General features: G+C 45.1%; 29 protein-coding genes, 1 long non-coding RNA gene and 3 other non-coding genes across 50 annotated transcripts; 18 read left to right on the forward strand and 15 right to left on the reverse strand.

Annotated features, from left to right (window-relative positions):
• Positions 1-12973: 12973 nt before the first annotated feature.
• On the reverse strand, positions 12974-15600 carry NaPi-T (Na[+]-dependent inorganic phosphate cotransporter). Its single transcript, XM_001360549.4, has 7 exons — positions 15437-15600; positions 15024-15250; positions 14651-14896; positions 14136-14591; positions 13937-14069; positions 13636-13877; positions 12974-13569 (listed from the first exon to the last, which is right to left on the reverse strand). The coding sequence occupies exons 1-7, from the start codon at positions 15444-15446 to the stop codon at positions 13288-13290; spliced, it is 1596 nt and encodes a 531-aa protein (XP_001360586.3). The 5' UTR covers positions 15447-15600; the 3' UTR covers positions 12974-13287.
• Positions 15601-15935: 335 nt separating this feature from the next.
• Positions 15936-18729, reverse strand: LOC4803949 (hormone receptor 4). The gene is made up of 3 exons (XM_001360550.4): positions 18148-18729; positions 17690-17845; positions 15936-17627 (listed from the first exon to the last, which is right to left on the reverse strand). Exons 1-3 carry the CDS (start codon positions 18148-18150, stop codon positions 16254-16256), a joined length of 1533 nt encoding a protein of 510 aa, XP_001360587.4. The 5' UTR covers positions 18151-18729; the 3' UTR covers positions 15936-16253.
• A 99-nt stretch (positions 18730-18828) lies between these two features.
• Positions 18829-22936, reverse strand: SMC2 (structural maintenance of chromosomes 2). The gene is made up of 7 exons (XM_001360551.4): positions 22674-22936; positions 22302-22613; positions 21510-22239; positions 21015-21442; positions 20677-20946; positions 20420-20613; positions 18829-20352 (listed from the first exon to the last, which is right to left on the reverse strand). The coding sequence occupies exons 1-7, from the start codon at positions 22839-22841 to the stop codon at positions 18909-18911; spliced, it is 3546 nt and encodes a 1181-aa protein (XP_001360588.3). The 5' UTR covers positions 22842-22936; the 3' UTR covers positions 18829-18908.
• Positions 22937-26333: 3397 nt separating this feature from the next.
• Positions 26334-27210, forward strand: LOC117183720 (vacuolar ATPase assembly integral membrane protein VMA21 homolog). The gene is made up of 2 exons (XM_033378609.1): positions 26334-26697; positions 26761-27210. Exons 1-2 carry the CDS (start codon positions 26551-26553, stop codon positions 27004-27006), a joined length of 393 nt encoding a protein of 130 aa, XP_033234500.1. The 5' UTR covers positions 26334-26550; the 3' UTR covers positions 27007-27210.
• Positions 27211-29193: 1983 nt separating this feature from the next.
• On the reverse strand, positions 29194-31229 carry clt (cricklet). The gene is made up of 4 exons (XM_002138331.3): positions 31035-31229; positions 30847-30972; positions 30569-30792; positions 29194-30507 (listed from the first exon to the last, which is right to left on the reverse strand). Exons 1-4 carry the CDS (start codon positions 31086-31088, stop codon positions 29232-29234), a joined length of 1680 nt encoding a protein of 559 aa, XP_002138367.2. The 5' UTR covers positions 31089-31229; the 3' UTR covers positions 29194-29231.
• Positions 31230-43583: 12354 nt separating this feature from the next.
• On the reverse strand, positions 43584-50331 carry PTP-ER (Protein tyrosine phosphatase-ERK/Enhancer of Ras1). The gene is made up of 3 exons (XM_001360553.4): positions 50199-50331; positions 45693-50136; positions 43584-45639 (listed from the first exon to the last, which is right to left on the reverse strand). The coding sequence occupies exons 2-3, from the start codon at positions 48630-48632 to the stop codon at positions 44419-44421; spliced, it is 4161 nt and encodes a 1386-aa protein (XP_001360590.2). The 5' UTR covers positions 48633-50136; positions 50199-50331; the 3' UTR covers positions 43584-44418.
• Positions 50332-50360: 29 nt separating this feature from the next.
• LOC4803953 (uncharacterized) lies at positions 50361-51148 on the forward strand. Its single transcript, XM_001360554.4, has 3 exons — positions 50361-50496; positions 50562-50844; positions 50908-51148. The coding sequence occupies exons 1-3, from the start codon at positions 50453-50455 to the stop codon at positions 51028-51030; spliced, it is 450 nt and encodes a 149-aa protein (XP_001360591.3). The 5' UTR covers positions 50361-50452; the 3' UTR covers positions 51031-51148.
• A 73-nt stretch (positions 51149-51221) lies between these two features.
• LOC26534038 (ATPase inhibitor A, mitochondrial) lies at positions 51222-51816 on the forward strand. Its single transcript, XM_015184020.2, has 3 exons — positions 51222-51384; positions 51484-51622; positions 51679-51816. Exons 1-3 carry the CDS (start codon positions 51335-51337, stop codon positions 51745-51747), a joined length of 258 nt encoding a protein of 85 aa, XP_015039506.1. The 5' UTR covers positions 51222-51334; the 3' UTR covers positions 51748-51816.
• Positions 51817-51895: 79 nt separating this feature from the next.
• Mthfs (methenyltetrahydrofolate synthetase) lies at positions 51896-52969 on the forward strand. The gene is made up of 3 exons (XM_001360555.4): positions 51896-52196; positions 52279-52534; positions 52597-52969. The coding sequence occupies exons 1-3, from the start codon at positions 51993-51995 to the stop codon at positions 52827-52829; spliced, it is 693 nt and encodes a 230-aa protein (XP_001360592.4). The 5' UTR covers positions 51896-51992; the 3' UTR covers positions 52830-52969.
• vir (VIR_N domain-containing protein) lies at positions 52837-58960 on the reverse strand. Its single transcript, XM_001360556.4, has 6 exons — positions 58784-58960; positions 58026-58720; positions 55132-57965; positions 54377-55073; positions 53239-54318; positions 52837-53172 (listed from the first exon to the last, which is right to left on the reverse strand). Exons 1-6 carry the CDS (start codon positions 58847-58849, stop codon positions 52995-52997), a joined length of 5550 nt encoding a protein of 1849 aa, XP_001360593.2. The 5' UTR covers positions 58850-58960; the 3' UTR covers positions 52837-52994.
• A 1022-nt stretch (positions 58961-59982) lies between these two features.
• On the forward strand, positions 59983-74437 carry PRAS40 (Proline-rich Akt substrate 40 kDa). Its single transcript, XM_001360557.4, has 4 exons — positions 59983-60555; positions 72167-73376; positions 73438-73616; positions 73677-74437. Exons 1-4 carry the CDS (start codon positions 60343-60345, stop codon positions 73791-73793), a joined length of 1719 nt encoding a protein of 572 aa, XP_001360594.2. The 5' UTR covers positions 59983-60342; the 3' UTR covers positions 73794-74437.
• Positions 74438-74777: 340 nt separating this feature from the next.
• Positions 74778-79608, reverse strand: Cpsf160 (cleavage and polyadenylation specificity factor subunit 1). The gene is made up of 4 exons (XM_001360558.4): positions 78662-79608; positions 78022-78594; positions 77474-77959; positions 74778-77409 (listed from the first exon to the last, which is right to left on the reverse strand). Exons 1-4 carry the CDS (start codon positions 79493-79495, stop codon positions 74923-74925), a joined length of 4380 nt encoding a protein of 1459 aa, XP_001360595.2. The 5' UTR covers positions 79496-79608; the 3' UTR covers positions 74778-74922.
• A 565-nt stretch (positions 79609-80173) lies between these two features.
• Positions 80174-89096, forward strand: Asx (Additional sex combs). 10 transcript variants are annotated; one of them, XM_033377548.1, is made up of 11 exons: positions 80174-80255; positions 80900-81153; positions 81475-81829; positions 81901-82930; positions 82992-83751; positions 83855-83920; positions 83996-84864; positions 84930-86324; positions 86388-86720; positions 86784-87072; positions 87449-89096. In XM_033377548.1, the coding sequence occupies exons 3-11, from the start codon at positions 81597-81599 to the stop codon at positions 87817-87819; spliced, it is 5346 nt and encodes a 1781-aa protein (XP_033233439.1). In that variant the 5' UTR covers positions 80174-80255; positions 80900-81153; positions 81475-81596; the 3' UTR covers positions 87820-89096. The 10 variants fall into 10 exon arrangements, with proteins under 10 accessions (XP_033233439.1, XP_002138370.3, XP_015039510.2 ...); XM_015184024.2 differs by having other exon boundaries at positions 80218-80357; XM_033377550.1 differs by having other exon boundaries at positions 80218-80357; positions 86784-87103; positions 87449-87560.
• Positions 89097-89489: 393 nt separating this feature from the next.
• Positions 89490-92419, reverse strand: Cpr51A (Cuticular protein 51A). The gene is made up of 2 exons (XM_001360560.4): positions 92260-92419; positions 89490-89994 (listed from the first exon to the last, which is right to left on the reverse strand). The coding sequence occupies exons 1-2, from the start codon at positions 92314-92316 to the stop codon at positions 89629-89631; spliced, it is 423 nt and encodes a 140-aa protein (XP_001360597.1). The 5' UTR covers positions 92317-92419; the 3' UTR covers positions 89490-89628.
• LOC4803960 (uncharacterized) lies at positions 91167-92167 on the forward strand. The gene is made up of 4 exons (XM_001360561.4): positions 91167-91298; positions 91384-91446; positions 91527-91700; positions 92003-92167. The coding sequence occupies exons 1-4, from the start codon at positions 91295-91297 to the stop codon at positions 92101-92103; spliced, it is 342 nt and encodes a 113-aa protein (XP_001360598.2). The 5' UTR covers positions 91167-91294; the 3' UTR covers positions 92104-92167.
• Positions 92420-99058: 6639 nt separating the features above from the next.
• On the reverse strand, positions 99059-100808 carry LOC6898310 (facilitated trehalose transporter Tret1-like). Its single transcript, XM_002138336.3, has 6 exons — positions 100697-100808; positions 100412-100641; positions 100223-100353; positions 99825-100162; positions 99335-99747; positions 99059-99277 (listed from the first exon to the last, which is right to left on the reverse strand). The coding sequence occupies exons 1-6, from the start codon at positions 100764-100766 to the stop codon at positions 99077-99079; spliced, it is 1383 nt and encodes a 460-aa protein (XP_002138372.2). The 5' UTR covers positions 100767-100808; the 3' UTR covers positions 99059-99076.
• Positions 100809-107543: 6735 nt separating this feature from the next.
• ttv (exostosin glycosyltransferase 1 ttv) lies at positions 107544-172008 on the forward strand. The gene is made up of 10 exons (XM_001360562.4): positions 107544-109174; positions 138740-138892; positions 149118-149192; positions 149286-149412; positions 150659-150778; positions 169599-169702; positions 169760-169910; positions 169987-170322; positions 170388-170704; positions 170768-172008. Exons 1-10 carry the CDS (start codon positions 108363-108365, stop codon positions 170874-170876), a joined length of 2304 nt encoding a protein of 767 aa, XP_001360599.3. The 5' UTR covers positions 107544-108362; the 3' UTR covers positions 170877-172008.
• Positions 127808-129972, reverse strand: LOC4803962 (uncharacterized). Its single transcript, XM_001360563.4, has 3 exons — positions 129841-129972; positions 129679-129755; positions 127808-129428 (listed from the first exon to the last, which is right to left on the reverse strand). The coding sequence occupies exons 1-3, from the start codon at positions 129853-129855 to the stop codon at positions 127994-127996; spliced, it is 1527 nt and encodes a 508-aa protein (XP_001360600.4). The 5' UTR covers positions 129856-129972; the 3' UTR covers positions 127808-127993.
• Positions 158563-163085, reverse strand: LamC (Lamin C). Of its 2 annotated transcripts, none has more exons than XM_001360564.4 (4): positions 162477-163085; positions 160032-160626; positions 159248-159973; positions 158563-159097 (listed from the first exon to the last, which is right to left on the reverse strand). In XM_001360564.4, the coding sequence occupies exons 1-4, from the start codon at positions 162875-162877 to the stop codon at positions 158951-158953; spliced, it is 1869 nt and encodes a 622-aa protein (XP_001360601.1). In that variant the 5' UTR covers positions 162878-163085; the 3' UTR covers positions 158563-158950. The 2 variants fall into 2 exon arrangements, with proteins under 2 accessions (XP_001360601.1, XP_015039512.1); XM_015184026.2 differs by having other exon boundaries at positions 159165-159973.
• Positions 172009-180315: 8307 nt separating the features above from the next.
• Positions 180316-183353, forward strand: LOC4803964 (cocaine esterase). Of its 2 annotated transcripts, XM_033378291.1 has the most exons (4): positions 180316-180558; positions 180626-180923; positions 180980-181072; positions 181150-183353. In XM_033378291.1, exons 2-4 carry the CDS (start codon positions 180822-180824, stop codon positions 183010-183012), a joined length of 2058 nt encoding a protein of 685 aa, XP_033234182.1. In that variant the 5' UTR covers positions 180316-180558; positions 180626-180821; the 3' UTR covers positions 183013-183353. The 2 variants fall into 2 exon arrangements, with proteins under 2 accessions (XP_033234182.1, XP_001360602.4); XM_001360565.4 differs by lacking the exon at positions 180316-180558 and having other exon boundaries at positions 180598-180923.
• Positions 183354-183565: 212 nt separating this feature from the next.
• On the forward strand, positions 183566-189243 carry Polr1A (RNA polymerase I subunit RpI1). Its single transcript, XM_001360566.4, has 10 exons — positions 183566-184016; positions 184079-184442; positions 184511-185876; positions 185936-186429; positions 186490-186775; positions 186836-187763; positions 187824-188028; positions 188090-188216; positions 188279-188378; positions 188442-189243. The coding sequence occupies exons 1-10, from the start codon at positions 183674-183676 to the stop codon at positions 189170-189172; spliced, it is 4944 nt and encodes a 1647-aa protein (XP_001360603.2). The 5' UTR covers positions 183566-183673; the 3' UTR covers positions 189173-189243.
• A 7-nt stretch (positions 189244-189250) lies between these two features.
• Blos1 (biogenesis of lysosome-related organelles complex 1 subunit 1) lies at positions 189251-189951 on the forward strand. The gene is made up of 2 exons (XM_001360567.4): positions 189251-189404; positions 189461-189951. Exons 1-2 carry the CDS (start codon positions 189344-189346, stop codon positions 189838-189840), a joined length of 441 nt encoding a protein of 146 aa, XP_001360604.3. The 5' UTR covers positions 189251-189343; the 3' UTR covers positions 189841-189951.
• Positions 189952-190274: 323 nt separating this feature from the next.
• tra2 (transformer 2) lies at positions 190275-193081 on the reverse strand. Of its 3 annotated transcripts, XM_015184028.2 has the most exons (8): positions 192964-193081; positions 192849-192898; positions 192704-192793; positions 191650-191788; positions 191446-191589; positions 191030-191205; positions 190746-190975; positions 190275-190680 (listed from the first exon to the last, which is right to left on the reverse strand). In XM_015184028.2, the coding sequence occupies exons 1-8, from the start codon at positions 192964-192966 to the stop codon at positions 190655-190657; spliced, it is 858 nt and encodes a 285-aa protein (XP_015039514.1). In that variant the 5' UTR covers positions 192967-193081; the 3' UTR covers positions 190275-190654. The 3 variants fall into 3 exon arrangements, with proteins under 3 accessions (XP_015039514.1, XP_001360605.3, XP_033234183.1); XM_001360568.4 differs by lacking the exons at positions 192704-192793; positions 192849-192898; positions 192964-193081 and adding an exon at positions 192547-192686; XM_033378292.1 differs by lacking the exons at positions 192704-192793; positions 192849-192898; positions 192964-193081 and adding an exon at positions 192547-192639 and having other exon boundaries at positions 191650-192450.
• An 87-nt stretch (positions 193082-193168) lies between these two features.
• LOC26534363 (rRNA N6-adenosine-methyltransferase ZCCHC4) lies at positions 193169-195025 on the forward strand. The gene is made up of 4 exons (XM_015184029.2): positions 193169-193403; positions 193470-193918; positions 193973-194161; positions 194217-195025. Exons 2-4 carry the CDS (start codon positions 193518-193520, stop codon positions 194950-194952), a joined length of 1326 nt encoding a protein of 441 aa, XP_015039515.2. The 5' UTR covers positions 193169-193403; positions 193470-193517; the 3' UTR covers positions 194953-195025.
• Positions 195026-195279: 254 nt separating this feature from the next.
• LOC117183162 (uncharacterized) lies at positions 195280-196251 on the reverse strand. The gene is made up of 2 exons (XM_015184031.2): positions 196049-196251; positions 195280-195988 (listed from the first exon to the last, which is right to left on the reverse strand). Exons 1-2 carry the CDS (start codon positions 196077-196079, stop codon positions 195531-195533), a joined length of 489 nt encoding a protein of 162 aa, XP_015039517.1. The 5' UTR covers positions 196080-196251; the 3' UTR covers positions 195280-195530.
• A 260-nt stretch (positions 196252-196511) lies between these two features.
• LOC4803970 (SH3 domain-containing protein C23A1.17-like) lies at positions 196512-210974 on the reverse strand. Of its 4 annotated transcripts, XM_001360570.4 has the most exons (10): positions 210679-210974; positions 210291-210602; positions 209899-210225; positions 209684-209824; positions 209375-209602; positions 204254-209251; positions 204084-204161; positions 200471-204006; positions 199614-200406; positions 199012-199546 (listed from the first exon to the last, which is right to left on the reverse strand). In XM_001360570.4, the coding sequence occupies exons 1-9, from the start codon at positions 210725-210727 to the stop codon at positions 199993-199995; spliced, it is 10083 nt and encodes a 3360-aa protein (XP_001360607.3). In that variant the 5' UTR covers positions 210728-210974; the 3' UTR covers positions 199012-199546; positions 199614-199992. The 4 variants fall into 4 exon arrangements, with proteins under 4 accessions (XP_033234180.1, XP_015039519.1, XP_001360607.3 ...); XM_033378288.1 differs by lacking the exons at positions 199012-199546; positions 204254-209251; positions 209375-209602 and having other exon boundaries at positions 199809-200406; positions 210679-210973; XM_033378289.1 differs by lacking the exons at positions 199012-199546; positions 200471-204006; positions 204084-204161; ... (4 more) ...; positions 210291-210602; positions 210679-210974 and adding an exon at positions 196512-197023 and having other exon boundaries at positions 199614-199984.
• On the reverse strand, positions 197335-198879 carry LOC4803969 (uncharacterized). 2 transcript variants are annotated; one of them, XM_001360569.4, is made up of 3 exons: positions 198673-198879; positions 198116-198612; positions 197335-198054 (listed from the first exon to the last, which is right to left on the reverse strand). In XM_001360569.4, the coding sequence occupies exons 1-2, from the start codon at positions 198701-198703 to the stop codon at positions 198155-198157; spliced, it is 489 nt and encodes a 162-aa protein (XP_001360606.4). In that variant the 5' UTR covers positions 198704-198879; the 3' UTR covers positions 197335-198054; positions 198116-198154. The 2 variants fall into 2 exon arrangements, with proteins under 2 accessions (XP_001360606.4, XP_033234184.1); XM_033378293.1 differs by having other exon boundaries at positions 198041-198612; positions 198673-198855.
• A 593-nt stretch (positions 210975-211567) lies between the features above and the next one.
• Sec61beta (Sec61 translocon subunit beta) lies at positions 211568-212215 on the forward strand. The gene is made up of 3 exons (XM_001360571.4): positions 211568-211723; positions 211780-211991; positions 212070-212215. The coding sequence occupies exons 1-3, from the start codon at positions 211721-211723 to the stop codon at positions 212155-212157; spliced, it is 303 nt and encodes a 100-aa protein (XP_001360608.2). The 5' UTR covers positions 211568-211720; the 3' UTR covers positions 212158-212215.
• A 3549-nt stretch (positions 212216-215764) lies between these two features.
• On the forward strand, positions 215765-218746 carry LOC26532406 (uncharacterized). Its single transcript, XR_001452132.2, has 12 exons — positions 215765-215939; positions 216140-216200; positions 216384-216430; positions 216617-216676; positions 216869-216927; positions 217117-217175; positions 217367-217445; positions 217630-217685; positions 217853-217903; positions 218112-218173; positions 218369-218476; positions 218666-218746. It is a non-coding gene; the product is annotated as an uncharacterized lncRNA (long non-coding RNA).
• Positions 216238-216318, forward strand: LOC6898315 (small nucleolar RNA Me28S-Cm3227). The gene has a single exon (XR_053442.2). It is a non-coding gene; the product is annotated as a small nucleolar RNA Me28S-Cm3227 (small nucleolar RNA).
• LOC6898316 (small nucleolar RNA Me28S-Cm3227) lies at positions 216471-216547 on the forward strand. Its single transcript, XR_053443.2, has one exon. It is a non-coding gene; the product is annotated as a small nucleolar RNA Me28S-Cm3227 (small nucleolar RNA).
• LOC6898317 (small nucleolar RNA Me28S-Cm3227) lies at positions 216713-216793 on the forward strand. Its single transcript, XR_053444.2, has one exon. It is a non-coding gene; the product is annotated as a small nucleolar RNA Me28S-Cm3227 (small nucleolar RNA).
• Positions 218747-224425: 5679 nt separating the features above from the next.
• On the forward strand, positions 224426-225513 carry Had2 (beta Hydroxy acid dehydrogenase 2). The gene is made up of 2 exons (XM_001360572.4): positions 224426-224867; positions 224924-225513. Exons 1-2 carry the CDS (start codon positions 224448-224450, stop codon positions 225458-225460), a joined length of 957 nt encoding a protein of 318 aa, XP_001360609.3. The 5' UTR covers positions 224426-224447; the 3' UTR covers positions 225461-225513.
• Positions 225514-239203: the final 13690 nt, after the last annotated feature.

Below are 239203 nucleotides of genomic sequence, written 5' to 3' on the forward strand. Positions count from 1 at the left end.
CTCTGTGATGCTGTTCTCGCTCTGGTAATTACATGGAATTCTCTATCTCGGGCTTCACCTCTGCCTCCATCTACATCTCCATCTCTGACTCTGACTGTGACTGTCTTAACTGTTTTGCTTGGCCTTGTCATATGCTAATTTGGCAGCGAATCCAATCGAGTGTCGCGTATAATTAAGCCTCACATACTCATAACTATTGTCTCTCGCATTTACATACAGCCGAGTCGAGTCGACAATGAATGCGCAGATACATAGATACATTTGATTTATGGTGCTGTGCCTGTGCCCCTTTTCGGCGGCTTTCAGCGCTTTCTGCGAATATCTTTCCAAGTGTCGTTTGCCTTTTTCTCTTCTCTTTCACACATTTCTCTGCTTTCTTTGTGAGAACTTTCTCCGTACACCCAAAAAACGCTGCTTAAGAACTGTTCTATGCTTGGGAATATACATTTTATTAAGAACTAGTCTGGAATCGATCTGTGGTTTTGGGTTGTAAATAAATGAAGACTCATAATTAGCAGATTACTTGGGGTGTCTCCCCATCAGAATCTATCTATCTATCTATCTATCTGTCAGATGTGTGTAATTTCCGCACGAATCCACAAATCAGAAGTAATAATTGCAATTTTTATGGCACATACTCGTAGTTGTACTCACATGTAGCCCAAGCAGAGGGTTGTCCTTGTCTTAAAGCCTGGTTAATCAACCTGCTGCTCCTCCTCCTCCCTGCTGACTGCATTTCCCATTACTTTTGCTCATTTCGACTGCCTCGAATGTGTAATGAACTTGTGGAGGGCTGTGTGGAGAACGTCGTGGAGCAGAGTGTGATATCGAAATTTCCCAAAGGATTCGACGCCATATTTTTCGCCAGAGCCACGAAAAAGATTCCTTCCTCGGTTGCGTGTCTCTCCCTCTCCCTCACCCATGCCCTGCCCTGCCACTGTGTACGTGAAAAATTCAGTGGGAAAAATGGAGGAAAACCACCAAAAGGAAATCTTGCAACTAGAAAAGTTGTACATCTTGTCAGGGTCTCGTGTCTCGTATAATCAAGCGTAAAAATGCGAAATTAATCAACTTCAGCAGTCCACGTTCTCAAGTTAACAACGCACAAGGAATTGAATTAAAACTTTTTCCTGCATTTTCACCCCTTTTCAGGTTTTTCCTCGGCCAGATTCCGTCCTCCCCTCCCGGCCAGAGCAGAGCAGAATGCTCCACTCCGAGCGGACCAAGCGACTGGGTTATTCAATTATGTATTTGCGCTTGTCCTGCAGTAAAAATTACAATCCGCAGGACAAGTCAACAGAATTATGAACACGCCTGGGCAGTAAAAAGTAAATAAAAGCTCCGGCTCCAGCTCCAAAAAATGCGAAGAAAAAATACCAAAAAAGAAAACGAAGAAGGGAAAGTGTAACGTTTAGATGCCGAAGCATTATACACCCTTACACATTCAAAGTTGGAAATAAGTTCCTTAATTGGAAGAGTTTTGGATCAAGAACTTTTCGATTTTTCTATGAAACTACAGCCATCCGATTTCTATTCATTTTCACTAATTTATAAGTTCTATATATATATATAGAATATATAAGTTCTCACTTAAGAATGTTTCAAATTTTATTTTAAACGAAAACACATGGATCCTTTCTATAACAGCTAAATAAGTATAATAAAGTGAATTGGCAAGAAAAAGAGTTCTTTTGTTAAATACAAACTTTAAAATTAGAGTAAAGATTATAGAACTACAGTCTTTCATGCCTTCGAAAGCTGAGTCGGTCCCCCAGAATTCAACAACAATAGAGTCTTTGGCAAGGCGCAGAAATTACTTACTTTGTTGGGGCGAAGAATCTTACGACAAAAAAACAGAATCTTTGGCGAGTTCAGTAGTCAAATGTTTCTTCTTCCCATGGAGTTCCCCTCCACCAAATCAAGATACCTTTCGTAAGTGTGTAACCATATTTTCCAAACTTTTCTCGGCGACAGAATATTTTTTTTCTGCTCCTTGCTGTGGACTCCCTTGGTTGGTTTTTTTTTTTTGTTGAATTTCTTTTCTGCGGTAATTGCAACGTCTCTTGCTGTCCTGGGGGAAATGTGAAACAATAAATGAAAATAAATGAATTTTTGTTAGCCCAATGGCCACAGGAATCCTCCTGCCACATCAGGCACAACCTCAGCCAATCGCCGGAGGGGAAATAAAAGTAAAAAATTTTATTAATTTCCAGCCCAAGTCCAGGACCCAAACTTAGCGGTTAGACCAGCAACTTTCCACATTCCATGTCCCTGATAACATAATTTAATTTTGGCCGAAACGCCTTCCATTTCCATTTCGATTGAGATGTCAGGCATGGAGGCATGGCAGTTCCATGGATAGCTGCTGCCTTCGAAGAGATCCAGTCCAGGAGCAGTCGAAAGCCATTTGATCAAAAATTAATGTGTAGTTTGGAACATTCTGTGACATTATACGCGTGTCAGACGGTTTAAAGGGTTACAAATTGGGTAGCCAACGACCAGGCAAGCCAGTGCTGAGGGGAGGATGATGCTGGGTGGAAGAAAGTGCCAAGAAAATCGTGTGGACAGTGGTACAACATACATTGCAAGTGTTTCAAAGTTCCCATCTAAACATCTAAACACATTTTTCGAACACTCCGGGCGACTGTGCATAAGATGGCATAGGCAACGACAGTTCTTTGGGCCATAAAAAGAGCTGCCCTCATGTCCTCGAGACGTTGTTACTGACAGCAGTCGTAGCCGCAGCCGCACAGCCACAGTGGCAGAGGCACAAACTTTGCGACAGGCCCGCCAAAAAAAAAAAAAAACAGAAAAAGGTGACCCCGAAGCCTGCCTGAAGACCTGAAGGAGGCACAGGACAACGCCGGACGAGAACGACGCTGCTTAAATATTAATGCCTTGAGAGTCTGTGGGGCAGGCCATGAATAAATTTTTGGCTATGAATTTTCAATAGCTCTCTCTGGCCGCCTCCTCGCCTCCCCATCCCCCGCTTGAACTGTGTTTGTAATTTGTTCCAGGACTTTAAGAGTGTCAACCATTTGCAGGAGAGAGACCTGGGTCTCGCATTAGGTGTCAGGTGTCAGGTGAGTCACCGCAGAAACCGCTGCCTGAATCGAACAGGAACAGGTAGAGTGTAGTCGGAATTGAATTCATTTCGATTCGATTCTCACTTCCGCTTCCGCTTGGGTGACCCCGATTCCGCCCAGGCAACTCCCAGCGCGTGGGAACTTTACGAGCACTCGATGGGCGGCTACGTATACGTGCGTATGGCGCCAATTTCCAAATGACCGCAAAAGTTCGACTGTGGCCAGAGACGACCCCAGTAACTGGCCTTCGATGGGTCCCCGTCCCAGGGTTTGAGGACTTAATCAAAAGCAAAACTCCAACCGGAAGTATTGGCCCCTGCCCTCCCGGCAGGCACCCCACTCCCACTTACATTCCCATCCCCCCTGATCGGACTGACATTGCCCACTGATTTTATTTGGCCATACGACAGACTTTATGATGGTTTTATTTGATTTTTATGCCTGCCGCTATTTCCATTCCATTTCTGTAATTGAATTGTCATTGTCCGGGGGGCGAACCGTCGCTGGTTGGTTGTGGTCCTGGTTGGCTGGTCAGCCAGTGGCCGACCGCTTGGCGGTTGTCCTTCCACCCGTTCGTTCCACATGTCCGAGGATGTCAAAAATGGTTTTGCGCTTGATTGGCGTTCGGCACAGGCCAAACACCCAAAGGTATACAAAGTGACGGACACGGGAAGTGGGAGCCCGGACACTGGACACAGGACATGACACGTCCTGGACTAAAAAGGGTTGCGGTCACAAAAGTTTCGCCCCAAGGCCATGGAAACGAAAGTTAGAAGTGTCCATTCATTGGCAAATTGGCGCAATTGATGTGGGAGGAAGGGCCGGGATTACTTTGGCGGAAGGGGCGGCACCCATGGACCGGTGATGTGCTAAATTGTCGCAACATGAAAGTGAGCAAATAAAAGTGACACGGGAAAAGGAAAATTGCAGTGCAGTGGAAATGGCAAGCGGAAAAAGCAATTTCAAGTTTCCGCTGGGTCTGGGGGGAAAGTGATTTCCATTTCCACTTGAGGTTTTTTGATGAGGTTTGTTTAAAAAGTAGATATGTACATGGATAGATAGATTTCACTTAAGAAAATATAAATATATTTATATATAGATTATTATAAATACAAATCTGCTCAACACGAATTAACAACGAATATAAAACAGGAGAGCAAAAAAGAAAACAGTCTTACAAAAAGTCTTACCTATAAACGATAGCTAGATAGACTCGTAGATTCAAAAGACTGATCGTTTATTTGTTAATTGATATATTCATAGACAACGAGACATTTTGATGGGTGGATACGCAGCAGCATCGAATCTAGACATAGATTTAATGATGATATAATGGATAAAAAACAATTTAAAGATAGAAATAAATACGCAGATAGCTTCGTAAAACGTAAAAGACCGTAGAATGTAGAATCGATATCAATAGATAAAGAGTAAGTCACCGAAATTAGTTAGTTATTCTATAAAACTAGAGAGGTTCCCCCTACCGATAGAGTGTTTAAGTCTGATAAAACGAAGTAAGAGCACTATATCTATGCCTTTATCTATCTATTTTGTTGTTGATAATAACAAATATGTACATCCTTTTGAAAAAAAAACACTCCCCTGGATATTCGGCAGCCCCAATACATATATGTCTATCATTTTCTATGGGTGGGGAGCAAGTCCCTCGCCATCTCCCGCTTCTGCGGAGATCATCCTTACACCTGTTCAAATATGCGAATTCTGTTCGCTTTGCACATTCTTTGATGCCCATTTGGAGGACAATTTGCGCAGTTTTCATATTTAAAATTCCCAAAATGGTGCTACGTGAGATAATAATCGTTACCTTTAATGGGATGGCAGGGTCCTGGCCCCTTCTCCCGCAGATACAGATATTTCACATGCGAGATACTTTCAGCACTGAGCAATTTTCGCTGCATAAAAGCAGCCCCCACACCACACGGAATCCACTCCCCGAAAGCGAGGAGATAAATTTTAAAGAAAAGGGTTTTCTCATCCGTTGAGTTGGCAAGAAAAGTTTGCAACAACCCCGTGCTCCGTTCTCCGTGCATCGTTCAATTTCCGCCGGAAGTGCCATTAGCTGTGGTAGGTGGAAGGTGGTATACGGTCCTCCTCAAATGGGCAATCGGAAAACATAATGGCATAATCGAATGATAATTTAATAAGGCCCAAACGGTGACGTCAACATTTGAATTGTGGCCGTTTAATTGAATTCTCGCCTCGCCGCCTCGCTCCATTTCCTGCCCCGAATATGCTCCATGAGGAAGATGTTGCACGGATGGAGTCGAAGGTGAAGGTGGGGCATGTGTTATTCATATCGATGTGTGTGCGCATAATCAGAATGAATGTTCATCCAGGGAATTGCAGAGTTCCGAGTGAGTTACAAGAGAGAGTCAGAGGTGGACCAGGACATGGCTTTCACTGACAACCCGAACAGTCAGCGAAAGCCTGCTCCTGCTTGTGGTCCTCCACCATCCTATTGTAGACATCATCTACATCTCTGTCCAGCTCGATTCAATTTGCATGCACTCATGAATAATTCCCCCAGATGCTACATGCTGGATGCGGTGGGGTAGTGGCCCAAGAAACCAAATAATTCTAATGGACTTTGGCTGAAATATTTATGCAGCAAAAACATCTAAATATGAGACCACTGCATGCCATACGAATTTCTGAAAAGGGCAGAGGAAGTCTTGCACCACAAACAGAATAAATGTGCTGCAATAAAAACTACATTACATTTTCTTAGAAGTTCAGGGAAATTAACTCTCGCAAATTCCCCAGCACTCTATGATGGGTTTAGATATGCCGAACCAGAATAGAATAAATATAATAAAATATATGGTTGCTTTTAATAATCATTCAATTTAGAAGCAAACGCCAATTAGAAGCAAACCCTACTCGTTCTTGGTTACTTTTTGATAGGAGATTTTCTTTGGATTGAAACTCTCTTGAATGTGTTTGGATATTGTAGTAGTAGGCCACTCTGTTGAAATCCTCTCGATAATCCAGGCGGTCTGCCGTCACAAAGCCAACAGCTCTGGAGATGGTGTCATTCAGCAATACTCTATTCACATTCGAGAGCTGGCCCTATCGACCATCTCGTCGGTTGCCACCCCATCGATAAAGATAAAGATTATGGTTACTTGCTTACTTATAAATTACAAAAATACAAAAAGGAAATAGAAAATATAAACAATTTGTTTATTTATTATTCCTGAGAAAATGACCGACTTTGACTCGCGTCTAATCCGCTTAATACGGGGAATTCCCCAGCTTTTTAAGCGGAAAGCCCGCACAGCTCCATACGCATTGAGGAATAGTGACGAAGAGGAGATCTGGCGCGCCAAAAAGTAGTCCTATGCAGTGCTGCCAGATTTTTACAGTCACCATAAGCTAAATTGCAGAAAAAAATTAACTAGAAAAAGCAAAATACAAAAAAAAAGCAGCACAGCAGCCCGGCCAGTACGAAGAAGGCCAGCGAAGAGGACGCCTCCTTTTAAATAATTTAGTTTTAAACAATTTAAACCAACTAATAGAATCAAAAGCCATGCCCCCCGAGAAGGAGATTCGTTGCGGAGGTTCAATTACGCTCCAAGAAGTGTGGTTGTGGAGGTTCAATTACGCTCCAAGAATTGTGGTTGCGGAGGTTAAAGTACAATTCGAGAGGAATTCGAGGAGGATGGAAATGTTGGATGCAGCCGCCGATTCCGCCGGGCCGATTGTGGCTCCGGCGTAGTTGCTTTATATGTATACAAAATTCAGCTGGCCCTATCGACCATCTCGTCGGTTGCCACCTTATCAATAAAGATAAAGATAATAGTTACTTGCTTACTTATAAATTACAAAAATACAAAAAGGAAATAGAAAATATAAACAATTTGTTTATTTATTATTTCTGAGAAAATGACCGACTTTGACTCGCGTCTAATCCGCTTAATACGGGGAATTCCCAAGATTTTTAAGCGGAAAGCCCGCACAGCTCCATACATATTTATTTTTACAGTCACCATAAGCTAGATTGCAGAAAAAAATTAACTAGAAAAAGCAAAATACAAAAAAAAAAGCAGCACAGCAGCCCGGCCAGTACGAAGAAGGCCAGCAAGACCTCCCGTCTCAAAACAATTTTTGAACGGCCCAGCGAAGAGGACGCTTCCTTTTAAATAATTTAGTTTTAAACAATTTAAACCAACTAATAGAATCAAAAGCCATGCCCCCCGAGAAGGAGATTCGTTGCGGAGGTTCAATTACGCTCCAAGAAGTGTGGTTGCGGAGGTTTAATAACGCTCTAAGAAGTGCGGTTGCGGAGGTTCAATAACACTCTAAGAAGTGTGGTTGCGGAGGTTCAATAACGCTCCATGAAGTGTGGTTGCGGAGGTTCAATTACGCTCCAAGAAGTGTGGTTGCGGAGGTTCGATTACGCTCCAAGAAGTGTGGTTGCGGAGGTTAAAGTACAATTCGAGAGGAATTCGAGGAGGATAGAAATGTTGGATGCAGCCGCCGATTCCGCCGGGCCGATTGTGGCTCTGGCGTAGTTGCTTTATATACAAAATTCAGCTTGTAATGTGACCGTTGGTGTTGCGCTGCGGGCACACTGGGTACCAGTGCTGCCAGATTTTGAAAGTCACCATAAGCTAGATTGAAGAAAAAATAAGCTAGAATAAGCTAAATACAAAAAAAAGCTTTAAAATAAGCTAACAATAAAAACACATCAAAATAATGTATAATTCAATTTAATATATATATTTTTTTTAATTTTTAATGAAAGTAATGACATGATTTTATCCACTTGTGCTTTATCCGAGTGCTCAGCAATGTACAGCCTTTTGCTCCTCTGTTTTTGGGGACTTTCTAACAAGAGATATTTTGTTAGTTTGTGTCATTTGTGTTAGTTTAGTGCCCGAAAAAACGTGTGGCAATGTCGCCTCCATTGTTGATTTTTTAGTTTTTTGTTTTTGGTTTTACTTTTAAACATACAGTTATTTTTTACATATGATAATCATACGCGCCTAGTGGTGGCTAAAAGCTGAGTTTTGTTCGATTTTCCGAATATTTCAACCCTGCTCTGCCTATCGTCTGAACATTATCAACACTACCAACAACAAAAGACATCATACTCTGTCATCTCTCATGACAAGTGCAAGTGAAATTGAGAGAGCTGCGCGGTCTACTTGGCCAGAACCCCCAAGCCAGAGATGCCTTTAAATTAAGAACCAAATAACCAAAGGACATCGAAATATATGCAAATATTTACCAAATATGATTCATGGACTGAATGAGGGAGGTCCGCCTGGCCTGGAGTGAAGCGAGAGTTCTGCCACGCATTGTCAAATGTGGCTTGTTCCTTAATGTCTTGGCAAATACGAGTATCCAAATGTGCTTGTGGCTAGCCGCCCAGCCAGAATCCAGTAGCTGAAAATGGACTAACTCTGACCTGAGACGACCCCCATGCCAAACCGAACCGAAACGAACAGAGAGGAACTGAAGCGAAGGGAGCCGCTCGACTTGCTGTCCTGTCCTGCGTATTAAAAATAATATGCAAAGTGCGGGGACCTGTTGAGATTTTCACAATTCCCCGAACAAATAACATATTCACATATTGTTGGGGCCCCTGCTCCCCAATGACTGGCTGGCTGGCTGTCTGTCTGTCTGTCTGTCGTGGCCCTGGGTCTGGTGGTGCGGTGTGTCCTGGCTGGTCCTGCCTCCTTATGTTTGTGTGGTTTTTTTCCCTGTTTGTGCTTCCATTTTTGGAAGGAGGGTCTGCTTATGATTTATCATCGCCGACGCCAAAGTTATTTCTTCAAGATTAAAACAAGGAGCGATGCTTTTAACTGACACTCGCCGCAAAGGACTCCTTCCCTCTCTCCTCGTTCATTTACCTAATGTGACAACTTTAATTTGGTTCCAGCGAAATTCCAGAGAAATTCCACTAAGTGGCTTTCATATTTAAGATGAGATGGGGATGGGGATGGGGATATGTGGGTACTCGCATGACTTGGGGGCGGACAGTGCAAACACCACTCAAATGCGAGAAAAGTTTTCCGCGCTGCAAAATTCTAGTTTTGCCAATTCAAACAGAAACTTTCCCAGCACCAGCTCCCTCCTCTAATCCCCCTCGGACCTGGACCGGGTGTGTGTGTGGAAAGTTTCTGGGATGCCAAAGTTCGCTTTGGCTGGCCTCAAAACTAAATATATTAGCCCGAAGGCTCGGCTCTCCAGCAAAGACCAAGAGAACTCTGGCTCCGAACTCCAAGAGACCGCAAGCCACACACATTATTAATAATATTTATGATTGAGTGACTGGGCAGAGTGGGTGGAGTGAGAGGGTGCTCATATCAAGACAGATGTCTGGGTCGAGCATCGAGTGTAAATTAAAGATTATGGCATATCCGCTGGCCAGGTCTGAATATTTGATGCTAATGAACAAGTTCAGGCCAAGAACCAAGTGCATTTTGGAGTTCAGTTCATAACGAAGGAATACATAATAGTTATTTCCGGTAATTAAGTTTATCAGGTAAGACATCGCACTCGAAGATATTGGAATACAAAGAGTGGGTTAATGAGAGCGGATTCTGACAATTGAAATGGTAATATACCTTGAAGTGTACAAATTAGAAGAATTCTTTAGCCTAAAAGAAATATAAAGCCAATGCCAATAGTTTTATAGAATCCCAAGATCGGAATAAGTGGAAATTAATACGAAAGAAAGGCCCGTGACACTACTAGATTATCCGAATTTAAGTTAATTTCATGTCGTTTCTGTTTGACAAACTCCAGCCACATGTAAGATCCCCAAAGAACCAATTCCCTGGAATTTACACACAATGGTGGCTCTTCTTTCAACCGTATATCTTAGCCGGAATCTAACAGTTTTTCAAATTGAAAAGCCACCCCCTCCTCGGGGTCTTTCAGGACTCTTTTCGCTTGTAGCTGGCGTTGTGTTCATCTTTATGTGCATGTTCGCACATCCATTAATCCGTTCCTCAAACAGAACAAAACGGAACAACGACAGGTGGGGCGGGGTGGACAGGATGGCGGATGAACTGAACCCGAATGCAGTCACTGGGGACTGGAGGAATTTATGGTATAAAAAATGGATTTGCGATGTTTTCGCTGTGCAAATTAAATTTATTGCCGCGGATACTTATCCATGCCCATTGTTCGGGGGCTCCGCACGTGGAGTTCCTCCTGCCACACGTATGAAACAGCATGTGTGTGTGTGTTTGTGTGTGTGTGTGTGAGTGGGAGTGGGAGGAAGGTACGCTGTACTCCCACAAATTTATTCGCGGCTTCTCATGGCGCTTCCCCATTTAACAGATGGAAATGGAAAATTATGAAGCGACGTGCCCGGAACTGCAAAAATCTTCCTTCAGTTCCTGTGCCTCAGCTCGTGCCCACATAATAAATGTACCTGCCTAAGTGCCCAAGCCACCATGCCATAGATGAGGGTCTCGACCATGGGATACCTGTCACTCAGCAGGAGATGCGGAAATTCACAAGTATTACAGTCACAAGTAAACTCAGTGTCTCCGGAGCGCCAAATTGAACGTCTTGCTAAAAGAATACATAGTTTTTATAATTCAACAGAAATTGCCCAAATAAATTGTCTTTAATATAGAACATTACCTCTAATATTTTATTTTATTTAATTTTTTGAATATTTAATAATTATAAGTACTCTTTTGTGTGTCTGGTGTTTCAATGTAATTATAATACAATAAAAGTCCAATTAAAAAAATTTAATTAATTCAGAACTAAGTCTGCCTTTGCATCACAATATAGAAGAATATGACTCTGAATAATATTTTATATTTACTAAATAGTGTTTAGAAATATTTTTGCTGCATTCGTTTTTTTGCTATTATTATTATTAAAAGAAAAATAATAAAAATCATTATTACACAAAAAATCGATTGAATAGACTCCTAAATTATAGATCTCTTCCGTATAATATCCCATGTAATATACCCTTCTTTTCTCCGAGTACAGGGTATTAAAGCTACACGCAGGAAAAAATGGAAAATTAAAAAAAAGAACCAGACAGTTGCAGGTCCTCTTCTGAGCCGTGCCGGCCGTCACCCTGTTGCACTTGCCTGACAATGAGTCCAAAACCCGCCCCATCCCCCTGCCACACTCCCAACCCCCCACCGCGGTAACAGACTAAACGGAATAAGCGTTAATGCTTCGTTTGAATGAATTTTTGATTGCGTTGTTTACGATTGAATTTACTTCCTGCCAGGGAATAATTTTTTTGTATTTTTTTTTTTGCATGCTTTGTTTTTTTTGCGGAGTGAGCATAAATTTCCATGGCTTCAGCTCCGGCGGAATTTCTCCTCCTTATTTTCGGCAAATCCGTGCTAAATTTTGTATGTACGCAATGCTCGGAATTGTTGCCATTTGAAGATGACTTTTGTTTAGTGCTAAATGGGGAGAGAGACCCGACCCCCACGTCGGGGAGATCTGAGATAATGCAAATGGCATTGAAAAGAATGGGATAAAAGGCAGGTGGAGAGGGGAGGGAATCTACTTAAACACACTTCACATTCAATAAGCATTGCCTGCAAACTGGGGGACCCAAGATATGCGATTAAATAAGCGATTATTTCTGATATAAATAAGTAATACAAGGCAGAAAAAGGAACCTTCTCTTTCCGTTCCTTGGAAGCTCACATTTCCAGCGGAATTCCAAGCAGAGTTGATGATGGCAAATCATCGAAGTAATCTCGTTATCGGACTCCTTCCGTTCCCAATCCGCGGGTCACTTTTTCAGCCTATCGATGGTAAATGTAAGGAGAAACCAATTAATCTCTATCAATGCCTTGACTTGCCAGGACCCAGACTCAAGCCCAAGGATCAAGTGACAAGACATTGACTGGCTTAGCAGACACACCGCACCCCAGCCGGAATGGACACAGGCGTGAAGTGTCCGGGCAGGAGAAGGGTCTCCGGTCGGCGCCAGAGTCGAAGGGAACTGACATCTACGACTCCCTGGAGTGCAATCGGAAATGGACGCCAATGAAACAAATGCAAGCACGTAAAAAAGCCAAAGACCACGGGACCAACCAGCCGAAGGTTGCTCTGGCTCTCTCCCCCATTTCTCGCCCTGCCCCGCCTTTCCTCCTGCCTGAATTCCTTCCAATTGTGCAACGTGTGGTAAGAGTAATGAGAACTGAGAACAGAGAACAGAGAAATGCCAGCCGCCCGAAAGAGGAAAACGATTTTCCGGTTCAATCAGTTTTGATTTAAATTGCAATTATTAACTTCAGTTTGCCAAATCATTTGGATTTGAATGAGGAGCATCTATAAGTGGAAGCGGCAGAGGGTTGATAGGAATTCGAATGGGGAATGGGCTGCTCTCTGGATCTCATTAGCCTCAAAGCGGGTCGAGTGGAGGAATCCTCTCAGACCATAGGCAAATACAGGCATACCATTTCTTAGTCTACTTAAGCGATATCTGAAGTGGTACAGAGAGTCTAGAGAACTTAATAGATTTAACCTGCAAAATAAAAGTGAATTGTGAGGTTTTTCAGACAAATTTTACACTAGTAGAGTCTGTGCATCTTCTAGAGCTTTGGGCCTTTAGGCCTTTATCCAATTCCTTTAGTTTATTCTATCCAAAGGAGACTTACATATCAACTTTTCGAAGTATATAGTATATATGCATAAAGATATCTCACAGCACAAAGACTTCCAGATATTACCATTCCGTTGAAGACCAAAAAAAGCAGCTAATCTCTCCGAGCTACCGGAATCGCAGACAACCGTTATCCACCCATCGTCATGCAGTCCCCAAGTGATCCCAGACCCCTGCACCTAATCTGGTTCAGCTTCAACTGTCAGGGAGGGCGTGTGGGATCGAGGTGTTGGAGAGCAATTAAACATTTGACTAATAAATCTTTTCCCTTTTGTGTATTTGACTACGACCACACACGCACACACACACACAAACTGTGGACAGACAGACATTGGGTGGATGGAGGAACCTAATCTTACGACTATATATGCATGGTATGTTGTTATTATTACGAGTTTACTTAAAGCTGGAGGTTGGAGACGCCTAAACTCGCCCAAATCCGTGGGCAAATATTTCCCCCGATTCGCAGACCGATAAGCCCTATCAGGCGTCCACGGGCTGGGTGCCATAACCAACACGGACCTGGGGGCCAATAAAGAGGGGGATGACGTGCTGGATTGTCACATTTCAGAGCTGAATGGATTTTGTTTTGGTCTCGGTCTCCGTCTCCGCCTCGGCCTCTGTCGTGACATGATCGGCATCTGATCTGTTGAGTGGTTTCTTTTCCTCCTCATCCTCCAGCCTCGCCTCTAAGGTCTGCAGCTCCTTGAGTCCAGCATCGGGCAGTGCGTGGCAGCCACTGTTCCACGGCTGTAACGTGGACTCCGAGAAGAGGACATACAGGATGCCACTGCCCGTCAGCATGGCGGAGCTCAGAAGGAACACTTTCTTCCAGGCTTCGATGGTTTGCTGGAGGAAAAACACGACTCATTCAAATAAAAGCAACTGGGAAAAGATCTCCAGGAAGAAACTTACATTACCCTGGGTCAGGTGACCCACAATCAGGGGTGAGATGAAACCCGGCATGCCTCCAATCATGCCACTAACACCCAGAACAATGCCCGCATAGTTGGGCGACAGATCCACCATCGAGGCCAACGGGCCGGAGGACACTGCTCCATGGAACATGGTGGCCAAGGTCACCAGCAGAATGGCTGCCATTGCATTATAGCCAAAGTAGGCCAATGCCAGCACCACCAGACCCTTGACACCACAGCCTGCAGGAAAAGGAGAAGGAAGAGATTTAGGAGTTCTGGAGGAGCTCCACAATACTCACAGACAAAGGTGGCCAGCTTGCGGACATTGGTGCGACTCAGGCGATCCGTTCGCAGCAGATAGTCAGCCAGGATGGAGAAGGTATAGGCGAATATCATCCGCATCAGATGTGGCAGGCCGGAGAGGAAACCCGTCTGAGAAAAAGAAGTCTCCCATTACTCTCTTCCGACTCTCTCTCTTGCGGAGGAGCAACCACTCACCGCTCGGATGTTCCAGTGATGGATCAATCGGAAGTAGGTCGGGGCATGCGTCATCAGGGTGAACAAACCCCAAATGCCGCCCCACTGTGCCACCACATTTAGCCAGACGGGCCGCGAGGTAGCTATGGCCATCCAGGGCGTCGGACCCTTGTTGCTGCTCTGCACGGAGGCGCCCAGCGACTTTTCGATGTATCTACGCTCCGAGTCGGCGATGCGCGGATGCTCGGCAGGTGTGTCGTAGACGAGGAACTGCCAGGCAATGAACCACAGAGTGCCGACAACGCCGCAAATATAGTATACCCACTCCCAGCTGGTCCAGTCGATGATGTAGCCAAAGATGGGGTAGAACAGCGCCACTCCGACCGAGCTGCCCAGATAGGCGCTGACGAACTTGCTCCTCTCGTTGGGCGGTATCCATTTGGCGGTCAGAACATGCATCGAGGGCCAGGCCAATCCCTAAAAGAGGATACGATCAGTGAACCGCGCGAAACCTGCATCCAGGCTATCCGTCTTACAGTTATCCAGCCTTGGAAGACACGCAGACAAATCAGACCCGTGTAGCTCCAGTAGGAGACAATCGGTATGAGGAAGCAGCAGAAGACTCCGATGCCGTTCGACCAGCCAAAGATCAGCTTGGTGCCGTATTTGGTGGCCAGAATGCCGCCGGGTATCTGCAGGGTCCAGTGGGCCCAGAAGAAGGACCCCAACAGAGCGCCCTGCTGCTTCTCGTTCCAGTGGAAGCCCTCCCGATCATAGCCAATCTGTCAAAGAGAAGGAGATGGAGGGAGAGATAGCGTTACTCATACGCCCCGTATTCCGCATTCCGCTGCACAAGCTGCATCCATTAACCACTTAACATGTGATTCACATATCCGAACGCGCACTCACATTAGCCCAATCAAGAAACCACCGCTCCAGTGAGAACCTCTCGCTGTCATCCGGAAGAGAGGCAAAGTCCGATGCGTTCACCAGTTCGAGGGAGGACTGATTGAGGGGCACCACCTCACCTTTGCCGGCAATCATGTCCACGATGGTGATGTTCAGATTGATCCGAATCATGTAGTTCACAATGAATCCCATGAACGTCATGTACCAGAGCACAGTGCGGGCCTCGACTGAAAGAACAGAGCGCGATAGAGATATGTATCTTTGGGCGGGTGATCTTCACAGAACATGAAATGTGAAGCCCCAACAAGCGTGGCTTGTGGTTTGAAACAGTGCCAGATCTTGAGCCAGATGCTAAGATGAACTTGATCATTGTAGAGTTGAACTGTAGCCCCCCCTTTAGTACAATACAGTACCTTCAGCCATGGCGAATGAGTTGATTCTTCTGTTTTAATCAGCGATCTTGCACTTGAATCGGTTTCCTCATCGCCGGATTGACAGGATCTGATCGGATTTGAGATCGCAGCGACAACGAACCGACTCGTCCAATTGCCAGACTAGAATGCCCAAACCCATTGAGATCTGTGTGCCACACACCCACGCCAGGCCGCTCGCCACGCCACTGATAAGCGCTCGCCGCTTGGCTTATGTTGCAGCTCTGCTCGTGGATCGCTCATCTCGCATGCGATGGGACCAGATAAAGTTCTCATTTTTAGCTGATCAGTCAGCCGGTTGACAAGCTTTATGACCTGGCGTGCTTACGCATATAGTATGGGAACAACAGACAAGTCAACTAATACGCGTACTCGTACCAGGTGACAGTTTAATGGATAGGATAGCCAGGAGAAGGATTAATTACCCAGCCGCAAAGTCCACACAGAGATGGGAGCTACCAGATACAGTGGCCATTCCTCATACAGTCTAAAGATACATTTATATTTGAGTTATTGCATTTTGTGTATACATCGATAAATTCACGGGTCACGATCTAACTATATTGCCACTGGAACATTTACATGAGGATCAGATCATATCATGGCTCTACATTCAGACAATGTATCGTACTTAGGTATAGGCTAGCATAGGGATTAGACGAATAGAACCTAAGGTAAGGTTGCACACAGTTCAAAGTTCGCAGAAGCTTGGCTAACAGTGGTGTGGGTCTGCCGTCGTGGGTGACACCGTCGTGGGCCGTGGTGCAACACAAGTAGCTTCCCACAGACGGCTCAACACTCATCCGACATTCTCGTAAGACATGGCCGGGCGCTCGGCGCTCATGGCAGTTGTGCTGGTGGCCGATCCGAAGATCGTTGGCGGGTGGTGCTGTTGCGACTGCTGCTGCTGCTGCTGGTGGGGATGTTGCTGCTGTTGCTGTTGCTGCTGCTGGTGGGGATTGTGGGCATGGTGCTGCTGCGTCGGCGGCTGCTGTTCGTTGCGCAGCTGCGCCAGCGGAAACATGATGTTGTGGGCCATCTGCGGGTGGTGGAGATGCTGCTCGTTGGGCGGAGGAGGCGGCGGCTGCTGGTGGGCCGCATGCTGCTGCTGATGCGCCTCCACATGTTTGCGCTGCTCGCTCTGCTGCTGCTGCTGTTGCTGGTGAGCCTTCTCGGCGGCGCTCTCCTCGTACTTCTTCTGAAGCTGGAAGAGCGGCAGCTGCTGGGGGACGTGTAGGGACACGGCCGAGGCGGCAGAGACCCGCTCCACCTGCGACTGGGGCGAGGACTCCCGCTCGCCCTTGTCGTACTTCTTCTGCAGCTGGTACATGCTGTGCGACAGATGTGCGGTCACGGAGCTGCCGCTGCTGCTGCTTGTGCTCTGCTTCGAGGACGTGGAGGTGGAGGAGGCCGATGATTTCTCCGCCTTGACCGGCGACTTCTTCTGGTACTTCTTCAGGATCTGCATTAGTTCGGACTTTACGTCCAGGCGTATCTCCTCGGGCACACGCTTGATCTCCTCGTAGAGCGACAGCAGGAAGAGCTTGTCCGGATCGCGTTGCTTGCGCTTCTTGCTCTTCTTGGGGAACGCATCCTGCATGAACTGCAGCAGCTTCTCCTCGAACGGCGTCTCCCTGGGCAGCGGCGTATTGCCGGCCTGACGCCTCAGTAGATGTGGATGCAGACCGCCATGGAAGGCTGGATGTTGAGGCATTCCCGGATGCGCCTGCGAGCCGTTACCGTGCTCCCCTCCAGCGCCAGCTCCATTGTGCGCCTGCAGCTGGGATACAGCTACTCCCTGGTACGAGCCACCATTCGATGAGCCAGGCGCATCGCTCGTCTCACCATCGTTGGTATGATGATCCTGCGACTGCTGGACCGCATGCGACTGGGGATCCTTCTGGTGCTGCATGTGCTGCTGATGATGGCCCACAGCCGCCGTCAGAATGGCGTCACAGAGGTGCTCTGGCGCATAATCGAACCCGGACATGAAGTTCTCCGGCTTCAGCTCGCCGTTCATCTCCTCGTAAAAGTACTCCGTCCCCACAATGTCAATAATATCGTTGTCCTCCTGGTTAAGCTCAATGCCGGGGGGCGGCGAGCCCCCCGACAGCTGGCAGCGCTTCAGCTCCGCCAGTTTCTTCCGCGTGGTCAGCCGCATATCCCGCCAGCACTGCAAAGGGATAATCGTACAGACTATTGTGTTGCTCCCTGGAGAGGATAGGATCCACTCACCTTCTTCCATTGTATAATGGTCTTCTTGGGTCCGATGGTGTTCAACGCAGCTTGGATCTTCTCCCAGTACCACTCCTTCTCCTTCTTGCCCTCCATGTACTTGGTCTCCCGCAGCAACGTGATGAGCATTTTCTTTTGCGGCTTCGTCACACGATCCTAGAAAACAAAGTGGGGGAACTTTTTAAGTTGGGTGTCGAGGCAGACAAAGGAAAGTTTCAAGAAGACTATAAAATAATCCATAGTTTTGTCAGAGTAAAAGCTCTAGTCTCTAATGGAATCTATTCTATTGTTGCCACTGACACTGACGGGGAGGCATCACATCACATCACTTGATTGTATTGTTGTCTATGCTGTGTGTCCCGTCCGTGCCAGAGGCAGAGGCAAATGCCAGCGGTGTCTATACATTTTTTCCTCGCCTAACACGCGGATGATTTTGAAGAATGGGCGAGGATAATTACCATTGTGAGCCTGTGGAGGAATCTGCGTTTGCTCGAAATCTTGAATATTTTATTTTGCGACCGCCGTTATTTAGGTTTTATTCGATTTTTGTGCAATTTTATTCAGTTTTTCACCTCCCTCAAAATCATTGTTGTGTAGTGTTGTGCTGCTCTTCGGGTTGCTTCTTCCTCTTCTATCGCGCACACAAACGCATTTGTATCGCCGTGTGTGTGCGTTCGACGGTCTCACCAAACGTTCCGTCTCGCTTTTGCACGTGCACCGCATAGTCAGTCAGTCGCTTCGTCTCTGTCGGTCAGTCAGTTTGACGTTTGCTGCTGGTGCTGCCATCGCACACAGACCCTGTTGGAAATGTGCGCGCCACTGGGCACTGTCCGTTAGGAAGTTTGAATGTAATTTTTGAATCGAAATAAAATGTTGACAGTCAAGAGAGAAAAATCTTCATTCTCGCTAAAATAATGATCCGATCAAGACCAGGTTGGCTTTTCTGGTAGATAAGGCCGTTCTTGATGTTTGAAATTGTGGATCAAAAAATATATGGTACATATACAGCCCTCTCCTGCGCGGCGAATAGTCCTTCTCTTCAATATAATTTTTCCTATATTATTATATTCATTTTACTAGTAAATTTATAGGTAAAATAGTATTTATTTTCAGTATTCAATTATTTGTATATGTACATACATGAATTCTCTCGTGAATGTAGATGAGATTTAAATTTTCAAAATGAGAATGAACTAGTAGAACCAGCACTGAAAACAGATCAACGTTTGTGGCCACCGGTGGTGCCCGATCTGCTGACCTGCCGCGAGACGGTAGAGACGCCCTCCTCGAATAGCGTGCGGAACAGCACATTGGCATGATTGAAGAGGCCGTCCTTGAGCGACACAATAAGGAACTGAGAGTTAGTAAAGTGCTGCTTCAACATGCTGCCAATGTTCTGCGTGTGCGACATGTCCAGGGCGGCGTCCACCTCGTCCAATATATAGAGGGGAGCTGGCGAGAACTTCAGCATGGCCAGGACAAGGGATAGAGCCACCAGAGACTTTTGGCCACCGGACAGTTCACCGAGACTCTCCTTCCACGTGCCATTGAAGCCGACCTTGATCTCAAGGCCTGTTAGACAGCCGTTGGTCAGGACGGGATTGAGACAGGCATCGGCACCCGGCAGGAGAGCGCTGAAAATGCTACTGAAATTGCTGTTAACTTCGGTAGCCGCGCGGCTCAGCTGTTCCTGCTCCTCTTCGTCCATTTTCACAATAATTTTCTTAATCTTCTCCTTGTCGAGGGCCACGATGTTGCGGCGACGCTGTGTCTCGTCGTAGTTCTCCTGCTCTCGGGTCAGAATCGCGATGGCATTCATGTTAAGCGTTCGCTCCATTTTATCCTTACTCTCCTGCATCTGTTCCAGCTTTTTGCCAGCCTCAATGGGATTCGTCTTGCTGTAGTCGTAGCGGGTGTTCTTCACGCCAAAGGCACTTTTTTCCTCTGGAATCCAGGGATACTTTACCTCTAGGTCTTGAATCCGCCTCTTGGCCTCGTTGGTCAGATTACCGGACTTGCTCTTTTCATTCTCCTTTTTCTTTACCTGCAGCTCAAGTTCCTGGTTCTGCTTTTCCATCTTTTCCCTCTTCACCTGCAAGTTTCGCATCTCCTTGTTCTGGGCATTCAGCTTATCCTTCTGCGCTTTAATGCCCTGCTCGAGCGCCGCCACCTCGGACTCTGCACTAGAGCTCTTCTCCTGCAGAGCAGCCAGATCGGCTATGAACTTCTCGAGATTTTCGACCATCTCCTGGTGCTGCTCCTTGGATGATTCAATGGTTTTCTGTAGCTCAGTGATCTCTAGCTTCAGTGTCTCGAACTCCTGCTCTCGCTTCTTCCAATTGGCACTCGACTTCTCCGCCCTCTGCTTGGTCTCCTTCACCTCATTGGTGGCCGACTTTAGCTCGCGCTCGCGATACCCCTTGGCATCGGCCAACTTTGCCTCGATATCCTTGATCTTGACCTGGGAGGTCTTCTGCTTTTCCCGGGAATCTGCATTCTGCTGCTCCAGGGACTGGACCTTCACCTTCATCTCCTCGATCTCGGCCTGGTTCTGCTGGAATGTGGTCTGGGCCAGACGGCTCTTGCACATGGTCACCTCGTGCTGGCGCAGATCAAGATTCTCTTTAATCTTGTTGTACGAGTGGGCCAGATTCTCGATGGAACTGCAAATAGATTGATTTAAGTGGAATTAAATTGTGCCTTGCGATGTGCCTCTTCCTCTACACATACGCCATTTCCTGCTCCACACGCTGCAACTCGACCTCGAGATTCTTGTAATTCTTTTCCAATTCGCGGATAGAGTGCAATTCCTCCAAGATGTTTGCTCCCTTAGGCGCAGCACCACCCGATACAGTGCCGTGCGGGTCCACCAAGTCGCCTTCCAATGTAACCGAACGGCAATTTATACGCGGATCGTAGCTGACCTGCAGAAGGAATACGAATGGTGAGGAAAGAATCTATATTGCTATGCTGCTGCTATCACTTACCTTCTTGGCCACGTCCAGATCTTTACAGATTAGAACGCTGCCAAAGCAAAACTTCATGACCGGCTCATAGTAGCGATCGTACTGGACAAGGGACAGGGCCCACTGGACATTCTCTGGGCCAACCTTGCTCTGGGCATAGTCCACCACGTTCTTGTTAAGGGGATGCGAATTAAGCTTGTTGATGGGCATCATGGTGACACGCCGCTGCAAGTTGCCCCTCTGCAGGATCTTTTTGCTGGTCAGATCATCGTCCGTCACATAGCTGTACAACTGGGGGCCAAAAATCGGATATTAGTCACAAGGAAATTCCCAACTCCAGAACTACATGAGGTACTTACACTTCCGCCTGCTGCGGTCATCAAGGCCATGGAGTTTTGCATATCGGACACCTGAAAGAGCTTCCCCACCATGCCACGCACTTTGCGGCGATCAAAGTTCGGCTCTGGATCCTGGTACTGCAGATCGTAGCGAGAGGCATTGCAACGATCCAGCTCTCGCTTAAGGTCACGCTTGCGCGTGTGCAGTTGGTTTCTCTGCTCCCGCAGCTGCTCGAACTGCCCGCTCTCATAGTTGAGGCCTTGCAGTTGTCGCTCAAGGCTCTGGATCTCCACCAGAAGCTGGTCGTGCAGACCCTTGTCCTTCTCATAGGCAGCATCGTTCGTCTGCGTTTCGCCCTGTTTTTGTTTTAAAAGACCTCGCGTGTGCCGCAGCTCCATCTCCGAGGTTTTGATTGTGGTCTGTGCCTCGCTCAACTGTTCCTTGGCCACTGAAAAGCGAAGCAGAATAGGTAAGGTAAGCAAAGATTGTAATCGTTGCATAAAGGAGTCACCCACCTATTAGCTGCTCCTGCAATGTGCTCGCCTGACCATCCTCATTGGTGGACAGACCCTGAGAGACAGCCTCGAGCTTCCGCCGGGCAGCTTCATAGGCCTTGGTATCGGTCGCATCTGCCTCTTTTAGAGCTTCAAATTCCCCCTGAACCTTTGACATGGCGGCCTCCTTTTTGGTGAGTGCACGCTCGTCGTCGGCAATGTTCTTGGCGGCCGTACTTATCTTCCGCTGGTCTTGTTCAACGGTGCCCTGCGCTGCCTTCAGGCTGCCCGAGGCTTTGGCCTCCTGGGCACGCTTAGCGCTCAGTTGCGCCTCGAGCTCCTTTATCGATCCACCCATCTCGGCATCAATCTTCTCCTGCATCTCCTTGAGAGCGATTTCAATAGCTTCCATTTCTTCCAAGTTCTTGTCACGCGTCGAAAGGCAACTGGCTATGCGATCGTCTATCTTTTGTTCACTAGTCTCCAACTGTTTCAGTTTTTCGCACTGCTTTAGGTAATTCGCAGAGATGTAGATTCTGGTTAGATAATCGATTTCGCGCTTGAGTTTATTGTACTCCTCGTGGGCAGCGCGTTCCTCTTGCAGCTTGACCAGCTTGGGATAGACCTCCTCCTCCAACAAAGCTGTGGTCTCCCGCACTTTGGATTCCTTTTTTTCGATTAGATTCTTGGTGGCATCGCGCTTTGTCTTATACTGGCTGGTGCCAGCGGCCTCCTCCACCATGGAGAGCACCTGCATGCAAAGAGACAGTAAAACAGCTTGTGGAAGAGAGCGGTAGAGACGCCTGTACTTACCTCCTTGGGCTTCATGTTGAGCACTTGCTGGATCTTGCCCTGCATGATCAAGAAGTTGGGATTGTTCACATTCAACTGGATGGAACAGAAGAAATCCTGCACCTTCTTGTTCTGCACAATCTTGCCATTGATCATGAATTTGTTCTTGCCACCGACAACGACCTGGCGGGCCACCGAAATCTCGCGGCACTTCTCGTACCCCGTCGGACACTGCAGGGCATTTGTGTTGTCAAACACAATGGTCACCGTTGCCTTCGTTATACCCGCCTGTCCATTCTTGTACACCAAGTCTTGCAGAGCGGAGGCGCGCACCTTCAAAGTGTTTCTGGCGCATTAAATAATGTTGTGTTATATGTATCTGGCGGAACTTACATTCTGCAGATTACTGATGCCCAGCACGAAGCAAATGCTGTCCAAAATGTTGGATTTCCCGGAGCCGTTCAGACCGGTGATGGCCGTAAACTCCCGATCGAAGCCATCGATTTCCGTGCGCCGACCGTACGATTTGAAGCCGTCGAGCACCAGCTTTTTTACGTACATATTGCTGCAACTTATTCACAATTCAATTCCGTTTTCCTTCCCGTATGTTTTAGCGCCAATTCAGAATTGGCGTCTGTTTCAGTGTTGCCATTTTAGCTTATTTTAAGCTAGATTTAGCTTCTTTTATAGCAAATAGCTTGAAAAATAATTGAAATGCTTATAGCTTGAAATCTAGCTTATTTAACAGTTTATTTAGCTCATTTTGGCTAAAAATAATTTACTACTGTTTTTTAATTTTTGTAATTGTTTGTAATATTTGTTAATTTTTAGCGAGAAATCGGACAAGTCATATTTTGTATTCGTATTTTGGTATATCATCTAATCCTGGCATTCTGTTTTGTCACTAACTATACAGTATATAGATGTGCCAGTTCATACAACGAAAGTGTCACACACCGGCTTGCGCTATCCGTACCCCAGAGTGACGTCATCATGAGAGAGAGAGCGCAGAGAGAACATCTTTGCATGTGTTAGTACACACGCAATATGTTTCGACAAAAATATGTGATTGTATGTTTTTTCAGATTTTTTGAACTCTCTCAGGTCTGATCTGTTTTGCCACCAGCATGTTTTAGTGTATGGGTGCACATGCATTCTCACGTACTTTGCGTGTGTGTGTTTACTATTGCTGGCCGCTAGAACTGAAATTTGAGTTTGGTTCTTGTTTCGGGTCTTTTGATGGACTGACCTACCGCCACAAAATAAATGAAGAATGGGAAGGGGGTGGGTATGGTACACTAGGGCGCGGGAAATGAAATAAAAGCTGTTATTTGTTTGATTTATACCACAAAATATAAAATATTAAAATAATATATTTACACATTTATTTCCTTATTTCAAACAGGATTATTATAAATTATAAAAATTATGCAAACGCCGTCGCTTATTAACGTCTAAATAATATTGTTTATAAGCTTTTTTTAGCAGGTGGTACCTATTTGTTATTATAAAATATTGATATGTATATGTTGTCTTCTAAATTTAGCTGATAAATGCAAGAGATATTCCTATTTAATTTCTCCTCTTTTAGAGTTGACAAAAACGAATATGTATGTGTACACACATATGTACATATGTATATATGTACGTATGCACTTACATATGTGAATTTATGTATGTATGTTGTTGTCAGTCTCTTGGATATTCTTCACTGTTTTAATTAATTAATTATTTGTTGCCATTTTAGCTTTTTTTAAGCTAGATTTTGTTTATTTTTAAATCGAATAGCTTGAAAAGTATTTGCATTGCTTACAGCGAGATATCTAGCTTATTTCAAATTTCTTTTAGCTTATTTTAACTTAAAAAAATTTAGTACAAAACCATTTTTGTTTCTGATTTGATTGTAATATTTTTTAATTAGTATCGATAAATTGGACAAAAATCATATATGTTGTTCGTATTTTGGTATATCGTCCAATTTTGTGTATAAATGTAAGGTAATTATTACCTTATAATTACTGATAAGTTTCAATCACACTTCAGTATTGTACATGTTTGCACATTTACATACAAAAAATAAGCAATTTGCCAACTGACCCCACAAAAGCGTTCTGCTGTTTTTGTAAGCAACAATAGAAGCCAAGTTGAAATTACGGCAGCATGCTGTCGTCCAGCATGCTTGCGTCCAATGTAAGCATGGCACAAGCTAACAAAATACTTTTTGTTAGAAAGTCTTCAAAATCAGAGGAGCAAATGCCTGCATTTTGTTTGTACATTGCTGAGCACTCGGCCATGGCATAATGAAATGGATAAAATCATGTAATTACATTAATAAAAAATGCAATTATCCCATATTTTGATGTGTTTTATGGTTAGTGTAGTTGTAAGCTTATTCTAGCTTTTTTCTCTTCAATCTAGCTTATGGTGACTCTCAAAATCTGGCAGCACTGGTACCCAGTGTGCCCGCAGCGCAACACCAACGGTCACATTACAAGCTGAATTTTGTATATAAAGCAACGACGCCAGAGCCACAATCGGCCCGCCATCGGCCCAACATATCCGCCTCGAATTCCTCTCGAATCGTACTTCAACCTCCGCAACCAGACTTCTCGGAGCGTAATTGAACCTCCGCAACCAGACTTCTCGGAGCGTAATTGAACCTCCGCAACCAGACTTCTCGGAGCGTAAGTGAACCTCCGCAACCTGACTTCTCGGAGCGTAATTGAACCTCCGCAACCAGACTTCTCGTAGCGTAATTGAACCTCCGCAACTAGACTTCTCGGAGCGTAAATAAACCTCCGCAACTAGACTTCTTGGAGCGTAATTGAACCTCCGCAACTAGACTTCTTGGAGCGTAATCTAACCTCCGCAACCACACTTCTTGGAGCGAAATTGAACCTCCGCAACCACACTTCTTGGAGCGTAATTGAACCTCCGCAACCGCATTTTGTCTGTGATAATTGGTGCTGTGCATAGTCCCTCATTTAGCTAAGCTGGCAGTTCTGTGGTGCAAATGAAAACGCAGCCGCGCAGCGTTCTGGACGTAGACGTGGACGGCACAGCCTTGAGACTTCGCAGCCAGTACCCGCCCACAAAGCGCCCCGTGACGGGTGGGTTGCCCACGGCCTCCGCTGCGGGCGTCGCCGTGCCGCCGGGTGTGGTGCCACGCCGAGCAGTCGCCATCTTGGTCGAAGCAGCAGCCTTCGGTTTGCTCTGGGGCTTGAATAAAATCCAAAAACCAACGCTAACAAAATTGTTATTTTGATCTCCTGATCTCCTCCAGGATGAGTTTAGAATGTCCACATGGATTCTGCCTTCGGCTATGTTGCAGTGATATATCTTAGTGAGGAATTTCAAAACCGGTGGTCAGCTTTTTGGTCGCTCATGCAACATCTTGGTATTGTATAGTCTTTGGTATTGTATATATAGTTAAATATCCGCAACTCGATTTTAAGTTTTTAACAAAGACTTTTATTTTACAACTTAAATATCTTTATGTCACAAGATTTAAATGAATTCCCCGACTTGACTTTCGGTCTGCTTGTCTCAAACGGAACTGATCTCTCTGCTGCTGGCTAGTTTCCATGAGCCCTTCTCTTGGAACTCCCGACTCTGGCTTCGGGCGTTGCTTTCCTCGGCTGCATCTTCGTGTCGGTGGCGTACGTGCCTGGATCGATATTTGGGGATGCGTCGGCTTTGATGAAAGGCATCCACTGCTGGCGATCGGTGTTGCATTACATGACGGAGCTAGGAATGTGATACTCCTTGGTTTTATGTCTAGCTTTGATTGGTCCTCATGAGTGGCGTGATTCTAAAGAATCGATTTCTCGAGAGTGGCGTGATTCTAATGTTGCTGAAACAATGTGGTCCATTGTTTATATTATGGGGGGCCCTTGCTTGGAGTATGGGAAGAAACAGTTATTGATTCTTGAGTGGGGTCCTGTTACTTGTGTGGATGGGGTGGATGAATTGTACATAAACATAATGTGTATGGGATGTGGGGAATTATGGATATGTCACTCCCCCAACGTTTGTTATTAGCCTGTCCCTAGGCGATTACCCTCGGGTATAGTGACGGGGTGTCAAGTGCGGTGGCTGAGGTTGGTTCCTCTTCTGCTTCTATTATAGGGTTTATACATTTAACCGTGACTCTTTTAGAAGTTTTCGTAAATTTAACTGATAATAAACTGATAAATTCTGATATTTGATTTTGCTTTTGCCGGCCATTCGATTTTATCATACATTTTGACACTAACCATACAGTATGTAGATGTGCCATTTCATACAACGAAAGCGTCAATTTTCAATTGGAATAAGTTCAAAAATATTTAGAAAAATGACGAGCAAAACTAAGAAAACCAGCGCTGGCATTGGCGGTGCCGCTGCCCGCTCAAAGCAGGCCAGACAGCAGTCCGAGGTAAGGTACACAATGGCCACGGAGTTGCCGGTAGCTAAACCCTTGTCTTGTTTATGTTTCTAGGACTCTCAGGACTATAGCTCTTTCAAAACAGTGATCTTCTATTGGATGCTAATTGTGTTCCTACCTGTGATCACATTCTTTCTGTTAAAGGCCGTCGTTTTGGATGGCTCCTTCGGAATGAGCGAGTTGAAAGTTAACATTTCCTCGGCGGTCGGTGCCATGGTGGCCTTACACATTGCTCTGGGACTGTTTATCTACCGCGCCTACTTTGAAGGCTCCGGCTCCAAGGCATCGAAGGTCGACTAAGCTTCATCGAGGACGTTCACCATTTGCATTTTTGTTCTAGAAAGTATTAAGTCAAACGAAACACTTTTGTACATACACATACAATGTTTATATGCCCGACAGTTATATGCATAACTCTCGATAGCAGCGGGAAAAACGTTCAACCCACTTTGTTGTCTAGTGTTTTTTGTCTCTAATTTTGCATTAAAAAAGACATTATTAAGTTAAATGCGCGGTTTATTGAATCTGAATTGAGGCAGACATTTGGTGCGCCAATATTCCTGGATGGAGGCTGTCAAAACAATGCTGGCAAAGTCGCGAAAGAAAATCTACAACCTGGGAGCTTGCTTTGAGCTGGCCGACATATCACAGGTCAGATATAATTCACGATCAATGGGTTCCGATCCACATTTTACAACAATAATAATATATAATAATATAATTATTACAATTATAAAGACAACAGTAATTTTGAAAATCCTCATGCAATATACGAATGTAATAATCTTTAATATTTATGTACATAAGATATTTTATAATTGAATTAGAAAATGTATGGGTATTGTCCATGAGAGTATTCAAGGTGCGACCGGCATCTAAATTTGTACTTGGCAGATTCCCGTCGGAAAGCGAGCGATTGACAATTGATTTGAAATATATGTAAAACCAATTCCATTTATATTTATGCATATTTATTTAAGTATATATATATTTTTTCTTATATTGTATATTTAGATACATCATTGTTTTAGTTATAGTAAACAATAAAGTCGAGAACCGACGGCGTTTGCATAATTTGTATAATTTATAATCAACCTGCTTAAGATAAGGAAATAAATGTGCAATTATATTATTATATATAGTCGAGAATAAATAATCAACCTGTTTAAAATAAGGAAATAAATGTGTAATTATATTATTGTAATATTTTATATTTTGTGGTATAAATCAAACAAATAACAGCTTTTATTTCATTTCCCGCGCCCTAGTGTACCATACCCCCACCCCCTGCCCATTCTTCATTTATTTTGTGGCGGTAGGTCAGTCCATCAAAAGACCCGAAACAAGAACCAAACTCAAATTTCAGTTCTAGCGGCCAGCAATAGTAAACACACACACGCAAAGTACGTGAGAATGCATGTGCACCCATACACTAAAACATGCTGGTGGCAAAACAGATCAGACCTGAGAGAGTTCAAAAAATCTGAAAAAACATACAATCACATATTTTTGTCGAAACATATTGCGTGTGTACTAACACATGCAAAGATGTTCTCTCTGCGCTCTCTCTCTCATGATGACGTCACTCTGGGGTACGTGACACTTTCGTTGTATGAACTGGCACATCTATATACTGTATGGTTAGTGGTTTTGTTTATTTCGACCCTCAAAAATATACCAAAATATACCGTCTCATTTTAAAAATATACCATAAATATACCGACGAATTTAAGATAATTATTCCACGATGTTTACATTCCGTGGACATATAATTTTATCCAATTAATGAATCTACATATTTTCTACTCGACAGGCTTATTTTAAATACTTTACTTTTTTTTTTGCCTCAATTTTGGTTCCTCAACAACAATAGCGTCTCATATGCTGTAAAACTGAACTTAGCCCACTAAAACCCCCTCTATTTAAATAGTTGAACTACTTGAGGTAAATGGCGAAAAATATTAACGATTGTAAATTCTTCTTATAGATTCTTTCCTCTGAACTTAAAAAAACACACTAAATCTTTCACCTAAACTGCGCTAACATTATGAAATTTTCATTATTTTCGGTGGAAAATTAAAATACCCCCTTGACTTATAATAGGTTAATTGTTCTCCGTCAAGGATTGGTTTAATTTAAATACTTGCTTTTACTTGAGTTTGCATAAAAAAAAGGGTTTTTACGAAAAAGGTCAAACAAATAAAACGTACGAGAAAATCGTTCCTTTTGCTCGATTTTGATCCATCAAATAATGCTGACTAACTAAAAACTTTGGCTTTTCCCATATAATTTCAGGCCATTGATAAATAAATTTTCTGCAAGAGAAGTAGCTTGCTTTTAATTACTCCATTTTATTGTATTGTGTCTTAAAATCAGGTTTAAACTAATAAGGTCAACAAAAAAACAGGCAACGTAATACATACAGTTAACCCATTGTCGATGATCAGTGTGCTGTAAAATACACTCCACGATAATTTGAATCTTAAAGAATTTTAGCGCTTTTGATTTTATTTATTCAATACAATTTACAGTTTGGCCCTCACAGAACACTGGGGGCTGTATCGCCTGTACATGCTGCGCCAGAAATCCATACGGTCTCCATCCGGATTCTTTTGCATTTTGCATTCCCGATCAATGAGTAGGCAGTCTAGCTGCATGGCCTGCCCAGGCAGGGCTTTTTGTACAGGTTTCCAACTGTCGGATGGGATTCCGTGCCGCGCGAAATTCGCCCACATCTGGCAAATCCTCTCCGAGACGAGCGCATCATCCTTTTGCATCGGAGAATCGTCGCCGGCCATCTGGAATAGATAGCAAATATCATCAGCATGGGCTACTCCGCGAAGATTCTCATTCTGGAAGATGGTTTTGTATAGATTGCGACCGCCAACGTAGTCCAGACGATAGAAGTACAGTGGCGACTGCGTCTGACAGTTGGCATGGATTTCTGCCGCAATCTGCAGATCCATGCTGAAGTGATAGTCGGAGAACAAATCCACCATACTGTCAAGATGTTTCTTGGTCAATGCCTGGCCGTCGAAGTAGAAGTTACGTATGTCAGCTGCTGCTTCCTGAGCTTCTGGTGCCTGTGGGTCTGGCACCAGGTTGCGGGGCACCGTTCGCGCAAGATCTTGTTCGTATTCCTCCAGTTTCGTCTTGGCCCTTACAATCATTGCCAGTCCTTCCGCAGAGTTGTAGCCCATGATCATGGGCATTTTCCCCACGTGATCCCTTTTGTGCATCAGATCCAAAATATTCTGATCGATGAAACTATCCGGACTGCTGGCCTCCTCGACAACAGGCTTGAAGGCGAACGGCAGGTGACGACGCCGTTCATCCGCAGTCAGTACTTTCATCGTATTGGCCAAAATACCAATCGGTTTCACTTTCTCAGACTGAAGGAACTCCAACAGGGCCTTCGTGTTGCTCCCAAAATCGCCGCCGCCCAGCAGTTCGGCCAGTCGACGTGTTTTAAATGCTGCATCTGGTTGAAACACCCATTCCATGTTGCCCGTTCCGCTCTGCATGATGGCCTTATGGAAGAGTTTGTTGGCGTGCCGGGCATATGTATGCAGGTGAACAGACGCCCCACCAGCGCTTTCGCCGAAGAGGGTCACATTGTTGGGATCACCATTGAAGCTGGCTATATTGTCCTGCAGCCACTGCAGGGCCATGCGCTGATCCTTCAGTCCCATATTGCCGTGTATGCCTTCCTCCGGTAAAGTTAGGAATCCCAGGGCACCGAGGCGATAGTTCAGGGTGACCACAATCACATCCTGCTCCATGAGCTTGGCTGGAAAGTGGCTGAAAGTATTTAGTTTAGAGCTTAGCTCTACTCCGAGCAGCTCTGAACAGTTCCACTCACAAGTCGCTGTTGCCATTGCCAAAAAAGAAGCCACCGCCGTGAATCCACACCATGACGGGCAGGGGCGACGATGATCTTCTGCCCTTGGGGGCGTACACATTGAGGAAGAGGCAGTTCTCAGAGCCAGCCACTTCTGTGGTGAAAGGATCGCGTTGGTGCGACACGTCTCTCTCCTTGCTGCAGTCCAGCTCATGCTCCTCGAAGCGCTCTTGCGGCACGGGGCTCTAAATGTGCAAATTACGTTATAAATATCTGTTACAGGCTGGGAAAGCACTTACTCGAAATCTGAGGTTACCAACAGGTGGTTCGGCATATGGCACCCCCAAGAAACTATTGTACTCCAGGCCACTTGGCAGCTTCTGTTGCTGGCCCACAACAATACCCTGCTTCACTGGAATTTTCACCTGGCGATCACAAAAAATCCCATTAATTAACAGAGATGCTGCAGCAGAACAAATGAAATTACCTTCATGCTGCTGTAGAGTCTCACGAGAATGGATTTGCCGCCAGTCCGTTGCATTTTGCTGCCCCAAATTACGTAGCCCGCCCGGTTCGACAGGCCGACTATCTAATCGCAATACAATTATTCGGCAATAACAAACAATCAAACCAGATTTCGCGAAGGTGGACGGACTTTGAACCAAAACCGAAATTCTGGCCGAAACAGCTGACGCTGCGATTAACCCTTCATAGTGCTATGGGGTATTTTTATACCCCAAAATTCAAAATTCTGGTTTTATAGCAGTTTTATAGCAGCCCCTGTTGGTAGTTTCATAGCAGCTACCTTTTATTATCATAGCAGACATGTGTACAGCTGTTAAAATGTAATTGAAATTTATAATTTGGGAGGGAAAGTTACGGTGCAGTTGGTTACAGAGGCATGTTAATTTAGTAGCGAGCTAACAGCGATAGATCATAAGAGCGTAAGCTAACAGAGATCGAAGCGATTCTCTTGTCTGTACAGACGCATGTTAATTTAGGCGCGAGCTAACAGCGAATGAACATGAGAGCGTAACTAACAGAGACCGAAGCGTTCGCTACGCTCTTTCGGACACTAGCTTCGCTCTCGTTCTTCGAAGAAGTTTTGAGCGGCCAACGCTGCTGCGCCATTATCACTTATCTTGAACTGCTGCAGCCCACTCACCACCCTCTTTCGTTCGCTACGCTCTTTCGGACACCAGCTTTCGCTCTCGTTCTTCGAAGAAGTTTCGAGCCGTCGACGCTGCTGCACTCTTATCACTTATCTTGAACTGCTGCAGCCCACTCACCACCCTCTTTCGTTCGCTACGCTCTTTCGGACACCAGCTTCGCTCTCGTTCTTCGAAGAAGTTTTGAGCGGCCAACGCTGCTGCGCTCTTATCACTTATCTTGAACTGCTGCAGCCCACTCACCACCCTCTTTCGTTCGCTACGCTCTTTCGGACACCAGCTTTGCTCTTGTTCTTCGAAGAAGCTTTGAGCCGTCGACGATGCTGCACTCTTATCACTTATCTTGAACTGCTGCAGCCCACTCACCACCCTCTTTCGTTCGCTACGCTCTTTCGGACACCAGCTTCGCTCTCGTTCTTCGAAGAAGTTTTGAGCGGCCAACGCTGCTGCACTCTTATCACTTATCTTGAACTGCTGCAGCCCACTCACCACCCTCTTTCGTTCGCTACGCTCTTTCGGACACCAGCTTCGCTCTCGTTCTTCGAAGAAGTTTTGAGCGGCCAACGCTGCTGCGCTCTTATCACTTATCTTGAACTGCTGCAGCCCACTCACCACCCTCTTTCGTTCGCTACGCTCTTTCGGACACCAGCTTTGCTCTTGTTCTTCGAAGAAGCTTTGAGCCGTCGACGATGCTGCACTCTTATCACTTATCTTGAACTGCTGCAGCCCACTCACCACCCTCTTTCGTTCGCTACGCTCTTTCGGACACCAGCTTCGCTCTCGTTCTTCGAAGAAGTTTCGAGCCGTCGACGCTGCTGCACTCTTATCACAGTTCTCAGTTCCCCCCGGTCCATCATCCAATACGGTCATAAAAGTGGACAACTAAATCGTGTGTTTCGAAAAGTGCGCGCGTGCGCCCTTCAATTAAATATTCCTTCTTTGTGATCACCATTTAATAAAAATATAAATGAAACTCATTAATAATAAAATGCATAATAAATCAATTGAAAAATATAATAATGAAATAGAACTAAATAAAACAAAATAAATAGATTATAAAAAATACTAAAAAAACTAAAAATAATAAAGTGATATAAATAAATATAAATAAATAATTAATAAAATATAATAAAAACAAATAATAAAATATAATTAAATCAATTTAAATAAATAATCAAAGGAATAAATCAATAAACAAAAGTAAAATAAGTGAAAATAAAATAAAAATAAATTAATTTAAATATAAAAAAAAAAACAAAATTAAAAAAAAAACTAAAAATATAAAAAAACTAAATTATAAAATAAAAATAAATTCATTTAAATAAACACATTACAAAAAATACAAACAAATAACATAAATTAATCATAAATAATATAAAAATAACCACATTTAAATAAAAAAATAAGTAAATACATTTAATAAAAAAATACAAACAATTAAATATAAATTTAAATACAAATATGTAATATTTATATGTGTATAAATAATAAAACCCTAAAAAAAAATTGAATACACAACAAAAAAAAATAAATAATAAATAAAATAAACAATAAATAACAAAAGAAAAATAATAAGTATTAGAATAAAATAAACAAATAAATTAAAAAATAATTAAATACACTTAATAAAAAAAATCCAATACTACAAAATACAAAAATAAATAAAGTAAATATATATGTAAATAACAAAAATAAATAATAACATAATATTAAATGAAAATAAATAAATATAAAGAAAAAACTACACATTTAAATAAATAGGTACAGAAATAAAAATAAATTTGAACAAGTAAATATTTGAAGAAAAATAAATTATTAATACAAGGGAAATAACTAAAACTAAATAAATAAACAAAAAAAAATATAAATATAAAAATAAAAAATAAATAAATAACAATATAAAAATAAATAAATAATAAAATAAAAATGTATAAATAAGATAAAGGGAATCTAAAAAGAAAATCAAGTGAAAAGTGCATCTTGTGAGTGAAAGTCCGAACGAGTAAAAATAATGTTGAAAGGACTGGCAAGGAATACGAGGTGACACGAATTTACTATTTATTTTGTATTTTTTTGTATGTGTTTGTGTGTGACTACCAACTACCAACAACAAACTACAAAAACATACTACAACAACAAACTACAACAGCGCAATAAAAGGAAACATCAAGTAATGTTCAGCGCTTCACAATATAATAATGGGAACAGGTGAGTGTTTCAATTTTTATTTACTCTGTTTACTGGCTTTTTCTTCATATTTCATTTTATTATTATATGTATATATTTCTTCACTTTTTGTATTTTCTCGTATTATCTCTTCGCTCCATTTTCATTTGATGTGTCCCCTTTGTTGTTTTTGATCAGTGAATATGTTCTGGTGGAAAGGACAAAGAGGTGTTTCAGGTAACAGGCAAATGCATTTCAATTGGAAGCATCGGATGTTGTTTTCGATTATAGGGGATTCTTTTAGGAGTACCAACCATGCCTTATGAAATTTTGTGAACTTCACATTCACTTAATTTCTTTAAGATTTTATCAAACGAATTACATTAAACTGCCGAAGGGGATAAAAATCCGCGGAGGAGCATTCCAGCAAGCACGTGTCCCTCTAGTGTGCCCGATAAGTAGACGATTAAAACGATTTTAATCTAAATTGAACTTTTTTATATTGAAGAATTTGATGGTAGAAATAATAGTATTGAATATTGAAATTGCCAATCGATCCAAAATCAAACAAAAAAGGTATCCGCTGGATACAGGAGATGTTGTATCCGCTGGATAGAGGAGATATTGTATCCGCTGGATAGTGGAGATATTCTATCCGCTGGATACAGGAGATATTGTATCCGCTGGATACAGGAGATATTATATCCGCTGGATAGTGGAGATATTGTATCCGCTGGATACAGGAGTTTGCGATAGAAGCCCTCCCTATGCGATTCTCAAATGTGGCCTTCTCATAATGATTTTAATGGGAGAATTTGTAGTAGTAGATGCATGTGTACTGTTTGGAGTATTGTATTCTCCATTGAGACACTGCATGCTTTTAAACGAATTTATTAAAAGATTCTCCATAGAGACATTGCAGGTTTTAAACGATTTTATTAAAAGATTCTCCATTGAGACACTGCATGTTTTTAAAAGATTTGATCAAAAGATTCTCAAATGAGACACTGCATGTTTTTAAACGATTTTATCAAAAGATTCTCAAATGAGACACTGCATGATTTTAAACGATTTTATCAAAAGATTCTCCATTGAGACACTACATGTTTTTAAACGATTTTATCAAAAGATTCTCAAATGAGACACTGCATGTTTTTAAACGATTTTATCAAAAGATTCTCCATAGAGACACTGCATGGTTTTAAACGATTTTATCAAAAGATTCTCAAATGAGACACTGCATGTTTTTAAACGATTTTATCAAAAGATTCTCCATTGAGACACTACATGTTTTTAAAAGATTTTATCAAAAGATTCTCCATAGAGACACTGCATGGTTTTAAACGATTTTATCAAAAGATTCTCAAATGAGACACTGCATGATTTTAAACGATTTTATCAAAAGATTCTCCATTGAGACACTACATGTTTTTAAACGATTTTATCAAAAGATTCTCAAATGAGACACTGCATGTTTTTAAACGATTTTATCAAAAGATTCTCAAATGAGACACTGCATGATTTTAAACGATTTTATTAAAAGATTCTCCATTGAGACACTGCATGGTTTTAAAAGATTTTATCAAAAGATTCTCAAATGAGACACTGCATGTTTTTAAACGATTTTATCAAAAGATTCTCCATAGAGACACTGCATGGTTTTAAACGATTTTATCAAAAGATTCTCAAATGAGACACTGCATGTTTTTAAACGATTTTATCAAAAGATTCTCCATAGAGACACTGCATGGTTTTAAACGATTTTATCAAAAGATTCTCAAATGAGACACTGCATGTTTTTAAACGATTTTATCAAAAGATTCTCCATAGAGACACTGCATGTTTTTAAACGATTTTATCAAAAGATTCTCAAATGAGACACTGCATGTTTTTAAACGATTTTATCAAAAGATTCTCCATAGAGACACTGCATGTTTTTAAAAGATTTTATCAAAAGATTCTCAAATGAGACACTGCATGTTTTTAAACGATTTTATCGAAAGATTCTCCATAGAGACACTGCATGGTTTTAAACGATTTTATCAAAAGATTCTCAAATGAGACACTGCATGATTTTAAACGATTTTATCAAAAGATTCTCAAATGAGACACTGCATGTTTTTAAACGATTTTATCAAAAGATTCTCAAATGAGACACTGCATGATTTTAAACGATTTTATCAAAAGATTCTCAGATGAGACACTGAATGTTTTTAAACGATTTTATCAAAATATTCTCAAATGAGACACTGCATGTTTTTAAACGATTTTATCAAAAGATTCTCAAATGAGACACTGCATGATTTTAAACGATTTTATCAAAAGATTCTCAAATGAGACACTGCATGATTTTAAACGATTTTATCAAAAGATTCTCAAATGAGACACTGCATGTTTTTAAACGATTTTATCAAAAGATTCTCAAATGAGACACTGCATGATTTTAAACGATTTTATCAAAAGATTCTCCATTGAGACACTGCATGTTTTTAAACGATTTTATCAAAAGATTCTCAAATGAGACACTGCATGATTTTAAACGATTTTATCAAAAGATTCTCCATAGAGTCACAGCATGTTTTTAAACGATTTTATCAAAAGATTCTCCATTGAGACACTGCATGTTTTTAAACGATTTTATCAAAAGATTCTCAAATGAGACACTGCATGATTTTAAACGATTTTATCAAAAGATTCTCAAATGAGACACTGCATGATTTTAAACGATTTTATCAAAAGATTCTCCATAGAGTCACAGCATGTTTTTAAACGATTTTATCAAAAGATTCTCCATAGAGACACTGCATGGTTTTAAACGATTTTATCAAAAGATTCTCAAATGAGACACTGCATGATTTTAAACGATTTTATCAAAAGATTCTCAAATGAGACACTGCATGATTTTAAACGATTTTATCAAAAGATTCTCAAATGAGACACTGCATGTTTTTAAACGATTTTATCAAAAGATTCTCAAATGAGACACTGCATGATTTTAAACGATTTTATCAAAAGATTCTCCATTGAGACACTGCATGTGTAGTGTTTGGAGTATTGAAATTGCCAATCGATCCACAATCAACCACAAATGGTATCCGCTGGATACAGGAGATGCTGTATCCCCTGGATACAGGAGATATTGTATCCGCTGGATAGTGGAGATATTGTATCCGCTGGATACAGGAGATATTATATCCGCTGGATACAGGAGATATTGTATCCGCTGGATACTGGAGCTATTGTATCCGCTGGATACAGGAGATGCCGTATCCGCTGGATACAGGAGATGCCGTATCCGCTGGATACAGTAGTTTGCGATTGAAGCCCTCCCTATGCGATTCTCAAATGTGGCCTTCTCATAATGATTTTATTTGTAGAATTTGTAGTAGTAGATGCATGTGTAGTGTTTGGAGTATTGAAATTGCCAATCGATCCACAATCAACCACAAATGGTATCCGCTGGATACAGGAGATGCTGTATCCGCTGGATACTGGTGATATTGTATCCGCTGGATACAGGAGATGCCGTATCCGCTGGATACAGGAGATTTTGTATCCGCTGGATACACGAGTTTGCGATAGAAGCCCTCCGTTTGCGATTCTCAAATGTGGCCTTCTCATAATTGAAATTGCCAATCGATCCACAATCAACCACAAATGGTATCCGCTGGATACAGGAGATGCTATATCCGCTGGATACTGGAGATATTGTATCCGCTGGATACAGGAGATGCTGTATCCGCTGGATACTGGAGATATTGTATCCGCTGGATACACGAGTTTGCGATAGAAGCCCTCCGTTTGCGATTCTCAAATGTGGCCTTCTCATAATGATTTTATTTGTAGAATTTGTAGTAGTAGATGCATGTGTAGTGTTTGGAGTATTGAAATTGCCAATCGATCCACAATCAACCACAAATGGTATCCGCTGGATACTGGAGATATTGTATCCGCTGGATACCGGAGATGCCGTATCCGCTGGATACAGGAGATTTTGTATCCGCTGGATACACGAGTTTGCGATAGAAGCCCTCCCTATGCGATTCTCAAATGTGGCCTTCTCATAATGATTTTATTTGTAGAATTTGTAGTAGTAGATGCATGTGTAGTGTTTGGAGTATTGAAATTGCCAATCGATCCACAATCAACCACAAATGGTATCCGCTGGATACTGGAGATATTGTATCCGCTGGATACCGGAGATGCCGTATCCGCTGGATACAGGAGATTTTGTATCCGCTGGATACACGAGTTTGCGATAGAAGCCCTCCGTTTGCGATTCTCAAATGTGGCCTTCTCATAATGATTTTATTTGTAGAATTTGTAGTAGTAGATGCATGTGTAGTGTTTGGAGTATTGAAATTGCCAATCGATCCACAATCAACCACAAATGGTATCCGCTGGATACAGGAGATGCTGTATCCGCTGGATACTGGTGATATTGTATCCGCTGGATACAGGAGATGCCGTATCCGCTGGATACAGGAGATTTTGTATCCGCTGGATACACGAGTTTGCGATAGAAGCCCTCCGTTTGCGATTCTCAAATGTGGCCTTCTCATAATTGAAATTGCCAATCGATCCACAATCAACCACAAATGGTATCCGCTGGATACAGGAGATGCTATATCCGCTGGATACTGGAGATATTGTATCCGCTGGATACAGGAGATGCTGTATCCGCTGGATACTGGAGATATTGTATCCGCTGGATACAGGAGATTTTGTATCCGCTGGATACAGGAGTTTGCGATAGAAGCCCTCCCTATGCGATTCTCAAATGTGGCCTTCTCATAATGATTTTATTTGTAGAATTTGTAGTAGTAGATGCATGTGTAGTGTTTGGAGTATTGAAATTGCCAATCGATCCACAATCAACCACAAATGGTATCCGCTGGATACAGGAGATGCTGTATCCGCTGGATACTGGTGATATTGTATCCGCTGGATACCGGAGATGCCGTATCCGCTGGATACAGGAGATTTTGTATCCGCTGGATACACGAGTTTGCGATAGAAGCCCTCCGTTTGCGATTCTCAAATGTGGCCTTCTCATAATGATTTTATTTGTAGAATTTGTAGTAGTAGATGCATGTGTAGTGTTTGGAGTATTGAAATTGCCAATCGATCCACAATCAACCACAAATGGTATCCGCTGGATACAGGAGATGCTGTATCCGCTGGATACTGGTGATATTGTATCCGCTGGATACAGGAGATGCCGTATCCGCTGGATACAGGAGATTTTGTATCCGCTGGATACACGAGTTTGCGATAGAAGCCCTCCGTTTGCGATTCTCAAATGTGGCCTTCTCATAATGATTTTATTTGTAGAATTTGTAGTAGTAGATGCATGTGTAGTGTTTGGAGTATTGAAATTGCCAATCGATCCACAATCAACCACAAATGGTATCCGCTGGATACTGGAGATATTGTATCCGCTGGATACCGGAGATGCCGTATCCGCTGGATACAGGAGATTTTGTATCCGCTGGATACACGAGTTTGCGATAGAAGCCCTCCCTATGCGATTCTCAAATGTGGCCTTCTCATAATGATTTTATTTGTAGAATTTGTAGTAGTAGATGCATGTGTAGTGTTTGGAGTATTGAAATTGCCAATCGATCCACAATCAACCACAAATGGTATCCGCTGGATACAGGAGATGCTGTATCCGCTGGATACTGGTGATATTGTATCCGCTGGATACAGGAGATGCCGTATCCGCTGGATACAGGAGATTTTGTATCCGCTGGATACACGAGTTTGCGATAGAAGCCCTCCGTTTGCGATTCTCAAATGTGGCCTTCTCATAATGATTTTATTTGTAGAATTTGTAGTAGTAGATGCATGTGTAGTGTTTGGAGTATTGAAATTGCCAATCGATCCACAATCAACCACAAATGGTATCCGCTGGATACTGGAGATATTGTATCCGCTGGATACCGGAGATGCCGTATCCGCTGGATACAGGAGATTTTGTATCCGCTGGATACACGAGTTTGCGATAGAAGCCCTCCCTATGCGATTCTCAAATGTGGCCTTCTCATAATGATTTTATTTGTAGAATTTGTAGTAGTAGATGCATGTGTAGTGTTTGGAGTATTGAAATTGCCAATCGATCCACAATCAACCACAAATGGTATCCGCTGGATACAGGAGATGCTGTATCCGCTGGATACTGGTGATATTGTATCCGCTGGATACAGGAGATGCCGTATCCGCTGGATACAGGAGATTTTGTATCCGCTGGATACACGAGTTTGCGATAGAAGCCCTCCGTTTGCGATTCTCAAATGTGGCCTTCTCATAATGATTTTATTTGTAGAATTTGTAGTAGTAGATGCATGTGTAGTGTTTGGAGTATTGAAATTGCCAATCGATCCACAATCAACCACAAATGGTATCCGCTGGATACTGGAGATATTGTATCCGCTGGATACCGGAGATGCCGTATCCGCTGGATACAGGAGATTTTGTATCCGCTGGATACACGAGTTTGCGATAGAAGCCCTCCCTATGCGATTCTCAAATGTGGCCTTCTCATAATGATTTTATTTGTAGAATTTGTAGTAGTAGATGCATGTGTAGTGTTTGGAGTATTGAAATTGCCAATCGATCCACAATCAACCACAAATGGTATCCGCTGGATACTGGAGATATTGTATCCGCTGGATACAGGAGATGCTGTATCCGCTGGATACTGGAGATATTGTATCCGCTGGATACAGGAGATGCCGTATCCGCTGGATACAGGAGATGCCGTATCCGCTGGATACAGGAGTTTGCGATAGAAGCCCTCCCTATGCGATTCTCAAATGTGGCCTTCTCATAATGATTTTATTTGTAGAATTTGTAGTAGTAGATGCATGTGTAGTGTTTGGAGTATTGAAATTGCCAATCGATCCACAATCAACCACAAATGGTATTCGCTGGATACTGGAGATATTGTATCCGCTGGATACCGGAGATATTGTATCCGCTGGATACTGGAGATATTGTATCCGCTGGATACAGGAGATGCCGTATCCGCTGGATACAGGAGATTTTGTATCCGCTGGATACACGAGTTTGCGATAGAAGCCCTCCGTTTGCGATTCTCAAATGTGGTCTTCTCATAATGATTTTATTTGTCGAATTTGTAGTAGTAGATGCATGTGTAGTGTTTGGAGTATTGAAATTGCCAATCGATCCACAATCAACCACAAATGTTATCCGCTGGATACTGGAGATATTGTATCCGCTGGATACTGGAGATATTGTATCCGCTGGATACTGGAGATATTGTATCCGCTGGATACTGGAGATATTGTATCCGCTGGATACAGGAGTTTGCGATAGAAGCCCTCCGTTTGCGATTCTCAAATGTGGTCTTCTCATAATGATTTTATTTGTCGAATTTGTAGTAGTAGATGCATGTGTAGTGTTTGGAGTATTGAAATTGCCAATCGATCCACAATCAACCACAAATGGTATCCGCTGGATACAGGAGATGCTGTATCCGCTCGATACTGGAGATATTGTATCCGCTGGATACAGGAGATGCCGTATCCGCTGGATACAGGAGATTTTGTATCCGCTGGATACAGGAGTTTGCGATAGAAGCCCTCCCTATGCGATTCTCAAATGTGGCCTTCTCATAATGATTTTATTTGTAGAATTTGTAGTAGTAGATGCATGTGTAGTGTTTGGAGTATTGAAATTGCCAATCGATCCACAATCAACCACAAATGTTATCCGCTGGATACTGGAGATATTGTATCCGCTGGATACTGGAGATATTGTATCCGCTGGATACTGGAGATATTGTATCCGCTGGATACTGGAGATATTGTATCCGCTGGATACAGGAGATGCCGTATCCGCTGGATACAGGAGTTTGCGATAGAAGCCCTCCCAATGCGATTCTCAAATGTGGCCTTCTCATAATGATTTTATTTGTAGAATTTGTAGTAGTAGATGCATGTGTAGTGTTTGGAGTATTGAAATTGCCAATCGATCCACAATCAACCACAAATGGTATCCGCTTGATACAGGAGATATTGTATCCGCTGGATACAGGAGAAATTGTATCCGCTGGATACTGGAGATATTGTATCCGCTGGATACAGGAGTTTGCGATAGAAGCCCTCCCTATGCGATTCTCAAATGTGGCCTTCTCATAATGATTTTATTTTTAGAATTTGTAGTAGTAGATGCATGTGTAGTGTTTGGAGTATTGAAATTGCCAATCGATCCACAATCAACCACAAATGGTATCCGCTGGATACAGGAGATTTTGTATCCGCTGGATACAGGAGTTTGCGATAGAAGCCCTCCCTATGCGATTCTCAAATGTGGCCTTCTCATAATGATTTTATTTGTAGAATTTGTAGTAGTAGATGCATGTGTAGTGTTTGGAGTATTGAAATTGCCAATCGATCCACAATCAACCACAAATGGTATCCGCTGGATACAGGAGATGCTGTATCCCCTGGATACAGGAGATATTGTATCCGCTGGATACAGGAACTCAAATGAAGTGAGCGTGCGCTCGTTCTCTGTGATCCCATTTAAATCAAAATAGAAATGAAACACATTATTAATAAAATGAATAATAAATCAATTGAAACAAAAATAAATAAAAATAAATAAATAATAATACAAATATGATAAAATAAAAATAAATAAATTAATTATAAATAAATATTAAACAATTGTTTAAAATGTAAATTATGTATAAATTGAAATAACATGTGAAACAACACAACACCCACCCACCCAAAAGCACAAAAGTGTTCCAACGAAGCTTGAAATGTAAGCAAATGGCAATCTAAATGGAAGTCAAGTGAAAAGTGCATTCTGTGAGTGAAAGTGCGAGTGAGTAAAAATAATGTTGAAAGGACTGGCAAGGAATACGAGGCGACACGAAGTTATTATTTATTTTTTTTAATGTTTTTGTGTTTGTGTGTGACTACCAACAACAAACTACAACAACGAACTACAACAACAAACTACAACAGCGTAATAAAAGGAAACGGAAAGTAATGTTCAGCGCTTCACAATTTACTAATGGGAACAGGTGAGTGTTTCAATTTTGATGTACTCTGTTTACTGCTTTTTTCTTCCTATTTAATTTTATTATTATATTTATATATTTCTTCACTTTTTGTATTTTTTCTCGTATTTCCTCGTTTGACTCCTTTTCCATTAAATGTGTTTTATTTTTTTTATTTTGAATATAATATATTGAATATATTTTGAATATATATAATTGTTTTTAGGTCTTCAATTATACTGAAAACATCTTGGGCGTACCGTGGAAAGCATATTCTGTACAATTCTCAAAAATGTCACATTCATATGCTGCGGGGGCCCTTTTAAGCTTTACTCGTAGTACTCAGTATTTTATCAAACGTATTGCTTCATGTACATGCTCTGAAAATGTTCAGTTCCATCACCGCTGTAAACAGCTCAACCCAAGTCCACAGGTCCGCCAGAAACAAATAGCAGTCTTTTCGATAGTACACATTCGTTTCTTATGAAATTCTAGATTTCCCTTAGAATTTCGAAGATGGAAATAAAACAAGTTTTGTATTTTTTACACATTTAAAGATACATTTAAAATGTTTCTAGGGTTTATTTGACTAGTTCCATTGCATAAACATTAATACAAGATTCATTTACGGTTTGGTTTTACACTATCCACGTTTTTCAAATTGTTTTTTTTTTTTTTTTTTGTATCTCTTTGACCAACTCTACGCGCGATTCGATGGATGATGGTGGGTGGAGGGTGGACGGGGGGCCCCCAACCCGACGGTAGAACTAGCAGTTTGGGTTTGAAGAAATTTGGTGTTTAGTCAGAAGGCCCCTGGGATGGGGCCAACTTGAAAAAGGTGTGAGCTTTCTTCGCCCCCAAACATGGGTAGCCAGCTCACAGTTGGATCCGGGGCCGCCGCGCACACGTCGTCGAGCTCTGTAAAGTTGTGGGGAAGGGGAAGGGCAAGGGGAGGGAGGGGGTCTATGATAAGGTAAGGACAAAGGTATGGGTGAGGGTAATATAATAATAGGTAATTAACTTTAGTTTAGTTTTTTAAGCATAGTTTACACGAAAAGTGGATTTGGAAACATTTACACTTATGTACATACATACATGCATACACATTTAACTGACACATACATCCAAACACTTAATAAACATTTATATCTGTATATATGTAGAATATGTGGTAATAGTAATATTTAGCAAACATTCCAGGACACCTCCACTACACGGAGTATGCCCCGGCACTATGTAAGTGTGTGTGTTTCGAGACTCTTTTAGCCATGGTTTGTCGTCTTCTTGTTTAAACTTCTTTTTCGATTGGTTGTGTTCTTCATTACATTAAAATAAGGGTCACAAAATATTGTTTTACAAATAGTAAATTGGTGTTTTTTCTTCTTTTCCTTTTCCTTTTCCTGTTTCTTCTTCTGTATTGCGTATCTTCATATTCATATTTAGTCCGTATCGTAGTCGTCAACATGGGGGGTGTACTGTAATTGTAATTATTTTGAATCCTAGAACCGCCTCAAGGCCAGGGTTCGCTTCAGGTAGAGACAAATGGCCCGGTGTATCAGCTCATACTGCTCGGAGTTCTGGACCATGCCGCCGCGCTGCAAGCGTAGATTGCACACAATGCCCAGCACGTCCACAAAGATGTCTGGCATCTTGGGTAGCTTGTCGAAGGTGGGCGGCTCCTGGTGGTCAATTATCTGCCGTATATGCCGTATGGTGTTGCATGTGAAGCTGCTGTCGCTGTCGTCGTGATTCGCCTCCGAGTTGCAGTCAAAGTCTGCCACATACAGAGCTTTGGTCAGCATTCCGGTGAGAGAGTAGGCCAGCGACTGACGCACCTGCCGCACGGCATTCAATATGGCCGTGAAGCAGCCGGTCCGCCCGATGCCAGCCGAGCAGTGGATAACGGGCAAGGGCTGCACGGCATTGAAAATGTCCTGCTTATAGATGTCCAGACGCTGGGCCGTCAGATGGGCATTGCGCACGCTTCGACTCTCGTCGTAGTTGTCAAACTCCGATTCGCATTTGCCCAGATTCAGGACATGCAGACAAGTGTCCAGCAACGTATTGATGTCTCGCGGCGAGTGGTGATCGGGCCAATCCGGATACCAGTAGTGATAGCAGCAGATCTTTTGCAGGTGATAGCTCGCCGTCTGCGGCACATGGATGCAGTAGAGTAGCACAAACTTTCGCACCGAGTACCCGTTTCGTCGCACAATACCCACGTTCTTCACCAGAAAGAAGTTGCTCTGGGCTGGCAGACTCTCCAGCAGTTCGCTGTCCAGCGTCACCTTCAGCGACTCGACGCCAATGTGCTGATAGCTCAGATCTTCGAGCTCATTGATTCGCGGCGGCGGTGCCACTGCAGTGTCCGGCACAGACATGGGCACCAGGTGCTGGTCAAAGTATTCTCGGGCAGCCGTACTCAGACAGAACACCTCGCACTTGGCGGCCACAGCGAATATCTCATTGAGGTCGATGGGAAAGTAAATGGCGCACTTCTGCCGATTCGCCTCCGTAAAGTTTGTGAGCATGACGATCTTCTGAAAGTACTGCTGCAATATCTGTGACCTTTCCATATGCGGACTGCTGCTGCTGCCCCCGTCCACGCAGCGGCGGATGTAGCGCTGCGTGTTCTGGTAGATCATCAGCCAGAACTCGAAGATGGTGTTGGGCAGCGGACCTTGGGTGGCCACATAGCACTTGGACACGTAGTCGGGTCCCTGCAAGAACCAAATTAGAATCATTCGGATACTTATAGGAAGATGGGACTCACCTTGATATAATTGGCATTGATGTAGGGCGCATCCTCGTTGGCGGACACATAGACGGCTTTCTCCAGCTCTTGCGCCTGCTCCTCCAGGCTGATGAGCTCGCTGGCCTCTGGCTCGAGCAGCACACGGGAATGCTCGTTGGGCAGAATCGTCTTGTAGCGATTCTTCGTCTGGGACCCAAACACCATGGGCTTCTCCTGATGGTTGAGCGGCAGATCCCAGAACTCCTTGTGTAGATCGCAGAAGATGCGCTTCTGCTCGGCCTCCTCCAGCTGTGGCATCGACTGCACAATCCGCTGAACCACCGCCTGATAGCAGGCAATCAGCTCGCTATCCTCCGAGCTGGGCGGCATCTGATTCGTGGGTGTCTCCATCTCTGCATCGCGGCCATTCGAGCCCAAAACCGGCGGCTGTTCAATGATGTTCTTGCTGGTCTTGTAGCTGTGATCGAAAACGTGATTGAGGCGGATCAGATCGAACTGGTTCAGTGGATTGGAGGCACTCTGCAGCATCTGGATGCTGGCCAAATAGATCTTGAACTCCTCGCTGGTCGTCTGCGGCGAGAGGGGCCGTGTCATGATGTTGCGCACCGTAGCACCGGCGCAGGTGCAGGCAATGCTCTGCTCGGTACTGGCCGGACCTCCCTGTACCGGATTGGGCTGCAGGTCAGAAGCAGATCCGAAGCACACCTGGCCAAAGAACTGGTTGTTCTGTTTATTGTTGCTGTTCAGATTCTCGGTGCTGAAGAATTTCCGCTGGTGCGGGGCCTGGCTGGAGGCGGCACAGCTGCAGACTGTGACCTTGGGCTGGCCACACACATCCGGAACGGGCAGTTCGCCGCCACACCCCACCCCCAGAATGCTGCCCATATTGAGGGTGAGACTCTGATTGGATCCGCGCCGCTCCAGCAGACCGCGTTTGGGTGTCGGCACATTCGATCCCGATCCCGAGCCCGTCGAATTGGTTCGCATGCTCAATCTGTTGTACTTCTCGGCATTCAGCATCGCCTGCTGCTGTTGCTGTAGGTCTCCGCACGAGGTGGTGGTGTGTCCCTTCAGTGTGATGCTGTGAGTGGATCCCCGCCTGCGGAATAAGCCCTGACGATTGCCCTGGCTGCTGGCAAGATGTTGGGGTGTCTGCTGCTGACTGGTGCCTGCCAGTTGAGTGGCTCCGCTGCCTGTGCCCCCGCCAGCATCCAGGTTGCAGCTGGACTTGGAGTTGAGTATGGATCCGAGGCTGTAGTTGGACAGGCTGAGGCCGCTGTTCATCAGGTTGCCGCACGAGCTGTGCAGATTGAGAGTGAGACTGTGGTTAGATCCACGTCGCTGCAGGAGATTCATCGATGAGGTGGACACCGTCGTCTTGGCCTGTAGATTGGGCATAGGCAGGTCCATGGACTTCTGTTTGAAGGGCGACTCCTTGGAGGAGGAGCCGCCGCCGCCGCCAGATGAGAACTCTACCAGGGTGAGGCATTCGGGCAAGGTCTTCAGATTGGTGCTGGACGAGTGCAGCAGCTGGTTATGCTTGTGGGCACTGCGCGGCGCCAAAGTGGCGCCCAGGCCGAACTTTGAGCTGCTGTCCACGCTGCAGGCGGACTTCAGCTCGGCGGCGCTGCGCTGCGGGGAGTCACTAAGGCTCATTTCCGAGTCCAGGGAGCTCTGAGCCGTGCTACTGCTGCCATGATATGGATTCTGCTTGCGGTGGTACATCAGCCAGTTGGGATTATCGATGCCGGGCGACTTTCGGCGCGCAGTGCGACGGACATTGTGACTGTCGAGACGAGAGAGCGATGTCGAGTGTATGCTGGCGGAGGAGGTGGGCTGCTGCAGATGGTGGATGTGGATGCCACCGGCCAAGGGTTTGTTCTGGTTGTCCATCATGTCCTCGCAGCTGCCATGAGATTCGGTTATGTTGTGCACCACAATCGACAGCTCCGTCTCGTTGGCCGCCGAGTCCAGGGAGCGGGCTTTCTCCTTGGTGCTCTTGATGGTGGGCGTCTTTGGTTTGGGCAGCGGCGATACCTGTCCACCGGAGTGTTTGATGGGCACATCTGTGATGCGAATGGTGAGATTGTTCTTGTTCTTGCGATTCTTCCGGCCTTCGGCTCTCTGCTGATCTTGCGGCTCTACACGCGCCAGCTCGGCGGCCAGTGATTCCTTGCCCCTGAAACGCAACCCTTGGGCCGCTTCCTCAATATGTACTGCATCGATGGGAGCCTCCTGGACGACATGATGATCGATCTCGGGGAAGCGGAAGAAGTTCCCGCTCTTGTAGCCAGCCGAATTGATGATGTTCAAGGGAGAGCCGTGGCCGGACAGATTCAGATTGTTAATGGACGACAGAAACTTTGGTGAATAGGTGAGACGGCTCGCCTCAAGGCCGCCGGGCGTCGAAGAGGATTCATCTCTAAATATAATTGTGGGTGAGTTGTGCTCGCTCTTGGACAGATACAGATTATTCTCTAGATCGTCGCCGGACTTTGGAATTGTGTTCTCCTTGTCGGTGGTGCCTCCTCCCCTGCCCCTCTGCTCCTCTGTGGTGCTGGCAATGTGCGGTGAGCAGGATCGTCGATCGTATAGGGAGAAACGCTTGAACTTTCGACTCAATGTCGGTGACTGCGTGACATGGTGGGGTGGATTCGGGTGGGCGATGGTGAACTGCTTGGCCGTATAGGGGCGTGCGGAATCCTCTATATCGTGGTCGAGTGCCTCTGCGGGTAGTGTGGTGGCGGTGGCTGTGCCGACGACACCCCCTGGCGATTGCGTTGCTGTTTCGGTTGTGGGCGATGGGAACTCAAAGGAGGTTTGCAGAAATTCCATGGGTGTGTAGTACGGTGTGCTCTTGTTGCTCTCCACGTCCTCGACATCAATTGTGGTCGGGTAGGGGGTCGGAGGGTACTCAATTGATGCATTTTCCTTGTTGTTGTTTTTTAACTTGTCCATTATACACACACACACACATACGCAAGTGCAAAAGCAAGGCGCACAAAGCGCGTTCGCTTCGCCCGGTAAGTGATTCGATCCTCCTCACTCAATAAACATGTTTGCCTGCACAAATTATGCACTTTGTTCGGTTAAATCTAAATCGCCATCATATGAAAATCATTTTTCACAACAACAACATTTTCACAACATTTTCTCGAGAAAATTGAGATGGCCGTCCTTCGATAAAATGCGCGATGACAGTTCGCTAGTTGTGGCAGTTCTTCGATAAGAGAATTCCCCGAAAATTAAACTATCGACATGAAATTTAACTATCAATAAGCAATGAAATTTTAATGACATTTTAAATACGATATCTATCGAAAATATACCGAATTAATACTAAATACAGTTTTACTCGTGGCCGTTAATTTGAAAATTTGAAAAGTGTCAACTTTGAACATATTAAAAGATGTGTTTTAGTCTTCTCTGGCTTTGTTTAGCATATCACAACATCACCATTCAACCACATACGTTGCTTGGCCTTAGTCTTTTCCAAAAACACGGCTGCCTTTAGTTCCGGCCGCTATAATTTTTTTTCGTCTAGCTGGTAATTATAGCGCTCACATTTAGATGGCTTTTGGGACCGCGGCCGTTTAATCCAGAAAGAATCCGAGCACTGAGTGGCTAAAATCTGTTGCAGTTTACGAAGGTGATATCTGAGATAACTTTCGCTATCGGAGAACTCTGGAGTATTCGTCTTTATATTTGGAGCTGGATTGGATTCCAATGTATCTTCAGACTCAGTACTTTCTATGGAAACGCCTAGGAGTTGCAGATTCTTCTCATTTAAGTTTGTTTCTGTCGACGAAGATTTAGTTCGGACATCTTGGAGCTCATTCGGAGCGTCATTCTGTGGCTCCTGCAGCTCATTCTGAGTGGCATTCTCTGGCTCCTGGAACTCATCTTGGGGATTAAGGGGCTTCTGTGGTAATTTCTGATGTTTCTTCAAAATCTTTGACATTTTGTGGACCTCTTCATCAATGGTTTTGTCCTTTGCATATAAAATGACAATATGCGGCTTGGGCTCCTCTACGTCGAATATCGTGAACTTTGGATCGACCGTTGACCTCCTATTGGCGGCCTTGTGTGATTTTTGCTGCTTCTTAACACGTGGCGGTATGACAATATTCATATTCTGAAATTGTTTGGGCGCAATGACATTGGCGACGGCCGCCGCATAGCTGATGGCACCGTCGCCACCTGGCATAGGACACGCACTGGCCAGACCCATGTACGCGCCCAGAGGCTTCTGACGCACGGGAAGGATCTGGCCGAGATCCTTGCTGCCGACTGAATGTCCATCAGAGCCTTCGGTGATCTTTTGGCGTATGGGCCTCCCCCCGTTGTGCTTGGGGAGGGGCGGCGGTGGCAACGGCCACTCTGACCAACTCAATTTGGAAGCCACTGGCTTTGTCTGGCGCCCCATCGCATTGTTTCCCGCCGGCCCTGGCGCGATCTTGCCCTGTACGAAGATGTTCTGATTAGGTAATTTTTACGACAAACAAAAAAAATCAAGAAACTTACTTTTGTTTTGATATTCTGTGCGCTCTTTGCTGGCATTTTATTTTTGTGTGATTTAAAATAAATTTCAGTTCCGTGTTGCCTGTATTCAGATCTGAATATTATAGTAATACAAATTGAGGTGAGGTGACAACTGGCATTCTCCGTCCAGTCTGTCGTAACTGTCTAAGTTTGAGCGTAGAATTTCAGACTTTTGTCTGAATCAGTTCTTATATATTTCTTTTTCTGAACAAAACGTTTCATTTCTCGAATTCAAAATGTTTGCAGCCGGACTCCTGCAACGTAGACTGAGCCTGAGCGCGTAAGTAGAGAGACCCATGTTTTGTTCATTAGAATTACACAGTGTACGCAACGAGAAACCTGCAGACTTCGACCAATATACCAGAAGAACTACAGTGATACGAAGTCCCCGAATCTCTACATGTGGGGCGGGGGCCTGGGCAAATTGCAGGGCGGCCTCAAGGAGGAGGAGTACTTCACCACAGTCAATCTGAATCTGATTGGGAAAATGCGCGGAAAGAAGGCTATCGCCGAGTTTTTGCCCAACTGGGATGAGTACCACAAGGCCATAGCCAATGACGCTCTTTACAACACCGCATTGATGAACAAGCACAAGAACGTACGCGAAGAGGCATTTTTCATGTCCGAGGTGGGTGCAGTCATAGCATATACATTGATTTCGCTGTCTTAGTTTCAACTGAATCCGCCACAGACTGCTGATAACTTCAAAATACTGCAAGGACGTAACAAGGAAGAGGGGAAGTCCACTATCGAGGACGATGCTGATGCTGGGCAGCAAGAGAAAGTTGCCGCCGTACAGGCATCAATTGAATAGAAATCCGTTTTTGTTTATAATTTCATTGTTTGGGTAGGGTGAGCAAAGCTTTCTTTACCGTTGTTTGAAAGTTCTGTGCTCAAATAAAATTGTTAGTTCTTTATATTTAAAATTGATACTCGATAGGTGTATTTTTTGGGAAACAGGTTGGCAGGTCCGCAACGATGAAAATACTTATCGATAACAGACACAGCTGTGGCGCGCGCAAGTTTCACAAATCGTCGCAATCGTTTGCATAAATCACACGCTATATATAACTTATAACTATACTATATAATTGATTTGACTGGTATATAAGAGAAACATGTTTACACTGCGACGTCTCAGTCAGCGCCTATACCCAAAGCAAATACAGTAAGTGTTCCATGAACATCTTCTAGAAATTGCATAAGAAAATAGTATCGTATCGTATCGTACATACATACATATATTTGAACTATTTTCAATCTGCAGGCATTTGAAAATGTCACAGATCGGTGAACTCGGCAGTGGTGCCGGCAAGGGCGGTGGCGGCGGGGGCTCTATCCGCGAAGCTGGCGGATCTTTTGGCAAAATGGAGGCTGCCCGCGAAGAGGAGTTCTTCCACAAGCAGGTCGGTGGTGAGGCTGAATCGAGTGGATGCCGATTCTAATAGACTCTCCTTTGCAGCAAAAAGAGCAGCTTAAGAACCTAAAGACCAAGACGGAAGTCAAGACTCCAGAGCCGGCCAAGAAATGAGCAATTTAATCAACCAACTGATTTATATTTATTGAAAATATTTGTTAAAAATATATACTATGTATGTTTAAAGTGGTTTCAGCACTTTTTACTTGATTGAATCAGCTGTTCGATTCTGGTTCAATCTAAGGTTCGCTCGCGGTGGACCCACTCTGGATCGCCCTGCCATTTGTTTACGGATCGCAGTGGGGAGAAAAACGAGCGACTGATAAGCGAGCGCTGATAAGACACCCGGAGACCTACAGATGTCCGCTTCTAGGCGGCAGCTGCAGACAGTTTTCACCGGTTTAGACGAGTGTGTGAGCATCGCATCGGACAAAGACAAAGCGCGGATGGCGTCGACTATACAAAATGGCCTGAAAGTGGCCCTGAGGAAGAGCATGAAGGATGCGCTCAAGTGCTTGGAGCCGGAGGCTATAAAGCGGCAATCGCACGCGGTCACCGCAAAGGTAATGTAATGATCAGGCCAGGCCTATGATAACGCTGGATAAGCTGACTGCTGACTGCCGACATCTTATTGTTTGGCTTTAGGTGCTCCAAAGCGAGGCCTTCCGTCAGGCGCAACGTGTGAGCATCTACCTGAGCACCAGCGGCGAGGTGGACACCACAGAGTTGCTCTGCGAGATGTTTCGCCTGGAGAAGATGGTGTTTGTGCCCAGCTACGAGGGGGTCAGCATGAAAATGGTGCGTCTACGTGGCATGGAGGAGTACGAGAGCCTGCCCCTGACCAAATGGAACATCAAGCAGCCCGACTTCAAGGAGACCCGCGAAGATGCCATGACCAATGGTGGGTTTCAATATCATTTAGAGTGTTTAGAGCTTCTAGCACAATCTCTGATTCGCCTGCAGGTCACGGCATTGATCTGTTTATTGTGCCCGGTGTGGCATTCACCCGCTGCGGTGCTCGCATGGGCCATGGCATGGGCTATTATGACAAATTCCTGCGCCAGCACTCTGAAAAATATCCCCACAAGAAGATCTCCTTTATGGCCCTAGCCCTCAACGAACAGATTGTGAGCCAGGAGGATCTACCGATGGACAACCATGACGTGCGTTTGCATAGTGTCATAACAGAAAAGTAATCCCAGATCCTTTCGATCCTATATTTGTATAGATTCGAGCTTTTCAGCGAATTGTATAATCAAGATAAACTGACATTTCCCCATCTTCCGGGCGATCTCTCTTTAAAGTAATGGAAAATAGAATGAAGCTTAATAATGTATTGCAGGCAATCGAATGACCGATCTCTATCGTAGGTAGGGCGGGCGCGAGCGCAGACCACGCCCACGCGATCTGCCACTGTAGTGGGGCGAGGAGTAATGGGAGTCGCTGCCGCCAAAGTGCGATTCTGAGGTGGAACGATACGAGCCGCTACCAGACTCTGTCCAGCTGGAGGGCGAGCCTATGCGCATCATTTTTTTTTGTCTGTCAAAGAAAAAAGACGGATAATTAACGGAGAGTTGAGAGAGTAAAAGGAAGTCTTATCCCTACCTAAAGGCAGCCGCTGCCGAGATGCGTGATCCCCGATTGCGACCCACTCGAGAGCCCCGCAGCATAGAGGGTATCTTGTTGTAGCCCGTTGGACCAGTGGGCTGAGCGCCACAGGTCTCCAAGGCCAGGAAGTCATCGACATGCAGCGACGGCGGGCGCGAGGTATTGGGCGGACGCGAACGAAAGAGATCGCCACGCGATGGCGGCGGCCGGGCAAAGCCTCGTCCACGCACCGATGAGAGGAACATCTTCTTCTCTGGCCGCCCGGTGGCGGGCTCCACCTCCACACGCCGTGTACGGAAGCAGGGCGCTGTCGGCGTCATCTCGCGGTTGGACTGTGGCGAGCCGGAAAGATTCAGCGTGCGCTTCGACTCGCCGGAGGTGGCCAAGTCCGGATTGAGGCAGACATTGGCTAGGTCGGTGAGGTCGCAGGCTATGCGCTCGTAGAGCGGCTCGTTCATATCCTCGATCAACTCGATGGGCAGCGGCTCCAGCCAGTAGCGAGCCGTAAGCTGCGGATTCTCGGCAGTGGCGCAGTAGCGGGTGAAGATCGGCCGTGCGTCGTACTGGGTGACAATGCCTTCGGCCTGGGGCAGAAAAGGTTCCACGTTAAGGGATCCGCCACTGGAACTGGTGCTACAGCTGGCGGCAGGGTTGGCCCCATCATTTTCGGTTTCCACGGCGGGCGTTTCCATGCTGGCACTGCCCATTGCCTCCTGCCTGGACGCATGCAGGACAATCAGTTGCTTGAGGTCGCAAAGGGCAGCCTCATTGGCCAACAGTTTGTACTTTTCCAGCACCCGCAGGATGCGTGCCAGCACCGGCGGCCTGGCCATGTCAATGTCCTGAAACTCCACCAATTGCGCAAGCTCCATGGCCCCCAGCTTGAGGGTGCGATTCGGCATCGCGCACATCGGCGGCGGCGGTTCGATTTGCGTGAGCGAACGGAGCAGCAGGATCAGCGACTCGATGTTGGCATGGTACTCCACCGTCTCGTTGTGCAGGATGACGCGCTCCATCCAGGCCTGGAATTCGGTGAGTTTCTGCTTCAGCAGCTGGGCCAAGTGGTAAAAGGTGAAGCTACAGAGAGATAGATATTAGATATCACAGATCATTGGAGGCCTGGCAAAATACTCACTCGTGTTCCGTGAGGATCACCAGATTGCGCACGGCCAGTATGGATATGCCATGGGTGACCTCGACGCTGGTTAGATTACTGAATACCGCATCGATGATCCGTGGTATGAGTTCCTTGGGCGGCAGGGCGGCTGAGAGATTCAGAGCAGGTTGAGCCGTCGATTTGTGGGAGATCAGGGATATGCCCGAGTCCAAGAAGCTGTCGAGGATGCGGTGCACCGCCTCTTGGCAGTTGGTCACCACCTCGTTGAACTCATTGAGGGCCAGCAGCGATTGGAACAGCTCCCAGAATTTGCCGGACAGAATCGAGAGCATGGAGCTCTTTAGCGGCGCAAAGGCGCACAGGCGCGTGGAGAAACGCAGGAGCCGCTCCAGATTGGTGGTGGGAATGCAGTTGGAGGTCTGGTACTCGGTGCATAGCAGCTCCGTGATGGTCTTGGCTATAAGGAGGGTCATGTTGGGGGCCAGATCCGAGAGCTGCATGCAGACGCGCTGCAGAAGCTCCGCCAGCTGCGGGAAGCTGGAGGGAGCCAGGGCCTCGACCAGCTTGGCGATCTGTCCGCTCTGCGGATGCAGGTGGGCGGACCACAGCTTCCGCTCGATGATCAGCCGCTGCTTGTGCTGTTGCTTCAATTGGTCGCAGAGCGGCTGGGGCATGGGCAGCGGGAGCGGCAGCAGTTCGGCCAGCAGCTTGAGTCCTGTTTTTAAGGGAGGCGTGGATGAACACTGGATGAATCTCTCGGGGCAAACACTCACCTGGTATAAAGTGCGCGGGTCCATCGATGTTCTTCAGCACCTCTCGCACCATCAGCGTCCAGAGGGACTTGTGCAGCGACTCTGCATCCTGCTCGTGCGGCTGGGTGTAGGCCAAAAGGCTTTTGACCACCTCCAGCTTGCACTGCTCCACCTCTGCGCCGGCCTGGCAGCGGGAGGGGTAGTAGTAGAGCAGATAGTAGACCTTCACCAGGTGATCGATGGCCGTCAGATCCTTGTAGGTGCCGTCGCGGCACAGTATTGCGTACGAGAGCAGTTCACGAAGGATCTGCAGCGTAGGCAGCATGATCTGGCAGCAGTGTACGCCCTGGATGGTCATCAGGGCGGGGGCATGAATGCCGGGCTGCTCAAAGTGCGTGCATAGGCGCTCCATGATCTGCAGCAGCAGCTGGACCCCATCCGCCGCATACAGCTGCAGGGCCACAAACCGATGCTTCAGCTCTTCGGTGCCGTGGGACTTCTGCCGGGGCTTGCTGATGGCCAGAAAACGGAGGATGCGCAGGGCCATAATCAGGTCGCCGGGGAACGTGGTCAGATAGTCGAGGGAGCGACCAATCACCTCCACCAGCGGCATAATGTCGTCGTAGACGAACACATTGATCGCCTCCAGGGGCTTCATGTACACATACATCTCCTGCAGCACCGCCGACACAGAGGGCTCGAAGGTCTCGTGGTTCTTGGCCAGCTCCAGTATGACGCCGCCGTGCTCGATGAGGTAGTCCAGCTGCTCGCAGTAGCGCACACAGGCATCCACCATGTCCACCGCATAGCTCAGCACCGGGCTCTTGTACTTGGTGCCAGGGGAGCTCAGCAGCTGGCGCTGGGTCTGCAGCCGCTGCTCCTTCTTGATCAGATCCATGAAGATCTTCAGGTTGTTGTTCAGACCCAGCACCTCGATGGTGTGCTGGCGCCCGGAGGGATCGCAGGTCTGCGAGTAGATCGAGTGCATGTGCGTGGCTATCTTAATGGTGTCGTACTCGGGGCAGGCGGCTGTAAATGTGATGGCATCCAGATGGTAACGAGTCTGCACCTTGTAGGACAACTCGATGCCCAGGCGGGCCAGGCGGGGCAGCACGGGTCGAAGAATGGGTTTCCGTACAACTTGCGGGGGCGCCATCTTTGGCTCCTCCGCGGCGCGGATGCCACCCGCTTTCGCCTCATCCGGCTTCTGCTCCACACTGTCGTCCATTGGCTTATCCTCCTTTCCCTCTGGCTTTGCCTCCACTACCCTAGGCTGGCTGGGCACCTCCTCCAGGCCCAGCAGTATGGACACAATCATTTGGGTCACGGGAAAGGCATCGTCCACAAAATAATCGATGCCCACATGGGACCGGAGGAGGGTGTGCATCAGGTCCAGTGTGCAGAGGAACGTGGAGGCCGGCACCTCCTTGGGATTGCTCAGGATAACCAGCAGGGCCTCGGCGAGCGAGTGCTGGACAAAATATGACTGCAGGGCGTTGCCAAAGCTCCGCTGGGCCGTGGGATCAGTGAGAACCTCGAACTTCTTGGAAACAGGCAGGAAGCGACGCGGCTGCTGGTAACTCAATTGGCTGTCGGTCAGGGCGTCCATGAGCATCTGGAAGGCAAACTCGATCTTCTGGCAGACGTCCAAGCGATTGGGATCTGGCGTCGCCTCAGGCACACTTGCATCCGTATCGAGAAAGATCTGGCGGCAGCATTGCTGGACACTGGCCAAGGCCTCGTACAAATGCAGCTTCTTGATAATGGCCTGCAGGGCGTATTTGGTTCTGGTCAGCTTCGCCGTCTTCAGGAAGTCCATAACCATCTGATAACCGTTCGTCTTGGGCGAGAGGAAATTCTGGACTCCCAGCCTAGTGTCCAGCATGGCATAGACCGCCTTGAGCAGCTGAAGCTTAATGGATAAGGCCATGTAGGGCTCCTTGTAGAGGCTGAGCACGGCCTCGAACAGATCGAAGTCTTGCTCCTGAAGCAGGTGTCCAAACAGTTGCTCATTGCTGCCCAGTAGCTCGGCCATGCGGGCCCCCAGCTTGATGTGGCGGATCTTGAACGCCGGCTGCGGCTGCATGCAGGCCGCCTGGAAGCTCAGAGCAACCTGCAGGACATTCGCCGCCTGGCGCAGATGAGCATCGTCGTGGCTGAAGAACTGCTGCAGGACAAAGTTGCGCCGCTTGTAGTGCTGCGAGAGGTATCCCAGCTGGTTGTTCAGCTGCTCGCCCAAGTAGACAAACTGTTCCCGCTCGTCCGCACTTAGCCCGTGCTCGTCGCTGAAGGCGGTGACGCTCTCGCAGCGTGTCTGCAGCGACAGCTTCTTGAAGAGCAGCCGCAGCGTTTCCAACTCCTTGTTAAGGTGAGCCGCCAGGTCGCCTTCGTAGACCAGCAACGGCCTCTGCCACGGCTCGAAGGCGTCGATGGCTGGCGGGGCAACGGCGGCGGCAAACTCCAGCTCACGCTCGTATTCGGCCGCTGCAGCCACGTCCTCGGCCTCGTCCTCTTCGTCATCGCCAATGATCTCGTCGTCGCTGAGAATGGGCTCGAATTGTTCCTGGGGCGTGCCAGAGCGATCTTCGTCATCGCGGTCGCGGTGCAGGGACTCCGACGAGTGTCGATAGCCACGCGAGGCCTGCATTTTGTAGTGGGATCGCGAGTCGTCATCATCGTAGTCCATGGCATCGGGCGAGCGCGGTCTGATGGGCGAGTCTATCGATGCTGGCGGAGTTCGGGGCCACTTGTGCTCATCTGCATCCGATCGAGAACGATCGGAGCGCTTGCGACGAGACCGATGGCTGGAATACTCCGGTGAACGCGACCAATCTCTCGATCCCTTGTCGCGCGAACTGAAATCAAAATCAAAGACTGTTAATCTTTTTTCAGGAGTGAACAGCGTCAGAGCATACCATCTGATGTACTCCCTTTCGTTACTCTCCGAGTGCGTGTGCGTCCGCATGGGTGGCGGTGGAGGCGAGCGGTCCGTGGAATGGGTGGAGCGCCGCAGGCGACGCATCTCTCGCTGCTCCTCGTCGACATGCTGATGGTAATGCTGATGTTCGCGCGACAGCCCGTACTCAATGTCATCGTGCTCGTAATCGCTGACAACAACGGCCTTGTGCGGCACCAGCAGCTCTGTGGGAATCGGCTCCGCCCAGTCATCCTTCAGCACCTCCTCCTGCAGCAGGACATTATGTGCCTCAGTACTGAGATTGCACATCTCCGGACCCGCAGGCTCGCAGGGCAGCGTTGGACTGGCTATGGGTTGCGTCACCGAGTTGGTCAGGATGCCATAAACGGCCAAGGTGATGGTGCTGTACCACCCGCGCAGCACGAGACCATCGGTGGGGATCTTCTCTCGCGAGCAGTCCAGGTGGATGCAATCGTTCTGGTTGTAACGCAGCAAGCCCAGGTTCTCAAACGCCGAGGCACCTGGCATGCCCAGGTCGTTCACAAAGAACTCCAGATCGAATTTGGAAGGGTTCGTGGCGCCCAGACGCACTCCGCCCGGAAAGTCGGCCTGCACCCGCGCACCCAGCGGAATAATTCTCACTTGCGTGATGAAAACCGGCTTCGGGAACTGCACCAGATCCAGGTTTATGTCCTAAAGCAAAGTACGACGTGTGAAACAAAAGCCGTGTATGCTGAACACCGTTGCGCTACTCACGGTGATATCTTCGTGGGAGAAGGTGTCGAAGAACAACAGCTCGGCTCCATCGTCGACTTCGGTCATGTTGCAGTCTCGGTTCGGTCCAATTTTAAATAAGTTTCTTAAATTTATTTTCCGAAAACTGGCGTCAAGAGTGTGACCACTTACACATAATCACACACACACATGAGAGAGTATATTTTGGTATTTTCTAAGCTGTAATCGATAAAGGTAAAACAATCAGCTGTTTTTTATCGATAAGCAGATTTTAAATTTCTTGAACTTTTTACATTCTGTTTTCTACTTCGTTTTTACTTACTCATACATACAAAGAAAATATAGTTGACTAGGCCTATTGGGAACACAAACAAAAACTCAACCTCTTGGGTGGTGTGGAATGAGTTTCTTTATTTCATTATTATAGGGTATACATATATAGAGTAGGAGTAGGTCTAGAAGAACAACTCGATCTGCTACATATGCCGGGGGCATCTTCGGGGCATCCAGCACCGCCTCTCCTTATTTCTATTTCTTTTCCAATGAAAACAAATGGATTATGAAATGAACCTCCTCCAATATATGCAGATGCTAGTCAGTCTCTGTTTCAAAGGTATCTCAACGATATTTAGCAATGGAAACCAAGAATTTGGCAAAAGGAACGTTTTTTCTTTTACGTTTTATTTGTTTGATCTTGATTCATTAATCGGATCGGATCGAAACGAATACAAAATTAGAGCAATATTGTTTCCAATCCTTGACGGGGACCGATTAACCCATTGTAGGCCAAGGGGGTATTTTAATATTCCACAGACAACAATCAAATTTTAATAATTTTAGCGCAGTTCTGATGAGAGATATCTTGTTTTTTTTTCTGTTCAGAGGAATGAATCGTTAATATTTTCCATTTACCTGAAGTAGTTAAACTATTTAAAGAGGGGGCTAAAGTGGGCTAAGTTCGTTTTTTCATCATAACGAGACGCTATATTATTGTTGAGGTGGAAAAACAGCAAGCTCCCTAGCAAGAAAACAAGTCAAGTATTTAAAATAAGCCATTCAAGTAGAGAATTAATGCATTAATCTGATAAAATTATTTGGGCAGGGCTGAAGGTTCCAACTAGCTAGAAATATTCGACGGAATATCAAAATCGAGGAATATGTATAATAGAAATTGAATTCGTCAGTATATTTACGGTATATTTTGGTATATTACTGATTGTCGATAAGACCGATAGCTGTTCTCCCTGAGTCCGGAAAAAAAAATTGAACGGGTCGGTTGTGGCTGTTCTGTTCGATTGATTGTTTTTCCCTACTTCGCTCGAAATAAATTTTGCAACGCTCAAGAATCAACACACGAATGCTTTATCTTAATTTGCTAAAGTAAAGAAATTGAAATCCTTGTGTCACGCAATACAAAACCGGAAGTGACGCGTGAGTCCTTTGAAACAGTCAGAAGTTTGTCAAAGAATTTGAATGAGTGTCGTCGTCTTCCTTTGATCTGCCGCGAGTGTACCGACAAACGAAAAAGAGAGGAAGAGATAAGAGTGCGATACCATTATCAATAATCCCAGAACCCCATCATGTCGATCTCGTGCAAATGCTCGAATTTTGTGGCCACCTCGTCCAAGCTGCAGACCATCCGCTCCTTTGACGTAACGGTGTCTCCATCGCCGATGCCCGGAATCGAAGCTGAAGCCGGTGCTGTCCTGTCGACCCGGTTGTCGCAGGTATTTCAGGAAAAGTACCCCAGAGATTTTCCATTCTACACGGAGTTTATGGATTTCTTCAAGCACGTAAGTATCCTACACTTACCCATCGAAATTACAATTACTATCATTCAATCCGAACTTATTCTATATACGCATCGGTCTTGCGTGTGTTTTCCAGTATTGATTGAGTGGGTAGTATGGGAAAGAGGGAGACGAGAGAGTAAGGGAGCATAGCATAAAAATAAGCAACAACAATGGGCCTATGTTGAATGCGAGTGTGTGTGTGTGTGTGTATTATCGTTCTTTATGCTTTGTGTGCCGGCCTCTATGGCTTTGCGTTTGCTTTGCCTTATTCTTTGCTTTGCTGCCTATTCTTGAGGCACGCACAATCGTGCTCACAAACATACCCACACACACACACACGCATAAATATGGGATAGAAGAGGCCTAGGCAAATGGAAAGGGAAGAAGAAATAGGGTCATTTCATCCATGAGAAACATGTACACATGTACATATGGTGTGAGGCATGATGGCATCCCATCCCTTTTCAAATTTATTTTCTGTTTTTGGCAGGCCGGTCCAAGTGCATTTCCTTTGCCGCTCCTTCTCCATTGGGCCAGCACCTGTTTTGTGCCTGGAACACCCTGTATACGCGTTTTCTGTCGCCTCCTTCCTGATCGACGGTATTTTTAGTTCTCTGCGTCAGCTTCTGCTTCTGTTTCGCTTGGGATATTCTGTTTTTTTGGTTTTTGTAGTGCCTTTTATGATTTATGCGCTTTTGCTTTCCGTTTGTCACGCCCTCTCTTGTAAGTAATTTGCATAATTTCATACACATTTTCCAGTTACTTCCCCCCTCAAAGGCGTCGCAAAGGGTGGGACCCGGGACTGGCTGGGCTGTGACGGGTTAAGTGGAGTCGGTTCCACATTTTAACATTTGAATGTTATTCTCCGGGAATTCTATTGTTTATTTGTTGATTTCATTATGAAGCGTATGCGTTTAAAAACCCCGTCTGCCCCACCACTTGAATGAAAGTTTAATTTTATCTTAACCCCCAAACACTATTATTCAATTTATTTGTATTTTTCCGTTCGATTATTATTCTTCCTCAACAAAGCAGAACCTCTATCTCCTTCTCTCTCTTGCTCTTTGTAGCCACCATCTTGTCCACAATTTTCAAGGTTAAATCTTGCTATTCCCACTTTTTCTTGTCTCTTTTATCTCCCACCTTTTCATCCCCGTAAGCACTTGTCACGTTTTGACAGCCACTGAGCTGATCCCAAGTTTGAGCAGCTTTAGGGCCCACTCGCCCCAGAGTGGTTCATTGTGGGAGGAGGAGGATTCTGTTCAACCATCAATATTTGAGTTTGTATTTTCTATAATCACGCCCATTGCACAGCCCACCGCAAGATTGTGTATGTAATTTGAGTTTTGCATTTGTTTTAATGCCAAATTGACTTGCGGTTTGATATTCGCCTTTGTAGTTGTTGCTTTTGTACTGCAGCCACTTCAAAAGCGCTGGGGCGTACAACAACATCAGAGCCAACAAAAACCATCATCATAATAATGGGCAGAGTCGAGACAAATAGACCAAAAAGTGTTATTTTGAATAATTCAAAGCTCAAAACAAAATAAAAGCGAGAACAACAAGAAATAGTCAAGCAAATGCCGAATAACAAATGCACTTATGTATGTCGATAAAACTTAAACTGTTGAAAAGTTGAATAAATATTCCCCTAGGCAGGGTTTTACACTCAAAAGATTATAATTCTTATATGACTAATAAGTGGGTTCGTTCATCAGCTGATGTCAACTGTCATCAGCTGTTTTTTTGTTACAGTTTCATTCTCTATCCATAAGTCCTCATAAGTCCGAAAATGTCATACGATGTACATACATTATTAGAACCTTATCAAGTCATTGGTACTCTTACACATCTATAGGGTATGACTTATATTAAAATATACAGACATAGTATATATCACAGCATATGTATGCCTATAGATATATGTATGTATGTATGTACATATGGATGTATGTATTCCCCTATACAGAGCCAAAACGGAACGCTTTTAGAATAAATTACGAAACCAGCGACAAAACACACAAGCAAAAGAAGTAAAAAAGCACAAAGAGCAGGCAAGAAGAAGACGAAAAGAAGGTGGAGGATGGGGTGGAGAAGAAGGAGAGCGACAGTGTGGAAGCGGGGCAGAGGTGCGCCTGAGGAAGAACAACAACGGCAGCAGAGCCAAAATACAAAACAAAAAACTTGTTTATAATGTTTTTTTTTCCTCTCCCTCCCTCTCCATCTCTTGTGTGTGTGTGTGTGTGTGTGTGTGCCTGTGTTGTTGGATAAACAAGTTTCTGAGATTTCCAAATGCGGCCGGTCCGGGGTTTGGATTCGGATTCGGATTCGTCGTATTCATCAGATTCGTTAGTTCGTTGGTGTTCGGTAAACCGGGCACTGTGCCCTGGGCCTACTATGCCTACTGGGCGCCCTCTCAGCGAGGGGGAGTCATATGTATCCATGGGACTGCGGGGGGATCAACAAGGGACAGAGAAAGAGATGTTTTGGGGCCATTTTGATGGTCCCTCAGTTGACAGGCCGGCAGCTAGCCGCACCCCCTTCGGCCCACACAACCGCACTCTATACAAGAGCTGCGTAGGCCTCTCCTAATCATCATGGGACTGGGGGACTGCGTAAAATGTTTATTATACACAATTTTATGCATAAATATTTTTCCAAAAACTTGTCCAACTTTTGTGTCTTTTTTTTTTGATGGCAGATGGTGCTGGATGGTGCTGTGTGTGTGTGAAGTGGGGAGCAGTTACAAGGTTGCATACTACACTAAATTTGTTGTTTCATGAGATAATCACCATTCACCAAAAGCCACAAGAATCAAGAGGAACTAACGATTCATTTTTATCGTAATATGCTCACCCGCCACTGTGCCTGGAGTTTGGGTGGAATTCACAAGAATCTTAGAATCTTGGAAGAGGAGAGCGCTCCCTGTAATGAGAGTGGAGTACCCGGGGAGACTGCAAGCTGTACATACAGTTTGAGATGCCTTGCAGAACTGCTAACAGCATCCTGAAGGAAGAGAGTAAAAGAAGATATAGCCGATCACCCACCGCTCTGTCAAACGAGGGGCTATGTTTAAGAGGCGCACAGTTTTAGACGAACTGTGACTGCTGTTCCAACCTCCCCGCTCCGCCTTCTAATTGCTTCTTCGTCTGCTTGATTGCACGCCCGTCTCTTATCAATTTGTCGATTGTCCAGCGCCCACTTGCTAGACTCGCAGACTCTCGCGTTCTCTCTTTTGCACACACACGCACACGAACGCACACCTAGCTGTTTCTAGGTTATCAAACGGTAAAAGTGCTTCGACACACACAAACACACACACACACACATATGCACTCGCTGCGATTCTGCTGACGTTTGTCTATCGTCAGTCGTGAGACTCTGCCTTTTGATACCCACACAGAGGGTATTAGTATTATGACAAGAGGTTTGCAAAAGCGCCCCCTCCCTTTCCTGCAAAAATGGATCACTACTACAATACCATGGAGAAAGTTCGATCGTTTGAAAAAACCAAATAGGGGTGAACATTTGCCATGAATATGGATGGATGGATATGCAAAGGGTATTAAACGTTTCGTTGCCTCTTCTTGTTTTCTATTTTTGTATGGTTTGGTGTTGTTTTTCGCCTGTGGTTTTACGAGTATAGCCCTTTCCTTTGCAAATGTTCAGCCGCAGTAAAAATCATTCTTCAAAAAGAAAAACAAAAACGAGTTTTTTGATCAAAACAAATTCAACAGTCCCCCAGTTGCATTCATATGCTAATGCAGTGTTTATTTTTAGACCGACGAAACCGAAAACCCTTTTCCAACCCACTGACTACGTGAAAACAACAATCAACAAAATAAACCAAATCAAAAAAAAATAAAACAATAACCAAGTTTTTTTGTTTTATTAATTTACTATAAGGCACAAGTTATCAATCAGTCATGACTATACTATATGCCTATAAGTGTGCGGGGATAATGTAAGGCGCGGCTTTATAAATAGGCATTATCACATGTAAAGTGCTCTCTCGAGTGTGCGGGATGGTCTGAGAATTTCTACTGGTTTCTGTGCAATAATAATAGTAATTCCTAGCTGATAAGCGGGCGAGGGGCATGAGCAAAGTGTCGGCAAATCAGCTTGCAAAAGATAATGTTAGTGCTACTAAATCCTGTTGACAGTGTAAGAAATATGTTGCAGAGAGCAGGATACAAAGCATATGTATGTAGAGACAGAGAGACAGGTCACAGTTCGAGAGCCACTGCTTGGTGGGTGCTTCCTTCCTGCTCGAATCAGAGCCAGCCACCCCACTCCCTCTGCCCCCCTTGGAGAGAGCGCGCGTGTCGCTTAATTGAAAACCAATGTTAATCTTTGACAAGTTTAACCTTGAATGCGGCAGCAGTCAATCTTTACATACATATGTATGTATAAACTCACTGAAATATAGTAAACATATATGTACATTGTATGTACACACTGGACCGCACCAATGTTGCCAATGCAGTGACACTCGCAGGCCGTTTAATGAGCGTGTCAAGACGCTGTTAAACTTTCAACCTTTTGCCGCTCAGAAGGAGTGTGTGTGTGTGTGTGAGAGAGAGAGTATGTGTGGCACAGGCGGGGCAGGCCTTGTAAACTCTGTCAGGGCAGCCATTGCACCCCAGTGTAAACAAAACTATAAATTCTCGAATTGAGAAACTGTGTGCTTGGCTAAAAATAGAAACTAAATGAACAACAACAAAAAAAGCAGTTCTTTGGCGCAGAACACAACGTAGAATTTTCAAATATTCTACGCGAATATTTTATTTTGCGTGTGCGCTGCGGTTCTGTTGTGTGTGAGAGGGAGATAGATAGAGTGAAGAGTGAAGAGGGTTGGGATTCTCTTTGGGGTTGGGGGTTGATTGTTGTTGTTGGTGGATTGTCGGTCGCTCACGTTTACTTGGCGTGATTTTTGTATTTTGGCGAGGGGTTAATATCTTTCTTCTCTCCCTGCAGACCCCTCCCTGCCATCCAATTAAATGCCGGCTGCGCATAAATATTTGCAAACCAACAAACAAACAAAAAAAAAAACAAGCAACAAAATGTGTGTCAAATGTGTGGTCAGAGATTTGTTGGCATGGGATAAACATTCATCACGGTAACACATCTCAATTTCGTTTAGATCCACCTGAAGGAGCAGAAAATTTAGGAGTGCCCGTTTTGGGAGATGCAGCTACTGGGGAAATACCCCAGAAGAATGGCAGCTTTTCGGGACTTCTATTCTTCTCACTTTGCAGCTGTATTTGTACTATTTTTCCTTATCAATTCTAGTTCTTGACAATTCTAACTAGATCAATAGCTATTTATAGAGCCCAAGGCATAGTAGATAATCGAGGCTTATCACAATCCATTTCGGTAGCTCCCAAAATAGTCCAAAGGCAATTACAGGCGCACACTGAAATGTCAACTTCAGATGATCTCATTTATTTATAAGAATACATATGTACATATATGCGTGTATGTGCGTGTGTCTGTGCGAGTAAACTAACAATTAACAGCAGACCCACAGGGCAGGCTGTCGTCCGACGCCATCTTGGCTATTTGTTTATTAAATTTGAGCGGAGTCTACTCGCACGCCGCCAGACCACAACCGTACAGCCGTACAACCGTACAGCCGTACAGCCGTAGACCGGCACCCGGCCGGGTGGGTAAACAACACACGGCAACAAAAATTTGTTTGTCAAAGTTTTTAGATAACAGAAAAAGCAAAAGCCACAGCCACAGCACACCCCTGCCAGCCGCAAGCAAACATTGTTGCGCTTAATTTACTGTTAGAAGCAGCCAGCCGGCCAGTCGAGCCTTGAATCGTTTACTCACCTCTCGCACTAGCTTTCGCCCCTCTCTTGCTCTCTCAAAGCACCTCCTCCCAAAGGGCTTTCACGTGTGCACGTTTTCCAAAGCTCTGCCGTCTCTCGCTCTCTCTCTCTCTCTCTCTCTCTCTTGCTCTTGATTGCATTCAGAGTTTCAGGCCATTGGCTGTTGCGGGTATCGTCTGGGGCTCTGACGCGGAGCTTGTTTGGGTTTTGTGCCTTATCAGATTTTGTTTTCAAACGACATTGAATGATATTTTTTGTTGCTGTTGTAGATAGGAAACATTTTGATTAGGAAAGTGCTTAGAGGAGTTGGGGAGGAAGCCTTAATTGGTTTAGAAAGTCGGAATGGGAATAACAATCAATCGTATCCTATTCGTTATATATGTTTATATGTATTTAGTTCGATCATTAATTGATTTAGGCTAGAGGCTTTAAACTAGAGTTTAGGATTTACGATAATGCCTCATATGTGAACATTTATCTTTGGCCGCAAAACTTTCCATAGATAAAAAATACTAATTCCCCACAAAGTTGTATTGTATTCTATTTTCTTGACCTGCTTCAAATACCGTAACAATACTAATCCCTCAAATCTTGTAGCAGGGCCAGAAGACTCTCCCCCTCTGCGCCGCAATCGCGTATGGCACCCGTCATGTCCGTCCCATGACAAACATGTTTTGGTAATCAAGTAAGCCTAAGAAATGACGGCATGTCGGTCGTTACATGGAATTGAGTTGGGCTTAAGTTTGGGGCTTAATTCAAGTGAGTCACCACCCACCGGACGGGAACCAGAAGAGAAGAAGAGAAGAAGATATCAGAGACTGCCACTGGGAGAGAGTGAGAATCTGAAAAGGTATGGTACCCCGAATGATAGAATCGTCCAAGATTATACATATGTATGCCAATTGTTGCCTGTGCATATGTTGGCATACAATGCCCAATGCCTACTCCTATAACAGCCCTCTACTAGGGCTACCCCTCCGCAAAGGTCTACCATATAACAAATACCGAAACCCAATGGAAAATTTTGAGATCACAAATGAGCACAGAACCCAGAGCAGTAGAGCAGGGAGGGCGAGAAATAAAACAAATTGGCAATTGGTAATCCGAAAAGAGCGAATCCGAAAAACGAGCCACACCCCGCTTGCGCGTGTCCCCAGCTGTCTAAAAGTTGTTTATGATAATGGTCCAACACTGGCAAAGGGGGGCGGGGGGTTGGTGGGTCTCTAAAGAGAGCACCCCGCGAACGCCACCCACCCCCCCCTCTGGGCGATCCAAAAGTCAAAGCAAACAACAAGCGGCAGCCAAATCTATAAAAGATTATTTTCGTAGTTTCTTTTGCCAGTTGATTTGTTTACAACTTATTTTCTTTTTGGCTGAGTTTCGGTCTTTCGGTTTCTCGTCTCTCTGTCTCCCTTCTTCTTGTGCGCAAAAAACAAGAAGAAGCAAAATTCAATGAAAATAGAAACTGAAATGGAAAACAAAACAAAGGGAAATGCGTCAGTCGCCAGCGGATATTACTTCTTTTTTTTTGTTGGGGGGAAAGCATGATTGATGGACTGATTGATTGGTAATTATCGGGGTAGGTGTTAACACATTTTCCGAGCAGTTTATCTATCAATTCTATCAATCTATCTATCGGTACTCTCACTGTCACTTCTATGTGCTCTCTCTATATTTGCATTTGCTCTCCGTTTGTGAAGAAGCTTTCGGTTACAGCAGTAATCCTCCATTTTCCCAATCCAAATCGAAGCGAATCGAATTTGCATACAATACGAGACCCAAGACCCATTAGGAAAATGCGAGTGTCCGTCGGTGTCGAGTATCGTCTGGCCATAATTAATGCCAGGCAGTCCAGAGCCATACCAATAATAGTCACAGCCCAACAACAACAACACATTCATTATGCAGAAATGTGCAAAAATGTGATAAATGATTACAGACACAGGCATATCTAAAAGTTGTTTGTTTTATGATTGTGTTGTGTAAGGCCTGCCTGCCTGCCTGCCAGACAGGCCAGAGCGGGGGACGAGGCTCGACATGTGCTGGGGCTAGGGGAACACACGAGTCGAGTATGCATTGATATGAATTTCAATTGTTTCGGTCTCTGTCCCAGCAGCCGCAGAATAACAACTACAATTCAAGTGCGCAACTTTTTAATGACAGCAAAAATAGTTATTTAACAGCCACTGTTAACAGCCAACAGTATTAACAGCCAACAGTGTTAACAGCCAACAGTGTTAACAGCCAATCAGCCACACTGAGAGCACAAGATCTGCGCACACTGTTAGCTTAACAGCAGCCTAACAGCCGGCACGTGCGGGCGGGACTGCTTCCTGTGGGAAAGAACAACATTTATGGAAACGTTTTGATGTTGTGATATAATACGTTGGCTAGAAGTACAATTTTTAAAACCAGTATAACGGGTATCTCTTAAAAATATTGCCGTTTGTACGAGTCATAATTTAAAGAATTAAATGCCAAGAACACATTCTAAAGGATGAGGCATGCGGGCTACATACACACGAGTAGTTTCTAGCCCATTAGTTTATCTGATAAAATCGCTGAGCAATATATAGAGGTGTGTGGTTGTCCATGTCGAATATCACGCACAGCTCTCGTTGACAGTTTGACAGCGATTCCGACAGTTTAGACAATTTGCAAACTGATTCTCGCTGGGCAGTGCCGCAGGCCATATGCATACTCCTCCATACATATATTATTCAGTTGTCGCGCTTTCGAGTGCGATTCCATGCAATTTATATTGATTTCCGATATTCCGGCAGCGTGCGGCTGTCGTTACGTGCTTTTTGTCGCGTTCCTTCCTCTCAGAGTCTCCTTCCCTCTCTCTCGCACCACGTTTTATTTATTAATATCTCATTTTGAGATTCGGTGTGTTTATTTTGTTGATGTGATTACAATTAATCAAATGGATCCATTAAATATATAGTCATATGTCAATGTCGGGCGTAAATGGGTATTTAATTAGTTCGTGCAACGTTCGGGGGCGCCGCAGCATAATTGGCAGCCACTGTGTATTCATTTAATTTCAATTAGCAGCCAATTCCAATTCGAACCCACTGTGCCGCCGTCTGTCTGTTGTCTCTTTATCATTGTTTATCTCTCTCTCTGCCTCTTGCTGTCTCTCTCTCGTGCAGCATTTACAGTTAATTAAGCAGGCAAGAGATGAGAGAGGCCTGCCAAATGCGAGAGTCGAAGCGTGTGATACCCTAAACTAAACAAAAAGGTACAAAAATTGCCTCTTTCCCACTTTCCAGTGCCTTTTTTTGCCACTCTCTCACTCTTTGCCTCTTTCCAGTCATCGCATTCTCTATCTCTCACGTCGTTTGTGCAGTAATTGTAAATCTCTTCTTGTGTGCAAACATCTGAACCAAATCGTAATACCCGCTCTTCAAGCTGGGTATCAAAAGAGAGCCTACGTGTGTATGCCGCTGCAGCAGAACAATTGCTAAAAGAAGAGTCATTGACATTTTGCATATTGCAAAATACAGAGCGAGGGAGAGGGAGAGCGGGAGCGGAAGAGGCCCTAGAAAATGTGTTAGCCTAGCCGCCTTCTACAAATATCAGACGATATGGACGGGGGGCGACACGTATGTAGGTGCAAGTGGGAGAGGGAGAGTGCTCAACATTTTACAACTCTGACGACGTCGGAAGATAATGTGGGCCGGCCGAGGCTACACAGAATCAAGAACAAGAACAACAGTCATAAAAACTGTAAATGAGGTAGAGAGAAAAAAAGCCCAGAAAGAATGAAGTAGAATCGATGGAGTATTGCACTTACCCTGGAAGCACTGGGGATCTCACAATATCCTCTTGTGTAATTAAGAGATCAATCACAAGGCCATCTTTTGCAATCACCCCACAATCTTATCTGCTTTTCTATGGTATATACCATAATACCTCCTAAGTGCTACTACATATGTATGTACAGGGTATCCAGTATAGCGGGAGACACGCACTCAACAACAAAAACAGTCGTAAAATAGCGCGACTCGACGCTGAGCTAATAAGCCCCAGCGGCCCATAAATATATTTATGCGTTTGACAGCAGAAAACAGAAAAACACCCAAACACTTGACAATAATGCATTTGCATTGTCATTTGTTGTGTGTTTTTTTTTTCTGGACAAATATTGTACAGTACGATAAGATATTACGGCAGAGAGGGTAAACAATAAACATTCAAGTAATGTGCAGACACTGGACGCTGCCCTGTGCTGGGAGAGGCGTGAGTGTGACCACACCGTAAGAATATTCCGAACAGGGGGGGGAGATGGACAAATGCAGAGTGCCCTGGGCATCGTTAGGGTCGTAAAATGTGTCATTTTTCAAATGTCCCCCCCCACTCCCACTGGGGTAACATTGCGCTGGTTCATAAAAATACAAAATGTAGTAATAGCAGTGCGAGAATGTTTCCATAAAAATAAAGACAACACTTGTCGCTTGTTTATGCATTCAATTTCACCTGATGACAATGACGATGATGATGATGATGATGGAAATGACAATCTAGGAGAGTGCATGCAACGAGAACACACTGGTTCCACCCCCCCTACACCACCACGGTGGCGGACCTGAATGGCAACATTGTCATTTGATTTGTGCCGACGTTTGCATTCTATAACTTAATTCAATTTAATTCTGTTACGCTCCTCCAACCGGCTCTGGTTCGGTTCTCTCTTCTGTTTCACGGAATTCAAGTGTCGAATTTAGCAGAACACGTCTATAAAGAGTGCTCGGTTCCTGTCAGCTGTCAAACACGTGCGCGACGATCAAAATATATGCGGGAATTACGGCACAAACTCATGTATACAACAGTGATAGAACGGGATAGGGTTTTATTTACGCATTGGATAAATTCCGTTCTTCTGGTATTCTGCTCTGCCGTCTATGGAGAACACTTGGCGGGTTCACCATTTGTTGAAATACTATTAATCTATCCAGAACTTATCCTCATCTTGCTTGGATCACAAACCTGTATTTAGTGGGTTATAGATTTGAGTCTGTGAATATGGCTAGGGCGAAAATGTCTGGATTCACCATTTGTCGGGGTCACCATTTGTTGTTTTACTCTTGTTATCTTCTATGATAGTTTTCCCTGACAACCCCTCTTCCATAGTTTGTAAGATGAAATTGGAAACATCCTCTGCGTTCCATTTACGAGTATATCTATTGATATCAATTGTAATATCAGTGTATCATTCTGCCCATCATCATGACTGTCAATATCGAATACGAGTAGTCTGTTTTTTGTTTGTTTTTTTCCGTGGGTGGACTCGTCTTGGTGGGTGTCAGAGGGTAGTGACAGCATTTAAGCATTCCCCTAATTGTTTGCTGTTGACTTGTTCCATCTGCTCCACTGCTTGTTGTGTGTTCTGTTCGATGATAAGCCCTTGACTTCACTTCTCTTCCACTGGGAACATAATTGACAAATTTGCACTTGAACTACTGTGTGGATGGATGCGGAGGGGGTGGCTGGGGGGTGCTGGTGTGCCAATCCAATAAAAAATATACAGCAGAGAAAGAGTAGTTGTTCTTGGAGGTGGAAGGAGCGGAAGCAGCAGATAATGGCTTGGCTTGCAACATTGGGGAACGAATGGGGAAAGTGTTATGGCCTCTTATCAGGCATTGACCGAGCTACCGACCGACCAGAGTCTTATCACCTTATCACCTCCACCTGAATCAATGACTAATCTCTTATAATAATACCCTTCTCTGTTCCTCTCCTCTCCTTCGGTTCTGTTCTATTCTGCACAGGCTTATGGACCCATTCCAGACCTCACCGTAAACGTGATCAATCAGCGCGAACTGCTCTTCGGCCTCACGCTCGATGCGGGCGGAGAGAGCTGGCAGCTGAGTATCTGCATCAATTGCAAGGATGTGCTGTGCGCCAAGCGCCTCACAGCCGGAGCCGGAGCTGGAGCCGTGGCGGGGGCCACGTCCAACCAATACCTCATCAACAGCACGCTGCTGAGCAACGGCGAGGAGCTTGCCCAGCGACGCGGCCTCAAGTCATATTCGGAGACGTTCGATCTGCTGGTCATGATCAGCGGTGTCCTCTCCCCGCCACCACCGGCCACGGGCATGGCCGCCTCGTCATCGAGCCTCAGCATTGGCTCGCTGGCGGGCAATCCGCTGGACATGAAGCAGCAGCGCCTGCGACAGCTGCTGGCCAACAAGCAGGCGCGCCTGCAGGAGGAGATCAAAAAGACGAACGAGCGCATCGAGCGGTATGCGGGAACGGAGTTCGAGCTGCTGAAGAGCTTCCGGGAGAAGGCGGACCAGGACTGCGCCCAGTTGATGCACCACATCCGGCAGGTGCCGGAGCATGTGGCAGAGCTTCTCGATGGGGGCATGACCCCCGCCCTGGAGGTGACCGGCAATTGGCTGCCCAGTGCAGCCGGTGCCAGGCGTCGGAATACGATAAGCAGCCGTCGGGAGCTCAGCAACCCCACCACGCCCACCACCACCCTCAACCATCCCCCCAACTTCCTGGCGTTGAACCAACAGCAGCAGCAGCAGCAACCCTCACAGCCATCGCAGCCCCAGCTGCAGCCATTGTCCAGTGCCGCCTCCTCGATGGCCAGCGTCAGATTGAGGAAGATGTCCAACTTCGATACGCCGCCCGCCACGCCAGAAGCCACGCCGATGAGCGTCGGCAACAGTCCCACTTTCAGACAGCAGCAACAGCAGCAGCAGTCGTCGGTGGCAGCTGCCCCACACCTGCTTGCCACACACGGCGGTGGAGGAGGACGAGGAGTCACTGCGAACGGGGAGGACGATGCTGATGACTGCCTGTTCGACCTGGAGGATGTAGAGGAGTATACGGTGCCGCAGCCAGTGCCCGTACCCGTGCAATCCGGATATCCACACACCCTGATGTACCAGCGGGTACACAGCATCCAGCCAATGCAGAACGGGATGGTCGATGATCTGGACGAGGCCGATACAGCCGATGAGGCGGAAGGTGAGTAATCAGCAGGGATCGGCATTTGTCAGTGACTGAAATGTGTCTTGTCTCTCCTTAGATGCCCTGGATCTGGATAGCTCCGTTTCCATACCCGTGGGACGGGCTGGACGTCCGACGCAGGCCCAGCTGATGAACTTTGCCAGGAGTCTGCCCATCGAGATGCCCAACTCGACGCTCGCGGAGCGGGCAGCAGTCGCCAACAATAACAACAACAACTTTGCGTTGGGCTGCGAGGAGGTAAGATCCCTCAGCCGCAGAAGAGGAGGAATTGTAATCAGATTTATAATATTTCGACAGGGTTTGGACAACATCGATATAGCGGCCAGCATTCAGGCGCTGACCAAGAGTGTCCATGGAGAGGCTGTGTTTGGGGACCTGCCCCGTCCCCGTCTGCGCTCCCAGATCGAGGGCTAGCGCAGGGAGGCGCCGCCACAGCGAACGACGGGGAGAGGGAGATGACGAGTCGAGAACCACCACTACGTACACATACTTATATATATACATATAAATCAGTTCGTATTCCGCATAAACCCACACAACACACACACAAATCCGCGGACTGGATCCAAGGGAGCGCATCCACAACGAAAGATAGACCATAATAAACAGGCCAAGAATTTGCCATCTTGGAGGCATCTGAAGGCAGAACTACCATCTACAGAGTACCACTTGGGCAGTGAGGCGCAAGCTGCACCACCCACCACACACCACAGACTACACATCCCTTCCTTCTTTGACATGTTTTTCCTCATAAGTTCTTTTTTCATTATTTCGCGATGATCTTCGATTGAAAAGTTTGTATTTTCTTCGAACGACAAGTGCAAGCGGACGGACCCATTAGTAGCGGGTGCCGCCACCGCTGCACATTAGTTTTGTCTAACTGATACTGATACGATGGTTACTGATGATGATAATGATGATGATGTTGTTAGTTTATACAATGAATAATCTAGTATACATATACTTGCATATATATCTTTATATTATAATATACTATACATATACAGAAAACTATAAAGAAGCGCCAGCAGCAAGACCGACCAACTGTCGAAACTTAATTGAAATCGCGGTTTTATTTAACGAAAAGGAATGTTGTTTTGCGGCTGAAGATAAATGGGAAGAGAGGTGGTCCAAATCATCATTGGAGAAGTGTTACCACTGAAAACACTGGTATTTCACTCCCTTTACATCAATTTAATCGTTTTGAATTTTGAATTTCGATTTATTCGGGATATTTTACGATAAAATCTCTAAAAGATATCGATGCTAAAAATATCGTGTGTCATTGCCAGTCACGTGTGAACGTAAAATTCAAATTTAAATTTAAATGCGAACTGTGGGATATATCCGATCCAGCACCATGTCAAGACATATGCAGTAAATAGAACAAAAAATCCATTAATATTCTTAACAAAATACTTTGTTTTGTGGTTTATATGTGGGTCGAGAACTGGAATTACAACTGATAAACCTCGTAACATAACTAGATATAAGACTAAGGACTAAACTTTACAACTTTAGACATGATTATCAAATATCGTATCTAGAAAACACCAGACAGGCGTTCGATCTCCAGCAGATCGGACAGAATCTCCTCGGTCCGCGTGCCAATCTTCTTGGCCACCTCATTGCGATCGGAGTTGGGGAGCAGGCGATAGGACCAGATCAGGTCGCCATCGATGATGCAACGCGAGGGGTTGAGGCCCTGCTTTTTGAACGACTTTAGCGTGCGGAACTCTTTGGGATTGAGGCCGCACAAGTGGTCCTGGTACGAGAGCAGGACGTTCTGCAGCATAAGGAAGCGGCGGTAGACCTTCTCCGGAAGCGGCAGACAGTAGCCAAGACCCCCATCCAAGGTGCCATAGACGACAAAGTGTTTGTTCTCGTAGAGGAAGGGCTGCCGCTGGTGCACGCCCCGCTGATGGCATTGCACCCGGAACATGGTATTCACCACCTGCCCCAGATGGTAGTCTGCCTTGCGGATGAGCTTTTGGCCGCCGAGAGATTCCCTGGCCTCCGGCTGATACATGTAGACAATCAGGTTGCGTTCTGCGTCCGTCACCAGGAAGCCCAGATTGCTGTTGTCCACCATAAACTCGATGCCATACACCTCGAGGGGATTGAAGTCGCGCGAGGCCAGCGAGAGGGTGCGGTGCTCCTCCTGGAAGCGCAGCAGACTGATCGACTTGTACACGTCCGCTATGAAGATCAGCGACTTGACGGTGATGATCTGGTGGACATAGATGTTGGTGTCGATGAAGGCCACGCCGATGAGATCGCCATCTCGCAGCTGCCAGATGTAGATCTTCTGGCCCAGCCCGGTGACCAGGAAGCCCAGCACATCCGATATGGCCGAGACGGGGCCCTTCTGCTCCTTCTTGAAGACCTCCTTTAGCTTGAACTTGGTCATGGGCTTGCCCGGCTCGGGCACCACCTCGATGATGTCGTAGATGTGGATGTTGCCGCGGCTGGTGATGTCCTCGCTGTAGTTGAAGTTGGTGCCGATGCAGAGGTACTCCTTGAGACCCGATCGCGTGCCCTCGTACGACAGCTTCACGATCTTGAAGGCCGTCACATGCTCCCACGGCTCGAAGCGAATGGAGGCGTCCGGCACAATCTCCCAGGTCTCGGGCGAGATGAGAACCATCTCGAACTGCGAGCCATTCGGATAGATGAACCGCTCGCCGCGGCTCTCCTCGGACAGCTCCTTGTCCTCCCCGTTGAAGCGGTAGTACTTGGTCATCGGCTCCTCCGTCTGCGTGATCAGGCAGTAGACCCGATTCTCGCGGTGGTACACCAGCTGACGGGGCGTGCACCGCAGCGGCACCTTGCGCACGGGCCAGACGGAGTCGTAGCTCAGGTAGCTGGGCAGCACGGAGATCTTCAGCTCGAAGGTGGTGTCAAAGTACAGGAATCCATTGGGTATGTTCACGTTGTTGAAGGCAGCGAAGCTGCGGACGTCGCCGTTGCCCTGCAGGCGGTGGATGCGGAGTTCGCCGCGGGCGGTAAGGAAGACAAAGCAGGGGTTCACGCCACAGACCATGATCCCAGCCAAACCTCCAACGTTGGAGAAGGGCCTCAGCTTTTGGACGTACTTCGGTTGCATGTTGTAGGACTCCAGCTCCTCTTCTTCGTCGTTCTCCTCGAGCTCTATGTGCGAGGGCTGCTGATCCAGCAGATTCAGCTGCTCCAGCTTGCGGAAGCGGATCTTCAGGTTGCCCTTGGGATACCTGAACACCTGATAAATGAGCAGCTCCACGCGGGTGCGCACCATCAGCACGGGCCGCTCTCCATTGAGCCCGAGCCCCACCAGACTCAGCTCAAGGGGCAGCGGGGAGTTGGCGTGCTGCGGCATACAGGACTGCACAATGCCCACCTTGGAGTTCTCCTGCGTGCTGGATGAAAGCGAAACGAACTCCAGGGCATCCGAGAGGACCATGGCCCCGTTGCCCACATCATTGATGTGGTAGACGAGCTTCATATCTGGCATCGAGTAGATCTCGAGGGTTCCACTCTTGCGGGATACCACCAGCCAGTAGCTGGGCTTTGCCTGCACCAGGAGGCGGCGCCACCAGTCCGAGTTCTTCTGCTTCGATTGCTGGGCCAGGACCGCCATGCTGTTGATTTTGAAGGCATTCCCGGCATCGCCGTACAGCAGGTCCTCCTCATCCTCCACCTTCATGTTGGGTTCCGCCTTCATGTAGCCCCCGAAGCTGTGGCCAAAGCCGCTGCCCGAGCCCCCCGTCAGATTGAGCACATCGTCCGACTTGACCGTGAAAAGACCCGACAGATCCTTGTACGCGGCGATGGCCACGACGGCGGGCGAGCTGGTGATCGTGTGCTTGTTGATAGCCAGTCGGGGCGAGCCGCGCGTCTCGCGCAGTGCCAGTGTGATCACCTGGCCGTTCAGCATACGCAGGCACACATAGGGATCGGCTATGGCCACCTGCACCACCGGCGAGCCCACATCGATGGGCACGTTCTGGATGAGGCGAGTGCCCTGCAGAAGACGCACATGGCGTGTGGTAACCTGCAGAGGAAACAGGGGAATTGCATGAGGAGTGTCAAACAGGCTGGCTGGCTGTGTTACTCACCTGAACAATGAACCGCTGCTGGCCGAGATTGCCCACAAATATGGTGGCCTGATTCACCGTGAATCCGGTATTCTCAATCTCATTGATCTCCTGCCCGGTCTGCAGGACCAGGGTGGAGTTGCTCTGCGAGAGCAGCATGAAATCGTGCTGATCGTGCCGCGAGGTCTTCTTTGTGGCGTCGTCGAACACCGTCCACACGTCCAGGCAGCCGTCCAGCTCGAAGCTGGTGATGATCTGCGGATTGATGCAGTTCACAAAGACGGAGAGGGCACCGTTTTTACTGTGCCCTGTGGCGGCCACCAGCTCGATCTTCAGGTCATGCAGGTTCTCCGCATGCGGTCGCAGCGTGGTCCCATCCTCCTCGAACTCCACTCGCTCGCCGGCGCACATGTAATTGATGGGCGCCACATTGATGAGGCTGTCGCAGACCTCGAAGATGAATTTGCGCAGCTGGAGAACCGAAGCCTTGGCCCCCGAGCCATAGACCTAAAGGAATACAAGTCAGAGGATAATTCCAAGGGAAATCGCTTAATCGCTGTCCTACACACCTCCAGTTCCTCGTCTTCTATCCGTCGGGACTTGGCTTGAGGGGGAGCCAATTCAATTTGGTCCACATCGTAAACCTCCTCGATGTCCTGATCCTCCTGCACCCGCTGCTGCTTCTGTTGCTGCTGCTCTGCTTGTTGTTCCGCATCCACATCCAGCGTGATGACCGTGCTCTGATCCTCTTCGGTGAAGTGCAGCAACAGGGAATTGCCCAACCGAGAACCCAGGAAAATGTACTCCGAGTGGCAGACGCAAATGCAGCTGGTCAGGACACTGGCGGCCGCTTTGTGAAAGTGGAAATTCCTCACAGTCCGCATGGAGTCCACGCAGAGAGTCAACACATAGAGCTCGCCCGTGCGCAGCGAGATAACCAGTTTGTCCACATCAATGAAGGCGAAATTGGCGCAATCCAGGCTTATCCGCACACCATCCTGGGGCTTGAGGGGGAAGCTGGTGCTGTTGTCCGCCGAGCTGTTCAGGCTGACGCCATACGGCGGTACACTCTGGTTGAGGTAGATCACGGCATTCACAGTCATCACCAGACAGCCTCCAATGGGCTTCTGAATCGGATAAACCTGGGGGATTGGAGCAAAGAGCTGGAGATTAAATTTCGGCCCAAATTATGCTGTTGGGGGAACACACCTGGAAGCAGTCGAAGGGCAGACTATTCACTGTCCATATAATCGGATGGACGCGCTGCTGAATGTTCAGGGAGATGGCCACCAAGACGCAGGTGTCCGAGCGTACTTTTATGCGGCCTGGGCAGGTGCGCACCGGTTCGTAGAGGATCAGGAGCGTAGGTTCGTAGTAGCCGTGCAGGAACTGTATATCCAGGACGTTGTCAATCTTCTCGTCCAGTTCTTTGAGGGTTATCAAGTAGGACGCCATGATGGGCGTCCTCGAGACCATTGCTGTGGGTGCCTTCTTGAAGGGCTTCACGTCCGTCAGCTCGATCTCGTCCAGGCTGTTGTCCTTGCGGAAGGGCAGCACCACCAGTCGTTTGCCGTAGACCAGCATGACAGCACAGCGGGCGTCCGGGTCCACGCGCACCACCGGCACAAAGTAGCGACCCGTCCAGCCACCCCGGATGTCCTCCTCCTCGAAGTAGTGCAGCGATAGTGTCTTCAGGGCGTATGTGTCCGGATCATGCTGCAGCACCGACAGCTTCGCATCCTTGAAGCTAACCAGGAGAGCATCCTGCATTGCGCCCGCCAGGGAGACGCACTGCAGAGACATCACATTGCCGTAGAGGAAGTATGTGGCCAGGCACTCGAGCCGCATCTTCGGGGCAATGCGCATCTCGTTGGGATTGAGCTTCTGGCGCTGCCCCGCCTCCACATTCGGCGAGATGCGGTACACCTTCAGCATGTTGGCGCCGGCCACAACGAGGTTCTCCTCGAGGTTGTTGAAGAACCGGCACGAGATGGCGAACTCCACCGACGTGGCGGGGTGGGTTTGCTTGCACATGGAGAACATCGCGTCGCGTTATTTTCTTCTGCACAGCAATAAATTAAACATTATTTTCCTAAACAAATTGCCGGGCTGTCTAATTCAGTGCTGCCATTTCAGCTTATTTAAAGCTAGATTTGGCTTATTTTAAAACCAAGTAGCTTACAGCTTGAAATCTGCTTATTTTGGCTAAAAATAATTTAGTACAAAACAATTTGTTTTTTATTTTTTGTAATTTTAGTATTATTTACGATTTATTTGCGGGGTTTTTGAACTTTGCTGAGCACTCGGCCATGACATAGATAAGTGGCAAAAATCATGTCATTTCTTTCTAATTTTTAGCTTAATTTTATTCTTCAATCTAGCTTATAGTGACTCTCAAAATCTGGCAGCACTGGTCTGTTTTAGTTTATTTCGAACCTCAGAAATATACCAAAATATACCGTGTCATTTTTAAAATATACTGACGAATTCAAGTATTACATCCCTCGATTTTTACATTCCGTGAAATATTACCATCTATCTAGATCTCTCAGCCCTGCCGCAATAATTTTATCCAATTAATGAATCTATTTTCTACTTGACTGGCTTATTTTAAACACTTGCTTTTATTGGATTTTGTCAAATAATTATTAGAAACCTAAAATCAGTCTGCTCCTGAGTTTTTTTACCCTACCTTCTTTAAATCTACCATGACGGTAGATAGGGTTGCCCTATTTACTGCATATTTTTAAAATGAGACGGTATATTTCGGTATTAACCAAACATACTCGATAGCAAAAATATGGTAATACTGATTCCGCGTTAAAATACTAATAGTTGTTTTTGGTCCGTATTTAAACTAAAAATTGCGTATGATATGTTTAAAAACTGCTCACAAACGCAACCTGTAAGCTTAAATGCGATAACTATAGTGATCTAGTGTGTCCTTAGTGTGCAATTATGTGATGTAAATAAATTAGTTTCATTCAATTGCACGCAAAGGTTTTCTGCGTAGCAGCGTGTACGAAAAGGACAGCCGCTGGCCGCCAGGCCGAACACTTGTACCAGAAAGAGACCGTCATAGTCAGCTAGAAAAGAATCATTTTGTAGCTGCTTTGCTTTTGTTTGTGTGTTTGGCATTCACATTTCCCCCCATTCAATATTTAATTCAGTGGCCGTTTATTGCAGCGGTGGCCATACAATGTGCAATAGATAAAGGTGGAAGGCACTATCCCCGTCTTGCAATATATGGGAGAATAGAAAAACCCCAAAGTACTCTTCTAATCGTGGCCAAAGGCAGTAATTTTCTACGTGCTTACTGCGCGTTAGTGTATGCGTGTGCCTGACCGTGTGTGTGCGAGTGTATGTGCGGGAGGAAAAAAACAACTCTGCTTAACCGTTTCTTGTTGTTGTAGTAACATTGTTGTTTTTATTGTTGTTGGTTTTTAGGCAACGGAAGAGGAAAAATTAATTTAAAAAAGAGACCAAATAAGATATCGGAAGTATATAGGAAAAACCGTGGAACCGCAATCTGATTAAATATATCCATATACACACATACACACCTAAACAAACCAGCGGACATACACACACACCCATAGACACGAAACACACAGATGGAAGTACATATACAAAGGGCGCAACGTTAAAATTATACAGAAAGGCTCTCGCTTTGCCTTAAAATGGACAATACTGCTGGTCAGGTTAGTAAAATGCTCCCGATTCACTTTACATACACCCACATCGCTGTTTGGGGGAAATGGAAAATTTCTATTCCCCTTTGCGGTACCCTTGGTGGTGGACGGGGGCAGTGTACAGCCCCACATTTTTCTACCGCAGAGCCTGCTCTTCTGCCCTTCCGATAATTTCTCTTCCGGTGCTGCAAATTGATTTGATTTAAAACCAATCAAGGGCAAACGCAAAAGCCCCTCCTGCCGCCTGTCAGCTGTTGCCGCTGCACAGATAGACGGAAACCGAAGACCGAAGCCCCCACTGACTTTTCCCTTTCTCAATTTGATTTTCAGTATGTGCGGAAGAAACTGGCCTGATGGGACATGGACATAGAATAGATAGCAAACCCTCTGTGAAGATTTGGCTGTAAATAGTTTCGAGCAGTGAGAGAGAGAGACCGAGAGACAGATAAGCAATGAAAACCATTACGCCGGACACGACGACAGCGTCGCAGCATCAGCAAAAGCAACAACTTCTCATTCCACAAGCAGAACTGCAGATGCAACATCAGCAAACGATTATTGTGCCGCCATTAATAATGGAAGCCACGGCGCATGTGAATCTCGTGGACGATGATGAAAAGGATCCGCTGGCGCTGGAGCATACGGAGGTGGTGTCCCCAACGACCAAGCACTCGCATAGTCTCAGGTTAGTCTCCCATTTGATTGTTGTGTCAAAACAAAATGCTCATATGCCGACTTCTTTCCTTTCCACCTTAGACGTCACCTGCCGCGCATAATCGTGAAACCCATAACACTTGAGAAAAAGTCCATGGCGCCAAGCGAAGATCCTCTGCCAGCGGCAATGCCAGGACTGACATCGCTGGTCCCACATACCGCCTCCAATTCAGCTCCCCCCGCACGCATGTTCAGCAGTCGGCGCATCCAGCAGCAACAGCAGGCGAAGGCAGCTGCAGCCGCGGCGGCGGCCGCCGAAGCAGCAGCAGCAGCCGAAGCAGCAGCCCAGGCTGCAAATGCCGCCACCACGTCGCCGGGCAGCAAAGGTGCCTCCTCCTCTCAGGCCTCAACGATGCGCGAGGTGCTGGCCTCCATACCCGGGTTCAGCGTGAAGCCGCGACGTCGCAGCAACAAGAAGCTGACAACAGCAGCGCAAATCGAGCAAACGAAGGACGGAAAAATCGATCTGGAGACACCGGACTCCATATTGGCATCCACCAATCTGAGGGCGTTGCTGAACAAGCAGACGTTCTCGCTGCTGCCCCCGCTATATCAATACAATCTCATTCAGCTGTTGCCCAGTGTCGATCGTGAGGCCAGCGTTGTGGAGCCACAGTTCTTGCCGCCGCATGGACTAGATCAGCCAAGCAGTAGTGGTGCCTGCGGCAGTGGCAGTGGCAGTGGGAGCTCCACCTCTGAGGCCATTCGACTAACTGCGTCATGCCTGAACAATGAATTCTTTGCCCGCGCCTGTCTGGAGTGGCGCGAGCGATTGAGCGAAGGAGAATTCACGCCCGAGAACCAGCTGAAGCTTAAGACGGAGGCGGAGCGCGAGAAGAACAAGCTTGATCCGTGGAAACTGAAGCACTTTGAGCCCTATTGGGGGGAGAAGAATGCGAGGAATGCATCGGGTATGCCCACCACAGTTGGCAAGCTGAAGCTGGAGATCGAAAAGGAGAAGCATCGGACGACAACCATTAAGAGTGAGCCCAAACCACCAGCGACAACGCAACAGCAACAGCAAAAGCAACAAGCAACATGTGATAATGAGACTGAACTGAAATTTGATTTGGTAAGCAATGATTGGATCGGAGATCTCTGCGCTCTGAACTCTGACCTTTCCACTCTTTCAGAGCACAAAGTGCGAAACGACAACAGCAGCCGCAGCAGCAGCAGCAAACACTAGCGTACCAGCAGCAGCAGCTGCAGGAAGAACAACAGCTCCGCCTGAGACTAGTTGCAGTCAGAATAGCTTAGCAGGGACAGAGCAACAGCGTCGCATCCTCAAACGTCCGTCGAGCAGCCCATCGCGTCGCAAGCCGACACCAACAATAATACTAGACGATGACGATGATGATCCCAATGAGGTGCTGCCGAGCACATCCAAGGAGAGCAAACTGATGAAAATCGAAGCTCCGTTTGTTCCTTATTCGTCGTCAGGGAATGCTGTCGTTGCCACTGCACCGTCGCCGCCCCTGCCCGCCCTCAATAAGGATGTGGTGGATCATGCCACAACGAAGATAACTGCAACAAGAATCAATGAGGAGCGACAACAACAACAGCAGCAGCCAATTATCAACAGTACCTGTGATAAAATCGAGCCATCCGAGTGCAATGAAGAGTTCATTTCCATTGATCATCAGGACATGGTGGAGCTTGAAGCCGCGAACGCCGCTGCACTGGCAGTAGCCACGGCGGCTGTCACACCGCCAGACAATCCCGAGGCGGAGGTCAATGACTTTGAAAGCTATTTGGAGAGCGTGGAGCTAGTTACCAAAGGGCCATTGGATGCGTCTAGTGAGGTAGATCACACAACGGCAGCAGCAGCGGAAGTGGCAGCAGCAGCATCAGGAGCCAGCCATGATTTCGTGTTTGCCGATACCATCGATCATGGTGAGCCATCTTTTGATTACTGTTCAGCGCTTAGGGGACTTGCCCCTCCACCTTGTTATACCCACCCGACTAACGTTTTTCCCTTGTGTTCGTTCATGTTCAGCATATTTCCACAACCATCATACAGACATCAATCACACCTTCTACACATCATCGTCATCGTCCAACAGTAATACATAATGCCACCATAGCCTTTAAACTAAATATAAACTATATTGCTTTCCTCTTTTCGTTGCATGCACAGTGGCGCATTCGGCACTCAAACTGGAGGAGGAGCAGCACTGCATTAAGCTGGATGACTCGCCCATGTGTTCAGTGGCCATACCCAGCTCGATTTGCAGCTCGACTCCACCCAGCTCGATCACGTCCACTAGCTTTACATCCTCCTCATCCGCTTCACTGTCATCATCGTGCTCGAGCAGTAATTCCAGCTCCATGCCGGCCACTGTAACGGCGGCCACCACCAACGCGTCAGCAACGTCGACAACATCAGTAGCAGCCGTAGGAGTATCAGCAACAGCCCCAATGTCGCTGTCCTCAGCGGCAGGGTCAACTCTGGCCGATGTCCAGGCTATGCTCTCCTCGGTGGTCACGTTGCAACAGCAGCAGCAACACCAGCAGCCATCTGTGGAGTTGAACTCGAGCGAAATGTATCAGCATGTCCAGCACGATTGGAACTTTGGTGACATTAAGCTGATGGCAGCAACGCCCCAAAGAAGCTCCCAAGCAGCGAGGGAGCAGCAACTGAATCATGAGGCTATCAATCTGATGGAGGTCGTCAAGGAAGAAGTCATCGATGATGATGCGTGTCAGGAGTTCCTCAACGAGAGCGATGAGTTGGAGGAGGAGGACGACGATCTCGTTGAGTGTATCGACGATGATCAGCAGGAACAGCATATGCTGGAAGCCATGAACGACGAGGACAGTGATGCAGTCCGGCAAATAGTGGACAAATTGCAGCAGCATCAAGAGGAACAGCAGCAGCAGCAACAAGAGCAGCAGCAGCAGCAGCAGCAGCAGCAACGGCAGCGACAGCATGTGCATATCCAGGATGTAGTGCATTTGCCACAGCATTCGTTTTTGCCACAGGCCCACACCGACTACGGGAACGAGGTGAGTTACACGACAAAGTTTATAGAGCCACTTGAATCTTCTGATACCATTTGGTGTCCTTCCAGATTACGCAGGAGATTCTGGGCGAAGCCGTGCCCATGTCAGCTGCCGAAATGGAGGTATCCAGCACCGTGATCACCAACAGTAGCAACAGCAACGACAGCAGCAACAATCTGAGCCTCAATCAGCCGATGCAGCCACAGCAGAATGCTCCAGCGGTTGCGCCACAGCAACGCCAGATTCTGGTTGATTCCAATGGTCAGATTATTGGCAACTTTCTGTTGCAACAGCAGCAGCAACGTCAACACCAGCAGCAACATCAACAGCAGCAGCAGCTGCTTCAGCAATTCACACTGCAAGCAGCGGCCGCACAGCAACAACAGCAGCAACAGCAGGCGACGAGTAGCAATGCTTTGGCCAAAACTCTGCCTGTAACGCTACGCAATGGAACCCAACAGTTTTTGTCGCCCAACTTGATCGCCCAGCAACAGCAGCAGCAACTTGAGCAACAGCAGCAGCAGGCAGTGCAACAGAAGCAGCAGCTACAGCAATTTGCCCTGCAACAGGCACAGCTCCATCAGCGGCAGCTGATGGCTCAAGCCGCCAACAACAATCTGCTCCAACAGCAGCAGCAACAGCAACACCAGCAGCAGCAGCAGACTGTTGTCCCCGCAGCAGCGCAGCCCAAATTTATAGCCAAGCCATTGAATATTATTTCCATGACGCGGCCCGCCGCCAGTGCGTTACCCATTACGGCAGCAACAACAGCAAACACCACAACAATTCCGTCCGCCTATGCTAATGTTGTTGCCGTAACAGCCGCGCCACAGCCCCAGCCCCAGCCGCCACCGCCCTCAGTAGCAACATCAGTAGCAGTGCCTCAACAGCAGTCGCAGGCCCTTCAGCATCCCCAGCAGCAGCTGTCCAATCACAATAGCAATATGCAGCAGTTGCCGACATTACCAAGCGTTCTAACGATGAAAACGCTGCCTCCCTCGGGGGTGCCGACGACCATTGCCCAGCAGCGATTGCAACCGAAGATGCCGACGGGCAAGGGACGCAAGGCCACCAGCAATAGGCTGCCCCCAGGGGCCGTTAATCTCGAGCGAAGCTATCAAATCTGCCAGGCCGTCATCCAGAACAGTCCAAATCGTGAGAATCTAAAAGCACAGCTGCGTCCCCCCGCGGCCATACTCAACCAGCATCAGCAGCCAACGGTAGTGACCACAACGGCAACACCTGTGAGCAGCCCGCTGAATGTGTCAACTGTGGCTGCCACACCCTTGTCGAACATGACGGCGGCTTCCGCGAATGTGGTCGCCGCACCCGCGGCGGCAGCTCCCATTCAGAATATGCTAAAGCCGGAGGAACTGCTGGTTGGTGGAGCAGCTGCCACTGGAGCCCTGCCCGCCGGCCTGCCGCCCAATTTGATGGGCGTTGGACGTCCGGGAGTGTACAAGGTGAACATTTATTTAAATTTCCTTTTGAGACCATTTTCAATCAACAATTTGTGTCGTCTGCAGGTCATTGGTCCTCGCATGAGCGGCTTTCCGCGTAAGAAATATGTCCAGAGGAAGCCATCACCCAACACACTGATACGTCATGTGTTTAGTCCGGGACCTGGAGCGGCCAATGCCACGCCCCAGCAGCTTCAGATACTCCAGCAGCAGCAGCAGCAACAGCAGGCGGCGACATTGCCAGTGGCACAGACCCAGCCACAGCCACCCGCGGCACCAGAGCAGTTGATCCATCAGAACGGCAGTGGACAGTACGTGTTGGTGCATCGCGCCACTGTGGGTGCGGCCGACAACCAGGCGCCAAGGGCGTCCAGTGCCCCGCCACTGCATCAGAATCAGGTAAGTGTTTGGAAGCGGTTCTCTTGTTGATATACATATCTAATGATTATTGTGCATTGGCAGTTTGTCACCGTTCAGAATCCGCTGCACAGCCTGAATGGCCTGCCAATGGGCGGACGCGGGCGTCCCGCATCGGTGGATAATACAGCGGGCAGCGGCAACGTTATGGCGCCGGCAATTACTGCCACCGAGGTCCTGCACCATCACCATCTTAATCACAATCACAATCACGAGCTGCAACAACAGCAGCACCAGCAGCATCAGCAGCAACAGCAACAGCATCATCAGCAGATGGGAAATGTTGGCAATGTGGGCGCCGCCGCGAATATTGTGCGGCGCAATATCGCTGCAGGTAAATTGGTGTATTATTAGTGGTTAGCGAGGTACGTCTTTCAAATCACCTTCATCCATCATCCTTCAATCTTGAGTGGGTTCAATCCATGAAACCATGATTAATTGGCACGCAGTCATTAGTTTGTTGCGTAGATTTGTTAGAGTTACTCGTACCCTAGGACCCAGCCACAGGTTGGTTCTGTCTTTGGTTCTGATTTTTGATTGTATGGATAGATAGATTACTTGCATGTCTCATCAGGGGCTCATTCAGCTTTGAACTGCCTCTAAAACTTGTTTATATTTTTATAGAACTTATAATTTGTTAGTAAGTATGTAATCCACATGAGAATCCCTTTGCTTCAGTGTTTCATATATCGAATTCCTTTTCTTGGCAGGATCCACCAACATCACCTACATCGATGGCAGCAACAACAATTCAACAGCCGCCACCGCCGCTCTCATGGAAGCAGCCGCCGGCAACAACTACATAGTGACCACAGCCGCAGCACCAACCGCGGCCACGCCAACAGTCATTCAGCAACAGCAGCCACCGCTGCAACAGCCGCAACAACAGGCTGTGCATCCTCTGCTGCAGCTACGTCAAAGTGGGGAGAACACACCGCCGGGCAGCGAGGCTGCAACAGCACCGGCCAACAACTGCGCCTGCTCGCTGAACGCAATGGTTATTTGCCAGCAGTGCGGAGCCTTCTGTCACGACGACTGCATCGGTGCGGCCAAGCTGTGTGTGTCCTGTGGAATCAGATGAGTGCCGGACCCCCTGCCGATCGCCCATGTGAACAACGTATTATAGTAATATAGAGACCCCCCACCCCCCCATAGACATGTAGACTAGAATGCAATGGCTATATACATATGAGTATGTATCCCAATAGACAGACACACTATAGCGCAAGTGCAGAGGCTTACGCACAGCAGAACCAGCAGCAATACCAGTCCTGTTCACAGGCACAGCCACAGGCCCAGTCCCAGCCCAGGGCACACACACAAAGCCAAGGCAACAGATAGATATATATCATAAATATATACACATATGTGTGTATATTTTAGACCGATCAAAGACCCATGTAAACTAAGTAACCTTGCAGTTCTTACAACTTTTTGTATAAAGCCAAAAAGAGTACGAAGAGGAGGAGAAGGAGGTGGAAGAACGCTTAAAGGGCAAACAAACGAGTGTTGTGTATTTTGTGCTTGTTGCATATCCCTAAAGATACTCGTGGTTTTTGTGATTGTTTAAGGATATCTCAAGCACACTAAAAAATAAAAAGCAAAAAACAAACAATCTATAAACTCTCAGTGTAATTACAAGAAAACATACAAAAAGAAAAAGAAAAACAAGATGGAAAAGAAAACGAAAACGTAAAAACAAAAGGCAAACGTAAAGCATAAAAAACAGATTAGATTATATGTAATGTATATATTTATGTTTAAATTAATTGTACCATATGGATAGAAATCATAGTTTGGCATCTGTCTGGCACCCCCTATGAAGACTATATTTTTATAATTTATTCGCGCATGTGCGAAGTTCGTTTGGTTTGTTCTATGAATATAAGAACTTCATATTGATGTATATGAGATATATATATATATATATATACATATATATACATACTTTACTGTGTAATTTATAAACTAATTGGAGTGTATAACGCCTGGGCCCAGCGCCTAGTTCTTAAGTTCTTATACTGTAATTTTAGCCTAAGTTCTAAGTATTCTCCACCAGACAAATCACCCGCACCCACACTCACACCCGAGCCTAGAAACGACTCTCCATATCCACACCATTTCTTTAGCATATAGCGCATAAACGTAATTCTAATTCACGAAAATAATTTCAAAACAAAGCCCCCTATACATTAAGAAAAACTGTTGATAAAAAAACAATACAAAGGCAATGCAAATGATAAACGAAAGAACGAAAGAAGGAAACAAAACTGCAAAAGAGAGAACGAAAACCGCATAGATAATAGCAAGTCAAAATCAGAAGCAACAAAGTTACGATTATGATGAGGTTAAACAAAATTCAAAACAATACCTAAGCAAAGAACAAGAACAACAGAACATTCTGCTCCTAGATGCACCTCACTGCAAAATTAACCAATACATAAACATAATTACAAATAAATTTGAGAAAAAAAGAAAGTGATGTGAAGAAGTAGAAATTTCTAAGGGGATAACGCCTCAGAGCTCACTGTTCATAGCGTGGTATTCTTCTATGGAAGAAGGAAATAATCTATCTGCAGAGTATTCACAGACTGACCCACTTTCTTTTGATTATTTTATTCGTTACTTGGATTCAATTATGGAAAGGTTTTTGCCCAAATATTGACGGGCTTCAATGCCTTATAGCCCTGTTTGATGTTTGATAGATTCATTAATGACAGAATAACTTTGGTTTTTTATAATTTTATAATTCCTTTTGTTTTTGTTTTTATTAAGGAGAAAAAAATACAACTTTGTTTCGTTCGGATGGTTGTAACTTTACTTTACGAAGTATTCAGTCCATTTCTAAATGTTAGAAATTCTCTAACTAAGCACAGGGTACGGTATAGGTTTAAGCCCTGATGTCCTTGTAGTGCTTGTCCTCGTCGCTCTTGTCCAGCTTGATCGAGTACTTGCCGATGAGGGAGCCCTCAACGTCGGCCTGGCCATCGGGATTGAATTGGGGTCCATCACCAATATCCTGCATCTCGTCCTTGAGCACCCTGTAGCCGTCCTTATCGGCGATATAGTGAACTGTGCGCTTCACGAATCCATCCGTGTAGCTGTACGAGCCTCTGACGGTGCCCCCATCGCGCTCCTCTGTCCTCGTATTCTGGTTGTCGTTGATTTGATCGTCGATGTTGGAGCTGAAGGAGTACTGTGCATTTTCGTTCTGCTGGCGCTCCAACTCTAATCTGTCCTCCTCATCCTGATCGATCTGAAATCGGAGAGAAATAATTGTTATTAATCAACCTGATCGAAGTGAGACTCAAGCCCCTTTTTTTCCAATTAAATATTCATGTGATTTAAATAAAATATGAATCTGATTTCAAGGTGAATACCGCATCATTTCTGTTCGGTCTGTCAGACCTCTGCATTTCCCCTTCCTTTGCACATATGACATCATGTGGGGATTTTCTATACTGACTAATGACCCAATGAACCTTGCTAACTATTGAGCGTATAGACATCTGTCAGATACGGTTATATAATAATTTTACATGATCTTGCGATCTACAAGGTTTATGCAAGCCAGAAAGATCATCGCCATGGAAAAACCGGAATGAAAAGTGTTTTTGATACCCATATATTGTCAAGTATTGAAAAATTTCGCGCATCCGAAAGTGCTGATTGGTGCTATGGACAAAGAATGTTCCCATTGTCATTCCAACATGAATCGGATGATATGTGATGCGCATCAGGCCAACTAGCAACTGCTGATACGTTTTCGCGAATGATTATCACAACTTGTAACGATCGTGTAAACCTAATCTTAGCTGCAACGAGTATGACTCAACAGAGCGAACGAAACGTTGATTGCGATGTTTTGACACATTATTTCTGTTCTCCTTCCCCAAGCATATTCAATTTGTCTTCTGCTTGAATGCATGAACGGAAGCAGTAATTGAAAAATGTGTCGATGTATTCCAGTTATCTGCTTGGTTTGGGGTCTCGTCGGTAGGCTAAATGCTCTACTGAAGAAACTACCTTCGTTGAATGGTAAGGATTACAAGGAACTTCCACAACATCAAATCCCCACAGAATTTATTTGAATACTCAAATAAAATAATATATTTGTATTAGTTGGTCTTTTCTATCATAACTTGTATCTTGTATGTATCTTCTACATCCTTCTTCCATGATTCGCTATACATATCGTGGGCTTGCGGGTAGCGTCTACAGCTATCGGCTATCCCGATCCTAGCTATATGTAAATTCAAAGTCAAAATGATAAGTTTTCGCTGTTGTTGGGGTGGAATATTTTTTCTTTCCTTTGTTTTAGTATCACGCGTCAAGGCGAGGCGTGGCAAAGGCAAGGTGGGGAAGTAGTCTTAATACTACAAAAAAACTGTAAAAAAACAGAAAAAAACTAACGATAAATAACCTGAAAACTTGTTCGGTCAGATCGAAACGGCTGTGTGTCGGCATATAAAGCCCGACGAGCGGCAGTCGATGTTGACTATAGTAACCAAGCGGACGTTCAACTGTTCAAAACAAATATACCAACAATTATAATCATGGGTAGGTGTTATGAAAGCGAATGAGTGCCAAATGCGGAACCATAAAGAATGCGGCTTTCATTAAACGTTCACATTCAAATTTACAGTTCGACTGTGCTTTCTATCGCTCCTGATTGCTGCCTGTGTGGTGGCAACACTGGCTGCCAGCGGTAAGTACAGTACAGCTTTCTCGCTGGCAAGCTTTCGCTGGAGCTTTCCTAACATTTCACCTCACCCTTGCCGCCAACAGATTGTCCTTCCTCGACCAAAGTCCAGAACTGTACGCCCAAGTGCCTGCACGACAGCGAGTGCAGTGCCATCGGTGGCAAGTGCTGCCCAAATCTGTGCAACGGACGAAGCTGTGTCCAGCCTAATCAGCTGGGCAACTCTGGTGGAGACAAGTCGCCCTTCGGCAGCAAGAATAGTAAGTGTTACCCCTCATACATGCAGACTACTGATCTCATCCTTTGGAAGAGATTTGCCTGAAATATGGCAGAATCTGTTAATCGGATCTGCGTCCATATCTTCAAAGTTTTTGTGAAAAGCGATTTGGTTCTTCACGAACGTTCTTAAGTTAAAGTTTGAGGATCAAACCATCAAACCTCACAGAGTATAGTTTAGTATGCTTCTATCGATTCCTTCCCACCTAATCGATCTGGAGCTGTGGGTGACTAAAGTTAGCCTTTAACTGTTTCTAATATGATTGTACTTCTGTTTAATTCCTAGCTGGAGCTACGGGCAGCTATTGTGGCAATGTCAAGTGCAGCAGCTTCGAGAAGTGCGATATGGATCGCAGCACCAAGCGTCCCAAGTGCGTGCGATCTTGAGAACACCCAACCCCATACCCATTCCCACCCCCACCTAATATAGCCACTAAAACACCAACAGCAACGCGATTAAACTTGTTTGTTTGTCACTAAATTAAGATTTTCCATGTGGTTTTCCTTTGTTCAGGGGAGTTTTCTCTTTTCTTTAACACTCACGGGTGCGGAGAGGACAACGGTAGCCAGCAGGCTGGCGATCAACACGAATTTGAACATTTCGATTGGGTTGATGAACTACAAGTCTTCACTGGACTGGATGTGTGTTGGCGCTGCAAGTGATTTTGTACTATGGATCGTTGGCTGGCTGGTAGCCGGGCTTTTATATCACACTTGAGACCGAACCGGCCCAAAAGCAGCAGCACCAGCAGCTCGAGCAGCACCGGCAGCTGCGTCAGCGTCGGTGTTGCCTTTTCCCCTGCTGCCACTTCACCAATTTTGGCTTTGGCTTTGGCCTGGCTGTTTACATACATATTTGACAAGCCAGAGATCTTCCCCTTACCAGATCGGACCCAAGCGTGGTGGTTGTTGTTTTTTGGGGGGGAAAACTCACAAAATTTCAAATGGAATTTTGCAATCGTTTAAGGGGGGGTCTCTTCGAGTGGCCCGAGGCTGTAAGCTGCAATTCGGTTTGCATGGTGTAGATGGGGCCCTGAAGAAGATTGAATGGGGAATCGGTGCATTGCGTAAGACTCGCGTGGTGCGGTGCGATGCGGTTCGGGCTGGGTCCCATCTCGGCTTCAAGGTCAGTTGGTCAACCAGTTTCGATCTCGGCCAGTTCCAAAAGGTGCACTTACCCTACTGCCTATTCTGTTTCATCTTCTTCTGCATCTCCTTCTCGTGCAAGCGCTCTTTTTTCTGTAGTCTCGTTTTTGTTTTGCTTTTTTTTTTGGTCAACTTATGTAATTTATGTGAAGTTTTGTGCAAATTGAAAGCCTCGATGGTGTGTCTCGGTCGGGTCTGTTTGAGTTTGTGTTTTATTTCTCTTTCTTTCGCTTACGAGGAAGTAAGTGGAGCATTACGTTGCGTCTGGGGCGGGGGCACCCTTTGGTTAAGGCAACGCCATAACCACTCACCAACAGCTGGGACTCTGCCTAGAGATTGGGATTGGGATTGGGACTGGAGCCTGCGAATGGCACTGGGGACTGCAATTTTCGGCTTCGCCCCAATCTGGAGATCTACAGTGGGGCGTACTGGCACAGGATGTTGGGCAATCTTGGTAGCAGCCTCAGATAAAACAGATAAAACATTCGAGGAACCATGGAGAAAAAGTCAGAAAAAGATTCAATGAATACATTTCGTTTGCTAAGAATAATATTTATTAAACATTTATTCAGATATATTTATTTAATTAATGCTAATTCTTCCCTCACTTTTTTTAAAGCAATAAACTGAAATTTATGAGGCCTAAATTATACTTGATTGTATTTTAATTTTAATTTTTTCTTTACCCTTGCCAAAAGGTTTACCAAATGAATTACTAAATAAATGACTTTAAAATTTTGTAAGGGGCTCTGCGTACTCTGTTCGGCATAAAGTGAACTCTCGAGAATTCTCTCAACAGACATTTTATCACGTATCCGACCGTAAGGTACGTTCTACCAGTAGGACGGACCGATTTGGGCATGCCCAACCGACTCTGGCCCACTGTCCGAGTGCTTGGTTTATTTGTTGTACATCCGTTCGTTCCACTTTCGATTCGTTTCCCCATCCAGAGCCACCACGGAGCTTCCCTCCATTCACCCACCTGCCGATCGACTCTGCCGCTGCCGCTGCCCCTTTCACTGCTGGCTTTCTATGAATCGTATGGAGGGAGCATATGGGTAGTCTTTGTAGTATTGTATTGTAGATGTAATAACAGTTTAGTAAACTTATTTTGCTTTTATGTGTGTTATTTCAACGCCGCAACGCAACGTTGCAGTGGCACCAATTTCGTTTGAGATAATATCCAGGCGTCTCTCGGAGATGGAAGACAAGCGGCTTTTTGTTGTAGTTGTTGTTATACCCTGCCAGAGGGTGGGTTTTTTTGGCACAATATTTAATCAAGAATTTAAATAAAATGAAGACTTGTCCATAAATAATCCCCTCAAAAATACTTGGTACTATGCGTAGAAAGGGTATACAAACATCGTATAGGGTATGCGAGAGCCCACTTTCTTGTTGGTTTTTGCTTATGTTTTGCCTAAAATTGAAATCAATATAAAAAGCTCAAGGTGAGAGACCGCATCAACTCGATGTAGCCATGTAGTCTTCGTCTCACACACGCAACGCCCCATCATCGGTGCGTCGTTGGCTTGGTTTACCGATAATTTTATAATTATACTTTGTTGCCTTAATGATGGCCAATAGCGCAGCGACAGAGAGGAGGGGGCAGGAAGCTTCAAACATTTGCCATATTTACGACTCTATTTGGACTCTGCCTGCGCCCTTCCTTCATTCCTCTTTCTTCACAAATTAGCACGCTCCTATCACCATCACCATCACCCCGTCTCCTGCTTCCACTCTTCCGACGGACATTTGCATGTTAACACCCCGACCCGCAATGGGAGTGGGAGAGCGGGACTCTCTTGGGCGTTTACGTTGACAAATTGCTTTGGGGGCGCTCTCTTTTATCGGCCGCTCTTATGCAAATGTGCTTTTTATTTTGTTTTTCGGGCCTGTCTGCTGTGGGTTGGCCGGCTCTTGGATTTAGCTCAGGGCTATGGCTATGGATATTTGACATTTTCAATCAAAATTTGTTAATTATTTATTGGAGTTTGGAGACGATGATGACCCAGTCATACAAATGATGTCTGTGAGGGCGAGTCGCGTTCGTTGTTTTTTGTTGTTTTCTTCTCTATATGGGCGATTCAATGACCTTTCGATTTGCATTTTGGGCATTGTCGATCGATACGCATAATGGGACTTAATAATCCATTGAAGATTCATCAATTAATCGGATTTAGTGGGATAAGTATTTATGGAGGGGGGATCGTTTTGTTTTGTTACCATCTCAAGTGGAGATGATGGACTGCCACGGCTAATGTAGAATAGCATATAATTAATGTACATTAATTATTATTACGCGCACTGCTTGAAGCCAAGTAATATTAATACGCGTTTTGAAGCATTTCCTCAGTGGAGCCAGTGAATCACTTGTTTTCCTCTGGAAATAAATCCGATTTATAAGCCATCGCATAAATTTCCAGCTTTAACAGCTGTCCTCGCACTTGGCAGCAGACACTGTATATACGCACAAATTTCAAGGACAACTCGGCAAAAGTAACCCGCAAAACGTATACTTATACTTATGCATACATATACATAATATACATACTTATATTTGACTGCTGACATTTAGAAGAGGAATATAAGAAGCTTGATGTCGGCGTCGCCGGGTGCGTGCGCTCGAAAGGAATGCAATAAGAGAAAATGTGCGAAAAAAAAAGACAGGAAGAGCAGCAGCAGAGGCTCGAATTATGCACAGACACACACACAACACACACGCACACATTTGCCTACAAAGAAACGAACGCAAAGCGCCAAGGTAAATTAATATTAGTGGGTAAGGCCACACAAGCTCGTGCAAATAGTAAAGCACTGCAAACGAAAGTTTTTGATGCAAAATATCTCAGACAGACGCTGTAATTCGCTATGTAATTTAGGAATTAAAATATAATTTGAATAGTTTTTGGCACCATACCCACTGCATAACATATCTCTTGAATGTAAGGAGAGCAAGGTGCTGGGTGAAGAGAGCGAGAGAACTGGAGAACGGGACAGAGTAAACATTAAAATATGTGTAGCAAATATTTTCCCAAGCACTTCCTTCTACACAGCCAACCATACGCATGTGTTTGTAAATATATATGTATGTATGTACTGAAAATACATGCAATCCCTGCACCCATAAAGAAATGGGAACAAATGGAAGCTTCCAGATACTTATGTACATACATATGTACATATCTCAAGGCAGGTTTGGCCAGTTTTAGATTCACTTTATTTTTTGTAAAAGAAATTTTATATAAAACCAGTTTAAATTAATATAAATAGATTACTGGAGCTGTGACAAAATGTATGCCACATGTTTAAGTGTAGAAAAAGTAATGCCACTTAATTGCTCCAACTTTGTATCCACTTTAAATCGGGAAACACTTGCAGGAGCTGAAAAAAAACTTGTTCTTTCGTCTCTTTTACGCGGGATAATGTTTCATGGTCTCACGTTCCGACTTTAGTCAACGTTAATTGCATTATTCATAGCATTTAATTTTATTTTGCTTGTGCACTTTTTTTTGGTTTTTCAGTTTTTTACTCGACCTACCTCAAGGCTCACAAAGCACTTAGCAGCAGCCCTAGAAGGCTGTATGTAGGGGGGGCGGCAGGGGCCCCTAAAGACCCTCATATGCATGAGAGCGAAAGGAGCAACAGCAGGGCAAACAGCTGTAAGCGATACTGGGAGAATGCGGTGTGCGGTGCGGAAGAGAGAGAGAGAGAGCGAGAGAGTACGAAGTTATCAAAAGTAATTATCAACAAAAGACAGAAACAATGGCAGAACTAGGATTATGGAGGGTTTTTTTTTGGACCACACTAGCGGATTATGAGGGGGGATGTGCAGTGTGCAGTGTGTGGTGGGGTCGGTGGAGTGCATAAATCTGGGGTTAATTAAGTTGGATGGAAACTCAGTTGGAAAAACATACAAATTCCCCTTTTAGCAGTTTATTTCGACATTTTTGGTACGTTTTTATATCTGGGAGTACAGGTCGTTCAGTTTTTGGGACATGGAGGACATGATACCATCCCGCTTGGGACTTTGGTATAAAGCCATGGGTACCGCGAAGAGCACCAGCCCAACATTGATACAGACGAGGACTTCCATTATATTCCAGCTGCTGTCCCTTATTGGGGGACTCAACTAGATACCGCGTCCCTGCCACAAACGTGGCCATATCTTGGTAGAAATCATCGCACATGTGCTTATCGCAGAAAACCACTTTCTTGAGGTTCTTAGAGGATTCCTCTGCAGTAAGAGGCTCTCCAGGCTCTCTCTCACCTGCTCCTGCTGTCAGCGGCTTGAATTTCCTCCATAGTGGAGTTCCTCCTAGTATGTCTCGCAGAAGAATCTGCTGGTTTTCACCGAAAATAGGTGCATCTTTAAAGCTGAAGTGCGGGCTGGTTCTGTGGCTGGTTGTGTGGCTGTCAAGGCAGCATTGACCCTGCAGGAGTCACAAAAATACAGACACTGGCATGGACACACGGCGACATGTGTAATTGTGGCAGCAATTTAAGCGCTGCATCATGCAACATTGCCAAACCGGAAGCAAGTGCACCACAAAACCCACAGACAGGCATACACGACTAACAAGGGGCGGCAGGATGGCAGGATGGCAGGATGGGGCTGGGATTGCAACTTCAGGACGGTGGGTTCTTCTGCCGGTGGCTGATGCCTTTATTAAGCTAGCAAATAAAATCCGAAAGCGTCAAGGATACGCCTGTCTGTCTCATGCATAGTCAGGAGCACCACCATGGAGGTGCATACATACATACCTACAGAAGTAGGAGAAAAAGCAGCAGCAGCAGCAGTCGCATCCTTCACTTGTTTTGTATACGGTCTGAGGCAGTTGCAATTTATGCACACAACTTGTCAACGATGGCATGGCAGCGATGGAGGGAGTGGCTTACAAGTGCTGCATTGGTTAGCCCCGTCGAGCAGAGGAGAGGAGAGGAACGGAGGGCAGAGAAGGAGACAGAAGACAGGAGTACTATGTAAGGGAGGGGGTTAGGTGGTGGAAGGTTGATAGAAGCAAGCAATTTACACCGCACAATGCGTTGACACACGTCGTCCGCAAATGTGCGGCCAGAAGACAATAGAGCCAGGCAGCCAGACACCCACCCAGAGAGCAACCCATGGAGCCCAAGTCAGACCAAGTCAGACCAGATACGGGTCTAAGATGGGAGCTTCGTGCCTCATTAAGCCGGAAAAGTGTCAAATGTCCTGTGTGGCTGCCAATGGCAGCGGCACTCTACCATCCCAAGGAGCTTTAATCTTGAGCCAGAATTTACGACTGTGTGCCAGGCGGGAGCGAGTATCCTCGCCCACTTATCCTTGACGTTGGGACTCCCCCCCCGCCCCACCTTCATAATTCACACAAGTGTTGACAATGAAAATGAAATTCCCATTAAAATGCAATATGTTGCAGCAACAGAAAGACAGGACAGGACAGGACACAGACAGCACAGACAGCGCAGACTGGCCAAAACGAACGGACAACTTGGCCAAGACCAATATTTATACGGCCAACAGAATTTTCGCCTGTGAAAATTTACACAAAACTTTATGATTCGGTTTTCTGTGCAAGTGCAAGTGCAAGTTTTCTCTCGTAATTCAGTTTTGTTCTTGCAAACTGTAATTGAATTGGGTAAAATATTTGCAGAATATTATTAAATTCAATGCGAAAATCATAAACTATTTGCCAAGAGCTCATACATAGGTGAGAATAATTAGGATTTTGTCTGCAGGAGTTGTGAGGTTGCTCAAATTTACAATGTTTTAAGACTCAGCTTCTATATAGGCTACCTGTCTATAGATCATAAAAGTATGCCCCGAAAAGACAGCCGTATGACAGGAGATTGGAACCTTTATTGCCTCATTCTGGCTATAATAATGATAAAGAGTAATAGTTGTTGAGTAATGATTCTACCTGTCCATAGATCCTAAAAGTGTGCCACGAAAAGGCTGCTTCTCTAGCCTTAATGCTGTTCGAAAGTCAGGTGTTCAAACAGCCAAATGACGGGAGAGCTGTAACCTTTTTTTTTGCCTCATTCTGGCTATAAAAATTGAGCTGATTGCAAAGCTTTTCTGCAATCTAGTAGACATGGATAGTACTATTTGCATACGAGAAATTATACGATTTAGGAAGCTCAGACTCTTGGGCATTTAAAAGTAATCTTTGCTAGGGGCTCTTTGCTAGGCGCTTGGGCAGACATAAATGTAGAAATCTTAATCTTCAATCATGGACTTGCCCATAGTTTCTGGCAAGAAGAATAGTAAATAAATAAAAGTGAACAAGGACCAGGCGCCGGAGAACCACATGGTGACCGATATGCCCCAGTGGAACATCATCAGAGGAAAGAGCTTCAAAGTGGCAAAGATCAAGATACTCATCCACACCACCGATATGGAGGTGGCCAGCGAGCGTATCTAAATAGGGACACAAACTATATAAAAACCATAATCGTGTCGGATTGAAAGTATTACCTTGGCTGGAAACAGTTCCACCAGCTGGAGGAAGAAGAGGGCGATTAGGCCAATGTTTGCCAAATAAATGATGACGATCATCAGCACCAATGGCAGCCAATTGAAAGCCGTGAGATCGTACTGCTCCGCACAGTAGGTGAAGCAGCCGAAGGCAATGCATCCCAGGCCCACGCCCAGATTTGAGATCAGCATGAGCAGCCGTCGTCCCACAATGTCCACGATCAGGGTCGATGTATAGACGCCGAATATTTGCACTATCCCAATGATGATCGTTGAAGTGTTGGCGTCCAGGGCCAGTCCGGACGAGGCAAAGGTATCGGACATGTAGTTGATGAAGCTGTACACGTTACAGCACTCGAGTCCCAGGCAGAGGACAGCGGCTGCCCCAAAGGCCTTCAGGGCGGGTCTGGTAACTGCAGGAAATCCAAGGGAGATTTAATATACGAAAGTGCCCCCCCCCCCCCCCCCCCCCCACCAACTGTTTGCTTACTCAGGTCCTTGTAACTCAGAGGCTCCGAGTTCTGGCACTGTTGGGCCAGGACTGCTGTTCGAAGCTCGTCAAAATCGCACTTGGTTGTCTGTTTGGCTTTGCGGTCTGTTGGATTTTTGTAATAATCAAACGATATCTCGGCAGCACTCAGCTGGCCCTGCCTCAGGAGATATGGTGCCGTTTCGGGTAGCATTAGATTGGCCAAAAAGTAAGCAATCGGCAGACAAATGCCCAGCATGGGTACCACATGATAAGGCAGATATGTGCTCAATACAAAGCCAGCCAGCACACCAAAGTTGTAGGACAGCATCACCATAGAACACAGAGCACCTCGAATGCTGTACACGAAAGTCGAAAGAGAGAGTTATAGCTTCCGTAGTGGGGGGTACCTGAAATACCTGGTATCCGCCAGTTCGCTGATGTAAATGGGAAACACAACGAATGCCGCGCCTCCAGTGAATCCGCACAGGAATCGAGCGGCATACAGAAAGCCAACATTCGAGGCAAAGTAAACGAGTATCCAGAGGCACTGCAAGGAGGGATCGAATCTCTGTTAGGGGAACCCCACAATCGAGAGGACTACGAACCGCATAGGGCACGGCCAGAAGGTAAATGCAGAACTTTCTGCCCGCTCGTTCCAGGAGCAGGGCTATGGTCAGATTGGCGCACAAGCTGCCCAGACCGATCATGGAGCCCAGCCAGGATACCTCGTCGATGTTCACCTCAAAGTCCAGCGGGGAGCTCGGCGATTGGATTTTCGCCAGGGTCGGCGAGAGCCAGCCCACGCCCAGGCCATGGCCGAATGTTATGATGTTCACTGTACACAGTAGACATTAGACATTGGGGACAATCGCATCGATTCCTCCACTCACCGATCATCGTGGCCAACACCTGGTAGCGCGTCCTTGGCTGCAGCAGGGAATTCTGCAGGATCTTTGTCATTTTTGTGTGTCTTTCGCGTGACAGCAACTCAAACCGAATGCCAGGCCATGTCTTTATGCAATTCAGCAAAAGGCAACAGACTAGCCCCAAAGTTACAAATTACACCCTAAAGATAAATCGGAGGGTTCTCCAACACTTAGATAAGGCTCATCCCAAGAAGCAGACATTTCACAAGATAAACAGAGAATGGCGCAATTCAGTAGGGGGGCCTGGCCGTCTGGACTTGTGTGTGTTTAAAAGGCAAATCTTTATGATGTTGGTTTAAAGAGATCTTACTTGTTACTCGTTACTTGGATTATTCTTGAACATCTGTGCTGCTGGAGGAGAATCATTTTCACAATAATTTCACGTTAATTAATGAAATACTGATGAACATTAATATTCCAATAGATTACTCAGACACGTTTCTGCCGCACCCAAGTCCTGCCATCAATTCAATTAAAACATCAAAATGTAATTATTTCCCATTAAGTCGATTTAATGCCAGACAGACATGGTATTATTGTATCTTTAACCTACAGCTGAGAGGCCTGCAGGCCCGGAGGCTTTCTGTGTGCAAACGGGAGTCTGAGTCTAATCTGGTTAAAGGTTACTCTCGGTTCCTTTGATCATTTGGTGTGTTTAAGGTTGCTCAGATTATGGGGAATATTTTAAATTTCAAATGTATGTATTTTCCTAAAATTTCCTTCCTGCCAGTGCAGTAAAAGTTTGTGTGAAATTGCCTTACGAAATTGCCTTTTGGCATAAAATAACACATTTTCCAGCTGGTTGGGCCTCAAGGATTATGCCGAAAATCTTTGCTCACTGAAACTGAAATTGTATGTTTTTTTTGTTATTGGTTCTTTAGAAGTGTACACACAATACATACGACTACATACAATATTTATGTCTCAAAATCAATGACAAAAACACACGAGTATTTGATGGTTCAATCAATGATTTGTACGGCCAGAATAGGGAAAGAAAATGCCACAGTTTTTGGAAACTTTTTACCAGAAGAGGTTTCAGAATTGCAGCTTCTGCTTGAATTGAATTATTCCCCCACACATCCCTCTCCCTCATATGTGGAGTATATAAATATTTCTTTTTTGTTGGTTTGTTCGCTGGCGCTTGTTGCTTTTATTGGGCGTCTGCTTCTGCTTCTGTTTCTGTTTGATGTTTGCCAAACTAATTTGGCGGAAGCAACACAGCAGAGAGAGGGGGAGAAAGCAATGGCGTAACGGCGAAAGTTTCCCTTCGTGTGGGGTTGGTTCTGGGGGCGGGGGATGAAGTGTTTGCATATCAAGTATACGCAGCGTTGATTGGATTTGTTAACTGACCAACAACTCCTCCTATTACTCCTCCCATCAGTCCGCCTTCCCCTGTCCGAGGCACACCAGCAGAATAGTCCTCCCCCCCTCTGTTTAAAGTGCATCCCCCCTGGAACAGCCACTGTGGTAATGTCGGATAGGGTTTCGGTTGGCGTTATCCTTGGCACGTCCTGCAGGCATCGACGACGACGACGTCGTCATGGCTCGGCCTGTCATGTTCACCTCAGACAGGGAAATCTGACAAGATATGGCAGCTGTTCTGCGTGCAAGTTTCCCTGGCTCTGGCACATATAGATATTGCATTTTTCTGGCTCTGACGCCAGATGGCCGATGGGTGGGGAGAGCACAGAATAGGATGCGTTAACATACCTCCACACACCGCCATAATCGTTCACATTCGAGTCGTAAAAAGACACGAGCTCAACCATATTATGGCCACTTTATATTGCCAAAGGCGATGCCAAGGACACCCCCGGGGATGGACAGCATTAGCTACACACGAGTATCTATCCCTTCTGTTTCTGTGTGCATGATTTGAGCATTTATTGTCACCCAATATGTGGCCAACACAAACGGACTGCAATAGGTTTCACACTGCCTTCCGTTTACTTCGTGGCACGAGTGTTGTGTGGCAATGGTCCACAGCAGTCCAGGGTTCCTCTTTGCCAACCAAAAGGTTTTGTTTACCTTAAACTGTGTGTTAAATCAACATTTGTTGAGTGGAAAATTGATCAGTGAACAAAATATTATTTATGTCTTTTTTGCTAATTTATTCTCAGTATTTTATATGTATTTTCTATATATATATTTGTATATTCTTTTTTTAATATATTTATTTTGTTTCTATACAAATAACATAAATATAAATATATTTTTATATTCTACTCCACATTTTATACATTATTTTCTCTGTTTTTTTATTATCTTTAATTTAGTTATTCTTCTGTAATTTATTTATATTTATTTTATATTCTACTTTCTCGTAATTTTCCCTTCTTTTCACTAATTCTCCTAATTTAAGTTCGTTAATTTAATTTGGCATCTGGTGAATTTTTGCTGTTTCATAGATCTTTCTCCGAAGGTCCAAAATTATTTAGTTAATGTTTTTATCACTGCCATTTAGGTATCCGTTTTTCTATTAAATAAGTGATGGAGTTTGGTGGATAGATTTTTTTCTTTAACTAAAATTAAATCAATAAAATATGGGCTGTAAAAAAAGGCTTTTTGTAAATGTATAGAATTGAGCTAAAAAAAAAAGATTATACCAATAATATATTATTTAAAACAAACCAATAATAGTTTAATAAAAAAAAAAACAAAAAATAAAACAGCTAATGAGAAGTATTTAATTTATTTAAAAATCGTATTAAAATCTTTTATTGTCTTGTGCATTAGTTATGGCGTACAAGTTTGTAGCACTAGGAATATTCAAAATAAACAAACAAGCAATTTAAATATCTCCTTATTCAAAGCGGATTCTATTCTTGGAGCTTTGTATTTTAGATCCTATTAGTATTTCTTTTTTCTAAAATACCTAGTAAAATGCATAATGAATGTCTTGGAGGAATACCTACCGTAATATAATATAATTCCCTTTGACAAAGGGCCCCCAGCTTCGTCTGTCTTCTTGCAACAACATAATAATATGTAATAAAGTCCCACCCTTCATCCTTCACCCGCTGGGACTGACGTCATAAATTTAGCAAGCACTTGAAATGAGGGGTGGAGTGGAGGAAGGAAGATAGTGCAGTCGAGTGGGTGAATGGGTGTACGAAAAGTATATCAAATGGCAGGTAAGGTAGTCTGGAATCATAGCGAGAAACAGTTCGAAAGATACCTATAGCCGGCGGATATCCTACCCCGAAGAGTGCGAGTGCCTTACCTTTTCTGGAATATGCTCGTATGTTGGGTGGGCATTCGATTTGAGGCGAAAAAGAGCTTTGACGAAATGATGATGCTGGGTGGCAGAGAGAGGCAATGACAAACAGGAATTCCGTAAGCTTCCACTACACCACTCCCTACACCCTACCCCCTCTCCTACATTGTCTTCGAGCTAATGAATTTATTGTTGCTGTTGTTGGTGTTGGTGAACCACTAGAAGCCAAGGAGCTGCACTGCCAGAGAAGCAAGACCAGGACCAAGGAGGAGAACTTAAACAGAAAGAGGGAGAGAGAGAGATAGAGAGAGGGAGAGGGAGAGGGAGTGTGTGTGTACGAGCAGTTTTTTATAAACTTCCTAAACAAAGTTCATATAATATATTCGAGATTCGAGTAAGTATTAAAGCCTGTGGCATCGGAAAGTGTGGACATGGGGCCACGGCACCTTTGGTCAAAGTGAATCGAAAATTGGTTTATTAGCAGCCAACAAACAGCAAATCATCAAGGTTTTCATCGCATCAGAAAGAGACAGGCAAGACAGATATATAGCTAGAGAGAGAGAGAGAGAGAGAGAGGGGGATTTGGAGGGGAGGCACCCAAAGAAGTGAAAGTCCCAGCTGCCTGAAAGCCTTAAAAGTCGGAAACAGGGCCAAAATTATGGATGAGGCGTGTGCATGATTGATTAACATTGAATGAGTGGGTGGGGCGGGCCGTAATCCGTGATTTACCAGAAAAAAAAATTATGTATAAAAAAATAGGGAAAGAAATCCCAAGACCGGCAGGGTAGTGGCCTTTAGCCAGGGGCCATGAGGCGTGGCTGGACTGACGCCCCAATTAATTAGAGGCGCCCCGGAAACGGAAACGAACTGCATGACCATCAAGCGGTGGCGCCAGGACCACAGCCAGAGCTGCATTTGGCATGTTTAGCCTGGAAAGGACCAGAGGATATGGTATTTGTGTGGACGAATTAAATGGATGGAGGTCTTTAATCAAATGAAGTAAAAGCGTACAAATATTTGCACTATTAATTTAATTACTGAAACTTTATAAAAACCTAAAGACCCTCCTCCTTTCCATCCCGTATGTACATTTTATCTTTCAAAATTAAATTCTACGCCGACGGGAAAGGGAGGCCTGTGGCTCCCTGTGCCCCCAGTGGAAGTCCTTTATCCTGTGACATACTCCTTCGTGTTCCCTCACTTCTCTGCACTGCACAAACAAGTTGCTCTGAATCTAATAAATTTCATGAATTTCATTGGGAGTTTTATTATATTTCAGATTTCTAGCATCCTTTTCCTCCGTGTAGAGCTCTTTTATTGGCTTTTCGCTGATTTGATTTGCATGTGAGGCGCCTTGGGAGCTCCTTATAAAGCCATGAAAGGCGGCTGGGAATGCCAGGGGGTACGTGGAACTCCCCTTTTTTTGGTCACAGCTGCCGCCTGACATATTTCACTTTTTTGTGAGGGTGGTTGGGGCGGATGTTTTATCTGCGAAGGGGCATCATAATTGCGGCCATGCCGCAGGAAGCACACCGGAAGTAAAAAGAAGGAGGCCAACAGGGGGGCAGGCAGCAGGGCATTCCTGTGCATAATTGAAATTCCAGCCTAAACGCGTTTGTGGCACGGAAATTGCGCGCAGAGAGCGCAACCAATGGCCGGACGACGTCCACACAAGGATGCGGATGCGACAGTTTCCACAACGAACCAACAACAACAACAACAATATAGAGAAGACACAAAACAAATAACAGTTTATTTGCATTTATTTTAATAATTATTATTTCATAACGCGCCTGCTTCGAATGGCATGTTGCATGCCACCTTCTGGCCTGCCCGTTGCATTCAAATGAGTTTTTGGCCAATAATTAATAACCGAATAAGTACAATTCCCAGCGGCAGCATTCGCAAATGTAATTAATTTCAAAGCAAATAACAATTATTTTTACGAAGCTGCAACAGCAGGTTGAATGCCACAATTATTATATTGGTAATTACGTCTCGTGAACATATTATTATAGCTATTATACGCTTGGGGATTGAATATGGCCCTTTTTTGCTCTCCCACCAGAAATACAGAAATGATAAATGCATTTGAAAATTCAAATTTGAATTGCGCGCGCACAGGTGCTAGCGATCAGCTGTCGCGATTTATCGAAACACTGCCATCTCAACTGGATTTGTGGGGCAGATTTTCCCGCGGACGGCCGTCCGCGCATTTAATGCGCATGCGAAGGCTTTCCATAAAAGAGTCCAAGCGTTGTTTTTGGACATTTCCAATGAAGTTGGCTGGCCAAGTTGGCCAAAGGAAGTCCGTCAGTACCAGCCGAGCTATCAAAACGCATTCACATTCGCGCGGCCATCGCATCACCTGCATTTATTGTGCATTGTTATCCGTGCAGCGCGCACGAAACGCGATCAAACAGCTGCAGCTGCTTAGAACTAGTGGAAACACGCAGATAATCACTTTTGTCGCTTGATAATCGAAAGGAAGTTTATGGCACTCTTTTGTTGTATTTGCGCTAAAAATGTGTTGAATTTCAAAAATTACCGCGCGTTCATTTCACAACATAATGTTAAATGTTAACATAACATTGACATAAAATGCCCTAAATTGTACCAAGCGCGTGCGAAGGCTTGATCGAGCATAAAAATGTTTGGTGTGTGTTAATTTATACACTTTTCGGCATATTTTGACGTCAAAATTGTGCTGACGGTATTATTACTGTATATCAGTATATTTTGACAATGTGATCAATCTATAAAGTTTCAAAGTTTTTAAAGATATATTAGAGAACATAGGGTATGCAGGTTTTTTTAATTTTGACTCCCTCAAGTCGAACTTCCGTGCATCTATTATTCCAGTGGATTGCATTTTTTTATTCACTTTCAAACTATTTCTATTTGGCGCTCAATCTCTAGCGAAATTTTGTAAGACTCTCTTTGTCGAGGATCTTTATTCACAGCACAGCCGCTGGAAAATTCAATTTGTATGGGCCAGACTCATGTGCCCGAGAGCAGCATGTCCCGCAACATGGGCAACATTCTGCATACCCTGGGGGAAAAGGATATTATAGAGTTCTGAAAAGCAAAAATAATTGCAGAAACTATTCAGTCTCTTTTTGAAAGCTACTTCCACCAAATTTTGCAGTTTTTAACTTTCTTACAGAGACCAAGAAGAGATATCGGGATAGAGATATATACAGAAAACAGATCAAATGCAATAATATGTCCAAAGCATGAGAATCTGGGTAAAAGACATTATTAATTACGATTCAAAGCAGGTTGAAGAATAATATTTTAATTTGATATTGACGAAAAAGGGTATATAAATGCCCATACTCCGTTCGGCAAGCAACAAGTCTTCAAATACCAGCAACATGTAAGAAGTGACGGGACATTCCATACTCAAAACCTTGTTTTGCACACAAGGGAGTATTTAAAATAGAAAATTGATTCATTAACCGGACCAAATTATGTGGGCAGAGCTGAGGGTTCTATCTAGCTAGTAATATTCGACAGAATTTCAAAAACGAGGAATATGATAAAACTCGAATAATTCGTTAGTATATTTACGGTATATTTTGAAAATGAGACGCTATTTTGGTATTTTTCAGACGGTATATTTCATCGGAACATCCGTGGGCACACTGGTCACGATAACAAGACGAGCATAAAAAATGTTTTGTGTGTGTGTGTGTTATAAACATTAAGTTTATAAAACAAAAAATATAAATACCCGGCAATAATGCAAAAAAATGCAATAGAAATGTCCGCGTGTGTTAGTGTGTGTGTGTAAATGTCGCGGATATGTTGTCGCTGGGAGACCGCGAGAAGTGCCGTCGCCGTCGTCGCGCCCCCGTTCCCCCGTCGTCGTCCCATGCTCCAGTCACAGTCACAGTCCCAGCCCCTGCCCACTGCTGCTGCCCGCCGGCGTCTACACCCCACCGCTGCCCTGCTGCTGCCCCACGCCGTGGCTTCTGGTCCGCGCCAGGAAATGAATAATCATATAAAGATTATAATAATATAACCTTTGCATTGGAAACAACAACAAACATACACACGCATGTAGTACGGGGAGATGATCAAGATCTGTTTGTAGGCAAAAGTGTTATCAGCAGGGGGCGGCAGGCAGCCAGCCAGGCAACAAAAAACACTAAGCAAAAGAGCAGCAAAAAAGAGAAATAGTAGTAGAAACGGTAAAAATGCGTGTGGCTTAAGAGAGACTTGTTATTGTTGTTGTTGCCGCACTTGAACCGTAAGACACCTCCACACGCTCTCTCTGTCACTCTCTCTCTCCCACTCACTGGTGCACACGAGGAACAACGGTAGACCATTCCCCTTCACAAAAAAATAATCAAATCTAAAGCAAAAACGAGACTAGCGGTTAACCAAATATAAAAAAGGGGGAGAATGCAGGCCAAAAAGCGTTATATTCTCGTGTTCGTCAGCTGCGCCTTCCTGGCCTACGCCTACTTCGGTGGCTATCGGCTGAAAGTGTCGCCGCTGCGGCCCCGTCGCGCCCAGCACGAATCGGCCAAGGATGGGGGCGTGCAACCGCCCTACGAGCAGCTGCCCAGCTTCCTGGACCAGGCGGATCCTCTGGGGCCACTGGGCCATCTCAACGGATCTGCTGGGGCACTGGCCGCCCTGGGACACAACGACTCGCGGCGCAGTCGAGGATCGGAGTGCCGGATGGAGACCTGCTTCGACTTTACCCGCTGCTACGAACAGTTCCTGGTGTACGTCTACCCGCCGGAGCCGTTGAATTCGCTGGGCGCTGCTCCGCCCACGTCGGCCAACTACCAGAAGATACTCACTGCCATACAGGAGTCGCGCTACCACACCAGCGATCCCTCGGCCGCCTGCCTCTTTGTGCTCGGCATGGACACCCTGGACAGGGACTCCCTCTCCGAGGACTATGTGCGCAATGTCCCGTCCCGGCTGGCCCGCCTGCCGCACTGGAACAACGGCCGGAATCACATCATCTTCAATCTGTATTCGGGCACCTGGCCGGACTATGCGGAAAATTCGCTCGGCTTCGATGCGGGCCACGCCATTCTGGCCAAGGCCAGCATGAGCGTCCTCCAGGTGCGACACGGCTTCGATGTCAGCATTCCGCTCTTCCACAAGCAGTTCCCCCTGAGGGCCGGCGCCACCGGCTCAGTGCAGTCCAACAATTTTCCGGCCAACAAGAAGTACCTGTTGGCCTTCAAGGGCAAGCGGTAAGTGAATTTCTCTTCTACATTATTACCTCCCCCCCATCGATCTGGACATTGAGGGGCATCCCAGGCTCCAGGCTGCCTGCTGTCAAACTGTTTTCGATTTCTCTGCAATTAAAAATCGCACCCCAAGGGGTAGGCATGCGGCTTGGTCTTTAATCTCTCTGTCTCTCTGTATCTCCACCGAGGGGGATGTGGAGATGTGGGGGGGGGGGGGGGGGGAGTACGTCTGGTGTAGTCAGGCGGCAAATTGCAGGTTGCATCTATCGATGCCAATTCCTCTACAGGAAAATGGAATACTGAAAAACTGCACACAGAAAATGCGAAAAACTCAATTCGCAATCCAACAAGGATGACTATTTCTGTTCGTTTTTGGGCCCATGACTTTGGGCCCTAGCCATTGGGGACCGATGGCGGGGGGCGACTGTTGGGGGTGGGGGCGAGGGGAGTTGCCATTCAAATTGAAAAATTGTCTAGCAACGCGTCGTTCATCATCATGTCCTTCCATATTTCTGTGCCACTGTGCGACGGGGAGGGGCGAGGGGCCTCGACGTGGTTCTGGCCTTTTGTTACTCTTTTGTTTGTCTTCGCTTTATTGTTGTTTACTCGATTGTGCCACACCGCACCGCACAGCACTACAATATCAGCGCAGGCAAGGACTACCATGTCCTACCCCCCCCTCTCCTCACTCAACGAAGGGGACAGGTGGGAGGCGTGTGCTGTGCTTTGTTGAGGCTTCTTTTGGCAGGTAACTCGATTCCATAACACACTCTCCTCTCTCTCTGTCTCGACCCCCACAGGCACCGCTCGAGAGGTGGAGGAGGAGCCACTGTCTGGAATGACCTTTTTGTGTCGTGCGGGAATCACCCGATGGCCACGTGCTTATGGGTGACATGAGCTCATTTTGCTCTAATTTAAAATTGATTTTTGCCCGCCCACTTCGACAGCAGCACATCATAGATACTCCCTTCCTTCATTACGCTGAGTGCTGTGGCATTTAACACTCAAGCAATTAATATTTTATGGAAAAAGCACTTGAAAAGTGAAGACATTCGCCATGGAAATGATCGTCCTGCTCCTGCAGTTGACTGCCTTTCAATAGTGAAATACAACTATCAAGCTAAGATTAGCGCCTAAGATATGCTCGGGTTCTGTACTCCAAAGCGTCGCTGGAACCAGAGCTAGAGCCACAGGCGAAGGACTACATTCGGGGGTACGCCAAAGTGTTGTTCAGATTGTTAATGCCACACGCACTTGATGGGGGGGGTGGGGGGGGACGGCTTGCCACTACACCTTCTACTCGTACACGCACTCGATTGAAAGCGAGAAGAGCCCACAGGAGCAGGAAGCCAAGTGCCCCACTCCCCCACAGAAAGGACATCCTTTGTGGAATGAAAAAAAGTTGTTGTTTTTCCCCAATTAACCAGCCAGGCACGGCTTCTGTGTGTTTTTTGGGGTCAGAGTTAATCTGTGACTGGACGTCGGCTCTCAACCTTCTTTTGTCGGCTTTCAGCGTTCAGCCTTCGGCTTATTCGCACTTCTGTGCAGCAGTTGGGCACTCAAAGGCTCAAAAGGACTTCCTGTGTTAAAAGTTCCCATAGACGAGCGGATGCATGCGTTACGAGAAGCTGTTAACAGCCTTAAATAGCCTCGTTTCTGAGGCCAATAGCATATGGAGAGAGCTAAGGGAATTTTTAGCGGCAATTCCTGTGTGTGTGCAGGCAGCCAGGACTCGCCTGCCCCCCAACAAAGGTGGCAATGTCTTGATTTTCTCACGTTTCTCTCGGGCTTTTATTAACTTTACATATCCCCCTCCTCCACCCCGACGTAGAGGGGGTTCTATAACCAAAAGAAGTGGCATTTTTTAAGAGTTTTTCCCCCAGTTTATGCCTGACTGCATCCTGCCACAGATACTCACTTGCTTCTTGCAATTTGTGCAATTTATGTGCAATTTTTTATTGACTTTGCTACTTGGAGACTTTTGCTTTTTGCTGAGTTGATTCCTTTAATTAAGGCAATTTTTCTGTTCATATTTTTGGTTCCAATTACCAGAAGGAAGAAGAACCAAAAAATTGTACCTGCTGGAAAATGGGAGAAACTCAATCAACATTCATTTCGTTGTCCATCAAGGACTAAGGACGTATATCTATATCTGCACTCCCCCAAAGCCCTAAAGGATTCCACACTATCCAGGTTCTTTTTTTTTTTGGTTTTTTTTGGTTTATTTTTCGTTTGCTTTGAGTTTCATTTGGATTTTCGTGTGGCATCGTATGCGTTTTCAGTGCAAATGCGAAATTGCAATTGCATTTTAGACCAAACACCTACCCCCCCTCCCCCCACTCTCTCCCCTCTCGCCATTTTGGCTCCAAATACAGTTTGTTGCGGTTCGCTTTTCATTGCGTTTCGTTTCGTTTCGATTCCCACTGCTTTGCGGGAGGGGGGGTCTGGGAAATTGGGAAAAGAATTAGCTTTCAGTGCTGTGTGCGTTTCAGCATTGGTTCATTGCTTTTTCCCAGCTTTTCACTTAATTATTTTCTGTACAAATCAGAATCGGAGTTTCCGTGTGAACACCCCCCCCCCAATGCCTCTTGGGGGAATTTCATTGTTTCTATTGCAAAATCCAATCAAATGCTAAAATAAATGTAAGAAAATGTTGAATTCTCGTTGATTTATGGTTGCCACAAGTAGCATTCCCCTTCGTTTCAATAAGTATCTTACTTTCGTTTAAAGTGCACTTTCCAAGGGCTTAAATTTCATTGTTTTACAGTGTTAAATTTGTATCGTTATTCAACGAAAATAAACAAGAGTCTTAGGTACGTAGTGGCTGCCCTGCCCCCCCCAAATGTTTTCCCTGAATTGATTATGGAGCAACAATTTCAGTGCCTAAAGATGCCAATAACCAGACAAGCAGCAGTAAATATATACAGACGAGTGCCAGAGAGCAAAAGATACATAGATACTCGAAGGAGGCAGGCATCGTAACTTTATATAGGGGGGCCTAGGCTCACCCACACACACACACTCACACACTCACTCAAAGCCCCCTCTCTCTCTCTCTCTCTCTCTCTCTCTGTATTCGCACTTATGACGTGTAAGCGGCTCAGACCGTTTATGCGATTTGCAGCTTTATTGACGGCACGTGCCGGACAGGCCAAGAAAGGGATTGCTGCAGATTGCAGATCTGCCACGAGGGGTGGCTGCCTCCATCTGTCTCTCCCCCCCAAATAGAGAGCAGTCGGGGGCTGGGGAGGGGCAGTGCGGGGCTTAGAGGAAATGAATCTCGTGTCCAACACATTTGGCATTCGTTGGGGAGGCAAGCGGGGGGGCAGTGCCCGCGAGCTGTTTGAAAACTGTTTCTAAATTGTTCTCGAATTTCACAAACGCCAAGAAGCTCCAGCCGGCTCCTTCCACCTCCTTTGACATCCACTAAGTGACATTAGTTGGCATTTTTTCTTCTTCCACATTCTCTTATTCTCTTTATACTTATTTGCCTTTCTCCCTCATCGCCTTCTTCGCCTTCTCCTTCGTCTTTGGATTCTCTTCAATTGCCTTATGCAGATTTTCTGGCTTCAGTGAATCGGGATTTGTGCCTGGCAAAGGGGAAATATTTTAGGTCAGCCACTGTATGCCACTCAGTGCTGTACTGTACAGTGAAGGCTCACTCTGATGGACAGCCACGTACTTGGCTACAGATAAATAGAAAGAAGAGCACAGACATATTGGGAGAGGTATTCCTGTAAGGGCTTTATATATGTATATTTCATGTTTAAAATAAATATATTTTATATAAAATATATTTTATATTTAAATTAAATATTTTTGTATTTAAATTAAATATATTTTCTATAAATTGAATATAAAATATAATTATTTTAATGTACATTAAATCTATATTAAAAATGTATTAATTATGGGCAAAAAAAAGAATTTTCAATACATTTTTAAAAAAATAAAATTAATATTTAAAATTTAATTTCACAAAGTTGGTATACATTTAATATTTCATAAAAATATATTTTATATCTAAAATTTAAATTAAATATGTTTCCTACAAATTGAATATGAAATATTTATTTTAAAGTATTTGAAATATATATTTAAATTAGATTAAATAAAGGCCAAAACAAAGGCAATACATTTTTTTTTAAGCAAAATAAAATGAATATATTTAATTTATTTTCACAAAGTTTGTACATATGTATTTAATATTTAAAAAATATATATTTCATATTTAAATTAAATTAATTTAAAGTGTTTTATATTTAGATTAAATATTTAATACACTTAAACAATTTTAATAAATATAAAATGTTTAAAAAATTAAATTAAAATTCAATTAATATATTTTTGTATTTAAAATCGCAATAAATATATATTTTTCATATCTGAATTAAATATATTTCCGAAAAATTTTATTTAAAGTATTTTATATTTAGATTAATTATTTAATTTAATTTAAATTTTAATACATTTAAAATGTTACAAAAATTAAATTTAAAAAAATTTGAAACTAAAATTAAATTAATTTCGTATTTAAAATCCTAATATATAATTGAAATTCCCCGAATGTACGGGTTTTTATTCCACTATAAATTCAATTTATACACTAAGAACCTGTCGCCTCACGAGAGTCTTCACTGTACAACTGTACAACTGTACGGGATGTGCGTGTGCGTGTGTTTGTGTGGGGCAAGAGGGCCACTGACTCGTTGCCAAATAAAAGTCAATAAAGACCGTAAAGCCAGTTGATGACCATAAATATTCTTTATGGTTTCCAGTGTACCAGCAAACGCAGCGTCGAATGAACTTCGAAAAATCATCAACCGATAAATAGCAAAAACCCCATAAAACCCCGAAACGGAAGTCTGATATCTGTCCGATTGATGTGTGTCTATGAGGCGCTTCCGGGGGTTAAAAAGGGGGGAGGTTTACTCTATTTCTGTGGCATATTTTTGGGCTTTTATGCAGAAATAAATGTAGACAAAATAAAGACTTGTTCCTGCAAATTAGTTGCCACAGAAACACTCTTAATTAAGATTGCCACTCGGTTCGAGTCCGAGTTGGAGTCCACTTGCAGCCGCAGAATGTGAGGGGGGAGGGGGGGTGCAGTGGCGCCACACAATAATCTTTCGGCTCTTAACTTTTGTGCACCACAAAAAAGGAGAAGAAATGCAGAAAATATCCTGCAGTACGACGCTTGGATACCCTGAGAGATGCTTGGTGTATTTCGAGAAGAGACTTCTGTTAAGAGATTGGTGCTACCCTGTGGAAGGGTATGCCAAATGAAGAGTAAGCCACATTTTCGTCTGCGGACGAAATGATAATTCAATTGCTCTCAATTGAGTGCTGCCATCCGCAGTCCGAGGAGAGACGGAGAGCGAAGCACTGAAACCGCCAAACCATATTCCTGCCCCTGCCCCATGCCACATGCCACATGCCGCATGCCACATGTACGAGCATGCATGATTATTATTCCACTTTCGAGTTTGGGCCTGGCCTGGCCTGGCAGAACGATAATAAAATAAAAAACATTTAATTTTAATTTCATTTTGTAATGAGTCATGACGTGGCGGGAGGGGGGGGGGGTGTTTGTGGTTGGGTCTGCGGTGCGAGGGGGGGGGGGTGCGGGGAGAGCAGCCGGAAGGCTCTGAGGATTTGCAGAGAATGTTTGGCCTAAATATGCGATGGCCTCTGGTTGTAACCTGCCACAGCCGCTGCCCCAGCCGCTGCCTCTGCCACAAATTTCTTTCTTTTTTTTTTTAATTATGCTTTTCCTCTCCTTCTCTATGTGTGTGTGTGGCCTGGATTTCCTCTCGGTTTGTGGTTCGTGTCCGTGCTAAATGCGCATATGGCGCAAAATGAATTTTGTGCAACAAACACTAAGAAAAAAAATAAAAATAAAATTAAAAAAAAAAAAAATGTGCGAAAAATTATGGTGGAAGTAAATGTACTTTGATAGTCTACGGGCATACCCATTGATTAAAAATGTTTCTAAATTTACAAAACATTTCCCAAGACATGTCCTTTGTGCCGCAACATGCCATACACCTGCCTCTTATTCTCCCCAAAAAGGTCCCTAACATTCAATAACAACGACCCCATCCAACTTATCTCAAACCCCACCAACGCAAATTCCAAAACTATCCTCAAATTCCTAGAAACCGCAAATCTCCTTCACAAAATATAAACGAGCATACTTTAAATACTCATCGTAACACCTTAGTTTTAACTAGCTATTAGCCTTATTTAATAAAATAATAATAATAATTTACCATTTTTGAGCTAAAGGCTGCCCAGGAGATTATCCTTGGAATGGAGTTGCAATTTTGTGCCTCTTTGCTCTCTCTTTCCTTATCGCCTATACTGTGCTCTCTTTCCTAGAACTTTGAGTGGGAGACAGCTGCTGCTGGCAGCATTATTTCTGTATTCCGTTTTGAGCAGCAATCATGAAGAAAGATTTGCTTCTAATAAAGTCTATGAACCCGCCCTTTTTGTATGTTGGTTTCTTTCCTTTTTTAGAGATCTCCATGCTCTGGTAGGCTCTGAATTTTCTAATAGGGTGACATCGTCACCACATCTGCTCTCTTTTGAGGACCATCCGTTTGCCATGCACCGAACGTAAACCGTTTCTCTCTGAGAGGCGAGAGAGCGTGGATGGTCCTCACCACAGCGGACGACGTCACCTTATTAATAAATTCATTTGGGTTTAGCATGCAATTCTTTTGCTCTTCTTTGCTTCTTGTTCTTGCGGCTCTCTTTTAATGAAGATCATCTCTTGGGCAAAAGCTCTCTTCTGCTTCTGAGGCAACAAAATATGCGACTATCGGGAGAGAGCAGAGACGGCCTCTTATTTATTTGATCTCTTACCTTTCTGCTCTCTCTTTGGGGTTCTCTTTTAAGGCATGTCTGTGGTAAGTAAGTAAAGTAACATTTACTTGAGAGAGAGTTTACTCGTTGGAGAGAGTCGCGTATGGTCTTGCAACTACTGGGTATACCACACAGTGGCAACACACACACAGTTGAAATAATATGCCATGTGTGCACTTTTGGAGCCACAACAACTACAACTACAACTACAGGCACAGCTGCTGTGGCAGTGGCAGTGGCGGCAACAACAGTTCTAGCAGTGCAGTGCATTTATGTTTTGTTTGTTTGTTTGTTCTTTTCATTAATTCCTCCCTCTCTCCCTCTCTCTCTCTCTCCCTCTCTCTCTGTTTAAAGTTTCATCTTAAAGTTTGCCTACTTTTTAGGGCTATGGAAATAGAGGAAAAGGGAAGGTTGGGCTTCACTTCGTCCTGTTCTTATTCTTACTTTCGGGTATCTCGGCTTTTAATTTATGGCAGTGTGGGGGTGGTTGTGGGGGGAGGGGAGCAGGCAGCAGGCAGGCAGCGTGCTAATGTAATTATGATAAAATGCGTCACCGCAACGAGTTGAATCTGCTCTCCCTCTCTCCCTCGCTCTCTCTCTCCTCTTTGGGGCATGGTTGTTGAACAAATTTGTTGCCAAAAACACGCAGCAGCACTTGAGTACACGCGTTGTGGGTAAAACAATAAATTTATAAACGTTCAACCGAAACGCCGTTCCCCATCCATCTATCCCCCCCCCCCCCCCGTCCCCTCCCCCTCTGTAGCTCGTAGTACGTTTTCTGCCTGTCCCCCGGCCCCCACGCCTCTGCCTGTCCCTTGTCCCCACGTTTCTGCCTCACGACTGCCTGTCCCCTGCCCCTGCCCCTGCCCCACGTTTCTGCCCCTCTACAGCCCTGTGTGTGTGTGTGTTTTTTTTTGGCGGAGTTTTGCCAGTAATAACAGCGTAAAACGTTGTCTGGTAAGGTGCCAAGGACTCTAATGGGCGGAGGAGCGGGCCCATGGGGGTCTACTCCCCTGACAAATGGGTGTGTGAAAGGAAAAAGCAACAGCAAGAGAGAAAGAGAGAAAGTACGTGCTTGGCTAGGGAGTTACCAAAGTATTTGGCTAAAAAAAGGGACGTACATATGCCGGCCCCTTCTCTGAAAAAGCCTTCCATATATCCTTTTGGTGAAACATTTGAAGAGATTGACCAGGAGGCAATACTCGTATGCAAATGGAAAGAAAATTCAATTTGTTTTACAATAAATAAACACACACAAATTCCATTTATGGAAATCGTTTATTTAAGAAATATGCATAAAGGAGGAATGGATCTAATCTCTTTTTTTACTCAAGAAGTAATAAAATTGTTGGACACGGTAAATGCTCTACGAATATGCGAATTCGATGCTCTGCCAACAAAGATCTGCTTGAAAGTCTTATACAAATAGAAGAGAAATCTTTGCGAAGAAACGGAGTCTCTACCTGCAGCTCTCCTCTTAAGGAGATCTGTTTCTAAATGCCAAGAGAGTAAGCGATAGAGGGAGAGAGAGAGCTGTATACGCTATCGCTAAGCGCTCTCTTTTCGTTCTTCTACTGCTCCATACGACAGCAAACTTCGTTCTGCTCTCACTCTATCTCTCTCACTCTCTCCATGGCCATGGTCCGAGCGCCCTCCGTGGTGATGAGCGGACCCGAACGAAGCAATGCACATACTCGCGTGGCGCTCTTTTAGTTCCAAGCTAAGAAAAAGCTCTTTAAGTTTTGGTTGCTTTTTTTGCTGTCGCTCTATCGTATTTCTTGCTGCCAAAAAGAGACGAAAAACACGTGTGTGTGCCGTTATTTCCCTCAACTCTCTAAACAATGGAACTTTATTTTCCAATATTCCTTTTCCTTTGTTTTGTGTTCTAGCTTTTGTTTGTTTGTTTTGTTGTCTCGTTTTGTCTTTTGTTGCTGTTCTTTGCTTTTGTTGCATTTTCATTGTTTGCTGTTTACTTTGGCACTTTTGGCCTATGTTACATTTTTTTGGCGACTAGCGGCCCACAGACGACGACAGACAACATTTGATGTTATTTATTGCCCAACAAAAGCGAAAGAGCGGCACAACAATAGAGTTGGAGTGGAATCCGCTCACGTTTCAAATAAATTGATTAAATTTCATGACACTTCATCAAGCCACAGAAACAGGCACTGCCACTGCCACTGCCACTGTAACATTTTCTTGGAGGTTTCCAGTGGGTGGGGCTAAAACTTTTCCACATAAAACATGGGGGCATGGATGCTGCAAGTTGTTTTCCTTGTGATATGATTATTATTATGCCTTGCAGAGTGCCATTCCACAGGAGGAAAAAACCACAGCATACTTCCAGGCGCTAATTAACCAACACGTCTGCCTCCCCCCCCCCCCCCCCCCGCCCCGTGCAAACCCCCTTGGACCCGTCGCAGAGTCGTAATGAATATTTGAAAAGCGTTTTTTAATTGAATCCACTTCCGCGAGAGCGGTGTGTGTTTTTTTTTATGTCTGCTCGCCAAAAAACATTTGTCTTCCTCTCGTGGCAAAGCGTCAGGAAAAAACCACAAAACCAGACGGCAGATGGCAGAAGCGAGAAAGAAAAGCCAAGGAGATGGCACCCGAAAGCCTAGATACCCTTGCAGAACGATTTATGACAGGGTTTGGAAATTATTTGAGTGCTTTTTGCCCATTGAAATGTTTCAATTAACAAGTAATTCGATCTGAAGACAATAGATGCAGATTGTATAGTTTTTTATTGGATCCGATTTTTAGCCAATTAAATGATGAATTATAATGTTATTTGACGTTCGATCTGCTTCGTATATAATTCTGTTAAAATCCTTTTAAATAGTCTCTGAAAGTGCATAAAAACTCAAGCAAAAACACACACGTTTAATCGAATAAAAAATCCAATAACCTTTGCACTTACGTGGACATACATTTTTGATTTAATTAAATTTGCTTGCCATTTTCCAACCGTTTTTTTGCTGTTGTTTGCCCTTACTTAAATGAACGGAAAATGCATGAAAGGAAAAGCAAAAATAATCGGAAAAAAGGGAAAATAATTGCGTTAACAAATACCCTTCGTGTCAATAGAAGGGAAGGTAGGAGGGAGAGGTTATTTGAACCCCATTTGAAGCTCTTTGGCTGGATCTTTGGGCCCTCGAGTGGCAACTGGAAGGACCACAATTAATTGACCCTTAGTATTCGGTTAATGGAGACAAGAAGTTGTTTAAGGATCAATATATGTACCTCAAAAGAAGTGAAGAATCCTTAAACGATAAGGGGTTTCAGTTCATACACTTTTATTTTCCAATGAAACTAACTCCAAGTCTAGATTTCTAGCTACACTTTTTGGTTTCTTTAACTTTTCGTATTGCCAACTGCATATTAATATTAATAAGTGATTAAATTCAACACAAGAAACAAAAATTGATCGTCGTTTATCTTCTGGTTTCGCAAGACCCGAGGCTGGATTGAAACTCTCGGCTTCCCTCTCACGCCGATCGTGATTCGCCCCACCCTCGTTCGTTGCTGTGCCTTTGCGCTCTCAATTCGCCGTCGCTAGCTCTTGCTTTGCGCTCTCAATGGTGCGCTCAGCTCTCCTGTCCGAATTCGCCCTCCCCTCGCTCGTTTCTGTGACTTTGCGCTCACAATTCGCCGGATATTAAATTCGCCGTCGCTAGCTCTTGCTTTGCGCTCTCAATTCTCCTGTCATGATTGGGAATTCGCCGTGTAGCGAAATCGCCCTCGCTCGTTGTTGCTTTGTCTTCCAGATCAAATACATACACATTATGTAGTTAATTTTCAGAAAGTTGTCCTTTCTATCCCCCATTCAACTTTGCGCCAAGGGTTTTGCCCTTAAAAAATACCAACTTTCCGACTGGAATGCGCTTTACTATCAATTTCAATTCTCTCTCTGTCTATCTCCTCCTTTCCTACTTTTTTAATGCCAGTCCTCACTCTTGCCTCCGCCACACCCCCCACTCAGTCACTGAATAAAGCTGGAATCTCTTCAAAGTTGGCTTCATTTTTCTGGCACTTTGCGGACCACCAGGACCACTCTCTCTCTCGCATTTCTAACATATTTCTGCTTTTATTTTACTGTTAATGTGATTCCCATTTTACGTTTTGCCCTTCTGCCCTTTCGCTGCTCATTTTTATGGAATTTCTGAAGGACTTTTCATGTGGATAATTAAGCGAAATACCAACAAAGCAGGCGTTAAAATTAAAGGCCAAAAGTGAACAACAAAAATGTATGTAAAGAGAAATAAGAATGCTGTCGACTATAAGATACCCAATACTAAGAGATAAATAATACCAGTTGGTGGAAAATTAATTAAAAAATTTAAACAAATATATAATAACATATTTATATACATATCTGCATCTTCGTATCCACTTTCGCAAAAGTACAGGATAGTTTTTCTATTTTATTTTGAATTTTTTTAGTGCTAGACATTTAATACCCTTTATTTTTGAATTCGAAGAAAAATAGAGCTACATTTGCTTGAGAATTTTAGATACTTCAGCCATTTTTTCTATTAATTTAGTCTTTTATTATGATCTGAGTCTCAGGTTTTCCTAACGATAGACAGAAGGAAGAAAAAGCCTTTTTTTTAGAAAAAAAAAAGATTTATTTTTATTAATACATACAATAATAATAATACAATAACAGTCAATAGTCAGGAAAAATTATGATGAAAAATGCCTATCCTTATTTTTTAATTAATTAATTACATATATGTACATATGTATATATTTTATTTTATTTCATTTTAAAGAACATACCCCTTTGACTCTACAGATCACAGGGTATTAAATTAACTAAAACATTCCCATGGGAATGTGCTATGCCTCTCTTTTTTTTCTGTTCTGGCTACTCCTATTTTTTTCCCCTTTTATAAAATTTAATTTGGTTTCGTTTCTTTCGTACTGCGAGTGTATTTGATATTTGACCTAATACTCACTCAAAGAACTTTTATTTGCGGTCCTCTCAACGCTACCTTTTTCCTACTTTATTTAAATACATATATTTTATTTTATTTCTGTTTATCTTCTCCTTTTTTTTTGTTTGGGAATATTTTTGGCAGCTAATTAAATATGAAATTTTATATTTAAAAAAAAGGGAAAACACTCAAAGGCTCAAAAGTTACTCCAACTGAAGCCATAATTAGGTGGAAAATACATGGAAAGGGTTTGCCAGAATTCTAAAGGAAAATCTATGGAAATCTGCAATGGAAAAAATATCAAAAGGGGTTTCCAGAAGAAAATTAAGATTTTATTCGTCGCTTTTATGGCGTATGATTGAAAAAGTCTTGCTCTCACAGCGCTTTAGATCTCAAGGATGATGTGGGGTGGGAGTGGGAATCAAGGATAGCATTCAATTGCCCCAGCTGCCACATCCTGCCGCACCGGATGTGGAGTTTGGCTGTGGCCGTCGCTCTGCTTGGCTGCCATCGACAAAAATGTGCTTCAATAGTTTTCTAATGGACTTCATCCGCCATTTAATGCACACACCGACACGGACACACACGCCATATCTCTCATCCACACACACACACATAGAGAGAGAGAGATGCACAGACACACAGATACACAGGCAAACGCGTGCAATCGAAGTCCGAAAAAGTCGAACACTTTGGCTGGCAGCTTGCCAAAGATTAATGATCAGTGCAGGCCCAGACCGTGGACGAGGACGAGGACCAGGACCAGGACCCAGACCAGGACCCGGACCCGGACCAGCTCCCACCCACCCTGTAACGCATAATGTGCGATTTGGAGTCTCTGGCATCGAGGACGTCAATAAAATTCCCCATTTCCCCCGCTCTAACCCACTCTGCAGCCGTGCCACCTTAACCCACTTGAACCGACCCCTAACCCACCCCGACCCACCCCGACCCACCCCTACCCAGTGCTGCCGCTGCCGCTGCTATTGACAGAGCCATCGAGTAGCGACAGGGGCGGTGGGGGGAGGGGGATGCCATGCATGAAGTTATTTAATATAAAAAAATTGAATGCTTTTTCCCCTTGCGCTGTTGCGCTGGAAAATTCCCAGCTTCTGTTTTGTGTTTGTTTTTAGCTACCGTCGATATGAGCCGGAAAATCGCTAACGAAGCAAAAATTCACCAATTCGAGGGATTTGAAGGAGTTTTCTATAGAATTTTCGAGAACCCAATAAACTCGACTCGATAAAAAGATATTAAATTTACAGATACATATATCGCCTGCTACCTTGGTCTCTTCTGGGAAGCAATTCCCCAATCAATCGCATCATAATAATCGCTGGCCATAAACTCAATCGATTCGTGTGCTCCAGTTCCAGGGAATTCCAATTCGTGGTCTTAAATGCAATATTCATTAAAATTATAATGCGGTTGCACCTGAGTCCCCTGGCATCCCCCTACTGGCGGCAGGGGCGGCACCGATGTGAGCTGTGGATCCCATCCGTCGGTTGTTCCTCCTCTGAGTTTTGTGTGGCTGCATTTAGTAGTTTGTGCTAAATCCGCTCACCGCCGCACGGCAAATTGTGCTCGGAGTTGCACGGCGTAACTTTTATGCCTCATTCTGGGCTCAGGCTGCACCACAACTAGGACTAGGACTAGGACTAGGACTAGAACACCCCTTTCTATTCACACATATGTCTGCAGTAATTGCCGCCGAGCCGCTGATTACACTTCAACAGTCGGAACACACACACATGGAGCATCCCCTCATAAAGTTCACTCGAAAACACCTCCCTAGAACCCTAGGCTCCCAGACTCCCAGACCCCCAGACTCCATTCTGTTGGCACTCGCCCGCTGGGCCTTCGACTGCGCTAGTTTCTGCCAGAGAGCAGAGCTCTGCATAAAACAGAAGCGTCAAGCAAATGATGGCCAGGCGACAAAGTTGTCGAAATTGAACTACGCTGATCTACGGTGATTATTCTTGGCTTTTAAGACCACATCAAATATGATCGAAGGGTCATTTTCATGTGGGTTTATTTCTGAGATGAATTTCCTGTAAAAGCAGAAAAAGTAGCAGAAAAAACTTTTTAGTGGAGATGACAATTGGGTTCTAAAAGTGATGGAATTGTGGCTGTTCAGGCGCTACTTGTCAGCTCTTTTAATCGGGATAAATCTAACAAATATTCAAGGTATTTATTTAATAAAAACTTGAGATTTAGCAGGAAGCTTAGTTATAGTTGATATTTAATCATTCGTTTGGTAAACAGCCTGCCCAGACGGATATTTTCTCCCAATTTCACTTATTTTCAAGATCTAATAGTCTCCCATTATGGACTTGAAACCACAACGAAGGCTACACCTTTGTCGCCTGTACCATATGAATATGAACGGGTGATGCGTGTAGGTGTGTCTGCGTTTGTGTTCGAGAGCTTTGGCTGGCGGGTCCTGTGCCACCCAGAAACTAAACGACTCCTCCTGGAAGCTCGGCTCCTGCTCGCCACTCAATTCGCCCTCTTACTACCCGCCATATTTGAATATTTAATTTTTTAGCGAGGCGGGAACAATTCGCACTTGGAGCAAACCTGACGCTAAACGTGGGCCAGAGCCAGAGCTATCGTCTCGCCTGGTCTCGTGGTGTTTCCCCATCCGTTAGCGGGTTTCGGTGTGTGTGTGGGTGTGTGCGAGTTTTATTAAGCAAACAAAATGTTTTCCATACCAAATGAAACCTCCCTCGAATCCGTCCCCGTTTGTTGATTGCTAGTTCAATGATCGGGTATAAAAGTTGCAGAAGGAACAATGCTTCAAAGGCCCAACCGAATTGGCTTCAACGCAATTGTCAATATCCATAATTAATACAATTCGGACACGAATTCTGACACAGCCCAAACACCCACCTTCCATGCCACCCCCCCATAGCTGTCCATTTCTCACCTGCCTCCTATACCCTTTTCGCTTGTGCGGGGGGTACTATGATTTTAGCACTCAAGCAGCCGCACGACGAGTGAGAAGAGTGTAAGAGAAGAGAGATACTCAGGTATTTACCGCTCTGTTAAAATATCTGTAAACGGATCGGCATCGTCTTTGGAGGAAGAGAGCTTAACTATTGTGTGGTGCGCGCCTGTATGCTGTGCTAAAAGAGCGAGCGTGCCTGCTGGAAAAGTTTTACATGCCAGAGTGCAAGTGGCAGAGAGAGACAGAGAGTTATAGCATACAGCTTTCTGTTAACATTTACATGGAATGATCGGCTAGCGCAGGTTCGAAACGAACACACACACATTATACATACATACATTCGTGATGGTTTATGTTCGCACAGTGCGGTTGGAACGAACACGTTGCCTCTGAGCGCCGAGTTTCATAGCTTCCTGCTACTAACATCCCAATATATATTTACGTTGGGAGGGAGGTGGCCTCCCCCTCAAATTGCATGGTGTGGTACATGGCCAAGCGGCGGCCTTGCGTAAGGTCCCAGAATATGAGCAGCGACACATCGTCACATCCCGGCCTAGTCGCTCCAGGCTCTCCTTCACACTCTCTCCCCGTCCCCTGTCCACCGATTAGTGGAACATTCGCTGGGGAATCTACATATGTATGTATATATTCGGCCTCCCTGGGCCGAGCAGCTTCTCCCTGCATCTTTTCCTTAGTTTCTGAATGTGATCATACATGTTGGTAAGACTCTCTCTCTCACTCTCTTTGCCTGCAGTTCGGGGCAGCGGTTGGACTCGCTTTAGCAGGCAGAGGTTTGTTCCTTTTTGCCTCTTTTACTCTGCCGCCACTCTGTAAGAGCATTAAGAGCTTCGGCCACACTGTAAGCTGTTCTTTCTTGTCTTTTAATTAAAAGAAATTCGCTTTAATAAATTGCGCTTTGACAGCAGCAGGTTCCGACAGTAGGTGCCAGGCGAATTAATGAATGAATAATTGAACGAATGTGTGAATGAATAAATGAGTTGGCTGAATCGTGGCACAATATAAAAGCTTTTTCCAATACTTAATTGACGCCAACAGTTTACACGATTTAAAGGATTCTCTTGGCCAAAAGAATCCCAATAAATGTACGAACCAATGCCATCCATCGTCGCGACGTCTGGCGCAATCGATGTGGTGGCTTGTTTCACGAAAAACCCCACATTTGTATGGGCTATCATAGGTGGGGAATGAAAACGGATTGCAGTAGGATTGATTCCCTCTTAAATTGGGTTAAACTGTACCTTTTCAGCGTTGCCATTCAGCCTCTGGTCACTCAGTTAGCGCTCCCTCGCCGCATTCTCTCAATGGAACGTATTGGATGGACTCTCAATATTTGCATGTACATATGTACATATGTACATATGTATGTGTGCATTCCAGTGCAAATTCCGTTTATCCCTTTGACATTTCGTCGTTGAGTTGAAGGCGACCCAGTTTGACGGCTAGTTCGTTGCAGAAATCTCCAAAAAGTTTTTCTCTTCAAGAGATCTGGAGAGATGGCGAAGACGGGGAGTGGATGGAAAGCAGTGGCAAAAAGTGCGCGAAAACTGCATGACATTATGGCCATTGCCAGCCAGCAGTTGTTGTTGCTCTCCGCTCTACGTGCAACCTGTAATGTCACCTGCATACCACCCACACATCCACATCCACATTCACGCCTGCACCTGCACCCACAAAAATCCACTCCGAGCCATGGAAACTTCCGTTCTGGTTGCATTGTTCATTTAAATTCTAATTTGTATTTGGTGCACTCGACGCTGGTGCGACGTGGCACAGCGGCCGAATGGATAAAGTGGGTGGGTGGGTGGTGCAGGTGCAGGTGCAGGTGAGAGGGCGTTTCCTGCCGCTTGGGCACTTGGACAGGTACAGGTCGACATCGGAGGCCCCACCCACCCGGAAAAACCAAAAAGTGAAGTGAAGGAGATGGAAAAATAAAAGCCAACTCCAGGCCCGGCCATGTCCCCAATAATGTCCTTGAAAAATGGGAAGCGAAGCTCCCCAAACCGGATAACTTTTGGCTGGTGTGCAGAATTTTTGTTATCGACTTAATCTTGATAGGAAAATTTAAATTTCACAAAGATTTTCCACCTAATCCTTTCCTTAAAGTCTTTCAAATGTATTGCAATTTTCCAAAAACAGGATTAAATGAAAGCTTATGAAAGAAGCTTTAGCTGAGAGAACAAATGCAATGACTTTACATATGGAAATAAATAGAAACATCGCGCTTCGTGAAGTTCGTTTCTATGCGAGCGAAAGCGATTCCAAACGAACACCAAAAAGCCCGATCAAACGTAGGTAAGCGAAGTTGCCGCTTGTTCGCTTCGAACCCGAGCGACGCGAACATTCATGCAAGATCGAGCCCGCTGTTCGACGTTCCTCTGCCTCTCGCTCTCTCTCTCTCTCACGCCCTCAGAGGCTCTCGAGTAAGCTTTCATCTAAAGCTAATTGCAAATACCTACCTGATACAAAACCCAACCGTAAATTGCATTCCTTTCGCTCTCGCTGTCTCCCTTTCGTTAATTCATTTCATTTTATTTCGTTTCGCTGGCCCTATGCCCAGTGCAAAATGTTCTGTTATCTTTCGGGTATTATCTGCAATTGCAATCGGTAGGCTATCTCTCTCCCACACCCCTCTGGCCCCCCCCTTTGCCTGGCGTTTTTCCCTGTTAAGCCGACATGTCGTTTCGTTTAAAGTTTACGGCGCACTGTCTATGCTCTTCTCCCCTCCTATCCTTGCCTATCCTGCTGTCCCACTGTGTTTTTTCCTTTCTCTGATTCTCTCTGGACTTTTTTCACCGAGTTCTTGTTTTTTTTTTCTTTGCTCTTGTTTTTTGTTTTTTGTTTAATTCAGTTTCAGTTTTGTTGTTGCCTGCCGCCGCCGCTGCTTTAGTTGATTAAAAACCGCACTCAAAGTGGAAATGCGCTTTTCTTTGTTTGTTCCTTCCCGACTCTCTCTCTCTCGCTCCCTCTCCCTCCCTTCTCCACTCAAGGGAAAGCTTACTGTGGCTGTGTGTCTGTGTGTGTGTGTGTGTGTGTGTGTGTGTGTGTCTTATGGCTTTTGTTCGGCCTGCTGCTAGAATTTATAGCAGGTTTAACCTACTTTGTAGTCAACGTACTCGATTTCACCCCGCGGGGTCAGCCTCAAGGCTGGCCAAGTAAACTTTTTAAATTAGTTGTCAAATGCAAGCCGTTAAGAGGAATGCGATAGCCACAAACGTACACCACACTTTAGTCTATGCTCTCTCTCTCTATGGGAAACAAGGGATGATGGGATACCCTATATTATGGTTTAAAGAAAGACAAATATCAGATATTTCATTCTGCTTCACTAAATTTCATTCCAATATATTTCTAAAAAACCCCAAAGTCCACCCTTAAGACTAGAATCTTCGAACTTCTGCTTAAGACTAGAATCTTCGAACAGATTTGGAAATAAAGAACATTTCGCTTGTAAAAAAGTCTCTGGCTTCTATGATATTAGTCCTTTTGCGCTATAATTTTCTAGACCCTTAGATAATAGCAATTTGTATTAAACCCCAAAGTTTCATAGCTAAATTCTAAACATTTTTGAAATATTTATACCCCTTTTTGGTAAGCCCTGGAAAGCTCTAATAAACTGTGAGATCTAGCAGATCTATGGCTTCGGATATGCTTTCACACGCATGCTTTCCACTTGGGGAAAAAAGGCAATGAAAAAACGCCAAAGTGGCGTTAATTAAAAGGGAAAAGATTTGCCAAAGTTATGTCCGTTGCACGCCAGTGTTGGGTGTTGCGTGCAAGCAGTGCATTGACTTTGAGGCGGTGCCAGTGGCAGTGGCGATACCCATTCCAGAAAATACACAAAAATGGGGAAATTGTTTGTTAAATTGTTACATTTTTTCTTCTTCTAATTCGCTTTTACTTAGTCGTTAGATTAGGCAATTAAACTTAATTGTTGGTTAACTTTTTTAAGCCTAACTTAACTCCCCCCCGCCGCTCCTGGCTTAACTGCAGCTTTGGCTCTTTGGTTGGGTAATATCGTGTCCCCCCGCCCCTCCTGTCGTATCATCAGGCCGCCTCCTCGTCCTCGTAGCTGGGCTTGTCGCCAAACTTCACTGATCCCCGCTCCCGGATGTTGGCCCGCGGCGGCCGCTTGTGCTCCTTGGGATTGGGATACTTGGCTGCTCCTGCTCCTGGTTGTGGCACCGCCTGCTCGAAGGCCACTGCACTCGGGCCGATGGGGCTGCTCAGCTGGTAGCCGCTGTGGTGCACCTCCGCCGGCCACTTGTCCCCGTGCATGGCCTCCACCAGGGCCGCCTCGTACTCCTCGTCCTCCAGCCGCTGCTTGTGCTGGTGCTGGTGCTGGTGCTTGGTGCGACGCTGCTGCTCCTGGAGACGGGCCCGCAGGCTGCTCATCGAGGAGGACGGCTGGCTGGTGGTGATCGAGTCTTCCTCACTGTCACCACCCCCTCCGTCGCCGCCGTGGATCTGCTGCGGCTGCTGCTGCTGCTGCTTGTGCTGCTTCCGAGGTCGTCTGGTGGTGGTGGCCGCCGCCTCCCGTTCGCGGTACTTCTTCAGGAACGACGGCGGGTAGTTGGGGGCTTCGGTGGTGCTGGTCGTGGTGCTGCTGGTGGATGTGCCTCGGCTCCTGGGCCGCGGTGGATGCTGCTCCTGCGGCGGTTGACTCCGATACCCCTTGATGGGCACAAAGCCGCTCTCCATCGATGCCACTGCCTCGTACTCCCCGCTGGAGTCGCCCGTGTGCTCGGTGACCTCGTAGCGGTGGCCCATCTGCTTGGCCAGCTCGTTCTCGGTCTCCTCCTCGCTGCCGTACTCGTAGCCCACCAGCTTCTCCGGCTTGGGCAGGAGCTCATGGTCGTGGTCCCTCCCGCTACTGGATATATCCGTGTGGAGCTGTGTGAGGGCCTGTGGCCGCAGGGTCACAAAGGAGCCGCTGCTGGGCTGCTCGCCGGCCTTGTAGACGGGCTTCCAGCTCTGGTACTCCATGATCTTGCCGGAGACGACTTCGTTGCTGGCACTCCCCGGGCCCCCCTTGGCCTTCTTCCGGAAGTACTTGTCCATGAGATCCTCGTCGCTGGTCAGCGGTGCCTTGCCCTCGGCGATCAGCTCCTGCTCCTTCTCCAGCTGTCGCATCCGATGGTCGTAGCTGAGGGAGTGCGTTGTCGCCTCCGTCCCCACGCCCGGCCTGGTCTTGGGCAGGGGTCGCCGCAGCTGCACCACCTTCTTGGCCGACGGCCGCATCTTGATGATCTTCATCGGCTTGTGGGTGTGCGGATTCCGGATGATGTACTTCACGCGCGTCATCTCCGTGGGCCGCAGGTCGATCGGTGCGGGGCTCTTCTTCGTGTGCACCGACACCGCGGGGCTCGGCAGGAGGTCCGTGAACATAGTCTTCATGGCCCTGGCACCGCCGAACATGCGCCCCAGGACGCTGCCCATCACCGAGTTGTTCATCTCTTGCCACATGAAGCGCCGCTGGATTCTGCAAGGGGGGGGGGGGGGGAGTTGTGGCAAGTGAAAGTCAGGGCTCCAACAAAAGGCGAAAGTCTTGCGAAATTACTGAACGATTCAACTACAATTGTGGGAAAGTGATTTACTGGAAGATCTCTTGAGTGAATCCATGATTAGATGGTACTTTCCGATCCGTAATCGATCCACATTGCCTCCCTCTAAATCGAATATCTTTCTCTTCTCCTGGCTCTAGCGAATCTCTTGCTTCTGTTGCCACTCACCTGTGCTCATCCGCCTGCTGCTCGGCCCTCACGTGGATCAGCCGCGGCAGCAGCAGCACCAGCCAAATCCAATGGATCTAATGGGGCAATGCAGTTATCAAGTGAATGTTGCCACGCGTCTATGCCACAACTATGCACTTCCTTCCGCTGTGTGTTACTTACGCAATGCTTCCTCATGTTGCACTATTTTATGTGAATTCCCACCGATATTTAATGTTGGGCGAGGATCTGGTCTGGTTTGTGCCCGAATTGTTACTACAGGCGGCAGCGCGGCAAGCACTTGCTTTTATATACTTGCCACTTGCTAGGCTGTGCTGTGCTGTGTGGCATGTGGCAGGTTGCTCCAATTACCAGAGCTTGTCTTTGACTAGGCTTTGGTTTTGGCTCTGGCTTTGGCTTTGGCTTTGGCTTTTGTCTTTGGCTTTGAGCTTGGCATTGCTTTGGCTGAAAGGGGGAGAAAACAATGGCTCCCCCCCCCCCCCCCCTCCACTCCTCCGCCCTCCTGCTCCAGCTGGCCGGCTTTTCGTTGGGCAATTAGTTCCATTACTTTTTCAGGTCTCCTCCGCTCTGGTCTCTCCCCCTCTCTGGTCTCTCCTCCGCTCTGGTCTCTCCTCCGCTCTGGTCTCTCCCCCTTTCTGGTCTTTTCTACTCCGAATTTGTGGTTTCCATTCATTCTTCCTTCCTTTACATTGTTTCACACCTTCTCCCTCTCTCTCTCTGTATCTCTCTCTCTCCCTCGCTTGTGCTTTGATTTCCGTATGCATTTCTTGACGCTTGATTTCGCCTTCTGTTGCAGCTGCCTCTTGGGGCCTGAACTGTTGCTTTTATTTTTCTTACCGGGTGGCGTTTTTATTTGTAAAAAATATTTCTCAAATGTTTTTGTTTAACTATTACTTAATAATTTATTAATGAGCCTTGGCTGCACCATAATTTATTGGCTCACATGCCACATGCAACATTTTAATCATTAATTTCATCAATTGATGGGCAATGGGCAATGGAACGTGCTGAAACTTTTCCGTTGAATAAATGGCTTTCTGGCGTGTGTGGCTGCCACATCATCATCATCATCATCAGCAGTGTTGATGCCACTTGAATATATTCAAATTTGTGCCAGGTGGCGCCCACTCCACTCCACGCCACTCCACTTCATTGTAGTATCTGTCTAGTACCTCCCATTAAAATTAGTATACGAGTATGTCTAGTATATACCCTTCAAAGTTTCCACAGATTTAAGCCAAATTTTTGCATGGATGGTTTGCAATTGACAGTTTGTTGTTGCTCTGAAGAGGAATACTCGGATTTTATATGCAACTCTCCCCCCCTCGCCATCTCCATGGAAACGGTTTTTCCACATAAAGTGCTAATGAGATTTCATTGCACTTTCAGTCGCCGCATTCAATGCAAAGCAAATCCTTTTCAGTTAACTTTCATAATGGATTTTATTTCAATTAAATACCATACGAAAATGCATTTATTTTCCAATTAATTCCGTTATGCTCGCATATTGAATGAATGTCAAAGAAACGCCTCGTTAAATATTTCAACAAATGCATGGCTCGTGATTGGGTATTTGTGTTTACAACTGTGAATACAAATACTGTGAATCTCTATAGAACATACATATATGTAGATTCTATTTACATACCAGAACATACATTTTTATGATATTACGGCTAGACCTTTCAGCTCTATTTATATACCTAATTGCTGGCAATAATCTTACAATCTGCCATGCTCCAGTTTTCGCAAATTTTTTACGATTACGGTTTCGGAAAAAATTCGTACGAATTAAATTTGTTTGCTCCGGTTTTCGCAACTTTTTCGCTGAACAGTAAATCGGAAAACTTTTGTGAATGTAAAAAACTGATCCTGGCTGTATATTTTTTTATTTTTATTGTATTGCAGGTATTTTATTCGTATTTTTAATATATTAAAATTGTTTTGTGTTCGTATTTTTTCTGTAAAAACTTGAAAACTTGAAAACTTTATGGTTTTTTTACATTTTTTTTATATTTGTGGTATTTTTATAACATTTTTCAGTGTCCTTTTTTAGGTATTATTGTAGTATTTTTTCTATTTTATTATATTTTTTCTATTTTATTGTATTATTGTATTTTATTGTATTTTTTTTTGCGAAAAAACTGTGTTCTATAAATTGTGTGGTATTATAATTGTTTTTTTTATAATATGTTTGCGGTATTTTTATAGAATTTTTAGAAGGTGTTTTCAGCGTTCATGTTTGGGTATTTTTCTGGTATTTAATAGCATTTCTGTTTTTTTGCGGAAATTACTGTGTTCGGTAAATTGTACGATATTTTGATTGTTATTTTGTATTATTTTTTTGAGGTAGTATAATAACATTTTTCGGTCCTTGGTTCAGTGCCAATTTTTGGGTATTTCTTGTGGTATTTTTTGGTATTTTCATTGTGTTTTTTCCATATGTGTGTGGTATTTTTACAGAATTTTTAGAAGGTGTTTTCATCGTTCAAGTTTGGCTATTTTTGTGGTATTTTTCTTTCGGAAAAAACTGTGTTCTGTAAGTTTTATGGTATTTTGATTGTTTTTTTTTTCGATTCGCTTGCGGTATTTTTATAGCATGGATTATTTAGATATGGTTTGATGGTATTTTCCAACCTTTTTTCAGTTTTTATGTGATTATATTTTCATATAATATCCGTTTTTTTTTTTGTCTGGTATTTTTGTGATATTTTTGGTGTGATTAAAGGAGTTTTCAATTATAAACGCCACAAGTTCTGCACAATTTGTGGAGCCGCGCTAAAGACCCATTGAAGTCTCGATTACTTTTTGATTGCTTTGCTTATGCAGATGTCAAAGAAGAGGGAAAAACACACAAGTATACATGGATTATATGTATGTATGGGCTTTCTTCTGAATGCAAGGCCAAAGAGAAAGGACAATAATTGCATTAAAATAACTCACTTAACGACGACGAGGATCCACAGCCGAGATGCCCCCTCAACTAAGCTGCTATTTGCCAATGACCTCCACAAGCTTATCAAGTTGCAATAATTGCATTTTGTGGACTAATTAAACAACTGCTAGTCCTGGGGGGGCAGAGCCAAAGGGCAAAGAGGGAGAGGGAGAGAGAGAGAGAGAGCCTCGAACACTACGCAAAAGAGCTTCGTTTGTGTGGAGCTTCAGTCAATAATGTATTTAAAATGCCATTTGTGTAAATGGATTATGTGTAATCGATGGAGCTGCAGCAGCAGAAACACCCCCCACCCTATCCCCCCCCGCACTTCTGTGTAGACACATTTATCTGGGGGCATATCATTATCCTGCCCATCGCTTGGTATCGGACTCGGACTCGGAGCTGAGGTCGGGGCGACGTACGGAGGCAGTCTGCCCCCATTGTACGGCAGCAAATTGATGCCGTAAGCCAAATATAAACACAATAAAACCAAACCAGTCTCAACAACAGCAGGACCAAGGGAGGAGATGGCTGGGCGGCCTGGACATGTAACTGTTGTGAGTCCTGGAAAATTTGCCTGTTAGTTGATGCCACATGCCGCAAAATCAGCTACAGCAGCAGCAGCAGCTAGAGATTTCCTTGCCCCGAATGCAACACCGAGAGAAAGTTCCAGAAAGTTCCAGAAGTTCCATGTAGAGGATCGATGGAGGCTATTTTTGGCTATTTTCGACGAAGAAGAATCTCTTTTCAGGGTATAAAAGGTTCCAGAATGTGTCTTTTGTGGCTCGTGTGTGTTTGCTGGTCTTTTTCGCTGAGTGTAATCGTGTCCCTGGGCTCAAGTTGTACCTAAAACGTTGATAAAATTCGCATTGGGGCTCCCACACAGTCGTACTCGATGCTAGGGAATCCTTATTGGACGCATTACAAAAGAAGGCCAGCGATGAATGCGAGAGCCCATCGGAGCAGGACCCTGATTGATACGGATCGATGCTGGAACACAGTAGGCCACAGAGGATATGGGGCGTGGTCGCTGGTCAGCCTTACAGATGACACCCAAAGAGCCCGAAGGGGGGGGCTCTCCCCCATCGATGAGATGGGGCAAGAGAGAGGCAGAAGAAGGCACTTTATGGAGAAGCAAATATGCCAGACGGTTGTTCCAGCAAAAGGATAACCCGAAGGGAAATTCAACGATACAAACTGGGGAGCTACCCGCGCTTGGAGCCTTTCCGCATATGTCCTCTTGTATTTATTTTCATGACCTGCCATTTAAGGCTTTTCTGTTTTCCATTTTCCATTTTTTCTCTCCTTTTTTTGTTTTGCTTAACCAATTTGCTGTTGCCGTTGCACTTAATAATATATTTACGTATATTTTACGAGAGTAAAAATGCATTTTTCCCTACCTGTCCCCTGCCCCAATGGCTCCCACTCTCTTTCTGCTCTCCTTTCGGCTTCGCGCAGCTGTCTCTGCTCCCCCCTGCCCCACCCCTGCTCTCCCCCTGCTCCACTGCCTTGCATCTGTATCCTTATGTCCACGGCTGTGTCGTTGTTGTCTGCATTGATTTAATGCCAGTGGCGATTTTGTTGTTCCTGCTCCGAGGATACCCCATGGTAATTTTGGATGGGCAGGGTATATCGTGCTTTGCCAGATTTAACCTAGAAAAATGATATATATATAAAAAAAATTATATCACTAATACAAATATACTGTTGTTTACTGCTACTGGCCACAATTCGTTGGATCTTGCCAAATTATTTCAAATAAATACATTTTATAATTAATCATTATATAAAATAATTAAAGATTTATTCCAATTCATGTTTAAAATAAATTAATTGTAAATTTTATGGTATTTTGATTGTTTTTTTTTATTATTTGTTTGCGGTAATATTATAACATTTTTCGGTCCTTGTTTCAGTGTCAATTTTTTGGTATTTCTTGTGGTATTTTTTTTTGGTATTTTGTGTTATTATTCTTTTTTTATAGTATTTTTGCGCTGTTTTTTTTTTGGGAAAAACTGTGTTATCTAAACTTGATGGTATTTTGATTGTAAAATTATTATTGTAAAATAAATTTTGTAAAATAATTATTCAAATTTATTTCATGATTAAAATAAATTAATTGTAAATTGTATGGTATTTTGATTGTTTTTTTTTGTATTATTTGTTTGCGGTAGTATCATAACATTTTTGGGTATTTCTTGTATTTTTTTTTGGTATTTTGTGTTATTATTCTTTTTTTTATAGTATTTTTGAGCTATGTTTTTTTTTGGGAAAAAACTATGTTATCTAAACTTGATGGTATTTTGGTTGTAAAATTATTATTGTAAAATAATTATTCAAATTTATTTCATGTTTAAAATAAATAATGTTTAAAGTAAATTATATGGTATTTTGATTGTTTTTTTTTAAATTTGTTTGCGGTAGTATTATAGCATTTTTCGGTCCTTCTTTCAGTGTCAATTTTTGGTATTTCTTGTGGTATTTTGTGATATTTTTTGTTATTTTATAGTATTTTTGCGCTATTTTTTTTCTGAAAAAACTGTGTTCTGTAAACTTGATGGTGTTTTGATTGTTTTTTTTTTATATAAAATAAATATATTTTTATTAATTATTATTAAAAATCATTTGTAATGTTTAAATCAAATTTAATTATTTTTAATTCAATTATATTTTTTTCCAAAGATAAATTTGTATTTTAGAACATTTTTTATTATAAAATTTAATTTCTTAATTTGTATTTAAAGTTTATTTATTTTAAATTTTGTATTTAGTTTTTGGTTGTTTTTTTTCTGAGTGTATGATAACGAAGGCAAGGATTATTCAGTATTCATCTTTAATTTAAAGGATTTCCTCTGGATAGCTAAAGAAAGTTGCGCATAGCGAGGGTATCTCTCAAGTCGTTACTCGTCCTTTTTCTTTGGAGGTTTTTTCTTTTCTGCTGGTGCTCTTGTCGCTGTTTTCTCTCCAATGGCGACACAATTTGTATGCGTATGTATGAGGGACACACACACACACACACATAGACAAAAAAAGAGAGAAGCTCTTTTTGGAGAGCTAAGGACATCACAAAGGCTTTGAAGCTGCATAGATAAGCCTCGGCAGCAGAGGCTGCTGCATAACCCAGGGCGACACCATTCATCCCCTCCACCCCCCCCTTCCCCCAGACCAGAGTCCACCAGAGAAACGAGAGAATAAACTTATGTCATAAGCCATAGCCGGTCGTAGGGATCTGGCTTCAAGCAGAAGGCATTAACCCGTGTAAGCCGATCCCCCGGGGGTCAGACGGGGGCCACTGGCACTCTGCCAGGAAGACTCCTGCACATGGTCTGTCCCCAGTTCTGTGTCCAGAGCACATTTTAAGCTTATTTAATGCGCGCATAAATTATTCAGGGCGAAAAAGCGTATTCGCGTCCCGGCATACTCAATTATTTTAGATTATGTTTGGATTAGTGGTCACGAGAGAGAAGAGCATCGGAGGAGAGCCTCCGCCCTGGTTATTGCACTTCATCGTCGCCGATGACAGCCGCCAAATGGCTTTTGGGGTGTCGATGGGGTCCTTGGCCTTAGTTCGCTCTCCTGCTGGGTTTTTGCCTTTTTCTGTGCGGGAATCGTTTGCGGCCTGCCGCTAGGCCCAATCAATATTTAATTGAGCCATTTTTATTTGCTGCCAGGTAAATGATTTTCCATACAATTGAAAATTTATGGCAGATTAAATCCAGGGATTTAGGGGAACATATTTCGATTCGTTGAAAGGTTTCGGGGACCATTTTTGGATTAGCTCTCCAAAGACATATGTATGTTTTCGCCATTGCAATCAGGGCTCTGATTGAGCCTCAGTCACGCCCTAGTCTCCAATCATCCCTTTGGATTTCTCTTTAAAACTTTCAGATATCTTTAATGAAAGTATCTGCTACTTTCTTGATCTTCAAATGGCACTAGAAAATGCCACTTTAAACTTCTTCGAGACTCTCTCCATACACACTCTTGGCCATTGAAGGCATAAATTAGATTACAGCAGACCATTTCCTGGCCATTATGGCTGCCGTTGAAAGCATTTTTCTCAGCCTCTGCACTTAATTTATATTAATGTGACTGCCATCTCTCTTCTAAATTAATTTACACGACAAAAAAGTGAGCCCGGAAGGACAAACGAGAATCTGAAAAATCCCAGATGGCCTTTTTTTTGTTGGTGGGACTTTCGATGATAGTCCTTTTGTGAGTGGTTTTCATGGCGGCGCTGTCATTTTCAATCAGATTCGTTATGGAAACAAATTGGCAAATAAATTCTTGTATAAATACATTTTGCATATCAATTCATTCGCATCGTAGAGGGTTTTTAATGTTTTTTTCGAATTATGTAGGGGTAAATATTTTATGATTGGTTTTTTCCTCAATTATCTTACATTGATTTAACTTTGAATTTGATTTGAAATAACCCCTGAAAAAAGATTATTTACTTTCACTGTTTCATTTCCAGGCATTCCTAACCTCAGTGTTGCATTTCCAGCCATTCCTAACCCTACTTTTTTATTTTCACTCATTCCCAAACGTGTTTTTCCGAGCTTTTGCAATTTGTTCGACTTGTTTTCTTCATGCTGACTATAAAATAGATCCGATCTTTTGCCTCAATTAACCGATTTCTGAGCAATTATAGCAATCACCTATTAAAGACGTTGACGATCCATGCCCATCCAACTTTGGGTCTGCTTTTCCTGTTTTCTTTGGTTGAAAATGTGAAAAATCAAATAAATCTCTCTCGGGCTAAGGTGACCCAATTTCGTACTGGGATCCTATGGGATATTGCCCCAACAATTGATACGACGCAATCACACACACACACACATTTCAATTCCATTCGTAACCCCAAAAGGCGCCGCAGGCAACGACACGCTGATTAAATCAAATAACTTATGGCTTAGTCCCCACCTCCTGCCCCGCTGCCCTCCTCCCAATCTCTGGGATGTTTGTTCGCTGTGGCAGGCTCTTGGCCCAAAGTCTTGTGCTCCTTGCTTGCTCCAGTTGTCGGACAACGGAAATCAGCGCTGCCCAATCTGCTGCTCCGTCTGTGTGGCACAGTGGCTGTGTGGCAGTGTGGCAGATATTTTGCTTTGCCCCATACTTCATTGTGTATGAAATTTGCTCAACTGCAAGCCAAGCAGAAGGAAATTGCACACAGAGAGAAGCGTTATCCTGCTCACAGGACTCCCTCGCATCTATTCTCTAATGCTGCTGCTTATTTGTACCCCGTAATCGTGAGAGACCCACGGGCATGCTGTTTATTGTATTGGTTATCTGGTTACAGATAATTTTCACAGTATTTATGGGTATCCCCCAGTCGCTACACTCGATCGGAGCTGCCTGTCTTACTTGTTTTCTGCTCGATTGCTGATGCGATAGATGCCACGTCATGCCACTGTGTGTGTGGTTTGCTGCCATTTTGCTTAGCCGTACACTTGAGAGCGTTTACTGTCCGTCGTATCTTTGTATCTCTGTATCTGTATCTCGTGCAGCGCCCATTGTTGGCATTGTTGGTATCGTAGTGTGGCGTCTTTTGTTTCAATTGCTCTGAAGGCACCCCCCCCCCCCCCCCCCCCCCCAGACAACGGCTTGGACTTAAGTTGCTGCCACACCCGCATCGAGATGCTTTTCTCTACTCCTCCTTCTCCGCCTAAGCCCTATCCCTATCTCCGCCGGTGGCTGCTTTATTGCAATTGATTTTGACGCCGCTGTTTATGCCAACTGAACAAATCTGAGAAGCCTAATCCAGCGGCCACTACACTGAGCGAAAAAGAGGGCACAGAAACCCAGACTAACCTGTCCCTTAGGGCCTTTAGGGCCTGGGTCCTTTTTGCAGTGTACCTCCACTCCGATCCGGTTCTGTGGTTGTCAGCATTTTCCGATGTGGCACTGACAACAACTTCAAACGTACGAAATCAAATCGCAAAGGCCACAAATAGATAGAACTCGGGCAATAATTGTTTTACTTGAATGGGAAAAAGAGCCGAGGGACGCTCAAATAATCAAAGAAAATCGAAAGTATTGAAAATCCCTCTTTTTATATATGTATGGCATCTAGGCATCTCTTTAAGACATTTTGAAATATCTTGTATCCTTGTATCTTTGCAGCTATGTGCATGGCATTGGCTCGGAGACCCGCAACTCGCTGTTCCATTTGCACAACGGACGAGACATGGTCCTGGTCACCACCTGTCGCCACGGCAAGAGCTGGCGAGAGCTGCAGGACAATCGCTGTGACGAGGACAATCGCGAGTATGACAGGTAAGTGCTCTCTCTCTCTCTCTCGGAGTGGACGACGATAGACGATAATGATGTTGTCCTCGGCAGAAATTTCCCAGAAATTGTCATTGGAGGTTCTGTGGGTAATTTGTTTAGCCTCCTTTGTCGCCGGAGTGCTAATAGCTGCCACCCCTCCACCAATCCGCTTTCGCATCTAAAGCTTCAACAGCTTCATCCCTATCCTTTGGCCATTAACCGGAGTCCTTGGTGGGGCGGACTGTCTGTCTGTCCGTCCGTCCGTCTGTCTGTCTGTGATTAATGTGCTCAAATCCGACTTGACAAGCTCATTTAAATGGCACGACACTCGGGAGAAAGGCATTTACAATGCCAATGGCTTCCGTTTAGCATTAAAGTGGCACCAAAAACATGGTCCGTAGATGGGGTCCAGGCCCCGACTCCTTGACTTTTCAATCATGGTACGAAGATTTGAGATGTTTTACTCAATGTAGCGGGTGTTTTGTTCTTGGAATCGGCAGGGGGGCAGGGAAATTGACTTGTAGAAATGGATGACCACGGCAGGAAGGCGGGTTTCTTAAAGCAAGTTGACGGCTTTGTTGTAGGAATCCCTGAACATGATCAAACATGATCGATCAAGCACGTTACAGGGCAGCACCTGTAACAGAGCAACAGAGCGCTGTTGGTACCCCCATTTTAACAGTATGTTAGCATGTTAACATCGCTACCGGCTACCGGCTCACCGTTACAGCGCTCTGTACCCACTCTCTCTCTCTCTCTCTGACGCAGCGCTTTGAGAGCAAGTTGACTTCTTTGTTGTAAGAGTCCCTGAACATGATCAAACATGATCGATCAAGCACTTTGCAGGGCAGCACCTGTAACAGAGCAACAGAGCGCTGTTAGTACCCCCATGTTAACAGTCTGTTAGCATTTTAACATCCCTACCGGCTACTGGCTCTCCGTTACAACGCTCTGTACCCACTCTCTCTCTCTCTCTCTGACGCAGCGCTTTGAGAGCGGTCTCGCGCTAGCTCTCAAGATCCATACGGCTCTCGGTCGGCCTCCTGTTAGCTTGTAACCTAGAACATACACACATGCATATGGACATACATACGCAGGCGCAGGTAGAAGCCGCCGCCGCTGCCACTGCGATCACAACGAGAAAAGAGCAAAAGCAGGCAAACGTATAACAGTATAACAATCAATGCAGACGATTCTAGCAAGAAGCTTTCGGATGAGAGTCCCACGCATAACGTTCTTTTCGACGTGGCTTTTTGTTTTTGCATGTGCATTCTCCCTCTCCCAAGCTGACTGTTTTTTTATGCATTTCTTTCCGTAATAAAGAAGTTGAATTTTACTTTAGAAAATCTCTCAAAAAATAGCTGCCATGGCCAGGCAATGCAGTTTAAAAAAAATACAAGCGAAAGAGATGCTGGAAAAAGTGAAAGAAATCAAGAGAGAGAAAAAACACGAATTGAATTCAAAGAACGAGTGAAGGAAGCGGCACAGTTGAATGGGCATTGAGATGGCAGCCATTTCTGATGGCCATACCGTTAAATTCCATTCCATTCGAGCATTGTCGGCGTGCCATTTAATTCCATTCTCCAGGCATCCAGCCAGCTATCCGCCGGGTTCCGCCCTCGTGCCTATCGAGTTTACTGATTTCCTGCTGATTAGAGATGTCTCGCAAAAGGCATTACCGTTCTCTGCCGCTGCCGCTGCCCGCGCCGCTGCCTCTGCATCAGATATCCTATATATTATTTACTCGCAGAGGGTGTTATGATTTCGATGAAGGTTTGTCACGCAGAGAAAGCAGCAGCTATCTATTTTCACTGAGGGTTATCAATTGCTTCTTTAGGAAAAACTCTTCAAATCGAAGGGTATCTTAAGCTGTGGCCCTACGAATTACGAGTTCACTTTTCAGGATTTTATTATTTTATTTTTTTGCGCAGCGAACATTGCTTCTACTCTTTCACAATCAATTTATTGTTCGCTAGAAGAATACCATGCAAAAAGCGCAATGAGAAAGGAGAGACGCTAAAAATACAAAAAAAAAGAATGTGAACAAAAAAAGAATTTACCTTTCACCTTTAATTGAATGCAATTTTTTAGATTTTTTGTACTCTCCTCCTTTGCCGTCTCTCCTTAGCTCTCTCTGTCTCTTTCTCTCTCTCTCTCTCTAGCTGTAATTTGACATGACTTATGCGACAAATCCGCTTTAGCGTCGAGCATCAGCGATTTATGCTCCCTTCCTTCCCCTTCCTCCACCCCTCCGCCGCGCCACCCCACCGCGATATGTTCGCGAGCTTCCTGCTCGTGCCACGCCCCACCGCCTCCCTCAACTGTTCTACATAATCAAGCAAATTGCTTTTCCACTCACATCATTTTTTATCAAGGAACGCCTTCCCTTCGCTGTCTGAAAACTTCGTTAATGCACCTGTCAGATATATATCTCACTCTCCTTTTTTTCTCCGACCCCACCACCCCCCCCACCCACTACTCCTACTCCTGCTCTATCGTTCTCTGTTCTCTTTATTTACATATGTATGTATTCCATCTATCCATCTCTTTCTACTCATGTTCTCTGTCTAGCTTTCTCTCTATCAAAACATAGATAAACACAAGTACAACTACAACTACAACTACAAGTCCATACATGAACATGAACATGTTAAGAAAATTGCATAATACCTTTGAGTAGCATTAGGGATTTTCTTTTATTTTATTTTTTGCTTTTCTGTTTTCCTCCTGCTGCTACATTTTTTATACGCTTACAATTTCTAAAAGCTCATGAATGCGCCCTCAGCAGGAGCAGAGCGGCTCGGGTGACCAGAGGAGCAGGAGGGAGGACGAGGAGTGAGCTTCGCTTCTGTATTTTTGATGAGTTTTTCCAGGAGCATTAATATGCAAAAATTTGTGCATTGTTGCTGTTGTGTCTGCCGCTGTTGCTGTTGCTGTCGCTGCCTCTGTCGCTGTCTCTGTCGCTGCCGCTGTTGCTCTTGCTGCCGCTGTGGCTCTTGCTGTGGCTCTTGCTGTGGCTCTTGCTGTCGCTGCCGCTGTCGCTGCCTCTGTCGCTGTCCCTGTTGCTCTTGCTCTTGCTGTCGCTGTCGCTGCCTCTGTCGCTGCCGCTGTGGCTCCTGTTAATATACATAACCGTTCCAAAGAAAACCGAAACCAGAGCCCAGAAACCAAAATCCATTCAATTTGGCAATGATTTAAAGTTTTCTCATCAAAACCAGTGCGAGAAAGTGAGAGTGAGAGTGTGAGTGAGAGCGGGACAGGGCGAGTGGCAGTGAAGGGTCAGCGAAGCTTGAAATTGAGATTGAAAGACGGAAAGGCGTCCGTCCAGAGGTTGTTGTATGAATTTTTAAACGTAAACGAAAATAACAGTTGCTGCCCTGAAAGTGATGAAAACTTATGAATAAAAACCGCATTTCGAAAAATTGAGCGCTGCCAGATGGCCAGCAGAAGGCTCAGAAGAAGGCGTTGCCAGGCTCAAAGAACTTTGCCTGCCCGAATCGTTTCTTCAACCATCTTACAATATATTATATATCCAAAATACAGACATTATATGCCTCACGGAAAATCCATTTAAAAGTTTTTGGTTATTGCTTTGGGGCGAACTTTTTTCCAACTGCAGTGCCGGGCAAAAAAAAAACCTTGAGCCGCTTTTAATGAAATTTTTTGTGCGGTGTCCAAAGGCGCCAATAAGTGTTTTTGTCACCGCTGTCATGCAACATATGTGCGGCAGGGGCACCATCAATGCATTGCAGTCGGAGCGCAGGGGCTTGATGAGCCGCCGCCACTGATGATGATGATGCCACACGCGACATGAGGCATGCGGCAGAGGGACTGATACGAGGTCAACGATTCTATCCATTTGGTGCTTGTTCTGTTGTCTGTGTATTGCTATTTTTGAAGGCGTTGCCGAGTGGTGGCAACTGTGGCAAATAATGAGACGACGCCATGGAATGTCCTTGAGAGTAAAAGTTGTTTTTCTTCAATCCCCTTTTTGTTGCTTGCTGGCACCAGACGCGACGCCACGTAGCTGCCAGGCCACGGCAACTGTTGCAGCCACACGTAGCATTACCTCTCTCTCTCTCTCTCTCTCGCTCTCTTCCCCTGTGGGTATGTCTTTCCAAGGTTCCCCCAAAGAAAACTTTTAGCTTTTTCGGCTCTTTAATTTTGGTTAGCAATTTATGCCCTCCTCCATGCAATTTTCGAACAAATTTCGGTTTACTATGAAGTCCTTTTGCTGGCCAGGAGACTGAAATTCGGTTTTGCATTACCAATTAAAAATATATCCAGGCCAAAACGTGAAACTAAATACATTTCAACATGATTTTTGGTTGGTCTTTTCCCCCTTCTGCCCGGAAAACTATGCTATTGTAATTTGTTGGAAATTTTATGGGAAAAACTATTCAAATATCAAAGGGAAAAATTTCCAATATCAGCTTTCAGTCGTTCACAGGATGTTCTAGGGATGGAAATGTTTTTGGAAATTAAAGTTTTGCTTTAAGCTGCCATCGTTTATCCCAGATTACCCAATTTCCCTGGGAGCCTGTTCGCTCCAAACAAATTTGGAGTTTTTGACTGGCAGAAACCCCTTTTTGGGGGGGGGGGGCCTCATTAGAAGGGGGCACAGCCACTCGGCAAACCCAAGCCGGGGCTTTATGCATTTTTCATAATGTAATTTCCCAAGTAATAAATTTTCATGCCAGCATCATCATTATCAACCAACAAGCAGGGGAGGGGCGAGATGGCAGGGTTGCAACGTGAGGAATGAAAAACTTGAGCTCGGTGCAAGGTGAAGCTGCCAGCCGTTGCACCTGCCGCTGCTGCAACCTCTTTCCACGTTAATCTCAGATTTCCACATAAATCACTTTAAAATGGCGACACACTTGCTGCCGAGGCGAGAAGGTGGCACAAGGAACAGAATGTGGCGTGGCGTGGCGCCTCCCAACGAAGGAAGCTCGGACCGCGCAATGGCAATTTCTTTGAGTACTTTCTCCCATTTTCTCCCATTACTTCGCCTGTGTGTGCGTGTGTGTTTGTGTGTGTGGGGCTGCCCCAAAAAACGTGCCAAGTAATTGCTGTCCATGGCATTAATGTCCTGCGCATAAGGACCAAGCCAGAGCTAGCTAAACAAAAGCCCGAATTTTCCACAAGAAATTTCAACGTGGAAGCCCCAGCGATTTCTGGCACTGCTCTGCCGTATTTTTCATAGCATAATCATTGTATGCTATAATAATCATAAATGTATTTGCTTTTCATGTGTGTGAGGCGAAAACTTCTCAATTGCCGTTGCATTCGCCCTCCCACTCTTACGCATTGTGGGCAATCGGAGGACATCTTTGTGCGGTCTTTCGGCGCTTCACCGCTGCGTCTCTGCTTTCATTATGAGCCATTAACACAAGCTGGCGACAAGCGACAAGCGACGACAACGATGAGAGCGGAGAATGGTTCAGGGAATTGGGTAGGAGGGAGGGATGCGAGCTTTGCACTCGAAACTAATGCGCCATATTTAATGTTTCTCTTTCTCCCACACCCATTCACCTTATACCCAGTACGCTTCGAGTGCGAGGGCATATTGGTTTTGTGAACACTCATGACTCCCGTCTCCATCGATCACATATACAGGGTATACCCTTGTCGTGGCGCTCTCTCTGCTGCGCTTGCTGCATTTGCTGCTCTGCTTCTAGCTACTCCCTCTGCTGCTGCTTTGGGATTCCTCTTCCTCTATATTCTTTTGCTGCCGCTGCTCTGCTTATGGCGCTAGCGCTGCCGCTGCTCTGCCTCTCGCCTGCTGCTTCTGGCGCTGCCGTTGCTCTGCCTTCTCATTCTCCCACAGCTGCTGCGGCTGATGGCGATGCCGATGCCTCTGCCGATGCCTCTGCCTCTGCTCTTCCTTCTTATCTTCTGTTGCGCTGCTACTGCGCTGCCACTTGTCTTAGGGCAAACAATGCGGATGGCAACTATTACAGCTGCATTCTCTCTCTCTCGCCCGCCCTCCCTCTCTGGGTTGAAGTTTCTTTTTATACCTTTTTTGTGTGTGTGCTTTTATGTTTTGTCTATGCTGACGGTTGCTCTCCGGTCTCGCTGCGTACTCGAAATGCATCCCAAATTGTCCCTATTTCAAATGCTGGTTTTGAAAAATTTAATTTGCATTGAAATGCGTCGCACATTTCTTTTACCCTCTCATCTCCCACTGCTGCTGCTGCTCTCTCTCTCTCTGTCTCTCTCCCTCTCTGACAGCTTTGTTCTCAACTAAAGTCAAGTGAAAACTTTTTGCGCTCCAGCTTGACATTTCTCTTCCAAAACCTCTACGTCTCTCCTCTGTTCTCCTTCACCTCTGGGTTTCAAGTTTTTTCCAGTGTTCGTTGATTTTTGCTGTTTTTGGCTTTCTTTAATTAATTTTGCATTCTGCTGCAGCTGACAAGCAATTCCCGCCATAGGCAAAGTGTGCTCTCCACGTTCCCCTTTTGGCAATTCATTAAATGTTGCGTGTACCAGGGGAATGGGGTGAGGGGATCAGGACTGTGAGCATATAGAAATTTCAAGCTAAAAGCAAAGATGATAAGGCACAAAGCATAAAAGCGATAAGTAAAAAAAAGAACAAACTGCTTTGGCTGCGTATCTCTTATACATACCCTTTCAGATCGAATGTTGCTCTCCGATATGCGAAAACTACTCCAACAGGATTACTAATACATTCCATGTGCCTGGTGAGGTGGTGGTGGAGGGGGGGAGGGCCTGTCATTGGCAAAAGCCAAATGATGAGAGTAAATGCCAAATCACAGCACCAGGCAGAGTCCCTCTGTCACTCAGCCAGCTTGTCAGTCACTCAATCAGCGCCGGTACAGCCGTCACCATTACGAGTACAACAAACAACGGAACCGAAAGAAGCTAAAAGGGAAAAGCGACAAAGATACACCACAGGAGGCAAGGGCCACACAGCCCCTTTGACAGCTGGAAACCACTTAAATTATGTTCCCGCTGCGAGCAGGGTTGCCCCCGAAGTTCCACCCCCAGGTTCTTAGGTTAATTTTGTGCGTACCTAGGCTCAACCGCAAGCAATTCACAGTAAATCTCTCTCTCTCTCTGTCTGTCTGATACCAAGCAACAGGTGAGACCTGACTCTGACTAAGTAATTGCTGGGTCAAGGCGGAATTTGTTGCCAGGGAAACATTCCACGCGAACTGATACCGTATTCATCAACGATGGAAACTTGTAACTTGTTGCTAAGTGTCTGTTTCAAGTGGATAAATGGAATAATGCATAACAGATTTCAAGTTGTTGATAAACTTTTGCGAGGAAAGGCGCTGGAAGCACTTCGCTGCTTTAGATAGAAGAGCATAAGCCTAGGAAAGCTTTCCTTCTGTTGCTCTCTATGTCGCAGTCAGCGTTAGCAGCAGAGTAAGCGAGTAAAAGCAGCGCTGCTTAAATCAAGATCAAGAGAGCCTGAGCAGCGGTGCTTTTGAAAGAAACGCTCAAGCCGACGAAGCTTACAGCGAGCATCAGCAGCAGAGCAAGCGAGTAAAAGCAGCGCTGCTTATAAGTACGAGCATAAGCCTAGGAAAGCTTTCCTTCTGTTGATCTCAATGTCGCAGCAGAGCTAGCGAGTAAAAGCAGCGCTGCTTAAATCAAGATCAAGAGAGCCTGAGCAGCGGGGCTTTAGAAGTATGAGCATAAGCCTAGGCAAGCTTTCCTACTGTTACTCTCAATGTCGCAGCAGAGCTAGCGAGTAAAAGCAGCGCTGCTTAAATCAAGATCAAGAGAGCCTGAGCAGCGGGGCTTTAGAAGTATGAGCATAAGCCTAGGCAAGCTTTCCTACTGTTACTCTCAATGTCGCAGCAGAGCTAGCGAGTAAAAGCAGCGCTGCTTAAATCAAGATCAAGAGAGCCTGAGCAGCGGTGCTTTAGAAGTATGAGCATAAGCATAGGAAAGCTTTCCTACTGTTACTCTCTATGTCACAGCACAGCAAAATACCAAAAGCAGCGCAGCTTAATTAAGAGATCAACGTCACATCTCCTGTCTCATTCTATCCAAAGGCTAATGAAGTGGTTGGACGCAGAACTAAGTGGCGTGGCAGATTTTGAAGCAGCGCTGCCAGCAGTGGCAGAAGCTGTACCGCATGCCGCTCCGCCCGCGGCAGAGGGTATGTCCGCGGAGAAGGCAACAACTTTTGACAGACAAACGCGTGTAAATAGCAAAAGTTTTGCTCGCATGATGTTGGCCAACCCAAACAGCACACAACTGTTCGCCTAACTTGGCTGAAAGCTGAAATCATTTAATTGCCGTTCAGGGAATGAGGAAGGATAAGCAGCTGAGGGAGAGTGCTGCTGACTAGCATTGCTCGTTGGCGGCTCTTAATTGCTTAAACAAGTCGCTAACTAAGCGAACAACAAAACTCACTAAGAGAGGGAGCGGCAGGAGGGGCACGAGAGGGCACTGACCTGCGGAAAGGACTCGCTCCAAATGCACCTGCATGTATGGATATGGAAATGGAAATGGAAATGGATACATGTATAGGCTGCTACTGCTACCCCCTAATTAATGGGGTCACGCCCACTTTGGTGGCACTTCAGTCCATATTTATATTTGGAAACGGAGCAAACAAACCCACTCAAATGACCCTTTATCCCGAAAATAGCCCCAGGATCCAAAGAAAAGTGGACGAAAATTTCCTTTCATATCAAGAATATTTTGTTGAAAAGTTTTAATGGGCCAACATTTGATTGGGTGCAACAAATAGAGGCTTTCAGAGACCTTTAGTTCCGGAGAACTCTATACATATTGTATATCATAATTTATTAACAAATTACTAAACTTCAATGCCATTTATAAGCCCTTAAAGGCCTAGGCCACAGATTTGAATTTATTGCCAGTTTCCTCTGCCACTTTTCTTGTAGTGTATCCTGAGATTTGCCAACTCTTTTGAGTTGTGGGCCTGCCCAAGCATTTGGCAGTGTAATTTTTCAACTTTTTGCCCGAAAATGTCTGAAACCAGCAGTCAACATGCAATTTATGTTGTTTGCTCAAGATTATTTATACAAAAAAAGTTCAGAGTTGCTCTCCCCTTCTCTCTCTCTCTTTGCCTCTCCCTCTCTCTCTCTCTCTCTCTCTTCCTGTGCGTTGTCAATGTGGAAAAAGCTGCGCCTCCAGTTTTCTAATAAATTTTTCTGCTGATTTTGCTTTTTAAAACGCGAATGTCCAGAGCTCAAATTGCAGGCCATTTTATAGGGGTGGGGGAGTGGGGCAGCAACTGCTGGTTGGGGTTGGAGATGGGGGTAGGGGGTGGTGATGGTGGGGCCAGAACATGCCTAACTACATGTAATTTTACGCGCAACTTAACTTGTCAACTGGCCGTTAGGCCATGCCATTGGCCAACAACGCCAAACAATAGTCCCTACTGTTCGCTTACTGCCTCCTGCCCCCCCCTGCCCCCCTGGCCCCACCTGTATAAATGTTTGGCGTACATGGCGTATGTGTAATATGGCTGACTGATGCATTAGGGTTCGCTTTGATTTCTGGAATTGAAGATTAAAATCCCCGCCAAAGCCCTGCTAAGCGCCCTTGCCAATGGTCACCATGGCGTATGAGTAATGGGAGCAAATGTTAAGTATACGCCCCGTCGAGCATTAAGCTGGAATCATGGGAATTTCGTCAAAATATCAAAGAGCAAAACCGAGCAGAGCAAAAGAGTTGAATGGGATTCAATTACAAGGAGGAGGAAAGAAATTAAATTTCCAGGAAAATGTATTAAGAAAAATGGCTTTTGATTGCGTTTTTGCGTTGAAGAAATTTTAATTTAAATATTCACTGGAAAAGCCATGGGATTGATGGTATTTTTGGGAAAATAGAGCTAATGGAAATGGAAAATTCTGAATAAAAAGCATCATAAATATGTTTAGAAATTTGTGGCTGCTTTAAAAGTTAAATAAATCTTGGATTTTAACCTTTAATCTTGAAGCACCTTTAGTTCTACCCAAGGACTTGCGGTGGCCAAAGAAAATCCTTCCTCTTTTTCCACCTTTTGCCCAGCCTTGGGAGATCCTTTCAGCGGCTTTACTTTTGCCATTAACATATTGTTATTCCGATAAGTTCTCTGCAGTTCTCTCTCTCGCTTTATGCCATTCCCGATTCCGATTAAATGCTGCCGCGGGGGGTGCCATTATTCGGGGTCATGCCCTCAACTAATTTACATTGTCCGGCCTCTGCATCTCTACATCTCTGCCCTCTACCGTTCCAGATACGACTACGAGACTCTGCTGCAAAATTCGACGTTCTGCCTGGTGCCGCGCGGCCGTCGTTTGGGCTCCTTTCGGTGAGCGAAAAAACACACACAAAATTTTCATTTAACATTTTCCACAATTGCATTTTTTGTATGCCATGTTTTTGTTGTTATTTTTGTTTGCAGATTTCTGGAGGCCCTGCAGGCGGGCTGCATCCCCGTGCTATTGTCCAACGCCTGGGTGTTGCCTTTTGAATCGAAAATCGATTGGAAACAGGCCGCCATTTGGGCCGATGAGCGGCTCCTGCTGCAGGTGAGCGAAACGAGGAATGGGCGGGGATTCTACACTGAGGGAAAGTCGGGGGGCAGTACACATACATATATTAGGCGGGTTTTGCAGTGCATTTCCGAAGCGGCGCACATTTCTCCCAGTGTACCCTCCCGTGCAATATATAGTAAACTTCAGTTATGGCGGCCCCTATATCGTATATAAAATATTGCAAGTGCACCTTTACCACCTGCCCCCTGCCACCTGCCTCACGCCACCCGGAGTCATTCGACGAAAGCGATTTCATTTGTTGGCTTTCTGTCTAAAAAAGAAGAAGAGCGCAAAGGTTTTCATTGTTTATTTGTGGAGGGCGCTGTGAACCCCATATAAATACAAAGTCCTGTTTTTTACGGGCGGTGCGAGCGGTGGGGGAGCGACACTTCCAAATGTCCAGCCGTTTGGCATTGATGAATATTCTGCAGCAGGGATTCGTAACGATTTGTGCACCTGTTACCGTGTCGATGGAAGGTCCTTGCCTGGCAATACTTTAAGGAAATCCTTCAAGGACCTCCAAAGTAGGCCAATGAAGATCTTTAAGCGTTTGCTTGCCAATGAAGCCGTGTCCGGGTCCGGGTCCTGTCCGTAAGAGGCCTCCAGCTTAAGTTGTGGACAGTTTTGCACACTCCGAGTGCGAAAGCCGAGCCGAGTCCGAGTATCCGAGGGTCCGAGCATACCTGTCCGTTCAAGGACTGGTTTATCCTTGCTCCTTCCTGTCTGTTTGCACTGCCAGTGTGTCCTTTCTCCTTCGCCGGGAACTGCCTCAACGTCTGCGTCTGCGTCTTTGTCGCGGCCAAGTCTTGGCACATTGTTTGCCAATTGCCTGCCCACTCTTCAGCCTTCATCCCTCGTCCTTGTGCTGCGCATCCTTTCTGCAGTCGAACTTCCTGTCTCGGCCATGTCCCCATGCATTGGCATGTTTGCCTTTGTAGTTTATTGGCAGGAAATGCAATTAATTTACGTTAACTTGAGCAGGAAACCCGAGAACTCCACTCTCGACTCTCTTTAAACGGTTGCAGTGGCACGGGCTGTGGCACGGACTGGGGCACGGGCAGTGGCAGGTGCTGCGGTGGGCATAATTATGATGGATGGCACCCCCGACGCCCCTTTGCTCGAGTCCTTGGGCCAATTAAGGCTGTGCATCTGCCAAATGAATGCATCAATTAAGCTGGCATTACGCATACGCACCTCTGTACTCACACACTCTCTCTGTCTCTGTCTCTCTCTATTACAGGTACCCGATATCGTGCGCTCCATATCAGCGGAAAGGATCTTTGCCCTGCGCCAACAAACCCAAGTCCTGTGGGAACGCTACTTTGGTTCCATCGAGAAAATCGTCTTCACAACCTTCGAGGTGAGTCGAGTACCCCCCACCCCCCCAGGCCATTTGCATATTTCGTAACCCAACATATTTGTGGCAGATAGGGGGCTGCTGCTGTGGCACGGGTGGGACTGTCTGCGAGGTCTTACATTTCGCAAGTTGTTGCGGCTTCTTTGCTGGTTTCGGGCTCTCAATCGACAAGAAACGAGTAACGAGAATGTTCTTGGCTCCACTTAAACGTGTGTGTGTGTGTGGAGAGGGGTGGGGTTTCTTTGGAAAACTCTTGCTGTTGGGAAAACTACTTCTACTGCCAAAACTTTCAACACAGTGCGTGCCGTAATTAAGCGAACCGAACTTTTCGTTTACTCGTTCGACGAGCAGTTCTCGTCGATGTTCGAATTGAAGGCAGGCATTCCCAGGAAATGTCCTAAAAGGTCGCCGTATCCCCTGGGAAGCTCCGAATGGTCACTGGGTTCTTATATGTTACTCGGGTTCTCTTTTAGTGGGTGGCATACTTTCTGCACAGACTGTCTTGTCATTTGCTTACAAAATGTATCTACCAGATACAACAGATACACACACAAAGTTGTGTGATTTCATATCCTTAAATACTTGGGAAAAGTGTCCACTGGCAGATACCCTGTAAACGACAAGGAATCGCTGTATTTACGGTAATAATCATCCAATTTTGAATGCGATTACACGATATATTTCATGCAGGATCTCTTCTTACAGGAATATCTACAGATTGAAGATTTTTCTAGAACATTTTAGTATCTTGGAGGCGAAGAAGCACTGAAGGTTACCTTTACACCGATATGCTCCTGTTCTCTGACACTACAGGGTATCGATTACTCGATATTTATGTGGAGATGATCTATATATTTCATACAGGATTTATTCTTAAAGGAATATCTACAGATTAAAGATTTTTATGGAATATTTTAGTATCCTGGAGTTGAAGGAGCCGATATGCTCCTGTTCTCTGACACTACAGGGTATCGATTACTCGATATTTATGAGGAGATGATCTATATATTTCATACAGGATCTATTCTTAAAGAAATATCTACAGATGGAAGATTTTTATGGAATATTTGAGTATCCTGGAGTTCAAGGAGCCGATATTCTCCTGTTCTCTGACACTACAGGGTATCCACTCGACGCAAAGCGACAAACAACGTCTAGCTGAGAGCGAATTGTCTCTCGTTTCTCAATGGAAAACGAGTAAAAGGAGTAGAAGACTACGAAAACAGAAGAGGAGTACGAAGTAGAGGACAGGCGATGCCGAAGGCTGACGGGGTTAAAGACCAAAAGTTGAAGGAGGACTGGGATGAGGAGACTCGCGAAAAGCACACTAAACCGCCACCACTGGAGACCACTTTTCAACACTTAAATTGACACACGGACAGAGTGTGTGTGTGTGTGTGTGTAAGTGTGGGAAAGTGGGAGCATCGGGAGGCATCTCGTTTTTCGCGTTAGTGGCAAATCTTTTGGCGAAGAGAGAGAGAGAGGGGGAGAGAGAGCTGACGACCGACCGACGACACGAAAATGTCCTCCTGCCTGTCGTTTCGCGGATGGACAAAAACCGCAGCATCCCCAATGCCAGTGGGGAGCCAGGAGGAGAGTTCGCTGCAGATTGCAGCTTGAAATACATGTCAGAGAGCCGCCCCTTCCGCCTCCGCCACCGCCTCTGCTCTTTTGGGGCTATAATCAATTTACAGTTACATTAAACAGCAGAAGGACGAAAGGCAGAGGCAGGGGGCTGGGGGCTGGGGGGCAGGCGCAAACAGTGTTCGCATGTTACCAGATTAAACACAAATATTTTCCCTGGTCATGAGGCAATTAACTAACAGACCAAGACATGGCCAACAAAGGACATGCATGCACGCACTCCTACCCGCCTCGCTTCCTCCCCCACCCCCCACCACTCCCACTCCCTTTTCATGGCCAACTCTCAATTTATTATTATTGGGCCAAGAAGTGCTGGAACAGCTGCTGAATGCTGGCTTCCTTAATTGGTTTTCGATCGAGTTCAACAGAGATTCAACAGAGCAGAACAAAGGGCTATAGGGCGATAGGGGGGGTGGAGGAGTAGGCCAGGCCAGGCCAAGATTTATGATATTTAGCCAAGAAAATGGAACAACTTTCACTGGGAACTAGAATTCACAGAAACTTCTTTGAGATGCCATTCAATCGTTGAAATATTTCGAAAAGAAGGATACATTATATACATATTATCGATGGGAATGGGGATGGGAAGGGGAAGAACCCCTTAAAGTATCCTGAGATTCCCTTAAACTTTGCCAAAGGTCAAGTCCTAAAAGACACCAAAAACCTATGGTTATTTTTATTTTTAGACCAAAGGAGGTGCCTTTTAAATACCATTGTGAAAAGTCCATAGACAACGTTTAAATATTAAGCAGGAATCGACAGGGTTCGGCAGTCCTTCAAATATCCTTTCTGTTTCGCCCAACAAAAGGTTTTGATTCGCCTTATTCCGCTCTATTGGGGGTAATTCTTTATGAATAGATTTCGAATCAGTGTCCACCGCCACCTCCACGTTCTCGCTGGCAAAAGTCATGCCACACACGCCCCGCTCTATGTGCAACACTATTCTTTTTTACCATTTCCCCTTTGGCTTGCATTTGATTTATGATTCGCGATTAAAATAATGATTTGTGGGCATCGACACGCACACAAAAAGACAGACAGACAGACAGACGGAAGGAAGGACAGATGTGGCAAGAGGGGGCAGGGCCACCTGCTGAGGTGCGGCACGTGCAGCAAGCCACATGAATTCTGGGCTTCTCCTTTGACCCACATTCCGTATATGCAGATGGCCAAGAATGCGCCCTGTCCCCCCACTAATGTGTGTGCATCTCTCTACGAAATGCTTGTGGATGCCACATATTTCTAGGGAACATGAATTCCAGGCTTCTGCATGGACCTCGGAGGCAAATTCCTTTATAATTTGTTTTGTTTTTATTAATTTCCATTTTTCCCCACCTCCCCCTTCTTGTCTACGCCACTCACGTCCCAGTTTCTGGGTGGCAGGTGGCAGGGGGCAGGGGCAGCTAATAATCATTGCTTCTGGGATTCTGGGACACGTATGACTATGAAAAGTAGACGGAGAAGGGACTGTCTGTGTGTGTGGAAGAATCCTTTTCCATTTTCGGGCCTACACTTAAGATCCATTCATGCAGCAAATTGATTTAGGCATAAACAAGCCCGGAACGCTTTTAACCCTCTTGCCACACGCACACACACACACACACATGGAGAGCCTAACAAGAAAAGGAAATGTCAAGCAGTTCTTGGGGTCGAAACCATAGATACCCTGGCAGATCCAACGTGATCCTAGTTTGCCGTAAACTTAGTGAAAAACCAGGACTTTGGGGCATCTTTTACGACTACATATCTTTATTTGAATCAGTAGGAAGGCACATGTCCTTTAGCAGCTCCTATTCTGCTCTGTCAGTGTCCTTCCCATGAATTTCGGTTCCAAAAGCTCGTCATACCCTTTGGCAGTGCATCGAGAGTAGGCAAATAATTTCTGCTGCCTCAACGGGTCTCTCTCTCTCTCTCTCTCTCTCTGTCTAAGCCTCTGCTGTGCTTCCTTGCTGGGCGTTCAACCGCATATGAGCGACCAGCCGGTGTCAGTTTTTGGGGTCTCTTCTTAACCCCCTTCACCCCCGTTGGCCTGGCGGTCTATTAAAGTCAACAAACTGAGAAAAACAACAACAAAAGCGGCAGCTCCTTTGTTTGCTCTCTCTCTCTCTCTTTGACTCCTGTGCGGGGGAGCAAACAGCAAAGGTGAGGGAGAGTTAACAAAGCAGAGAGGCAGGCGTAAACGAGGGACAAAGAGAGCGCCAGAGCGAGAGAGAGACAGAGATGTTATTAAAAGAGCGGATTAGACGGAAAAACAAATTAAGCAGTTATTTGGTTTGTTAGACGCTCACAAAAGCTTGGGCACTCTCTCTCCCTTCCCCTCTCTCTGTCTCTTAAAGTGAGGGCTTCCTGTCTTTGGCTCTGGTGTGGGTGATGACACACTTTTTAAATAACCGAATGGAAGAGATAATTTCGCAAGGCTCTGGCTCTAAATAAGCCATCAGCTTCTGACTAATTATGTTGCTTGGCTGATTTGCTTGCTGGTGATTGATTGATTGATGGATGATGGACGCCTGTTTTGGAAGCTGGAAGCCTGAAGCGTTTCCCTGCCTGTTTTGGATTCTGATTTGCAGCGCAGCTAGCGGGCTCGTGCATCCACAATGTGGATTATGGTCCGACATGTTCCACACCACACAATGCTGACGTTTTATCAATGCACATGCAATACACACAATACACACACACACATTTGCTGCGAACCCGAAGCGGCGCGCCGCTCTGGCTGTCTGCGAAAAAGAGAATCGAACGCAGCGCAAGTGCCCGAAGCTCAGTCCAAAGTCCACCTAATACGTGAATGTGTGGGAGGAGTGCGGAGTGACAGACGCATGCGACAGCCGAGAGAATTAGTGATGTTCCTTGCTTTAATTGGTTCTCCGCATTCTGTTCTGTTAGCATCAGCATCATTTCGGAGCTTGATATGTGTAGAGGAATAGGGGAATAGAGGAATGTACTATGCAAAGGAACCCCACATGCAACGGTGCCTCGCCTGATTTCCTGTAGACAGGAGGTTCTCTTCTATCATGCTCCGGTCTACAGTTCCCTTGGAAGGGGTCGCAAATCGTATGCTAATCCAGCCCCAGTTATCACGTTGAAACCCAAATATACATACCTATGCTTATCATTAATACGATATTTTTTGTATACAGTCAAGTCGAAATTCTCTACTACTAACTGCCGTACAACGAACTTTTCTCTATACTTTCTGTAAAAATGCAAAATATTCTACGAATTCCTCTTGAGATTCGCTTAATGGAAGTTCGACTGTATTTCGTTTGTTCTGGCCCACCTCTGGGCTGATACATACAATATTTCTCTATTTTTGGAATGGAAAACCTTTCACCTGGAATCATTTAATATGCCATAGTTGGGAATAGTTTTCCACTCATTTTCAGCAGTTGGCAGCTCCTTCAATTATTTTAATTAATAAATCAAGAGTGGAATACGAAGTAAAACCGCAGTAAAACTTTTTGGCCAGCCCTTCATCAGAAACCAAGGACCTGGACCTGGCCTGTGTGTGTGTGTGTGTGTGTGCGCATGTCTGTGTGCGTGTGTGGATGAATGGAAATTTTATGCGGCTGATCCCCAGATTTGCATAATTTTATTGTGTGTTGAACTTTCGAGCGAAAGCCCATCTGCAATACCCAATCGGGATGGGCTATGCCCCATCCGGCCACAGGAATACACGCCACAAAAAGGTCACTCAAAGTCCACTTACCGAACTTACTTGGGGCCCAAAATCTTGGCCTAAAACCCAAAAGTCCTCATGTACCATGCATACATTCATATGTATGTATGTGGTGGGTGTGTGGGGTGCTGGGTATGTGGATGTGACCGATAAGCCTGTGGCATGCACTTAAGTTGCACGGGGGGAGCCGCAGAGAGAAAGTTCGCCAATGGCCACTAACATTCTCAGCAAAACATAATAAACCACAATAAGCCAAAAGCTCAGGACACTCTCTGCTCTGCTCCTGCTTTGCTCTGTTCTGGAAATGTCTGCATACAAATGTACATCGCACACACACACACGCATGGCTCTGCACACACACGACAAGTCGTGTATGTACATTGGCCGTCGCAATAATAGAGCCCGTCACTTGGAAGGCATCTTTTATTTATTTTATTTAAAAGGTTTCTTGGCTGTGCAAATTTGTTTGACCTATTATTATCTCCCCCTCTATTTGGGACACTCTGGTCATCGATGATGAAATTTCAGCGGTTCCTATTGAGGAGAATGCCGATACGGCATACAGTCTTCACGGAGAAGATTTGCTCTATAGGGAAAATATTTAATCATACAAAAAATGATTGGCTAATGACGTGAAAAAAGCTCAGGGAAGGTAACTTACCTGAAAAGTATATTTATTATACTTAAAAAAATTAATTAAAATATATAACAAATATCTAACTCAAACTGAATATTAACTAACTTTTGCGTTTTTAGCCAAAAAGTTCCGTTTTCGTTTTTAGGTGCTCCCGTTTTCGCATTTTCTCATGTTCTGTTAAACGCAGAATTTCGTGCTGTTAAGCGCAAAATTTAGTATACAAAGCCTCTGCTAGGAGTCAAATGTATCGATACCCGAATCGGGCTGGCTCAGCTGTTAGCACGAAAACGAAAAGTCTTCCCTTTGAGGTTGGGCTGAAACAAAAAAAATTTCCATAAAAAAAAGCAAACGCTAAATTGCCCCGCTAATGGTGTCAATTATATATTAATGCATCAATAAGTCGTCTATTTTTTTCCTTTTGCATTTCAGATGCGTTTTCTTAAATAAAATACTGTTTACTTTTTAATTTCGGCGAGGAAAACGGAAAAATATTGCGTTTTGCCATAAACCGAAGCAGCAGTTTTTGAGTTTTTAAAAGTGAATCGGAAAGTTTTTGTATTATTTTTAATTTAAAATACGAAACAGTGGGGAAAGTAATCAGAACAGGATGCTATTATCATTATTTAAACCATAATCTTGACCGCAGCTGTACCTGGGAAGCGAGTGTGTGTGTGGCATTTTGTTTACGGCATTCCCGGTCGGGGCTGGGGCTGGGGGCTTGTGGCTTTCTGCTTGCAACAAAATATGTGGCATGGCATACTTTCAGGCAGCTGTTGGGTAAAAAAAAAGCCATTTCCACTGCACTCTTCTGTTTGTTACTTGAGCCCCCGCCACAATATCCCTCTGTTCAGTCTGGCCGAGATTTGCATGGCAGGACCCACACAGATCCTGGACACACGGACTCCGCACCTGCACAACGCTGGAGGAGCAGAAGCAGGAGCTCTTGCGAATGGGAAGCAGAAATGGGAGGGAAAACAACTTATTATTTTGCCTAATCCTATTATGCGCATGCAAACGTGCGCCAAGAAGGGAACAAAAAACTTTCTCCTCGGGAAAACTACTTTGAGTCTGAACTGTCTCTCAATCCCACACAGCCCCGGCCACTGCCACCCACTCTTGCCCTCCGCTGTCTCTGCTGTTCCTATTCATCCCATCATTGAATCGTGCACTCACTCAAGCGCCGCTAAGTTGTCTCAGTGGATGCGGGGCACTGCGTTGCGATGCGATGCGATGCGATGCTCGTGCACTGCAAGAAAATTTCTGAGCAATAGATAAACCAATTTGGAATTGTATCTGCTGATGCTTTCAGGATAAGTTACAAGACGGCAACAGTGGCAGGCAACGGGGGCTCCATTCGAAGCCATTTTCTGTGATCCAGTATTTAATTTGGTATTATTTGGTATTCCTATTTCGTAGAAATACCACAACTATCACATTATCCCCTGTTTTGTGCTGCATTTTGTTGCACTCTTTCCAGTGATCCGACCCAATTTACGTTCTAGTTGCAAAGTTGCTAAACTTTTCGTGAGCTGGCATTCTGTTTGGGCCGCCTCCGCACCGGCCTTGGTGTAGTTAATTTCCTCCACTTACCTGTCCGTGTTGGCCAGCCCGGGTTCTGGGCCTGTGCCTGGACCTTGGTGAGATAGCAGAAAATGCTGCGACAGCGGCTCAAGAAGTTTCTGCGAGTCTGGCAAATCCCCTTTTTGCTCTAAGCCGATTAGGCTGCCTGCCAGCCTCCTGGTCTTGGCCAACTTTCAGATAGTTTTTGTGGGCCGTTAATTGACTTTTTTTTTTGTTTTTTCTTTTATTTCAACATTTATTATATTGTATATTTGTGTAGTGTGTGTTTTCTTTTTTGTATATTTACCAAAATGCAAAATCATTTACTTAAGCGTACACATAACATAGGGAGTCGGGGATTACGTTCGTTACTTAAACATAGGAAACATATAGAGTGACGCCATGTAGAGGAGGCCAAGGCCGAAGAAAGGCACGCAGTAGTGGGCCAAGTTTAATTTAGTTGTTGTTCTTTTGTTGTACACTTGTGATATGCATGTCAAGCAGTTTTCCATTCCTTAGTCAGATCTCCGTGTGCGTGGATGAATGGTGGGTGGTCTCCGAAGTCTGTGAGTCTCTGCGATGAGTGTGGGTTGGAGCTGCGGCTGTGGCTGTGGCTGTAGATCCAGTCCGATTCGAGTGCCGGGTTTTTCCCTTAGAAGAGCAAAGAGAAGAGACTTCTTACGCCAGTGGAGCCAGCTCCGGAACCGAGGGTAAACCCTGTGCTCGGCGTCCCGCTGCTGCGGTGCCTCGAGACGTGGCTGGAAACGTTAGCACGGACACGGTCGTAGCTGGCAACATCCTGCAAGCAAAAGGAAGGGGAATTAGCCAACGATTCTTGAGGGGAGAGGGTGGTGGGTATTGCGTACTGGTCGAGCACAAACTCGAGATGTCTGCAGGGGCGGCAGATGTCGCAAGTGGCGCACGTGTTGTATATCGACAAGACTCTCACCTCTTTGTCGGCGTTGGCCAGGACGGAGCGCATCGAGTTGGCCACCGGCCACTTCTTCTTCATCACCAGATTGTTGGGGGGATCGTGGGCGGTGCCGGCATCCACCGACCAGATGGTCACGCTGGCCCCACCGAGCACCTTCGAGCCGCGCGAGAACTTGAAGGCCAGCTCCTCGTCCCCGGCGATGCGGGTCAGCTGCCAGCCGGTGAGATTGATCTCCTCGGTGCCCTTGTTGTGCAGCTTGATGAACCGTCCCTCGACATCGGCCTCAATGATCTCCAGGTCACCCTTGGCGGCGGCATTCACCGAGTACTCGGACAGAGTCCGGTCCTCGCTCTCGTCGATCACCGTGCGCCGGCGCTTGACGGCAGTCGAGCCGGAGATGCCGGGCGTGGCCGAGCGACGGCCGCTGGGCGTGACGCGGCCCGATCGCGAGCCACCGCTGGCACTCAGATGGGTGCCGTTGCTGCTGGAGATGCCCGAGTCGGTGCCGGGGCGGCCGGGGGACTCGATGTTCAGGCGACGCTCCTCGCCGCACAGCAACTTGTCGTAGGCGGCGATCTCGAGGTCCAGGGACACCTTGATGTCCATCAGATCCTGGTACTCCTGCAGCTGGTGGGCCATCTCGTCGCGCATGCGCTGCAGCTCCGCCTCCAGCGAGGCGATGTACTGGTTGTGGCGCTGCCTCTCCGTGTCCAGGAGGTTCTCCAGCTCCCTGATGCGTGCCTACAGAAAGGGGGATCCAATTAGTAAACGAATGGCTTAAAAAGGATGGAGCACTCACATTCAGGCCAGCATTGGTGGTCTCCAGGTCTTGCAGCTTGCCATTGAGGCCGTCGATCTTGGTGCGCATCAGACGGACCTCCTCGGTGGCATGGGCCGATCCCTGGGCAGCTCTGGAGACGGCGGCCTTCAGGTTCTGGATCTCGTTGTCGTACAGCTGCTCGATCTCCTCGCGATTGACGCGCATCTGGCTCTCGTACTGGTCGCGCAGCTCCTGGAGGGATTGCTGCAGCTTCGCCTCGTACTGGCGCGACAGACGGCCGTCGATCTCGCTGATCTCGATCTGGCGACGGGACCGGGTCTCGGTCAGCTCCTGCGAGTGCACCTGATCCTTGAAGGCCAGCTCCTCGCGCAGGCTCTGGTTCTGGTTCTCCAGATCGACCCTGGCCAGGGTCTCGGCCTCCAGCTGCTTGCGCAGATCGTCCAGCTGCCGGCGCAGGCGATCATTCTCGAGGGCAAGCTCCTTCACCTGATCCTCGAACTTCTTGCGATCGGCCAGGGCCTGGTTGTACTTGCCGTTCACTTCGTTGTAGCGAGATTCGTACAGGCGGGCATTGTTCTCCGCCACATTGGCCTCCTTCGTCTTCTTCTCGAGTCTGTCGGCAAACAAGGGGAAATTCGGATTATTCATATGATCCACATTTTATCTACATGTGCTCGAAGCATGACGTCACTCATCTGACTCAGATTCCCCCTCAAAAAAGCTCGCTCTCTCTCTCGCTCTCTATCCCTCTGTCTATATGCATTATTCATTAGACGTCTCCAAATTCGAAATTTGCTTGGAAACCCGTTCAACGATCTGCTATCTTCCATTTTTCATCCAACATCCAAATCCACAGATATTTCGCTGCCATTAGCATAAACTAGCCCCTTGGCTATTTCTGACCAGCCCCTCCCCCTGCACCCCCCCTCCATCTACCATTGATTTATGGTATGTTCTATTATTTGGAATACTATTTAGCTTAAAATACAAAACTCAACTTATTTATTGCCCCACGAAAATATCATCGAAAAATGCCACACATAATCCCCGGGAATATGTACGTTCCGAAAACGTGGTCGGCACGTTTTGTATTACTTAATATAGGAATAATAATTTGAATTTCAATTGAATGTTGGCTATTAATCGCTTAAAAAAATACCTAATAAATGAATGCAATACCGTGTAAGGCAGGCCGTCAGCCTTCAGTCTCGCATTTGATTGGATGTTTCGGTTCTATGTACATCCCCCCCATTCCATTTACATTATAAACAATTTCCGCAGCTAATCAAGGAACAAAAATTGTGTAAAAATGGGCGGGAACGAGGGCGGGGGAACGCATAAAAACAAAATAGATTCAAGGCTGTTTTGTTTGTGCTCTACTTTTTCCCTGTTCCATTGATTTTTCTTTTTCGTATTTTGTTGGATTTTCGTTTGGTTTTTCTGTGCGTGTTGAAGCTCCATTTCCTTTTCCCTCCACTGCTGGCATTTTCAAACGAACAAATAAATATTTTTGGTGGAATTTTCGGGAAAATTTGCTAAAAATTGTTACCACTTAATTTTTCGGAATACCTACTATAGATTGGCTATCTTTGGAGTCTCCTTAACGTATCTTATCAAATTCGCTGCGAACTATCGCATTTCTTTTGGTGACACACCTCGAAAGCAAAGTCCTCCCCACCGCCCGACCAACTCCATTATCAACAATCTGGTGGCTAATACGAATTAAAAAAGCTTTGTGCCCACTAAATATTCCCTGATAACGCAAACGCCAACGACGCGCAACGGAATACCTCGAAAATGGAAAAATCTACATTTGTTGACATCACACCCAGAAGAGCCATAGAGCCGTAGAGCCATAGAGTGCCCTAACCGGTTGTTTTTTCTTTTAGGAAACTGCGTGCGATACTATGACATCGTAACTGAAAGACATTAAGTCGTGTAACCTTCCATTGGGCTTAGACGCTGTTTGTAAAGGGGTATATCGAAGGTGAGGTGAGGTGAGGTGTTTGTTAAGCACAAGCCTTTGCTTATGTTATGCCGAAGAGTTGGTAATTGAAACTATACATATGTACGTATAGCCATGATCTGTGGATAACCATTATGAGCCCTAAAGGCCTATGACCAACAGGTAACCCATAGTCGAAAATGTCTCCCGTTATTCGTTTCTCATTAGGATTTGCATGAAATGCCAAGAGAGTGCGAGAGCACAAAATAAACAAAGAGCAGGCCAGCGATAAGTTACTAGACGGAGAGAGAGAGTGCCGGAGAGAGCGCGTGAGTGAGAGACAGCGTGAGACGTTGCGCTGCCATGTGCTGCGGTGCGTCGCTTTCGAAATGTGCTTTTGGCATGACATCATCGGCCTCGCTCAGTCTCTGCCCCCGCTCTCGCTCTGTCGCCATGACATCACTGGCTGATAATACGCAGTGGGCCCCCCTTCGCCCCACACACCCCGCGGTTATTACCTGGGCTTCAAGTCGTCGTTCTCCTCCCACAAACGCTTGATATCGATCTCCAGTTTGGCCTTCTCCTTGGCCGTCTCGTCGAGGAGCTTGCGGGCGGCGGCCAGCTCCTTCTCGTAGACGGCCTTCAGATTGGAGGTCTCCCTGTTGACGGTGTCCTGGGAGAGATGCAGCTCCTGTGTGAGTCGGCTGTTCTCGTTCTCCAGATTGCGCATGCGATCGATGTAGCAGGCCAGGCGATCGTTCAGGTGCTGCAGCTCCTCCTTCTCCTGGATGCGAGAGGTGCGCGTGGGCGAAGTGGGGCTGGTGGCGCCCAAACGCGAGGAGGTGGATGCTCCACCCACCGGCGTGGAGGTGGAGGCGCGCGAGACGCGTGTGTTGAGGGTGACGCGGCGAGCGGACATCTTTAAAGTGTTTTTTGGGCTTTTGGGCGAGGAACGTTATATTAAGTACGCAAAGTGGCGCTAATCTGTGTGCTATCTCGTCTAATGTTATTCCACTTTGTGCTTGGAGTTTCTTCTTTTTTTCTCTTAACTTTTTCTGTTGGCTTGTACGTCCGTTTGCTTGGACTGCTGAATATTGACTGTGACGACTGTGCCCCGAGCGGCCCCGAACGAGGCCCGATGTGGATGTCTCGGCCATCATCGACGGAATTAGTCGTAGTCGACCGCATACGAAAAAAAATAACAACACGAATGTGTGCACGCTCTCTCTCTCTCTCTCTCTCTGTCTGTCTGCCAGTCGACTGCTCTCACCTTTTGGCTGTATTGTTATTATTGTTTCGCTTTCTTCGCCTCCTCTGCTTCGCCTTTCTATTCGCATTTTTGTCTTTGATGTACAGCTGTTTGTGTTTGCTGGAGCCGCAAATAGAAACCAACAAAATACTAATCACACCACAAACACATTCACTGCCGGCAACCCTTTGTGGTTGAGGGGAACGAAGCGGAAGGGGAGCAGAGATTCTCCTAGTGCATTCCCGCTCCACTCCGATTCTTCAATGGGAGCTCGGATTCAAGGTTAATGAACGACGCAATTTCGTTGCGTGGCGTTTTATCGATAGAGAAAGAATAGAGAGAATAGAGAGACACTCTCCAATGCGAAAAAAACGGCATTCTTTTCCGCTCTTTCATTGTATTTTTCTATGATTATTTGTAGAACTTCAGTATTTTTACTGGTTTACTATCCAATTTGATTTAAATTATACTTAAAAATAAGCAGGAATGCTTTCTTTTGTTGCTATCTGTGTTATTTCTCGTTTCCCATACATTTGCATTCAATTTAAGCATAATTAATGGCCCTTATAGCGATAGTGCCGTTCGTGAATTGACCACAATGCACTCCCACATCATCAATTCCACTTCATTTGGCCAGAAAACCATATGTGCACATGTCCATTGTATCGATCAGCCGCAGGTCAATTATGGGCCTTACAACGCGTCCAAAATTATGAAATACCACTGGGGACAGTGGAGGCCCACCCATATTACGTACAAAGAATGTCGGGAGGGGGGGGGGGGGGGGGGTGGGAACCAAAAACTGCCCCACTGGATTGTCATAACTCGAATATTTATTGACATCGAGTGCCTCTGCGGGTAGAGAAAGGGCGCGAGGCACTAGGAATGCCAACAGTCATAAAAATAAATAGCCAGGGATAGAGCGAGATGGCTAGAGCTAGCTTTTGTCTTCTCTTTTTCAATATATTTCTAGCTTTTATTTGCAAAAATAAATAGCCGGCAAAAAAAAACAACTTTTTATTTTACCCACGAGATTAGCAAAGAGTGAGAGAGAGGGAGGTATGCCATGTGAGCTTTGGATTCTCTCACGCTGCTCTCCCACAACACAACGAAGAGTCGTCGAGTGCAGAAAATATGTGAACTTGTCATGCAATGTGCACGCCTGTGGCGTCATCGAAACTAAAGCGGAATGGCAACAAATAAAACGAAAGAAACCCAGAGGGGCAACCGGCTGGGGGGCTACTTGTATGTAGCACTGACCTCCAAAAGGCGGCCCCTTCTCTGTGACGTCACCAAATTATTTTTAATCATGCCGTCGCCAACACCGCCTGCCCGTTTGTCCGTCGTATCGTTCGCATTTGAATTAGTTTAAGTATTCTCCATCTTTTCAGCTTATAATTATGTATGATTCCCCAGTGCTTTTTCGAGAGCTAATTAGATTTAATTAATGTGCCCCAAAACGCCAGAGTGCCCGAGCCTAAACCGATGTTAAATTGTTTTTCTTCCCTGGTTGTCTCTCCCCTCCCAAGTATTCTTTGACGACTCTGTTTCTGTTTCTGTTTCTGTTTTACGCGTATTTTGTCTTCCATTCCATTCCACATGCCATTGCCAAAGTATTTCTATTTCTGTTGTTCTACGTCAATTTGTCGCTTGATGAATTACGTGGGGGGATTACGATTACAAATTGATAAGAATTATTCCAGTGCCCCTGTGGGAAATGGTCTTATTAAACGGATCTTTTAATTATAAATTAAAATGTGGAAAATTTTGCAGCTTGTAGTCTTTTCTTTTAAAGCTTCCTGATTCCTGTTCAATAGATTCCAGCATATAAGACGAATTTGCCTGGATATCCATCAATTGCCTCGAATGGTACCCTTTAAACCTTGACATTTACATAGATGGTTTTGAAAAGCACCTTTAAGACGCTCATTTCTTTCCATTTTCCACAACTTTTCCACACCAAACTCTTCCAAATTCCAAACGAATATTAAAGATGCACATCAATTGCCATTAAAGGAGCTGTATAGAGGGTATTTCATTCAGAATGAGTTTCGATAAAACTAGACGTAACAATGACAAATAAATAAACAGAGATTCCCCCCTGGGGGGCTGTTTGTTTGTTGATTTGAGCCAACTTTTAGCATAAATATTTATACAGTATTTATTTGCTTTTATTTGCGTTTTGTTACATTTGTTTGCCATACTTTTGTATCTTTGTGTGTCGCCCCAAAACCTATCAATGTTGGCAATATGCAGGAAAATATTCTCACAAACTGAAAAACAAAATTTAAGTCATCCTTCTCTTCTCCTCTCCCTCTTTGCATTTGCCCATCTATCGCTCGCTCGTTCGCACTGTAGTCGAAACTTGTTTGACTTTTGCTATATTTTTTGTTGGGTTTTATTTTCGTGTTGTTTAACGAATTTGTCAAAGCTGCTTCGCAACTTCAACTCCGTGTCGCTGCTGCTGCTGTCGCTGCTTCGGTGCTGCTGCTGCTGCTTCGGTGCTGCTGCTGCTGTTCATTATTTTCGTTGTTCGGAGCAAAAGTAGAAGCGCGACGACAGGGACGACGGAGACGACAGCGACGAACGGAACGAAGTTTGCCAACAGTGATGACATCATCGTCAGCTTAAAGTTTCTGGAAGTCATGGCAAATGACGCTATAACGCTGTTAGACGAATGAACTCCAACAGATCCAAAAATAAAAATAAAAGAATTAAGCAAACGACCGAAACCGGGAATATGCTGATGAGTGGCCTCTAATCAAAAGTATCAATTCACTTTGTAAAGTTTTTAGAATATATAATTTCAATGAAAATTAAATATTCCATGAATTCTCGTGTGTATCAGGTACTGAATATTCACTGAATATTTAAACATTTTTGGCAAAAATAAATTGCCCAACTTTAATCTATGGAACACATACATATGTACACACATACAGACATACATACATACATGTGTATGTTCTAATGAACAAAATCCTATCCAACTCCTGTTTTTAGTTAATTAATATTCGCACAACAATTTCAAAGCGTTTAATTTTTGAAACAAAAAAATGTACAAAAAAAAAACAATTAAAACAAAGTTTGGCTTTTGATTAACAAATTTGTTGCTTTGCGATACAAAATATTCACCCGTAGAACGGGTTTCTGTTTTTTATAACTTTTGTACAACCTAAAAAAATATAATTTTTTTTATACTTCTTTTATATTTTTGTGGCTTTTTCCATTTGGTTTTTATTTACGAGCATTTTTGTGGAGTTTTTAAATAAACTAAATAAAATGTGGTCGAGTGCATAGTTTTTCGTGCAATCACTTATAATTCTAATGGAGGAAGAGATGATGAAACATAGGGAATGGAGCACTAAAAGCTCTAAATATTGTACAATAATCGAGTCGATGTTAGGGAACCCAAATCCTCAAAAATCTTTTATTCGAATCGGATAACAATTTGTATAGGAATATGGGAACGATGTACCAGATCTGGCTTTTGTTCTTAAATTTGATTTCATTTGATTTGCATGTTCTGCTGCAGATTCTTGGGAGCTGTATGGGAAAACTTGTTGGGACAGAATTTACATATCATTTTTGCAGCCACTCTCTGTTACTCTCTCTTTCTCTGTCTCTCCTTTGGTACTTGCATAAGTTAATTTCATGTTTATCTTCTGCCGAATTCACAACCAGACTTTCAGACTGAAAGTGCCCAGGCCAAAAGGGAGTATTTTAAATGGCGGTGGGAAATGGCTGTACCCGAAAAGTATGCTAAGAAAAATAGCAGATACTTTTATTTCTATGGGAATGAAGAGCAGAAACAGAAACGGAGTAGCATTACAAATATCCTCAAAGAAGTAAATTTCCAAAAGGCAAATTAATTCCAGAGAAACAAATTCGATTTCTCTAATTCCTCGATGCCTGCGGAGAAACGTGATTTTAGTGGCGTTTTAATTAAAATTGCATTTAATCCCTGTTCGGGAGAAGTGTCTGCGCATAAACGAGTGAAAGCCAACAAACAGAAAACGAAAAACAGAAAAAAAGCGTGCAAGAAATGTGAGAGAGTCTTGGCAAAAAGAAGTTCTCTGCTTTCGCATGCAATTAATTTCGCAGAAAGTTTCTCTGTGCAAAACGAGCATGAATGTGCATGTATGTACATGGCTGCTCAAAGAAGGGGTGGGGGTGGGGGAGGGTGGGAGGTGGATATTGTTTAAATGCTGTCAAAACTTTAAGACCTTTTTCTAGCCCCAAACCTCTCAATCGAAGTGCAAAGAGAGAGGCGGACAGAGGCGGATGTGTGGATGTGTGGATGCATCCACCTGTTTTATGTGCATACATTATCCGCTCCATTGGGTTTACGGTGTGTGTGTGTGTGTGTGTGTGTGTGCAACTTAATCATCGCTCAACCACACCGCTGCAGCACTGATGCGAAACGGATATGAAGTTTTGGCTGACTTCCTCTCAATATACCCGTACAAATCCCGCACACATTGCCTTGGCACTCGTTAAGGACTGCCAAAAGGCGATTGGCATCCAAATTTTGTGTTTATTTTGGAGAGGAATTCGAGGAGTAACTGCTGCTAAAGAATCGCCTGCTCGGGACATATGCAGCGATGCAAATCAGGGCAATATTTGCCATCATGCATCATGCGAGTTGGCCAGCTCTAAGGCAATTAGGTCTGCCTTGGTTGGCCAATTAAAATGTGGCCAAAAGAGACAGACAGACAGCGAGAGAGAGAAACACAGGCACTGCGCATAATTGAATCATAGGCAGGCGGACATTTCCTTCTCCCTCGTGCACTCAATTATGCTGCAACGTCGACAGCCAGAGATTTACTTAATTATGTCGCAGGCTGGCAAACACAGAGGCCCACACACACCCACACATGCATAGGCACACACACTTAGCGCAAGAGGAAACTGTAAATAAACACGCGCGACGCGACGCGACGCGCTAGTTCTGCGTTTTCAATGCAAGAAAAAAAAGAGGCAGGGGGGAGGGGAGGAACTGCAGCAAGCAGAAGGAAAGAGAGGGGCAAGCAGTGTGCCGAGGGCACATGCGGGACGACGTTTTAGATACCCTTGCGGGTCCGCTTGCAATCGGAAGCATCGGCAAACGGGCACATGGGCCCCGAATGAGACACGAATGGAGACTGTTTGACCCGAAGGAGATATAACATGTCATACCTTATATCCTAATGACCGAATGAGACTGATGCACGTACCCTTACTCTGCTCTCCTTTACCCTTTACCCTGGATATAAAGCGATGCGCTAAAGAAGGAATTATAATTACAAAATGTAAAGCAGGCACTTGAGACACGCGCCCCCAGACAGACAAGGAGCCATTCGAGGGATCGTCAGCCCCGACCCGAACCCCACCCCACCCCACCCAACAGCGGCATTGCTCCATCGAAAGGTGCCACGTGGAATGTGGAATGTGCCTAACGAGCTTGGGCAGACGGCTGCAGACGGGGCAGCCAGCTGAGTTATGTGGCAGCTGATGAATGCAAAGAATAAATCGAGAGAAAAAATGGGAAAAACACGCCAGAAACAAATAAACTAATGGCCCCCAGACCCATAGATTACAAAAAACGTAACCATTTCTCATGGGCCTGCTGATGTTAAGTAACACTTAAATCTAGTTGGATCTTTAAGCTAACGATTGAGGATACTCTAAGGCGATGGCTACACAAAACCACATCACGCCCCAGGGGGAAGTCCTTTGCATAACACCCACTCCCTGGTGTTAAAGGGGGGTTAGGCTTTGCAATTATAATTCCATTCAACCCCGGCCACAGGGAAGCCAAAGCCAAAGGCAAAGCCGATCCGGACGGAGAGGGACTTGTGGAGCTGTGGCTCCTGTGCATAACTAATTTGGCACGGCATACTTTAAGGCGTACCCGCGCATTGAGCGACAAATTAACGCGCCATTAATGACACGCGATGCTTGGCGGGGGAGGCAGGGGGGAGCACTTGATGAGTGGCGAAGGAACTTCCGCCCGTAGAGGCTGCCCTGCTCCTTCCGTTGCGCAGCGGAAGCTGCGGTAACGCCTCCTCCGAAGGGCTGCGCCAAGCGGAAAATTAGGCAGCAGCTCAGGCTGCGGCTCCGGCTCCGGCTCAGGACCACGAGCAGGCCCATTGAATTATCGCACTCAAGAGGGGACCACGAGATAGACCGCCAGACAGGCATACACAAACAGAGGAAGGATTACAGTAATTTGCGACTGCCAGTCGAAAGGGGGGGGCGCCATTCAAAACGCAATTGGAGTGCACTCCCAGTGCAGCTGCCTCTTTGCCACACCACTCCACTGATTAGGCAATCGATTGGCAATCATCACTTGGGCATATAGCCATTAGCTCCATCCACTTACCCAATCCCCGTTTGCCTCTCGTTGCAGATCATTCGCGAACGCCTGCCGGACTACCCGGTGCGCAGCAGCCTGGTGTGGAACAGCTCACCCGGCGCCCTGCTCACGCTGCCCACCTTCGCCGACAGTTCCAGGTACGAGCCATATGCCTCCTCCACTCGCAAAATATAGTATCGATAATCCTCCAACAGATTCATGCCTTTCATGCTCAATTCGATGGGAGCGGAGCCGCGGCACAACTACACGGCCGTCATTTATGTGCAAATTGGAGCCGCCATGGGTCCCAATGCGGCGCTTTACAAGCTGGTCAAGACCATCACCAAGAGCCAGTTTGTGGATCGTGTAAGCATTTCCACCATAAGCCCCCCGCCCAGATGGGTAGCAAAGATCTTCATGCACTCTCTCTCTCTCTCCTTAGATCCTTGTACTGTGGGCGGCCGAGCGACCGTTGCCGTTGAAGAAACGTTGGCCCCCCACCTACCACATACCCCTGCATGTGGTGGCCCTGGGGGGCAACACTCGTATCGGGGCTGGGGCCGGGGCCGGGCCGACGGGCCAAACGACTGAGGAACGACCGAGCATATCACAACGCTTTGTGCCCTACGATGAGATACAGACGGACGCTGTGCTGTCGCTGGACGAGGACGCCATACTCAATACTGATGAACTGGACTTTGCCTACACCGTGTGGCGGGACTTTCCCGAGCGCATTGTGGGCTATCCGGCGAGGGCACACTTCTGGGATGACTCCAAGGTGAGCTGGAGCGGTGCGGTGTGATGGAGTGACCAATAATCGAAACGCCAATCCATCAATTGCAGAACGCTTGGGGCTACACGTCCAAGTGGACGAACTACTACTCGATTGTGCTGACGGGGGCGGCCTTCTACCACCGCTACTACAACTACTTGTACACGAACTGGCTGTCGTTGCTGCTACTAAAGACTGTACAGCAGTCCTCCAACTGCGAGGATATCCTAATGAACCTGCTGGTCTCGCATGTGACCAGAAAACCGCCGATTAAAGTGACGCAGCGCAAGGGCTACAAGGATCGGGAGACGGGCCGCTCCCCCTGGAACGATCCGGATCATTTCATACAGCGCCAGAGCTGTCTGAACACCTTTGCAGCGGTCTTTGGGTGAGTCTCATCTCTGTTCCCCGTACAGATATGGATATGATACTAATTTGTATGATTTTGCAGCTATATGCCGCTGATACGTTCCAATTTGCGTATGGATCCCATGCTGTACCGTGATCCAGTTTCCAATTTGCGCAAAAAATATCGCCAGATTGAGTTGGTTGGCAGCTAGCGTTATGTGAATTCTGGCAATAGCTACAAGCGTTAATAGTACTGAATACACCACACACACACACCACACACACACAACAGACACACACATATACACACACTCATAGCCATTTAGAAGAAATTAATGCTGTATGCAAAAAACTATGTTAATTATTATTAATAGCGAAACGAGAGACGAGACGAGGCGAGACGAGAAGTTAGTTAGGATCCTCAGCGGCATCAGTATGTATTGTGTGTGTAAGCATTCGACGCTGCAGTTATGCATGTGTATGTGTAACAGCAGTGTGTGTATATAAAATAGGACTCTGAATACGATACGATTAGCCATGTATGTAGTTGTAAAACTGCCAGCGGCAGGAGCAGCAGCAGTCGATATTGCCATCGTTTTATGCTAATTTCAAATTAGCCAAACTGCTAGACAAGAACTTTTTCTATATGTGTATTATGTGTATAACTCTCTATGTATATCAATATCTGTATCTGTATCTGTATCTGCATCTGTATATCTGTATAATCTGTGTGTATAGTTGCGTATGTTTTTGTACCGTGCGCGTTGAGTTTTCTATGTATTTGTAAATGTTTGTCGCCTGTCGCATATGCGACAATATTGTTGCCACTCTCTGTGTATGTGTAGCTAGTGTTGTAAGCCCATGTAAATGTGTGCGTGAACGCCTCTCAGTTTCAGTTGCAGACTCGAGGCTCCATCCAATTCCTTAACGTCTAGTATCCAATGTAAATTCAACGTCAAATAGCAATAGCAAACAAAAAAGAGCTCCATTCGAGCAGCCATTCAGTCAAGTGTGCACAAAAGCCAGAGGAGTAGTCTTAGTACTATGTTTAGCAATATTAAGTTTAAGGTTAACTTTAGTAGCTTTTTCATTTCCACTTTGTTATGTGCAATTCGTATTTGGACAACTCAGCTTTTAGTTTGTAATTCGTGGCCATCAGCAGCAGCCATCAAGATGCAATCAACTTTTTAAAAACCACTCGCATATCAGATGAAATGAGACGAGAAGAGAGATTTTTTGTGTTAGTCTAAGCCAATCTATACGTGCATATACTATATCAAAAGTATATACATATATCTATATACATATTTTTTACCACAAATATACACAACAAATGCCGATGAACAGTTTTGTACAATTTTTATTTCCTTTCTCTACTATTTTTTTGTAATATTTCGTTTGGAATTCTATTTTCTATTTTAGCCTTTTTCAAGTGCGCAGGGCAATAATCGGAGTGGAGTGCAAGATGAAATCCGCTACAAATATATAGCTTCAACATATCAAAACGAGTTGGGTGGGCCACGATGCCACGATGGTTCGATTGGATCCAGTTGGAAAATGACTGATGGGTCAGCGAACAGCGGCAAATATTTGAAATAAATCCATTTCGAATGGAAATCGACCTTCAACGAATGAACCAGTTTCAGGGAGTCAATTAAAAGGGTCGTTACAGTAACAGTTTCAGGTACAGTAGGTACCCGCACAAAACGAGGACTTTTTCGAATGAGACACAGACTTTTTGGATGAATATTAATCCCTCAATCCAGCGTCTCTCAAGTTTTTGTTTACCTTCAACAAAAAATAGGAGTTACATATCTTTTGTGAGATAATGGAATCAGATCTCATCTTTAGGATGTTCGGTATCTTCTGTACTTGTACGGCCAGGAAATCACTTTTTTATAATTGAAATTGAATGTGCAGCGTTGCCATAGTATTTATCAATCTTGGCCTTGGTTTGAGGGATATTCTGCCAGTAGAGACCTTTCAGTTAAGAGGCGGGCAAACCCTTTGAACCACCCTCATATGAAATTGTGGAAGTACACCCTACTATACGGCCCACGCGTTCGTTTGAGATGCCTACTGATTCAGCTATCTCCCGCTCCCTTAATCGGCGAGGCTCATCAAAAACTTACGTTGAAACTCGCTAAACCAATTTTTGACGGTCGCCATCGAAGGACACGAGTCACCGTGCACAGAATCCAAGCCCTTTTCGAATTCGCTGCGCGATTTCCCTCTTTTTCCGGACAAGTCCGCTTCCAAACGTGGTCGAAAAAGAACCAGTAGGCCGATTAGGCTGAAATTTAGACAGTAGCCGGCTAAATGAATGAACTACACGATAGTTGGTAAATCTCTTTTGCAAAACTGCCAACATCGGGCGGTGAGACCACCCTCGTATTCGTTTAAATCAATCCCCTGAACCCCTTCCAACCATCCATCTTTGAGCTGCTGAGCTGGTTCTTCGTACTAAATTGAAATGAAATCGTATAATGCCAAAAAGTAATGGAATGTTGCCCAAAACTCGGCAAACTCTTGACTGCCAAACAGCAAAATTGTTTAACATTTATCAGTCAAAAATGTATGCTTATCGGGGTAATATGTATATGTCACTATATCTATGGGTGTGTGTGTGTGCACAAGTATTGGCATGTCAGAAACAGATAGAGAGACAGACGGACGGACAGGCGGAGAGACTCCGGAGAGACGACAAATGCAATGAAATGTTCCCTATCCGCATGCACATAAATCAAATCAAAAATGTTTGCCGCTGACTACGAATAACAATAATACTCAAAAATGCCAGATAAACGGATAAACGTACATGCATGTATTTGTGTGCTGTGCGGCGGCCCAAGGCGAAGGATGTGCACCACACAGATACACACAGGCACGCACACAAATGTATCTGAAAAAAAGTGTAACTGAGGGAATTACCAGAATTTTTGTACAGTGTGTTTTATTTTTTGTATATAATTGTATTTGTGGATTTGTATTTGACACAACAGCAAAACAAAACAAAAACAAAAACAAAAAACACACACAGAACAACAGACAAAACTGCACTTTTTATACAAATTTAAAAACATAAACTTAGGAGACAAGACAAAAAAACACTTGACCAAAAAAATACTCAAAAAGGCTCCTCGACCCCGCCCCGCCCACACAAAGAAACAAAATCAAACCTAAAAAAATACAGAAGAATAAGGCCAAAAGAACGCATTGAAAAATCCGTTAATTAATAAACAATACACATAACATAATTTAAAAAAAAAATGGTAATCAAACTTATTGCAAAAAAAAAGAACATTAAACTTAAGCCCAAACCGAAACAAAAAATTCAATGGAATGGAAAAACGAATATGAATGTTGTGATACGATTATCCCCGAAATCCTCCCCCCCCCCCCACCGCCCCACTAATAGGATATCCCTCCATCAGTCCCCATCCTGGCCCCATATGCAAATACGTTATGGGGATAATTGTGCATAATCAATTATTTTGCCGCATTAACTGGACAAAAAGAAACCCATGAATCGCATGAATCGCATGAATCCCATGTGTTTTTCAATAACACTCGTATAAAAAGAGTTTCTGTCTTTTTTTTTGTTGTGCGACAAGGGTGTAAAGAGAAGGCAGGAAGAGAGCACGTAACGTTGAGGGTAGTTCGAATTGGAAAATAAATAACGAATTACCTATTCGAAAACGATGTGCACTTCAATTAAGCGAATCCCAAGAGCAGCTTCGGGGATTGAAGTGGACTTCTCACCTGCTTGTCGATGGATCTGCACCTTTCGATGGGCATTGCAAGGCCTCGGGCCTGACAGAACTGACAATAAATTAAGAAAAGGAAGGCCTGAACCAAGTTCCCTTTTGTTACATATGATTATAGCCCCAAGTATCGTTTCGCAGGGGAGCTGAATGCTTCAATGAACACATATCTGAGCTTAAGAATGATTACCCATCCCCACCCCCATCCCCCCTCCCCCATTGTCTTTATTGCAATTAAATCTGTTAAAATGCGCTGCAGGGCGATTCTCGAATGTTAATTAATTCCATTTTTGCGTTTTTGTTATTGTAAATTCACATTTGAGATAAATGAATGTGCAGTGAATGATTTGCATGGAATCTGGTTTTCTATTTGTACAGGAAATAAAAAGAAAACAATGTTGTAAGCTGCAGCTGAAATGAAAACATGCAAAACATGAGTAAATAAAATACATACATAAATGTGCTTAAACCTATTGCCTAGTGAAGATTGTTAAAGCTTGAGGCATATTACACAGCGACAGCCACACAGATACAACCTTAAACACCCACACACACACACACATGAACTAATGTAAATTACATAACGAAACAGCATATACCATATAATATTGGCAAAGCATCGCATATACATATATATAACTATATATATAGGTATATATATATACATATGTATCTACCTACGTATTTATGGCAAACAACAAATGTGATTTTTGAATAAAAATTTAAATGAAACTCAACTTTTATCTGTCTCTCAGTTAAGCAGCTAAAGTATTTTCCATTCGACAAGCTCGACAAGGAGCCCCCCACCGTGGGGGAGGCAGGAATGCTCCTGCGACACCTTGAGCCAAAAGTTGAGTGTGTGGTGGCGAGGGGGGGGGGGGGGGGGCGAAAAGTTTGCCAAGGAAGGAATTAGCGAGAAACTTTCGAGCGAGCACAAAATTTCATTGCCGTAAAATGCGTATCCATGTTTCTAGTTTTCTTCGCTAAACGAAAATAGTTTTCTCCCCCCACTGCCAGCCCGCCTTCTGGTGGGTTTCCCCCTTTTCAATACACGATAAACAGAATCATGGGCTCCCTCCTGAGGCCTCCACAATTTCTCATTTGCCTGCCACAACCGTCGGGGCAAGCTGCTGCTGACCAAAGGCTGCATATTGTTACGACGTTCGCCTCTCGGCTCAGAACTTTTTTGCAAGGGCTTCAATAAATTCGTCAACTTGCTACATTTATTGCCAGCCGCAAACAGAATTTAAATGGAAAAACAATTTGCAAAACAATTTACACAAATGTTTCTGGAGTGCATATTGTTGCGTGCAACAACATGTAGCAGCCTCAGACCGAGGATGCTCTGGGCCAGTGAGAGCCTTCCGAGAGTTTGGCTTTTGTTTCATTTTTTTTGTAATGAAAATATTTATGATATTCGGAGCGACTTTATTGCCTACATATTGCCAAAGCATATTGAAAACTTCTTTACTCAATTTTATTCTAGTAAAAGCCAATTTATAGTTATTGCTGCTGCTGTTGTTTCGATTATGAAATGCCTGGGAAAGTTGAGCGTTCTGTGCCAGAGAGGAGGAGGAGGAGGAATGCACATGGTTTCCATGGCTTCAGTGGGTGTTGCATCCTTTCTGTTCCGCCTGCCACTGATATTCGTTACTGTCAAGTGTACACATTTGCTAGATTTTTGTATAGACCGCATAGGACAGGATATCGTATGTCAATTAGCAAGGATTTCAGACTTTCCCTTCCAGCCAGAAAATGTAATCAAAGAAGAGTCCATTCGGGAGGGAAACACTCAAAACACTTGATACATTTATAGTAATTAAATATACATTCATTCAGAGGGTTAATTGAACATTCAATTAATTAGAATATATATTTGATTTATGTACATAACCCACCAATGGGTGGGAGGGGCGCAGCGGAAGCCCAATGGCATTTAAATCTATGGAATCTCCGGTTTATTTACAACGGTTTTAAGCTTTAATTTGTAGGCACCTCCCTCTATAATAGGATTATCTTCAAAATTACGTTTTAATAGGGAATCTGATTTGTGTTTTTGCCTGCAGTGAAAAGTTAGATCTATAAAAATTATGATTTAAGGATAATAGCTTCAATCTGCGCATGCAGAATACCTAAAAGCAGATCAACAGCAGAGTAAGAGCAGATCAACAGCATGTCAACAGCAGTGTAACAGCATGTCAACAGCAGTAACAGCAGAGAAAGAGCAGACAAATAGCAGAGCAACAGCAGTAACAGCAGTGTAACAGCATGTTAACAGCAGTAACAGCAGTAACAGCAGATCAACAGCAGAGTAATTGCAGACAAACAGCAGAGCAACAGCAGTAACAGTAGTGTAACAGCAGAGTAAAAGCATAGCAACAGCATTAAAAGCAGTAACAGCAGATCAACAGCAGAGTAACAGCAGATCAACAGTAGATCAACAGCAGAGTAACAGCTGTAGAGCACAGCAGAGGAACACCAGTAATGGCGTGAAATTAAAACTAATTGTTCTTACACTTACCAGTATACCGCGTTTTAATATTATCAATAACCTATGTTTGTAATATCTTCCATTTATGATTTAAGAAAATCCACCATTCTGTGAATTTCAAGCACAGTTCAAGGCACTAGTTTTGAGTCGCTTTTGCTTGTGTTTTTGGAACAATGGAACAAACCCAGTGGCAGGCGCCTTCTGCTGTAATTACGTAATTAGCAGAAATAACAGCAAGGAGACGAACCAGCATCCTGCAGCAGTTTTGCGTTAGGTACTTAACAAAACAATGCACAAAACTTGTTGCGGTTCTTGGGGGGCTTTGGGTTTAGTTTTTTCGTGTTTTTCTTGTTTTGCTGCTTTAAGCCTAATTTAACGGTTCTGCAGACAAACAGCGCGAATGCCAGCAGCGGCAGCCATTTTGTTTATGCCTGCAGCCACAGCCACACACACACACACACACACACACACACACAAGTCGGGAGCACTTAACGGACTCGAGCATGTAAGAGCGGGAGTAGGGGGTGGTGGAGTGCTTGAACATGGCCCACTTTCTAATTAATGCAAAATATTGTAGCGCGAAATACTACAGCCACCATATGTGCACCATAGCAAGGGTGGTGGGGGGTGGCGGTTGCTTTGTTGGCTGCTGTCCGCCGTGCGTTTCGCTGCACCCCAACGGAGGACTCCCCAAAAAGAGAAAATACAAAAACCTTGACAGTGTCAACGCGGCTTGCAATGTCGGAAGCGAGCGACCACCAGTGGGGTGTAGCCTGTGGAAAAATACACCAAAAAATGCTCGTACATTCTGAATTTTAGAAATTAACCATTTTTTAAAAGTCTTTAAAACTGCGCTTTAGGCACAACTTTCGGCAGAGTTACAAATCAAGGCTGAAGGGTGGAGTGACAGAGTCCCTTAACTGATTCGATCAATGGAGACACGCCTGCATCGATGATACGCCATTCAAGCAATCATTGTCCTCGCATCCTGAACTGTAATTAAATGCTGTCAAGGACCCTCCCTCTGAACGCTGAACGAACCGAAACGAAGCCAAAGTGCACCGAAGCGCCAAACTTCATTAATTTGCAAGCAGAAGGGGAAACAACGGTGGCAGAAATTTTGGCTCTTTCAAAAATGTGTGGATGTGCAGTAGAATGTGGAGCAGCAGATAGCAGTGTCTAGCAGATAAACTTGAAGGCTGTCTCCTGGGAGTAGTCCAGGACTACTATCTATGGCGAGTAGGTCATGCAAATCTCGCAAATTTTGAAAAAAGGAAATTATTCTCGTTGAATTGTAATTGGCGGAACAACATACTTCACTTTAAGCTCCTGTAAAATCTTTAAATATAAATCAATCCTTGTGATTTTTTTTTTTTTAAGATTCATTAATTTATTGATAATGAAAAAAGACAATAATTTCAATTCAAAGATATCCTTTTACTTAAGAGATTTTAATTTGTTTAAAAAAAGAGCATGTATCCAAATTTATTTGATTTAGTAATTTTTTAAAAATATTTGTTCCAAAGGGCCTTAGCTTTTATCATATTCCGAATAAGTATTGGCATACTCTCGACTAAATTTAGTAGGTGCTGGCAAGGTATCATGCGCCACTCCGACCTATAGCGCTCCCAAAGACTCACCCCATCCCTTTGGTGCAGATTCGTACTTTTCTAATGTTTTTTAAACAGAGCCCATCGATTTTCAATGGGATTTAGATCTGGGCTATTGAGCAGGCCACTGGATTAAGTGAAAACTCGAGTTATTGGGACGATTTTTCAGGAATTTAGCCTTGTGCGTCGGGCTAAAAAGTGAGGATTGATTTATATTTAAAGATTTTACAGGCGCTTAAAGTGAAAAGTGATAAACATGTATCCACATGTGCTCGCCACTGTATATTAACCAACAAAGTTGCCATATTGTTGCCCTGGGTATAAAGATATAAGCCAAACAGAAGTGGTTCTTGAGATAGGGTCAAAAATGCGAATTAGATAACATATTCATATAATATTCAGTGCTAGTTTTCCAACTCATTAAATGTAAAAGCATATCTCCGAGAAGGCATTGGACATTTTTTCGTTAAAAAAGTCAAAAATTATACCGTTAGCCGAGATTGTGCCAATTTTGTGGTATTTTTTCGATACTTCAATATGTTACAGTGACTTTGGGAGAGAAAACTTCTATAAACAATCGTCTCTCTTATGGGAAAGACCATGCAAATACAAAAATGTTCAGTAAATTTATAGAATAATATCTGAAAATCGGTTTTAATAGCTGCCAGGGGAGCGATCGGTCAATCAGTGCTGGCGTTCGGCGGTCGCACATCATAGCAGATTGAGGCTCAGTGGTAATGTGCATTTATAATGAGAGTATAGAGGGTACATACATATATTCGAATAGTTTATAATTTAATAACCAACCGCGACGACCAAAGATGTGCGCCGGGCATCAGCCTTTGGCGTGGTTTTTACGGGCCAACAGCAACGTTAATTTGTTTATGGCCAACATGGAGGGACATCACAATGGCCAAAGTAGGACGTGACTGCCATTTGTTATAATTGAACATCGACCTGCCCAGAACCGCCGCTGAACCGGCCAGGACGGCAAACAGAAGTGAACCGAACCGAACCGCCCACATAGGCAAACATAAATTGATTAAGCCAGGCCAGACCAGGCCAGGCCAGACCAGGCCCGGCAGATGGATATGGCAGGAGGGGCGACCATTTAAATGTGCATTTTGTAGGCTCGTAATTAACTGGAAATTATGCACATCGCTCTGGAAACGGCAGCAGGAGCAGAAGCCAATGGCAGATTGGCTTCTGAGGGAGCTACTGGTAATCCGCGTAGGTCAACAAACAAATTATATTTTAAACTAATTAAAATAGATAAATGCGCCCAGTGCTGGCCGGGGGGAGATGCGATGCTGGAACAGCCTCGGAGTCAGAGTCATGACTATATTGATGTTAATTATGAGCCCTCTCCCGCATACAAACACAAATGATCGGCCCCTAAAGTCCGCAGACCGGAACTCCGCCTCGGCGCACAGAGTCGGACCGGTCGAGAATCCACCACCAGAGTGGACCAGAGCTGGAATTACTCCACCATTAATGGAAAATTAGTTGCTGCAGAGTGCCCGGCAGTACGAGAAATGCGACAACTTCATCTGGCAGCCGGGAAGGCGGGGGGGCTGGGAAGCTCTGAGTTATTTTTGTTCGACATTAACAGTACGAATAAAAGTCAAACTCAATGGAAAACAAGTGCGAGGGCGGCACTAGAAGTTCCGTGGGGGGGGAGACTGAAAATTTAATGAAAATGGATGCCAGAAAATCGAGAGCAAGCCATCAAACTAGTACAAAAGCTATTCTGAAGAATGCATCTACTATATTTCCAATCAACCCTCGAATGGATGGGAATAGGGGGATGGATTTTCGGTTTAGGCTCCAGCTCCAGCGAGTGGAGCCGTAACCATGACACGACTCCCCTTCCTGCCACATGCATACCAACCATACCATATTGTTGCTGTTGCGTGGTGGTGTCTCTGTTCTCTCTTGTTTTGATCTATGGATGCATGAATGATTTGGTGCGGTGCGGCAGCTGTAATGACACCAGAAAACCATTGAAATAATTCTAGCAGAAATTTTGGTGAGCACAAAACATTTTCCATGAAATGGTGATGGTGTTTGTTTTTTTTTTTTTGTGTATCGCTCAGTTTACATTCCAGCGTCGAGTGGACAAATAGTTTCGCTGTGAAAAAATATCCCCAACGAAGCATTTATATATGTAATTTTGTATAAAAAATAAAGCGACATAATTAATAAATGCGCTTAAATGCGCCATGAACTATGCAAAAGTGTTGTGCCATACACATTTGTAGAAGTGAAAGCTAAAAAGTGCTCGTTGGAATAATGCGGAACACATTAAGGATTCATTGCCTCCTCCTGCTGCTCCTGGCTGCCGTTGTGGCCCAGCAAACCCACATAAAGCTGGAGCAGGGCGATCTTATTGGCGTGAGTACTCCGAAGCGATGAAGTGTGAAGTGATGCCAACCATCCATCGATTTCAGCTCAAGGTCTTTCCGGATGGGACACGTAGCGCTGTCTATGCCTTTCTGGGAATCCCCTATGCCCAGCCGCCCGTGGCCGAACTGCGTTTTGCGGTAAGTACTGTTTGAATCCAAAAACTGATGCAAATGAAGGTGAAGTATCTAAAAATGTTCTCGTATATTCCATTAAGCCCGCCAAGCCTAGCCTCAACTGGAATCGCACGCTCCAGGCCATGGCCATGCGGCCCATTTGCCCCCAACTCTCGAACACCATCTACGATGAGGGCTCGGATGGAGGGGTCGCCGGCGGTGGCGGCATTCCCAGAGCCGCGCAGACGGATGAGGACTGCCTGTACTTGAACATTTGGACACCGGAGACGGGGCTGCGGTACGGAAAACTGCCCATAGCGGTGATCATCACGGGCGAGGAGTTCGCCTACGATTGGCCTCGGAATCGCATCAATGGCCTGGACCTGGCCGCGGAGGGAATCGTCGTGATTAGTGTGCAGTATCGGAACAACATATACGGCTGGCTGGGATTAGGCGAGGGGCATCGCCAGCTGCCGGGAAACTACGGACTCACCGATGTGAGGCTGGCCCTCAGATGGATTCAAAGGAACGCCGATGCCTTCGGGGGCAATCCGGACCAGATCACCCTACTGGGCCATGGCAGTGGAGGAGCAGCTCTGGTTCTGGCCAGTGCTCTGGAAGAGTCCCATCTGGTGAAACAATTGGTGCTCATGTCGCCCGGCCCCGTTCTGCGCTCCCTGGGCTCTGGGCATGATCAGCGCATCATGGAAACGGGCCGAGTGCTGATCCAGAAACTGGGCTGCCAGTTCGAAGAAGCCCAGCGCCGGCAACTGCTCGGCTGCTTGCGGAGGACGAGCCAGGAGGATTTGCTGAGAGCCTACGAGAGTGTATACAACCATGGCAACGGCAGTTACCAGCTCGGGGTTGTCTTGTGGAGAGGATTGGAGGAGCGACTTCACAATCAGACGCTCCCTCCAGTGCTCCTGGGAATCACCTCGAATGAGGGCGCCTTCCTGCAGGACTACTGGCTGGATGTGGCCCGAGAGGGCCAACTGGCGCTGCAGGAGTACATCAATCACACAGTGATGCCCAATGTCCTGCGCTCTCTGGAGGCGGGCAGCGATGAGAACGGTTCGCAGATGGCAGCCATCAAGTGGCGCTACTTCAACGGAGTGCCCGAGAGGGGGGGAAGTGTCGTCCATCTGTTGAATGGGATGCAGCGACTCCTGTCGGAGTCCCTCTACGAGCTGCCATTCTTCCGTCTCTTGGACATGCTCAATGGTTCCACCAGCTACGCCTATGTCTTCGACATGTCCCATGCGATGGACATGAGGGGCAGAAAGAACCTCTTTGCGGGTGCCTCGCACAGCTCCGACTTGCCCCTGCTCCTGGGGCCGAGTCTGTTCCAGCAGATAGCCCGACGTCGCTTCACTGGCGAGGAGGAGCAGCTCTGCAGGAAGCTGCGGGGAGCCTTTGCCAACTTCGTGAAGAGCGGCAACCCCACGCCAGGCAGAATCTACGATGCCTGGCTGCCCTACAATCGCCAGAATCCCTTCATATACAGCTTGGGCGAGCAACAGGCGAAGCCCATCCAGTCAGGGGGCTTGGACGAAGCCGAAATCGATAAACTGCTGAGAGGGGACACGGCAGCGGGCATCGACCGCAGCCTATCACGGACGAATCGCCACGACACGTACAGAGCCGGCCTCTCGAACTCCTACACGTCCAGCAACCAACAGGATTCCGGGTTTTCCGGTCACTTGCAGCGCGTCTATGGGTTCTGGCAGGTGCTGCTGCCTCTTGAAAAGGACAATGAATTCCGCGGTGGGGCACTGGGGCAGAGGGTGCGTCTCTTGGAGGCCCACGCGGATGCAGCGCGCTATCGGCAGGGCTTCTATGCAATGTTGGGCTTGGTCTGTCTGCTTCTGGCTTGTCTCTGTCTCTGCGTCTATTTGCTGAAACGCAATCCGGATTCGCTGGGAAGACGAAACGCTTCGTCGGCGTCGGACTGCTATTGCTTATGACCCAAGTGGTTTCGCTGGACGACCATCTTTGGCGGTAGAAAGGATGGACAGGCGACCTCGGGCATTGCCAGTGTCGAGTCCTGGCGCAAAGGTGGTCGTGCAGCGAAACGTGAACGAGGCGAGGGCGAGGCTGAACGCGAGCGAAGGGAGCAGCCTCTCAACCAACGTGCCCGACGTCCCAGACAATTACAGCCGTACGACTTCAAGGCTACCCCCGCTGCTGGAGGAGCAGGAGCTGGAGCAGGAAGTGGGACTGTTGAGGAACTCCTGGATCCTGTCCCCAGCAAATTCGAGCCAAATCTGGCTGTTAAGAACTGGCAATATCAGTTGACTTGTGATAAGTTCTAAAAGTAACCAACAAATCTTAGCTGTAGTCTATCCACTTATATTTTCAATGTTTATATTTGTGCGTAATTAATTAAATATAAAACGTTTGAATTTTTGAATTTGAATTTCAATTGTGAATTGATTACAAGCCGCAAATAAGTGTTGTGAAATGGCATTTTATCAGCTGTTTTGCTATCGACAGAAACTCTTCACTAGCGCTACAGCTGTTCGGTATTCGATATATATATCGGTTATTTGACTACACGTGCGCGCTTACAGTTTTCGTATTATTTATATCAATTTTGACTAAAAAGCGTTCAGAAATTCCATTAAAATGGGTTCTAAAAGGCCGCTGGACGTCCACATGTTCCCCTCGGACCTGGAGTTTGCTGTTTTCACCGACCAGGAGATACGAAAGCTGAGCGTCGTAAAGGTGATAACTGGCATCGCCTTCGATGCCTTGGGTCATCCCATGCCTGGTGGTCTGTATGATATACGCATGGGTTCGTACGGACGCTGCATAGATCCATGTGGGACGTGCCTGAAGATGCAGGACTGTCCCGGCCACATGGGCCACATAGAGCTGGGCACTCTCGTCTACAATCCCTTCTTCATTAAGCTGGTTCAGCGCCTGCTCTGCATATTCTGTTTGCATTGCTTCAAGTTGCAAATGAAAGGTGAGGGATAATGAATGATGGAGACCACAGTATTGTATGGATCTAACCACACTTCCTTAAAGATCACGAATGTGAGATTATAATGCTTCAACTGCGACTCATCGATGCTGGATACATTATTGAGGCGCAGGAGCTGGAGATCTTCAAATCGGAAATCGTCTGTCAGAACAGCGAGGAGCTGATCAAGCTGGATAATGGCGACGCCGTTCATCCCCGCATCGCTGCCATGCATGAGCTGCTCTTGAAAAGTGGAACGGAACCCACCCATTCTACGAAGTCCACCTGTTCCTTACGCACGGCCGTCACACATTCTGCCCTGCAGCGGCCCGGCAAGAAATGCAGACACTGCAATAAGTCAATGCGCTATGTGCGGTACATGCATCGGCGATTGGTATTCTACGTGACCATAGCAGACATCAAAGAGCGGTAAGGGCGCAGAAATCGAGTACATCGAGTACTTAGTCGCTAATCAACCAACCAATTTCCTCCTGCAGCCTCGGTGATGGCGCTGAGACCGGTGGCCAGAACAAGGTAATCTTCGCAGATGAGTGCCGTCGCTATCTGAGGCAAATATATGCCAACTATCCCGAACTGCTGAGGCTTTTGATGCCCGTTCTGAGCTTAAGCAACACGGATGCAGCAGATTCCGGGTACTCCCCGGTGGATATGTTCTTCATGGACACCATACCAGTGACGGCGCCTCGCGCCCGTCCCATGAATGTAGTCAACGGAATGGTCAAGGGGAATCCCCAGACGGACATCTACGTCAACATCATCGAGAACAACAACGTCTTGAATGTGGTGCTGAGGCATATGAGGGGCAATCAGGAGAAGCTCACGGAGCATGCATTGGCCGCCTACCAGGATATGAAGGGATCGAATGCCCACGAGAAGCTGTACAATGCTTGGCTGTCCCTGCAGACATCAGTCGATGTGCTGCTCGATGTGAATATGTCGAGGGAAGTGCAGTCTGCCGAGGGCCTGAAGCAGGTTCTGGAGAAGAAGGATGGTCTGATAAGAAAACATATGATGGGAAAGAGAGTCAACTATGCCGCACGCACTGTCATCACGCCAGATCCCAATATAGACGTGGACGAGATCGGCATACCCGACATCTTTGCCCGAAAGCTCTCCTACCCCATCCCCGTAACCGAGTGGAATGTGACGGATCTACGCAAAATGGTAATGAACGGACCGGACGTCCATCCCGGTGCGAACTACATACAGGATAGCAATGGGTTCACCACCTACATACCCGCGGACAATGCAGCCAAGCGAGCCAGCATGGCCAAGCTGCTGCTGTCCAATCCCAAGGACGGCGTTAAGATTGTCCATCGTCACGTGCTCAACGGAGATTGTCTGCTGCTCAATCGTCAGCCCTCGCTGCACAAGCCGTCCATCATGGCCCATAAGGCGCGGATTTTGCGCGGCGAGAAGACCTTCCGCCTTCACTACTCGAATTGCAAGGCATACAACGCCGATTTCGATGGCGACGAGATGAATGCCCACTATCCGCAGAGCGAGGTAGCCCGAGCGGAGGCCTACAATCTGGTGAATGTGGCCAGCAATTACCTGGTGCCAAAGGATGGCACTCCCCTGGGTGGCCTCATTCAGGATCACGTCATCTCGGGCGTGAAGCTGTCCATTCGCGGACGATTCTTTAACCGCGAGGACTACCAGCAACTGGTCTTCCAGGGGCTATCGAACTTGAAGGGAGACGTCAAGCTGCTGCCCCCGGCCCTGATCAAGCCGGCCATGCTCTGGTCTGGTAAGCAGGTCCTGTCCACCGTTATTATAAACCTGATTCCCGACGGCTATGAGCTGATCAATTTAGATTCGTTTGCCAAGATCGGCGGCAAGGTAAGTGGATCAGTTCGAATACCTTTCTATGTTCTAAAATGATTCCTAATCTCCCAAAGAACTGGAACGTAGCACGTCCTCGTCCAGCACTGCATGGCAGCAATCCTCAGGAACATGAGCTGAGCGAGAGCCAGGTGCAAATAAGGAGAGGCGAGCTTCTGGTCGGCGTTCTGGATAAGCAGCAGTACGGCGCGACCACTTTTGGCCTCATCCACTGCATGTACGAGCTGTACGGTGGCGATGTGTCCACCCGCCTGCTCACAGCCTTCACTAAGGTCTTCACATTCTTTCTGCAACTGGAGGGCTTTACTCTGGGTGTCAAGGACATTCTGGTCACTGGCGAGGCAGATCGCAAGAGACGACAGATCATACAGGAGTGTCGTGACGTGGGAAACAGTGCCGTTGCCGCAGCCTTGGAGCTGGACGATGTCCCGCCGCACGATGAGCTGGCCGAGCAAATGGAGGAGGCCTATGTGAAGGATCCCAAATTCCGAGTGCTGCTCGATCGAAAATACAAATCACTGTTAGACGGCTTCACCAACGATATCAACAAGTATGACGGGAATATTCTTCCTCCACGGGAGCTCCATTGACAATTGTAATTTCCTTCCAGAACTTGCTTGCCTGGTGGCCTCATCACCAAGTTCCCCTCAAACAATCTGCAGCTGATGGTGCTGTCTGGTGCCAAGGGATCCATGGTCAACACCATGCAAATCTCCTGCCTTCTCGGGCAGATTGAGTTGGAAGGCAAAAGACCGCCCTTGATGATATCGGGCAAGTCTCTGCCAAGCTTCACTTCCTTTGAGACGTCACCCAAGTCGGGTGGCTTCATCGATGGGCGATTTATGACCGGCATACAGCCGCAGGACTTTTTCTTTCATTGTATGGCAGGTCGTGAGGTAAGATTTGGGTCTTTCCGTGCCCCACATTGTGGATATTAAATCACTCTCCAATTTCAGGGTCTAATTGATACTGCAGTGAAAACATCGCGTTCCGGTTACCTGCAGCGCTGCCTCATCAAGCATCTGGAGGGCTTGAGTGTCCACTATGATCTCACTGTCCGTGATAGCGATAACAGTGTCGTGCAGTTCCTCTACGGCGAGGACGGTCTGGATATTCTCAAATCAAAGTTCTTCAACGAAAAGTTCTGTGCGGGCTTCCTCACACAAAATGCTTCAGCCATCTTGCGGCCCAGCCTGCTACAGATGATGAAGGATGAGGAGGGTCTGGCCAAAGTGCTGCGCCATGAGAAGCACATACGGAGCTGGGAGAAGAAGAAACCAGCCAAGTTGCGGGCCGCTTTCACTCATTTCTCTGAGGAGCTGCGCGAAGAGGTAGAGGTCAAGCGGCCCAATGAGATCAATGCGAAAACAGGTCGGAGTCGCTTTGACGAAGGTCTGCTTAAATTGTGGAAGAAGGCCGATGCCGAGGACAAGGCCTTGTATCGCAAGAAGTACGCTCCTTGTCCCGACCCATCAGTGGCCGTCTACAAGCAAGATCTTTACTACGGCAGCGTCTCGGAGAGGACGCGCAAACTCATCGATGACTATGCGCGCAAACAGCCAAGCCAGAAGGACACGATAGGCGACATAATGCGTATGAAGAGCATAAAAGCATTGGCCGCGCCAGGAGAACCCGTAGGCTTGATTGCCGCCCAATCGATTGGGGAGCCCTCCACACAGATGACGCTGAACACTTTCCATTTTGCCGGTCGTGGTGAGATGAACGTAACTCTGGGTATTCCCCGGCTTCGAGAGATTCTCATGCTGGCTTCTTCGAACATAAAGACGCCCTCCATGGACATACCCATCAGGCCGGGACAGCAAGCTCAAGCCGAAAAGTTGCGCATAGCCCTGAATTGTGTGACTCTGGCCAATCTCTTGGAGTGTAAGAATTCGAATAAGCTTTCAAGAAACATCTTATTTATGTGAAATTTCCCATTCGCAGCCGTCCACATCAGCACCAGTCTGAGCTTGGAGCCGGAACGAGCCTACGAGTATGAGCTGCGCTTCCAGTTCCTGCCCAGAGAGGTCTACAAAGAGGACTATGGTGTGCGACCAAAGCGGATTATTAAGTACATGCACCAGACCTACTTCAAGCAGCTAATTCGGGCCATCCTCAAAGTTTCCAATGCCAAAAAAACATCGAAAATGTGAGTACAAGAGTAGCTCTGGAAGAGTAGCCCTTTGACCGCAAAAACATTCATTTTCTAGAATCGAAATCGATGACAAAAAAGAGGGCGAAAACAATAAGGACGAAGATAACGATCTGGACAACGCAGATTATATGGGTCCGAACAAAGGCGCTGCTGACAACGATGAAGATTCATCGGATGATGGCGTAAACAAAGAACTTATATATAGGCCATTTCAGCGCCCTAATATCGTGATACTTTTCTTTAGGGCGATGACGACACCACAGGACTGAAGTTGAAGCAACGCAAAACAGATGAAAAGGACTACGATGATCCGGATGATGTTGAAGAACTACACGATGCTAATGGTTAGTATACGCAATAAATATTCACCATTAAAGTTCTTACTCTTCTATTACGCCCGCCAACAGACGACGATGAGGAGCAAGAGGAAGACCAAGACGAGGAGGAGAACGGAGGAGACGGCAACGAGAACGCCGATGTAGATGACAAGTCGGTGGAGAAGCTTCTTAGCAACCAAATGGTGAAGGATTACACTTTTGACAAGGAGAATCATCTGTGGTGCAAGGTTAAACTGCAATTGAGTGTTCGCTACCAGAAGCCCGATCTGACCTCCATTATACGTGAGCTGGCAGCCAAGAGTGTAGTCCACCAGGTGCCGCACATTAAGCGAGCCATCATCTACAAGGGCAACGACGATGAGCAACTCCTGAAGACGGATGGCATCAATATGGGTGAAATGTTCCATCACAAAAAGGTATTGGATGTGAATCGGTTGTACTCCAATGATATTCATGCCATAGCGCGCACTTACGGCATTGAGGCAGCGTCTCAAGTCATTGTCAAGGAGGTTAGCAACGTGTTCAAGGTGTACGGCATTACAGTGGATCGTCGGCACCTGTCGCTGATAGCTGATTACATGACCTTTGATGGAACCTTCCAACCTCTGTCGCGCAAGGGCATGGAGCACTCTTCCTCTCCTCTTCAGCAAATGTCTTTCGAGTCGAGTTTGCAATTCTTAAAGAGCGCCGCCGGCTTTGGCAGGTCGGATGACCTCAATTCCCCTTCAAGTCGCTTGATGGTCGGCCTCCCTGTGCGCAATGGTACGGGGGCTTTTGACTTGCTGACGAAAATATGTTAATACAGAAGTTCTTCATACTAGACATTTTTCAAATAAAATATACAACAAAAATTCAAATATTCGCGATAGCACATAAACCGATAATTCTACAATCGAAGAGATTGCCCATCTCTATGAAACAGCTGTTCCTATTTGTTGACAAAAAGTTGATTTAATTAAACTTACGGAAAAATGTTGACTTCTATGGTTAAGGAGCATCATAAGGAGCAGGTGAAGCGAAAACAAGAGCAAGGTCTGTAGTCATTTGATTGTCGAGCTGCGTAAGTGATTATAATGTAATACACGCAGAGGTGCGCAGGAAGGAGGCAATCGAAGCGTCCAACGAACTCACACAGTCCTTGGTGGACCATCTAAACGTGGGTGTGGCCCAGGCATACTTGAACCAGAAGCGCTTGGACGCCGAGGCTAAGCAGCTGCATGTAGGGGCCACGAACTTTGCCAAGCAGACCCATCAATGGTTGCAGCTGATAGACAACTTTAGTGGCGCCTTGAAAGAGCTGGGCGACGTTGAGAACTGGGCGCGCAGCATAGAGAGCGATATGCTAGTAATACAACAGACTCTGGAGGTGGCCTACAAGGCTTCGCGCGCCGCCCAGGCTACAGGAGTCGGCTCGGAGGCCTCCACGTCAGCCGCCGCCGCAGCAGCAGCCATTAATCCCAATCCATAAGTAACATGAAGACTTGCTTGAAATCCTTATTTATTTAATTTGTTTGCATTCAAATACAAATATTTACATCTATATGTATAATATACACTCGCAGTCACTTGCAAGACACAAGCTAATGGTTAGTGAGTTAGTTAGCATGCGGTGCCCTCGACATCGGCCAGCGAGTACTTGTGGGCAAAGTATGGATAACATTATTGGTTGGTTAATCCAACTATCAGACCTTCAGTAGTGGCTAATTATTTACAAAATTATAATCGCATAAAGCCTTAAAATAGGGCAGCGAGTGCTTAAAGGGACGAACGAACAGAATAAAAGCGTTAAAATTGAGAGAACAGTAGCTTATACCTTCACAAAGAGGCAATTCCTTAAAATAAGCGAATATTTTGTAATTGCACACTTAGAATGGTAACGATAAAAGTTAATTCTAATATGGATGATTGTTAGTGTGTTAGTTTTATTATTATTATCAGGCTGTTGCTGCTGCTTAAGCTACATATCACAATGAGTGTGTGGCACCTATAGCCCGCTTTTGGTGCCAGATTTCTATTATGTAATCGTGTTAATTCTCGATTTTTACAAACTACGTTTTTCAACAGCAACAACGAAGTCAACAGATTAAAAGTTTAGATGATGTATGAGTTATAAATTTGTCAATTGCTCCCCAAAGCCATAAGATGCGATTATTTTGCCAGTGTTTTGTTAAAATTCAGTCAAGTGTGCTCGTCTTGTTTGCTAAGGCCCACAAAATAAAAACAATACAGATGGGCCTTGACGATGAGCATGGTTTTGGCAATTGGCGCGTTTTGTACAGGAATTACTCATAACGCGATGAGGTGCGGTCTGGAATGAACAAAAAATGTTTATTTGTCCATCTCTGAGATCCTCTTCAGCTGATATGCACTTACACTTGCGCACCGGCGAACGCGAACGAGAACGTGAAACGCTGCGACTGCGTACATAACGACTGCGACTAGACTCCTTCGGATAATTGCGGTTTGCACGTTCATTGCGGTATTCGCGGTCGCTGCGTTCGTTGCGGTAGTCACGATAGCGACTGCGAGAATCCTTAGTTGTTGAAGAACCGTAGTCGCGATATCGAGAACCACACGGTGAGCCGGAGCGACCATACTGGTTGCTGCAGGAAATGTGTTTAATGTGGAACCCCTAGACTAGTGCAAATAGTACGTACCGAGACGAACGTCCCATGTAGATTCCAGGAGTAGGAGTGTGGGGACGTTGGGTTATTGAAAAGTCAACGCGTATGCGACGGTTGTCAATCTCCATGCCGCAGCAGGAATCCTTAGCGACACGGGCGTCGGCGACATTTTGAAAATAAATAAAGCAGAAACCACGCGAGCGATGGGTCTGTGAAAGCGAGGGATTAGAAAAATAAGAAGAACAATGTGGACAAACATGGAAATGTGTGAAGATGTGGAAACAAGCCTTTAGTGGTTTGCTATGTTTGTATAGCAAGCACTCACAATTGTTACCTATTTTTATCTAGCCAGACATCCAACCGGACAGGACAGCAAACACTTAAAGCTGTTCCGCCATTAGTGGTGGAGTCTGGCAACTTAGGGAGTGTGCACCTTTAACCGAACTTACCTGGGCATCGATAATCATTTGAATGCGCTCAATGGGGCCGTATTTGCTGAAAAGGTCGCGCACCTTCTCCTGGGAAGTATTGGTACTCAAGCCGAAGACGCCAATGCAGCGGTTTGTCTTAGGACGTTCCGAGGATCCTCGAATCTATGAAATACGCACGGTTAAAAAGACCAAAAATAATTCATACGCATCGCATGCAAATACCTGACGGTCCTGTGACTGGCGCCTAGAGCGGTTGCGTGCTCCTGAAGGCGATATGGAGCGGGATTGCGAGTAAGAACGCGAGCGCGAACGGCGACGTGAGCCCGAGCTGCGGTTGCTCCCATAGTATTCCAAATGAGACCTTGATTTTGTGTTAGAATGGAATTTGATCATTAAATCTTCGATGGTTCTGGCTGTTCTTCTTTTTGTTGTGTGTTTTGTAATTGAAATTGATTTTGACACTTGAAAAATGTTTGTGTTTTGTGTGGCTCTGAGTTCTGATTTTGATTCGATGGGAAGGAACTTTGCTTGGGGTCTCAACCAATTTGTTATTTAAGGCTTTGATTCTGTTTCGATGACCGTTCTTCTTTTTACTGATTTTGACACTTGAAACTGTTTGCGAATTGTGTTTTGTGTGGCTCTGAATTCTGCATCGTATCGACGGCAAGAATGGCTGCTCTTCTTTCTTTTGTGTTTTTAATTGAAACTGATTTTCACCCTTGAATAATGGTTGCAAATTGTGTTTTGTGTGGGGCTCTGAGTTCTGATTTTGATTCGATGGGAAGGAACTTTGCTTGGGGTCTCAACCAATTTGTTATTTGTGGCTTTGAATCTGTTTCGATGACCGTTCTTCTTTTTACTGATTTTGGCACTTGAAAACTGGTTGCGAATTGTGTCTTTCTGTGGCTCGGAATTCTGCATCGTATCGACGGCAAGAATGGCTGTTCTTCTTTCTGTTGTGTGTTTCAATTGAAAATGATTTTGACACTTGAAAAATGTTTGTATTTTGTGTGGCTCTGAGCTCTGATTCGATGGAAAGAAAATTTGCTTAGCTTTTCAATAAATTCAAATCAATGGCCTGTTGGAAAATTCAATTAATTAATGCGCACTTTTTCTTACATGTTGATTGGTTTTTTTCTTGCACAATTTTTTGATCAGCAGGAACCACTTTCGTTGAAACGACAAATTAAAATGAAGGATTCCAAATGACAATTCAGAATATAGCCTACTCGATGTCGATACCCGGTTACTCGATATCTACATTTGTTGTAATTACCTGAGGGATGGGCTATTTTCGTGTCTGGACGAGGCAGACGATGAGGAGCCAGACGATGACGACGATCCGGAACGCTTGTGTTTGTAGTTCCTGTAACTGCACTATTAAAGACCCCGGGTCACCTTTTTTCCTTTTTATGGCTTACCTGGCATGGTTGCGATGCGAATGACTTCCATCCTTGGGAGAACGCGAGCGCTTTGGTTTAGAGTTGTTATTGTACGTTATTATGAAAGATGCAGTCTGCAAAGCTGGTAACTCACCATCTTAAAATGTTTATTCTACGATTTATATTTAAGTGCAAAAGCCGTCGAAATTTATTTCACTGCAGCGTGACCACGGATTTATCGTTAAGATATACCGTCCGACCCTCAGAAATATACCAAAATATACCCTCTCATTTTTTAAATATACCGTAAATATACTGACGAGTTTCAGTTCTATTATATGTACATATTCCTCGTTTTTGAATGATTAATGAATTAATTTATTACTTGATTGGCTTGTTTTAAATACTTGACTTTGATGTTTTATGCCTCAATTTTGTTTCCTCAACAACAATATAGCGTCTCTAAGCCCGAACTTAGCCCACTTAATAGAGCTAACATCGATGTCATCGATCTGGGATCTAATTCAGAAAGTTCGCTTGTGTACTCACTCATTGATATCATTGCACATTGAAGAACTCTAGCGGTCTTAAAACGTAAGTAGCTTTACCTATAGCGTTATATTACTTTAGATTGAACCGTGTCGATATCGATATCAAAAGAGGACAGCGCCATACCTTGTTTACGTTATCGAACATTGGGAGTGAGAAATGCCGGAAAAGGAAAACACAAATGAAAAGCTGTTGCTTCAAGTGCAGGAAGACTGGGCTGACGAGGCGGAACAACATCCCAGCTGTCAGCATGGTCCCACAGTGCTTTTCTACCGCCAGTCGCAACGTCCCGACCAGGGGTACTATGCCTGTTCGGCCCACAGGGACTCCAAACTGTGCAATTTCCACATGGCCGCGGATAAATGGGAGCGTAGTAGACTGAAGGACGTATTAGTTGAAAAAAACTACCCAGAAGCGTCCGGCCACGTTCTGAAAGCATCTGATTCCGACCCAACAAAGAGTATACTGGCTCTCGCGCAGGATAAAGTGAATGCTCAGTATTTCTTTGATGAAGCGGCGTTGGACTTCTTGGCGGATCAGTGTCGTTGCCTGGGAATAACGTGAGTGGAATTTAATTGTGGCATTAATATATATAATCCCTATCATCATGACAGCAAGGTGGTCTGCATGGGCGCTCCTCGGCTGCATTTTCGCCTGCGCGCGAATTACAAAAGTTTCCTCCTGGATCTGGATGAGCGCTTCGCCCGTTACCTTGGTGCGGAGGAGTTCTGCCTGTACAACATGTGCAACAATCACTTCTTCTACAAGCGTAAACCTTTCGAAAAGTTCCTGCAATGCTCTGCGTGAGTCGTTTCTTTAAGAACAATGTGTACATAAATCCAAATGATGAATTTCCAGCGAGGACCGTTTGCTGATAGTGACCGATCCTCCGTTTGGGTGCCGAACAGAACTAATTGCCCACACCTTGCGCGCTCTCCGATGGCGCCACAATCGCATCAACCAGCTGCCCGTTACCCCGCTGTCTATATTTTGGATATTTCCCTACTTCTCCATCAACCACATCAGGCAGGAAATGCCAGAGATGGAAATGAGCGACTACCGGATAAACTATTCCAACCACTCGAGGTACACGAATGTTGGCAAGGAGAGTCGGTTCTGCGGTTCGCCCGTCCGTCTGTTCACCAACGTGCCTCTGCAATTACTGAACCTGCCACAGAACGAGGGCTACAAGTACTGCCCAAAATGTTGCCTTCACACGGCCAGTGATAATCTCCACTGCGGGCGATGTCAGAAGTGCACCTCGAAGAATGGCCAGACCTACCGACATTGTAACGAATGTGATATGTGCGTCAAGCCCAGCTATGTCCACTGCCACAGCTGTCGCCGCTGCACCCAACGCGAAGGACACGACTGTTCCTTCTATCAAACCAAGCAACAGTGCTGGCTATGTGGTCAGCGTGGACACATTGAGACGAATTGCGGCGTATGGAAGACGCAACGGAAACGATCTCGGACGGGCTGCCTCCTGTGTGGTCGGCAGGACCATAGGGAGCGACGGTGCCAGCATCGTGGGAGATACTTCAAGGAACATCAATTTTTGGGCCACACATCGATTCAGTGTCTAAGCAACTGACCCACTGAATTGATCTACTTGTTATGTTTAATACAAAATTTATTTGTTCTTAACACTTGTTTATTCTTACAAATTTTGAATTGCAACGGTTATTGTGGATTGGAATTCTTAGTCGTCAAGCTCTCATCATGAGATATCAAGATTTGCAGGACGAAGGGTTAGCAAATTTTGAAAGTATTACGTGCATATTTTTAACGACGCAGAAGGGGATGAAACTTAGATTAAGGTAATAATAATTTCATGTGGAAAACACACCAATGCTTATGTTTTGGCTGCCTCTGCTTCTGTTTCGGTATGAAAGAAATGATTACGTCGACAGTGCTCACGTTTGTTGAGGTGAAAGTATTTTATTGGCTATGAACGTAATGGCTTAAGAACGATTGTATTTCCCCCAAATGTGCAGCATGAAAACGGAAGCAATGTTATCTACACAACACTGCAGCTTTTATGACTGCAAAATTTAATCGAAATGCTATAAGCGACTGATTCCAGAAATATATTTTTATGACCATAACATAAATTATAAATAATGCAATCCCTTATCTAAAATCACAGAGTTTTACTACACAAGACCAAACCTAATGGCTGCGACTCCCGTACCACTGATTTTTCACCATTACAAAGTTATAAAGTCTTTCCTGCTCAATGTTGTATAGATCCGTTATGGTTTTACAGACGCGCTCGTCGTTAAAATGACTCTTTGGTGGCGCCTCAAGTAAATTTCCTTTGGTAAACCACTTTAATTCCGAAAAGTGCTTCTTGACACTGGCGCGCAAGCCAGCTCCACTGAATACCGGCTTTCGGAATAGGTCATACATATTCTTTTTGCCAAATTTCTGGTGAATCTGATCCACAGTCTGGTCTATATCAGACTGCTTGCAATAATAAATGTACCACAGCTTTCGTTCCGGCGCGCGTAAATCAGTTAGGCTCAAAACGCCGAAAAATTCGACCACATATGTATTAAATTTTGGTGGATCATCCTTGGGTATCGTAAGCAACAAATACCTCAAATGTTTATCAAATTCTTCGTTGGCTGGAGAGAGATTAGTCATCAATATTAGCTGACAGACTTGAGGCAAAGAGTTTGTGTTACCTGAATCTGTGTCTTTTATTTTAGCTGCCATGTTTGTCCTTAGGCTTTACTGGTAGAAGTGGTCCTAGCAGAGGATTTGATTCTGCTTAAGTAACAAACTTTTCTCCCTCACTATCAATTTCAATAGGCACGCAATAAAGCTTTGCTTTTGTTTACTGTTTTCAATTTCACAATAAAGCTACTACGAAAAGCTTTCTACTTTGATACTAAATGCAGCCCTGAGTATCGATAAGAATACAACAGCTACTACTAAATCTGACAAATATGCGAAAATCTATATAAGGCCCCTATCCTATATCCACAGATGCGGAAGTTTTAGATAGACGGGCTCCATAGGATCAGCAGCTGGCTGCCGACAGAAGCAAAGCCTTTTAATATTTCTGTATTAAAGCTTTTAAAGTTAGATCTCTTGCAACAAAACGAGATTTCTATGAACTCGTACCCACTCACCCTTAAAAGTGTATTTATTAAATTAAATATGATTTTATTAAGTAGACGGCGGTGCAACCCCCCAGCTGTTATAATAAACATTTTGGCCCATTATAAAATCATAATACCTTCGCCGTTCGGCATAATACAAGTCTGTAATAGTGTTTATCACTTTTTCGTCATTGTATAAGGTATCTGGCGGGGCCTCCAATATATTCCCTTTTACGTACCACTTCAGGGCTGCAAAGTGATTCTTTACCCGGGATCGCAGACCGGCACCACTGAAGATGGGCTTTCGAAACAGATCGTACATATTTTTCTGGCCATATTTGCGGTGGATGCGGTCCACCGTAATGTCAACCTGATCGCTGGTGCAATAATACATATACCATAGCTTACGCCGGGGAGACCGTACATCGGTTAGGCTCATCACACCGAAGAATTCCACTGCAGCAGGATTACATATATTTTCAGTCCAGATATATTTTTTATGGAAAAGTCTTCCAATGTACTGCTCCAGTCTCCTTTCAAGGTCTGGATACGAAGCTGTGGATCAAATATTTATTATATGTTAGTTTTAAGTAATTAATACCCGATTGGGTATAAAACTTACCATTGGGAGTGTTTATTTCCTCTTTTTCCGCTTCAGTGACGTTCATCATGTTGAGGTCTTTGTATATTGTCTTCTATTGTATTTCCCCTGGCCGGACTGGCCTTAATTTTTTTTCCATTTTATTATGAAAAGCTAATAATTTCGCCACTAGAGCTTGCAGCAAGCAGAGAGCTTTAACTGAAAAGCTTAAAGTGCCGAAAAGGTTCAAAAGATGTTTGACTATGTCCACTTATTTTAACAATCATTTGTGGAGCTACATATCATATGTAATTCTATTCTTGCGCTCAACGATGCACTTATGAGTAATTCTTCTTAATCAAAAACGTTTTAGATTAACTTAGAATACCTTTATCTTTTTAATCAATACACTTAAGCGCTGTTCTATCCAATCAATTTCATAGAGTTCCTGTTCCCAGTAAGGTGGTACAGGTCAAGCGTCCGTCGAAACGGCAAAACGAATTCCGGTCTTAGGCCATACAATCTCCGCCAACGTTAAATGCAAGAGTTTGATGCGCTTGGCAGTGAACTGGTGTTTTTCTTTAATTCAGCTTGGGATATCACATCGAAAAGGATGGGCTTCATTAATTGTAGATCAGATCGTTGCCGGTCAGTAGCGCCTTTGGCAGTAGCTGGATCTTTGTTTGGTCTGTCTGGGGGTTAAATTTACACGGGAGTACACGCCAAAGGAAATCTCCTTCAGTGTGAAGATCACCTCCAGATTAATATGACATCCTCCATTTCCGTACTTCTTGAGGAAACTGGAGAGCGATCGAGCTGGTTGGGAGGGGTGTCTGGCAGGGGTATGCTCGTGGTCCCACTGCTCACTCGACCCTTGGAGATGTTCACTTGGATAATGGGGGTCATTGTCCAACACACATAATCTTTATATATGGATCTATGGAGACGCCGCGCCACCAGCAGCTGTACATGGTATTTATTAGATAGATATATGCCATGAATCTATCTGATTCCAGAAATATATTTTTATGACCATAACATACATTATTAATAATACAATCACTTACATATCTAAAATCACAGAGTTTTACTACACAAGACCGAACCTAATGGCTGCACCTCCAGTACCACTGATTTTTCACCATTACATAGTTATAAAGTCTTTGCTGCTCAATGTTGTATAGATCCGTTATGGTTTTACAGACGCGCTCGTCGTTAAAATGACTCTTTGGTGGCGCCTCAAGTAAATTTCCTTTGGTAAACCACTTTAATTCCGAAAAGTGCTTCTTGACACTGGCGCGCAAGCCAGCTCCACTGAATACCGGCTTCCGGAATAGGTCATACATATTCTTTTTGCCATATTTCTGGTGAATCTGATCCACAGTCTGGTCTATATCAGACTGCTTACAATAATAAATGTACCACAGCTTTCGTTCCGGCGCGCGTAAATCGGTTAGGCTCAAAACGCCGAAAAATTCGACCACATATATATTACATTTTGGTGGATCTTCCTTGTGTTTCATACGCAAAAAATACCTCAAATGTTTATCAAATTCTTCGTTGGCTGGAGAGAGATTAGTCATCAATATTAGCTGACAGTCTTGAGGCAAAGAGTTTGTGTTACCTGAATCTGTGTCTTTTATTTTAGCTGCCATGTTTGTCCTTAGGCTTTACTGGTAGAAGTGATCCTAGCAGAGGATTTGATTCTGCTTAAGTAACAAACTTTTCTCCCTCACTATCAATTTCAATAGGCACGCAATCAAGTTTTGCTTTTGTTTACTGTTTTCAATTTCACAATAAAGCTACTTCGAAAAGCTTTCTGCTTTGATACTAAATGCAACCCTGAGTATCGATAAGAATACAACAGCTACTACTAAATCTTACAAATATACGAAAATCTATATAAGGCCCTTAATCGCAAACTATATCAACAGATGCGGAAGTTTTAGATAGTCGGGCTCCATAGGATCGCGCCTAAAAGCGTATTTATTAAATTAAATATTTAATTTATTAAGTACACAGCTTTTTAACCCGATAGCGGTTAAAATCCAAATTTTGGTACATTATAAAATCATAATACCATCGTCTTTCGACAAAATACAAGTCTGTAATAGTGTTTATCACTTTTTCGTCATTGTATAAGGTATCTGGCGGGGCCTCCAATATATTCCCTTTTACGTACCACTTCAGGGCTGCAAAGTGATTCTTTACCCGGGATCGCAGACCGGCACCACTGAAGATGGGCTTTCGAAACAGATCGTACATATTTTTCTGGCCATATTTGCGGTGGATGCGGTCCACCGTGATGTCAACCTGATCGCTGGTGCTATAATACATGTACCAGAGCTTACGCCGGGGAGTGCGTACATCGGTTAGGCTCATCACACCGAAGAATTCCACTGCAGCAAAATCACATACATTTTGAGTCTCAATATTTCTCCTTGCGAATAGTATTCCCATGTACTTGTCCAGTCTATTTTCCAGGTCTGGATATGAAGCTGTGGGGCAAATATTCATTATAGGTTCAATTTAAGTAATTAATAACAGATTGCGTATAAAAGTTACCATTGGGAGTGTTTATTTCCTCTTTTTCCGCTTCCGTGACGTTCATCATGTTGAGGTCTTTGTATAATGTCTTCTATTGTATTTCCCCTGGCCAGCCGGGGCTTTATATTTCGTTTTGTTTCCATTTCTAATGAAAAGCTTATAAATTTCGACATGAGAGCTTTTATTGAAAAGCTTAAAGTGCCGTTTAGATTAAAAAAAAAGTTTGATTACATCCATTTATTTTAACAATAATTTGTATCTTCATTTGTAGAACTACATAATTCTCTTGCGCTCAACGATGCATTTGAGTAGTTCATCTTAATCAAAAACATTTTAAAGTAACTTAGAATACTTTTCCTTTTCACTTTTTTAATCAATTATACACTCAAGCCCTGCCCTATCCAATCAATTCCACAGTGTCGTCCAGCTCACCCTTGATCTCCGCTTCCATTGGCACAACATTGTTGGAATCGGGCAGTATGCTCTCCTCTGCCTGGGGGGACATCTGGTTAATGATAAACACATTCGGACTGCGCGTTTGATTCAATCCAGCGGATCGCCCGCTCGATGTTGCGGCAGCAGACTTTGACGTTGACCCCCGCACAGGCACAGGGACAGGCACAGCCACCGCCTTGGGCTGAGGAGTCTCCGATAATGCAGCAATCGTTTGGGCTACACCTGGCCTTGCAGGGAGTGTTTTCTGTTCTGGCGGTGGGTGAATGGAAATGATCTTCCCTGAACCCTGAACTCTATTTCCAGGGCTGCCTTTTGCTCCTGCTTTCATAGGAATTCCAGCCGTAGTTTTCGTTTTCTACGAAGAAAATAAACATCAAATAATAATTTTATTGAACGTACCACATACTCGATTAAGCTACCTTGTTCTGTTTTAGCTGCACACTCGATCTGGCCGACTTGCTTCCACCCTGGGCTGCCGTGGAGGCGGAGGGTCCCAGTGGAGTGCTGCTGGCCATGGGCGTTGGTCGATTGACAAACGAAGCGTTCGGTGTCGGGCACTGATATCCAATGATGTTCTTCTCCGAATCGTACACCGGAATGCCGGCTGGCAGAGAACTGCGCTTTGGTGCTGGCTTCTTCGTTGCTGGTGCGGGTGCGGAAGGGGTTACAGTTGCAGATGCAGATGCAGTGCTGACTTTACTCTTGGCCACCGCCGGGATGCCGACAAGACTGGCGACTGTGGGCGCACTCTGAGTAGCAGCTGTTGTTCCCACAGGGTTGAGGCAAAGCGAGGGCAGGGGCGTCTGGATGTTGGTAGCTCGGTTCAGGTAATAGACGTAGTTCTCAAGGAGCTTGGTGCCCACATCAACATCGATGGGCATTAGGGTGCTGGTCATCACAATCTCCTCAATGGTGCGCTGTCGCTCGACCTTGGTCAGTGTTGTTGCACGTCTGCTCAGGCTCTGGAGCACCAGGTCGAATATCTGAACTCGCGTCTGCAGCTCCACACGTTGTTTGTCCTTGGGGCAGATTGGCGGCAGCTGGATCAGAGCAGGTGGCATACTGGCCACCATCGACGAGCTGGCAGCAGCGGGTAGGGCAGCCCCAGGCGGCAGGACCTTTTTGGTTAGTGTCGTTCCACGTGGCAATTGCTTGGTCAAGGATTGAACGGTGTCTTCAGCATGAGAAACTGGAAGTGCAGGAGTTGTGGTGGGTGCAGGTGGAGTGGTCGGTGCAGGTGGAGCGGTGGGCGCAGGTGGTGCGGTGGGTGGCGGAGGGTTAGAAATGGGAATTAAGGCGGGAAGAGTCCGAGGAGCCGGACCAAGGTTGGACGACGGCACTGCCACTGGAATCGACGGCTCACTGGAGTCCATGCTCATGCGCACCGTCTGCCCCACCAACTTCCCTCCAGTCTTATCCAGCTGCGCTAGCTTCGCACGCACCTTGTGGGGCAGATCCTTATCCGCCTTGGAGATGATCCTCGTCGTGATAACCATGAACTGCGGCAGCTCCAGCACAGGCACCTGCGCCGTGGCATGCAAACGCGTCGGGTCAATGGCTCGCATCGGTCCATCCAGATTGGGGCAGCAAAAGTCCAGCCCCACGTCGCCATACGATCGCTGATAGCGGTGCGGATACAGGAAGGAGAAAATCTTGGTATGGCCAGGCTTCTGGCTGGATTCGGCCGAGCTTGCCGATGGCAGCGAGCTGACCAGTCTGCCAGCCGACGGCGGAGGCGCACTTATGCGAATTGTCTGAAAACTCGATGTGGTGGTTGGAAGTGGAACCACCTCCTGAGGTGGCGTCGCCTCTTGAGGAGCTTCCGGAGCCGTGGGTATGGTTATGGGTGGGGCTATAGGTGTGGGTATGTGTATGGGTACCGGTAAGGCTCCCAATGTATCTTCTTCCATTGGCACTTCGGGCGGCACTTCGTCTATTTCCGTTTTTATTTCCATAACGGGTATGGGAATCGGAAGTTTCATCGCCAGAACACCATGGGTTTTTTTCTGTGCTGGTTGTGCCAATACCGACACCGATACCGAATCTGATTTGTCAACTGGAGCGACTGGTGCTCGTGCTGTCTGCGGCGCTGTTTTTGGAGCTGGAGATGGTGCTGGGGCTGGAGCTGGCTCTGGCACTTGAACCCTTGCTGGCTCTGCTGCTGGTCCTTCAATTTGTGGCTTTGGACCCGGCTCTTCTGGTGGTTCTGATCGTGGTTGCTGTAGTGCGACTGCTGGCTGTTTTCGTACGTTCGCTTCCATCCACTTTTTGATCACTCCCCGGTTGATTTTAACCAGACATTTTCGCAGCTTGGGTTTTGTAATGGGCTGTGATTTGGAAGAAACTGCAACTGCAACTGGGGCTGTAACCGAATACGGAAGCGGCGAAGAGGTGGAGCTGCTGGCAGCGGTTATCATCACTGGGAAGGCAAGGGACGGAGCTGGACGTGCTTCTGGCTCCTGCTCTTGCTCTCCTCTTGATTTTTTTTGATTGGCGACTTCTGTTTCTGCCTCTGCTTCTTCGGTAGCTTTTCGTTTTTTGGCCGACCGTCTGCGTCGCGAACCAAACCGCAGTCGCGCCGGACGTTTAACCTTCTTAGGCGGAGCTAGTGGCTCGACTGGCGGTGTGGGGGCTGCTTCCAGTTCAGGCTTTTTCGGAGCAGTCCGCCGCACCATAGGAGTTGGCGTTGTAGCCATAGGAATTGGCGTTGAAGCCAGGGATCGATTGTTACTGGCGGCGCGCGTCATGTGTGAGGATATTGAGACAGCCATTGGACGGGATGTCGGTAAGGAATTGCCTTTTTCCAGTCGGGTTATTCGACCGGCGCGTTCGTGAGAGGATTCCCTTGAGGCGCGACTAGTTTCCACCTTTGATTTTCGGATCGCAATGCTCTTTTGAAACACATCCAGATCGGACCATTGCTCTTCGGATTGTGTCAATCGAGACGCGGCATCGGTTACTGGTCGAACTGTTGACAGCATTGCGGGTTTAGCCATCTCATCAGCTATAGCTTGCTTTCTGGCAGCATCTTTCGACTTCCGAAGCTCGGGGTTGCTTAGCAGTTGCGGATGCGGCAAGGATTTCGTGGTTGGCTCCGTGGAAGTATATGATTTTTTCGATTGTTGTGCGGACATCTCCAGCCGGCGATCCTCCTTCCCAGCTTGCTCCGTGCTCTTAGTCTTGTCTGGCGTATTTATTTTCACGATCTTCTTAGTCTCCAGCTCCTTCTTGGTCTCCACTTGCCTCCTTGCTGAAACGATGTTCTTCTCGGCATCCAGCAGCGCCTTCGTAACTTGAGCTGCTGTTGCGGGTGCGCTGGTGGGCCCCGTTTTCCCCACTGCAACAGCCGCACATTCATCTTCTTTGCTCGGCATCACTGAAACGGAGATGATGTTCACCTTCCTCAGTGCTGCTGCAGGTGTTTCTCCTTTGGGAGATTCTGCTGTTTTCTTGCTCGGCATTTCGCTTGCTGGCACAACACCCTTCCTAGTCAGCAAAGTGGAGCTGGGGATATTCCGTTCGGGATCCTCGTCACTTTCTGCCGCTGTGTTAGATCTCGGCAAGAACTTCTTGCCTGCACTATCCCTTTGTGTAGTCTTGCGGGTATCCACAAACGAGTTGAGCACACTCTGCACCAGAGGCTTCTTGGACGGCGCCGGCGGACTCTCTGCAGCTGCATCCGGGGTTTTCTTGGGTACTGTCGATATGATGATGTGCTTGGTCATATCGCCGCCCTTGGTACTCTTTGCATTCGATTTACGTGCGGCTCCCGAGGACTTTGCGTCCTCCTTTCGTAGGTCGGTTGTGGTTGAAACAATTGTGTCCTTGCCTATAAGGGATATGAATTTAGCCTTGGGATTGGCAGAGGCAGGTGCAGATGCTGTGGCTTCGTCCTCTGGCTTTAGACGCTTCTGGGGTGGCCGCTCTTCCGCCTCCAGCTGATTGCGGCGACGCACTGTCATTCGGAGAGGTTGAAAATGAGATCAGATTAAAGGTGAAGGTATGAAGAAAAGGAGACGACTACCAACTCACCTAGTTTTTTCTGGCCCTGTTTGTCCTTTCCTGTTTTCTCCAGCTCTCGCTGCTGCTGTTGCTTCCGACGGGCCGATTCTAAATGGAAAGAGACGATCAGAGGGGAAGAGAATAAAATGTAATATTAGACATTTTTTTTTAACAGTGCGAATATTTGGGAAGCTATTAACCATCTGGCTGTGGGGTCTCCACTTCCCGTTTACGCAAGGCGCGCACGGGTGGCATGTTTGATTTGCTCGATTCCGGGGCGACGGTGGCACCTGTTGTTTCTGTTATGACTTGGCTGTTGGCATTGGACTCCTCAACGCCCGCCTCAGAGGCGTCGGCTGTGGGATTAACCGATCCCCCATTGTTTTCGTCGATCTTTAGAATGCTTTGGCTATTATCCTCCTCCTTGTCCGGTTCCACAGAGGCAGCCTTCAAAGGTGTAGGTTGCTCTGCCGTTTCCTCGCTTATCGGAGATTCCTCCTTAGCGGTGTCCCCTACAGATACAGCTATGGACCGAGCTGCTGAAGTAGTCTCTTCCGTGTGGGCTTCGTCATTAGATTCTTCCGTCACCTTAGCTTCAGCAGAAGTCTCTCCTTCTACACGTGCTTTCTCCTGATGTGCTCCTTCATACTTATCCCTTAGCTGGTCCGCACATGCAGTGCCATCTTCTGTATCCACAATTGGCTGTTCAGGCGAAGCTGGCTTTAAAAGTTCACCAGCTTCTGGCTTGTCTTGAGCCTCTGGTTCAGCCTTTGCCTTGTCCTCTTCTCTCTTTGCAGAGCTTGACGCCTCTGTCGGGCCGTAAAGCCTATCCCTGAAACTCTTGACAGAAGTTCCTTTGACAACAGAAGATTTGGAGCTGGGTGTTCTGCGCATTAGGACGCGAAGCTGGCGACAAGGCGCTGTGCATGGTGTGATTGGAACACTTGGCTTAGGTGTGGTGTCTTCCGATGCATTCTGTTCGGATGACACATCCGGTGTGATCTTGGTATTTTTTTGCTGCTTGGGACTGTCCGCCCTCTTTTTACTGGAACATCTCTTATCCTCTGTTTTTGGCTGTTTTTCTGGCTGCGGTTCCTTGCTTTTCTCTGAACTAGGATTACTTTCAGAAGTTTGCTTACTCTCCATAACGCTGACCGCTTCAGTTGCTGCTCGACATAGATCCGAATGTTCTATGGATTTTGGTGGAAGAGTTGGTGTTGTCGATGGCGGACCTTCCAATTCGGTTGCTTCCGACGATTTAGTGGATTTCGGCTTTTGCATTCTTGGCTTTTTTGAATCAGTCATTTCAGGAGCCGACCTTGGCTCCTTAGATGTGGTTCGCTGCAGCTCTTCACCTTTTGTTTCGGTCTTTCCTGGCTCTGTCGTGTCTGGCGCGTCTTTCGGCTCAATTTTGACACTTTCTTTGTGTTGCTTGTTCCTTGATTTGTCTTGTTTCAATATTTGAGCCTGACTGGAATCGAGTTTTGGTTCTACTGTGGCTTCCGATGTTTCCGGTTGTGAAGATTCGCGATTCGTTGCAGATTCTTCATTGTTGAGTTCAAGTCTGGTTTTCCTGCTAATTGGCAATGATTTACTAGAAATTGAACGTTCTGGCTTCTCCTGCACTGGTTCCGTTTCTTTGATCGCAGTATAAGTCCCATCTGCAGATTGAGCCGCTGGGTCTGGCTCTGGCTCTGTTATTGCGGCAGAGGAAGGATCCACTTTCAGTTGAATGCTTCTCAACTTTTCCTCCTTCGATGGATCATATTTTTCAGCATTCAGTGTTTCGATGGAATCGACTTTGGGATCAACTACCTGCTGCACTGATTCTGGTTCTGCTTCTGGTTTAATGTTGCAGGACTCAACAGAAGTCGTGTGAATGGCCTTTCTGCTCTTTATTTTCTCCTTTATTGATAATCTCCCTTGAACTGTTGTCGGTGTGGAAGTGGATGGATCTTCTGGGTTTTTATCTCGTACCAGTTCAGTATTTTTAATCGTTTTTTCCGATTCTGTGCCATCAGTAGAGGGTTCCACAGTAGTTTTGATTGTTTTTTTGCCCTTTACCTTTTCATTTCTTGACGATTTTTGTGCCGTTGCAAGCGCTACAGGCTCTGGCTGTTCGGTAGAAGCTTTATCTATCGTTTCAACTTTTTCCGGTCCTGTCATTTCCACTGGCTTCGGTTCTGTAGAAGACGCTGGTTTATTACCTGGTTCCGCAAGGTCCTCCTCCGCTGGGGACTTGTTTTTTTGTTTGTTTTGTCTGCTTGTGGATGTAGTTGCCCCCTGTGAAACATTAATTTCGGCTCTATCTTGCTGAGCATTCGCTGAATCCTGTGATATACCCGGTTTGGATTTATCTATGTCTAAATCACGTGGAAAAGATTTTCTTTTCTTCTTGGGTCTTCCTCTTTTTCTTTTTTCTCGCGGCTCCGCCTGTTTCGGCTCGACTGTATCATGAGCTGGATCCACTTGCATATTTTCAGGATCTATTTTTGCTTCCTTATCACGTTCGGCTGGCTTATTAACGTCTTCCTTGGGTGGTTCCAGCTTTGATTCAACAGGATCTGTGTTGGGTGTCTCTTTGAAATCCGTTGGGGTACTGTCGCTCTTCTCCTTGACTTCTTCACACCTGGCAACTCGTTCCGCCAGAGATTGCACAACTGGCGCCTCAACTCTAGGATGGTCCGAAGAAATGTCTTTGCTTAGTGACGCGTGTGGGGTTTCCTTCGATTGTGCCCTTGTCTTTGATGAATCTGCTTTAGGGGAGTCCCTTCTGTCAAATCGTTTAACCGTGTCTATGGTCGCTTTGGAAACTAGACTCGATTTGGCTGAGCTGTGTGCTCCTCCTCTTGTTCCTCCAGTTGAACATCCAGCTGGTACGACTTTTAACCCACTCCTGGTTCCCTCAGCCAGATCCCCAGCCTCAGCTGGTGGTGGTGCTGGTGATTCATTCTCAGTTTCAGTCTCAACCATGTCGGTGGCGGTCTTATCCTGGCCCTCATCTTCTGGTTTGTCTTTTACTGTTCTTTTCCCCTTCTTTTCCTTCTTTTGTGTGCTCCGGGACTTTCTCTGGATGGCATATTTCTCACCGTGATCCTTCTCAGTCCCACTGGACCTGGCCTGCTCCCTTCCAAATCTGTAATTGTCAATGGTCTCATCGGCCGACTGCGGCTCTTGCGATGATTTGCTTCCCGCTAGCGATCTGCCCAGTCTCGAGCTGCTCCTTATTGATGGCTCGTTCAAGACTGTATTTCTTTCGCCTTTCGGTGCGCGCTTGACTGGTGTGGACTTTTTGGGCTGGCTGGAAATGGTTATAGCCGAACGATTAGCCATTTGGGAAGCTAAAGGAGGCAAACCAACGTCCGATTCATAGTTCTTGGGCATAACAACGGGTGATGAAGGATTGCGATTGATTTCTTTCTTTGCTGTGTTTTCTGAGGAGCTGGTGGGAATTTTGTCACCAATTTCGCTGCTAATTGACTCGGCTAATGGTTCTTTACCTGACGACTCCTGCAATGCTGGCAATGCTTCTACTACAGTCTTATCTGCAGGACATTTGGCAGAAACAAGAGCTATTTCTTCGGTAGCCTCTGGTGGGCTTAAAGCATCTGCTATTGTCTGCTGCTCAAGCTCCTTAATAATTTCAATCACAGGAATTTCGCCAGGAAGCGCCAGAGCCGTATCGCTTATTATAATGCCTTCGCATTCGGCGGCTAGAATCTCCTCGGCCAATTTAATATCTTCAGCTAGCTGGGAATCAGTCTGCTCTGTCAATACAAGTTCCTCCCTGATTTGGACTTTTCGAATGCTGTTGACCGCTTCGGGGAGAACAGTTTCAAGTTGTTCCATCGCTTCGGAGGGTTCTGTGAGCAATTGATCCACAGCTTTGGGTAGTTCCAATTTGAAATCATCCTCTTGGACAGAGAGATCAGCCGTCAATTGATCGACAGATGCCGGTAGAACCGTTGCAACACCAACATCCTTTTCGGACGATTCTAAATCTGCATGGACTTCTGGCTTTTCGATTGGGTCTGTTACGGTATGCTCCGCCATTGACTCTTGCGTTTCGACAGCCAATTGAATTGTCTTTGACTCAATGGCTAATTCAACTTTAGAGACCATTCGCTCGTCCACGTTACTGTTTCCGTCCAGACTCTGCCACACAATGTCTCCACTCGGTTCGGTTAGTGTTTCACCTTCAGCTCCGATGATTGGTTGCACGGGACTTTGAGGCATGGAGGACTCGCCATGAGCCGTATTGAACGATTCAGTGGACGTATCCGATCTAGTGGGCTTTTCCACTTGGAGATTCGCTTCTTGGTCTTTTGTTTTGAGATCTAATAATGGTTCTGATATTTGATGAGATTGTGATAATGATGTTGTGATAATTTCGTCCTGTGAGTAAGCTGTAATTTCTGTAACATCTTTGGCTCTATCTAGTTCTGTGTTTAGTTCCCGCGGACTTCCCGCTTCTGGCTTTTTGATCTGTTCCGCCTTATCCGTATCCTTTTCTTCCACTTTTTCCACCTGTGCGCCACTGGTTCCTGGAACTGCATCCTCAGTTGCATCCTTCTCTGTTGTCTCTGTTGGGGCCTTAGCATTTACGGCCAACAGAGCGGTTTCCGCTTCTGTCGGTGGCCTTATCTTGCGGGGTCTGCCGCGTTTCCTCTTCACTGGGACTTCTTGCCCCTCGCCCACAGTTTCACTTGGCTTGACCACTTTTTCCTCCGTCGTGGCTGCCCGGTTTTTCTTATTCTTTCGACTCCGGCCGCGTCCCCTCTTTGAAAATGCTGAATCACTCTTGGCCCTCCTCAGCGTGGTCTTCGATGAGCCACAGTTGTCGAGCTGTTCATTGGAATAGGTTAACTTGCGCACATGGCTATTGCCCAAGACTGGAGTCGATCTGCCCGGATCTGCCGAGAACTTAGATCGAGATCTGCTGCGTGGCTTTGAAGCGGAACGCCTTTCAAATTCGAACGAGCGCTCCACATCAATTTCATTGATTTGCTCGGCCAAGTCGAGGGTCATGCGCTCAAGGGATTCGAGAGTGATGCTTTCATCCACTTCGTAGGGATTACTATTACTGCTAATGATCGACACTGGATTTCCCGCTAAAGAGCTGCAGCCGGCTTCCACTGGTGGCACCTGCTCCGGCTCTGCTTTCTCTGCCTTCTGCTTCTGCTCCACTGTGGGACTAGCTGCGAAACAGAAGCAGAAAAAGTTATAAATGTAAGAGATATGCTTGGTGGGGGGTGGGGGGATATGTACAGTAGGGTAAACTGGCAGACTGGACACCCCAATGGACGCATGGACACACTTACCCGCTGGTTGCTCTTTAGAATGCATAACCTGTTCGGAGGAAGGTAATTTCTTTTCACTGGAACGCGATTTTTTAGCACTACTCTGTTTTTTATAGATCGGCGGCGACTCGGCACAACTTAGATTACTCAAATACTTTTGCAGGAGTTCACTATCACCGCTCATTTTCCGTTGCTGCTGCAGCTCCTGGCCTTCGCCCTCGTCATCGGAAACAACAGGCGTCACAGTTTCTACGCGGTTTTTGTGTTTTTATACATTATAAATATTATCAGAGGGTTGGCAGTATCAACTAGTCAATAACGTTGACTTACCCGCCACCGAAGTGGTCCTGCTGGTATCCGTCGATAAGTCAATGACCGGTTCCTCATCATCCGTGTCTGGATCGTCGAAGAAATCCGATTCGAACTCGTACGAAGAATCGCTGTCCGAGTCTCCATAGAGTTCCCCCAAGTCTGCAGCGATTAGATAGTTCATAGTTAAATTAGTTGGTTTCATCTTTTTACCCAAATGGATAGCTGGATCTTACTCAAGGGATCTGTCTTGGGCTCGTTCTTTGGTAGCCTAAGGTCTGGTTTATGTAAAGTTACAGTCTTGCTATTTTTAGACACAGAATGGCTGCTGCTGGCATTGCTAGAGCCTTTGGCCGCATTCTTTGATTGAAGCCCATGAACTCCGATTTTGCCCGAGGAACGGTGCTCTGGAAGGGACTTGTTGGACTTCCCAAACCCACTGCTGTTGCTTTGACTGCCACTGCCTCTGTGCAATCCCTCCGTCTCGGATTTCCTCCCTGCGCCACGAGATGTACTTGGCTTTGGTACAGTTGACCTTTGTGTTGGACGCATAAGGGCTTGGCCTGAGAAAGAAATGAACCCTATTTTTACTATGGATCTAAAATCAATTCGTTTGGGGTTGACTTACCCAATTCGTCTACAGAATCAAAGGACGAGAAACGCTCCCGCCTTTTGTTTGATTTTGGCTTGCTAAGTTTCCTATTAAACAGAGCGTCGAAGGCGTCGTTGGAACCGTCATCGCTGGAGGAGGGGAGTCGAGGAAGACGGTGCCTCTCCCTTGATTTTGAACTGCCCTCGTTGAGCTGTTCGTCGTCAATAAATTTCCCATGGAATAGCTTCTGAAATATATCTGCATCAATCGAGGACGAGTTGCTCGAGTCTGACGAAATTCGGCGCCGCCGGGGAGGTACTGGCGTGCGCCCATCGCCAGTTTTAATTCCTAAAAGTACGGAATAGTTCGACATTTGCCACAAAAGGAATATTGCAAAAAGTATTCGGAAAGACTGGGGACGCACCTGGCAACACCAGATCTTTATACTCATCAAGATATTCTACATCCTCCATGTTACAGTTTTCGTATGGTACGCGTCCCTGCCTCGCGGTTGTGCTATGAGGTTAACCAATTTATTGCATTACTTCAAAAAATTATGCGAACAACTTAGTTGGGGTTGATTGATAACATTATTTACTGTAAAATCGGCACGCGCAGTAAATTATTTTTTACGCAAAAAAAAAGCCAAGCCGACATAGGCAGTGTGTCCGCGGAATTATCGATAAAATATACCGTCCGACCCTCAGAAATATACCGAAACATACCGCCTCATTTTCAAAATATACTGACGAATTCAAGTTATGTTTTACATATTCCTCGTTTTGATATTCCGACGAATATTACTAGCTACTAGCTAGATAGAATACTCATACTATTTTCTAATTGACTGGTTTATTTTAAACACTTGCTTTTTTTGGATTTCTATATAACTTTTCAATGTTTACCATTATATTGTTGTAAGGGCTGTACCAGGGGTGCAATCGTATTCGATGTATATTGTACATTGTTGGCGAAACGAATATAATAAAATATCACAAATCCTCCACAGCAAAGCAATGTGATGCATTTTTTGTATATATTCTTAATGCATGATTTGTATCTGAAATCCCGAAAATAGTGTGTATTTAACAAAATAAAATTAATGATATAAACGAGAACTATCGATGGGTACTGTTATTTCGGTGCGAAGGGTGTTAGGACAACGGGATACAGTTTCGCACAGTTTTGGTATGGAGATTTGTCATTCGCATAATACTATATCATGTACATCAAAAGCAACTGTAATTCTCTTTCAGGAGTCCCACAACTGTACCAGAGGAAAACATCGTTAGTACCGATAGTTTTGCAGCCCTGCCAGTGACGTGGAATGAAAGAAACGAAGAAAGCCATACGAACACGAAGCCGAGGCGAGCACGTCAAATATCACTTCGCCTCTTCACTCATATTTTCCAGGTCAGCAATCGTTTTTGGTTTGCTGTTCAATCAAAAGTTAACAATTATAAGGAATGGTGAGTAAAAGCAACTGAAGTGGAACGATTAGTGACTAATTCGGAATTCAACGCAGCCTGCTCCTGCTAGTTCAACGTCCGTCGGCAGCGGCTCACGCTCGCCCAGCAAATTGTCCGCGCCACGTAGCGCCGGAGCTGGTGGTGGGAGCACGCTGAAGCAGCGCAAGACGACCAGCAGCACCACCGCGGCCAGAAGCCGTGCCCCTGGTGGAGCCGGTACTGGTGGTATGTGGCGTTTCTACACAGACGACTCCCCCGGCATCAAAGTGTAAGTCGAGTGACCCCCAGATTTATTGAAAGATTCGCCAGCTAATTATAATCCGTTTTCTCTTTACGTGTGTTATAGTGGACCCGTTCCCGTCCTGGTTATGTCGCTGTTGTTCATTGCTTCCGTTTTCATGCTGCACATTTGGGGCAAATACAATCGTTCTTAAGACATTACGTTCATAGCCAATAAAATACTTTCACCTCAACGAACGTGAGCACTGTCGACGTCATCATTTCTTTCATACCGAAACAGCAGCAGCAGCAGCCAAAACATGAACAACATTATTATCTGCATTCCGCTTGTTGAGGCATTGGTGTGTTTTCCACATGAAATTATTATTACCTTAAGCTAAGTTTCTTCCCTTTCTGCGTCGTTAAAAACATGAACGTAATATTTTCAAAATTTGCTAACCCTTCGTCCTGCAAATCTCGATCTCTCATGATGAGAGCTTCCGTAGTTTGCCGACTAAGAATTCCAATCCACAATTTATCGTGGTCGAGTGCATTCGAAATTCCGCGTATAACCGTTGCAATTCAAAATTTGTAAGAATAAACAAGTGTTAAGAACAAATAAATTTTGTATTAAACATAAACAAGTAGATCAATTCAGTGGGTCAGTTTCCTAGACACTGAATCGATGTGTGGCCCAAAAATTGATGTTCCTTAAAGTATGTTGCCACCGGCGCTCCCTATGATCCTGCCGACCACACAGGAGGCAGCCCGTCCGAGATCGTTTTCGTACCGTCTTCCATACGCCGCAATTCGTCTCAATGTATCCACTTGGCAGTTTGGTTCAATCCAAAGTTGTATCATAAATATAACTATAGCTAAAGCTACTAAGGTTATAAGACCGCTAGAGTTCATCAATGTACAATATCAATGGTATGGTATGGTTTTAATATTTGGGAAATACTTACTATTTTATGTAGAAATTATTGACGATTTTGGAGAATTCAAATTCAGTATACTGTATGGTTAGTGGTGCTGTCAAACCTTTAAACATATTGATTTGCTTTCTGAATTAGATCCCAGGCTCTTCGGCTCTGGCGTTTATCTACCTCCGCGTCATCATAAGTCCAGCGTTAAGTTAGATACTAAAGGTTAGTGGTTAAAAATTAAACAATCCCATTTAGCTATAATATTGTTGTTTTCAAAAAAAGCGCCGATAAGTTCCACAAATACCCAACTACCAAGCAGCCCTGTGCCTCGATAAAACCGATGGTGTATTTACGGTATATCGGTATATAATGGCATATTTTGCCAATTTCATCAAGCTATTTAATTTCATTTTCAACGTTATATAGAAATCCAATAAAAGCAAATTTTTAAATTATGCCAATCAATCGTATAAAATTATATGGGCATAGATAAAGGCCCGGTTGACATTTAAATCCTTGTCGCTCACATTAAAAAAAGTTCGATTTGGCGCGCACCACTCGGTATATTTTGTTTTTCGGTGCTGTTCTGAGGGTCATACTGTAGAAACTGGTTTTCGCCGCGCTCCCATGTGGTGTTTTTTAGTGCTAAATGGTACTTTTGTCTTCTATTAATTTAATTTTCAATTTTATATAAAAATCCAATACATGCAAGTATTTCGAATAGGCCAATCATGTATAGAATTGATTTATCAATCGTACAAAATTGAGTGGGCATGGCTAAGTGTTCTATATAAATAGTATTATTCAACGGAACAAAGAATATGAGGAATTGGTCGTTTTTTTTTTATTCGCCGCAGTTCGCCCCAGTTCGCCGCAGTTTCGCTTTAGCAACAATGAGTCTCGTTCCATACACAATGTTGCGCATTCCATACACACTGTTGCAGCAACATTTACTTGAAAACCGTTCTTTGGTCAAAATAAAATACATTAAGGTAATTAAAAGAAGCAATCTTGTAGAAAATGCATTTATCTATTGGATAAAGCTAAGTGGGCATCTATAGCTTGAAATATAGGCAATACCCGATTCGCCGCAGTTTCGCTATTGCAACAATGAGTCTCATTCCATACACAAACATGTTGCTAATTCCATGCACACATACCCTGGGGGAAATGGATGTTATAGAATTGTGAATACATATGTTTGTTTTCCAAGGCTCAGTAGGTATCAGGATCGAGATAAATATATACAAGATACTAATGATACACATGAATAAGTCAAAAACAAATCAATTTGAGAAAAGGTCTTAATAAATTTCGTTTGATCTACATATAAAATTAACGAAATAGGGTGCACAAAGGCCTATACACGCATTATGTCTTCAAATACTAGCAACATTGCAACTGTTTTTTTGTTGAACTATTTTGCTTAAACCTTGTTTTAGTCAAAATACAATAAAAGCAAGGACTAAAAACTAACCAATTGTGTAGAAAATGTATTCATCAATGGGCTAAAATTATGTGGGCAGGGCTAAATGTTCTATTTAGCTTGTAATATTCGACGGAATATGAAAAACGAGGAATACGTAAGAACTTGAATTCGTCAGTATATTTACGGTATATTTTGAAATGATTCGGTATATTTTGGTATATTTGCACTGCGTGTCCGCAGTGTTGCCATTTTATTCTATTTAAGGCTAAATCTAGCTTATTTGAAAACGGAAAAGCTTGAAAAATTGGCGATCGTGTGAAATGTGTAATTGTGGTGCAAGGATCTTATAAAGGAGCTTATTATCCAACTCAGAGAAAGGTAAGCTTCAATAGGATTTGATATTAAAAATAAATAATAATCTTCTGTTTAATTTCAGGCTTCCAGATAATTTGGAGACATTGGAAAAACTGCACGTTTTTGCAGCAGAAAATGTACTCGAACATAATAAACATCCTAATGATCTCATTTCCATATTGGAACACTTCAACTATAGCAATATAGATGGAATTCTTGCCCAATATGGCAAAATTAACTTAGTCCCTTGGCAAAGTACAGATAACACTATAAAGCTTTGGCCAGAAGTACTGACTTATAAAGATGCTGGCAAAAACAAACCTCTTGAAGAAATCGCTTTATTTGCAAATTTTAAGTCTACCGTGGTCAAATGCTGCCATTGAACGTGTAATCAGTCCCATAAATATCGTTAAGACCAAGCTTAGGAACAAAATGACTGTAAATCCTTAAACTCAATATTAAATATAAGGTTTGATTTAGTAATATTTAATTGTCTGATGAATACGACTATAATTCTTTTGAATTTTACAGATATGGATTGCGCCGTCATGGCAAATGTTGCCACAACTAACCATTACCGGAGAAATATTTAAATTTAATACTTTCCAGCGATAAATATACCGATTCGAGTAATAGCGAGTTGGATAAAATAATAATAATGTATATATCTATGTGTTTGTTTTTATTTTTAGCCTATTTTTGGCCTGTTTTTTTTACAATTTTTAGCTTGTTCTAGCTTGTGTTTTTGTGAAATCTAGCTTATTTTGACGCTCAAAATCTGGCAACACTGCGTGTCAGTAAAATTTTCGTCGTCGTGTCAAAAATTCATCAATCTATTAATTTAATTTTCAATGTTATATGGAAATCTAATAAAAGCAAGTATTTCGAATAGGCCAGTCAGGTATAGAATTGATTCATCAATCGTTAAAAATTATGTGGGCACGGCTAAATATTCTATATAGCTAGTAATATTCAACGGAAGAAAGAAAACGAGGAATATGTAAAATATAACTTGACCTCGTCAGTATATTTACGGTATATTTTTTAAGTGAGACGGTATGTTTTGGTATATTTCTGACGGATCGATAGTCCTCGGTCACACTGCTAGCTCCCGTGTTTATATTATTTTTTCTTTTCAAAATTTTTATTGAGCCGCGCTGGTTGTGTTGCTGGGAAAGAAGTGAAAATGAAATCGTTAAAGCATGGTAGTGAAAACGCTTTGTTTTATGAGATGAAAAAAAGTTAAAAAGGCAAAAGGATTGCAGCAGGATTCATGGATTGAAAATGGGTATGTAGAAAAATCTGTGTTTCGTGTTTGCACGAATTTTTTGATGAATGTTCTATTTTCCGAAGAGTCGAGTGCCAGGTCTTCGGGCCTGGCATTCTTTTCCTGTGGAAAGAATAAGAACGGCCAACTGATATATCATTTCACCTAAATAAATGCGTTAAACATTCGAATGGCAATTATACAAATTTACATTTTCTTAGGTTTCTAGGTATGAGGCCGCCTCAACACGTGGTCCGGTAGCCGGCACAGCTAATGTGAAAGGTAGATACCCCTTGCTGTGTATAATGATTTAGAATTTTGTATCTGATGATAAGTTCAATCTGAACAAAGTGCTGTTGATTTTCAACTTAAAACTAAACCAAAAGGATTCTGAAAAACAATTTTATAAAGCAATAACCACAAATTAACCATATGAACTTTAACCTAAATTATTCTTCATTTTAGGTCAATGCTTCAACATGGCCAGAGATCTGGAAATATATAATGCAGAGGTAAGTTTCTGCTCGTCTTTTTTTTTTTTTGGGTCGAGAATGTGATGATAAGTTCAATCTGAACAAAGTGCTGTTGATCCACAACTTACAATTAAACCAAAAGGATTCTGAAAAACGATTTAGTTCAGAAATGTTGTGAAAACCCAGCCGGAATGAGAAATTAATGCATTTTGTCTTTCGTTTCAGCCGCACATGTCAGCACGCCGACATTTTAGTTGGTCATTCGATCCGGAAAACGTGACTAAGGTATGTTCTTTTATTTATTGTATTCAATATTCATTGCATTGCATGATGATAAGTTCAATCTGAACAAAGTGCTGTTGATTCACAACTTCAAATTAAACCAAAAGGATTCTGATAATTAAAAATAAACCTTTTTCTGATTTAATACAAAACCGAAAATGGAAAATAACCTGGATTATTTGTTTTTTTTTTTAGGTGCATTTCTTGATCAGCCGCACTTCAATCGTATTCTATCTGTCAGATGTGGCTTTTGGGTAAGTTGAACAATTGTTGAAAAAAATATACATACAACTTTTATGTGATGATAGTAATTACCGTATGATTTTATTGATTTAAATCTCCATGGCTGCAATTATTGCAACTGATTGTCTTTCAAGTCAACGTAAACTATGTATATATTCTAGCGATATTTTATTAAATAGAGTATTCATTTGTATTTTTAGTGACGATCCTCCATAATTTAGAACAACGGAGGAACCCCAATTCATACCATAAATAGAAGGTAAACATCATAAGTACATACAAATATTTGATGAATTTTGAATAGTATGATGAAAGTAATTACCGTATGATGTTTTTGATTAAATCTCCATGGCTGCAATTATTGCAACTGATTGTATTTGAAATTCATGCTATTATTACCATGCTAGTGATATTTTATTCTAATGGATTCTTAATTACCTTAAATTGCAGTGTGTACCCCCGTTGAAAGACGTCTGAACTACGAACTGGTCTATCGAACAGATATAACAAAAAAGGATCATGAAGCTAGGTAAGATTACAGTCTGTAAAGCTTGGTTAACATATTTACATGATGAATACCTTTTATCTATTAACTTTCGTTCTACTGAGTAGAAAATGCGGAGAAATTTACCTGAATCAACTAGACCATCATATTGATGGGAAGACCGAGTTTATATGTGATGTTTATAACAATTTTCATGTCTTCTTTACAGTGTTGCCTTTATCCGAAGTACCCTGAAGACTTCAAAGTATTGCATTGCATGTGCTGGTAGGTTTTCTACTCGTTTGTTTTACCTTAAACTCTTTAAATGATGTTACTTCAGTATAGTTCATTAGAATCCCACATGTTACAACGTTTTCGAAGCTGATATTCTCGTCGAATCAGCTTCTGACGTTCCGCTATAGCAAATCATATTAATTGATAAATAATTGCAGCTCCGTTGATTTGCTCTATACCAGTTGATCAGATTCAGCATAATATATAAGGTAAAGTTTTGGAAACTTAATTGAGATTGTTTTTTGCGAAGCGTTTTATTTTGATGATATTCTAACTCAGGATTCCCTCTTCTGAGTAGAACCCTAAACAACCATGCTGTTCACTTTTCGCTGTCTGAACATAAAACGCTTAACAATTACAATTATTTGCATGTTATACTTGTATGATATTGTTTAATCAATCATTTTACATTTACAGATTGATTTATAACTACTGTCCTAAGGATACTACATTTGCTTGAGTTTCACATATATTTTAAGGTAAATAAATCCTTGAAGTTGTTGTTTAATAACTATGATTTTTTGATGAATATCCTAACTCAGGATTCCCTCTTCTGAGTAGAACCCTAAACAACCGTGCTGTTAACTTTTCCCTGTCTGAACATAACTAAATGAATATTTGTGTCGTTTCTTTGATACTGGTATTAAACTCTGAACTATTTATTTTATTTGCAGATATGTTACCTTTCGATCAGGGATCGATCTCACATTTTGTTAGTGCGTTTGTTGGCGTAGTCACCAGACAACAGGAAAAGACCTCCTCCCATCATTAAAACAACAGAGGTATATTGTGCTTAAAGTATTCTTGGTACTCTTTTGAAATGATGAAGAAGCCCTTAGTGGTTTTTTCTTCTTAGAATCTCAAACATCATGCTGATTTTGTCTTCTTTCCCCAACTGATTACTCATTTCCATTAAGAACTTGAATTAGTTTCGAAAGCAATGTGCTAATTATGTTATCTCTCTCTTCCAGGTTGTTTTGTTCGAGAATAAAATGCATAAAATAAAATTAAATTGAAAATCAAATATAATAATCTGCTATATATTGAAGGAATTGAGATTTGGCCTATTGTGGGGGAAAGATTTTTTCTGCTAAGATTTTATGGCTCTGCCGTTGGCATAGTTTTTTCTTGGGACACTGTTTGCATCGGTCTTTTTATTATAATATTAATAAATTATAAATGGTTACGCGACATCTACACCTGAACCATATACCCACTGGCGGCACCTAATGTTCGGCGTCATTTCATAGCCAGGTGGTGTATTTATAAATGACATGTAGAGTACAATAATGTGTATCATTTTCTTCAATGTCTGGCAACGCTGACGCTAGAATAAAAGCTGGTTGCTATGAGATTCTGACGGTGATTAACTTAAATTTTTGATTACATTTTAATGGAATTACGTTTTAATGCAATTTTCTGATTATAGGTCACGTTTGTGGGTACGATTCGGTGCAGAGGACTTGGAAGCTAAAAGGTTACTCCGAACACTCAACCCCTTCGCACGCACGCACTCACTTTCCTCTGGGTAGTCGGCCTTCTTTGCATTTTTAAAGCACCGCGCTGGCAGGCATCAATTTATCATGCTGTTGTGTTGGCCATATAAGCGGAAGTTGTACAACCCAGCACTACATGCCCTGCCAGCCGTATGAGCAGCAACAATACCATCAGGAGCAGGCAGCCGCAGCGGCAGGCACGAGATGGAGAAGGAAGTCGAAGACACAACCCCACTTTCGGGGGGCGGGGGATGGGTGTCACATCTATTTTCAACATTGTGCACACATTTCATTCATTGAGTGCATGTCGGGCCCGAGACCGAGACCAGAACGAGCATATTTACAACCATATAGTAAGAGACAGAGTGCAAGAGGCACTTATGCGCTTTTATGAGATTTTATGGGACATTTAAAAAAGACAGTTGGTTATCTTTTTACTAAGTTGATAATTATCTTGTGGGTGTATGTGCACGTGTGTGTGTGTGCAATCAAAACGCAATGAATTCAATTGAAAATTTTCCATTTCTTCTTCAATCTGAAGTTATTTACAGCTTGACTCCAGTCCTTCAGTACAGGGCGGGGAGGGGGAGGGGAGCGAGCGATGGAAAAGTGCAGCAATTGGGCAGTCGTCGAACTTTTTGCACTCGATATGTGACGACAAGGACATCGCTGTGCTTTTCACTCGCCTCCCCGAAACTGATAAAGATAAGGCCAAGGAGTCTGTCGCCGTCTCGAGCTTCTGGTTCTGTTTCTGGTTCGAGTGTGTCCTGGAGGAAACTTTGTCGTCATGCCTGCCCGGCCCGTATGGCCCGGCGGTTTTTGCGGCGAGCAGAACCAGAACGAGAGGAGTTGACTAGTATTTTTGTGACAATTTATTTTCTGTGCTCTGGCTGGCATTTGCTTTTCAACAAATCGAAAAACTATTAAATTGGGCTGAAAGCCAGAAACTAAACGCAAAAGAAGATAAAGTGAGAGAGAAAAACGTAGCAAATATAAAAGAAATAATGAAAAAAAGAATGTATGCTTAACAAACTATTGATATCTGTATACTCTTTTTTGAAAGATAATGAATTTATTTTGGGCATATTGCACAAATTCCAATTGCTCCAAATTAAGGCTTGCCTTTTGGATCCACTTTCATTCTTCAGGTTTATGATATGTATATGATATACAAAAGGAAGACCTAGCTTCCATTCCCGTAGAGATAATTTCACATGATTTGTGTGGTCTTCGCCCCCATACACTTCCAATTTGGCCAAAGGGGCAGCTCGAGCTCCACCTCAGCATCAGAGACTTCGCTGGATGACAGTCGCGCAATTTTTCCCCCGCCTCGACACATTTGATTTGGCTGGCAACTTTTCACCTCGGAAATTCTCCCGAACAGAGTGCCACGACATCAAGTTAATTGGACGTGCAGTGTGGTCATGGCCAGCAGGAGAGAGGGGAGCCGTGTGGCAAGTGTGACCCAGGCAACGGCAGCCTCGCTGTACACCTGCCACAGCGATTACGATCTAAGCAAACGGTTTGGACGCACACAGAAGGAAACATGCACCACACATAGGAGAAAGGGTCAGATGGATGGAGCTTGGGGCATTCAACAATTTTCGAGACGAGCAAACAGACGTTAGCACATGGGTGCGGTTATCTGTCGATCTATGAATATATAGAACTTGGCACCTCTTTGAATCCGAATACGAATCCGAGTCCGAAGCCACTGCAAAGTGGGGCCCAGACCACATCCCAAGGCAGGAAGAATGGATGTGCCAAGGCGACAAAAACACTTTTCGACTGACACTAAACTAATTAAAAGTTTCCCTGGCTCTCAACCCATATGGCTATTATTGGCTTACAAATTGTGCATTGAAATCACGTAAATGTCGGAGGCGCAATTTAATCAGCACAACATCAGAGAGTGCGGCTGCTAAGCCGGAATTAAATTTAGCAACATAACCAAATCAAAAAAGGGCCCCAGCACCAGCACCAGCACCAAGGCCAGCAGTAGACCCGGACCCGGACCCGGACCCGGACCCGGACAAACGTCCGACCACCACCCACAAAACAACCCGTTGTCAACGGCACACCGCGCCCAGAAACGAACACAAAATTTGCACGCAAACTACGTGACTTCAATGCCTCAGTGCGGCTGAAAAAAAGAAAGGTGCACGGCTATGTCTGTCCGTGTATCCATGTATCCATGTGGTTAGCCACCAATGGCTTTTTTTCGGGTCCCGTGCACAACTTTTAATCCCTTGCACTTTTGTCAATGTCGGGATGCCGAGATAGAGTCAGATTTAGATTCTGTGCAATGACAAACAATACAAAAAGAGAATGAATCGGGCACAGGCACCTAACGAATAAGAAACACCCTTGATCTCTTCTCAAACCCTCGTCCTTGTGGCGTGTGGTCCGGTCCATTCGAGGCAATCCATCCATCAATCGCGCAAAGTGGACGATTTTAATGCCCTCCACTGGCCAGATCCGATTCTCTTTGAGTGCCCCGTAAGCACATCAGAGGACAGCAATTGTTTTTTTTCCCTCTTTCTTCTTTCGGATATAATCGGAATTAACTTTCCGTTTTCTTTGCTGGGATACGGCAACCGTATGCTGCATCGATTAATTATAAGTGTAAGGAATATATGATACGTGGTTGAACGATCACACATTTTCAGTACCAACCCTTATCTTAATATCTGTTTCTGTATCTTTGTTTAAGACCGACCGACCAGCCCAATCCAGTGGCAATTCCTCTTGGGATAGCCTCACAGCTCGTACTGTACGTAAGGGCAAAAAGGGTACAAACAAAGGCGAATGGCACTCTGTTTGGGAAATAGTTTTCCACCACAATGACATTTCTGTTTTCCCCTGTGCGGTTAGTGGCTGGGGCACGGAACGGCACTGCACGGGAAGATGGCCAATAAAATTAATTGATTTTGGGGTTTCTTTTTTACTGCTGCTTGTTCTGCTGCAGCTGCAGAGTCTGATTTCTGCTTCTGTGACAGTTTGACCGCATTTGATTGACACTCTAGGGTCTGCTTGGAAAGGGTATTCTGTGGGAAACGGCCTGCTATCGGGTAACCCTTCAGAACCTTAATTAGATTAGCAGTTGTACACAATGATTTGGATGGTAGCTGATTTGGTTTAGAGGCTAACAAATGTACTCGATCCAAAGCAGTGGGATTTTTAGTTTGATCTCAGATCTGTTATCAGATCTTCCAACTATCCCTGGCCCTTTATTCCCCCCTAAACACTCAATAAATATTTCTGCTAAATAAATACAAAATAAATAACGTTTAATTGGATATACAACACAGAATGAATTTCATAATTGTTCATGTATTGCCTATCCTTCGAATGCAATGATTGGGGAATGTCGTTGGGGAAATCGAACAATTGTAAATTGTGAATTGTAAACGTAAACGCTTTCAACGGTTTTCCCTGTGCATCTGGCATTGATTTCCATTTTCCATTTTTATTAACAACCATTTAAGTGCAATGAAGTGAAATGCGAGAATACTCCGAGTATATATACATAAATATACGTATATATATACATATATATATGTATATTCCTCTAGTGTTCGTCCCGGATTTCGTTTTTATGGCGGGGCATAGTGTAGATGGCATTTCATGGCTGATTTAACCCGGCACCCTAACAGTGACTACTGCTCTGCTGTTCTGCGGTTCTGTTCTGGCTGTGACTGTGGCTGTGCCTGTGACTGCGCCTGTGACTGTGCCTGTGACTGCTCCTGCTGCTCTTGCCACGGTTATTGCAGTTGTTATTCATTCATTTTTTGATTCATTCGTTCCCTCGTTCTCTTTCTGCTTAAGCGAGGTATTTGCGGACGGCCAAGGGTATACTGTATTCAATCTCTTGTGGGGGCTATCGGAGCCCCCTATCCTCCCCCCTATCGGAGTACAGCCTCTGCTGTACTGTCATTTCCTTTGGGATGGTTTTAAAAGTGACTGCTTTTTTCGGTACTGTTAGCGGGTATCAGACAGTCCGAATATCGACTTTACCATTCCTACTTCATTTTTTCATATGTCAGTGGCGTAAATGAAAACGCAAACGGGGCGTATGATTAATGTGGTTTACATATGAAAGCGACTCTGTCCTCTGCCCTCTGCCCTCTGCCCTCCAGCCGGCACTCTGTCTTTGTCTGGTTTTGGTTCTGTTTCTGTTGCTGTCTCCTTTCTGCTCCTTCTGGGGGCGACTGTTGTTGCTGCTGGCAGTGCTCATTCAATAATTTATTGCTGGCATCCTCAGCCACTTACAATGTCAGAAAAATATGCACGAAATATGCATAAAAGTATTACATGCAGGCGTTTGTCAGCCCCAGCAGACCCTTCCCGCCCCACACTCCTCCTCCCACAAGTCGAAAGTGAAAGCTTACGCCGTAATAAATCACGCAACGTGGGATTATCAATTAATTGGCTTCTAACAATTTTACAATCCAATCAGAGCTGATAAGAGATACAAAATGAAATTGCGAATGGCAGAGGGGGAATGGGTTGCCATGGATTGTTGAAAGTGAGTTCTGTGGTGAGTTTTATTCTGATTTTAATTGGTACTCAAGCCAGGGAAACCACATCACGAATTTTGGCAACGGAGTATGCAAATTTCAAGGACAGTTTCAGCACTATAGGATTTATTTACATACATATGTACGATTATACATTTCGATGCAGCTTCGACTTATTCAATCCTGAATGTACGAATGTTCAATGTGCACAAATATTACTATCAGCACTTGTAGTTTGGTCTGGCGGAACGTGGATCGTCATGGTTATGGCGTGTATATAAGGGTTTAGAGTGCAGATCTTTTTCCTTGTTTCTGTATCCCCCTACCGAAAGACAGAGTAGAGGGAGAGATACCAATTCCAGAGCGTATATTTAAAATATACCTATAATTTACATAAATCATAAGCTCATATATTAAAAAAAGGTATAAAAGTAGAGCCGCGGTCCTTGCCGCTGGTTTTTAACCCTTTTCTGGACGGGGCTCTTATCATTTAAGCAAACCAGACAGGAAGCTGGTTATTGGATTATATGCATTTTATATAGGAATACATATATACAGTGGAGCACCCGTTTTTCACAGTGTACTTCCATAAATATACTCGTAAAATTCATTATCAATTGAATGCCATATGAGCGATGTGACTGCTGCTCGAACTCGAACCGAAGGGCGATAAATCTTCAGTCTCCCGACTCGAGACATCAGTCGGACTTCAGTCGAGACCTCAGCGACAGTTCAGAATGAGCAGTTCGAGCGGCCAGAAGATTGGGATCGTGGGCAGCGGCCTCATCGGCAGAGCCTGGGCCATGCTCTTCGTCTCGGCGGGCTACCGCGTACAGATGTACGACATTCTGGAGAGCCAGCTGGCCACGGCCCAGCAGGAGCTGCAGAAGGAGCTGCACAGTCTGGAGGAGAGGGGTGCGCTGCGGGGCCAGTTGAGGGCGGCGGAGCAGTTGGCGCTGATCGGGTTCACCCAGCGGCTGGAGGAGCTCGTCGTGAATGCTGTGCACATTCAGGAGTGCGTTCCCGAGCAGCTGGAGCTGAAGAAGTCTCTGTATTCGCAGCTGGATGGCCTTCTGGGAGACGACACTGTGGTCGCCAGCTCAACGAGCACCTTCATGCCTTCGCTGTACAGCGAGGGACTCAGCAGGCGACAGCAGGTGGGATGCCTTGATGCCATTTTCTCACACTCACTTATAAGCTTTTGACCTACCAGATGCTGGTAGCCCACCCCCTGAATCCGCCCTACTTCATACCCCTGGTGGAGATTGTGCCCGCTCCCTGGACCACCGCCGAGGCTGTGGAGCGCACCCGCCTGCTGATGCTGAGCCTGGGCCAGCGGCCGGTGACGCTGAAGCGCGAGATCGAGGGCTTCGCCACCAATCGCATCCAGTATGCGATACTCAACGAGGTCTGGCGCCTGGTTGGCTCGGGGATACTCAGCGTAGCGGATGTGGACCGGGTGCTGAGCCAAGGACTCGGATTGCGCTACGCGCTGCTCGGCTCCCTCGAGACGGCCCACCTGAACGCGCCCGGCGGGGTGGCCGATTACTTCCAGCGCTTCGGCGGCGAGATCTCCGCCGTGAGTGCCACCTATGGGCCAACGCCGAACACCCGAGCGGAGGCAGGGACGCTGGCGGAGATTGCCAGGCAGTGCGAGGAGCTGGTGCCGCTGGAGGCGCTCGGCCAGAGGCGGGCCACGCGGGACGCCTTCCTCACCCAGCTGGCCAAGCTGAAGAAGCAATTCGAATAGGAAACTAATTGCTACGCTTTTTTCGTTGATTAAAATATTCCGTAACAAATCGAGGGAAAAGGCTTTTCTCACTCTCCGTTTCCTGCCCCTCCTCCATGGCCCACACTCTTGATGCTCCTCCGTTTTCTCCGTTTTGCCCGTGCATTAATGAAATTAATTTTTGCGGCAACCGGAAACGCTTTTCCAGGCGCACCATTCAAGTACAACGTGTCACATTTCCGCTCTGGCATTAAGTTCGGGTTTTCCCCGTCTGATTCCGACTCTGCCGCCCCACTTCTTCGCCTCTTCGCTTTTCCACTTGGGCCTGATGAATACTGTCGGCTTTAACTCATTTTTCATTTCGGGGCAGTCTCCATTGCAAATTTCCATCATCCCTTCCTTGAGTGAGGAAACTCAATCTGAGAGCGGCATTTGTTTTCGAAACGGACGGGATTCATAGTGAAATTTGAAGGGGCATAATGGCTCCTTCTACATCTACAATTTGATGGGATTACTGGCCATGGTAACCGACTTTAATGCCCTAGAATAATATCCCTTGAAAAATTTGCAAATCACATTTCACTCGATTGTTATTCGAAAGCGAAAGAGCTGCTCTGCCCTTTTAATAATTTAAGAATTCCTCACCAGGGCCATATAACAATTAAAGCCGCAACATTTTTGCCAGTGGGTGGGTGGGGAGTGCGAGTGCGAGTGGTGTGGCCCCCGGGGCGTCTCGTCTGCGGCCCTGAAATCGTGATGGCGTTGGCGGTGGGCTTAAAACTGCAATGTCATTGTTACGGGACAGCGGGGGAGCAACAAAAAGCATGTGGCTAGTAATTCATTACCCAGACCACGACCAGGACCAGGATCAGGACTCATCGGACTGCCAAAGGGAATTTGTAGGGGGAGACCAGCAGCAGCCAGGACTATTGCACATGGCGCTGTCGGCCAACGCCATTTAATGGCCAAACAAAAGGCGTTGACAAAAAAATATCAGAGAGAACAAGCAAGAACGATATTAATGGACAACTTCCAACTAAAAGATACCGGTTGATAGGGGTACGATACTGCCTACCATACTGCTGCGATTCTACTACTATACTGCTATATATAGGTACTACTATATCTTGGATACATATATCTGATGAATGTGTGCTAATTTGGTTGCGGGATATGATGGTTGTTCTCTGAACCTGGCTCTAATAAATTTCCCCCTATGTTATCTGTCGATAATCTCTCTATTACGAATATATGCCAGCCAAGCGAGTGAGCAAGGGGTTGACGCACGAGTGAAGCAAGCGTGCAGGCTGGTGTATTTCGTATAAAGCCAAAGCGGATTTCCACTTCCTTAAAACTGTGAATATTTATTTAGTGTCTGGCAAGGGTATTTTTCAAAATAAATGTACTTTATGGGTTCGGACATTCACCTAGAAAAACAGAGTATGCCTTTGGACTCTGCAAAGTACCGCGTATAAAAAGAGCCGGCCGCAAAGTGTGAAAAAAGAGTGTGGATCGAGTTATGAAGTATTTGCAAAAGTGCAGACGGGACGCAGTGGATGGGATGGTGTATGGGGTCTGTGGACGGGCGGATGGGGTATGGGGTGTGGGGCAGGCTAAAAGTTAAAACAACGAGCCATAATTAATGGAATGACAACAGAAAGCAGGCAACAATTTCAATGTCCCCTACAGTTTGATTTTTTTGTCTGGCTTTTTCCTTTCTTTTTGTTTTGTTTGAGCCAGACGTTAGGACCTGGTCCTGTGGCTAGGTGGGAATGTTTATTGAACTCTTCCGAGAGCCATAGAGAGAGGGAGCGAAAGATAGGCAGGGAAACAGAAAAAAGGATTGGGTATGAAGCGGCAGGAAGCCATGGGCGGGTGGGGTTGTGGTGGGGCTGCAAAAAAAGAGGAAATGCATTGTTTCACGCCCAATTTCAGTTGGGTATTTTTAATGGTCGTACGGGGAGGACAGACACGGGACGGACAGGGTCCTGGCGGAGGCTGGAGCTGTGGGTGGTGCATGCAATTAGCGTCCAGTAATCAAAGTAATTAATGAAATGCATTCTAGAGGCTCCCAGTCGGTATGCAAAAGTAGAAATTACATTGTTTTTGGCTATGTGAATGGATCAATGGGGATCCAGATACATGTAGAGGATTACGCTGTGACTCTAGGACGAATCAGTAGAGGATTCTTATCTTGGTGCCATCCCCAGAGCTAGATTCAAACTAGCAATTGACAGGATTAACTGTACGAATGAATCACAATAAGAGCCACTAATTGAACAAAAGCAAACCGAAGGAAACTCAATTCCTCCGTCGTTATTCATTAATTATCCCCACCTCCGGGAGACCCCTTGCGGCCCCCCACAAAACACCTTCATGCGAGAAGTATCCAGCAAACAAGCAGATAACAAATACAAAAATAACAATTTTTCATCGGGTCTGTCATCTGTTCGTGTTCTGTGAGTTGTTAACAATCGATATGATGTGTTTTCCAGACCCATCGGGGCGTGGGGCGTCCTGCAACACAACAAATGAGGACAGTGTTTTATGGCCAAGGGGGGATGGTAGGGGCACCCATCCCGCTGACAGATAGTCTAGCACAATAAATCATTACATAAAACATTTACGCCTCGCAGGGTACAAAAGTTGATTCGAACCGACGGACCCGCTCCGCTCCGATCCAAACCGACCCGATTCGATTCGATTGCGGGAGAGGAAGCTGAGACGATGATAAATAAATAAGCAGATCCTTTGAATAAAGATGTCAAAGATTGGGCCTAGACCAAGGTATGTGATGGGTTTTGTGACGTGACCTCCACACCATCAGTTAGCCTTAGCCGTAGCCTCTTCCATTTATCATGTGGGGGGAAGACAATCGATTGGAATTCATTTAATTTGACCATTTCAAATGCTCCAAAGAGAAATCAGAGCAAAGGCCAAAAGGCATCAAACAGCAGCAAACAATAGACCTGTCTCCTGGCCCTGCCTTGAGCTGCCTTGAACTGCCTTTGAGGCGGATTCCCCATCCGAATCCCACTGCCATTCCGGCTCCATCTATCGCTCTCCCGCTGACATTTATCTTGATCGACCTCAGTGGCACTTTTTGCACCGCACCACACCAAATTCAATTTGCTTTATGGATGGCACACAATGGACACACAATAAATACATCAAATAAGAGCAAAACCCCAACGGATCAGAGACAACGAAGTGGGTATACCCTAACCAGCATCTTCGTAGAGAAACGATCAATACAATCCTGACAGAGAGATGTTGGTATGGGAAGCCTATGTAGAGAGTATCAAGAGTATGTTGGCCACGTGTGATACGATATCCTGCAGACTCTAAAGAACATCTCCTTGGGCAAACATTTTCTTTTGGGCCATTCTTCGATTGCGTTATTTGTCTGTGGCATTGTTGTGGCCGGCCAATAAATCAATGCCTTTGTGATAATTTATGTTCTCCATTGGAATTTTCATTTATCTGTCGAACATATTAAATCTGGGCTAATCGAGGGCCGAGCAGTCGGACTCCATTATGACAAATGAGACCAGGTCTGGGTTGCATTATTAAATCGCTTTAAAGGATGCTTCAATGGCTGCCACAGCCTGGGCCTGGGCCTGCGGATGGGGCTGGGGCTGCGTCCTCTGGCTGTTGCAAGTGGAAGAATGTTGCTTTTTTGCCCCTCCCCGACCCGACCCGGCATGTCCGGCTTCTAGTCGTAGTGGTAGTCGTAGTCGTAGTCCCTGGTCCCTTGTCCTTTGAGCGCGGCACGTCAGCGTTTTTGCTACTCCTCGTTTTTGTGTCTGGTCCGTCGGTCAAAACCGCAGACATTTTGGAGGAGGGCGTCGGGCAAATTGTTTGGCCAGCACAAAGTTTATTTAATTTCTCACAGAATGGAGATCTACGTGCCCCCTTTTTTTGACTTTGTTGATTAAAACAAATTGCGCTCTGTCTCAACGGCAACCAGACTCCTAGACCCCCAGACGGACACCCGCCCCCTAGAAGGGGCAGAAAAGTCTAGCATTCCTCAAGGTTTTTCCAAGGGTGCCTCGACTCTCGGCTTAAGATTGCTTCAACCAAAGAGTTCTCAGTAGTATGATATGCTAGGAATCGCTTCTATCATTTCCAAATTTTATTAAACATGATTCAGACTCTTGAAACTCAGGAATACACGTGTTACAATTCCGCGAATTGCCAAAGAAAAGTGCATTTCAAGGCATTATTCAAAGTTATACACAAGGAATAATACGATTACTTGTTCACCATTTTATTTCTGCTTTGTTATGCTTTCTTGCCTCATGCACAACTGTACTTGTTGGCCCGCTGCCTGCGCTGGGATCCTTGCATGTGACAGCGCACGAGAGGGCTTCATCTAATTAGTCTCTGAGTTTATTTGAGTTGATTTTCGCAATCAGATTTCGTGTTTGCTTTTCGCTTTCTGCCAACAAAGTCAAATTCGCTGGCAATTGTCATAACTCTAATGCAATTAACCCTTGCCCTCGCCCTCGCCTTCGCCCTCGCCCCAGTCCGAGCCCCAGAGCGCAACTTCATTGGATAAAAAGGATATAAAGGATAGGAAAGATAGCAGAGAGATGGGAAGCCGAGTAAATACAGCCATGGAGTAAACCTAAATATTTAATTAGGATTATAACGAAGCGGGCTTATCGCGGCCAACGACGACCGACATCAGAAGTGACGAGGGAGGCGAAGACACCGACGAATGTCAAAGAGTGTGTGTCCTGCGGGCCAGGGGCTTCCTGCGGGAGTGTGTGGAGGATGCGTGCCGTCTGGCGTTTCACTTTTCGTTGACTTAATTTAATTAATTTCCTATCCCGAAGGGTCCATCCTGTCTGTCTGTCTGCCTATCCGTCTCCAGCTCGCTTTTCCTTTCAGCTTTACATTTTTTTTAAAGACCCTTCCACTTGTGATTGCCGAACGATATGTAGTGTGTGCCTATCGACACACGATATAAAGGATACCTCTGTGTGTGTGTGTGGGCCAGAAGCAGGACTTGGACCAGGACGAGGACGAGGACATTGCTCTGCTTGCGGGTGTGCAATATGCTGTAAATAATGAAAATCCAATTTTTGTTGCTTCTTTATACGTTTACCTCTGGAGTGAAATGAGTGCCGTGTGTGTGGTGGCGGGAGGGGCATAATGTGTTCATCATCATCGTGCCGGAACGATGGCCATGGTGAGGAATGAAGGGTACCAAACACACTCCACTATGAGAAGCTCCACCTTGAGCACCGTACGATACACTTCTGCAAAGGGTATTTCGCATTCTCTCCCCGAAAGAAACGCCAATTTGTTTTGCCTTCCTGATTGCATTATGCTCTCCAGACTCGTGTGCTCTTTTTTTTTTGGCTGATGTACCTTTGCGATTTCATTTCGTTTGCCCTGAATCCCTGAAAGTTGAAGTAATCAAGTAATGAAACTCCGTCCGGAGAAACTTAAGTAAAGACCCCCTGAATGGGGCGGTCGGTGGGCAGCCACATGTTGACGGGTTGCTGGGACGAAACAGAAAAAAAATTATGCAGAACAGAACAAGTTTTCGTCCATATTAATGCCTGGACGAAATGTGATTAAAGTCAAGAGCCATCTACGGCACCTCAAACTGTTGACTGCAGCCGGAGAGGAGCGGAGCGGCAATCAAATTAAACTTGAAGTGATTTTCAATTGGAAATTCTCGAAACGGGTCCCTGGCACACCGCAACAGTTTTAAGTGTATTCAAATTAAACTGACGCAGACCGAACAAAACCAAACCGAACCAACAATGCCAGACGAAGTCAGGCGGCAAGAGTCAGAGACTTACCACCAGAGGTGGCAGCCTGACCGCCTCTCACCGGACATGGCATGGTTGCAACTGACATTTTCCGATATTCCGTACATATCTCCTGGTGTTTCAGCTGTCCGATCCGAAAGGTCTACCTATAATTTGTAATATTTGAATGGGTTCAAACGATACCTTGAACAAATGTTGGCAGGTTTTGACTGAAAACATAACCGATGGAGTTTCCAGTCTTGTAGTATCGTTATTTCCGCTCTTACGCTCTCATCTCTAGTCTGTCGAATGGGAACCATCCTTACTGTCTCCTTCCTGGGCTTCTGCCCCATCAAGTGGGTCGGTCGACTCTGCCTTCAGACTGTTTTACTGGACATTTTGCCTTGTAATGCGATTGTTGTTTGTTGCCATTGTTGGCGCTGTCATTCTTGTGACTGCTGTTGTTGTTGTTGCTCTGCTATCTGCTTGTCTATCTGCGTGTTTAGTTGTGGACCAAATGGCTAAGAGGGAGGAAGTACTGGTGCTGTCAACAAGCAGCCTCGGTGGCATCAGCAATTGCGGATCTCCAGTAGACCCACAGCCCACACCCACAGCCCACTCTATCTCTTCCTCTCTCCTTGTAGGACCTTTGATTCGTTTCCTGGACACGTCTCGTCTGCGGTCGTACTTTTTTTTGGCAACATTTAGCGCGTGTGCGGGACGGCACGGGGCGTACGCGGTTTTTGGGCTGCCGCCTGTCGTTGATTAGATTGTCTGATGCTTTAATAGGATTGTAAAAGCCTGAACGAAGCTACAGAGTGTTTCATTTATATATTCTGTGGCACTTTAGTCCCCCGTGAAAACATCATCATCAGACCAACCAAAGGATGAAGGGCTTGGGACCTTGATATACCGCCACGGTTTCTATTGCATTTATATGATATAGTAATCCGATTTAGAATCTGCTTGGTTTTACCTGTTAAGCCATATATTCCAAAACTCTAAAGAACTACCATTACTTTCTTCATTGAAAACTTAATTAATTATGTATTTGGCCTATATTTCGCAAATATCTCTCTATCTATTGCCGAATCTAATTATTCAATTGCACAAGAGTCAAACGAGTGCCATTTCCCAGTAAAATGATCAAAAACAGTTAAGCAGCTTAAGTGCTGCTGATTGGACGACTGAAGTGGGGAACGTTTATAAGGCAGCAGGCAGATGGCAGATGGCCGGCATATGAACAGTTAAAGGCTTATAAATTACATCCATATATTTCGTCCTGCAACATGGCAGACTTCACTCCCTGTGGCCGATGCAGAGTCGAGAAAATCTGTATTAAAATCGCATTATATCCGCCTCACTTGACAGCGAATTGGGCGGGGTGGGGCGGTGGGGCGAGGGGCGAGGCGGGTGAATAGTGCAGCTGCATGAAGGTTGAGCCACTGGAAAGAAAGGAAACTCTGCAGCCAAACGTACTCGTTCTGTCAGGACCGAAATGTTCGGGGCAAGTTTATAAACCAAACTCCGGAGGAGTCGGGAACAGTCGGGAGTTGGGTGGCAGTGGCAGTGGCAGTGGCAGTGGCAGTGGCAGTGGCAGAGGCAGTGGCTGCGAGCAATAACCTCAGAATGCATTTACAGCTGCTGTGCTGTGGACAGGAGGACAGAGGAGCAGGATGCGGTTGACTGGTATGGGCCGGAGAGCCAGGATGAGGACAGGACTGGGGGCCAGGACCTAGGCTGTAAGTGCCAGTAAAAATGAAAACTTCCTCGGTCCTCGGTCCTCGGTCCTCGCCAGAACAGCAATTGTGGTTTCTAATTGTTTTGGGTATTTTCGCTAGTACTTGCATTTGCAATTATTGTGTGTAATTCGGAACTAAATGTTCTCTTTTTAATACGTTTTGTCCTTTATTCGAACTAACATCAATACAAATTCTTTATTTTGTTTTGATCCAAGCAAATTACGTGAGTAGATTGATAGATGGAGACGAATCTTCGGAAAAACAAGCCCTTGAGCAGCAGGGATCTATGGCGACTTGTCTTAAAAGTATTTGGTATTTGGTCATGAGCTCTCAAGCTACAAGGAGTTCTCAATTAACATTTGATTACCATAGAGCAGAGATAGAGAGGTGTTCTGGAGCTGCTGCCTCTATCCAGATTCTTAAAAGTCATGTCTCTCAGATCTAGGGGGTTTGTTTTGCGGGTTTTCTACCTAAAACCGTACGTAATCATTCGCGGATATTGGAAAGCTCCTTAAATCACCTTTGGTATCTCTACCGCAATTGAGTATATGAGAGGGATCGCCACTTGGCGGACTACTGCCGGCAGTTCCTTGGATTGCAGGCCTTTGTTACTTAATTCTGATCCCGTCAATATATTACTGATTAGAGTCCTACTGCTTTTTAGTCTGCTTTTCGTTGGGTTTTTTTTTAATGTTTTCTAAAATGAGTTGTTGGAGGGGGGGCTCTTCATGTGTCTCTGTCTCTGTCTGGGCCTTTTAGACGGCTACTAACCCGTTATCCTGGAGCACTCTGTCCAACCGCAGTCTAAAGCTTCGCCTGTCACTCAACGGGGGCTTTCGTGGCGCCACCCGCTTGCCACAGACCAGTCCTCCCGGCAATAGTCCTCTTCCTGGAGTGGCAGGCAAATGTAACAAAGAAGATATATTAAAGTGGTTTTTAATCATTCCGCACTTTTTCCAGCCACACTTAACTTTTTTCAAATTTGTGTGTGTGTGTGTGTGTGGCATGGGAAATAAATTAAAGGAAGCCTTTCAGGACATAAGCCCTGCCCGGATCAAGCTTTGTGGAGAGCCAGGGCCCGGAGTGGAGGGACGGCTAGAGAGAGTTTATTAAAAAAGAGACGAACGAGCCCCCAAACAATAAATTTATGTACGGCTCAAAAGTATGAAAAATGCGTTGCGCAGATGAAAGAGGAGCGCACACACAGATACACACACACACACACATACACACTCTATTCTCGTACACCATTTAATGCAGATTTATGATTTTAATAAACGATTTTTATAAGCGTATTTGAAGGAAGCTAATAATTTGTATATAATAGGTGGTTCCATTAATATAATTGAAACACGCATTTTAAACTGAGACCACACCATCTGTCATACAATCAGAATAGTATCTTTCTATCTATTCATCTTCTTTACACTGGGATACAAAAATAATTTAAATGAAAATGCATTAAAAAGCCTTTTTATTAATGGTCCATAATTAAACGAAATATAAAACACTTTAAAAGAAATAATTTATATTAAATTGGAGGAAAATACATTTAATTTGAACATGAATATATTTATATTAAATATAAAATACGTATACATCAAACCCTGTCATATTAATGTCAAAATTAATTAGAAATTAATTAGAAAAAACATCCATTGTGATATTTTCACTCTCGGTGCATCGAAATATCGAAATCTGTGTGTAACTCAGGACTCCTTTCTCTGGGTGTACATACCATAAATACCTATCATTTGATATCTCCTTGATTTCCAGACTTCTAACAGTGTGCAAACCAATAGAAACAACTCTAAGGCCACCATGTGTTGGGCATATTAGGAAATCTTGATTGATAATTATGCAAATGTGTGTCCCACGGGACGCAGTTATTAGCTGAAAATCAGCATCAACTTCATCGTTGGCCCCCTCTGCCACCACCACCACCTGCATCAGCATCAGCATCGGCATCGTTACGGGAAAGTGCAATCTCGATTCCACAACTTTGCAGACTCCTGCAGCGGCAACAAACATTTTCAATTTGCCAGGTGTGCGACAGGAGACAGGAGACAGGAGAGACGCGCAGGGCAGGTGCCGTGTGCATGAGCTCGACAGAGAGCGCCGCGAGCCGCGAGCCGTGAACCCACAACAAGGCGGGCTGGATTCTGTTGACGACGATGCCTGGCGCTGCGGTTGGAGTCGAGGATGCGGCTGATGAGGAGATTGTTTGAAAATCACAAGAGCAGCATCAAAAGGGGCCAGAGGCGCGGAGGCATGGCTAAAGAGGGTTGACTGAAGAAAATCATAATTGTTGGAGGAGCGCTCAACCATTGAGTGGTTTTTCAAACCCGTAAACTATTTTAATGGGGATTATAGGGCAAGGCATAGAGATCTGTCTTACTAAAACAAAGAGCTGGAGCTCATATCGAAATATGCGAAAGAGGACTCTCATTACTCAGTTTTCAACCACCGTCTTAAGCAATTATCATTAAAAACCACCCCAGAGCTAGTATAAAACTTACACTAAATACCAATAAACATTGTAAATATGTGTGTATCTAGTACATCGAGTAAACTGTGGAGCTCTCGTGGAGCTTTGCTGATGAGCGGCTTTGAAATAACCTCTCAAAGGAAAAGGAAATAACACCACAATGCGGTTCCCTTGAATGGAGAAGCGTGACAAAATTGGCAAAGCAAAAGCATAACTGTGGTATTGCTCGTAAATATGAGCACTACAGGGAGTGGAGTGGAGTGGAATGGGTAATTTGGGTATCTGTGAGTCGTTGTACTGTTGTTTACTTGATTTCTTTGGGGCTTTCGCTTTTTCCTACTTTCGACCCGGCCAATTAGACGCACAATGCGCCTCAAATTATGCAACACAACGCGACAAATTCAATTTGCCATGCCCCATTCCCCATTCCCCCCACCCATCATCCCCCTTACCGGATAAACACGTGACCAACAATAACGAATGACAGGAGCTGGAGGAGGGGAGGAGGAGAGCAGGCGTGGAGCGAGACACGTGGAAACTTGCGTTGAAAAATCCCAGGAGAAATTAGTTTGATTTATGTTGAGTTTCCGGTGCAAATAAATTGCCAAGTTTACAGAACTTTGGACCCACTGCAGACGCATAATTGATTATGCGAGCGGCGTACGCAGACACACACAATGGAAGGACAGGACGGGCGGACAGGACGGGCGGACGGGCCACGGGGTGCTCCCTGTGCATTGTTAATGTCAAGAGCGTCTATTACTGTACAATCTGCTCGTCAAATTGACACTCGATTGTTGTTTGACTGCTGTGCCCATGGTATACTTTATAGAGGGTGAGTGAGTGCGAGAAAGCGTTCTTTGCACATGAACATCATCGTAGAGAAAGAGAGGGAGGGCCCACAAGTTGAAGCGCCAAAGAGGCCCTGGATCAGTGCCGGCAACTTTTCAACAAAACAAAAGCTTTCAGCTTTCATTTTTCAAAAAAAAGCAAGCGTAGTTAATGGGTTTAACAATTTTTTATTAAAGTAATACTTAATATATTTTTACAGTATTTCCATTAACCATTCCAGCTCTACGAGATTATCTTCAGATACGAGCTCGGACGACTGACTGCTTCGTAGTCAAAGCCGCATTTTCCAAGTCTTCGCCAGCCATACCTGTATGTTGAAATACAAATTAGTAGCATCCTTCCTCTGACAATAAAACCTTACCTTATTCACAGAATGCTATTGGTCCTTCCACTAACCGTGCAGTATGTAGATGTGCCAGTTCATACACCGAACATGTCGCAACGAACTTTCTGGATAAGATCCCAGGGTCTTCGGCTCTGGCATTCGGCTTACGCTGGACTTCAGCGTCGAGACGAGTAAGTTAATCAGTAAATAACTGTAGATATATTTTAAACTATATCCTTCTTCACAGAGGACCGACTCGTATTCGATTTCCCCCCGTCAGGCAGAGTCCTGCCCAAGTATCGCCAGCCAGACAGAGTCGTGTCCCAGCAGGACAGAAGCGCACCCGATGCAAGATTGGAACCTAAAAAGACATCGTCATCCTTCATCGATAACAAGAACCTTGACTACGGCAACCAAGGACCTGGACAACGGTAAGCAAGGAAGGTGCTACGCAAGCTACTGGATAGATCTCATTGCTGTTAGGTTTAAGGATTATAATATAATATAAAATCATAGATACAAATTTGTACCACTTGTTTATTTATTTGTACTAAACTATGCTATGCTAAGCTAAGTTCTGATTAATAAAATGAATGAAAACTTATCCTTTCTGTTCTCTGTATTGGGGAAACTATCCTGATCAAGAAAATGCGTGGCACGCCCAGATCGGTTCACAAATACCGCTAGAAAACCAAATATTTTCGATTGGAAAAAAGGTCCTTGATCCTTGATAAGGACTCAATTAATCAAGGACATTTTAACGATCACAAGAAGTCGTCGCACGTCCCGATCTGGCCACAAATAGCCGAGAAAGCTAAACATGCATGGCTGGGGTTGTTGGAGTCCTTAGAGAAGGATCAAGGACTGTAGGAAGACGTCGCACGTCGCGATCGGGACACAAATAAGGGAGAAACAAGATGTATATCTCTGGAGAAAATATCCTTAATCCTTGGTCCTTGATAAGGAGTACATTAGACCAAGGAAGCTATTCCGAGTACGGGAAGCCACGGCACGCCTAGATCGGGCCACAAATAACGGAGAAAACAACAAAAGTTGTTGTTGCCAATTGTTGTACACCAAATTTTTGTTGTTGTACAACAACAACCCTCAACCTGCGACCGCTCAAATGGCCAAAATCGGGAATTTCAGATCTGGGATACCAGGCGAACAGAAATCAGCAGCAAGCAACCTTTGCGATCGGAATTAGGGATTACAGGTTCGAGAAAAGAGAACAGGGTGAAAATGGAATAAGTTAACTAAAATAAAAGAATAATCCCAGATTTGAAATTCGGCCGTTACACCCTTTTTAACGGCCAAAGAATATAGGAAAAAATAAATTAAAAGAAATTAAAAAAAACTGGTGACCTTCTGCTGATTTCTGTTGGCCTGGTATCCCAGATTTGAAATTCGGCCGTTACACCATTTTTAACGGCCAAAGAATATAGGAAAAAATGGAAGAAATAAATTAAAAGAAATTTAAAAAAACTAATGATCCTCTGCTGATTTCTGTTGGCCTGGTATCCCAGATTTGAATTTCGGCCGTTACACCAGTTTGAACGGCTAAAGAATATAGGAAAAAAACGGAAGAAATAAATTAAAAGAAATTTAAAAAAAACTAGTGAGCTTCTGCTGATTTCTGTTGGCCTGGTATCCCAGATTTGAAATTCGGCCGTTACGCCAGTTTTAACGGCCAACGAAAGTAGGAAAAAACGGAAAAAATAAATTAAAAGAAATTAAAAAAAACTAGTGAGCCTCTGCTGATTTCTGTTGGCCTGGTATCCCAGATTTGAATTTCGGCCGTTACACCGATTTGAACGGCTAAAGAATATAGGAAAAAACGGAAGAAATAAATTAAAAGAAATTAAAAAAAAACTAGTGAGCTTCTGCTGATTTCTGTTGGCCTGGTATCCCAGATTTGAAATTCGGCCGTTACGCCAGTTTTAACGGCCAAAGAAAGTAGGAAAAAACGGAAAAAATAAATTAAAAGAAATTTAAAAAAACTAGTGAGCCTCTGCTGATTTCTGTTGGCCTGGTATCCCAGATTTGAATTTCGGCCGTTACACCGATTTGAACGGCTAAGGAATATAGGAAAAAACGGAAGAAATAAATTAAAAGAAATTAAAAAAAAACTAGTGAGCCTCTGCTGATTTCTGTTGGCCTGGTATCCCAGATTTGAAATTCGGCCGTTACACCATTTTTAACGGCCAAAGAATATAGGAAAAAATTGAAGAAATAAATTAAAAGAAATTTAAAAAAACTAATGATCCTCTGCTGATTTCTGTTGGCCTGGTATCCCAGATTTGAATTTCGGCCGTTACACCGATTTGAACGGCTAAAGAATATAGGAAAAAACGGAAGAAATAAATTAAAAGAAATTAAAAAAAAAACTAGTGAGCTTCTGCTGATTTCTGTTGGCCTGGTATCCCAGATTTGAAATTCGGCCGTTACGCCAGTTTTAACGGCCAAAGAATATAGGAAAAAATGGAAGAAATAAATTAAAAGAAATTTAAAAAAACTAATGATCCTCTGCTGATTTCTGTTGGCCTGGTATCCCAGATTTGAATTTCGGCCGTTACGCCAGCTTTAACG

This window comes from Drosophila pseudoobscura, chromosome 3 (genome assembly GCF_009870125.1).
Source record: "Drosophila pseudoobscura strain MV-25-SWS-2005 chromosome 3, UCI_Dpse_MV25, whole genome shotgun sequence".
NCBI lineage: Eukaryota > Metazoa > Arthropoda > Insecta > Diptera > Drosophilidae > Drosophila > Drosophila pseudoobscura.

What these genes read in the sequence shown, in the direction of transcription:
- Cpsf160 (XM_001360558.4), bottom strand. Translation starts at nt 79,495, where the DNA reads ATGTTCTCCATGTGCAAGCAAACCCACCCCGCCACGTCGGTGGAGTTC. An exon ending in TAGAAGACGAGGAACTGGAG is followed by an intron (nt 77,960 to 78,021) that starts GTGTGTAGGACA and finishes GTATTCCTTTAG; the next exon opens with GTCTATGGCTCGGGGGCCAA. An exon ending in AGCAGCGGTTCATTGTTCAG is followed by an intron (nt 77,410 to 77,473) that starts GTGAGTAACACA and finishes TTTCCTCTGCAG; the next exon opens with GTTACCACACGCCATGTGCG.
- Sec61beta (XM_001360571.4), top strand. An exon ending in GACTCCCCCGGCATCAAAGT is followed by an intron (nt 211,992 to 212,069) that starts GTAAGTCGAGTG and finishes CGTGTGTTATAG; the next exon opens with TGGACCCGTTCCCGTCCTGG.
- LOC4803969 (XM_001360569.4), bottom strand. Translation starts at nt 198,703, where the DNA reads ATGGCAGCTAAAATAAAAGACACAGATTCAG. An exon ending in AATAAAAGACACAGATTCAG is followed by an intron (nt 198,613 to 198,672) that starts GTAACACAAACT and finishes ATCTCTCTCCAG; the next exon opens with CCAACGAAGAATTTGATAAA.
- Mthfs (XM_001360555.4), top strand. Translation starts at nt 51,993, where the DNA reads ATGTCCGCTTCTAGGCGGCAGCTGCAGACAGTTTTCACCGGTTTAGAC. An exon ending in CGCACGCGGTCACCGCAAAG is followed by an intron (nt 52,197 to 52,278) that starts GTAATGTAATGA and finishes GTTTGGCTTTAG; the next exon opens with GTGCTCCAAAGCGAGGCCTT. An exon ending in CGAAGATGCCATGACCAATG is followed by an intron (nt 52,535 to 52,596) that starts GTGGGTTTCAAT and finishes ATTCGCCTGCAG; the next exon opens with GTCACGGCATTGATCTGTTT.
- LOC117183720 (XM_033378609.1), top strand. Translation starts at nt 26,551, where the DNA reads ATGTGCCATTTCATACAACGAAAGCGTCAATTTTCAATTGGAATAAGT. An exon ending in AGGCCAGACAGCAGTCCGAG is followed by an intron (nt 26,698 to 26,760) that starts GTAAGGTACACA and finishes TTATGTTTCTAG; the next exon opens with GACTCTCAGGACTATAGCTC.
- Polr1A (XM_001360566.4), top strand. Translation starts at nt 183,674, where the DNA reads ATGGGTTCTAAAAGGCCGCTGGACGTCCACATGTTCCCCTCGGACCTG. An exon ending in TTCACCAACGATATCAACAA is followed by an intron (nt 186,430 to 186,489) that starts GTATGACGGGAA and finishes ATTTCCTTCCAG; the next exon opens with AACTTGCTTGCCTGGTGGCC. An exon ending in AGAACTACACGATGCTAATG is followed by an intron (nt 188,379 to 188,441) that starts GTTAGTATACGC and finishes GCCCGCCAACAG; the next exon opens with ACGACGATGAGGAGCAAGAG.
- LOC117183162 (XM_015184031.2), bottom strand. Translation starts at nt 196,079, where the DNA reads ATGGCAGCTAAAATAAAAGACACAGATTCAG. An exon ending in AATAAAAGACACAGATTCAG is followed by an intron (nt 195,989 to 196,048) that starts GTAACACAAACT and finishes ATCTCTCTCCAG; the next exon opens with CCAACGAAGAATTTGATAAA.
- PTP-ER (XM_001360553.4), bottom strand. Translation starts at nt 48,632, where the DNA reads ATGGACAAGTTAAAAAACAACAACAAGGAAAATGCATCAATTGAGTAC. An exon ending in TCAATGCCAATTATATCAAG is followed by an intron (nt 45,640 to 45,692) that starts GTGAGTCCCATC and finishes TGGTTCTTGCAG; the next exon opens with GGACCCGACTACGTGTCCAA.
- Had2 (XM_001360572.4), top strand. Translation starts at nt 224,448, where the DNA reads ATGAGCAGTTCGAGCGGCCAGAAGATTGGGATCGTGGGCAGCGGCCTC. An exon ending in GACTCAGCAGGCGACAGCAG is followed by an intron (nt 224,868 to 224,923) that starts GTGGGATGCCTT and finishes TTGACCTACCAG; the next exon opens with ATGCTGGTAGCCCACCCCCT.
- LOC4803970 (XM_001360570.4), bottom strand. Translation starts at nt 210,727, where the DNA reads ATGGAGGATGTAGAATATCTTGATGAGTATAAAGATCTGGTGTTGCCA. An exon ending in TAAAGATCTGGTGTTGCCAG is followed by an intron (nt 210,603 to 210,678) that starts GTGCGTCCCCAG and finishes CCGTACTTTTAG; the next exon opens with GAATTAAAACTGGCGATGGG. An exon ending in GCCCAAGACAGATCCCTTGA is followed by an intron (nt 209,825 to 209,898) that starts GTAAGATCCAGC and finishes TAATCGCTGCAG; the next exon opens with ACTTGGGGGAACTCTATGGA.
- LOC4803962 (XM_001360563.4), bottom strand. An exon ending in CAGCAGGCGGATGAGCACAG is followed by an intron (nt 129,429 to 129,678) that starts GTGAGTGGCAAC and finishes CCCCCCTTGCAG; the next exon opens with AATCCAGCGGCGCTTCATGT.
- Asx (XM_033377548.1), top strand. Translation starts at nt 81,597, where the DNA reads ATGAAAACCATTACGCCGGACACGACGACAGCGTCGCAGCATCAGCAA. An exon ending in GACGTCCGGGAGTGTACAAG is followed by an intron (nt 86,325 to 86,387) that starts GTGAACATTTAT and finishes TGTCGTCTGCAG; the next exon opens with GTCATTGGTCCTCGCATGAG. An exon ending in CGCCACTGCATCAGAATCAG is followed by an intron (nt 86,721 to 86,783) that starts GTAAGTGTTTGG and finishes GTGCATTGGCAG; the next exon opens with TTTGTCACCGTTCAGAATCC.
- clt (XM_002138331.3), bottom strand. Translation starts at nt 31,088, where the DNA reads ATGCAACGGACTGGCGGCAAATCCATTCTCGTGAGACTCTACAGCAGC. An exon ending in TTGGTAACCTCAGATTTCGA is followed by an intron (nt 30,793 to 30,846) that starts GTAAGTGCTTTC and finishes TTGCACATTTAG; the next exon opens with AGCCCCGTGCCGCAAGAGCG. An exon ending in GGCAATGGCAACAGCGACTT is followed by an intron (nt 30,508 to 30,568) that starts GTGAGTGGAACT and finishes AAATACTTTCAG; the next exon opens with CCACTTTCCAGCCAAGCTCA.
- LOC26534363 (XM_015184029.2), top strand. Translation starts at nt 193,518, where the DNA reads ATGCCGGAAAAGGAAAACACAAATGAAAAGCTGTTGCTTCAAGTGCAG. An exon ending in TGTCGTTGCCTGGGAATAAC is followed by an intron (nt 193,919 to 193,972) that starts GTGAGTGGAATT and finishes TCATCATGACAG; the next exon opens with CAAGGTGGTCTGCATGGGCG. An exon ending in AAGTTCCTGCAATGCTCTGC is followed by an intron (nt 194,162 to 194,216) that starts GTGAGTCGTTTC and finishes ATGAATTTCCAG; the next exon opens with CGAGGACCGTTTGCTGATAG.
- PRAS40 (XM_001360557.4), top strand. Translation starts at nt 60,343, where the DNA reads ATGTCGATCTCGTGCAAATGCTCGAATTTTGTGGCCACCTCGTCCAAG. An exon ending in TTATGGATTTCTTCAAGCAC is followed by an intron (nt 60,556 to 72,166) that starts GTAAGTATCCTA and finishes TATTCTGCACAG; the next exon opens with GCTTATGGACCCATTCCAGA. An exon ending in TACAGCCGATGAGGCGGAAG is followed by an intron (nt 73,377 to 73,437) that starts GTGAGTAATCAG and finishes GTCTCTCCTTAG; the next exon opens with ATGCCCTGGATCTGGATAGC.
- tra2 (XM_015184028.2), bottom strand. An exon ending in GAAAATAGCCCATCCCTCAG is followed by an intron (nt 191,789 to 192,703) that starts GTAATTACAACA and finishes CACAAAATCAAG; the next exon opens with GTCTCATTTGGAATACTATG. An exon ending in GCGTTCGCCGGTGCGCAAGT is followed by an intron (nt 190,681 to 190,745) that starts GTAAGTGCATAT and finishes TGTTCATTCCAG; the next exon opens with ACCGCACCTCATCGCGTTAT.
- ttv (XM_001360562.4), top strand. Translation starts at nt 108,363, where the DNA reads ATGCAGGCCAAAAAGCGTTATATTCTCGTGTTCGTCAGCTGCGCCTTC. An exon ending in GACAATCGCGAGTATGACAG is followed by an intron (nt 138,893 to 149,117) that starts GTAAGTGCTCTC and finishes CTACCGTTCCAG; the next exon opens with ATACGACTACGAGACTCTGC. An exon ending in CGTCGTTTGGGCTCCTTTCG is followed by an intron (nt 149,193 to 149,285) that starts GTGAGCGAAAAA and finishes TTTTGTTTGCAG; the next exon opens with ATTTCTGGAGGCCCTGCAGG.
- Blos1 (XM_001360567.4), top strand. Translation starts at nt 189,344, where the DNA reads ATGTTGACTTCTATGGTTAAGGAGCATCATAAGGAGCAGGTGAAGCGA. An exon ending in GAAGCGAAAACAAGAGCAAG is followed by an intron (nt 189,405 to 189,460) that starts GTCTGTAGTCAT and finishes TAATACACGCAG; the next exon opens with AGGTGCGCAGGAAGGAGGCA.
- LOC4803953 (XM_001360554.4), top strand. Translation starts at nt 50,453, where the DNA reads ATGTTTGCAGCCGGACTCCTGCAACGTAGACTGAGCCTGAGCGC. An exon ending in CGTAGACTGAGCCTGAGCGC is followed by an intron (nt 50,497 to 50,561) that starts GTAAGTAGAGAG and finishes AGAAACCTGCAG; the next exon opens with ACTTCGACCAATATACCAGA. An exon ending in AGGCATTTTTCATGTCCGAG is followed by an intron (nt 50,845 to 50,907) that starts GTGGGTGCAGTC and finishes AATCCGCCACAG; the next exon opens with ACTGCTGATAACTTCAAAAT.
- LOC4803949 (XM_001360550.4), bottom strand. An exon ending in CCATTATACAATGGAAGAAG is followed by an intron (nt 17,628 to 17,689) that starts GTGAGTGGATCC and finishes ATCCCTTTGCAG; the next exon opens with TGCTGGCGGGATATGCGGCT.
- SMC2 (XM_001360551.4), bottom strand. Translation starts at nt 22,841, where the DNA reads ATGTACGTAAAAAAGCTGGTGCTCGACGGCTTCAAATCGTACGGTCGG. An exon ending in ATCTGGACGTGGCCAAGAAG is followed by an intron (nt 20,614 to 20,676) that starts GTAAGTGATAGC and finishes TTCCTTCTGCAG; the next exon opens with GTCAGCTACGATCCGCGTAT. An exon ending in CGTGTGGAGCAGGAAATGGC is followed by an intron (nt 20,353 to 20,419) that starts GTATGTGTAGAG and finishes ATCTATTTGCAG; the next exon opens with TTCCATCGAGAATCTGGCCC.
- Cpr51A (XM_001360560.4), bottom strand. Translation starts at nt 92,316, where the DNA reads ATGTTCAAATTCGTGTTGATCGCCAGCCTGCTGGCTACCGTTGTCCTC. An exon ending in CCGTTGTCCTCTCCGCACCC is followed by an intron (nt 89,995 to 92,259) that starts GTGAGTGTTAAA and finishes CTCCGATTTCAG; the next exon opens with ATCGATCAGGATGAGGAGGA.
- LamC (XM_015184026.2), bottom strand. Translation starts at nt 162,877, where the DNA reads ATGTCCGCTCGCCGCGTCACCCTCAACACACGCGTCTCGCGCGCCTCC. An exon ending in AACGACGACTTGAAGCCCAG is followed by an intron (nt 160,627 to 162,476) that starts GTAATAACCGCG and finishes GTTTGCCGACAG; the next exon opens with ACTCGAGAAGAAGACGAAGG. An exon ending in CCACCAATGCTGGCCTGAAT is followed by an intron (nt 159,974 to 160,031) that starts GTGAGTGCTCCA and finishes CCCTTTCTGTAG; the next exon opens with GCACGCATCAGGGAGCTGGA.
- vir (XM_001360556.4), bottom strand. Translation starts at nt 58,849, where the DNA reads ATGACCGAAGTCGACGATGGAGCCGAGCTGTTGTTCTTCGACACCTTC. An exon ending in GAAAGGGAGTACATCAGATG is followed by an intron (nt 57,966 to 58,025) that starts GTATGCTCTGAC and finishes TTTTGATTTCAG; the next exon opens with TTCGCGCGACAAGGGATCGA. An exon ending in TCGGCAGCGGCTGCCTTTAG is followed by an intron (nt 53,173 to 53,238) that starts GTAGGGATAAGA and finishes TTTCTTTGACAG; the next exon opens with ACAAAAAAAAATGATGCGCA.
- NaPi-T (XM_001360549.4), bottom strand. An exon ending in GGTTTCTTGATTGGGCTAAT is followed by an intron (nt 14,897 to 15,023) that starts GTGAGTGCGCGT and finishes TCTCTTTGACAG; the next exon opens with ATTGGCTATGATCGGGAGGG. An exon ending in TCTTCCAAGGCTGGATAACT is followed by an intron (nt 14,592 to 14,650) that starts GTAAGACGGATA and finishes ATCCTCTTTTAG; the next exon opens with GGATTGGCCTGGCCCTCGAT.
- LOC26534038 (XM_015184020.2), top strand. Translation starts at nt 51,335, where the DNA reads ATGTTTACACTGCGACGTCTCAGTCAGCGCCTATACCCAAAGCAAATA. An exon ending in CTATACCCAAAGCAAATACA is followed by an intron (nt 51,385 to 51,483) that starts GTAAGTGTTCCA and finishes TTCAATCTGCAG; the next exon opens with GCATTTGAAAATGTCACAGA. An exon ending in AGGAGTTCTTCCACAAGCAG is followed by an intron (nt 51,623 to 51,678) that starts GTCGGTGGTGAG and finishes TCTCCTTTGCAG; the next exon opens with CAAAAAGAGCAGCTTAAGAA.
- LOC4803964 (XM_033378291.1), top strand. Translation starts at nt 180,822, where the DNA reads ATGCGGAACACATTAAGGATTCATTGCCTCCTCCTGCTGCTCCTGGCT. An exon ending in AGCAGGGCGATCTTATTGGC is followed by an intron (nt 180,924 to 180,979) that starts GTGAGTACTCCG and finishes CATCGATTTCAG; the next exon opens with CTCAAGGTCTTTCCGGATGG. An exon ending in TGGCCGAACTGCGTTTTGCG is followed by an intron (nt 181,073 to 181,149) that starts GTAAGTACTGTT and finishes TATTCCATTAAG; the next exon opens with CCCGCCAAGCCTAGCCTCAA.
- LOC6898310 (XM_002138336.3), bottom strand. Translation starts at nt 100,766, where the DNA reads ATGACAAAGATCCTGCAGAATTCCCTGCTGCAGCCAAGGACGCGCTAC. An exon ending in GGTGTTGGCCACGATGATCG is followed by an intron (nt 100,642 to 100,696) that starts GTGAGTGGAGGA and finishes TACTGTGTACAG; the next exon opens with TGAACATCATAACATTCGGC. An exon ending in TTCTGGCCGTGCCCTATGCG is followed by an intron (nt 100,354 to 100,411) that starts GTTCGTAGTCCT and finishes CCCTCCTTGCAG; the next exon opens with TGCCTCTGGATACTCGTTTA.
- LOC4803960 (XM_001360561.4), top strand. An exon ending in GGCAACACTGGCTGCCAGCG is followed by an intron (nt 91,447 to 91,526) that starts GTAAGTACAGTA and finishes TGCCGCCAACAG; the next exon opens with ATTGTCCTTCCTCGACCAAA. An exon ending in GCCCTTCGGCAGCAAGAATA is followed by an intron (nt 91,701 to 92,002) that starts GTAAGTGTTACC and finishes TTTAATTCCTAG; the next exon opens with CTGGAGCTACGGGCAGCTAT.